Below are 288,358 nucleotides of genomic sequence, written 5' to 3'. Positions count from 1 at the left end.
GGACCTTAAAGATCATCTAGTTCCAACTCTCTGCCATGGGCATGGACACCTTCCACTAGCTCCATCCAGCCTGGCCTTGAACACTTCCAGGAATGGGGCATCCACAACTTCTCTGGGCAACCTTTTTCAGTGAAAAATTTCTTCAGTTTAAAAATACTCTCCCTTTTTCTGTCACTATCTGCTTGTGTAAAAAGTCACTCTCCCTCTTTTTTATAAGCCACTCTTTAGGTACTGGAAGGCTGTAATGAGGTCTCCCTGAAGCCTTCCCTTCCTCGACACCGTCGAAGGCCTTACAGAAGTCTGGATAGGTGACATTGGCTGGTCTTCCCTTGTTGACAGTTGCAGAATGAATCCTAATGTTGTAGGCAGATATCTCTGGAGTCACAGGAGAGTTTTCATAGATTAATCAGTTTCATATTCGCAGTAGCTAGCACATTAGGAAAAGCATCTTCATAGGATATTTGAAGTAATTAGCATGTATACGTGTTTTTATGTGACTGCTTATGGATACTATGATGTAAATGTTATTTTTTTCTATTTTTCTACAGAAGACAATATTAAGAGGATAGTTAAAGTCAGATTTCAAACCTATCAGTACTCCGACTTTTTTGTGGTTTAAAAAGAAACGGATATAACTACCTGTAAGTTTACTGTATGGATTGCAGAACATCTGGTGAACAGCTGCTTTCTAAAGACAAAGTTATTCAGATAATCTCACCGAATAGCTTTAGGGTTCTGTCTAGCAACAAATGGCAGAAACAACCTTATTATGTCTCATACCTGATGACAGCCAAAATGTCTCTTCTTTTTGGTTTTTTTTTAAGTACTTAACACCCAAAAATATGTAGCAGGGCATGTTTCCTGGGCATCTTCACAGCATTAACACTTGAAATCCTGCTGCCTGTAAAAGCTGCTCTGAGGTCCATTTGCAGAATGGATTGTTTCTTATTAAGGACATGCATTCCCTTTGGTTGCTTGCCATGAAGGGAAACAGTAGGTCACAAGTTATGTGCAAAATTGGTAATAAGCCCACGCGAAGGAAATAAATACACTGCAGCGTGTTGCCAGCAGTTTCTGGAACCTTGCTCAGCACTTGCATATCATATCAGAGCTCTGAGTTAAAAACATTGGGGTAAGGGATGCTCGGGCACACCATGGCACACTTTTTCTATCATTTGCATAATTTCTTTAAAATGGATGAAAATCTGAAGAATACTCTCAAAAGATCTCTATCCCATTTAAATCTCCTGTGTGCTTTGTCCTGAATTTGAAGGCAGACAAGAGTTTTCTTTCCTAGAAAAATTTGGGATAGGAGACATAAGCGTTTGGCAGGTTCTTGCCACATTGATACTTTCATCATGAGAGCAGCAGTAGTTGTGTGGAACTAATAGTTGAAGTGGGGAGAAAAAAGATGGAGGTGTACTTTAAATTGCACCTGAAGCACTGTTTTGTAGAAGACACCAGATGAGCAGTCGATTAGCAAACAGATTTGTCAAGTTTCATCTCAGTTTTTTGTGTGTTTGTAGCCTGTTCCAGGCTGGTGGCATGAAGTAAATCAGGATACAGCAGAAGTAACCCAGATAATTTTATGTTGCCATACAGAAAACTGATCAAGTTTGTGGAACCATGAGACAAAAAGTTTTACAAAATAGGAAAAAAACCATCCTGTCTAACCCTCTACCCCACAGCAGGATCAATCTTTCCTGAATCATGCCTGTATCTAGCCTGTTCTTATGTCTCCAGAGATGTCACTGCCTCCCAAACAAGCCTTTCTGGAGGTTTGTTAGCTTCACTTGTGGAGTTGCGCCGATGACTACCTTACATTGTTACATTTTTATTTACTGTACAGATGAAAATGATGCATGCCCAAATGTATCTGAAGACTACTCTCCTTAGACTAAGAAACCCCACTTTTTTTCTCATGGGCCAATGGGCCATGCCATCAAGGAAAAGCACACGAGAAACAGAGTTGGTGGAAACTCTGGAAAGTTATACTTCACTAAATGAGCCCTACTATTTTGTACTGTAAATCAGCCATATGCTGCACTTGATGAGGTGAAGACTCATTCAAAGTCCGTCTCGCATACAATCTGATATGTCTTGGTTCTACGTGTAAGTATCTTTTTAAAAAGACTCCTATCCTATTATACAGATGACTTGTAGGTCTATTTTTTTGTTAGGATATGTTTAGAAAATGAGCAGTTTGTCCTATAAAGTTTTTTTTTAAAAAAACCATATGGCTCCATATGTGTCTCAGATCTTGAAAGGTAGAGATGTGCTGTAAATGCTTCATTGACCCTGTGCCAGATTCTCATGTTGAATCTTCCCATGTGTAGCAATGTGTTGATAAGTCCAAAAGAACCTTTAATTCAGTTGCTTTAAAACTTTTTTCTTTTGAATGCTACCTCATTAAGGTAAACAGACATCAGAAAAAACAATCAATTAATACATACACAAAAATCACAGTCCATTTTTATTAACTTCTAGACAGTGCTTCAATCGTGTATTGTAAGCACATTCATCCTAAAGTACTAACTATATGAGGAACAAGGAAGATCACTTCAACAGAAGGGTATTAATGCCAAATTAAAGTCTAAATTTTCCCTCTTTCTTTTGATATACTTGGGGTTGAAGAACTGATGTGAAGTCTCACCTCCAGTTTTCCTAGTTTCTGATAGGAATCAGATTCCATAGTTACATAACAAACATTTTGGCTTTTTTTCAGTGGTTTAAATTCCTTTTACTTCTCTGGTAAAAGATTCTTGAGAATTAAGATATGTCACTCTATGTGAGCGATACAGATAAACAAGTCTTCACTTCTGTAGTACAGACTATAGCTGAAGAGCTTTGAAAAAAATAACAGATATTATGAAGGAAATATTTCCTCCTTTGCTGTAACTCCAAGTGGATGTAACATCAAAAATATTTTCAGAGATGGATTACATTTTTATTTTACTTTTGTGTAAAGTAAATAGAGGATGTAGATCAGCACTGGAAACAACCCTAGTAAGCTACTAGATTAAGAAGAAAGGTCCTAGTGACTTTTGGCTTAGTCTTGGAGAATCGTATTTAAATTAGTATTAAAATAGATTGCACAGCAGAGCAATATTTTCATTCCTCTGAAGGGAAATTTTTTAAGCACAGTAGCATGCTTCAGGGCTCAACCATTTGTATGTGCTGTCTCCTCTGCCATCCCACTTACAGCAGAACTAGAATGACAATATTTGGAACACAGTCGCATATTTTTGTTGCTATGACAAGCCCCATCTGAAAAGTCATTTGCACAGCAACATAAAGAAAGAGTATCTGCAAGAAGTGTTCATCCAGAAGACAACTCATTTCAGAGCTACTTTGAACAAATTTTGGGTCATGGGGCTGCCCCACCTTCTTTGCTATATTTGGTAAAGGCTATCATGGACCATTCTATTATGTTGGCATGTCAGGAGCCTCAATTTTAAAAGCGTTAAAAAAATCCATCTGCAAATCCTGATTTTAAGTGTTAAGAATAACATGAGGAGAAAAAAGTATTTGATGAGTCTCATAAGCAGTTAAATTAATGCCAGTAAAGATTCACGTCCCTTAAGTGGCCCTGGTCACTTCTGTGACCGTATAGAAGATGGTCCAGATGCTCCCCACCACTCCATTGCATGCTGTTATCTTTAAGACAAACTTGCCATGATGGGAACAATCCTACTGTATTTTGTTGAAATTGTCATTCTTGCAGGAGTAAAACAATAAATCTTCAAGATCATATTTGCTTTGGAAAAATGTGTGTTTTCTTCTGTAACTATTATACAGTGCATTTTAAAAGACTTCTATGGTCTTTCTATGGTCATATGTGTGAAAAAGGGGTGAAAACCAGCAGCAGCCATCACCAAGATCTGACAGATAGTCCCTACGTATTTACATTCACTCAGAGTGTATAAGAGGCTCAAGGGAGCTCTGCCACAAGAGAGAGATATCCAAAGTCATAATTCACCATGAGTCACATCAGGTGTCACACTCATCAATTTCTATCACAGATATTTTTTCAATCACGATAAAGTCTTTAAAATAGCAAATATTTAGTTATGCCTGCATTATCTCCTCCTTTTTGGAAATGAAAATACTAGCACAACATAAGGAGCAAATTTCCATACTTAGCTGAGTTAGGGATGTTTCAATTGTTTTCAATTTCAACTCTACTGAAGGGAAAGAAAGGCTTGGGTGATGCCAATGGCAGGGCTTTCATTTCTCTCTCCCTCCCTTCCCTGGGTATTTTTTGAAGGGCATCTTTAACCTGATGCTAACAGTATGTTGTAGTTATGTACACCATTTCTGGCAGTCTCCTCCCTATGGTCTCTCTGTTCTTTATATGCAGAAGGATGCTCAATTGAAGAGCAGGTCCAATGCATGACATTCATTCACTTGATTTACACGACCAGCTTTCCTGCAATAGAGATGCAGACAGATGTCTGCAGGAGGGAAATGTCTACTCAGGTGCAATACAGATTTGGATGCCAGAAAGCTTGGGCCAATAAATGAGATAGATAGTCTTTATTTTGAAATATGTTGAGGAGTGCATATCTCACATACTGTAAGTCGCCCATCCCAAGGATGTTCAGAGGGGAGGATAAATTTTCAACCAAAGTATTCAAGAGAAGTGCTGAATTAGAAAATGTTTAACATACTAAATGCATTCTTATTCAGTTTAAAAAAAAAATCCAAATTTTTTTTTTCTCTGCTTCAGCTTCAAACTGCCCTTAGGCTAAGGTGGGAAATTAAAGAGCATTGTTCTCCTTGTGATGCAGGAGTTTTTGTCAGGTGAAACACTAAAAAAATGTCTGAATACACATGGTTTCTAGACACCCTGACCTTGTTTGAGTATTAGACATGTCTAGAACTGAGATTCAAAAGAGCACAGTAAAAAGATTCTGTAATTGCAAATTGTAGTGCCTGTACTGAACATGGCTATTTTCTGGGGTGCCTCAGTTTTACTGCCTTAAATGCAGCTGAATTCATACTTTTGCTAGGAGGAGAAAATAAATGTTTCTGCAGCTCTGTTTAGACCCATGCTTTTTTGTCCACAGCAGACAAAAGTCTGGCATCTTGCCTGTGGTTAGACCATAAAACTTTTCCCATTAATTTTTGATAACATAGCAAAAAGACACTTATTGTTACAAGGAATTCAGAATTGTGACTTAAGCAAAATAAATGAAACCCTCAGAAGTGCAAAATTAAAAGTTGTAAGACCACAGAGAACAAAAGAAAAATTCTGAGAAACGTACATCTTCACTAGGGACAGACATCAAGGGGGACAGGATGTACTGATATATGTGTGCATACGTATATTAAAAGATGCTTATCCCTTAACAGAAGAAAGAAAGCTAGATTTATAGTTGTTGGGTTGGGTTTTTGTTTTTTGTTTTTAGCAATTTTCTGCTTCACTCATTTTCACCACAGGAAGACTTCTGGATCAATCATCTTTATTTTGCACTGTTGATTTCAGGATTTTTGATGCAACCATATGTCTCCCTCTGTGGACTTCCAGGGAAAAAAATGGAACTGGAAAGGTGTTGTCTTTTATTTCAAACATGGTTTTGTGCCTCCCTGGAAGAAACTGATTCCAGTTAAAGGAGATGCCTGCATTTACTGAATCCACCAAGTCTATGGAAATTCTTTTCCCTACTTAAAAAAAAAAATGAATTGGCAGGGTGATGGTAGGCCAGGTCCACTGTGCTACTCTAACCTTCCAGGCTCTATAACTTTTGTCCTACATCAGTGTAGGAGAGGACCCTCAGACCTACACTACAGCAAATGCAGGTATAAGAGGTGCAGGCTGTCACTGCCTCTCAGTTGCACAGTTTGTAGCTGTGTGGGTGAACAGTGGGGTGAGGTAAACAAATGTGTTTGCCTCGGTAGCAATTTATGCCAAGGGATCTGCTTCAGTGCCTGTAGTTGAAAGGAAGGCTGCAGGTTATCTGTATTTGCGACTATTTAAAGATAAGCATAACCTTTGGATTCAGTTTAAGTTCAGTTACATTTTGTCAGTCTGTTTCTCTGCTCTTCATTTTCACAATGGATGATTTTTTTTTCCTTTTATATCTCACCACAATGGCACAGAGAAATATTTATCATATTTTATCAACTCACAGTTGGAAAGCATGGAGTATATTGGCTCCCTGTAGCACCTTGGTGATAGAGCCAAGCACTGAATGCAGAAATCTGGAATCCCAGGCCAGCCTTTAAACCCACAAGATCTTTGTTGTGCTTGGAAGGAGACCACAGGACTGGTACTGTCTCTGCTGCAGTATCACTGGGAATTTCAGGTAGCCATAACCTTTGTCATTCACCTCTGTGTGAAATGTGGCATAGAATAAGAAATGTTACATGGAGAGAAGTTGTTTTCTGCTGTCATTCTGATCTATATTCTTTTATTGAAATACGAGTAGCTGAAAATAAATGTTAACAATGCATTTTCATGTTTCTAATATACAGGCTTATTATTGCTGTGATAATAAGATATTCCCACTCTTTACTAGAAGGTATAACTTTAACAGCCAAACGTCAAGAAATCCAGGAGTTTGTCTTTTAAGATAATTTTTTTTACTCAGTAACCCTTTCAATATTACATCATGCTCATTTCATTCCTAAAGCTGAGAACAATCCTGAAACATGACTTTCTATTTTTCCCTCCCTCTTTGTGACATTTCAGGATGATTTGAGACATACATTTATATATTTCCCCTCCCCAGGCATTTTATATAGTCTTTGCAATAAAAGACTTTCAAAATATTAAACAAAAGGACATTTTTGGAAAAAAAAGTTGACTTTTGTCCTGTATTATATACTCTCACCATATTCAGCAGCAAGAAACTGACCTTTGATCATACTTCCAGATGAAATATTTTTGTTACCTTTTTTTTTACCATATGTAGTATTAATTGAACAATGATGCTCTAAAAATGTGCGTATGGAGACAGTTAGATCCACCCATGTTATTGTAAAGTGACTTGTTTGATGTTTCATATTGTTCAGCAGAAGAACATCATTAGAATATCCTGTCTGGCAAGAAAGGCTATCGCATTGAAAAGAAACCTTGGCCTCAGATTTTTTTTTATTTTCTCTTTATTTTCAGTCTAAATCTGAAAGTCCCCAAATATGCTGCTGCATCAGGCTGGATTCAGAAGTCTCTGTGGCTTCATTTGGACCAGAGTGTCTGTGCCCAGAGGGCAATACAGGCTCTGCTGCCTCTTTTTCCCCAGGGCTCCCCCTGTCCTGCCCAAGGCTAGGTCGGCCTCTGTGGCGTTAGCCTTTTTCCCCGTGATGCCGCAGCAGGGCTGGTCTCCAGCCTCCCATAGCCCTGCCCAGGCCAATTAACAAATTGGTGATGAAGAAACAGGCAGCAAATTGTTACTGTATTGTGAATGCCTTAAAAATTACAGATAGGGAAGGTGCTGAGCTGGTATAAACAGCACAGACATGGTGCACTTGCTCTGTATCTGCTTGGCACTGGCTTACTAATACCATCAGACGTAGCTGAGGTGCAACAATATGCCCTTATACAGCCAGTGGAAAACATTTTGGCATTTATGAAGTGCTGTAACTGGTTGGTATCATACGGCATTGGCACATATGTCTTTCTAAGGGAGATCGCTGAAAGTCAGAAGGGAATTCTACCAATTTTATATAGAGTTAGAGGAGGGAGGCCCTTTCCCGTCACAGAATGAAAAATCTGAATGTTCCAAATTAAGACAAGAAAGTCACTGTTACTCCAGACATGCCATGAACTGGCTAGATGGCCTTGCTCTGCACCTGCCACTCCATGATGATGGGCCAGCTCTGGGAAAGCTCATGTTGACCCCGCAAAAAATACTGCTGTGAGTGATGCAGAGGTACATACCCAGCTTGCCTCCATCCTTGGAAGTTTCCCCACCTTATGAGATGGGTAACGACTTCATTGCAATGCCTATCCATCTGCTACTCTTTCTCAGAGCAGATCACAGTATATAGATGCTTTGAATGCCATTCAGGCAGCAAGAAACTACTACTCTGTTGAATTCTTAGCTGATTTACCCCACATTGGAAAAAGTAATAGAATTTTATGCTGTAAAGTTTTAATGGTTTTGTTGGTTTTTCCCCCTGATTATTAAATTTAATTTACAATACATGCTATATAACATCTACACCATATGTTTGTTAATCATTTTACCTGCAATGAACATTTTGGCGGGTGAGGTAGTGCCAATATTTTGGCAGAAGTGTGGAAATATCCAGAGGAGGCACTGATGAACACAGCACTATGCTGCACTCACAAATCAGCTCCAATGTTTTGGCATTAGCTTGCTGGGAACTGCACTCTGAATATGGAAAATACACCATGACTTGTTATTCAAATGTGGAATCTCAAACTGATTTTTTTTTAAAGACAATTACTATTTTAATGTTATACTACAATCTTTTTTACAAAGCAAGTTTCAAAGAAGGAAGAGGAGTGGGGAGGTTGAAACCCACATTGCAGCTTTTCCAAAGACTTTTATAGGCTTTGGTGGTTATCTTCTCTTATAATTACCGCACTTGGGAAGGATATCTTGGCCATTACTTGTATAAATTCAATCTTTCACAGTTTAATAAACTGAGGGTAGTCACTGAGATGGATCAACAACACACTCACCAATAGTGTTTGAAAGACATCTTAATATTTATCCAGTTCCCTTGGTACATTAGCCTGTGTGCAGACCACATCCCAGCTGATGATGTTTAGGCTAATGCCTACTTTGGACATGGTCAGTGCATATATATATATGGTTTGCCTGAGAAATAGAGTACTTTTTAGGAAAAAACAGGTTTCCAGATATGTATCTTTGCCACTGGCTGGCAATTGAGGCAAGGCATATGACACTAAAATGAAGTCTGATGATTTCTCAGGTTAACAAAGTGAAAAGAGTCCATGAGGTTTTACAGATTTTAGCTTTGACTGATACAATCTCTGAAGATGCAAGAAGTCAGTGTGATCTCTTAGGAACTTAATATTTCTATTTCCCATACTCTGTACTGAATTCTTGCATTCAGCTCTTCTGCCTTTTGTTTCTTCAGTTTTGCTGGAATAGAAAAAAATTATTTTCAGTCTTCTTTTCTTGCAAGTAGACACTAGAAGTTTGTGATTTGCATGGTCAAGAACTAACTGGCCAAAACAACTTGCTAATTTCAGGGTACCTTTACTAGGCAAATCTCTGATTTTTTGAGAAAAAAGTTATCCCTGAGAACTACATAATGCACATTGCATCTCTCTCCTGAATCCTTTAAACTCTTTAAGCTCTACTGGAACGTAAACATATACTTATTGTTTAATAATAAAATGTTTTTTAACGAAAAAAACTTAAGATATTGCTATGATACTCCAGTGTTACATGGTGCAGATCTATTGTAACTAGTTGGCTCATGGAACCTTAAAGTTTAAATAAAGTCTATGAACTTTGCCTTAACTTTGTGTAGAGTAAGTTTTTAAAAGAGATAATGTTCAGCTGCTGGTTGTCTTTTAAAGCTGTGCTCAAACCTGAAAATCTACCAGTAAAAAATAGTACTCTCTGTCATAATTTATTATTTTATGTATTCACAAAAGCAGATACATTTTTTCCAAATGTTTAAGTAATAGTGGATAAGAATTAAGGCCTCTTAATTTGGCAAAAGCAACACAGGTTTGGGATACTGAGCCAGAATATATCCAATTTTGCCTGTCAGTGGCAGAAACACCAAGATTCGATGATTAGTTGCAGGTCACAGAATTTTTGTTTTTGATGATGGAGATGCTTGAATATCATCTATCTCACTGGGCTTGTGCAGCTCTGTGTATTTACCAACTTGACAACAACTGTGAGGCTGTTCTAGCTCCCAGCTCGAAGCAAGGCTCTGTGGCAAAACCAAGCAAAATGCCTGTTTGCCAAGGGAAAAGGACAGCAACTGGCACAGACCACAGAAACAGTTCTCCTAGTCCTGGGTTTGTGACAGATCTATTTCCTCTTTAAATGAGGGATGTTGACAGGGAAGCTGTGTTGCACAGTTCATGGTTAGATGGTTCATTAGAGATTTGTGTAAGCAAATGGAAAATATTTCAATCAGAAGGAAATGAGGGACAATAAAAAATGAATCCCACCACACCTTTCATCTAAGTAGCTGCTCACAGTAGAACTGTACATGAAGGAGACTCTCTTCCAACTGAAAAATGCAGTGTATTTCTTTCATATAATCACCAGTCCATACCTTGGCCTCCTTCAGTGCAGAAATAGATACGGGGGGAAAGTGAGGCTAAAGAAAACCATCTGGTGAGAAAGAAGGCATACTGCCTTGAGGGACAGCATTAGCACTGTCATTTGAAGGCAAACAAAGTTGCTGGGTTGCCAACAAGATTACATGCCCATGACTTAACCACTAGCTGTTGTCCCATGCAGTCACACATGAAAGGCTGAAAGACTCAATGTTTTTTAAGCTGCCAACAATGCCTTATAACCTACAAATACATTATTTTGCCTTACAAATCACTTAGATTCCGGAGTCATCGTTGTTACAATGGCACTGCTACTACAGCGGGGAATCAGACATACAGCTCCTGCTGTTTTTAAACAGGAAATTAGCATTCATCTCCTCATCCCTCATTTTGATAATTTACCATTTTTTGTTTTAAGATTTTCAATACAAATTTAGAATTAAAGAGATTGCTTTCTAATAAGTCGGGAAGTGTCTGCACCACTTGACAGATGTCAGTGTTAATGTAAACTACATGGCTAAATGTTTTACCTACCATTCTGTAAACTTATCCCAGACCTTGGAATGTTTCCTCACTGCTGCCTAGATAATGCAATGATGATGGACTTTTTCCTTTGTAAAGATAGATTTCCCAATAAAAGTGGTGTTTTCTCCTCTTTTATAGTGGTCTTTAAAACCATTCTTTGATGCAAAGTATTGCAGACACTACACATCATTTCAGTAAATGGTTCTTGTTCCAAGACTTCTTTGAAGACTCTCAGTGGCCTCTTCTGATATTAAAGTACACCACTAAGACTATTAAATTACTGTCCCACCTGTTTCCTATTCTGTGTTATGTACTCTAAAAGCTCTGCCAGAAACATGAACAGAGTTATTGTGCTATCAGTAAAAGGCCTTGAAATGATATTGCACCGCATACACAGACATTGTTTTGTTATGTTTACAGATGCCTTTTTCTATGCTATTATTGGAGATTTTTTGTTTGGTAAACTAGAACAGTAGTGTAGCTGCATATATCTGTGTGTTACAAATGGTGTAAATATACACAGGTAAAAGTTACAGTATTTCTCTATAGCCAGTTCTTTGTTCCAGGTGAATGCTAAGCCTTCTCAGTATGGAAGGGCAGTTTGTTATAGTCACCATGGCCATCATCATCATCATTTCAGGAGCAAATGGTTATTCCCTGCCTTAATCACCAACTTCTGCCAAGTATTATCTGGCTGTTTCCCAAATTGCTTTGTTAGACTTCTGAACATCCGTAAGTTCTAATCCACAAAGTGGTGAACATGATAATATCTAATCATGATACCAAACAGTATTTTCAGTCCCATTTTCATAAATTACTTTCCATTCTACAAAGAAGAGACAAGCTTCACTTGGGGACAAGTGGGGACAAGCTTCACTTTTACTGAGATAAACATGTTTTCAGGAAAAGCTGAAGAATCTTTTCTTTTTAACTCTCTGATGCTGCTTGTTTCAGAAAGCTGCAAGGTAAGGGCTCATCTTCTCCAGAAATTTTCCCAATGTAGTTTAAAACGGCCAAGTTTTGCTACTGATCACATTATGCAATTCTTCAGCTGAGAACAGGGTTGCAAATCTCTAAACATGAACAGAATCTGTCCCAATACTTAATTTTCATTGTTATTAACAAGGCAAAATCATGTATGGGGGAACAAAACTCCCAAACAACCCACCCAATACGCTGTCAGCTGTCAAAGCCTGAATGTTAAAAGGAACCAGAATAAGTACTGCTGTTGCCATAGTAACACATTAACTGTAAAGAAATGTCTAGCCCTCTAAAAGCCTAAATGCATCCATATGCAACAGCTTACACGTGATTTAAAGGATTCTTGGTCTTTTCCCTGGTAAAATTATATGTCTCCAATTGGAAGTCTTTTAGTATCTCTTAGTTTCACTAATGAAAACCAAACATGCTAGGAAATGGCACATAAATTGCCTTCACTACATTATACCACTAAGAAGAGTATAACTAGGTACTAATTTAGGTCACGTAAGGTAAAAGAGAGACAGAAGTGATGTCTAGTCAGCTTTCCTGCAAATATTTTGACTAGAGCAAAGAGAGCCTGGGAAAATCTGTGTGGTGAGCATGCGAGATATTATAGCAGATAAAGCTTGCCAGGCTCAAGAGCTTAGGGAATCAACAGTTATCTCCAGAGAAAGCAGGAGAGAGGATAACTCTCAATCAGAAACCAAGGAAGAAAAAAAGCACATAATACTCTCTGATCTAACACACTAGCTGGTCCCTCCATGAGTCATCTTTCAGACAACTAGCAAACGAGTTAATCTACCTGGGACCGTCTTCAAAGGCAGTGGCCCCTTCTCAAACATACATATTTGTGATGAAGGTATCTAATTTTTAAATAACTGGAAAGAGAGGTTATTGAAAGACTCCAATTTTTTTTTTCCTACAAAGCAAAAACAGCTTGTAAAAGTCTTATTCCACAGGAAGCTCTATTCTTGGTCCAAAACAACTATTTTCTATGTTTATTCTTTTCTGGATCAGGAGTAGATTCTCTGAACCTTTCCACAGCTGAAAATAAATGGGAGTAAGATGCTACTTTCATTTTCTCATAATTTTTCAAAATGCCTGATGCAATGTAGTTCTCATTACACAGCTCAAGTCCTTTCCACTCAATTCAGCATGGCCTGCCTGTAAGCCTGGATTCACCTAATGGTAGTTACACAAGTGGTCGGGGTGCTCAGTCAGCACAAATAGGCAGCAGGCTCGTGGCAAGTGGCATATGGAAATGCAGACTTGGCATACAGCACCACAGCAGGCGCTCCAGTGCTGTGGAGATAGACAAAAAGTATTTTGTGTTCCATGCCTGCAACAGGATACAATTATATGCCACTTACCCACACTGTCATTAGTAAACTCCATTTGTTGTACTCTGTAACATATTGAACTCCCATCTCTGTCCAAACTGTTATTCTCTCCTTTGCTACAAAAGTTCTGCTCATCAGGTTGCTTCCCTCTGTCACATTATTTCTACATATGCTTCTTCTTCTTCCTCCGTCCTTCTTCCATGCACTCCTCACATGCTCCCTTCCGTATCAGTTTCCCTCCTCTCAGTCCTCCACTTGTACACAGGCTCTCTGGAGGGGATGAGCCCAAAGCCAGGTGAGCACAACTCAGCTGGCACCAAACCTTGGCCCAAAACTCTATCTGTCCCCCAGATCCTGTGCTTATGAAAACACATCCCTTTCATACAGCACTTCCTAAGAGTACTGTTTTCCAAAGTCACCCATAGATGTAGATTTCAAGGTCTACATCTAAGACAGCTATGACCTGGATGTATTGAACTTGAAAATAGACTTTATTAAGCAGTTCTTAATTGCTGGAGAGTTTTCAAAGGTACACAACGCAATATCATACGAAATGTAATATATAGGTTCCAAAGAGTATTTTGGCATGGGTTTGTATCCTTCTCTTATTGATCAAAGATTTGTGCACCTTGGCCTTTGCCTGTGATGTGATTCGGTTCCCATTCACTGGGAAACTGTACAAGTTCACGGGAATTACATTCCTCTGAGTCCTATTTCTTGGGCTGAAAAGCAGCTGAAAAGCTTTAATATTTTCTTTAGTGGTACCTGTAGGAGTGTTTCCCACTTTTTCTTCAAAGCTGTGTATACCAGGAAGAGGGAGGCTGGGTGTTCTGATATGCTGGTCTGGATTTTCTCTGCTGCTTGTCAGCCTGCACTGCCCCACACAACAACCCTGCTCACCTTTAATCACGTCAGGAAAGTAGGTAATGCACCTGGATTTTGCAAGAAACTCCCTTCTCTGAGCTGGTTTACAAGTATTTTTGAGATTTATTCCTCTTCCCCGTAACCCAGATATGATTACTCAGGTGCTTGTATATATGATGCTGTGTTGGACACTTGGTTTTTCTTAAGAGTCCAGTATCCTTAGGCAGTAGGCAAGGCTTCTTCCTGATGTCTGGACGTTATGGCAATATGATGGATATAAGCACTTGTAAATATACGTTGTGTAGTTTGCTTTCCATAGTTTCCTGCTAGCCACTGCACAGAAACTGGCCTATATTGACGTCTGCCACACATATGCTAATTTTATCACATTGCAAGTTTCATTTTCCTGTCTTGCCACCATATTTTCATGCCACAAGGCTAATTGTATAAAACTTTTACAAACTTTTCAGCTCCTCCCTGCTTATAATCTATGGCATTGCCATATCAGTAGCCTGTAATGAAGGTGTTTTGGGCAATTAGGAGTGACTTCTGAACTATGTGCTCCTAACAGCTTACTATCTTTACTTCTATATATGGTTTCTTCTGCTTGAAGAGTTTCAATCACATTTTTATTCTGTAAACACCATCGTGCAAAATAGTACTTTTCTATTGCTGACATGCCTGTTGCACTCTGGGAACAATTTTGTACCTTAGCACTGATTTCTCGCAGGTGTAGTGTCCTCATTTTTGTGTTCTCATCTTCCTTTGCCTATGGTCCTGATTTGTTTAAAAAACTATTTGGTTTTGCTACTTTGTGCTGCACTCCTGTCAGTTACAAACAAAACCTCACCTTCTGAAAGCCCAGATCATCCCTCAGCATTCCATGTTTTTCTCCTTTGGTAAGCTCTGACACTGTTTCCATAGCTAAAGTTACATAATCTGAAAGCAATGCATTTATCAATATCACCCTTCAAAAAACAAATATGTCTCAGTTTTTGTCGCATTTGTTCCAAATTGTTGGTTCATTTCAATGTGCTTTTTCTTTCAATTTCATGCTTTTTTGGTGCTACTTGGTTAATTCCAACCATATCCATTCATGGTAGGACTTTAAGTATGTTTTGTTCTTGAACCTATCTCCACATCCTGTGGTGGGTTTCCAATGGCTCTTTGAGTTTCCACATCTTTTGTCTCTGTCTTCATAAATTAATTTCTCTTTCAGTATTTGCTGATTTCATAAGACAGGTCTCAAACATTTAGCTTAGGGTGGCTGTTCTCTTGCTTTTCCAGAATTTTGACCTTTAGTATCTAATGACATTTTTATTTTCTTACATACTTCTTACAAAACTTAAGGATTTCCCATGGCTTGTCTATGTCTTCTCTAATATCTCTTGTCCACTACACGTAATTCTGTCAGTGTTCATATTTTCATTTTGCTTCCTTTCTAAGCCTGTGTCAGAAATTCAGAATTCTTCCACCAGGATCTAAAAAATATCCGATTTATAAACTTCAGTCCTTCATGAGATTTGGTTGTGGATTTGGGATGTTACCATGACAACCTTTTCTCTCATGTATTTCATAAATGCTCTTTTGCGAAAATCTGCTATCCGTTCATTTCCACAGCATTTCTACATTCTGATTCTACAACCCGCTGAGATGGTACACTTCTGCTGTACTCATTTTTCAAGTATACAGTGATAACAAAAGCCAAAACAATGTGGAATACTCAGGTTTCACTTCTTCTCTTATGCAGACCACTACTTATTCCCAAATCCTTGTTTTAAGTAGTAGTAGTTTTAAATAATTATTCCTCTGGAAAAATGGAAATAAGTTACTCTGTGTGTTGAGGAATACATCTGGTGCAGGCTGCTTGGTTTGCAAGCTGCAGATTGAGATGCATATTTAGCTCTGTGTGGGAACCTGAGACAAAAGGCTGTGAACTGCTGACATTTTGGATAACAAAGGGCACAAAGATGGTTGGTGCCAGTTGGGTGAAATGCAAATGTACATCTTGCGTCTTTCAGGGTTCTCTGTATAGAGAAAGGCTCGCTTTCTTATTTAGTGTCATATTTAAGTTCCTCCTAATGGAAGGCTGATGGATCATAACTACCCAACCAGGGTTTAAAGCCAGTGGTGAACGATCAAAGGCAAAGTGCTGTGTTGCCTCCCATATCCCACCCAAAACCTCCTCTTGTAGGACCACAAAGCACTGAGGGTTGCCCAGTCACTATATCTGTAAAGACAAAAACATACAAAGCATGAGCATGTTTTTTCCAGGTTGTTCTTGTGCAACTCAGCCACTCAGCATGTGGAGGGAGGGTGAGACAGAGGGAGGACACAGCTCGGGCTGCTCCCAGACTTTCCCTACCAGCACCTTCAACTTGATGCTGCAGTAAGTACTGTTTGCCCAAGCAAGGACTGCTACAGTAGTCCTCTAGCTTTTTAAACTAAATGGGCTTGAAATGACAATATTTGAGATAAGAAAAGATAATCCAAGATGAGAACAATTTTGGCCTCCTGTAAGTTCTCACCAGACCTGTGCGCAAGAGGAAAAGAATTTACAGTCATGAAATATCCTTGGGCTTTTACCTTGGAAGCAACCTATTCTGTCCTGAGTCATCTGCACTTGCCTGATTTGATGCTTTTCTTCAAAAATGGCCCCAAAAATGGGAAGCATCATAATGGAAGACAGTATTTGTAGAGGGTTGATGTGTTTTAAATAGCTGCTTTAGAGGGAGAAAAAAATCCAGCCTGAAGAGAGAGTGATTTTATTTAATATTTTCAAAATAGTTTTAAGACTTTTTAGTCTAGGGGTTTTTTTTCTTCTTTCTGTTTTTCTTTTTCTTTCTAGCTGTACAAGTGTCTTATGATTTTTGGCAGGTGTTCTGGGCTTGTTTTTCAGCACAAACTCTGGACAATGAGCTTGTGAGTTCAGAACCATTTGCTTGTCTTAGCTGGGATCTCTGGCTTGCACCATGTTCCAGCACTAGTTTTGGTGCCATACAGAACTTGCTGGCTAGTTTGAAATGATGATACACAAAACACTATGTGCTTAGAGGAGAGTCATTCCAACTGTCCAGGCAGGAAAATTAGGCTGAAAAACTGACAAAACCAGATCTAACCTGCAGCTGAATGCTCAGGGCCAGATCCTCAGATAGATTAAATCATCATTAGGTCATTCATATTAATGGAAGAATTTGCTGATTGACCCACGGAAGGCTTTAGCTGGCCTATGTATGTGCCTGTTGAAATTAAGAGGGCTTTCCAATGAGTGATGTGATTTTGAGTCACTCATTTGGTACATTTTTCTTTTATTCCATTTTTACTGCCTTTGCTTACCAGTGCACAGTCACCCCCATCACTAGACCACTCAAGGATTGTAATTTTCCCCTTTTCAGGTCTTGGATAATCAAGCATTAAACAGCCCCTAACACCAGGAAAGTATATAGATTATTTAGTATCAAACATAACCGTTTCTGATGCAGCTCTTAGTGGTTTTCTGTAAACAAGGTGAAGTTTAAGTTCCTATGCCCCAGCCACTGTCCGGGCAATTTAAAATCTTCATCCCACAACAAGTATACTACTGAGTCTTCAAGAAATGGCATAGTTTCAGTATTATAACCAGAGAGAATGAAAATGCTCTTTAGTACTCTGTACTTCAGAAAAAAGCAATGGAGCATTGGGCAGGCTTTTCTGCCTGCTGCATTTGAAATTTATTTCTGTGTAAAGGAGTTGGTAGGGGCCTTCCCAAGAAATTAGTTTCATGCTATGATTCAGCCTGCCATAGAAAATTCTTATATTTCTATATTTTGATATGCTTATTACAATCTGCCTTTGCCAACTAAGTAGCAGAACAGTATTCAGTCTTTATGTAAGACTTTGTATTCATATATCAAAATACTTTCCACATAAAATTTATTAATATAGAAGCTAAGACTTAAAGGAACAACTCAATTCTTTTAGTGTTACAGATTACAAATAAAATACAGGTTTCTTAAACTAATCTAACTACTTTTTCAGTTTGTCATGCTTGAATATTTATTTGCAAAATTCATGTGTATTCTTAATTGTTTGCTGTGAAAAATCAAGCTTAATTTAAGACAGAAGTTTTTCAAGAACAATTAATATTCTTACACAACTGAAATGCCTTTTGGAAACATGAATAGTTCCACCATAAAGGTCCAGTGATGTAATGATAAGAGGCTTTTTGAGAAAATTATATGGTAGACTAACAGGCTATTTTCTGAGAGAGGTTGGAGTGACATTAGAGAGTAAAATCAAGGGTTAGTAGACTTCTGGGAGTCCACAGACTGTTGGTAATGAAGCCACAAGCTGTAACTAAGAACAATAAATCTATCAGTAATAGGATTATATTTACTATACAGCAAAATGCAGTTCCACTGAAAAATGTGTAAGGACCTGCAAATCAAACAGGACTGAAGTGTACTGCTCTAAACAGATAGTATGTTTCTGCTCCATGTCAGGCACAGAACTTGAGAGTGCCCTGACTTCAAAATCCAAATCCTGGTTGCCAAGTGCTGCATGAGTTTGAAAATGTAGCTGAAGAAATTTGTGTCAGAAGCCCTCTTGAAGGCTACAGAGTACAAAGAAAGTAGCAGTCAGCTGTAAAGCAGGGAAGGCAGAGAAGGTGTGCTGATGAGTATCATTGTAGGATTGTCCCATTCTTGTGCTCCTTTCTCTAGGCATCCCCTGGAGGCCACTGCCAGGGATGGGGTACTGAAAAAGAAAGATTTCTGGTCTGCCCTGATCAAACTGTTCTTATATTGCCTTCACAGATGGACACTGCCACAGTAAAGTCTTATTGCACAAGGAAGCCTTATCAGTAATTGCCTGCCCTGGGTGTTGGGTTCTGTTTTGCTTTTTTGTAACATCATGTCCTGCCCCATCTATTTCAAAGACTAGAGAAAAAAGCAATATTGTCTGATTGTGGATCAGTAACATCTTTTTGACTCTGTTAATCTGTTGGTTTTACAGTACTGAGAGCCTGAAAAGTGGGATGAAAGCGACAATTCTGGTGAAGAGTTTCCACATGATTCTGCACATAGTGGCCACCAAATCAGGAAAACTGGTGGCAGGCCCCTCAGAGAAATTTGCTTGACATTGCAGAGTATGCATGGCCTCTGAAAACAGATCTCATAGTGGTGACAACTGACTCTCTCATCTGAGGTAATTCTTTTTGTCATTGAAGCTGTTCCTCCCCATTGGGCAAGAAGTCAGAAAGTCACTGTCTCTGGACTATTTGCTGAGCTTTAGTCTAGACTTGGAATCAAACGTCGCTAGTTTCTATGCAGCTCTCATAAAAGTAATTTCCTAGAACAATAAATAACTAGTCCAGGGTCTCGGATACTTTAAAAGCTACATTTAGAGTTACAGTTGGGCAAATACTGCACATTTTTAATGTAAATAACCCTATAAAGTTTTAAATGGTGCATGGGTCAATCTCACACTCCTTTTACATTTGTTTCTTTGGAAACATAAAAGTGATGGAGTTCTAGCAGCACTTACGTTTGTGGGAACAAATTTTTGAGGTCATATATACTAACATATTAGGGTTCATGAAAACTAGACTTCATATGTAACTACTCAGATCAGAAGGGCCTTTGGTTCACATCTGTGCTCCAACTCCCCATTTGTTTGTGCATCCCAACCATACGCAGAATTGCAAAAGTCTTGTGTTACCCCCAGATATACATAACCACCTAATGAGAACTTCAAAGCTTTAGGAAATTTCAAAAAGTACCACTTAAGTTTGGGTACTAAGAGGACTTAGATATGTAAAGATTGGTTATGACACTTAACTCTAAAGTGTAGATTCTAAAAATTCTCAGTAGATATTTCTGTGTTAAAGTCTGTCTGTGCTCAGGCTTCTTATATAAAGCATCACAGGTGCTGAGAAAGCCACGTACTGAATAAATAACTGGTGTCAGAAAGAAACAAAATGACTCTGCTCTGTTTTTCTGAATTATGACCTCACACACCACCCTTCAAAAGACTGCAGTTCATTACAGAATCCAAAGTAGAAAAGATCAGCCCACTAAAAGAAGGACTTAAGGCTTGCTGCTGACTGCTTTTTATTGCTAATTTCATTATTTTCTTGACCTGAAGCTCACAACTCTGTGCAATATGTGATGTGTCCCAGAATCTAGCTTGAACGGCAGGTTCTGCTTGAGGGTACTCTTGTATCACATGCCACAGCCTCCATGTTCCTTATGGGCTTCAATCTCTGTAATTTCTAAATCTTAGGGATCTAAGGGCCTGTGTTCATCCTACAATTCTGCAAATTGCCTTTCTGAATCTTTAAGCATCTCATTATGTTAGTAAATATGAGTAGCAACTTTGCCTGTCTTTGATACTTACAAATAGATCTAAGGGATCATCTTCCTATGTCCCAGAGTTTTTTCATTTTTTCATTATTTTAGGCTTTTAGGAGTTCAGCACCTTGCTGGATTAATGCGAAAAAATAAAGGAATATACTTTCATTGAATACAGAACCCGAGTTCACTTTCACTGTGTGTGAACAGGCATTTTATCAAACAGTTGTGGGGAAAAAATAAGAAGGACTAACTTACAAAGACATTTAAAGAGCAAAGTGAATCAGGCATACACACAAATAACAATGGGAGTAAGGATCAAAGTGTAGTTTTTGTAATGTTTTCTAAATGCACTGCAGACAGTCTTGGCTGCCTGCAAACATCAGATAAGAGCCTACATAAGGATGGTGAAAAGAAGAATAATAGACACATTTAAAGGATTTGCATGCCTAGATTAATAACTCATGGCTAGAAGGTGATCTGTAAGGGAGTAATATTTAGTAGGTGTGAGAAAGAAATTCCAATCATGTTTTGAACTGGAACATAGTTCAAATCCATGAAAAGAAATCAATGACTGGGTACCATCAGCTTAGAAATGACATGTAATGAAGCACTGAAATTCAAAGAAATCTCCAGGCCATATTGAAGAGATCAGATAGAGCCAGAAATATGCAATACAGCCTGGAAGGAACTTTACTGTAAACAGGTGAACCACAGCTAGTGTCTGACATTCTGCAGATAGGACAGTAAAGTAACAGCTATTCTCTCCAAAGTGAGAATAAACGTATGTTTTTGTTCAATTTGAAGTGGCACTTGGTTCCATAATCAAATAACATCAAACTCAAATAGATGCTATAGGTACATACATCTGGATTTACCACACATAACATTACAGAATATCTATAGCATAATGACTGCTTACAGGAAGAAAAGTCACCATTAAAGCCAAGAAAATTATCAGATGTGCCACCATAATAGAAAGACAGTACAGTTCTTGTTATTTAACCATGTAGAGATATCCACTACTTAAATTTGCTGAAGACTTCTAAAAGAAATAAATATTATTTTTTCCATTCAACTGGGATACAAACTCCTGCACAGGTGGGTTTGTCTAATTTCTCTTATCAGCAATTCTATCTCTTGAGACCTATGGATTATCACAGGCTCAACACAACAGGGTTTTTTTGTGGGAACTCTTCAGTAAATTACCAGCAGGAAAGCACTGATTTGACCCTGGTTTTTCAATGGTTATCATGAACTATGAACTGTTCTGGGATATGCAAGCTAGTATTACCTTCCCTAATCTCATTTGGCCTCAGCATGAGGCACCTCAGCCAACAGCTATTCTTTTCTGTCAGGAAGAGATTGATTGAAATGACAAATTGTAAATAAAGTTTACAAATTTTTCCTTTTAAATGGGACCAAACCAAGCAGTGTGGGGAGATTTTCCCTTTGATCTATTGGAATAGTCTTCGGAAAGAAAAAGCACAATGCTCCAAACTGAACATGTTGCTTCAAATCTCCATAACAATGTGAGAGAGATATTGGCAGAACCTGTTTTGCTCCTGTAAAGCAGCATCCAAAGAGTGAGGTCCTGACAATACTTATTTACATTTTTCAGTAAAAATTTGATTTGCCAAAAATTGCACTACAGAAGAAAATGCCTCAGTAACTGAGAATTTAGGCTTAGGTTCATTTAATGATTTCTCCTGTGCTCCAGATGTTGTTTTTAATGACCTCCATTTCTTATATTTTTAAGCAATTTCTAAGAACATTTTACAATCCTATTCATTTAAATGGTTAGGATGAGGAAAAAAGAAAGCCACACAGGGCAGTGAAACTAAGGGGACACTAAGTTTACTAAATGATTTTCTGCAAATGCATCAGTTTCCAAGCTCTTTTGTCCACACTGAAGATGGCTAACTGGCAGCAAGCTTGATTAAAAGCAGACTGGAAAATCAGCTGGCAATAAGCAGCACAGGGGTAGATGAGTGATAAAAGGAACAGAGGTGGTAAGGTAGATGGCTCACTTTTGTACAAAGGGCAGTCTGGCTTAAAGGCAGCCTTGCTTGGAAATACTCAAGGTGTATAGGAAGAGATGTCTTTGTACTCACCCCCCGCCCCCAACATATGTTCAAGAGTAGGTTTTCATACTGCAGCACATTAGCATTCAACTCTGATAGCAACTGTGTGAAGCAAACTTCGGACTTCTCTTCACAGGACTTGCACTAAAGAGAACTTTGTTAAGCACAGTAGGCTAAGAAAGCATTGCCACCAGATGAGAGCATGATAGAGCTACAGTGAGCCATTTGAATCAGGTATCACTTTTTCCATGTGCAATGCAAGATTTTCCAAGTCAACGTCTGGAATTCAAACCCAAATATGTCTGAATTTCAGATGAGGCTTTTATCTGGAGGAAAAGTACTCCAAAGAAAAACGTTTTCAAACTAAGAAGAGGGCAGACATAAAAATCAGTAATGATTTACTTTCAGTCTCATTTTCATATTGGCTTGTTTGCCAGGATGGCAGAGCCTGCAGTGTATCAGTACAACCCTCCCCAACGAAGACAAAAATGTCATGAAAATATTGAACACACAAGATTTTTTTTATCACCTGTGCCTGTTCTTTTGCAGCTTTCTATGGTTGAATTCCATAAAGAACACGGAGTGCTGTTGGCCCTAATCATCATAAGCCCTAAAGCCTGACAGTTGACTGGCTTTGTTACAGTACCTCAGTGTTTGGAAGGTGATCAGCACAGCACAGAACACACGCTAGAGTTCAACCTACTAAAACAGCATTTAAGAGTTTGAGAGAGTTTCCCAGAGAGGGATTGCAGCATGGAAAGAGACTCCCCAAAAAATGAATGTTGTTCTTTTCTCCCCTGCAGAATTGTAAGACTGCATGGACAATTGAAAAGTCCAAAATCATCAGAAGCCCTTGGTAGAACGAAATCAAAATGAGTTGGAAAGTGATTCTCAAATTCCATCTGCAATCTGAAACTGTAAAACGCCTCAAGCTCCTGCTTTGTCATGTTTGAGATCTTGTAGATAAGAATTAGGATAAGACCTTAGTTCAGTGGGGTAAAGCTCCTTTATGTTCTCCAGTGTATGAGCGAAAAGGGAAGAGACTCCTCCTTGGAGCCAATTACTGGTTCCAGAGAGCAGGGTTCATCCTCTGGCACCCATTCAGACTATGTCAACCAATCAATTAAAAAAAAAAGGGAAAAATTTAATGTTGTCTTCCAGAGGAAAAAAACTGTTCTTGGAAACACAGCAAGAACAAGGCCAACTGGAGAACCACACACAGACCCAGTCCCATTAATGTTCCCCAGTCTCCAGGAGATAAATTGTTCTGTGGCTATAATCACACCTTCATGTTTCAGGGATCTTAGATGCTAAAATTAGTAGTCTTGGGACCTCCTAGGTGTCTATAGTTGATGAGGAAAGAGAGTTGCCCAGAGGGCATAAAATGAGCTCCTTCTCTGCTGCCTTTGTCTGGCAGACCTTTTGCCTTTCTTCATTGACTACAGAAGGATCATAGATGATGAGTTCATTGACTTCTATTGAGCTTAAACTAGCTTCTTTTCTCCTGCTGCTCTGTGAGATGAAAACTGAGAGAAATTCCAACCGAGTGAAATGAATATGCAGTTTCATAAACATTTCCACACATTTAACACCTTCTTCCTTCCCTAACCCTCAATTTCCCAAGGGTACTATGGAAGTTTTTTTTTAAGGAAAGCATATAAATTTTCTCTTCCAACAGACTGTCCTAACACTTTTTTCTACAGGCTCTGGGTGGGGGGGGTGGGGGGAAATGCATAGATTTCTCAAAGTGTCACTTTTTCAGAGTGAAGATCTTTTGCTCACAGCTGAGCACAGCTGTTGCCCACAGGACTGCTGTTTGTGAGATTTTATAAACAATTCCAGGTTGCAGTAAACTGTGAATCTTATTATTTCATAAATCATTTTAAAACATGTAATGCATAGCTTTACTTTAACGCATAAATACAAAGGTTGGAATTAAAGCAGAATTTTCAAACTTCGTTCTGCATTTTTTTTGCCTGCTTAACACCCTTGCTTTGCTTTAGTGTTCATTTTGTTTAGAATAGGAAGTTCTGTATCCTGCATTTTAGCCCCAAATTCATAGTTGACACTTCTTTCTCCCCCAGATCACTTAAAACCCCATCAGACTAATTTAAAATCAAAATACTTTAAAAAAAATAACATTATGTTATCTTTTCATCTGCCCTCTTAATTTCCAAACACTTAATGAGACTTTCTCAGTTGGATAGGTGGCAAATTCCCAAGTATGTTCTATGCTAGCTGTAATTCCAGGCGTCTGCAGCGTTAGGATTCGGAAAGACTCAGCAAGGACAGGTTAATGAGTAGCAATATAGTAAGATAAAGAAAAAGGCTTTGTAGCATGCTGTGTCCTACAGCAACAGATTCCTGTTGTCTAGAAACCCATTCTACACATTTCATATGACAAAAGATAAAACAGATCTGAGTTTCAGAAAGATGTTTAGGACAACATCAACCAAGAGTCACCACCAAGGCAGACAGAGGCAGTGACTGTACCCACACGGGTGCAGATCCACAGTAGTTAAGCAGGAGGAACAGAGTAGGTCTATTTTTGGCAGGATCTACTACTCAGCATCTTTTTTTTTTACAGCATTGCCTGCTGGCTCCCTTTATGGCTAATGAAATACCACATCTAATAGATGATGCTGATCAAAAGAAGGACTTGTCTCATGTAAGATGTCATCTATATCCAGCACAGGTCCTTAGATCAGGTCATTGTACAGACTTTTGACCTGCTGGACTTCTTTAACTCTCATATGAGAACATGTCTTGTGGAGAGGCAAAAATAATGGTGATAATTTACAAAAGACCCAGACATTGCATCATTTCCTATTGGGGTCAGAATTAGCCATAATGATTCATGGTTAATATGAAGCCTTAGAAACTCAGGGAGACCCATATGCTGTATGAGATATGACAGTCAACTTGGTAGCAGGACAGATTGCTTGGAAAATTATATATTACTGCTTTCTCCTACATGAAGCCCCCAGTGTAATAGACTGACATTTAAGATATCTGTCCTAGACACATAAAACTTTCTATCAGTTGAGATGTAGATGCTTCAGGTGTTATCTCTCTTTGTATGACTACCGGTTTCCAAGGTAGTTGTGTTCCCCTGGAATTATAGCCATTTGTCTGTGACATAGAGCAGAAAGTGCATGTTGAAGATACTTTCTGCAGCTTATTCCCATAAAGAAGAAAAGGACATCCTCACTCTAGTTGTTTGACTTTACTTGGGACACTTGGGAGGTGTCCTGGAAAACACTGGAGCACTCTTTTTACACTCTCAGTTAGGATTGGGTCCAATAGCAGATACTGTTCCACTGGGATGAAGCAATTCTTCCTTCTCCCAGCACAAGACTTTGTACTAAATGGCCAGAATTATCCTTTGTCATTAGAAGAATATGATGTGACTGTTCTGTAGTACCCTACAACACTCTTCCTGGGCCTCAAAATAACATTGGAAAATATGTTTGAGTTGAAGCTCAGAAGAATTTTATAAAAAGATAAATCATGAGGACATAATTTCTCTACTCCACATCTTTTCAAATTGAGTCTTTACAATCCACCCAGGATAAAGATCTTCATCTCTGTGCTAAATACAAACACTTTTCTGGCACTGTCTGGCATCTATACACCTTTTGGTCTAGACAGCATGTTTTCCTTTTACGGAATGAAAAAACCAAGCTAAAATGTCAACTTCATAAGCAGAGTGAAAGACATGTTTACCTGTGTTATTTTGACACATCTATATGCTAAATTAGCTTTGGTAGACCAAAATACAATTTTGCTTTTGGCATATCACCATTACCCTGTCTGTAGCATGTGCAGGACTGAGTCTTTTTCTAAAAAACATGAAGAGTCAAAAAAGCTGTTACAGTCTTTGCCCATCTATGTTATTTCACTATTAACTTGGCCCTGTCTGATATTTACAGCCGTGGTGTTGAGCTTGATTCTTTTGTCATCCTTCTTTATTTAGTTCTCCAACAGCAGTTACTCACTGCCAGAAATTACATGTGCTGGGCAGATGCAGAATCCAGATATTATTGTGTGGTTTATTTCTCCAGTACCAATATCTGATTTTACCTTTTGCTCCTCTCCTTGTTTGTTTGAAAGCCCTTCTAATACCCTTTTTTACTGGTATTGTGGCTTTGCAACAGCAATTTCATGTACAGTGCCAGCTTCTGGGGTCAGCTGAAAAGAATCTGAATGCTCTGACAAAAGACTATCTCTGAAAAAATAGATGTATAGCTGAACTCTCTGCTTAAACAGTTCAGGAACAGCCATTTTAGGACCTGCTTGTGTTCAGATTATAATTAAGAGAGAATTTTATTGCTATTTTTTGGGAAGTAGAGTGATCCCTGTACAGTCTAGTTTCAAAATTTGGGGCAAGACTTTCATTTCTGATTTAAAGAAACTTCAGAGGAGCCTAATTATGAAGGATGGGTGTAAAGGAACTTCTTCAACAATCTCAGTAATCTTCAATTCTGTTCTTTCTTTTATGGGCTCTGAAACAGCAGACACATCAATATTCCACCACATAGTATTCATGTCTCTATTGCAAGACTATAATTACTGTAAAACAGAAACAAATTAACGTTGCATTCCAGAGGGCATCCAAGACAAATCATCTTATTTCGATTTGCATGTGCTTGCAAACAGCTTACTTGCTGTTTACTAACCAGTACTGATTACTTATTCATTGATAATACTTCATCCGAAATGAGTACTGATACAGCAGGCTTACACTTTGATATTATTTGTTCCATTCTTCCTCCTTTCTGAATTCTGACGGCATTGCTGCATCCATGCTCTTCCAGAGTAAGAGCAATCCTGCAATGATCCTTAAACCCCATGGATTTTGACAGAGCTATTTATACTTATGGGCACACAGTTGGGTGTCTTGCTAAATTAATACTTTAAGCCACTGCATTCAGCTGTTGCTTTCTTTTATTCTTGCATAAAAATATAAAACCTCTTAAATATGATATTTGAGCATAATTTTTAAGACACAGACGTCTGGGACAGCTTCTATTATAGGTGTATCATTAAACAATTCAATGACTGGAGTATTATGCAGTTATCCTACACAGTTGATAGGTTTACCCAGCTGGTACAACAACGCACACATTACGCAGTACTAACTTCACTGCCATTGAGGGATTATCATAAATCATTCATCTTTACCATTGTATATAATAATATAATATAAATAATATAATGACATATATAATAATATAAATGATAAACAACTCATCTCCAAGATAATGTTCTGAAGCAGGAGTGAGAAGCTGAAATTCCTTGCTGTATCCAGGTGTATCTGGACAAATTTATAGCATGGTACACCTGGAAAGAGGTTCTACAGAGAGGTGTGAGGAATCAATAACGTAAATATTGCATTGTCTAATCCTTCTAATGCAATCTGATAAGGATGCATAAACTAGCTGAACAATAATGCCTTGACAATTGTTATTATTAATGACATATACATTATGTTGGCAAAACAATAAGAATGTAATTTTAAACTTTACAGGTTTGTTTTAGCACAGTAATGGGTGTAACCACAGGTAAGTGCTATTCAACTTGTTTTATATGAGTGAATCCAAGACAGAGAGGTCCATTTGTAGCCAAAAGAGATATTTTTCCTTATCCCCAATACAAGCACTATATATTGAAACAGTTCCCCTGTGTTCTTAAGCCCCCATTGTGGCAATCAAAGTAGAACAATGACTGCCTTGAGAGCACTTGCCTCTCTTCCAAACAACAAGGAATCCTGAAGAGACGGGTGGTTGAATGTCTTCTGATTCTTAACAGGGCAATCATTTCTGGATGTTTTACCTTTCTGTAGGTGACAGATTCTGCCTTGTTTTAATAGAAAATACATTATCCCAAAATTAAACTATCACAATTTATTTTGGTTTATGTAAATTAGCTAAAACAGCTGATGTACAGCTTTGGTTTGGGTTCTAGTATCTCTCTAGTGAAACTGAGTCATCACCAGCAGCCTCAGAAGCAAAACTATCAAATTTTTCATTAAAAAATCTTTTTATAATGAAAAATTTACTTCCCATTTTTTCATTTTCTTTCAATTTTCACAGAAATAAACTTAATTTGAATGGCAAACAGATCTTTTTCTCTTTTCTTCCTCCTTGTATAAAAAATTGTTGTCTACCATCTTTCCTCTATCCTTTTATTTTTATACTCTCTTCTTTGTGCCAGGAATTTTTCAGCACTTCCATACCTTTGAAAAAATATGTGAGTGCAGATCTGATAACTGCTTCAGAATTGGAGCAATTTTGAGTAGTCGTAGAATAGAAAGAACAAAAGTAGTTGGAAAAAAAAGGCAACCCAAAATAAACCTTGAACTTTATTCATTTTTTATACTTAAAGGAAAAAAGTAGGAACAGGAAAAAATAACTATTTGAATATTCTCTTCTGAAAGGTCACAAACATGTGGGTGGAAAACCAAAAATCTCTCCTCTTAGGCCTTCAGAATCAAAGAAACTTCAGATTGACAATGCATATTATAAAATTATTTTTCCATTATTTGAACCAGGTCAGGATTAAATGTACAATTCTGGACAAAACTTATGTCAATCGCTGTAGTGGTGTTTAATGGTTAGAGAACTTGTATGAATCATACTAGGATTTATACCTTATTATGTGCAGGGAAGTTAATAGGATTCTAGGGCAATTGTCAGGAAGCTGGTACAATACCTTTTGTGTAGCTTACTAGCAGGACCTTAAAGTTTGAATGAAGTGTTAAAATACTCTCACTTTAAATCACAGAGACACTGCAGTAAGCTGGATAGTCCCTATCCAAGAAAAAATCTGCTCAACCAAATACCAATGAAAAATAGTATTTTTTGTATTGAGTCCCAAAATGCCTTTTTTTAATGAGTACAGGTTCATGAAAGATGAGCAATTGTTAAACCTGGGATTTAGATTTTCTCAAATTTTGCAGTGTTTGAAATCCAGAACAAGCTCTGAATTACACAGTTCAAGCCTAATAAAATAAACAGAGGTGAAGTCAATGAACCTTACAGAAATCAGTAGAAGTTTTATTATGTGCTCCAGTGGAGAAAGGATTTCACTTGAAGATGCACTTAGAATCAGAGAGCCTCATTGTAACAAAGTTATGCAAAACTATAACTGTGCATTACTGTGAATTGGTCCACAAACAGAGAAATGGATGAAGCATGAAAAGTCCTATTAACTTCGTCGTTAAAATCCAAAGGATATGTGTGTAGACTACATCTGTTACACCCAGGCTTTTCTAGATGAATGAACATAAGGATTAAATCAAGCTAAATTTCAGAAATCTACATGTATATGCAATGGCAGGAAAGCCTCTAATCATGCATTTTCATTGCCAAAAGTATTTCAGAGTTCTGCCATTTCAGAAGGGTCATCAGGTAGTAGCAACAGGATGGAACAGATAGGACAAACTGAAAACTCCTATAAATGTATTATAATAATACATTAGCAGTTACTTATCATTATTCCCATTAGAAATTCACAAGAAAAAAAAATTGATGACAATGTATAACACAAAAAAAATCCATGGAAAAATGTGAACAAAACACTCTAGAAATCAAAGCAAACCGAGTCTGGCTTTTGGTGCAAATAACTTTGTCTGAAATCTTCTTTCTGTCTTGTAAATAATAAACGTATTTCTATCACTTGCAGGATTTGGATTCCTGTTGATACAGAGCTGAAACAGCAAGCCATGTGTGAATCCAATAAGACACGATAATATTCTGTCAGATCATCGTTTGGACCTTTACACTACAAATACCTGGCTCTGTCGCTATGTGAGAAATCATGCCAAGGCATGAAAATAATGTGATTCTTTTAAAGAGAACAGTTGTTTAAAATATCCTATCCTGGTTTATAGGCCAACCATCCAAAAATAATTATAATACTTTGGAGTTATTGGAAGGCAGATAAGCTGAAAGCATGTTTATTTTTAAATGGTATGCTATATAAAGAACATTACACGTCTCAGTGACTTTGACACATTCCCGTGTATTTTGAGTAATGCTTTCTGCAAATTACTTTGTAAAAGCTAATCGATGTGATGTTTTGAAATCAGTCAGAGCCAGTGAACCTGGAGACAGCTTTAAACTGTCTGAGTGTCCATTTAATAACATTTTGTGACAAGACATTTTGTGCCAGAGCATTTCTCAAGAACACGATTCATCCTCTTTACCTAGCTCAGTGTAATAGCTGACAGCCTGTAGTAACATGGTGCAGAACTGCAGCTGTTGTAAGCAGCATGTGACAGTACCCTGACTGTGACAGAGTGTTTGTGTGGAGCTGTGTCACTCAGTGCCTGATGTCTGCCCAAAAGCACGGTTCAGGTGTCTGCCCAGCTCTAACCGATTAGACAATTCTGGTATGCACTGGAAAAGCAAGGTGTGAGAGACTGAAATGTTAAAGGTTAATGACTCAAACAACTGGCCACTTGCAAAACCAGCAGGGTGCTTTGCTGAGGCCAGGTTTGCACCCAGCAACTAAAAGGAAGGAGTAGAGTTTTCGGTGTGTGCTGGTGAAACCTGTGATCTGTAGAAGAACAGTCCTCCAGCACGGGCATTACGCACCCACCACCAGAGGATGACCATAACAAACCGACCTTTGTTTAACAAGCTGGTTTTTGAGCCAGAGAAGGGTAAAGGCCAATAAGAAGCAGATCCTGAGAGGTGAGATACTGCTTTTTATCGTGCCACTGTCCTCCCTTACACAGCTGGCTCAGCTGTAAAACCTCCTCTAGAGGAGATATTGGGACCTTCATGCATAGGCCTGAAGGTATTCATCCCTTCTCATGGGGCATAACTGGCTCAATTACAGTGGTGTGAGAAACAGTGGTCATGTCACAGGTGTCATAAACCATCTGATGCCTAAAATAAAATTCAGGGAGAAAAATCTCCAAGACATTTTAGTTTTGAAGGTGTGATAAGGAAAGGGTTTTAATTTGTGCCTCTGAGGCATAAGATTACAAGATGCGCACCAGTCCTCATGCCTCAGATGCTACAATTTATAATACTGCCTGTCCAATCCCAGGGTTTCCCACCCTGTGGCTTTTGCCCTGGACCACCCTCGGCCTGAGGCGGGGGTCTTTTTGGGACCCTCTCTTCATCAATCTTCATCTTCTTTGGGGTACGGAGGGCACATAGTTACCCAGAGTTTGACTGTACTCTGCAGTTTAGGCCAAGATACAAGCATTCTCCAAACAGAACAGGCTATCTTAGAGTGAGACTAAACATGTTCTAATGGAATCCAGGGGTAGAATTGATATGGGGAGCATAGAATGGGCTTAGAGAGTTGGTAATCTATGGAGCTTCTACGTTAAGGGTAAAGGAATGAAATGCTGCTGCTTCTAAATCTACTTCTGCTATATAACTGCTTATGAAACTTATAAAAATTAGAAAAATCAAAAAACTAAAAGGACCTTAAGGCATCACATCAAAGATCCCCAAAGGGCCCCCAGACTCATTTATCAGTCCACCAGAGGACTGATCCACAGTGTTGCAACAGCCAGCGTAAAACTTCTCCCCAGGAGAGGCACCTGGGTGTTCCCACCCAAACCTGAAAGTATATTAACCCATTGAGGTTTGTGTTTCATGGGCTTCCCCCACTCCCGACAGATCAAGACTGCGGCCATCACTTCAACCAACAGACATCTAAATTGCAACAATCGTCTAGTTGCTGGATACAACAGTGGCAATATCATTCCTCTCTGCTATCTACCCTTATCCTTTCTTCCCTCCTTCCCTCCTTCCTTCCTTCCTTCTTTCCTTCCTTCCTTCCTTCCTCTCCTTCTCTCTTTCTCTCTTTCTTTCTCTCTTTCTTTTCCTTACATATTTTCTTAAGTGATATTTTTATACTTTTATATTATTTTCTTTCCATAGATAATAACCAAAAGGGCTACATACCTCCTTTCTATTGCAACCAAATTGTTGCAAAATAAACCTGCCATATATATGTATATGTGTATGTGTGTGTGTGTGTGTGTATAAACACTAGACACTCAGTGTTGTTTCACTCTAATCTGCCCCAAGGGACCTATTAACAAGAACCTCAGTTACCCTGCCTCAGGGGCAGCTTGTAACACAAGGAAGCATAGAAAATTATCATATAGGGAGGTCCTACCTTAAAGCCCTGTGAAATGTACTGGGAAAACCAGGTAATGCAGAATTTTCTTCTTCTTCCTAACATCAGAGAAAAACTGGTTGTAAAAGACAGCTAAAAACTCTCTGCTCTTTCACACTCATGGAAATTAATTCTTTTTTGTTTGTGATTTCTTACATTGAAATAAAACTACTAGGAAGTGGAGAAGTAAGTTTTCCTTTGTGCATTAAAAATACAGTGAGCTACATCCAGCTTTCCTTGTACAGTCAAGTACAAAATAAACAGTACAATTCACATAAGCAACCTTAGCAGGATCTGGCACTCAGTCTTCTATACATGTAAAACCAAATTCATATGTGAGTAATGTGGTACAGCAGAACATATTCTGTTACTACCCTGTACATACGTCTGCCTTTGACAAAGATGGAATGTGTTCACTTGAAGTAGAGCATACAATAGAAATTTTCCTCCATAAAAGGTAATTCTTTTTCAATTCAGTGTAGTCTCATTACCAATTAATGAAGATTGCACATAAGCAAATGATAGACTATTTTGTCTAGAGCGTTACAAGGACGAATATCTTGTGATTGAGAGAGAAAGAGGACTAACTCTCCCAGTCAAAACACAGTATATAATTTAAAACAGTTACAATTTTTAATGTATGTTAAAATTTCGGGGTTTTTCCCTTGACATTTCTCCTTGCTGACTTTATAGACAAAGATGCAGCTAAGGACATTTACAAGAATGATTACTCAAGACATTCTCTTAGATGGATGGCCTTACAGGGCTAAGCGAGCTCCATCTGCCCAGGTTTGGGATTAGAGTTGTCCTTCTCCTAGGATGACTGCCAGAAGGCTAACGAGCTCATCCTGCCCAAGAATGTATTGTATCTGGCCCTACGGATTTGACCTGTCTGGCATGGGCAACCCTACCAAAGGCATGTACCATTACCAGCATAGCTCGCAACCACATAGGGGTACACAGGTTTCTTTCCTATTAGAATGATTTGGGCAAGTCTTTCCTTTCCTACTTTACTAACACCTATGTATATACAACCGCAAGGAAATACCCAGGAACAAACCTTTGTCCTGACCACTCTTTCAGGATGTAACAAAGCAAAGGAAATATATCCAGAACATGCCGAACCTGGGGAATGGTGTGAAACAAGGCTGCGTTCTCGCTCCAACCCTATTCACAGTCTTTTTCAGCATGATGCTCCAAAGGGCCACAGCAGACCTCAATGATCAGGATGGTATCTACATTCCATACTGTACTGATGGAAGTCTATTTAACCTAAGGCGACTGAAGGCCCATGCTAAGACCTTAAACCATCTTGTCAGGGAGCTGCTTTATGCTGATGACGCCGCCCTTGTCGCCCACACAGAAGCAGCTCTGCAGCGTTTAACATCCTGCTTTGCTGAGGCTGCTGAGCTCTTTGGGCTGGAAGTCAGCTTAAAGAAGACAGAAGTTCTCTATCAACCGGCACCTCAGGAAGTCTTCCATCATCCCCATGTCACCATTGGCGAATCAGAGCTCAGATCAGTCCAGCAGTTTAATTACCTAGGTAGCTTCATCTCCTCATATGGTAAGATTGACGGAGAGATAGACAACAGGTTAGCAAAGGCATATAGTGCCTTCGGAAATCTTCATAAAAGAGTTTGGCGAAATAAACACCTGAAGAAAAGTACAAAGATCAGTGTTTACAGAACCATTGTGCTGTCTACTCTCTTATACGGATCTGAACATGGATCATCTACCGCCGCCACCTGCATCTCCTAGAACGCTTCCATCAACACTGCCTCCATACAATCCTAAACATCCACTGGCCAGATTATGTGACCAATACATCTGTTCTAGAACAAGCAGCAATCACAAGTATTGAGGCCATGTTGATGAGAACACAGCTGCGCTGGGCAGGACACGTCTCCAGGATGAAGGACCACTGCCTCCCTAAGATCCTGCTTTATGGTGAACTTGCCACTGGCTGCTGCAAGAGAGGAGCCCCGAAGAGAAGATACAAGGACTCCCTGAAACAACATCTCAGCCTCGGCCATATTGACCAACATAACTGGTCTACTCTGGCCTCCAGTCGGGAAGTCTGGAGACACACCATCTATAACGCTGTTGACGCTTTTGAGAAAGCACGCAGGATCACCCTTGAGGAGAAAAGACAGCGCAGAAAGAATCGTGCCTTGCAGAGTGTACCACCTGGGGAGTCCTTCTGCTGTGCCTTTTGCAACCGGACATGTCCATCTCGTATTGGCCTTTTTAGCCACCAATGCGCTTGCAACAAGCGTGGGTAGTGCCTTCCCAAATCTTCATTTGTGAAGCCTAGCCATGAACTCAAGACATCATTACTAAATTATACATTTTCAGTTGAGCTAATGCAGAATTTGTTTTCCAAGAATAAGAAGGTACTCCTGCAAAAGGTCTTTGTGCCACATTTTTATCCATTCAGGTATGTAAAGTCTTAGGATCAAGGACAGGATATATTTCTCAAATTGACGGTTATGGTATACCAGTAGTGTACAATCTATGCCTTCAGGTTTCAAGCTTATAGATATATCTTGTAATGTACATCACACCAATCTTGAGTACTACTAGTAGCAACAGAGGAGCAACTGTGAGCATCTAAAATGATGCTAACTTTCAAGAATGAAATACAGGCCTTAGTAGTATTGGCATCAGTAATTTTTTTAAGAGAAGAGGTCATATACTGAGGGGTTAAATGACTGCAGTTGTTACAGGAGTGACTTATTTAAAACTACTTAGGGTCTCAAGCGTAAATGAGTGGGAATTAGTCTTCCAGGTGGTTTGTGCAATGTGAGTTATTTAGGTTTCAGAGGCTTAATATCACTTCGGTTTTTATGACAAAAAGTGCTGTACCAGATGCATACAGGCCAGGATTTGCCAGCCTCGAAGAGTGATGACAGAGTGGTGATAACAGAATTCTGTGAGTTGTAGTAGAAAGAGAGAAAATGAGTAGGAAGTGTTTAATACAAAAAATAGGAGGGATTTACTAAAGTTATCAGCAACTCAAAAGGAAATAAGTTTTAACACAGAGTAAAATTAAACTCCAGGATCCATTGTTATAGGTTAATTGTAAGCATCAAAGTAAAATTGGATTTAAAAAAGAATTAGAAAAATTCAAGGAGAAAATCTATCAAACACAAGGATATAACTTCAGACAGGAAATATTTTCCTACTGAAATGGTATTTGTACACATTGTTTTAAGAAAGAAAATATCTTTTCTATTTGTGGCTAGATTATACCTGTTCCTAAAATTGCTTCACACTAAATATAGACATTTTTGAAACATATAGTTTTATAGATCACTATTTTTTATGATCTAATAGAAAATATTTTTTAAATTGTCTTCTGGGGTCAGATTTTTTTTTCTTTCTTCCTTTTTTCATTTTTGCTACAGAATATAAAGAGGAAAACATTTCCGCACCCCGATTTTTTCCATTTTATTCTCTGTTTTCTTAGTTTTGATATAGTTTAGATTTTTTGCGGGTTTTTCTGGCAATTTAATTTTTTCCAAAAGATTGTAAAAGCTACCAAGCAAGGAAACAGGGGTGGGTTTCTTCTTTTTTTTTTAGAAAACTAAAGAAAATCACAGTGGAAAAGAAATATAACGGTACCGATGTGAGGGTAAAACCCTAGAGGACCATTCCTAGCTGCAGTTGGAAGAGGTGCCCAAATCATAACTCAATCAGTTGTTGACAGAGGAGAGGAGAGACAGACACTGTCAAAAAAGAATTCCCAGAGAAGATGATAAAAGCCTGTGGCCTGACGGGGTCCTGAGCTCAGCCTCTCAGCCTTTAAACCTCTTGCACTGGAGCTAGTCATTAGTAAACAGATTGCTCAGAGGAGTCGGAGGAGGAACACGAGAACAGTGCTGTGGGAGCCAGAAACACCATGATTAATGATGTTCTGCAGACATGCAAAAGCAAACACACTCCATGTTCATGGCATCAAACTCGGCTGCAGTCTAACAGTGATTCCTTAATTGTTCTCTTGGCATGCGGCACAAGGCTCTTCTTCAGAAAATCATTTTGTATTAAAATTCCTGGTAATCCCTTTATCCAGACAAGAGTGAACTAAGCACTGAAGCTTGTGCTGGGGAAAGAAATAAATAACTTCGAACAAAATGGTTGGAGAAGTGGTGGAGGTGAAGGGTCCCTCTGGAACAAAAACTAAATGCCATGCTGTAGGAAACTGCACCGTTTGAATCTCCTGGGGAGTAGAAATGTGAAAGAAAAGTGAACTTCACACATGCTCTGTCTAAGGAGGTCATCTTCTTGCCAGAGAAAATGTGCCTCCTGCAAGAGCAAAGTTGTCTCTTGTGCCACGGGCGAAGGCTAAGTCTAGAAGTGGCAGGGCAGAACCTGAGGTGCTCTGCTGATTCCCAGTCAGTAGACCTGTTCCTCTGATACTGAACCACAACGACCCTGCTGTAGTGCTAGGTAGAAGCAAGGTCTGGTTTCTTGCCCCGGGGTTGGCAGAAAGAATAAAAAGGCTTAGCTTTACATTTACACTCACTCAAATCAAAAACATTAAAAAAATCATATTTTTGCAGTCCTTTCGGCAGTCACATGCCACCAAGTCTGTTAACAGTTGGTGTTCATGGCAGAAAAGGAACTTTGCTATTTATCTGTCATGATCTCTGCTAGTATGGCTATCTCACTGCAGTTTTGTGCATCTGGGTAGTTCCTTTTTGAAGAATAAATTTATAGCCATATCACACAGCCCTTAAATTAGGAGCCACTTTCACCTTTCAGAAGCCTAGCTCCTGGAGCTCCCATCACCCCAAGATGCAATGCCAGTAAAGAAGTTTAACACAGAAACTGCTAAAATATTCTGAAAACAATCTACAGATTGGTTAGTCAATAACTTAATCTTTCAACTGAATTTGTATTTATTACATATCTTCAACTATTACAGCCCTGGTTAAAGAAAAAACTTTTCAATCTGCTGTTTTCAGAAGAGGTTTGTTTGGAAGCTCTTGAGTTTCTTCTGGGTTATTTTGTCCAAAGATTACTTTTTATTGTTTCACTCTGAATGCTTTTCCCTAGAATAGCTTTTCCCTTTCTTAAAGCATAATTTTGCATTGCTCTTCCTAAGACACAAAGGTTATGAGACTCTCTGAGATCTCATCACAGAAGTGACACCCAGTCATTATGCCAGTGGGGTTGGCTATTGCTGGAAGCAAGCGCAGCTCTACTAGAAGGTGTGGCCAAATACTCATGTCAGAGGACATTATTACTGCAAAGGCTGTAACTCTCGTGAAGCTGTGAATGCAGGTAGCTGCAGGCAGCAGAGGTGGCCTCTCTTATTACAATTAGATGGGAGCTGCTCACTTCTCTGCTTTTCCAAGGCAAATGCTTTGTTTTGGCACCTGCTTTCTGCTTGGACTGAATAGGCATTCAGAGTTGAATTGCAAGGCACACTGCAAGATCTGCCTAAGCTTTGCGAGGGCTGTGATAAGGTCTGAAATTTACTGGTGAGGGTAATAAGAGTTTGGGAATGATTTAATCTCAGCCTTGTTAGTTTCTTATACTCATTTATGAGAAAATAGAGCAGATGGGTTTTTTCTTCTATGCTGAATTTGTTCAGCAGCATAAAAAAGAACTTATAACATAGAAAAGATCCATTTTCTTATTAATGGAGAAAGGAAAATAGTTGATAAAAAGCAAAAAATGACAACCTATAAACCAGTATTTGCAGAACAAAGTGAAATACCAACCAGTCTTGCTACAGGCATCAACTTTCCATGCATCATTCCTTAATGAAAACAAAATCCAGTGGCTACATCTAACTTATCAAATGATAAATGGGAGCTGCAATCAGAGGTTCTACCTGGGTAACACATGGTGGCACACAAAGCATTTAGCTGAGATGTGTCATCAGAAACTCTCATTTACCACACACACATGAACAGAACAAAAAACATTTGTTAAACAACTAAGCGTAGAAATGGGAAAATTTATTCTGGAGACTCTTGAGAGCCTAAATTGCAAAATAATACTCTTGTTTTGCCTGGCTTGCATTTTACTCTTTCTTTTCATTTTTAAGATGATACCAGTTCTGACTTCCGTGCAACTTCTTTCATTTGTTTCACAGTCCATTTTTTTCCAAGAAATTCTTTCATTGGCAGTTACCTTTATGTCACTTTTAATTTCGATGTTGACGTTTAAGATCTGTTCTGTGGCACCAATACAGTTAGTGGCATGCTGACTGCTGTTTCTCCTGGCTTTTTGTACTCCATCAGATAAATTTTACAGTCCAAACAGAAAATATGGAACTGAATGGATCTTTTCACAGCAGATTGGAAGAAATACATAGTTAGCAATGTTACTGTGATAATATATACTGTAATATTAAAGCTGTATTTTCAACTGAGAATAGTTTGTAATCAAGGCCAAAGGCAAATGTAAAAAATCAGTGAATATTAGTTGTATGTAATCTGAACTTCTGGAAAGTATTTCTTAGATTATGCACAATGCAATTACAAAATAGAAAATACAATCACTCAAATCAAAAAAGGCTCATTTGAAAAAATTGCTCCTACTCCCTTGGTAAGTGCTGCCATGAGCAAAATCCAAAGTAGTCCTCAGTGTGCCTCAATGTGCAGTTCATTGTGCTGCAGTGTTCACAGAACCATGTGTCTGTCCATATCCAGATCAGAATAATAACCATCAGTATAGGGACAGCTCCAACAACATCAGTTGAATCCATTTTATCTGAAATCTGGTGGGTAAGGATATGCATTTAAGCTCATCAGTGACTGCACAGTGATATCAGTGAGAGAGTCATGGGCTGTGCAAACTGGAGGTGACCTCCAAACCCTGCTGTAGGACTGCTATACATTGGTATGTTCTGCTGAGCTCACTGATGGCATATTGGTACAGTATAAGAAAGATGAGAATCATCTTTGCTATAAACAAGAAACTCAGATCATGAATTTATGAGTTTAAAAAAAAAGGGGAGGAAAAAACCCTGGAGACCTAAGTCTGGCTTTGCCATGCTGGGAACAGGTTAAAATTGCACTTACAATGAGGACATTCCACATTCTGTCAGAAGCCATTTGTGGCAAAATATGGTTTTCATTGGTTTACCAACCCTATACTAAGCCTGAAACCATTTTGCTATGCATCTAAGCTATGCTATAGATCACACGAATCTATAAACTCTTTTTCAACTGCTAATCTAATTCCTATGTGTTAGGATGAAAATAGACATGCAAGTCGTGTTTCAGTACCTGAGTGATTCCCAGTCCAAGTAGTAAATTGGTCTTTGGCAGGTATATTTTCTGCTCTATAAAGTCAAAGTTTGAGGGTAGAGAGGGAAGGATTGATTTTGTGGTATTTTTCATGCTGAATGGGAGACGACCCTTAGGAACTTTTAGCAGGCCCTTTTAAGCCTTGGGACTTAAAGACAGGTGGAGAATGGTAAGGAGTAAATGACATGGTGGCCAACAGCAAATACAGACACATCAAAATAAGTACGCTTGGCAGCCATGCATTGAATCCCGAGAGGGATACCTGCATTACAATGACGTGCTTACCACATAGGTATAGCAGGAGTTAACTCAGGACAGTTGTCTATGGTGTATGGTTAGCCCCACTGAACATAGCAAGATTCAGATTTAAAAAATACCAAACAACAGCACAAGTTTTCAGTCATCGGGAGGGTGGGATTTCAGGTAATTTTCAGTACAAATCATACACTATACAACAGCAGGCATTGACTGCTTGGAGAGAGCCAAATTTCTTGATGATATTATATGAAGTCTGTTGGCATAGTCCTGGTACCTCACGAGACCAATGGAACTGAAAGAACTCAAGCTCCTTCCTTATAAAAGCAGCAGTACAGGCAGTTCTGGCAATCAGTACGTCCCTGTCCTGCCAAATTCTTCTGACACCATTTCATACTGATGATGCCCAGAGAACTTTATTGAGCTTTTTGGAATAGCCAGGGTGGGAAGGGGTGCTGGAAAGACAGTCTTTTGAGTACAAGCAAACCGATATCTGTCTCAACATGGAGAAATCAGTTATGTGATTAATTGTTGTGATTTGAAAACAATATAACTCTAAAGTGTTGTTTCATCTCATTAGGATATGTATTTATCTGCAGGAAATCTCATCTACCTGTGCCATGAGGACTGTATTCAGACATACAACTGATCATCCTTCTTTCTTAAAATGCTTTGAGCAATTCCTAGATCAGACAGCTGGGTTATTTCATTCATTTATTCATGAAACAAGAATTACTTTGATCACAACTAAATAGGTCTGATTCAAAATACCAAGCAGTAACCAAGAACAATGCAATGAGGAATTGCTTCTACATTATTTAAATATGCCTTTTTTTTTTTTTTATCTTGGCCCTGAACAGAGATGGTAGAATGATCAGGAAATTAGTTCTGAATTGTTGATGATCAGTACCATCATTCTGTGCAAGCTGAAATTGTAAGGAGCTGCTTAAATTTCCATCACTGATATAAGGCTTCCCTGGGGGGACATTCTTTCTACCATTTTCTGCCTGGACCACAGTGAAGTTTACTTCAGGCCTTTCACAGCAGTGGAATTTCTTTCTGCAAAGAAAAACAGCTTATATGTATCTTAACAGCGTGACTCATTCATGTGCACCCATCCCTTGATCATACAGAAGAATACTGCAGACCATAGTGTTATGAACACTTTATTGAACCTGTACATTTTCTTTGAGAAGTGTTTAAAAAATGGATTTATACATATACTACGAAACTTAATGAAAGATTTTAGTATATAATGATTACATGACAAGTTCCTTATTAAAAGGACTACGCTGGTCTTGAATTTCTTCCACGCTTTGATTTTTAAGTGAACTTTGATAACCCACCTTGAAAATAAGAATGTATTATATGACATTTTTTATTTTCAGCACTGTATAGTACTGTTATTGTTGGGTATCCACTGTAAGGTCAACATAGCAGAGTGCAAGAATTCAGGAAATTTCCAGAATTTAGATGCAATTCTTTAATACAGCTTCTGGATGGGTCAAGCGCTGGAGGTGCTTCTGCTGGGTTCCTTACTCATGGATAAGGAAACAGTGGTCGAAGATGTAATACTTGATTATAATCTTGGCTATGATCACCATGAGAGGATAGAGAATCTTACCAACCCTTCAAGGTTGGTAAGAAGGGGGAAACCACAGGCTACCAGCTAGTCAGGCTAACATCAGTCTCCAGGAAGTTTATGGAAAATATATCCAGGAACATGAGGGCCCAGCACACAGTGTCCCACAGTATCTTTCTAGGAACTCAGTGAGACATAAGACTAGAGAAGCAGACTACTAGGTGCTGAACAATGGCTGGATCACAAGGCTCCAAGGTTTGTCATCAGTGGTACAAAGTTCAAATGATAGGCAGTCACTAGGTGTGCCCCACTGGAGGGACCTGCAGCCAGTAGCAGGATCAATACTGGTTAATGCCTATGAATGACCTAGGCAACGAGACAGCATGTACCCTCAGCAAATCTGCAGTTAACAGCACATTGGTGGGCAGATGGGGAGGTGGGGGAAGGCAGTCAGTGCGCTGGTGGGTAGGGCAGACTTTTGGATGAGCCTCAGTGTGCTGCCAGAAATGCCATGAAGCTCTAAAGAGAAAAGTGCAGAGTTCCGGGACTCTGCAATGCAGCTGCTGTGTGTGGACTGCTGGAGCTGCAGAGCACTGACTGAGGAGAAGCTCTGCAGGAAAGGACTTTCAAGTCCTAGAGGCTGAAAGTGGAACAGGCATGAATAGTGAGGATGGAGGATCATCCCGTACTGGGCAGTATTACTCCAATATGGCCAGGTCAAGGATGCAGTTCTTGCCTTCTGCTTGGCACTTTTAAGACCATGCCTGGAGAACTGAGTCTGGTTTTGGGTTCTGCAGTACAAAGAGTAAAGCAAAAAACTGAGGAAATTTCACAAAGAGACACCAGGATGATTAAGATGAGACACAAACAGGGACAAAGGACCCGTGTTTCTTTGGCTTGATCAAAAGAAGGCTACAGAAGGATCTAATTTCAGTCTTCAGTTACAGAGAAGGCAGCTCTATGCTCTTTTGGAGGTGCATAGGGAGAGTTTGAGAAGCTATAAATGAGTTTCAGGAAAAATAAGCACACAGGAATGAAATTGTATCTGCTATTTCTAAACCACTAGTGACACCTAGTTTCCAAGAAAAATACCAGTAGCTACATTAGCACTGCAACTTAGAAAAATGCATCAGATTGCATTTAGAATGATACGGGTTTGGTAATTTGAAAGTTCTGCATAGCATAACCCCAAATAAATAGACCTTGACAACAAAACCTTGTGCATTAAATCTCTGCTCCAATGAAGAACACAGGTCTCTCAGCAGAACACACTACTGAGATGTTTCCATGTCTGTGTCTGTGCTGTCAGGCTAAATCATGGACTTTTCATTGAGAACTGAATCCCTGATTGTCTGCATACTGTACATATTGATGTGCACTTGGACAACTCTGGGGTGGTACCATCTGGCTCCTCAGGCAGGAAACCTTGGACTTGTCATGGAAGCAGCTTACTCACATGCAAGTCCTATTCTCACAGGCATGAGAGATGCAATTGAATCAGGTCTGGCATGACCTGCTCTGCTATACAGTACTCCAAAGACACTAGAGTACTGCGAAGGTCACGAGCCTCCTATCCCTCACACTGTCCCCAGCTCAAATTAAAACAAAAGCAAAGCAAATGCCACACTGGGTACTGGAGGAAAAGGTTGGATTCTCCTTCCTGGGACAAGACCAAAGATCTGTCCAATGTGTTGATTTGGAAATTATGTCTCTTGGGGACATAAAGTTGCAAATATGTGACACAGCTTACAGTTTGTGACAGCCAGAAGATGGAAAACACCAGACGATGCCTGTGGGCAGTCACAGTTTCCCACCATTGCTACAGTACTCTCAGCTACAGCATCCTTATCTGCCTTCCAAACTTTTCTGTTCCCTGCTCATCATTTGCTAAGAGAAATAAGAATCCCACTTCCATAGAAATGAAGGGGTTTTCCTCGAACTAGGCAGTAGCTGTGGCCAGATGTGATAGGATAGGAGAGTCACTTAGCAATAACACATACGGTGGCCTTGGACCAGTATCAGACCATGACAGTGCATCTGGTCACCACTTTATAAATCACAGGTGCCTGAAGAAACATGGACTTTCCATTGCATTCACAGCTTACTCCCGCACACAGCTGCTTATCCATCACCAATTCTGACATGGTTTTGAGTCAGATATGGCAAAATGATGGCACAGAAAACAAGTACAGGAGAGGACCTTGTCATCAACAATGACTGGCAAAATTACTGTGCTTGAGTCATGTTCCTGAAGATGTTGTAAGAGCAAACTAAGAGCTCCTATTGCCTGCACAATCTTTCTTTCTTCATAAACCCTCTTCATTTATTGTTCTTTTCTCAAAAAGTGGGCTCAAAGATATGGATTTGGGGCGAACAAATAAACATTCATTGGGAACAGCACCTAGCACTCTGGCAATCCTCAATGTTCTTTTCAGTTTAAGGAAGTGAGAAGATTGAGTATGCATGAAAATATACATGAATTTTACCTATGGACACCTATCCATTTGAGAAAACTGTGGCTACTAAAGTAACTGATGTTTTTGACAACATAACCAACGGCTAATATGTAGAAGATACGTCTGACGGCTGTGAAGTAACAATTCTAACAGCAGACGTTTCTGTCCCACTCTGCCTGCTCACTGCTCAAGTAGGAGTTTGGGGGTAAGCACACTCCATAAGACAAGTACCCTCTGCATGAAGGATCACACTGACATTCAAGTTAACCCGAGGTGCTCTAAATGATAGAAGAGTAATGTTGTGTAGCTGGACAACCTACTGTGCTATGTGGATCCAACTGATACAAGCCAAGCAATCTATGCTCTGTAGTGTGGTATGTATTTGAATCTGTACAAGTACAAACCAAACTGTACAAATACATTGCAAATGTGAATAGTATAGTATACAGACATAGTCTTGAGCATTACTCCATCATCCTCCTGCTCAAAGCAGGGTCAGACAAGGTAGTAAGAATTTTATCCAGTCTAGTCTTGAAAATATTCAAGGATAGAGACTGCAAAATATTTCTGTTCCACTCCCTGACTGTCCCTGTGCTGAAAAATCTTTTTCATTCTATCTAGTTGGAACTTCCATTTCAGTTTATCCCCATTGTTTGTCAGCTTCTCATCATGCATGTCCGTGAATTGCTCCATTTTTTCAGTTACATCCTTGTAAGAAGTGAAAAGCTGCCATTAGGTTGCACCAAAGCCTTCACTTTTCCAGGTGAAGCAAGCCTAGTTTCCTTTTTCTCCCCATCTGGTTTCTCTGTTCCAATCATCTGATCATCTTGGTGGCTTTCTGCTGGACTTACTCAAGCATATAAATATTTTTCCTATACTAAGGGAGACCAAAACTGAGTGTACTATTCCAGATGTGGTTGAATAAGTCTGGAGTAAAGGTGGAAAAGTGCTTCCCTCAGCCCTCTGGTTGTGCTTGTGGTAGTGTAGCACAGTATGCTGGCAATGACCATCTCCAAAACCATGATCTGAGTACACAGTAACAAAAATACAGTGTCTGCTTCCTACAGTTAAATGGCTTCTGGGACATTGTGTCCTCTACTGGGTCATAAAGGTGAATCATCCCATTTACTATGATTTAAAGTCAAATTTAAATTTGCATTTTCAGTAATTTCAAGAAGGTTCTTCACACAGTATGTCAACACATTGCAGTGTTTTCCTTTTCCTTGAGAGATAACATTATTTATTGTCAAGAATGCGCTTTATTAATTCTATGCTGTGACTAAGAGCTATATCCACTCTAGGACACATATTAATGACCCATTTATATATTGCTCAGATGTTTAAAATTACTCAGCCTAATGTTTCATGCCTTTCTGCACACCTGAGGTAATACATATCCCTGAGTGCTTTCTTGCTTAGTTACAGCACTCTCTACTAAGGAAAACTGGGACTTGATTGCATCCATACATTAATCACAGTGTATGTTTACATAATATGACTTCACTTAATAGCGTAATGATGAAGAAGCTGGATGTACATAACTGTCTGGCTGAATGCCTGACTTAGGAAAAAAGGAAGGCTTTCTACAAACATCTTTAGATCTCCACAGAGGGCCAAAGAAATCACAGAAATGCTGGAGATATTTTTTTTAGATTGTACAATGTCTTTCTCCGTAACATATGGGAATGCCTTGCTGGATCACATATACATATCTCAGAGAGTGTTTTTTGTTAATCTCCTAAGTAGCAAATAATTTCTGCCTTTAATGAATTACATTAGAAGGTGAAGTGCTTAGTGCAGGAACTCATGTAAAAGCACAATTAATCAACCCGAGGTTTTTGGCTCCAGTAGGCAGCTCCTGTATGTTACTTCAGAGGGCTTCTTCCTTCCATTTAAGCTTTCTTTTGTTCTCTGTCTGCAGGACTTCACAATGATTCAACTATTATTTTTTTTTTTATCCATGCATTTATTTATTTATAATTTTTGTCAGGGATATGCCCTCTTGTTATTCAGGCGTTTAGTGCTTCTGAAGGAAATTTGCAGCTGAATTACCGTCACTCAGTCAAGAATGACTTCAGCTATATTTCAAGGTGTTCTTTTTGCGTATCTACAATTTTCATGTTCTTATTGGGATAAGGAAGTAGAATCATTTACACAGAATTCAGTTGTGAGATGCACAAGCATATTGTGACAGATGGAAAAATATTTTTAAGTGCGAAACTTCAGAAACTGTTACAGTGGATGGACCAGACCTGGAAAAATAAAAAAGAACTGATCTGTCAGTGTTGTATTTTTGAGATCCAGGTAGCTATTGGTATGACTAACACAAAGCCTCAGACATGAAACAAGACTAGAGAAATCTCACTTTTCCTTTAATATTAGTGCATCTCCTGGGTGACACTATTTGAGAAAGAGCTACAAGAAAGATTAAAATGAGAAAACGCCATCCTTATACAGAGAAATATCTGGTCTTTCCTGGTGCAAGAGCTGTTTTCAACTCATATACCACATAGCTGATGAGCAATGTTCAGTAAACCAGTAAACCAGTATATACATAGACTGTTTTACTGCTCTGTGTAGTGGTGTAAAATAAGGGTTCCTGAAAAACTTCCAGTGAAGCATCGAATATTGCTAAGGATAAATAAATCAATCAGTTGCATCTCTAAGCTTCAAGAGAAAATGACTTCTAAAGGTGACAGCTGTTCGGGGGAGTGCCCTGGAGGAAACAACTAAAGTTAAAATCGACTCTGAGACTAAGACATGTACACATCAACAAAACACGCAGTGAGATAAGAAGGCTCGGTGAACAACAAAGTAGTCAGGTGGTGTATATTTTTAATGTAGCCTATACCTCTTGGATTTGGCAGGCAGAGTGTTGTTCTGTAGAGCAATAGCAGCTGATTCACACTAAACCATGAGAACACTGGAGTACAGGTAAGCCAGTTTCACCAGGGCTTTGCCCATTTTGCCTCTCTTAGCACTGTTAACCAACACCAACTGCCACCGCTGCCATTCTTTTGGCCCTTCTTGAAAGATGAGAGATACTTAGTAGAGACAATCTGCCTTGATGCTGACCTCACTTTAAATTTTGCTTTTTCTTGCCTGTTTCAGAGAAAATATCTAAACCCCTATGATCCGTTACCTTTAAAATGCTTAGTGATAACAAAATGTTCCTGTCTTGAGGCAGTTTCACTGATCATGCCTCCAAGAGTACTGGGAGCTAAACCAGTCAGATTTGCTGCAGGCAGTCCAAGAAACAGGGCTCAATGTTCTGATAATCAGTGGCAGTGGTTCAGGCAGACAAAGAGCACACATACACGTTTGTGCCTTGGAATAGTTGCTTTTGAGAGAACGCTACAGTCAAATCAAGATGTAGCATCTCAGTAGAAGCAAGCTTTCTCTTTGAATTACAGCTGAATAATATAAATGCTCAGATATTTGGTAAGGGAAAAAAAGTGAAAAAAAAAAAAAAAGCAAGTATGTGGACTGATGTGTTATTTTGGTTTGATATTTTTTTACCTTTCCCAAAATGCATCGTAAGCATAGATATTTTAGACACAGATGAGTTCAAACACTTCCTATGATTCCTTCAAGGTAACAGATGTTAAAACTTCCAAATTTTACTAGGGTTAAACTCCCTTCTTATGAAAGGTTTTATGCGGATGTCCTTGGGTGAGGGGTAAAGAAACAAAAAAATCTGCAACCTGTACATGAAGTAAGCATGCTGTACAGCCTCTTGGTGACCGTAATTACATCCTTGAACTACTTAGAGCTTCCCAGTCCCATGTTCTACAAAAACATCAACCAAGTAATTTATTCACAGTCATTGTCTTACACTCACATGTGGCTCCTTTCTTCCAGAGTGGGAGAACATAGTGGACTAGCCAGACAGAAGAGAAGCAACACAGAACTTTGTTCTTAGGAAATCAGAGGGAAGATGCTCTTACGGTTTGAACACAGGAATGTGTGGAAGAAATCTTGCTATCTGTTGGCAGCTCCACTGCTGTGGGTGTGGGTGAATTTTTTAAAGGCAGGTGACTAATGTATGAATTGTTTCAGAATAAATACTGAGGTTTTCCAAGCTCTGCAACAAATGAACCCTTCATGGTGCAATACTTCCTCTCTGAGAGTCACTTTGCTTTGAGTAAGTCTCATGGTAAATTTCCATTCACTACTTGATAAAGCATAGATTTTAAATTAGGTTACTGATGTAAACATTACTGCAAATTTTTAAATGTGCTATAAAGATTTATGGGAAAAGTGAAATCTCTATTTTGCTGTACAGTATATTATACAGTATATAACACATAAAAGATCTTTTGGTATTCAAATTTCTACAAACATTACTAAAATTCTCTACCAATTTCCTGCCTTTTCTTCCTTTTTATTTTTGTCGCTTTAACATGTAAATTTTACTGTTTGTTGCTAATTTACTTTATAGCCTAGTCTTGTACGTGACAGAAATATTTCTTTTTCCATAGTCGCCCACAGGTTTCTCCTGCTAACACCAGAATATATATATGTACCTCCAAAACTTGGTATTTGGATGTTGGTTACTAGAGTACCATTCATATTTCACTTTTCTAATGAGTGCATCTATGTTAGCTAGTTCTGTCTTAATTTTACTTCACCGGCCAATTCTACTTAATGCCAGAGTGTCCTCTGCTGTACATAGCAAAAATAGCAGTATGTTACAGGTTCTTTCATTCATGATGATCAAAAGGCACTGTATAAGTGACTCTGTAGGGATCTGTGCAGTTTCTCACTTAAATTTCTCTGTCAAAAGCATTTTTGCAGAATCCTTTCTAGTTCCCCCCAAATCACTCATGCTACAGATGATTTTGTAAATAGAATTCACATTAAGACCTCCTAACACTCCCACCTCGCCCTCATCAAAGATTTATGTTTAAAGGGAAGGTTTCACTAAGAACAAATATTAGGAAAAGTGCCTAAAATCAGTCGTCTGGTACACCTTCTCTGAATGTCAGATATGAAATAGGGAGAAAACTTTATAAATTTTTAAAAAATAAAGGCTGGAAGGAATGGCTGATACCCTAGGATGCTCTGCGCTGCTTCAGAAGGACCTCAACAGGCTGGAGAGGTGGGCAGAGAGGAAACTTCTGAAATTCAACAAAGACAAGTGCAGGGTTCTGCACCTGGGGAAGAATAACACCAGGCAGTACAGGCTGGGGGCTGACCTACTGGAAAGCAGCTCTGCAGAGAAGGACCTGGGGGTCCTGGTGGACAACAAGGTGTCCATGAGCCAGCTGTGTGCTCTGGGGGCCAAGGCGGCCAGTGGTATCCTGGGGTGCATCAGTAAGAGCCAGCAGGTCGAGGGAGAGGATCCTGCCCCTCTACTCAGCCCTGGTGAGGCCACATCTGGAGTATTGTGTCCAGTTCTGGGCTCCCCAGGATAACAGAGATATGGAGCTCCTGGAGCAGGTCCAGTGGAGGGCTATGAAGATGATTAAAGGACTGGAGAGCCTCCCTTTATGAGGAAATGCTGAGAGAATTTGCGTGTTCAGCATCAAAAAGAGACAACAGAGGGGACCTCATCAATGCCTGTAAGTATCTGAAGGGATGGTGTCAAGACGATACAGTCAGGCTCTTCTCAGTGGTGCCAAGCAATAGGACAAAAGGTAAGGGGCAGAAACTGATTCACACAAGGTTCCACTTGAATATGAGGAAGAACTTTACTGTGAGGATGACTGAACATTGAAACAGGCTGCCCGGAGAGGCTGTGGAGTCTCCCTCTCTGGAGACATTCCAAATCCACTAGGACGCGTTTCTGTGTCACCTGCTCCGGGTGACCCTGCCTTGGCAGGGGGGTTGGCTTGGATGATCTCCAGAGGTCCTTTCCAACCCTAACCATCTTGTGATTCTTAACCTGCTCTGTGAAAGAAATCGGCCTTGAGGGTTTGCCTTGGGGGGGGCTTATTTGCATGTGCGTCTTTATGTTGCTTCCCAGGGCACAGTACAGACGGATGCACTGGGGATAGGACGGGACGGGATCCCATCGCGTCCCCTCCCGTTCCGTCCCAGCCAGGGCCGGCCCCCGCCAGCACCGCCCTCCCACTCGGGCTCGGCGGAAGTGAGGGCGGGGGGCGGGGCCGCGCGGCTCCCCGCGGGTCTGGGCCGCCGCCATTTTGTTGGCGCCCGGCGCTGCCGGCGGGACGGAAAGGGCCGGGAATTGCCTGGCGGCTCCTCCCCCGCCGGGCTCGAGAGGCGGGGACTGAGCGAGGCCCTGCCGGGACGGGACGGGGCGGCGGGGCTCAGCGCGGCGCAGCGATGTCGGCGTTCTCGGAGGCGGCGCTGGAGCGGAAGCTCTCGGAGCTGAGCAACTCGCAGCAGAGTGTGCAGACCCTGAGCCTGTGGCTCATCCACCACCGCAAGCACTCGGCGCTCATCGTCAGCGTGTGGGAGCGGGAGCTGCGCAAAGGTGAGGCCGGGGCCGGGTGGGCCCCGCCGGGGCGCCTCGGGGGCGGCGGATCCGGGGCAGGAGGAGGAGGCGAAGGTGGCGGCCCCCCCTGCGGTGTGTGCGGCGGCGGAAGCAGGGGGATGGCGACGGGGATGCCCGGCCTGTGGATGGCAGGGAGAGGGCGAGGGTGGGCCCCAGCGCCTGGGGAGAGTGGAGCTACTGGGGCCAGCGTTCAGCCCCAGGTCTCGGTTTTTTGATGACCGTGGGCTGGGAGGTGCTCCTCCTCCCTCTTTTTCCCTCTACTCCCCTCTCTCCTGTCTTTTCCCTCCCATTATCCCTTCCTCCCTCAGCGAGATGCCTCTGAGGAGGCTGCCCCTCGTGTTTTGCCTCCCTTTTTTTCTTGTGAAAGGAGAGAGGAAGGTGGGAAACAGGAGGGACGGGATTTGGGGGTTTTTGTTATTAATACAGGTAATTACAGGTCTTCCAAGGCGGAGCCTTTTAGGTATTGTCTTTCATCATCTCTGATGATGGTTGTTAGCTGTAATACTATTTGAATTTCTTGTCCACTCATGCCAGAAACTGTTCTTGTAGGGCAGCTGTGGATGGGAATACTCTGCAGGAAGAGCAATTTAATGTGTTCAAAGTGGTTTTTACTTCCTATTTTTGCCAGATGGCTACTACCAGTGTTAGAATAATAATAAAAATGTATGTTTCTTTAGCTATGTTAAGTGTGCAGACTTAAATGCTTTCTTTTTAACAGGAAGGAACTTGCAGCTATAGATAGTGGTTCAGGGACCGAAAGGGAGAAATGGCATGTGAAGGTTTATTTGATGTGACTGGAAAATAACTTGATTTTGAATTAATTCATTTAAGAAATTAAAACTCACTTGATAGAACTCTGCTTTGCTCTAGGAAATATTACTGTCTTCCAATAGCTTCCTTTGGAGCTTCGCTATTATGTGGATCTTTAATGGAAAAAGTAGAAGACTAGGCTTTCAAGTGGAGAGGAAAAATAGCACTAAGCCATGACAGGACTTATGAAAGAGGAACCACTGAGTTTCATGTAACATGGCTACTGTATTGGGTTTTTTTAAATACTCTTTTTGTGAGAAGTGTGATCTTTTGAACTTTAGGGCAAGAGTTGAATTCTTTTTTACCATTGCCCTAAGAAAGGCTTCCTTGATGTATTTCGTCTTATGAAATAAACACATTTTCACTATATGTTAGTTGCAAACTTGCTTTCTTGTTCCTGGAACAAATTAATGGATCTCCCATCTGTGTCTGAAACATTTCACATTTCTGGGCCTCCTAATCAAACAACTTGAATGTTTGAAGTGGTGTATGATACCAGAAAGGCATCTTAAACTAATTGAAATAGGGTCAGAGTTTTGGTTGCTCATCTTAATTAATGCGCACAATACTACTACATAATAATGCAGGATGTTAATGGTCAATCTTTAACCTTAATTTTCCTGTTGTGCTGTTTGACTAATTGGAGAAATGAAGTCTTTGATACATGGTCTATGTGTCTGAAGGTGGCATTGAGAGGCAAGGATAACCATCTTAAAAAGTCAGAGGAATACTTTGCTTTTTCTCAGCTTTCAGTGTCTGACTTCCACTTCTAAGCCTGTTTTGAGCTTTGGATGAGCATAACTGCCATAATTGGTTTTGTCTTGAGTTTGTCGAAGCTGTTGTCCAACTTTTGAACCTGGCATAGTTAATATTCAAAGGATGTATTTTAGTTTTTCATCTCTGATAACAGTACCTGAGTTTCAAAAATGTTAGCTTGCATTCACCCAATATTAACTTTTTGCTAATTGCATCACAGAATTGCTATATAGTTCCTAATCTCCACAGGCTGGGTGTAGTGATCTAAGTGGACAGCACGTGGAGGATGGGAAGGAAAACCAGTGTACTGTGGTGAAGTGAGGTGCATAAACACCACAAAGCAGAATGCTAGCAGTGAGGCTGTAAACAGAGTAAGTTTAAGGCTCCTGACTTGCCTTCCATCCAAGCTGTATGAACATGATTGCTCTCCTACTTGAGAGGAAAATTACCTCTATTTGGAGAATACGTACACAAAAATTACTGGCATTGCCAGCTGCTATTGCTAGCCAGCAGTGTACTGGCACTGAAAATTGAATCTTGCCTTTCTAAATTTTATTTCCTTTCATTGTATATCTATTGTCACCCTCATCTCCAGACCTTCCTTCCAGCTTACTCCCTTTCGGGCTTATGGAATGTGGTATAACTAACTAGGTTGAACACAATATAGTGTGATGTTACATTTTTTCTGGATGCTTTCAGTTTTGGTAAAACATCACTTGAGCCAGATGAGCTTGCATGAGCCTTTCTGAACATGTCTCTAGTGATTCATGAAAACGAGTGCTAGGATCTGAGCTCTTTTGTTCCTAAATGTTTGGTTCTGATTCTTTTATTTTTAAAATAGTTGGAGTAGAGGTGAAGAGGCAGCTTTTCAAATGCACACATAATTTACACAACATAAAGTCTTAGTGCCCTTCTGTTTACTTGGCTTAATGGATACTAGTCAGGTCTCATATTCTGGCATATCTAGAGATCATCGGTTCCATACACCTTCATGTACAGGTTTTCTTGAAAAGTTTGTACTGAGGAAAATGATCCTGCTTTGGCTAGATGTGAAATGTAACACTTGAAGTTAAATAGTTAATTACTTGGTAGTCATAAGCTTTTTCAGTAGTTAAGTAGTACTAATTAATTAACTTGTAATGTGACTACATCAGTCATTCCCAAAATGCAACTGGTGGACCCATTTAAACTATGTAATTTTGTGTATCCATAAAGGGAATAACTTACTGGGTATTTTTTTTAGACTGAGTAGTGGTATAATAACATAAAAATTTGTTGTGTAAACCTGCAGTCAGTAAGTGGCTGCTGAGAAAACCCCTAGGAACACCTTTGAATAGGCTTTTCTGAGATGGAATCTGTTGAGAATTATTTTTTGTTACTTGCAAATCAGGTATGTTCTCTTGCATGCATCTCTTGCTGCCTGGTTTCAGGATTCTCTGAAACGGTAGGGATTTTTTACTTGTTTGTATGTTTTGTTTTGAAATAAAAAATTTCGGTTCCATAATTCAAAGCATCAGCCTTCAAGGGTGAACAATAGGTGCTTGTTCAGGAGGCTCAGTGTGCAATTTGCAGTACTGGGTTAAAATTAATTCTTTTTCAAAGAAAAACAAACCCCAAACTTGCTATAAGTTTGTTATATAGGAGTTGTTATTTTAAGCTCCAGTTAGTTGTCTGTAATAATCTTTTCCTGTCATCTCATTTTCTGTTAGCTTTTCCAGGTCGAGCTCTGTCACTTGTTAGGTATTTATGTCCTAATGATATTTTAATAATCACAAAATATTCTGAGTTGGAAGGGACCCAGAAGGATCATCAAATCCAGCTCTTGGCTCTGCACAGGACGTTGTCCTGTTGTATCTTTAAACCTAGTTTCAGATTCAAGTATCTGTTTCCTCAGAACCTGACGTGGCATCTCATTGATTAGTCGGCCTCAGAAACTGATGCTGATCATCCCCCACCTCCCTTAATCACTTGCTCTCTTGTTTTGGCTGTCATCTGTCACCCCACCCGTGTCACACTGATCACTCTTCCCTGCACAGCTTATCTGGGTTAGCAACTCTAAGACAGCCACAATTGTGTAAGTACATCTGGGCTGCTACAGAGGGATGGATGTATTTTTTAGTGCTTGACTCTGACAGTTTACCTGCTCTTCCAGTTAATATGCCTTTTTTTTTTGTTTTTGTTTTGTGGTGTTGAAGTCATTCAATGGTATGAGAAGCTACTATTCTTTGCTTATTTATAGTTGTTTGTCTGCAACTTCTGCTACTGGGACATATGCTGGTGTTTGGGTCGTCACTCAGTATAGCTGTTGGCATTGATGCAATATGTTTTCCTGAAGCTGGTGGCTGTTGTGGCAGCTGCTGAAATTTGGAAGATAGAGGATTTTAGTAGGCAAATTGAGAAGGCCTAGCAACACTGAAAGCAGATTTGAAAGTTGTATTGCATTTAAATTACTCTGATACTCAAGTCAACTGCTTTGAAGCACAACTACAGCCAAAACTGATTGCAGTATATTGCCTTGCAGATGGGAAGTAGATCATAGGAAATAAGTTCCTGATTTGCAATTATTTTCTATACTATGTTGTGTAGCTTTTTCTGCCAGAAGGGATCTTTCTGTACTGATGATTGTAAGGTTATTTTACTTAATGGTGCTATAGTGTCATTGGCCCATGAGAGAGAATAAATAGATTCTGTTTTAATTAAAAGAAAGAAAACGGTGGCTTCCTGACTTTGTTGGTTAGTAGGTGTTCTTGAGGAGACCAGTAAGAATACTTAAGACAGAGGTGCTTGTGGGTGCCTTCCTGCTTATCCACGTGAATTTTCTCATCTATGTCAAAAGGTTTGGAGATCATCAAATAACAGGCAAAACTTTAGGTTAATTGGAGTAATTGAGTCAGGTTAGAGAAACCTATTTGCTACACACATGATTTAAAAAACGGCCTACAGTTAGGAGCAACAGAGTAGCAATATAAGAGTATAACGATTCAAAATAGTTATATTTGGATAGTGTAGTCCAAATATGTATTAGTGCTGTATCTCGAGACCTCATATTTTACCTGTACCTGCCTGTCTTTTACCATTCTGAATACTTAAGTGTAGCGTCTTTTTCTTGTCCTGAAACTGTCGTTGCCGTTAATTCATATCCATCTTGGCATTGTACTAGCCAGGGGAGCCAATGAAAGAAATTGGTTTGTTTCATGTGTTCAGGTAATTCAAGATACACCAAGTGCAGTGGGGAAGGTTCTGCAGAGTAATTATGTTGGAACAGTTTCCTTGGTCTGTGACCAGCTTTCTGCATCCCCTGGTAATTTGATGCTGATGGCCTTTTTCCCAGAAGTGTCTGTATACTGTGTTCTCTTTGTTATTGGCCTCCAAACTCAAAGTCGTAGTACTTGGACTACTCCAAGTACTCCAAGTGGGCAATCCCATTCCCCTCTTTGAAAACACAGCAGTTATCAAACCTTGGTAAAATTCACCAGGAGAATCAGGTGACTGTGCAATGTTGAACACTTAGTTTAAGTTTTTCTTAAAAGAAGGTTAATGAATTTTAAGTGCTCATTGTACAGTGTGCCTTTTATGGATTATGTTATCTTTAAATTGTCCTTTCTGGTGGCAGCCTCTCAAGTGGCTTTTACAGTCATGTTACAAAAAATGCTGCACTTCATCAGCTTGCGTAAAAACTCAGGTTAGCTCTCCTCAGTGTGAAGAATCAGTGATCTTGCCCTCAAGCTTCAGTGCTGCTTGACCTGAAGATGTTTGGTTGTGTAATAAAAAGCTTGAAAGCTTGTTGAGTGTTTACAGAGATGTTGTGAACTTCTCTTGCAAAGGTGTGAAACGTGCTGTGAGACAGGAAGTGTCCTAGAGATTCTAGAAGTGATGACACTCTCCTGCATGTATGTAGACTAAAGTAATTCTAAAGCTATTGAGCCAAGTCTTTATTTGAATCCATATTACATAACTTTAGTGTGCTAAATAAAATGTTTACTCCTGATAACTGTTGTGGGATTTTAATATACTGAAGCTTATTGTCTCAAAACCTCTTGTTAGATGGTATTTTCTTTCAAGGTCGGTTGATGTAGCAAAGCTGGGCTGTAGAACCTTAAAGCCTGATGTAACATTTTCAGATGGCTCAGTCAATCTATACAGTTGAAGTGGGATGTGAGTGAAATCTCTTATGCTTGGGTGTTTTTCTGTAGTTATATCTAAGATGGTAAATATCTCTTGGCTCTAGGGAAGAGGTGTAGAACAGCATGAAACTAATGGGCATGTTACTAGCAATCTTCATGAGAGCTCAATTTCAAATCAGGAGGTAAACCTGGAGAAGACAAATATAGGTGATTATGGTGCCTTTGATTACCAGAGCTAACCTCAGTGAAAATGGCCATCTTATTGTCTTTCAAGGTAAAATACTAGTTTCTTGCACTAAAATGGTGTCTTATCAGTGTTAAGAGCTCTCTAAGTGTTATGGACTAAAGCATATAATGTCAGGGCATCTATACTGAACTGGCAAAGAACCAGGCATACTAGGTATGCTTTCCTAAGAAGCATGGCTTGCCAAAAACTAAGACTTAATAATGTAGTTTCCACTTAGATACCTCAGTATGCCAATTGTAGGTGAAATATCATTAATATCTGAAGGATATTCATTGGCATTTAAACATGTCAGGTACATTTTTCGGACAGACATAGTTTCATTTGCAAGATGCAGATCCCACTTAGTGTCATTGTGGATGCTTTATAATCAGAATAATATGCTTAATATGGTCTTACACCAACCAGCACTGTTGAAATGTTAAAATATTTCAGAATACAGTGCTTCAGGGAGCTACTTTGGTGGCTAAACGGTAAATCTAACTGAAACAAGCAGAGGAGTTATGTGAACGCTGCACAAATCTTCTGAAAAGATGACTCAGTCCATTGTGGATGATTTCTTAGAAGTTTTATGTTAACTCACTGTACTGTTAGTGTACCAGAGGTACTGTGGGCTGACCGCTTATAACGCTGTACACTCTGGCAGGATGTGCCTTACAGATCCTTCTTCAACCTAAGTTCTTATGTTTTTTTCCCTTCATTTTCTTCTCACAGTAGGAATGCTTTTACTAATAGCTTTGCCATGTGTTGAGGACACTTAAAATAATCCATTTGATCCATTTTGTTGTTCTGAGATTTATCAAAGCCCTGGACTGCAAAGTTCGTGTTACTACGAGTGAAGAGAGATGCTTTTAACATAATTTTTTTCCAGAACAGATCTATATGGTCCTGAATTCAGTTTTGTATTTCAGACTTCAATAGTTAATTTACAGTCATAGTAGAATGCTTTTCATCTCAAATTTGTCAGCTTCAGTTGCCAGAGGTTACGTTGTACTTTAGTCTCCTGGGTAAGGCAGGTTGCTAGTAGATCAGTATGTAAGTCTTGAAGATTTGTGAAATGAAAGGAAACCATTCTCAAGACTAGGCATAATTTTCAGCATTGGAATTTTGTGCACCACATTCTTACAGCAAGAGGGATTCAATTTTATTTCACAATTGTCTTTGTGAACATAAGGGTACAGTATTGATTGAACTTTTAACCAAAGCCACAGTTAGCTTAATAGTGGGTTTAGGATTTTTGTTCATTGTATGCAGCTTTGTTTATGTTGAATTGTAATAGCAAGCTGAAAAGGTAGTACTAGGTGAAATAAGCCTGAAAGTGAGTTTCTGGGTTTTCAAAGGCTTTTCCAAACCTGGTACATGGATGTCTTTACTGCAGTGAATAGATCAAGTCTAGGTTTTGTGAGAATCAACACTACCTGACTTCGTGGCACTGTGCATGCACCTCCTGTCTTTGCCAGCCCAATTGATTTGGCTTATGTTGGAAAGATAAGATTTGTCACAAATTGGTTACATCACTGAGCATTAAAACATGACTTTTTTTCTGTAAAATGGATGGACAAGGACCTATCTTGCATGCAGTTCCAGAGGATATAGTATGGGGAGTGGCCTGCTTCATTAGATTTTGAGTCATAATTCTGGACTTATTTAAGAAATGGGGAGGAGTGCAGGCTCATCTTTGGTAAGTGCTCGTTACTTTTTGGTATGCCTGTGAGACAATATGTGTTTTCTAAGATTCTCTCTTTGAATAATTCAAAACTTTCTATGTGTCAGAACTTTGCTTTACCTGAAACCTAGGTAGGAGATGTGTTGTTGTATCATCAGTCAGGTTTTAATATAGAAATTGAGTAGCATAAGTTTAGAAAATCTAAATTTTAGATTAGCCAGATTTTGTCACAAATTTATTTCCTATAGTGACTTCAGTGTTTGGAGTAGACTTTTAATAGATCCACCTTGTGTCCAGCACTTCCAAGCTAATTCTTTTTTTTTGCCACTCTTTAGTTTGCCTTGATTGTAAGAGATAGATGTGTTTTTATGTTTAACAGAGGGTTTTTCCCCCGCCCCCACTTAGTCCAGAACTCTCAACTTGTTAGATATGTCTGTCTAAGAGGATGGGAAAAATTCAGTACTTCAAGGAGAAATCCCTCAGAAGAGTCTTTCCGTAGTGCAAAATTTATTCTCAAAAACATTTCCCTGGAGTGAAAGCATATCAACAATGAATTTTCTCTTTGTATGTGAGGGTGATGGTTCTGCATTTTTGAGAGGTTGGAATAGAAATTAACAAAATCAAATCATATTGTGGACTAAGCATGAATTATAGGAAATCCTAGAATGGCTTTCTTACAGTTGAGAGGGCAGAAAACCCTTGTCTTTCAAAAGAAACCTCTTTTTAAAATCAAAGTGTACATACTGAGACTATGTAGTGGTAATGATATTCTGGTGTTAACCAAGAATAGAAGTGTTACAATAAGTTATAGACTTGTAGACTACTGAAGATTAGATGAAGTATGATTGTAAATGAAAACACCCAGGTAGGAACACTTAAAAAACATGGAATACATTTTCAAAAGCAACTTGTAAATTGCAAGCTTGTAATCTATTGCACATTAATGGAGAGGAGGTAGAATACTTAAGATACTTGGAGAAGGGATACTCCAAGGAGCCTGAAAGTGGTTTCTGAATGTTTTCTTGATGTTACAGCTACCAGCATGTGAGTATTTAAACAATTAGGAGATGGGGGAGGAAAGTATCACAGTGATAATAAGGAGACTGACTAGGGGTTGACCAGTTTGCTCAAATGCGAAAATGAGAAGTGGGTATGTAAGACTGATGAAATTCAGACTGAAAAGGAGGAGGTTCTTCACAGGAATGAATGACTGTGGATCTGTGAAGTGACTTGTGAGAGGACTTCATGAGTGTAAGAAATTTATGCAGGCTCAAAGGAAAGCTGAAGAAATCCTTGAGGGCTACCTAACAGACAAATCTCATAAGACTCAGGAAAACACCTGAGAATAGTTGGGGTCTGAAGGACACTTTGGAATATCTGGGGTTTTCCCTGTTTGTTTTCAAAGATGATGCTAAAGGGAAGTTTTCGTACTATGAAGGAAGAGGAATTTGTACAAAGAGAGCAGAAGAGAGAGAAAACCCAATAGGTGACTGTAGTCTTTTCACATGAAAATGCTGTAAATGTGAAATGATTGTAAGCAGTAATGAAAACAGAAAAAAAAGTCTTTTATTTCAGAGTGGGGGAGGTCCGGAGATGGGTGTTTGTATTTGGTATAAATGTGGATAAGTAGGTATTAGTTAAAGGAAATAAAATTTCTAATTATTCTTTATTATTCTTTTTATTAGCAAAACCAAATAGGAAGCTGACATTCCTGTACTTGGCCAATGATGTCATACAGAACAGCAAAAGAAAAGGACCAGAATTTACAAAAGACTTTGCTCCAGTAATAGTGGAGGCTTTTAAGCATGTTTCAAGGTACGGTAAACTTGTATGTGCAGTGTCCTTCTTCATACTGTGTTTGAGGGGGATTTAGAGAAATCCTCAGTTGGTCTCTTCTGGCCCAGCTAGTCTTTGTGTGCTATTTCTCTACTTGAGGTCTTGTTAATTTAATTTATTCAGTGTTCTTTTGATCTTGGAGAGTCTTAATTCTGTTGGATGAAGTTTCATAGTAAATTCGTCAGCATTCAGTCCGTTCTGCTTTGGAAAGCTGTCAGCTATTCCTGAAACTAAGACTTGCTTTCAGTCTGTGTATGTGTGCTGCAACAGTTTGATATTTTTCATTGCTGGTGTTTCATGATTTGTTTTTCCCCAGCAGCCATTAATCTCATCGCATGAGGAAGCTAGAGTCTTGATACAGGATTATTTTCACAATGATACACAGCTGTTGAAGCAACACAAACCTATTTGCAGTATTTGCATAATAGGGTTACAGACCTACAGATTTATGGGTTGAGCAAGAAAACAGAGTTGGGCATTGGTCCTGTTTTATTTATGTGCTTGCTAAGACACCATGAACTGGCATTTGCTTTTCTTTCTTTAAAATGTGATTTTGTTATTTTCTGAGATTATTTGACTTCTGATGCTTGGATATTGCTAAGGTATATGAAGGTTCTTCTGTGAAAAATAATCATATAGCAGCACTGTACTTCTACCTAGTGCTGATACTTGCTTTTTTCCCCTGTAACAGTGAGTCTGATGAGAGTTGTAAGAAACACCTTGGCCGAGTGCTGTCTATCTGGGAAGAAAGGTCTGTTTATGAAAATGATGTATTAGAACAACTTAGGCAAGCTTTGTGTAAGTATTTTGTGTGCGTATCAAGGTTCAGTCTCTTCTTTGAAATACTCTTTCCCTGACTGCTCTGTTTTCATTTAGATGGAGACAGAAAGGGGAGGAAGCGCACGTATGAACAGATAAAAGTTGATGAAAATAACTGTTCACCTCGAAGTTCTCCCACTGACCCTCCTCAGGTAAAAACATGTTTATAAAATTCTGTATTTACATATGATTTCATGCAGAATTTTTCAGTTACTCCTGTTTTTGAATGATCTCTGTTTTTCTTTTTAATGAGGTACTGTTTCTGTGCAAAAACTTTTCACAGTATTTCAGGTTACATGTATGTTGTAACTTTAGTCATTTGACACTAAACCTGAATGTATTAACTGTATGTCCAGCTTTGCTCACATCAGGATTTCAGCAGTAGTTTCTACAGTGTTTTGGGTTCTCATTCAGTTTCCGCGGCAGTAATGAGTAACCCATGTGTTAGAGTAAGATTGTTATGGATTTATCAGTAAAATATTTCTCAGAGTTGCAATCATGATGGTTGGGAAAAATTGTCTACCTTGCACTGTTATAGCTTTCCTAATTTGTGCGGGTTTTTTATTATGGTATTGCCCTATCTCAAAAGGCTTTTTGTTATGGTCAGGAATGACTGTCCTCAAATAATCACATGAGCTCTACTTTCAAAACAAGCACACTGATCTAGTCTGATGCAATAGTGAAGCAAAATGACACAAAAGATAATGTTAAAAATCTATAGTAAAATGAAAGGTATTGTAAAATATTCACTGTCAAAAATAAAAGATGTATAAGTAATCCTTATATACCAAGAATTTAAATGAAAAAAATCTGTTGGAGGAAGGTGACCTTTAAAACTGGGAACGCTGCAATATTGTCCTGAGAATGAAAGGTTTGGTTTTGTTTTCCATCTAAAAGCTGATGCTGCAAACGCTGTTGAAATTGCCATCAAATCAATTCCAAAGCTTATTGTAAGATACTGTTTTGTTCTAGGATCTGTTTACTTAAAGTAGTTTTCCATCTTGCATGCTTTTTTCAGACCACAGATCTCATAAGAGCATTACAAGAACTAGAAAATGCTGCCTCTGGGGATGCAGCAGTTCATCAGAGAATAGCCTCGCTGCCTATAGAGGTCCAAGATGTGTCCCTGTTAGACAGAATAACAGGTGAGGGTTGGGGACCCAGTAACCAAAATGCTGTTCTGAGAACCTAACGATGTGTGATGAAATCACGCTTTACTTGTTTTTCTCTGCTTGCTTTTTAGATAAGGAATCTGGAGAGCAGCTTTCCAAAATGGTAGATGATGCATGTATGTTGCTGGCGGATTACAATGGCAGGTTGGCTGCTGAAATAGATGATAGAAAACAGCTGACTCGAATGTTATCAGACTTTCTCCGATGTCAAAAAGAATTCCTTGCAGAGAAAGAACATAAGCTGGAAGTGCGTAATGTTTTGTTTTAGTCCATTCTTCACTAAAGCTTGTTCTTGCAAATGTTTTTAGTTGACCTAAAAAACTGTTATCTCCAAAGATAAATATTTAATTGCCACTCTTACATCTTTGCTTCCAGCACATTATTAACATCTTGTTTGATTCCAGTGTTCTAAACCTGTTAAACCAGCTCTTTGGTTTTTTAGCTATTCAGTCTTTGTTAAGTCTGTACAGACTTAGTTTTAGTAGTGCAGATAAAAACTCTTACCCTGAGTGTTACAAATGTAATTTCTCACAATTTTTTTTCATGCTTCTTTCATTCATTGTAAGTCTTAGTTATGTATTTGCTAAAGGATAAGAATTTAATCATTGGTTTCAGCACAACTTTTTAACCAGACTCAAGCATCCATTGAACGTAGTAAAATGTAGTTTTAGCCTCTACAGCCTCTAATACAGATGGTTAGCAGCACTAGCACCATTAGGACCAGACAGATCATAATAAAAGAAGGATGCAGAGTCAGCAGCTCATTATGAGCATGATCCCCTAAGTTATTCTATTCTTTGCTATTCCCAGTCATCTGTTTTCCTTTCCTACCATGGAATACTGTAAAGCCTCCTGTTGAACATCCCACATATTTAGAATATGTCCATAATTTTATGTCAATTGCTTACCAGGGCTAACTTGAGTACTACAGTAATAGGACTGAAGCTGTATCATTTTTCAAGAGGAGATATCTAAACAATTGCAGTGCCCTGTAACTGTAGCATATGCATATATGGTGCCCAAATTAATTACTCTTGAGGTTTCATCATACAGGCCTGTCAGGAACATTTTCTTTGCTTAATGGGGTTTTTTTTACCTTTTTATAACTTGAGTTCAGATTTTGTATTGCCTTTGTTCAGGAAAATGCTGTTCACAATGTATTTGAAGTCATCATTCAGATCAGTTGTATCATTCCCACTCTTATTTCCTGACTTACTTACTTTCCTCTATGCCTCACAGAAAAGCAATTGATGAAGGTTCTTCCTGTCAACTTTACTGTGTGTGTTTATCCTGTGGGAAGAATATCAACCAACTTCATGTAAGATAGGTGGTATCACAGTAGTTCTTTTTGCAATAGCAACTGACCCAACTGGATAATGGAACCTGGAAGATTAAAGAACAGGAAGCCTTAAGCTTTTCATCACATGCCCTACCTCCCCTCTGACTGTGTGTAGTGGGTTTGAAGGACAAATACCCAATTTCAGTGAAGGACTGGTTGTCTAGAGACACTGACTTGTTTTTGTAGCTCAGTACCAGCAATTATTCCCTATTTAGGTATAGTAGACCACTGGGATAGTGAGTTGCTCAAAAGGCAGTGACTTGGTGTTTCAGACAGATTTATAGTTCTGTGAAAACAAGAGAGCTCAATTAAAAAGAAATCACAAATGGTAGTGCAGCTGTGAGCAGATTCTGCCCTTGTTCGTTGTTTTCATCAAATATAAACCAGTTTAATTTCCCAGTATTACTAGATCAGAGAATTCATAATTTTAAGAGACAGGAGTTTCGTATTACTGGGCTGTCATAGTCCTTAAAACCAAGTTTCTTGGCTGAATTATTTAAACTGCTAAAGAATTGCATTCTAATACAGCACAGTTCCTTTTTTGGACTAGTTCGAGGTCTTTCTTTAAAAAGTGGGAGACGCTCTTCAGTAGCTGTAGCAGTCTGTTTTAAACAGATGAAGTCCTGGGATGTTGAAGGATACCGTAAGAATGTTTTTAGGCTGATCAGTGTGGTATACATGTGAATTACTAATAAAGAACTGTGAGCCGAGATGGTGTCAACCCAGGTTACTAATAAAGGCTGATGAGCCAAGAGATCGTTGAGAACAACAACCTTACAATGAAGTTTCTAAGCTAGTGTTAAGATAAATGAAGTGACCTCATGCTCACTACCATTAGTGCTTTTTGGTTTGAGAAGTGGAGGCTGATAAACATTCTGATGTTTTGAAATGTTAAGATCAGGATGTTTTCATGATGCTGTCTGCAGAGCCTCCTGACTTAGCTCCTGTGTTTTGTTTTTAGTTCCTAAGAAATGGAGATGAAGCAAGGACTCTGTCTTTACTGTCTTGGGAAATTCCATACCTTAAATTGAGCCTTGCTTCTTGGCTTCACATTTGAAATAGCACTGGGAAAGGGGCCTGTCACCTAATTCTTTGAGAATGTATTTCCCTGAACTGTGTTCCTAGGTTTCGCTGCTCAAGTGTGATTTCTGATGAAATTAATTTGTTCTAGACAAGATTGTTTCTTTTGTTAGACTTCTGGCTATTGACATTTTTCTTATTATAACATGGTCTCTGGGTCGTAACATATCAAGTCTTCATTTCTTCCTGAATTAGTATCACCAATCTGTGAGTATAATGCTGAGACCCTAGCTTACTGATTTGTTAAACACCCAGGTATGGCAAGAAACAAGTGGATGTATTCTTGGTTGAATCTAGAAATGTTACTTGCTGTTGACCTGGTTTAACAGCAATAGAATTTGAATTTCCAGAGAATTCTCATTAGCTTTCAACTTTAGATGGGACCATTAGACCTAAATTTGCAGATCTTTTATCTTCTAAAGACAATTTACAGGTAAGTAATTTTGAATAACCAATCTTTCTATGAGTAGTTTTTTTAAGAATGAGAGTTTCTCTAATTGTTATTTCTGAAACAGAAGCGCATAATTCACATAAAAATCAAGGTAATGTATGCATTAAATCTTGAAAGGAGATTTTGGTAACAAATAAATAATACCATGTCTGCATCAAAAGCTAACAGTACTGCTTAGTAGGTGACTTTCCTAAGTATGTTTGGGGTAAGTAGTGTCATTTTTAACTCTTAAATTGTTTTCTTTAACGTCTTTCTAGCTTCTGTTGCAGGTGGTGGACATGGACCTATCTTCTAGTGATGTCACCATCCATTAGTACACACATCCTGCTAAAAATAAATTTAAGAATCAAAATCTTGTATTGTCTGTTGTTTTTGAAAACTTGAAGAGGAGGATTTCTGTAACTAGTCATACCAAACCTCTGTTATTTTCATCTATATTCTCACAAACATTACTGAGTTTATGCCTGAGATGGATAAATATTTATCCAGTGTCATTCCTTTTTCTTGAAGACTAAATCTTTCACGTGATTGTTCTTAAAACTCCCAGGTCCTTTTGATAAAATCATTTGAAATTTGCAATGGAGAAGTTTGGGGGTCACTTGCATTGAAGCTGCCATTACCAAAAGGAGAGAACTGTGAAAACAAGACTTTTTCAGACTTTCACTTACACTTTAGCTATTGGGTTTACATGATCAGAAATGAGAAGTGACGAATGTAGGGCTTGTCCTTCACAAGCACAATAAAAAACTTTATTAGGTAGCAGAGAATGTGTGTTTTATAATTGCACTTATGCCGTTTTGGAACCCCCCTCAAATTTCACATCATCCTAAAGAGTATTTTCTCTTCACTTCTGTAAGTTTTAGATTAGTATAAATATTTAAGGTTCAGAGTACTGTAGCTCTGTCTAGGATTTCTAGCTAGATATGATTCTGTAGATTAGAGAAAATGGAAATTTTTGCAGAAATAATTTTATGGAACCATTTCTTTATGAAAACTTTGAGTGCTAATACCATTTCAAGTTTTCTGCTGTTTGGATTGACTGTTCCCACTTTGCTTCCTTTTTGTATACCCATCCTAACTCCCTGCCCATCCCCTACTTTTTGAACAGAATTGTTGGTTGGTCTCTTGGTCTCACTGAAGGCTGATAAAAAGAGCTTTTTATGTTATACAGGAACAGAGAATTGGGTATACATAAATTGATACCCAGGTGTGTTCATGTCCTTTTGATAAGACTGTCCTGTACACATTCTGAGGTTAACATGGCCTTAAAAATGAAATGAACGAGAGAAGTATTTGATTTACTGTTCTCTCATGTTGCTTTGCTTTTGCCTCTTCCACAGGTTGATTACAGAGTAAATAGTCTCTTACTACATTTCAAATAAAGGATCTGATAGTCTGAAATCTTACATGACTTATTAGCAAGTGTGAGTAGGGGATCACGCAACCTTTTTCTAGAAAAACAAGACAGCCTCTCACATTCATTTTGACATTACGGAAAAATGAAGCATTGCTACACTTAGTGTATACTGGATGACCCAGTTTCTCACATACTGTTTCTCTCAACTTACCACTTAAAATTGGGGAATATGTTGTCACTAGATCCAAATTTTTATGAAGGAAATACTACTCTGGGAAGTAAAACACTACTGTGTTTTAGCAGCTTGCATTTAAATAAGACACTTTTATTGATGATGTCACTGTCTTGCATTCCTGATTTTCTACAGCTATATAGACAATATTCATATTCTTACACTCACACATTGGTTATAAGTGTGGTTTCTTGGCATGTTGAGAGAATACTATATGTTCAGTACACTTCTATTATATGATTGAGCTTTATGGCTCAGTATAGTTTGACTTGTCTTCCTGAAGGTTTTGTCATGGATTTTTAAAGGTAAACAGCAAAAAGTTATTCACCCTTGTCTGTAGCTCTGGACTCAAAGGCCTTTTTTTTTTTTTCCTGCTCGGTTCACAATTAATGGTTCCAAGTGTAGGCAAAAATGTTAAGTAAACAGTTCAGGGATGGTAGTGGTATAACAGGCCTCTTGTCCTTAGGTTTTGTTTCACAGTACAAGACTGGATTGGTACTATTGTCTGCTGTTGCCCTCCAGCATGGCTTTAATGTAATCACAGGGTGTAGTGCTTTCCTTGCTATTTTTTTTTCTTTTTACCACTTGTACTTCACTAGAACCTTTGTAAGTCAGCTCTTTTCGTTCAGTGACAGATTACTTAGGGTAATATATTCCATCATGCTTCCTACTTTTCAAGTTCACTGCAAATAATTCATTTCTTCATAACCTTGCAGCTGAGCAGGTAAAGTGTTCTGCTGAGCTTTGGTTGAAGTCAAAAATTGATTTGTAGCATGAGTCCTACACTGCCCTTTGTTAGGGGATAGAGTTTGCAGTATTGTAGGTGATCTCCAACTCCATAAATGTGGCAGCAGCACAGTAACTCAAGTTAATCTGGAGTTAAAGCTGAGCTGCCAACAATGCAACCATTACAGAACTGGTAGCTCGGGTGTAGCAAGAATTGGGCAGTGAGGTTCATCTATACTCATGAGGACTTTTGAATATTTAAGATCTTCTGATACATGCTTGGCAACGGAAATAGTGGTACCAAACAACATGTTGTGTTATCTCTTGACATGAATCATTAATTTCTGTTCAGGATTGCAGCTTCAAAAATTGAAGCTGAGTTGGCAGTGCTTCCAGTTTGTGGATTATGACTTCTACAGAAAGAGGTGTTTGAGTCAATTCAGATATTCTTGTGCTGAGGGGAACGTGACTGTAGACCTTTTTATAATAAAGGGAGGAGACCTTCACCATAAGTACTTTCTTTCTCTTGTGGCCCAGTTTCAAGTAACTTGTATTGTTTTTCAGAGAAATGTATGTAGCTCTTAACAATCAGGAAGGAAATATAGGCTAAGGATCTCTAATCAATGAATTCTCTTCATCCTAGCTCTCCCCATCCTACCCTGTACGAAATGGAATATTTAAAATAAGACCCGGGTTGGGTCTCTTTTCTGCAATAGAAGTAGGCTTGCAAAGCATTTCTACAGGTAGATAGTGTATCTTTTAAATGTGGTTGCTTTGTTTCCATGAGCACTTTTTTTAGTGGCAGGAGATACAGTTGTAGAGTTTTGTAGCAGTAATTTGCAGGACTAGAATGGAGAACAGCAGCCTGGAGGTCAAACACAGCAAAGCAAAGTCAAGTGGTCAGTGCATTTTATTGCCCTGTGTTGTACGCATTTTATGAGCATAATGCTTATTTGACCCATTTCTCATAGCAAGCTTATAACCTGTATGTACTTGAGTAATAAATACACCTTTTTCATATAGTGACTTAACAGTTGCAGGCTCAGATACCATGGTGCATATTTACTCAGTTTTCAGTACGTGAAAGAGTATTAGATATCACAGATCAATTCAGAACAGCAGAAACACTTGAAGACTTCCACATTTTAAATTGACTTGGCAGATATTTGAATATAAATCCTGGCTTTACTAAGGCAGGTTGTAGGTTGTACTTTGCTAATCCTTGTAAAGTAAGGATAATATTTTCTTCAGTTCATCACATTTTAAACATTGCTTGTCACCTTGAACATGCTCTGGCTTTAAAAAAAGGGTAATAAAAATGTTACAACTTTTTTTTTTTTTTTTAGCAATTTCACCCTTATTATTTGTGAAGGATGGGGGTTTTTAATTTTCACTCTGCAGCTTACCCATTACTTTTTAGTTGAAAGGGGAAAAAAAAGTACAAGATACCACAAGGCACCAGGTACTTTAATACCCTTGAGGTACCTTTTGAATTCCTCATTATAAAAATACAGAGAGAAGATTGGTCTTACCTAAGTAGGACTTGCTGTTGTTTGCAAGGCTTTTAGACAGAATGCTCCTGGCTATTGCCAGCCAAAAACTTCATACTGTTAACCAAAATGAATGGATCTGTTTGTGTCACCCTCAGAAGAACAAGTTTTGCAGGTATGTAAAACCTTGTGCAAACATCTGAGATGTTGGGAAATTGAAAAGGAAATAATCAGTGTTATGTCTAGAACTTCCTAAATTTTTTGAAGGACAGCTATAGATTGGCAAGTGACTGTGTGGTGCTTCCTGCAGCAGATGTTTCCTTTGCTTTGATCAGGTGTTTGCTGGAAGAAAAAGAAAACCTGGATGTAAGAAATGGATATAAGAAATACTGAAACCATAGTGCCTGTTTGTGTTGGTAGTAGCAGTGAGGTCTTTCAAGTTAAGACTACACCTTTTCTGCAAGCCTTAATTTCCTGCAGTAAGACTGTTACTGTTTACAACTTTTTAAAATTCTGATGTTTGTGTTGCTAGACTTATTAAATTGTAATAGTTTTTTTTCATCTGTGTTGTGAATACGAAGTTAGCAGAACTGTAAACCCTGCCTGTATCCCTCCCACAGCTAGAAACTTGCTTTTGGAATTATTTGTTAAAGCAGCTGTGAACTCTAGATAGGAATATAAGACCACACTGGGGTGAAAGGTAGTAACTACACAGACTAAACACTGGGCTTTCTCTCTCAGGAGTTACAAAGGAAACATCTGTAGTCTCCTTTCGAAAAAGAATGTTATGGATGGAAAGGAAGTGGGAAGGGAATGTATTGGAAAGCTCTGCCCCAAAATTGGAGAAGACTTGTGTAAACAAACTGAATGAAAATCTGTTGCTTTAGCTAATGTCTCCTGATAGTTTCATTTAATGGGAAAAAAAGCCTATGTGTATTTGAAGATAAGTGTGTCTGACTCAAAAGAGAACTTAATGTTCTCTTTAAATAGTGTCCTAATTAAGGCCTGTGCTGTTAGGCTGATACCCAAAAGTTACAATTGGAAATTTTTTCTGCCATCTTTAAGATCTAGAAACTTTAATATGTTTTTTTTTTGTTTAACGAGCTTCTATATGAAGTTGAAGCACCATGCTCAAGTTGCACTTTACTACGCCCTGTACAAGTACTTAGATTTTTTTGCTGCGTTTCTGATAATGATTTGCCTGGTAGGTTGGAAGAGCTGATGAAAATTGCTTCCAGGAATTTCCGGCAGCAGAAAGAAGAGAAATGACTAGAACATCAGCTTACTTCTTCTCTCAGCCATAATGAAACAACACAAAGCAAATTTCATTCTGTCTCACTGACAGACTTCTGATGTTTTCAGTTAAAACCACTGTAGTGTTATACAGAACAAGTGATTTATGTGAAATCTGATGTAGAACATAAAAACACTCATGCTTTTGTGGATAGAAAGAAACAGTGTTCAGGTGGACAGCAACTAGCTGTTTGTGGGATGGCATTTAAAGAAAATGTGCATCCAGTGTGCTTACTGTAGATCTTGAGCAGAGTGCTTGTATTTACCTCTGTCCTCATATCTACCTAGGAAAATAATTCATCAGCTTAAGTAATCATTTGAGGTGGCAAGTATTTTCAGATCTTGTTAATGAAATAATAAATTACATATTGTTATCAGTTGTGTTTCAGTGTCAGCATAGGGGAAAGTAAAAAAACTGATGCAAACTAATTAGTAAGTATAGGTGATACGACAAAAACCTCTCTGCATTTAGAAAAAAATGTATTATGGGTGAAATATTCCTGTTTTGGAATATGTTAGCATTTTGTAGTATGTAAGGATAGTGCACTTTCCATGTGGTTCTCTTTGTTTATTTGGTGGGGTTTCTTGTTTTTATTTTTGTTTTGTTTTGTTTTGGTTTTTTTTAAATCCAGAGCTTGAATTGAAATTTGCCTATTATTGAGTCCATCAACTTTGAATAAAATATAAGAAAATAAGAACACTCAAGAATTCATATGAATCTTACATGACATAAGAATAATTTTTAGTGTTAGTAATTTTGTTGTCAAAATGATTTGAGTTCATGTGAATCAAAATGAAGGAGTTCATAGTTGAGTTTCTTTAATCAAGCACCCAAGCAATTCTGTTTTCATAATTTAAATTCATTATGATCTTATGTAATGGTCCTCCTGAACTAGTCACAGGGTTTATTGTGACTATTGCAGACAAATTCCATCTCTTCAGCTAAGGCTATGAATGTAGAGGGCAGAAATACTCTTCAGTAGGACTCAGTGAAACTGAATTTTACAGATCAAAAGCATCACAGTTAAACCAATGTCTTAGTCAGCATAGTAAACCTGGGGAGTTTACTTCAAGAAATAAAATCCAGCCCGTTTTGTTTTTTTTTTTTTTCAATCAGCTACTCGTCATTCCTGAAAAGCTTAAAGAACAGTAGTCCACTTCATGGAGCGGTAGGTCAAGAGCCCCAACTGAGAAGAGATGAAAACTGTTAGGGAACATAATTCTTAGCTGGGCTGTGCTGATAAATCCAGTTTGTAAAAACTCTTTATCTTTCTGTTATAGCTTGCTGGTTAAAAACAGGATTTTGAGTAATGTTTCCTTTCATCTAGTAGCACCTGTAGTTCAGTTAATACTGGCCTTATTCTGAAAATTCATCTCCAAGAAGAAATGATAGCCCTTTTTCCTAAAGAAGCCAATCTGGTAGACTTGCTTCCATACTGAAACACACAATGTGTGTACTCTGAATCAAAATGGTGAGGGGGAAAGAGGAGTAGGGTCGCTCCAGAACTTTCACACAGTGCTGCAGGTACCTGGCAGAAGTGTTTATTCTTTCACTGATTGGAAGCTGAGATTTATGTTCATGTATATGTTTAGACACATGCCTGCTGTTTGGTGTTTTGGTTTTTTTTCTTCCTAGCATCTTATTTCAAAATGTGTTTTTTTAGAAGCTGGATTATTTTCTTCATACCTAGATTTCCCTGACTGAGAAGGGTATGGTATATGTGTCTGCAAAGCAGGGAGAACAGCTTGGAACTATTAAAACATGGTTGAGGAAAATGTGGAAACACCAGCTCTCATTTTGAAGCTGTATGGATTAGTTATTCTGAGGGGGTGTAATGGAACAGTAAGAGCAATTGGGAGAGCTGTTTTAGCAGGAGTGCGGAAACAATGTACTCCACATCTGTTGTGCTTGCTGAGAATTAATTTCTTAACTGGGAAGAAATGGAAGCTTTTTGTCACAAGAGTGCTCAGCACCACCTGATAAGTGTGTAAAGTGGTCCTTACACTTGCCTTAGAGTTTTATTCTAAACCAAAGAAACAGCCAGAGTACATTTACTTCTGCATTCAGGCTGAAGCAGTTGTAGTGTTTTTCAGTTCTGCCAAAAGTAAAAGAATATTCTGTTGTTCTAGTTTGGAGTTGGTGAAGTTTTTCCACTGCCAAAGTCTGGAATGCTATGGACTAAAATTGAAGGAAATAAGGAGAAACAGAATGCTGGGAAACAGCACAGGATGATGTATAAATCCTATAAATGAGCTCTATGTTGTCTTGGAATTTTTACTTTTATTTATATAGTGTGAAGATGTATCTCTGAGATAAAAAGTGCATTAAGTTGACTTTTTATCAGATTAGAGAGTGTAAAACATTTTTCTGATATTTCTTAGGTAGTGCTGGCAGCGATTGGCAGAAGAGGGGAGTGAATTGCTCTTATATAAGGCTTACAGGTACTGTCCGATTTCCTGTGATACTTGACTGTTGCAGTTATGCTGCCAGTTGTATCAGTTCTTTCATTTGACAGAGAAACTGTTGTTCTTGAAAGTTTGATGAAATTACTTCTGTGAATGCGTAAATAGCAGAGGGGCATAAAGGAATGCTTCAGCAGCTCTTCTCCCCTGAGTCTGCTATCCTGAGCCGTAACCTCCACTGCTCTTTGCCGTGACAATAGTTGGGCGATGTAGAAGAGGTCAAGGGATATTGAGATGGAAAGGGGAGAGTTGGAGGGGGCAGACTGGGTGGGAGTTACTCTGGGATGGAGAATTGGGCTAACTGGGATGCAGTTAGGACATTTGGCTCTTGGTTTAGAGGAGTCAAATAGCATCATTACTTATGGAACACTCTTGTACCACTGTGGTACCTCATCTTGAATAAATGTACTACTGTGGGTGTAAAATATTTGCATGTGATAATAGAATTGAAACAGTATTTCTCTGACAGTAGTCTCAAGTGCCAGTGTTTTTAGGTGTTCTCTCCAATATCACTAACTGTTTTACTTTCTTGCCTGATTCAGTATTAAATTCTTTGCTTTTCACAGAAACACCTTTGTTTAATTTTCTTTGTCTGTGAAATTGACCTCACAGCAGTTTCTAAATTCTCACTGGGTTGGTAATTTAGAAATATATTACGAATTCCAATTGATTAAAAAAAAAACCCTACACATAGTTATCAAATAAAGTACACCCTTCCATCAAGAAAAAGAAGAAAAATCTGCTGTTACAACTTTTTGAAATTGAAGAAGAGCTTCAGTATTTGAAATGAAATAATACATATTTAAGTGGAAACATTTGAAACACTTTGTTGTCCAAGTGTCAAAAAAAAATTTTAGTTACTTGTTTTTCCACACTTCGACACTACCAAACTGAAAATATCACTTTTTTTTAAGTCAATGAGAACAGTATTTTTGAGGGGCATAGGTAGGAGAGGAATGTACTGTGACTTTTTAGGCAGACAAGTATGTTACAACTTAGTTAGTGGAGGAAAGAAGGACTCTGATGAAATAAAGTATTGTTAAGAGGATTATCTGGCCCCAAACCTTATCTCACTGAATCAGGCTCATTTCTCAGTGTGAAAGGGAGACTTTCTCCATAGTTGGCTTTGTTTTCCACAGCATACACATAATTTTTAACTGGGGGTGAGAGAGGAAGCTTAGGAAAAATGCCACATACTTCCTAAAATAATTGTTGAAGTTACAGTAGCTGTGTACCCGGGGGGCTGGGATGTTAAATCAGTATTTTGTGATTTAGCACAAATCCTGTAGTATTTGAAACTGTTCTGTGAGTCTCTGATTTCAGTATAGGCTGGTGTTAACAAATAGATAGAAATCACTGTAAAATTAAGCCTTAGATCTTCCTGTAAGTTAGACATTTCCTTTTGTGTTTTGGTGAGATATTTTCCCTCATCCCCATTCATCCAAACCAGACATTTTTATGCCGCTCCATCTTTGAGGCCTCATAAACCAGATGGGGAGAATTTGTTTTACAGTCAGCACATGCAGCAGTTTTAAAGCTCTACTGCATCAGAGTTTGGGGTAGAAAACGTGTAGTAGCTGCTTTGTTAATTATTACATTGGAAGACAGAGGGTAAAGTTTTGAAAAACACAAAATTGAAAGTTGGAGATAAGCACTGAACTTTTGAGTTCAACCCTTCAAAAGACTTTTCCTTTGAAGTGAATTCTGAAAGTAGATTGTTGACAATAACATAATGTGGAGAGGGCTGGAGAATCAAGATTTACATCTGACTGTGGTCGTAGACATCAAGTAAATGCTTATTTTGCTCTATTTCCTCAAATACTTGGTTTTCATGACCCCTTTCTGTTCTTAATTATGTATTTTTTCCTTTGTTTCTCTTCAGTCAGTATCAAAGATTCATTTTACTCCAGCCCAAATACTTAGTTCATTGGCCAGCAAAGGGGGTAGAGGGACATCATTGTTTGTTTGTACCACAGTTATTTATGCCTGTGAACAGTTCTCAGATTTTATGTGGAGCACTGAGCTCCCTATAACTTCTTTAAAGACAAGCCTCAGAACTGTTGTGTTCTCAGTAAATGCGAGCCCTTTGATCTTGGGTGCAGTAGAAAGCAGGAGACAGCAGATGGTATAACTCCCCCAAGTGATACATTTGGCAGTGTTTCAGACACAAAAAGTTTTGATGTAATTTATTTCCAGGTTGCTAATGGCTACCATGGAGTAGGAGGAATGATTCTACAAGAGCATTAGATAAGAAATCACATTTTCTGCATCACATCCCTATTTGCTTTTTGTAGTGACCCATCACTTTATTTCTTCTTTTCTGCCCTATCACTTATTCTGCATTCTCCTCAAACCGTGGTCACGAAGAGAGCACTGAGAATGTTGCATGTGTATAGAACCTCCTTCTTTGCCTCCCTCCACTTTGTCTTTGCTATCCTACATATCCAGACGCAACAGTGAAAGTTGAATCTGGTGCTCTTCATTGCCCAAGATTTTAGAGTGTCAAGGTGAAGCCAAGTTAATTTCTAGATCTGTTCTAGAAACATCATAAAATTTCCTATCTTAAGGTACCTGTTTTTTGAGGGAGATAATTAACATCCATCAGAACCATCCATAGTGAACCATGTACAAAAGGTGCTGGCTCGTTTATAAGGTCAGCGTATTTAATAGGTAAACTTGGCGAGCTGTGCCATCATCAACTTTATTTTGGAGTATTTGGCATCCAGAGAAAAACAGGGGCTTTTTTGAACTGAAACTCCATGGGTAGCTTCCAGCCACAGCTTTTCAGTCTTACTCATGTACGATGATTCCATAATGACTAATGTAAGTGAGAGATACTGCATGGGTACCAGTAGATCATGGTTTCCTCTTTCCTCACTTTCTGTCTTCTGCCCTAGGAAAGCTAGGTGGTGGCGATTTTTGTTGCTGCTGTTGTGTTTTAAACCAGTAGTACATTAAAAAATCTTTAGTTTTAGATGATTAAAATCTAGAAGCTGTACCACTCTAATTAGTATTGCATACACTGACTGTTTAAGCAAAACAATTTAGTATGCCATCTTGAAAGCCAGGCATTTTTTGTGCTTGCTGTCACAGGTCATGTAGTTGAATTGAGTGCCATTTCCTGTACAGAAACTCATTGTTTGGTGGAGGATGATATTAGATGCAACCTCTGTACAGAGAATTAAATTCTGTCTGCATGTATACCTATTAATATGCCATAACATGATTACTGTGCTTAGCTTATCTGAAGATAGCTAATGTCCTTATTCATAATATTCTTATCTGTGGAAGAAATCAGGCATTCTTGCTCAGCAGGGTTATCTCAAAGCATTTTTATTGTCAGGCTGAAAGATTGTGGAATAAAGCAGTGATGCAGGTGCAAACTCAAAGCAGAAAGTGTGGTCACTACACACTGGTTTCATTTTGAGGATCCTGCATGAACTTTTTCAGACAATACGTTCCTCTCAAAAAACTAACAATTCCCAGTTTTCTGGATTTCTTGTACAGTAGTGCTGTCTTAGAACACAGCAGCAAGAAATTTAACATGACAAAGCTATCTTCCAGAAAGCAGTATTTAAACCACTACTCTTTTGGTTTCCTAGCTAACTTCTCACCTATAGTTTATATGGATTGTCAGTGCATTCCCTTGCTGCAGTGCCTGTAAGTGAAAGTCATCCTGATGTCATTGAAAATGTACTGGGCTTTTCTTCAGCAGCTGTTTTGTACCCATATTCTCAACATTTCTAGAAAGAATCACCTTGAAATTTCTTTTTATCTCCTGGCTGATTAGTGTCTTCTGCTTTGTGCAGAGTGAAGAATCTAGGCCAGTTTTCTGGAACACCAAGATCTTCCTTTTTTCCCCAGCTCATGCTCCAGTAGAGCTATTATGCTTTGTGCTAATCCTTGAGTCCTAGAAGGATGCTGCTTTATTATTGGGCTTACTAATATTATTGGGCTTTACTAATTCTGGATCATGCAACTGCTTTCAAGCCAGGTAGTTGAAAATTATTGTGTTGATGCATATGTAAAACACAAAATTACTATTAGCATAATTTTTTTCAAATTAACAGTTCATGATAGAGAAGGTTCCTGTCACTGTGCTGACTAGGAGCATTTCACTTATTCCTTTTGTGTCCTCTGCGCTCTAAGTGTTCATTTACAACTTGGCAAATATCCTAGCCCCAAATCCTTGGATAACAGCCACTAGTAGTCAGTGGAAAATTAATGTTTTTTTCATGCAACATGATCAGAAAAATTGTTCACACTCAATAGCAGCTATAGGTTTTAACTTGTGCTTCTGTTAAACAGCAAGCAATAGTGTTTAGGCTTCTGAGGGTAAAACTGTGTGGGCTGTAGGATCATATTGATCACTTGAACTTCAGGTTTGAAGTATTCATTGTCTTCTGGTGTCTGAATAACTTAACATTCAGTTAGGTAATAACTAAAAGAGCGAGAGAGTTTACAGAAGCTACTTTTAAAAATACCAAAAGTGATAAAGACTGAGATGTATACAGTAGGTTTTAATGATCTTCAGTTATAAAATACTGAGCATAAATGCCAGAATTGCATCTTTCAATGTAATTGATAAAAGATTTGCATTTAAATATATATTTTCTAATTTAAGAAATCCTAATTGTATTAGGTGATTTAAGATTTAGAGCAAATTTATTTTCTGCACATGAGCTAGTACACAAGCTTCTATAGGAGGAGAGTGCTGGAAAATACTGAATTTCATTAGAGCTCCAGTAAAAACAAAGCTACTAGTGAAAAAGGTACATGCATAGACACGTGAGAGGGTCAGCAGGCAGGCTGTCAGTGCTGCTGTGGGAGGGTGGGATACTGAGCAATTCTGACAATGCTGTGGGTCCAGAGTTTCCTTGAAATAATTTCTGCAGGAGACGTGTTCTGTACGTCCCTCAAAAATTTTAATTGCAGAAAATCTTTCTCTTATGCTGTTGCATACAGACTTATTTGTTAAATCATGTTCGCTGCTTCATGGCACATGTGTGATTAACAATGCTATTTCTTCCAACACTGGGGCACGTAGCATGCTTTTATGTGATGTCACACAGCTTTTGCCATGTTGCACAATAAACTTTATCCTCTGAACTTCAGTTGATCTGGCTACATAATGAAATATGCCATAAACAGTTGCAGCTTTCCTCCTCCACATGAATGGCTGTGGAGAGGGTTTTTTTGCTGGTTTTATTTGCCGCTGTTCTCTTAACTCTTCTTGATAACGTAGCTGTGAGCAAGTCACTTTCCCTGAACAGTGACAAAAGCATGGTTTTGTAGTTTGTTCTTTTTAGCTGTGAAAAGGGGGACAGGTGTGTCCTCTCTGCACCATCAACAGGTACTTGCCCTTTCATCAGAGGCTCCTCTTGCTATGTTATTGCACTACTGAAGACCTGCTAGAGCTGGCTGGGAGTCACTGAGGGACACGTTTGGGCTGCTTAGCCATTCAGCTTGTGGTGCCTGGCTAGCTTGCTTTTGCAGAGTGTCACTATAGAAATCACCTTTTACTTTACAAGGCAAGCTCTTTAATTTTGGTTTGTTTTTTTTTTTTTTTTTAATTTTGAATGCATGGTGACTTGTGCAGTCACTCTTTAAGATGGTATCTTAAATTTGGGCGCAAGTCTTTATATTGTATTATAAGTCACGGCTAAATCATACATAATTTACTATAAGTGTACCTTGGATTTAGTGCTGTTCATTGTCATGTTTCCCCCCGATCCCTACAAGGGGGAAACATTGCCCTTTTCCATGATGATTGCACTGCAGAGTGACAGCAAAGTGCTCTTAGTACTCAAGCTCTCTACCTCATAGTAGGGTGGAAACATATACACAAGGGAAATGTATATAGTTCTTTGTACACTTACTCTAGCCTACCGCATGTCCTGGCAGGTGGGTTTTGGTATGCCAGCCAGTCAATCCAACTCTTGCCCAAACTTCAGCTGCAGGTTCAGACCTGCTGGCTTTGTTTCCCTTGATGAAGTCCCAGGTGTCAGGTGCTGGGTGTACTTTATTTTTATTTTTCTTTCAAACATCACATTTACAAGAGATCTGGAAGCATGAGCTTATGGACAGACCAGCCTTAACGGTTTACTGAGCAACTAGGGATAGACAATTAATAAAAAAGTTTTTAAATCGCCCTACTGGCTGTGAATAATGGATTTGTGTTCAGTTCAGTTTGCCACCATGGTAAGCCCTTTGCTGCAGCCAGAGTGCAGTTTCCATTGCTGCTTCAGGTCTTGTTTTCTCAAGGAATTTGAAGCAGCTCACTGGTGAAATGAGACAGATGTTATTATTTTGCAATTTGGACATTGAATCTGCTAAATCCCATGTACTTCCTTGCTTTCCTGAGACACTGTAAGGCAAAACAAAGGAAAAGTTTCTAGATTCTTATTTCAGCCTGTACAAATGGCATTAGAGCCTGAGGTTTTCTTTAGAACCTTTGGTACAAATTTAAAGCAGTATCAAGTTTGTGAGAGCAGATTTAGTGTGAATAAGGGAGAAGATTGGAGTGTCTGTCATACAAGAAACCCAGGGTAATGTACTTGGTGAAAATATATCTAAGTGACTTGCATTCTGACATGCAAGGAGCACATAGCAGAAAAGGAAATTTAAGTGATTTATTACTTTGTATAATTCTATTTTTTTCAACACTGGAAACACAAATAACTAGTTTAGAAAATACAGTAGAGAAACTGATGAAGAAGAGTAACTGTGTTTAGATGCCCACTGAATAGTCAGAAATCTTATTCATTAGAATCTTTATCAGGAATATCTGAAATGCTCTGCTTTGAAACAAATGGTTCTTCCCTGTGTTCCCCTCCATCCCAAAATAACACATTGGATGAAAATTGAAAGAACAAAAGATTTTTTTACATTATTTGCTTCCGTCCCCCCATAACAAGTCTACTGATTTACTCATGCTGATGTTTGTAAATATCATGAGGCAAACATAGTAACACTTATTATGTTTGCCTCATGACCTGATCTTCCCAAGTCCCTTCATCCACAACTGGATAGAAATACAGACCTACAAAACAGAAAACCCCACAGATACTCTTCAGAGCTTCTATATAAACCAGCATAATGATTTTAAAGATCATTTTAATGAAATATAGGTGGCTTGAATGGATGAAAGAGGCTTTAAAAAACTAAGACATTTTAGATTGAAATGATTGCTAACCTCTGATAGATGTTATCAGTAGATCACAGAAAGGTGTGCATTAGTGAGGTTATTGCAAGCTGTAGGCTTTTGGGAACAAAATAGTTTATAATGGGAAAGAAGAGTTTAGGAAAAGAATTGTAAATGTCTTTTCTTGTTCCTTTTAATGTTGTTTACTTGTTCTGTGTTCTTCTTTCTCTCTGGACTTTTTCTTCTCTGGTTGCTCATAATTTCTACCCTAACAACCTCTTTTTTTACACCGTTTTTGTTATAAAATAAAACCCGCAATTTGAGCAATTTGGAATCTGGCAAATAATGTAACAAATGTGCATCTGCCAAATTTGCTGTCTGAAATTGATTGATTGCTAAGAGACTTTTACATTGTGAATTTTTCTTGTAATTGCTTTGTGACTTCATTGGTATCACTTTGCTAAGGCAGATTTTTCTCATCATAATATTTTAATACTAAAGCTCGAGAATAAGCACTTTCTTTCAATGATGGAACTTGTATTTACGTGCATTGTTGGAAAATTTAGATTCTGATCCTTGTTGGTTATAGAACAGGTGCAGTTGTTTGCTTGCTTCTTGCATAGTAGAGTTTTCATTGGAGATATTCCCACAGGGCATATGAAGGGCAGGTAAATCAGAATATGTGTTGCTGCTGTGTTGTTCTCCTTTCCAGCTTTACCTTTCTTAACACTTCTATCCCCGTCACTGAATACTACATCTGAAGTATCTATTTCACACAAAATATGAGAAAACCACAAAAATCACCATGCAGCATATCAACAATTTGTTTTACACAGACAATTATTCTTATTAGTCGCGTAAACTCTAGTTTCAATTATCAGTTGACACTGAGCACTTTCAAGTACCATTAAACAAATCAGGCTTGTGAATACGTATTTTTGAGCTGTAACTTAATGCTCTTCTTTAGAATCCGTGTCTCTAAAATGCATATTTCAACCTACTTAATGAAACTGTTAGAATGAGTTGACAACTGTAATAGGAAACTGTCTACCTGATAAAATTCATTATAGTGTACACATATGAGATGGCCCATGGCATTGCTTGGCTTATTTTGAGAACCATTCTTTAAAAATCTGTGAAAAATAGCCACATGCTCTTCAGGTAAGGCTTTTCTGGGATTGTAAGGTGGCTGTCCTTCACAGCTCTTTCTTCAGGTTGAATAAAAGTAATTTATGAACTTTGAAAACAAAAGACAAACATGAATAATTAAAAAAAAAAAAGTTGTAAGAGCTTGTTCAAAAGGTCCATGACCAGTTTTATGTGGATAGACCTGCACTGATCTTTTAAATGAACAAGGTCAACGGTCTGGGCTCGCCTGTAGCTGAAATTTTGGGTCCTCTATCTGCACTGCGTTTATTTATTTCACCCTAAATATAGCTAATACCCAGTCTCAGGTCAATAAAACAACTTTGAATCAAACCGTTCTCATTTTCTTTCTTGCTCACAGGTTAACATTGAGTGGCTCTATACTGCAGTTGCAAAAGCTATATGCTTTAGCCTGTTTTAAGTTCTCTGCTGCTTGGATTAGACTGCTACTAGTGCTTAGCCTTGCTACAATAAAACTAGGCTTTATGCTTCTTTATGTAGATGTGTCTTTGACAAAAGAAAAGGATTTGAGACAGTTGTAACATGGCTAGCAATAGATAAATCCGTACCTGGTGACCTGCAGTGGTACTTTCTTTCTCAGATTCACTTTTCATCTTCAAAATAAGTACATGAAGTCTTGACTTTACAGCAGTTTCATACTTTCAGATGTCCATTTGTCTCTGTTAAATAATGAACTTCAAAGTCCACGTTTTTGTGATTCAACACTCACAGCATTAGATTTAGAAAGATGAGTTGCATGTGTGGAATCTGAAGTTGGAACTGATACTGTTGTAATGACCTACAGGCACGGGGGTGCGTGAAATGAGAAATGTGCATCTTATGCACACAATTTTTATAGTTCAGCTGTTAGGTACAGTAAATATTTGAGCCTGAAGACTTTACACAGCTGTTCTTAAATGCATTGATAAAGGCATGTTTTTCTTACAGACCACCAAAATTTTTCACTCATAGATTCCTTTAAAATTAAACCCTGGTATCCTTTAATTTAGATTTCCTTTAGATTGTTTGTGGATGATTGAAACTAAGAAGCTATCTATAAGTCTCGAGCCATTTAATTTTATTTATTTTCTTATTTTCAAAACTGTTCTGCTTTATCCCTTCTGTGTCTGTATAGAGTATCAACTTGAGTATTTGAGAGCACAATTGCTCAGAATTGTCTGAAGTATTTGATTGTCATCAGAAGTTCTCCAAAACTTCATTCTGTCAGCCAAGGTTTGAAACTTAAGGATTGAGTACAATTTAAGCATCTCTTGGAATTGTGTAGCTTTGAGTTTATTAATGGCTAATTTTTCAATCAGATAAAAATGCTGTATCGGAAAATAAAACACAAGGAGGCCAAATTTAACCTCAAGCAGGTATCTTTCATTTGAGCTGCTGTTCATATCTGCCATCCTGGAATGCTTTAAATTCGATCATAGTCCCGTAGAGATTGTCTAATTAAACCAATGTCTTTATATAGTAATTTATAAATTAATATTCATCACCCTGGACCCTTTATGATTGAATGGAGATAAATATAAACAAAGTAAACCTAGTAATACTCCTGTTAATTAAGTTTAATCATAGAATCGTCAAAGTTGGAAGAGACATTCAAGATCGTCCAGTCCAACCGTCCACCTATCACTGTCTCTGTAGCCCCTAAACCACTAACCCATATCACCCAGTACCAGATCCAGACACCTCTTGAACTCCTCCAGGGATGGTGACTCCACCACCTTCCTGAAGGCTTGTAAGTTCCTGTTTTCTTTTCTTCAACTTTCCCAAACATTGACCAACTTTTTGTCAACAATGCCACAATCCTCAATAATAAAGCAAAGGACAAGTTTGTGATAAAAAAGTCATATAAAATTATCTTTTATTTGAAATTAAATAATTTATGTTCTTTCTCAAATTAGTACAGAATGGGGAAATCCTTCTTTCTGAGGGGACATGCATTTTGATATACCAAGGAAAATCAACTTGAATTTAATTAAATTACAAGCCTGTGGAAAAATCTTACTTTTGATATGCTCATCAGAGATTTCTTAAAACATTGCTAACTTCTATGAAGAACTTCTCTGCTAGACAGTTTTCTGGTTTGGGCTCAAGATGACTTCTGCAGTTGGAACTGTGTACAGTTGTTCTCTAGGCTGACCATGGGCCACTTGGCTGTTTGCTCTCTATGATGTGAGAGCAGAGAAATTCCATGTACGAGTTGTCCATGGCTCCTCTGAGTGTGAGTAATGGACAGGTGGAAGCCAATCAGTTTGAATGCAAAACTTTGAAAAGTGCACATGGAACTTGGCATTAGAAGCTTTGGAGATTAAGAAGGAATCCAGGACTAGAAATTACAGTAATGAATGGATTAGGAGATCAGCTGACTGAGAAGGGAGTGACCAGCCAGAAAAGCATAACATCATGTAGGACTGAAATGAGAGGAACTGGAATTCATTTGGACTAAGAGAATGGATAGAAAGATCCCATGAAGGTACTATAAAGGCAGAGAATAGGGACAGGCCAAGTATAGGACTGGGGAGAAACAGGTGTAATGGGATCAAAACTACAGGCAGAATGATAAGTGCAGATGAGGATTGGAGAGGAAGGAATGTAGATATGGAGTCAGAAGAGGTGGAAATGGGAAGAAGTTGGCAAAAACCAGTTGTGATTGTCTGTATTGCGTGTGAATACAGGCGCAACGGGAGTCTGAGAGGCATTGAACATCCTTGCTGGACAAAGGTTGGTTCTAGAAACAGTGTTCCAGGAATGGAGATGGAGACCAGGAGTCAAGACTGCAGTGAATGAGATTTGAGATGCAGTTTTAGGCTGGAAGGAGCTGGACAAAGAAATTGCATATTCAAGGAATGGGAAGAGTAGTTTGTGACTCTGTGGAGGATTTTGCATTTTTGATAATCACTCTTCAGATGGGAAACATCCTGATAAAATGCTTTGTTCCTATTTACTACTGTTTCGCTCAGGAATTCGTGATTTGAAGACCTGCAGTGTATTCTGGTCTGTACCACAGCGTAACAGTTGATGGTAGACAAAGTCACACGATCAAGCTTTCCCCAGATGTTCACTGATTTAGTTTGTGGATTTCACACTTCTGAGTTCATTGCTTCCTGTTGCTTCATTTGCAGACAAGCTGAGGAGTCTCTGATACTTAATTCACAAAATTGATTTCGAAGTTTTAAGTTCTTGGTAATTTTAAGTACTAAGAAAAATGGGATACCCAGAATTAGACGATGCATTTCATTTTGATCTGTCAGCTCAAAGGTTTCTGAAGAATAAATTGTGTTTTGTAATGGTGAAGCATGCCATTAGAAAATCTATGAGAATATTAATAAATCTGCACACAAAATAATGCAGTTAGTAATGCCTGGGGCAATGAACAAAACAATAAGGAATAAACAAAGCAGTCACTAGGTAGGTGTGGTCATTGCTTATTTAGCTCTAAATGTGACAAGACATAATAGAAAATGGTTAGATATAAACAGACCAAAAAGTTGCAGTTTTCTTCCAGAAATCTGTTTTCTAGGAAATACACAATGTGCACTGGAAGGTTAACCAGACCAGTCCTTTCCTAAGCTTGTCATAACTGTCCTTGGTTTTTCAACCTTGTGTGAAGCATGTAGATGTGTTCAAACACAGTTCAGTGTCTTAAATGAAAGCTATTTCAGGGGTTTGTTTGTCCTTAACACTGGTAAATAGACTGAGCTTTTAATCATACTGCTGAAGAATAAGGCATGCCAAATTTTAAAAGGCAGCACAAAATTTCACCCTGCTGATCCGTTTTCCAGGGTGATAGGCTTATCTGGCTCCTTTTAGTTTAGTTGTCAGTCTTCCTTGCAGAAAAATACCCTGGCTGCATGAGGCATTTGATTTTAACAAAGTGGAGTCTATAAAAAAATACTGTGATTCTGAACTTCGAAATCTAGATATCAGGTTATCATATAATATTTGCTTTCATATGAACCTTTGAAAAATTCTAGTGGTTTCTGCACTGTTGGACACAGCATGTGAGAAGCCTTGCTCTGTGATGCAACTCTGACGTGTGCACCTGAAACTGGAAGGTTGTAATGGACGTACAAAGTCAGAGATCTCAGTTTTAAATATGGTGTATGTACAAGCTGTGGATGTCAATGTACACACATGCTCTCAACACCTTAAAAGCCTTTTAAGCCTTTTTTTTTTCTGTACTGAAAGTATTGATTTCCACCTTACTTTTCTTTCTGTAGCTAATAGGGGTGCAGATTAAATACTGGTCTTCTGCAAACTTTTTTATTCTTGCTTTGCTATATATTTCCTACCACACAGTATTTAGATGCATATCATAGCCTCAGTGATCAGATGAAAGTTCAAAGTCATATCAATATCATAAAGGGAAAGCATATCCACGAAATTTCAAGTTGTTTTATCTGTACCGCCTTCCTACGGTAATTGCAGAAATTTTATATTAAGATCTATTTTAGTTGGAAGGGAAAATATTCTCTTCAGCCTGTTTAGCCTGCCCACATTTTTATTATTTATGATGTCTGTAGTGTCTAATCAAAAATTATTTGGCTTTTTTGCCCAGTGCTTATTTGATGGAGAATCACTGTTAATCTAGATGCTGAATCCATATGTTGTTAGCATTGCTTTCACAAAGTATCCATATTCTACACTGACAAGTAATGGAAACTGTAGTAATCAGTGGGATTCTAATGAGCAAAATAAGTTCTTCTAATTATCTCATAAACCTACTTTTATGACTGGAAGTACAAAAAATTATTACTTGAAAGTAGCGTTATCTTAAACCACTGGAGAAATTGAAGAGACTTTACTTCCATACATCAGGTTGCCCATATATCCCAAGAGTAAGGTTCTCCATAGGTAGGAAGGAATGCAAATTATTCTCAGTGTAGCAAGACAGAGCATCACACTTCTGCCTGTCCTTGACTGTTTGAAGTAAAAAGCTTGAATCTTGCCTCATTTACACAGGGGTAATTGGAAGTATATCTTTAAAATCAGCATAATGAAAATGAAATTCTCCATGAGGATTTCCACTTAAAATTTTCCATTTAAAAGTGTCAAAAATATGGTTGAATTGTTATTTGGTTGTATAGTGTACAGCATTTCCAATGGAGCAAAGATCAAAAATAACACCAAGATATCCCCATTCCCATGACTCTGCTTTAATTAAGTCACACACTCAACATACATACTTGTGGGGGAGGATTGCTATGAACATCTAACCTGCACTTTCAATCTCACATATGCTTTTTATTAGCAAAATTGGATTAAAATTGCATTCTGTAGCTTAACAATAATATAATGAACTACAAAACCTTATCTGTTTTGTTTTGTTTTTTTTATTTGCTATAGTTTTACAGTAAAAACTTTGAGCAAACTTTCTCAGGGTTCTGAGAAGTGTTTCTGAGAAGACACGAGGAACAAGTTTTGACTACTGAGGGTGTGCATTATGCCAGAAGTGTTGGCGAGAGGAAGATGACTGTTTTATATAGGAGACTGAATGTATGAAAACATTTTCCTTAGTGAAAAAAGGAATCTACTGGCAGTAATATTGATCAAACTGATAGTCACTAGGCAACAAGTGCCAGACAAAATTTATATGGAAAATGCTGGAGATCAGAAAAGTGATGTTGTTATGGAAGTTATTTATTATCAGCTAAAGGGAATTTTAAAGGAGTCAAGCAACTGTTTCAGGTTTTGGAGTAAAGTCTTGCAATAATATGGCTTCTAAGTCTGTCACTAAGTAATTGTGCATATTTGATGAGCATCAGGCTTCAAGCTTATAAAGGGATACTGATTTGTTGCTTCACATTCTTCATTGATGGAGAATAAATTTGGACAGGATTCAGCTGTTTACAAGAATTAACTGTTGGAGGGATTTTATAGTTACTATCTTTTACAAATTTTAGGCCTTTTGAGTGTATTGATTGATTAATATTCTATGTATTGCCAAGTTGGTTGTTTTACTAAACCATGCAACCTGAAAGCTGTCTTTTCCTTTGACATTAAAATCTATTTCCTAAAATAATAATCAGGGGTATATCTCTGCAACCTCAATTAAAATGCCTAATGAGAAGGGCAAGAAGTAACTGGCAAAGGACTATGCATCTTGCACAGACTCAGATCACTGAGGCCTCTCAATGCTGCTGTAATATTATATATGAATGTATATTATATATGAAACAGTGAAGTATTTGTGACCTTTGGGCATTATTGAAAGGATACAGTATCAGGATAAAGACCTTAATTTCCACAGCCGCGTCCTGAAGTCATTTGTACCACAGAGAATGTTTTGGGTAAGAGTGAGCAAGTGATGGTTTTCATAGGACCAAGGGACTCATAGTTGTAAGACTTCTTTGGTCATCTGTATCATAAAAGGAATGCTGCTTTACCCTGTGTACTGTTACCAAATGTTTACAGTTCCACTGACTAGGCATCTGTAGTATTTTCACTGTGTTTAGTATCTTGTAAGACACTGAACTTTATGTAATATTTGATTTTGAAAGATAAATTATATCAAGGAATTGATGATCCTAATTCAGGGACACTTTGTTCCTCTTTATGTAAAGATTTAATTATTTTTAATTATTTTAAAATTATTTATTTTTATTATTTTTACCTTCTTGTTAAGAATTTATGATATCTTGTGGTTCTTTTACTGCCCTTGGTAAGAAGATCATGCTACTGCTAGTGGTTGCAAAATTTTTTTTTTAATGTGTGTTGGACCTTGTCCAGTAATCTTGATCATCCCCCAGGTATGTGGGGATACACTTTTACTAGTATATTGTGTTCTATGACCAAAAGGTCCTTTTCTTTGTCCTTCCTTATTTTTCCATGCTATTAACAGTATAGTAACGTTTAAAATTATCTTTAGATAATAAACAGCATGATTGTTATCTCTAGTAGACATTTGCACAGTGTTTGTATACTTGTTGGAACTTTCAAGTGTTTTGGCACTGTTGCAGGAAGATATAGAGTTTTTTCCCCACTATTATATAGAAGTGGTTATGATCATGAGATCTTGGTTATCCATGTGCTGATTGTCCAAGTTGTAGGTTAAGTATTTGTTGTTATTTCTAGCCATTCCCAGGCTGCAGCAAAACCTGCAGCCACTGTAGAAAGCATCTGCATTTGATGTGTTGTGAATTGTGGTATAATTTCATGAAGCACCACTTAGCTGCTTCTGCTTTCCAAACTTTCCAAGTATTTGAAGTTTAAGTATTTCTGTGAATTATACCTTAATCTTCTTATATTTTGGGATAACTTTTCATTTTATACAAACTGGTATTCTTCTCCATTACGTGTTATGTTCTTAATAGGTGAGCACTAACTATATTTCAGTGCACTGATTTACATTTTTAAATAGTTCATCTTGTATAATGTTGTTTCAAGTAAAAAGTGCCTCATGATCATGAAATATATCAATTATGAGTAGTATTCCAGCACAATGTGAAATCCTAAGTTTCCAATTCAAGAAGTTTCTCAAAACTCAGGGTTAAATGCATAAATGTACTGATTAAGTATGTTTTTTATTATAAAAGTTAATACAAAATTGTTCAGCTTGGGGGGGCAGATCAGCAGGCCTGGTTAGAGGATATTTGGTTGGTTGTTATTCTTTCATCAATATGAGATGAAAATAACTTCTATGACATCAGTAAGTTTATTCTCCCATAGTCTGTGAGTGGTAATAGCGTATGTGTACAAACTCTCCATAATAAAGTTTTAAGAATAATTCCATTTTACTAGTTACATGGAAAAAGCCTGTGGTTGTGTTAACTGGGATTGTCTTCCTTGTTTAGCAATTATGTACTTACAATTCAAAGCAAAATAATACCATGTCTGTGCTTTTGAAGTCAGTTGCTGAAAAAATGCTAGAACTGATGCCTCTGTCTCCAAAATAGCCAGTTTTCTGGTATTTCACCTGTTAAAGGCTGTTTATCTAACTTGCAGAAGGAATACTTAATTTGGAAATTAATTACTGTCAAGTACAGTAAGTAGTAGGGATGGTATTAGCAAAAGAACCTCATATTGAATTCTTCTGTGTTACAGGAGTACAAACGCAAGTTAGCCAGAGTGTCCCAAGTACGGAAAGAACTCAGGTCAAGGATCCAGAACCTGCCTGATCTCTCACGACTTCCCAACGTCACAGGCAGCCATGTACACCTACCATTTGCAGGAGACATCTACAGCGATGATTGATTACAAGAACATCCTTCCATAACCTCTGCTTTTCTGTGAAATGAGGAGTAGGCCAGACTGATCGGTACTCTTGTAGTATTATTTTTGTATATTGTTGGAGAGTGTCAGTAAAAATACTTTAATAATTTATAAAAAATGGTTTAAAAAGTTGATTTGTTTACTATTTTATTGGCGAGTGAACATAAGGGTACATTTATAAAAGTGGCATGTGTGTCTGTTACACTGAGGAATTAATGATTATCTTATCTTTTGTAAAGATTTTGGTTGGGTGCCCTGTAAAAAAACTTGCTGAGATTTTTCTTATGTACCCTGTATTTAATGTAGATCAACATATAATGAAAACATAATTCTAACTTGAGACATTTCCGTTGCTAGTGAGGAAGCGAAATGTGGAAATCACAGGCTTGTGTTTGCAAAAAGGTCAATGCAATTTAATGCAAAGTTAAAAGTGATCTTACTGTCCATTACATTTAAATTATCCACTCCCAAAACAAGTAAGTTATTTTGAGGTAAATGTTAATAACCAATTTTCTGTTGGAAAACATAAGTCATGTTACACTGAGCAGATCTTTTAATGACTCAAAATACTGCAATATTTTTGTTTCATTTAAAAGTCATTGTGTAGAAACTATACAATTGACCAGTTTAATTATGGTTTGAAATTGTAACTTTTTACAGCTGCTTAGTTTCTAAATTGAGGGACCATTCATTTGTACTCTAATCTCTTTCTAGGACATCTGTCTCCATCTAAAAAGGTTAATCCCAGAAATGTGAAGCTATTTTACAGCTTTAATTAAATTGAAAGGTCATTCTCTAAACTGTCTCAATTGCTAAATACTCATTATTAATGTTTGGCAACGCTACGTATCATCCATACATGAAGCAAGATGATGATACAGCTGTGCTGTACATCCTCTTCCACTGAGAAACCCTGGAGGCCACCATGGGCTACCAGCTCCCCACCTTGACCCATCCCAGCAAAGATTTCTAAATCTTGATCGTCTTTTTCTCACACAATAGGAGGAGACAGTTCAGACCTGTGTATGAGTCAAACAGTGGAAAATTATTGCCAAGTTAACAATCTCCTCTGCATGGCACAAATGTGGAGTTTGTCTACAAACAACTGAATTTGTGAAGAATCCTTGTTAGTGTACTATGCATCAGCTACATATCTCAATGGCATCAAAGTACATTGTGTGCCGGTGTCGTCTAGAGCCTTATATCTTTGTGGGTCTGATGTGCCAGGCCATTGGATCCACACAGTCCAATAGACCCGATTGTCCCTCTCCTCTACCTTGCTAGAGGCAGGGCCCCTCTAGTTCTGGTTGTGGTACTCGTTGCTCTCTTACCATAGATATGACCTGGAGGTCCCTTCGAGAGGATCGCATATAACATCATCACTTCTTTACCGTTTGGAGTCTTGCCCATGAGAGTCTGGAGCAACATTTATCCTTGAAGAGTTTCTTCTGGTAGTTGTTCCTCTTTTCAATTCACGTACCCAGGCTGCTAAGGAAGAGGTGGGTTTTCCATCCCACGTCCTCATATTTTCTCCATGCTCATGAAGGTAAAACCATAGATTATCTCGGGGAGTGTACCCTCTCTCCTTAGCTGGGGGATGCCGGCTCCTGATAGCAGAGGCTCTCGTTTGTCCTGATGAGATATGGAAGATTCCTTCCTTAAATTCCTCTCTTAGCTTCTGGTGGCCCTCTTCAATCTTCTCTTCTAGGCTTCGGACATGTTCAACCAGTTTTGTTTCCACAGAGGAGATGTGGGCTTGTAGTAGGGTGGTAACAGTGTCTTCATAAATCCTGAGTTTACTAACCAATGCTCCCACCTTGTCTTCTCCCTCCCTCCATTGCAACATTGCTAAGTAATGGGAATATATTTCTGGCCCGAGCTGTGCAAACTTTAACCACATCTGGGAGGTGCACTGTACGCCGTCTGGACTTTTAGGGAATCTTTCGTCCTCTGAAAAGATTATCTCCAGTACAGCTAATTCTCTTGAGCATTGGATACCTTGTTCCATCGTCCTTGCTGCACATGGAGGTCCTCCTTACAAAGATATCTCTCCCTTACACTCGACAACAGTCGCTGCCAGAGGCTGTTTCCTGCCTCTTTACAATACTCTGATCAATGACCATATCTCAAGACAGAGATCCCAGTTGCCTTGCTTCGCTCCCATCTAGAATTGTATCATTAGCTGTGGCATCCCAGATTCAGAGCAGCCATATCAAAATGGACTCGTTTGCCTGTCACATGAACTCTCTCTGCAGCTCATGCAGATCACCCAGGTTAGGGACCGAGTGGATGATTTTCTGGTTCTGTTTCTTCTGCTGAGCATGAAGGTCCCGCCTCTTCCCCGTCATCCACTAAGCAAACTGATTTAGTCTTGGATGCTCTTTTCTGGACAGGGGCGACTGCTGTTGGTCCAGTTTGTCCTTCTGGCTCCACAACAGTTTGCGTGGACATCATGCTGGTTAATTTGCTTTGTTTTACCTCTGGCTCAGCTGTGGTTTGTGTGGACGCAGTACCTGTTGATTTGTTTCCTTTCTCCTCCTCCTTAAGGTGCTGTACCATACCAAGCAGCGACCGGTAGGCAGTGACCAGGGCCCAGCATGTTGCCGTAAGCTGCCCATCTCTGAAGCTGTCAGAGCACTTTCGTCTCACGTATCTTATTGCTCTCACAGGGTCCTGCAGTTGTTCAGGGGTGAATTTCCAGATCATTGGAGGAGAGAAGCTCTCCAAATACTGGCCCATGTCCTGCCACTTTCGATGCCACTTAGCATTATCCACTCCCAGAGCAGGCCTCCAGGCAACTTCCCTAGAAGCTGCCCTGGGCAGCTGCTGCAAATGACCCGTTATTAACAGTCCATCAGAAATCTCATACAGGGTGTAGAATACACAATTTTGGTTATACCCACATAGTGATAAACTGGTCCTGGCCCCTATAACTAGGACAATGGTTGAATTCCATCCATGGAAAACTTAATTTGTAGCCAGAGGTACAAAATAAGTACAGTGACATGGCTTGTTGGACTGCATTGAAGGATCTGTCTTAGATACTTAAAATCATAGGGAATTTTTAAACAATCTTTTGCTGCCTTAATTGAAAATAATTATAATAATGAAGTTGTAGGCTGAATTTTCTTGATCTCTCGAGGGTTTTAAAAAAGACATGACACTTCACTAGATTTGTTTTTCCTCTTCATAACTCTTAGTGGTAATGTTGTTTATCTGCAGATAATGTAGAACTGATAAAAGAATGAGGAAAAAAAGGTCAACTATTTCTTGATGTATATAAGTTTTAATTTTGAGAGAGTGTTATTTTCTGGATATATTTTTCTTCATTTTACTGTGAAATTGTTTGCTTCAAGGAGTTTTTCACAGCTGGGGTTTTGGAAATGATCCCTCAATATTTCTTTGGAAAAGAGGACTTGTGGAAGGCAAAGGTCACTCTTACAGCAAGTATTGTATATTAGTGGCTGAATGGTACGGGTTTTTTTTTATTTATATGGAAAAGGCATCAGGTATCAAGTAGTTAGAAGATTTATCTTGTGACTGTAATAGTATAGCAGAAGATAACATGGTACGATACAAATGCAGTCCTGTAGTGTCAAAAAATACCTCCAAATTCTCAGGTTCCAGAGCTTAATGTACGTACTTCTGACATCTCAGGAAGAAAAGAGGCTGGGTGGGGAATGGTGGGGTGCCTAGGAGCTGGAAGGGAGAACATGCCTGGGTGGAAATGTAAAGCAAACTGAATGTGAACTTTTGTCCAAACAGAAGTAACTGTGAAACTGGGCAGCACAATGGTTTAGCTGTAGGTGGGATTTACAATAGAACTGCCTGACCTTGGTGCCTGGCAGAGTTATGGAGCAGATTATCCTGTGTGAAATCACACAGCAGCTACAGGATGGACAAGGGATCAGACGCAGCCAGCACAGGTTTAGGAGGGACAGATCCTGTTTGACCAACCTGATCTCCTTTTATGATCAGGTGACCCACCTGGTGGATGAGGGAAAGGCTGTGGATGTGGTCTATCTGGACTTCAGCAAAGCCTTTGACACTGTCTCCCATAGTATACTCCTGGAAAAGCTGGCAGCCCACAGCTTGGACAGGAGCACTCTGTGCTGGGTTAGGAACTGGCTGTAGGGCCGGGCCCAGAGAGTGCTGGTGGACGGTGCTGCATCCAGTTGGCAGCCGGTCACCAGTGGTGTTCCCCAGGGGTCAGTGCTGGGCCCAGTCCTTTTTAACATCTTTGTCGATGATTTAGATGAGGGGATTGAGTCCATCATCAGCAAATTTGCAGATGACACCAAGTTGGGAGGGAGTGTCGACCTGCTGGAAGGCAGGAGGGCTCTGCAGAGGGATCTGGATAGACTGGAGAGATGGGCTGACTCCAATGGAATGAAGTTCAACAAGGCCAAGTGCCGGGTCCTGCACTTTGGCCACAACAACCCCCTGCAGCGCTACAGGCTGGGCACAGAGTGGCTGGAGAGCAGCCAGGCGGAAAGGGACCTGGGGGTGCTGATCGACAGGAGGCTGAACATGAGCCAGCAGTGTGCCCAGGTGGCCAAGAAGGCCAATGGCATCCTGGCCTGCATCAGGAACAGTGTGGCCAGCAGAAGCAGGGAAGTGATCCTTCCCCTGTACTCTGCACTGGTGAGGCAACACCTCGAGTATTGTGTTCAGCTCTGGGCCCCTCAGTTCAGGAAGGATATTGAGGTGCTGGAGCAGGTCCAGAGAAGAGCAACGAGGCTGGTGAAGGGACTTGAGCACAAGTCCTATGAGGAGAGGCTGAGGGAGCTGGGGAGGCTGAGAGGCTGTTTAGTCTGGAGAAGAGAAGGCTTAGAGGCGACCTCATCACTCTCTTCAACTACCCGAAGGGAGGTTATAGCCAGGCGGGGGTTGGTCTGTTCTCCCAGGCAACCAACAATAGGACAAGGGGACATGGGCTCAAGCTCTGCCAGGGGAGGTTTAGGTTAGATGTTAGGAAGAAATTCTTTACAGAGAGGGTTATCAGGCATTGGAACGGCCTACCCAGATTGCTGGTGGATTCACCATCCCTGGAAGTTTTTAAAAAGAGATTGGACGTGGCCCTTAGTGCCATGATATAGTAATTGGAGTTGGATCAGGGGTTGGACTTGATGATCTTGGAGGTCTTTTCCAACCCAACCTATTCTATGATTCTATGCTTTGGTGCGTTACTACCCTGGGAAGGAAAATGTGTGGGTATACCCTGCCTGCCTCTTCTAACGTGGTCTGACTCTATGCAGACCAGAATGCCCACCCTACAAAAGGCACAATTATAAAATATCTGAACATTTTTCATCTAATAATAAAAGCATAATAATTAGATTATTTGCTTCACTATATTGCACTTTTATTGAGCATTCTCTGAAAAAAAGCAAAGAGATTCCTGCAGCACTTTGTCATATGAGAATGCTTATCTTGGAGGTCACTGGGACTGCTTGTATATTCTAGTGTTTGCAGGCTCAAGCTGTGTTTTTTGCAGAATGTTTTGAAAGATATCAGGAATATTACCCCAATTCTGTGGTTTGAAAAATAAATGTGAAGTCATTAGTTACAAAAATTACTATTCTTAGAAATTATGTTTCATTACTCCTTTTGGAAATTAAACTACAGCCTGCAGTAACATTAGCTTGTCTGATTCACTCTGTTAATGTTTGCATTAATATATTAAAACACCTCTGTTAATCCCTAGCAACACTACCCAGTCTACATGCTTATTATGTATTTTATCTAAGTAGTCTTCTGAGTGTCAAACTGAGAGCTTTCATTATGACAAAATTACATTCCTGTTTACCTGAAGTTTAAAAAGACAGTGTGTTAAGACTTCCATGGACTAATGCTGCTCTCACAAGTCAGTGGCAACTCAGTCTGGTACTTCGATGAAGACCCAAAATAGATACATAGGATGCAGTAGCCAGCTGTGCAGACAACTATGGAAGACATGGAAATCATACACAGGCTTGATTGGCCCTCTACAGAAGTGCTGGATGTCAACCTCTTGAAACGTAAGCAAATAGATCTGTGGGTGTAGATTTTTTTCAGTGGGAAGATCAATGAAAACCAGCACATCTAAAATTTGATGGTTACTCCTATAAATATTTAGGGCTGGTTCTCTTCATTACTCATGCATATCATCACAGTGACTATTCCTGCAAGTAAAGAAGGCAGACTCAAATGTAGTGTCTGAAGTGGAATTCTTTTTTAATGAATGACCAATTTTGTCTTGGCTCCTATTACAGTGTGTCATTTATCTTGATTAAGTAGTAAATCTCTTCCATTGTGTTATTTACGAATCTAATTCAGAATTCATATTTACAATATTTAAATTATCCTACTAAGCATGATGTTTTTGTGGGAATTTGCAGAAGTTCAATAGCATTTGTTATTTGTTTGCAACAAAAATAGATTCATTTGTTAAAAGCTAACAAGAAAAGTTTGAAATGTAAAGATGTTTCATTATTGTGCTTTTCTGACAGAACCTGTAATCCTTGTGTAATTTAATGTCCTCAGAATAACACACCTGTATGTACGCTCTTTCATATTTAATAAAACATTGTTGTAAAAACATCTTTGAAATTATTATTTATTGCTTGCCTACTCAATCTCATGGTGGGAAATGGCTTTTATGTAAATGCTTCCTATACTTACAAGTCAGACAAGATCTCACAATGATGATGCTGAGGAAACAGTTGATAATAATTTCAAGGTTTATTACTTTCTGTATTTTATGTGACAGTTTTCATTGAAGAAGCAGTGCATTAAAGGGTCTGAGGTCCTATCTCTAGAACTGTAAATTTTAAAAAATAAACTACTGTTCATATACCATCTAGTTTAGCCGAAGTTTGCTGTTCTTCAGAGGTGGGGATGGGTGCGAGGGAACAAGTTGGAGTATGTCACCTTGAGGCTCCCAATACTCAAAAAATGGGAAAGTGGCTCAAACTGATGTTTTAAAGTAAAACATGCTTTAGTTGAGCTGGTTACATTAAGACACAGTAACATTTTTGATATGATATGATGCTATTACTGCCAACACACACCGTTGCCTAGACAGGATTTGTATGAGCTGGGAAATAACTCTTACTCTATGCTTAAATGCCTGTATGCAGGGCTGTATGCTTAACAGAGATCTTCTTGGTCTTGCTTTACAAAGTCTGGGTGAAGTTCTGCCCTCACTGAAATCAGGGAGGGTGTTTCCTTTCTAGAGTTGTTCTTCCAGCTTTTCAAACACAAACCAGTGACGTGGCCTGGCAGTGGTTTGGCGGGGAGGCTCGGGAATAGTCTCTTGCAGCCAACACTTAACCTTCGGTGTTTCATTGAGTACAGGAATGTAATCTATTCTGAAGGGAAGAGTGCATGAGATGCCTACATGTGTGTAATTTCTGCATATATATATGCAGCTGATGTGTATAGGTATTTATCTACCCATATACATTTTGTACAGCGATATGTAGATATATCTGTTTGTCTGTATTTTTGTGTTTTTCAATATACTGTTTCTGTGAAAGTCCAATAACAGAAAAAGACTGTTTTAAAGGCTTAGGAAAAACATAAAAGCACTGGAGGTCATTTCTACCCAGCATTTTTAAGCACACTTGTAAAACAAGGAAAGGCACATACTGAATGACCTTTTTAAATTTTTTTTCACTGAATATAGTCTTATAGCTTACAATAACAATCACTTTTAACAACACAGCTGGACATACCTGACAACTCTGGTAATTTCAAAGAAAAAACATGTTGTTTGGAACAAGACAAGACTATTAACAAATACCGTGATGCAATAGTGATACATTTGGAGTGCAGAATAACTGTAGCTTGGTGCCTGCCACCGACAATACACTTTTTGGAGACACCTAGTTTAGACATCTATCCTGTGGTCCGTGAATAGATTGCCCAGTAGCTTTCTCAGCATTCTGGTTGTGCCCCCCTCATTGTCTTTTATCCCTTATCTGTAGTTTTATCCAAAAGGAATGCACTCTTGAGACCACAAGGTGGTACGTAAGAAGCACAGTAAACAGGGACAACTGGGAGATGTGCTTTGATCTAATATTAATGTTGGGGCACCTTAAAACACAGCAGATGGTTTCACATAAGCCTCATGGGAAGCACAGCAATAGCGTAGCTAATGTGTGTACTTTTAATAGGAAATTTTATTGCAAAACTTGTTTTTTCAAACACTTTTGTATAATGCACATTTTCCGTCAATAAGATTGAAGTATTTTTCCAGAGGACTGGATCGTAAATACAGCAACAGGTGAAGTAATGCCAAGTTCTACACTGGAAAAGGCATCACTCCAAGGTTTGTATTTTGATCAAAGAATGACAGTTAATTTGATCCTACATGTACATAAGAGACAAATAGGCAGTGAACCTTTCAGTTACTGTGCAAGTGTGCAGGAGATATAAAAAGGTTACATGCCAATCTTTGAGACTGTATGTACAATTTACAACAAACTATTCTCCCCTGCCCTGGATTGCTTTCCAGTCTGCCCACTTATTTGCTGGTCCAGTTTTGTTAAGCGCTGTTCACTGAGTCTGAAAACACTTAAAAGGAACTATTTACTAGACTAGCAAAAAGAAAAAAAAAAAAAAGGAAAATACGGACATTTAAATTCAAGTATGTAAATGTTTTTAACTGATTTGTTCTCTTTTTCAGAGGGGAAATCTGAAGAGTTTACCACTGCAGACTGTATGCAGGACAGGCTATAACCTCAGTCCTGAACAGTGACTTTATATACTGTCCTCTCTCATCTCTGTACCAAACTTAAATTGAAAATCTAACACTGGAGACTGCTTTAATCTTGACAATTACCTTTTCCCATCAAAACGACTTCTCTACTGTCCAGGGCAATACTAGTTTTCCAGACTGAAGTCCAGAAAGGAAGCAACTCTGAAGCCTGACAAGACTGAAAGATACTTAAGAAAGAGGTTCTCAGAACTCGGTCATTTTCATGAAACGAAAGTGACCCATTTTGGTAGCACCAGAACAACTGGAAAAGAAGTATCCTCTCTTCTTTATGACTGTGCCACTCTTCTATCAGTAACTAATCAGGATGCTGGTACCAGTCCAGTGTGCAGTTGTCAGTTGGTACTGAGAGCATCCCACATCTGAGTGCAGTTAGTGCACCCAAGGCTCTGTGTTATCATGGGACCCGTAGCATCTGCAGTCCAAATCATGGAGAACATTCTTATGATAATGAAGAAACTTATATCTGGTGATAGTTTTCTCTCTCTGTATGTGAGCGCTGTCTTAAAAAGTAATTTACCTTTGTAAAGGCTGTGCTTAAATTGCCACAGCTATCAAAATACAGCGACACTACAGGACACTACATTAGACCCTTGAAAATACTGTACCTGAAGAAGGTGCCAGTGAGTGTGTCTTTGTTTTACTCAAACATGCAAAGAAGGGGTGAGATTTTTTACATTCTGTTGTGATGAATTATCTTAATAGTGGGACAGTGAAGGGGAGCAAATTGTGACCTCCCCGTTCCCAAACTGCTTTCTGGTCAGCCAACCTATCTCTTGGTTCTGGTGGATCCACTGATCAATCTGATATCACTGGCTTCCTCAAAGGATAAATCCTGGCTTTTAATTCTTGGACTATCAGAAACTGCAAAACATGTTCAAGGTTCCCAAGCATAATAGAGTGGCTGTGTTCTCATCTCCCTCTGGCAGACAATCACTACCCTTTGAAACTGAGCTTGCCTCTAAAAAATATGATCTATGCTTTCGCAGGGTACAGGCTTGAGTTTTAGACACACTGCTTTGTTGATTTACTAGAACTGGAACAATATTTATTGCTGTAATCTTTATTACTTTGAAATAATACAGAACTAAAGTAAAGTCAAGAAGGTCTTGAAATCTGCCTTCTGGCTTCTCTCTTTTTCTTCTAGGTTGAGCATCCGTTTTAGCTTAGAAAAGTGAAATTTGGAGTTTCGGGGAGTCTTGGAAGCAGAGTTGGTTGTTGCCTGTCCAGATTCACATGTTCTGAAAAACAAGACTCAAATGTCTTAAAGGTGAAAAATCAGAATTAACATAAAGTAACTGAGAAAGTGCACATATATAATTTGGGTGAAAAAAAATTCAAGGTAAGTAGTGTATTTCCATGTGAAAGCAGTCAGAAGTATAACTTTGTTATGCAAATTTTAAGACAGACATTTCACATTAACGACACTAACATAACCGGGCATTCTTTTGTACACAGTGACTTTTCATGAGAATCTCTGATTTTAAAGGTTGGACAGTTAACATTGATCTCCTCAACCATACCACTGAGAAAAACACTTAGTTATCAGTTTAAAGTTTACTAAATGACTGATCTAAAATCAAGATATAATACACTCTACTTGGCAAAGTGCTTCTTTAAATAGGAGAGAAAGAGGTACCTGGGAAGTGTTGAGGGACCGTTCCCTTTAGATCCCGACCTACTGGAGCTTACAGGTGTAATTTTCTTTGAAGATGGAATTTTTACATCTGGTGTCTTGAGGCTAGATTTAATAACTGGAGTGCCAGAATTTTGTGTCTTGGTTGACAGAAAATCCCTGCTTTTACCATAATGTCTTGTTGTTTTGTTGCATGATTTGCAAGTAACTAGCTGTGGAGAGAAGAAAAGAAATATCAAGCCTTCTTTCAGTCTTTCTACCTTGATGTTATAAAGCCATTTTAAGAATTATCCAAACTGTTCTCCAAATACCATGACACAAATTAAATATTTGCTTAAGTAAAACATAAGATACTAAAAAGTAACATATACTTTACAACTAATATTTTAATTCAGATTTCTTAAGCCAAACACTTCCTATGGGTTTATCTGGAAATTACTCCAATTCCCTGGTAACTAATTTCAGAAGACCTGTAACTCTGAACTTAACGTTGTACAGTGAACTACAGAGAACAACCCTGTCAAGACAGAAAGATGAAAGAGCAACTGAACTGGATATATGGTATCTTGGGCATACCAGATACATTGAGTATACAAGAGCACCTCTGTACATTAGAGGTACTCTTGTACATTTGGCTAAAAAGCATGACATACCATATCATCTAAATACATTAGCATATTGTACGCCTGATAAAGTCATATTGCACACTTTCCAGGGAGTCTTGAGGTAAAATATTTGAATTATAAAGTCCCAAAAACTGCCATCTGTTTAACTAGTAACACCACGTCTCAGTGAACAAAGATGAGGGTTTCTATTAGGGCAAAAATACTTACTACAATAAGGAGGATATTCTGAACAAAGGGCACTTTCTCTTCTCTCTGTTTACTTCTAGGCTGCAGGGAACTTCCAGCAGCACAGTAAGTTGAGAGGTGCATCAGAACAGATAATGTCAGACAGTCACAGAGACTGTCAGATATTCCTGATATCCCTTACTGTCATGGCAACTACCCATATTAAGAGACATGAGAGTAATACAGCCAGACAACTTTCTGAGGCACACAATTACACTGACAGAGAAAGAGTTACGTGATGTTTCTGGTTAAAAAAACATACTCAAAAGACTGTCACAAAAATGTCTAAGCAGTTTTGAAAACATCTATACCAAATCATTTCAAAGTGTGTAAATTTAACTAAATTCAGATTGTTTAGAAAAAAATTGCATTTAGAGATGCTGAAATGTTTTCAGTTACTTAGGTATTTTGACTGTCTCTAGACATTATTTTGTCAGCCTAATGAACTAAAAAAAAAAAAGAAATAACGTTAACTTTTGCTGCTCAGGTATCGATGTATTTTTAGTTTTTCTAAATGCAATTCAGATGGGAAAAAACCCAGCATCACATGGTGACTTAGCACTCTGTGGAATATAAGTGGAGGTGACCACCTTACAATGCAGGAATTACTGGATTAATAGTAGCACTTCACAGCTAGTTTCTGTTCCCTGAACTGGATCTGCAGTAAACTGCAAAAATTTTGAAGCCCCAAAATTGCCCTATGTTATATGCCTTTTCATAGCAGAAACAGACTAAAATCAAGCTCTACTTGCTAAGAAAGGTATCAGAGGTACAACCTGTCACATTGTTGCTCACTTTAATTTTCAACCACACTTGAATTTTCATTTTCACAAGTCTCAGGTATTAGATTACAGGGATCTACATTGCTAATTTTGAAAGCTGCCAGTTGCTGACAGCATTTTAAAGACTAAGATGAGAAATACTTAAACCATAATCCGTAGGACAAATGCAAACTGAACAGAACAAAAGTGCAGCAAACTGTAGTTACATACCAAGATTAAAATATTATCCAGAGTTTACAATGGACCTCTTTGGAACTGAATTTTAAACTACTTATATGAATGCACAGTGCGTCCTTACAAACTCTCTCCAGCTACAGAATAAGACTAAGAACCCATCATAATTTCATGTTCATCAGTTGCTTAAAGAGAGAGTTCTTAAGATACCCTTAAATGTTTGTGATCCCAGAAAAATAAAGCCAAGATTTCAGCTCACAGAATCTTAGAACACCTCAATTGGAAGGCATCCACAAGCATCATCAAAGTCCAGCTCCTGGCCCTGAACAGGACAGCCCCAAGAGTCACACAATGTGCCTGAGAGCATTGTCCAAATGCTTCTTGAACTGTCAGCCTTGGTGCTGTGACCACTTTCCTGGGGAGCCTGTTCCAGTGCTTCACCCCCTAGGTGAAGAACCTTTTCAGATATCCCTTCTGAAGCTCAACTATGCCCTACAGTTTGGGAAAAGTGATTTATGGAGCATCTTATTTTGGTCTCACAGCCAAGAACCTCGGTGATATTTCCTGAGTTTAATGTTGTTTTATTAACTCTTTAATAATTTTTGGTTTCATAAATTTTACTCCCCAAACCAGCCGACTCTAATAGAAGAAAATACCAAGTGTGCTAGCAACTGCTGTGCACAATAGGGTGCTGTTTCATTTATTACAACAGCCATTCACATAACATGTTCTAAAAGTAGTACATATCTTGGCAACACTAGATTAAACGTATACTGTTATTCTTCAAATAGTAGTTATTATAAAAAATAGTAATTAAAGCTCACATTCCTAAGTACTTCTAGGAAAAATAACTGAACCCCCAAGAGCAACATCAGCTTGTTGAAATTACCTCCATAGTTCAGTTTTGAAAGATTTCTATAAACAGTAATATTCAGACAAATGTAAAAAATTCAATTAATACAGAAGGTAACAATAATCTGATGTAGCCATGAGAGCCTAGTGAAATAAATGAAGTAAAGCTTGTGTAAAAATATATTTGCTCAACAACTGATAAAACTGAAACAAAGGCAGTAAATGTCAAGTTATCACAACAAGCCTGACTTCAGTCAATGGCAGGTTTTGCTTCTTAGGTATGGGACTATCCTTAGCAATGGATTTAGGATCTACATGGCTGTATTAAAGCTCTGCATCTGGTACAGTTGCCTGGTCCTAGTTCTGCCACATTTGTAGGAAAAAAAGGAACAGGCAGAAATCTGCTACTCCTGCCATTTTTTTTGCAAAGCTATGCTAATGATACAGTAGCTGACAGTGGAAATACCAGAGCTTCTGGCAGGAAAAGATTACTTAATTTTCAGCAAGAGCTTAGACATCTGCAGAGCCTACTCAGACTGCTGCTAAAGATATCACAGGGAAGGCAGAGCTGTTTGCGTAGCTTCTGACAATGTGGGGTTGTGGCGTTTTTTGGAGGGAAAATCTTACTGTTCTTGTCATTGTTCATGATTTATCTATTGGGGAGGGTAGATTTAAAAAGTTTTGATTATGAATAGAAGTTATTCCAAAAGAAAGAGTCACATGCTCATGAAAAAGAAATGTGCAGGTGTAGGCTCCTCTTCTGAGAGAAAGGTTTCTGTATCTTCTTTTTTATGCCACTGAAATAGGGACATGAAATTTAGAGAAATGTCATGTACTTGTCAGTCCCAAATAACTGTCCTTACCAGAACGCTGCTTGACTCCCTGTACTTTTTCAAAAGCTTTGTCTGTTTCATGTTAAGTTTATGGTTCTTCGCCTCTCGCTTAAGAACTTTCTCTATCTGTGGAGACACTTTCATCTTTGGTTTGAGACGCACCCGGTAGCTGTCAGGAACCAGGAACTGGAAGCAGTAAGGACATATCCTTTCTAATCCACGTTCATTAGCTACAGATAAATAAAGGTAAAAGAATGAAAAAATTATTTTTATAAGCAAAGATTCATAGAGTATGTTTCAGTTTCAACAATACCTAGGTACGTGTTTTTATGTTTAAGATACAACTAGGATTCCAGAGGAAGCTGGGCACTAGTATGTGCTCAGCTAAGCACAATTCAGGGTAATTTTATGCTTATGGTGTAAGTTTACACAATATGTAACTGCAGATTTTACTGAAAAATGGAATTCCTCTCTGAAAATCTTTTAACAACGGAGGCTCACAATTCTGCAAGGAGCTCCCTGCAGGCACACTCTTGCCAGAGCCTTGTAAAGCTCTTTGCCCATTTTAAGTGCGAGAAAACGACCGCACCTCAGCCTGGGATAAAGGAATGCTTTGAGATAATTTTCAGACCCAGTAAGAGGCTCGTGCATCTGCTTTATCAGCTCCTGCTACCAGAGCCGGAGTCGAACCCCTCTCCCTACACCGCTGAGGAACACCTGGCCCCTGCTCTCCGGCAAGCTCGACGTTCCTGGCGGCAGCCAGGAGCACAGCGCGGCACAGCCCTCCGGGTGCAGTGCGAAAGGAAAGGGGATAATGGACGAAATGGGAAAGGCGGCATTCCCACGCTCCTGCCCCTCGGCAACCTCTGCGCTGCCCTCCCACCGCAGGAGCCTCTGCTGGAGGGGCGCCCTGCTCCGAAGCCCCTCTCCTCCGGCCCCGGTACCACCGTGTGTCCGAGGACCCTCACTCGCCTCGGGAGCTGCGGAGCGTCCACCTGCGGGAGAGAAGGGAAAGCGTCACGGCACCGCCACCGGGCGGGGACACCCCGCGCGTCACCACCGCGCTCTCTCTCCCACCACCCCCTCCCGCCCGCCCGCCCCCACCGCCACCCCCACCCCCGGCGCGGCTCCTTACAGCAGGAACCGCGCCTGTCCCGGGCAGGCTCCCGCCAGCTGCGCCGCCGCCGCCGCCAGCAGCCGCCGCCGCCCCATGGCGCCGAGCGCCCGCCCCGCCGGAAGGGAAGCACGGCCGATGTGCAGCGCTCGGCCGAGCCCCGGCGGCTGCCCGCGGCCGCAGCTTCATGGTACCGGGCTCGGGAGGGCCCGCGGTACCGCGGGTCGCTGGGCCGGGAGCGGGGGAAGGGCCGGGGTCGGCCGGGGCTGGCGCTGAGAGCGGCGGCGGGGCCCCGCGGCCGCCCCGGGGGTTCGGCGGGCGGAGGGGCCGGGGGGGAGCCGAGCCCGGCCCTCACCACGCCGCCCGCTCGGAACGGGCAGTGCGTGCTCGGGAGCCGCCTGTGTCTCCAGCGGCGTGAAAAGTTTTGCCTGTAGGGAAGAAAACTTTTACCCTAGGGAAAAAACATGAGGAAGAACTTGGCGTTGAGGGCGGCAGAGCTCTGGAACAGGCTGCCCAGGGACGTCGCTGAGTCTCCCTCTCTCTGGAGACATTCCAAACCCACCTGGACGCGTTCCTGTGTCACCTGCTCTGGGTGACTCTGCCTTGGGGTCCCTTCCAACCCTAACTATTCTGTGATTCTATGGGAAAAAAAAAAAAACAAAAACAAACCCAAAACCAAACCCTACGGATGTCTCTGTCAGGGATTGTCACGTGAAGGATTTGCAGCAGCAGCAGCTCCAGAGTGACGCCTGATGCTCGGGAGTGCTGAGCTCAACCCGTCGCCCGCTCTATTTGAGGTGCCCTTCTATGAATTTTGGCAACTGCATACTTGCTTTATCGCTCTGCAAATGCGCTTCCATTAAAAAAAAAACCCAACCAAACAAAAACCAAAAAACAAACCCTCAGCTTTTCACCGTTTGATGTGTGTCCTCGGCCCCATTCATTTGCTAGACGTTTTCCTCCTTTGATCTATTGGTAATGGTGTTCACTTAGGAGAGGTATTCAGCTGAGCAGGCTTCGCTATTCTATCAAGGAATTTGAATAAATACAATTATTTCTTATTTTCTATCATGGAATAGCTAAGAGCTTTAGACATAGAAAAAGAATGGGGCAAAAAGGAATTTCAGGGCTTCCTTTAATAGAGCTTTACAATGCAGTCAGTAAATCTGGCTTGTTAATGAAATGTTCCTAATAGCTACAATTAGGGCCTCTGCTGACTTTATCTTTGAATTGAAAATAATTTTTTTCAATGAACCTTTCAATACTAAACTTTTATTGCCATGTTGCTGGCTTGGTTGATCATAGTTTTTATGTGAACTCTATCTTTCCTAAGTGGAAGAGCAGGGATGTCGTATAATATCTATTTAAAGCACGACCAGTGTTCATCAGTCAACAGATTTTTTGGCAAATTAAATATTCCTGGTTATTAATATTGGTGGGAAAAAAATGAATGTATTTTTTGAACACAAGTACGGAAAAATAGTTCCAACACTTTTTTGAGGGGTGGGTCTATTTTTATAATTTTTTAACCATGCTTACTCCCTAAGAGAGTTGGTTGCAGAGAAAGAATGGTACAGCAAGATAATGCCGTGTTCTCTCCCAGCCTCTGCCTAGCAAAAGGGAAATGTGCTGGGGATTTATTCTGTTGCCTGGAGCTGACAGACTGACTTCTTCCTGCCCCTGGAATGGTGCAGGTGGGCCAGAACACTTGCACCAGCACCCTGGTTTAACTTTTTTTTGGTAAGAACAAGTGCCTGAGTGACCTGGTTAGCAAGCACTGTGCTTTACTAATTAAGCAGTGACTAATACAATGCAAAGGATTAATTTTGATTTCTCCACCAACTGCTTCCCCCTCCCCCACACTCTTACACTCTTCTTATCCCTGCTTTTTTCTTCTCAATCTCTTACAGTCTGGCTGAAATGCTGATTTTTTTTTTCCTCTGCTCCTGAAACAACTTTGGGCCATTCCCTTTTTTATCTTAGTTCGCTGGGTTCTCTTTGCATAATAGATCATCTTTGTCCGAAAAGCAGTGCCAACAGCCACTCCCAGTGCCATTCATACACAGTGTGTGTCTTGCCCCGGATCCTGTCACATGATGTTTCCCATGTTAGGTGTGGTGCTGAATGTGCTAAACAGAACTCAGACACAAAGGGGAAATGACCAAAACCCATGGCCTTAAATTCATGGCTCTCAACCAGCCCCTTCATGCAGAACTCCCATCAAAAGTCAGTATTTCTGTGCATCCAGTGCGGGCAGGACCAAACCCTTAAAATCAGATAACATTCAGATCCCCAGTACAGTATTTGTGGCATCAGTGGGGTGAATTCATCTGCATTTCAAGGCAGAATGCATTCATCTGTACTTTCTCCTGGCTTTTGTTCGCAAAAAACAACAAACACCCCCCCACACACACACACATTAGCAGAGCCATGTTACTGCTTCCTGCTTCTGTTGTTTAGTGTTTTGCAGCTACCACGGCTGGCCAAGAAGCTGTAAATCTTGCCTTGTGTTCTGTAACAAAGAGAAAAATAGAATGATTTGTGTTGACTTTTGGTCATCGTGTATCATTATCGATCCGAGGGAGGGCGGCGGGGGAACGCGTTACCGTGTATCTGTTGCTCGCCAGTTCTCCGGGAAGGCGGCGTTACCCAGCAGTCAGTAGAGGGCAATAGAGAAATACAGTTTTGTGATGCCTAAAGGATTTGAAGCCCTGATTATGTGTTTACAGAAAAGAAAAAGAAGAAAAGAAGAGCCAGGAGGATAGGTTGTTCAGTTTACTACCGGAGACCTGACTGTGACAGACTACCAAGGAAACAAAATTTTCTAAGAGAGTAAAGAAGACCTTCTGCAGCATTTGCAAGGGTCTCCTTTTTTTCTTCAGAGTTACGTGGGATAACTTAGCCAGAACTTATTGATGTCTGCATGTTCAGTGGACTCGGGAATGGACTGGGAGATGCAGAAAGGCACTCTTTGGAAGGAACAGAAGAGGAGGCGTTTCAAAAATCCTGCAGGTGACCGAGGTGAGCAAACTCACAGCTTCTCTTTCGGGTGAGATAATAGATGTTCAGTCAGCTGTATAAAAGTCATGAGCAAACTGAGTGAGTGATTGAAATTAGATGAGAATTGTGCTTTTTTGGGCATGCTGGTGCAAGATTAATTTCCTCTTGGAAAAAAAGAAGGGATAATGATGCTACAAGGATAAGCATTTCTAAGCATACGTTATTTTGGAGACGTGCTAAAACTGGTAAGCTGTTTTATATGTGATATTTTATATTAAAACTGTTTGAAACATGCTCATCATTTTACAAGGTTTGTGTGCTATAGTTCCTCTGGTTTACAGATAAATATATAAATAAGATGTAACTATTATTGTTCCTTTTAGCGGAGATTTTTGCTCATCTCCTTACTAAGAGATTTTTGGATGCATGTTGGCGATGCCCTCAGGTTCTTCAAAGGCTTTATAATCAAAAAGATACTGAGAAATGATAACAAAGAATATAGCAATAACAAAAGGAGTTGAGCCATAGAAATCAAGGGAGTGACAGAGGCTTGAGAAAGCAGAAAAAAACCTAAAAGACTAAGTTAGGAAATAAACATATGAAACACTTTTCTGTTGCCAAGATCTCAGCTGGTGTCACCATAACACTTGGAAAATATCCTCAGGATGGTGGGAACCATTAAAGCAGTACAGATTATCAGAGGATAAACTTCCACTTCAGCTGCCACTGGTAGCAGAAGTGACCAATAAGAAACGTTTAGGAAATGAAAGATGAAGAATCAAAGCACTGACATTCTGGGGATATCACAGAGCAAGTGCAAGGGTATCTAGAGGTCAGTCAAACACTATCCATCTGAAACAAGGCAGGGTGATAAATAAAAGAAATAAATCATATTCTAAAAAGTATCATCAGCTTTGAAAAGCTAATTAAAGGAAAAGTTATCTGGTGTTCCTCCTGAGCATAGATTCATTTTGTAAGTGGTATGATAGGTAAGGCTATGACACAATGATTTTTCTGTGCCTTGAGTGCCAAAACATGTAAAAGATTAATATGTTTATTGTTAGTTTATATATTGTTATTGTTTATACATACTTCTTTGTAGTATATACCTGAGGGAGGTAAAAGATAACATGTACAAAACATGTCACTATTTTCCATGGGTTGGCAACATCCATCTGATGGGGAATAGACCCCATGAATATCAGAATCCACCTGGTCTTGAAAGCTACGAGTTTCCAGTTTTTAATTCCCTTCATTCCATTTCCAGTATTCTATGTCTTCTTGTATACTTGCAAATCCATTCTCTCAAAAGAAAATAGAAATTAAAGATGGTATTGAACAAAAACCTGAGAGAGAAATGCACATGCAGTTTAAGGATATCTATACTTGTGTGCCAACTCACAGAAGTTACTAGTTCTGTATCTAAAATGTGAAGCTCTTGGGCAATAAACATTCTCTTATAGCTGTTACCTATTTTCAGTGAATTTAGCAGTGTTGCTTTTTGGTGTTTGCTGAAGAGTTTTCCCACAGGTCACGTCTCTACAGATACGGTGGAAGGGATTGTTGTAGTGGGGAGCCACACAGGTCAGCGGCTGGGGCTAAGGAATGGGAGCTACTGCTTTTTGAAATCCAGGCTTTGCTTTGCCCCTGTGTGACTTTGGGGTACATTAGGCTTGTTTATGGTCAGCATATGAAGTGTCCAGCCTGGCACCTTGCCAAGGCTGAGGGCCAGGCTTTGAATGGCAGGGTGCAGATTGTACAACATGGAAGTTATGAGAAAGGCCATTGACTGGTTGCAGTGTTCTTCAGTACATAGATAAATATACTTCTATGCCAGTTCTGTATAGGAGTCCTTGTCACTTAGAGTGTCTTCTTTTTATGACCTTGAGTCATAAAAAAACTATTCCTTCATTTTCACTCACAGAACGGTTGTCTAAAAATGTTGAAATCTCAAGGCAAAGTTCCAACTGTGAAAAAGATGGTGCTAATTAATGTGTTAATTGTCATGTAAACCTCTTTGTTTAATGAGATGTGAAATAACCCCTACCATTAGGAATATCAATGTGCACAGGAGTTTGTCCCAAGTGCTCAGGGTCATTTATTGCTGTGTTGCAGCACAACCCAGGGCTGCTATTTCAGCCTCTTGCCAAAATAGAAATGTTTTACTTTCTGATGAGTCATCTGGGTTTCACTGAGATCTAGCAAGGTTTCCCCACCCTATTCTTCTTTGCTGTACAGTCCAGGCCCTGCCCTAGAGGCGTTGCTTTCCCAGGGAAAGATGGGGTGGAACCCTCCTCAACAGCTGTTGACTGTGTTCCTTGATTAACTTGGAGGGGACTGCTAATGAATGGAACATTTTCTCTGTCACTGGAGCCAAACTTGCAGCATTCCTAGCCTTTTCTGGCCAGCAGTGTGGCAGAGCAGCTCTGGCAACTGAGTTGGAGTTTGCCACACATTGTGCTTAAATGTTACCTGCCTCAAGACAGAAAGGGAAGTAGGTCAACCAAAGGAGGAAGCTTTAATCTATTTTCCATGTTGGTCATATTTACTAATAAACAACACAGAAGAGCTATATGTTTCAAGAAAATATTTCCTTACTCCCTCCCCCCCTTCTGGTGCAAAAGGGGATAGAGGAAAACTTAATTTTCTTTTAAATTCTTTTTCTTTAAATTTTTTTTCTGTAAATTATTTTCTTTCCCTTTTAATTCTGAGCTACCTGTTCTAAGATGGCACTGATTTGAGCATGAGGTTGGACTAGATGACCTCTAGACATTTCCAACCTTACCCTGTGATTTTCAACAATCATGCTGTTATTTTGGATTCTTCCTGGCTCCAAATTACCTGAGAGAGGAAAAAACCCCCACGACTATTTTAAGATAATTTTCTTTCCCCTTAAGTTATTATTTTAATTCATTGAAAATGGACCAGGGAGAATAAAAAAACCAGGTACTTCCAGTAAATAACTGTGTTATGGAATAGTTCTTTTCAGTTGTTACTTTCTGAATTTTGTTATAAAATGCTTTGATTACCATGCTCAGGCTGTTTTACAGAATTGCTATTATGCAGAAATTTAGTCTGCCGAGGGCTAAATTGTTTGAGGGCTATACTCCCTGCTGCAGTCAAAAAGTGGCATCTTACACCTATAGTCACCAAAGTTAGTCTCATGTTTCAGAAGCTGAATGTCATTGCTGATTCTTTCAGTTTATGCTTGGTGAGTCAGATGGCAAGAAGGGGTAAAATATTTACTGGTAGAGTATGTGAAATAATATGAATTTGAAAAATCCATATTGGTTTTTCAGTAATCCATTTTAGCTAAGTTCATTCGAAATTAAACTGTTTGCCCAGCTGACATCCTTAATTCATCACCCTTGCTCAAACTGAGATCTTCAAAGCCATTTACAACAGCTAAACAAACATATCTTTCATTACCTTCGATTATAATGCCTGATGAAGTGTGCAGAAGATCTGAATCTTTAGAGATGACAGTGATGGATATAATTTAGACACAGGAGAGGTAACAGAATCAGAGTGATGCTTGGAGTGAACTTTAATCCAGGGTGTCACAGTCAAATATAGGTGGGCAGTGCATTGCTCCTTATGTGCTTCAAAACTGCTGCTGAGGCACAGTGGTAGCACAGCACATTGTACCTGCCCTGGGAAGTGAGAACTTGAATCTTCATTGCTGGCAATGTGGCATTGTCCCCAAAACTTACTCCTCTTTAAAGGATAAACTGGAATGGAGAGGATGTAACTATCTCCTAAGTCTGAAGCAGCTACAGTAAAGAGGAAAAACTCCATGTGACACCAATTTAATTAGTATGCAATATCATTGCCTTGATTAGTGATGGAAAACAGTGAGTGTTGTATTATAACTGCACAATTCTCCAGTAGTGAAAGGATCTAGCCTTTGTAAAGTTGGCCTGCGTGCAAGGCCCTCTACTTTCCTGTACCACTCAGAGATTTTGTACAAAACAAAACAGCAAGGGATAGATGATTCAACAGAAGATTTTTATTTTTTTTTTTCTAAAACCTCAGAGGTCTCTGCTTGAGCATCCTAAGCCGTAAAAAGCTATCATTAGTTATATGCACATATGTTAAACAAACATCAGTGGAGTTGTCATTAACTTGCTGCTTATTTAAAGTGTGGGGAGGGCCTGATGCGATCTCCAGAGTTTTTGAAGGCGGCACATAGCCATATGTTTTTATGTATTCTTTTCATTATTATTAGATAATACTAACAATAGTGTTGAAGTATGGTCTGCATCAGTCTCCTGAAAGATCATATTGACCCTCAGTGAAGAAAGACTCGTTTTCCTTCTTCAGAGAAGTAATTTAAGGGTTAAGCTGATGGCAGGGCAGACATAACAAAGTTTGTCGATTCATAATTGGTTTGTACAAATGAAAATTATTTTTTTCCTTACTGTGTCCTTAAGCAATGTTTTCCTGATGAAAGTGTGTATTGGTTTTTGGGTTGGTTGGTTTAGTTGTTTTTTGTTGTTGTTTTTTGTATTTTGGTTTTTTTTGTATCTCCTTCTTTCTCCAAAGACAGTCTGAGATCTCTGCATCCTTTATCACTGCTTGAAAAAAAGACCTGGTTATCATAAGAATAGGAATGATAGGACAGTGGAAAGCCTGAAGGAGTAAAAGTCCAGACAGAGATGCACTGGCATACTGTAAGGTCTATGAAGAGCTTGTCACAGTGCCTGATGGCTCTCAGCTTCTGTTTCATTTGCTCTGATGGTTAATCATTTGCTTGAGTGCTCAGGTGCCATGGTGATGGACACACTACCAGTGCCACAAACCCAGCGTGCTGCATATTTATTGGAACATTATTTTTGAAAGGAAGCCAAAAATAAATACAACTTTTGAAAATCCTCAGCACAGCTAACATTACCATTTCCTTTCCACTCTAACAATATAAATTAGCATGGTAGGATGTAGGCATCTTCCTCCCGTTTTAGATATTTTTACTTCTGCTGTTGATATCCATAGCTTTCTCATTAAGTGGTTTGAAAGGCTTTAGACTTCCTCCATATGTTGAGTATTGCACATTTGTGCATTGGCCTTTCTGTGCAGCTATTGAGATGTTAGTTCCACTGTCATCAATATTAACATCAAGGAAAGGGCCTTGGAATAAGAGCCAAATGTATCCTTGCTCTGTTAAGCTCCAGCAATTTGCTAAGTGTGACCTTTGTGAAGCTACGGGTATAAAGTTCAACCTTGAAAATCTTGGCCGGCAACTAACTGCTGGAATGCCAGTTGGCAAGATATTCCTTCTTCTTCTCCAAATGCGAGGCCTTGTGCATGAATAGCTCCAATGCAGCATCTCTTCTGCAGTGTCACGTTTTGAAGTCTGATCCTCACACAGACCTCTGTTGCTGTTGTTACTTTTTATAGTGCTGTGCTATTTATATCTCTATTTGAATATGAATGGTGGCCACCACGGGGAAGTTAGCACTGAGCAGTAGTTTCCCACTGAGGGCATTGCTGTGCTAGCATCCCTCCAAGATAACTGCATGGAATATAGAAACAGATATTATCTCTATCGCAAGCACCTTATGAGTTTGCTCCTGGTTTTAGTATCTTGAATTGCTTCACAACGCTGCTCTCTGACCGCTGGTGCCCGGCGCAGATTGCAGTAGCGTGCTGGCAGTCTATGAACCCCCAGAACACGGCATGCCCACAAGGCAAGCTAAACCACAGAAGAAGGGATCAGATGGAGCTAGATGCAAGGTATGAATCCACTGGAGTTGGATAATTGTTCCTCAGACTCCACTGATCGTAAAAGCTTGCTTTAACTTTTGTTTCAGCCCACAGGAAATGGAAAAGACATCCTTTCTCCCTTACATTTCCTTCACATGATATAAAAGTACCAAATTTTTTTTCACGCTTATCTTACCATCTGCTCCAACAGCAATTAGCTCACCAATTGGTGTTGGACAAGTTCAATTAATATATGGTAAAAGCATGCAGAAAACCTCAAAAACAGTGATGCAGGGATGCTGCTTATGTCTCCCTGGCATGAGGTAGGAAGGGCCTGCTTGGCAGAGTTGGAGACAGAATTGTGAAGACAAAGCAACACCATTTGAATCCCTCATATTACTGCTGTTTTGTTTTTTTTTAAATACAGTAAAGACACTAAATATGGCAATCCTATAAACATTTCTGAGTCAAAGACAGAGTGAGATTTATAGGACTTGTGGGTCAGGACAGTGGTCACCTCCTAGTGTGCTTCCTGTGAGATCTGAACTGATGTTGCAGGGGTGTTGGGAGAGAAGCCTCAAGTGATTGACCCTCTAGGGATTTAGTTTGGAAGGCACTGGAATTGAGGTCCTCTCCTCTCTATCAATTCTTCTGCAGTATGGGACTTTCCACCTTGGCACCATCCAGTGGTTGGACTCAAATACACAAATCCTTGTAAAACATACCAGTAACAGCTGCTGTGCTCTGGTGTTTTACTGGAGTGAAAGAACAAACCTTGAGGAAAGTGGGAAATGAGTGGTGCTTGCCTCTCTTAACTCCAGGACCAGTGCAGGTAGAGTCATATCTCTCACCCAGATGGAAGATGGGCCAGACTGCAGAGGAAGGCACCAAATGGGGTGTGGTGTAGTATTGTAGGGTGTGGAAGTAATACCTTAACAGTCCTGGTCCCTGTAGTACGATTGCAAAACTGGCATCAGAATACGAGTTTTCCTCGTAAAATAATTTTGTTGCCATGATATTGCCAGTCATACGGGCAACCCTTCCTGCCAACCATTTCCTTCTTTTCAGTGCTGCACGGTAATTTTTTGTTTACTTTGTTTACTTTGAATACTTTCGGTTACTTTGCTTACTTTGAATGGTTTTTTTTAGCATACCTTTGCAATAAGGCTGAGGGGTATTGCCGTTCACAGGTAGGGTGCAATTCAGTCCATCATCCTTCTTTTCCTAAGGTTGTTCCACTTTTGAGAACCACCCTAAAACACGTGCAAATTGAGCGTGGATAGAGGCATCTCTTGCCAGCAAATCTGGATTTTTCTATGGACTGTTGTCTGAAACTTGGCAAGTCTTTTGAATCTTTCCTGGATGAGCAGTTCTGGATCATTCACAATTTTTTTGGGGAGTTGGAGTGAAAATAAACATGTGCTTGGGATGCTGAGTGCAAACTCAAACCCAGACTTTCCCACTGTGAACCCAGAACAGAGAGATTTAATTTGGCCTTTTATGGATTATGATCTAGTGTCAGAATTAGATTTTGGGTCTGAGTGGCATGCAGCATCTGTGATAGTCATGTAAATATACTGGTTTAGTGCTTGCAATATATTTACAGCCTCCTATTAATTGCTGACTAGTGGTGTTTTCCTCTTTGGCTACAGTGGGAGAAGCTGTGGGCCTTACTGTTGGTACTGGATTTGGTACTTTTGATAGTAACGAAATCTACAGATGTAGAAGCACAATAAATCCTCAGACCTCAGGGTCAGAAATAAGTCCATTACTGAACAATCTTAATGTCTGTTGGAATGAACAGAGGCAGAGTTTATGTAGGTTTATGCAGTCAACTGCAGCCATTGACTGTTCACTATCATAAAAGAAGACCCATGATATTTCTGTCCTCAAACACTTGGTAATTTTGACTTAAAGCAGTAGGCCCAAATCCAAACTGAGTTCAGGTGTTTAAAGTGTCTAGTTAACAACAGGTATTGGTATGCCTGGAATCAAAAGTATTGTAAGGCAAGGAAAGCAATCTCCTGGTCTGGTGCTGAAGGGGTTAATGAGGAATTAAGGAGAGGAAACAAATAAAGGCTTCTAGAGTTGTGTTTAATTTTTCAGTCTCTTTCCTGTCTGCCAGTCCTTTACACGAGTGCTAAAAATTTCATACAAAAATTAAAAATGTATTTTAAAAACCAATTTAAGAAACTGAACATGCAATGCTAACTTTGGAAAATTGCAGCTCTATTTTCTGACAGAATCTTACATTTGTGACTAAGGGAAAACTTGATTATTTCAGTGGATTGCTGGAGAAGTAGATGTGAATTTCTCTTTATCCATTCTCACCTTAACGGATTGACTTGGAGACCTTCAGTTTCAAAGAAGGTAAAGGTGTCAGAGGAGTTCATATGCAACAGACAGGTTTTCTGGAAAAAGCCTTAGATTTGATAAACTTTCAGAAAAATTGCACGACTTGCTGGAGACAAAGTACCTTTGTTCTGAATGTTTGCTGGTCCCACCAAAGTTGATGCTCCTTTGGGAATTCACTTCAGCTGAGACTAGAACTTTGGTTATAGACTGTTGTGAGCACTAAAGATGAAGACACTGGTCATTAAAGCTGTGTCAGCGTCTCAGCAATGAATTGATGTTCTTTTTGGCTAAAGTTCAATGTTCTTTGAATGAGAACTCTTGATTTACATTAACTGTTTCTCAACCATTCTTGTGTGAGTATTAAGCTGATGTCTTGCTGCTCTTTGTGGAGCCGCCAAAGAAATAAGAAAAAAAAAAATATAAAAGAACCTCAACCAAACAAAACCCCACAGAAAATATTGATTTAAGTTTGGTGGCTGCTGTTGAATGTGCATGTCCTTCCCTCATGCAGCTGCAGAACTTACTGGCATTGCAGGTAGGTTGTTTGACTGTTTCCTTTTGAAGCTTTGCCAGTTCTGCTTTGTGGATCAGCCAACAACAGCCTCCTGAATTGTGCTTGCACCTGTTTCCTCTTCTTCTGGAATAAGCAGTTTTTTCTGAAAAGATCCTTGACAAAGGCCAAAGTTGCGCACCTAGCCCGGCCCACTGATATAAAGGAAATCACATTTTCTTGGTGTTTGTAGAATGAAAGTGGCAGCTGTTACCATGAGAATAGGCAATTTATGAAAGAAGTCTTGAGAAGGCTGAACATTACCACTAATCGAAGAGATTGCAGTCAAGACAAAAGGTTAATGTTCAAGATCTGCTAATTAGGAGAGAGCTGCTTTTCTGATAATGTAAGGATGGATACAAATGACTTCTGTTTGATAAAAATGCTGTTGTCCTGGCTAATCCCTGAACCTATTATTTTAGATACAAGGGTTAGATTCATCCCTAGTATGGTATCCACGGATTTGTTTTCAAATAGGTTGAAACTTAATGGGTAAAAATAGGTACTATTTCCTGGAAAGGTTCTTTCAGATACTTTCTACTTCACATTCTCTTTTTGGAGACATTTTTCTGCATTTTGTTTTGTATTTTGCAATTACTGATATCCTCTCTGTCCTTTTGTCTCTGCTCAACACATTTTCAGGGGTGTAGAAATTACTGTGGTTCTTCAAATCTCTCCTTAAATGTGCTGAAAATGTTATCAGCAAATAGAGAAAATGCTTTGTTATTTCTGCTGCACTTCCTCTGTTGATTGACTGTGCCAAGACAAAGTGCATAATATAAGAAAGTCATCATCTGCAAACACGAATGTTTGGGCCAGATCGTCTCTGCTCATATGAAGTGCCAAATCTTCACTCTCTTCAGGAGAATTCCATCTCTCCACAAGTTCTGAAAGTACAGTTTCTGTTAAATTTCTCAGCTTTAGAGCACCCATCTGACAAACCCCATCTAAGCAGCTAATAACAATTTTTAAACAATTCCACAGTTTGCAGTGGATTATTTCACAAAATACTTAATTATTCTTAATTAAAACTCCAGTTGATTGTATTTTTGGTGCCCTAGCTGTTCAAATAATCTTGGGCTCTACATTCTTCTCTTTATTTATTTTCACTTGTAAGTAGCCTGCATTATTGCAAAAGCCTTTATCTGTGTAATTAGTTTTACATGGATTTTGTAATGAAAACTGCATGTGAAAAGTGGAATGGTAAATGTTCTTGGTTATGTTCCCCAAAATGACACCAGTAACATCGAAGCAGTAAAAATATCAACACCACACTATTAATGGAGCTTAAGGACCCTCTGTGACCAGCGGATGCAAGCAATGGGTCCAGGAAATTGTGAAGGGCATTACAGCATGTGATACTTCCAACTATATCTCAACCTCTATCTCAAAGGTTGTAATTTTACCCTTACTCTTTTATCTGGGAGGCTATTTGAGAAACTCATAGGCTTATTGAAACTTCCCTTCTTTACAGCCTTGAGGAATGTGTGGCATGTGTACTGCCTTCCCCCCTGCCCATGCTGTTGTTGCTCTTTAAATTAAATAACACTTCTCTCACCTGGAAGCATCTTCCTCAAGGCATTTCTAGCCAGCAGCTACATACTTACATAGCTCTTCTATTACTGGGCTAAACCACTTAGCTCTGTTAGTATCTTTGGATGGAGAATCTCCATGTCTCCTGAGTTCTACTGAAAATCTCCATCCTACAGCCTCACTTGCCTTTTTCATTATGTTACTTGTTTAGTCATTTGCTCATTGACAACTTCAGTCTTCATTTGTCACTACTGGGTCGTCTCCCAGGTTACATTTGAATTTTCTGACCGGGGCCTTGCTGCTTACCCCATTTCTTTGGCTCCCATCTTCAAGCTGCTCACTTTGTATAGTTTCACTGCTCTTCTTTACTGGCAGTACAAGAACATGCAGGTAGTCTTCTACCTGGATGACAGTGGTCAAGAGCTATGAAAGGACAACAGAAGCCCCAGGGTGGATCCTGAAGGCTCTCACTGCTAATCTCAACTGATTTGATGCATCCCTTCTTAATGGCACTTGCCTGTTATTAGTCCTCCTTTAGCTGTTTTTTTTAACCACTAAAAAAGTCTTAGTTCTCAGATTCCTTAATAACATATAACACGATGTCAAATGCAGTCCTACAGTCCTGAAAGATGAGATCTATTACACTTCATCTGTTCACAAAATCACTTACCTCATCTAAGAAAACTATGTGGATGATTTGTGTGGTGTCCTTTTGGGAAATTGCTGTTGCATTTTATCCCATTTTTCATTTACCCCTGTGTCTTTATATATTGTCTCTCTCAAAATGTATTTTAAGGCCTTTCATACTAATGAGATCCAACGAAATAGCTTGTAATTTCCCAACTGCCATCTCCTCTTATTTTTCTTCACAGATTTTTTGTAAGTAAAGAAACTGTATCTGCTATTTTTCAGTTTCACTCCCAGCTGGATGGTGCTATTAAAAATATTTGTCACTGGACTAGCATTACATGTGAACAAAATTTTAAAAAGGGTGAGTTAGTGATTAATCAAACTTCACGCTTGATGCATTTAACTTTTTGAATCAAGTTTTTTGTTAACTGTGGGAGTTTCTATTTGCATAGCCACATTCTCATTATTCACCCTAACTTTGTCTCTAAATTTAACCTAAAAGTTTCTGATTGAAAACTGCGGAAAAATATTTATTGAAGGCCTTCCTTGTGTTGTCCTTAATCTTTTCCCCATCCTTCTTCTGCAGTGGCACATCATTTCTCCTTGTGTGTTTTTGTGGAGTTTTTTGTTTGTTTTGTTTGTTTGTTTTCTGGGTGGTTTTGTTTGTTTGTTTGTTTATACGACCAAAGAGCCTTCTACTATATGTTGTCATATTCTTTTCAGGACAGAGCTCAGTGAAGTTCTTGGGAGTTCAAACTTTATCTTAGTATTTTTTGACTTCTCAGATGTTTCTAGTTTGTGGACAGTACCTTTGGCATTCTGTGTGGACTCTGCTTATTTCCGGAGCAGAGTGGGACTTTTTTACAAAGTCCCACTAGTTGCTGGCTGTAGCTTTGTAAAAGCTTGTTGAATTTACTGTTCTTTTTTTGTATTACAGAATAGACGTAACTTAAAAGAGCTTAAATGCAAATTTTAGTATTTTATTTCATTTTACAGTACTTTACTATGTTAGCGCAATTCTTAAGTTCCTATGCCTACCTTTCTTCTCTCTTGTAGAAATAATCCTTCTCATGTCATAATCAAAGCTATGAAGACGATGTGTGTGAGAAACAGATCAGGGTCTACATTCCTTGAAGTACTTTCACCACGTGCAGCATTTTTTCACAGCGGTGGCTTTTTTAACTGTTTAAGAGATAGGCATGCAGTATCAAAAGAAATGCAAAATATTTTGGAAGATGAAACTGCTTGGAAACCAAAGGATGCATGGATTTGTTCAGGTGCCCAGTATTTCTCTAACAGCCTTTTTGCCACTTGACTCATGTTTTATTTCTGTCTTTTAAGTATTAGATTTTCTTTTGTCACACTGGTGATTTGCAAATATACAAGTACTGTAGTGAGTGCTCGGGAAAGTGGTCTTTCACAGAACTAAATTGTTGCATGGAAAAAGTTCCTTGGTAGCTACTTATTACTGGGATTTTTGTCAGGTCTCAAGATACGTCATGGCTGTGTTGCAATAACACTAGAAAAGCATATTCAGCTGCAGACTGTGCCCCAAAGAGCTTGCAACTAAAATACATTTAAGGCCAAAGGAAGCAAACATTCTTTTCATGGTTACTGTGAAATGTGGGGAAATAAGCCAGTGTCACTCCTCTGGGGCATGTCCAGTAGCTGCATCCAGTCCCCTTGACTTCTCAGTCTTTCTCTCAGTTGCAGGAAGGTTTTTCCCTTTTTCATCTACTAGAGTCATTATCAGGAGTAGGAAATTACAGTAGGATACTGGGAATGAAAGGAGACAAAATTTCATTTATTTTCCTGCTGTTTCACTTACTTTAATAATCTGTCACTATATACAAAGCAATTGGTAAAAGGGGGAAGCATGGTATGTTCTCTACTGGTGCCATTGCATTTTTTAGCCAATCCAGTAGGATTATTCTTTAGCCATTAATCTCCTACAGGGAGGAGGCAGTGGACGGGTCAAAACCCGATTTGTGTGTTAATTTACAAATTTTGAGCAAAACGCATAAGCTCACTGAACAAAGAAGTAGATGACAAAGAAGAAAATATTTTTTGGTATTTAGAAAGCTTCCTCTTGAATTGAGTCTATTCATAAGTAATATGACACACAATTCTGGGAAGATATTAGAAAGTCTCAATAGATTTAGATTTTCAGATTAGCTGGTGAGCCACACAAATGTGACCTGAATTGTGACTCTCCTGTGGTTTCTACTTATAAATACTTTTTCCAATACAAATAAATTATAAAATAAATTTAAAGTAATAGTTAATGAGAAAAGAAATTTTTTTAATCTCATGGACACAGGTACTTTGAATAGTGTAATTTTTTGCTGTGAGAATGAAAAAAAACCCTCTTCAAATCTCTTTTGTGTATAAATACATCCATTTACTTCAGTAGCATCTGTGAATCCAAATTTGATGAATAAAACTCAGCTGGAATGTCACTTCTCTGTGTGTCAGAAAGATTCAGGAGGGGTTAGTAAGGAATCTGTGTGTGTTTCAGTACTTACCTGCTGTGTGATCTTCACATCAAGACAGGATCCTTGGTTATAGGAAAGAAAAGAAAGCAGAATTTTGTTTTATAGAGTGTCATCTCCTGTATGTACAGAGCTATTACTTCCCTCTCTGGCAGTGAAACCATGTACTATATTTAGGAAGAAAGAAATAGTACTTGGTACTAACTGTACTTAGGAAGAAACACTTAACTGTCAGGCTTGTGAGATACTGGAACAGGTTTTCCAGGGAGGTTATGGATGCCCCAACCCTGGCAGTGTTCAAGGTCAGGTTGGATAAGGCCTTGAGCAACCTGGTCTATTGAGAGGTGTCCCTGACCAGGTAAGGGGAGTTGGGACTAGATGGTCTTTAACGTCCCTTCCACCCCTTAACATTCTATGATTCTATGAATCATTCTATGATTTTATGATTTTATGATTTGCAAAAAGAAGAGCAACAAATCTTATCAAGGTGCTTGCATAATGTTAAGGAATTTTAAGGAAAATCTGATCAAGATGGTTCTAAGACTATGAATGGAATTTCAGATACCAGCATAATGTTGCAGAGAGCGCTACAAGAAGGCTCACCCAACTTTACTTTTACTCACCCAACAAATCTTGTGCTCAGTAATTCATTTTAACAACAACAACAAAAAGTACTAATAATTTTATCACTGGTAGCGTTTTTTTCCCCCAGTCTCTGTTCTGAAACAGTCAACACAAATTTCTGTTCCCTTTTTCTGATTGTTTGGGGGTTTTTTTCAGGGAAGAAGAAGGTATTCAAACAATTGGAAATTTTTCCATCAAGGATGTGGAGATAATAGATTAAATGGGGATGTTAAATCACAGTAATGGAAATCTGCCCCTTCTAGTATATGTACTGGTTTTCTGAGCAAAATTTTCAGAAAACGGGATCTTAGCCTTAGGATTTGTACTCTTCCATGAACTTTTCAGGAAAGCAATTCTGCTACATGAAGGACAATCCCTTTGTTAACAGCCTTTTAGAGTGATGTGTGTTGATTTAAAATTCAGAGAGACAAGAATAACTGGTTTAATTTTTGGATGTGTAAAATGTAGAGATCACTAGTTGAATAAACATACCATTCTTGTAATGCTTATTTGTTAGAAATAAAGCATATTTTTTACTTGGCTTATATGTCTGTGTTGATTTTTCTTATCTCTGGAGCAAGAGCTGCAATACAGATAGCATGGCATAGCTATTTACTCAGCAGTCATCCAAACAAACTGACCTGATTAAGGTGAAAATTTCTCATTGCAACGGTGTGTTAAAATTGGTGTGTTAAAATATTTGTAGTGAAAGGCATGTTCCTTTTGCAGGTTTTTTTTAATAAAAAATCCCAAAATGGTCAACGACAAAATCATACATTTTTTAATTTTAAAAAGGCTCCATAATGCCTTCTGAGTATTACAATTTAGATACTTCTTGTTCCTTTTCTGCTTAGGGGCTTGTTTTCCTGTTTGGACCTAGTCTTCCATGACATGCCACTATCTCTGCTTTATGATTATGGACATAGTGTATTCTCTGATGAATTGAGGGGAATACAGTCTAATAATGTAGCTACACAAGGGAATGAGAATATGAATCACTCAAACTTTAACATCTGTGAGGGCCAGAAGCTTGTATTTAAAACTCCCGTGGAAAATTTAATTCTTTTCTGCAAGGGGAAAAATCGCACAAATATTTTTAATTCCCTCCAGACACCTAGTTCTTATTAACAGTTGAATATGTAGGGTGACTTCTGTAAAATTCTGTGCAGAAACACAGTGTTGTGAGTGAAAGGCTCCATCTGAATTTTTGTACAAATGATTTCTTCTGACAGGTGGCAGAGAAGGGTGATGGTGAGTTAAGAACATGTTGGGCTATTGGTATTCTTCAGTCATACTCTATTTGTACAGAGAACTTTTTTGTTGATGTCTCTATTAATTCTTTCTCTTAGTTTGTAGCATTTGAGACAGAAAGCATTTTTTTACACAAGTGTTGTGCGAATGGCATGGCCCACACAGCTGAAATACATCTGTGTCAGCTTGGCATCAGTCACTGTCTGTGGCTCCAGGATAGGTATCTTTAAGCATCAAGCAACAAGCAGGAGTTGTATTTCAAAGCCTTGAAACCAGCAGCTGGTTTGAAAGCTCTCCAGTTTGGATAGAATATTCTCAGCTTAGATTGCTTAATCAATGCTCTGTTTTCACTTCATCGGCAAAAAATAATACAAAAAGAAAGCTTCTCTATTAAAAAATCATTTGTCATTTCCAAGCTGGCTGCAGAGGTCTGTGAAGTCATGTCTACTGAGTCGCTAAATCTTTATGCCTCCTCCTCTTTGGAGAGTCATTAAGCTTAGAAGCATTACCCTCTACAGGGCTGATCAGGATGGCTTGTTTTAAAACATGTCAAAAATGTTGGACAGCAGCTTGTTAAAAACTTCCACATTATGGATCTTTCAGATTGACTGGCCATAAATTAATGCCAGTTCTTTTATTATTTTTAGCACAAGTTGAAAAGATGCTTACACATCGTAATTAACTTTAGGCTGGGGTTGGCACAAGCATGTAGTGCATGTAAGCTCTTCCAATTTTTCTTCATATTAATCCAAAATATTTTTTACTGTCTGTCTATTTCTTAGAAATCTCGGTAACTGTTACTCAGTGCAACTACAAGACTTTGCCCAGAGAAGCTGTGAATGCCCCATCCCTGGAAGTGTTCAAGGCCAGGTTGGATGGAGCTCTGAGCAACCTGATCTAATGGAAGGTGTCCCTGTCCACGACAGGGGGGGTTGGAACTACATGGTCTTTAAGATCCCTTCCAATCCAAACCATTCTATGGTTCTGTGATTTTATGACTGTTGAGAAACTGCTTTTCAGAAAGTCTGTTTGCCCACATCTTCATTGTCTTCAGCTCAAGTGAAGTGTCACTGCTTCTAAAAACTGCAGTTGACCTAAAGCTCTGCAAGAGACTATTAACTGCAACCTAGCCCTGCAGACCAACACTTCGGACCAAACCTGTTTGCCAGGGATTTGTGTCCAAACACAGAGCAAGTGATGAGTGTGTGCATATACTTGTGTCCACCCTGACTTCCATCAGGTGACCTTCAGTGCATTCTATTTGTACCCTGGTGTCTCATCTGCTTTAAGACAGTGAGTGACCTGGGGCTTGGAGCGGGTATGGAGCAGGTACACGTTTCAGCTGACAAGGTCTCTGGCAAAGGGGCAGGTGGGGGCAGCCTGTGGAAAATCTCTGTGCCAGAATTCACTTCACTTTGGTGAACAGGAGATGGAGGAGAGGAGAGCAACCCTCCTCCTTTACTCCCTTTCAGGGGGGTTAGTCCCTATCGGAGAGAAAGAAGGGCTGTCTCTGCCTACAGGAAGAGCTTTTTGGCTCTCTGCCTTTGGCTCTCACACCATGTGAGGGTGTGAGCTATGTCTTTCCTCTCATCCTCTCCATTATACCACAAAGACAGACTCTCCTCTCCTATAACTAGGTTTTCAGAGCTCAGCAAAGGTGCAGACCCATGTTTTGCTAGAAAATGACTTGACATTTTGTTAGTGCCAGAGAGAATTGGACTCTAGTATCCAAAAGCTGATTTTAGGTCTTTTTTTTGAAGACTACGCTCCAAATTAAATAATTTTGTTGTCTGACCAATTCGCAGTGAAGAACTACATCTCTATTTCCTGTCTTGTATGCTGTAAGTGCAATTTGATTATATTATGTTTATTGTACTTTGAACTTTAAGTTTCCAGGAAAAGAAAGGAAGAAAAAATAGGAGGAAGATTGTGAGATAAATGACATCATATAATTCACTCTGGTCTAATTTGTGACTTTCAGATTTTGAGCATTTCTTAATTTGATTTGCAGGTGATGATCTGCTGACAGAATAAATAAATCATAGATAGTACTGAGACTGCTCAGCCATTTGCTGTGGTATCACTTCTACATAAGGTACCTGTATCCCTCTCTTTCTTCGAGTATGTTCTCTCTTGTATAATCTTCTGTGTTAGGAGTTTTATGCACAATGAGTGAGATGAGTTCTGAAAAGTCCAGCTCTGGACTAGATCCTAGGTTTTGTTGTCAGAATTGGAAGCTATAGTCAGGAAACTTAGTTGTATTCTTGTAGAACACATGAAAGGTTTAGTAAGGCTGTGGAGTGTAGTAAATACCACAGAACTAAATTACAGGTGTCACTAACTGTAGTTTTTATTGCCTTTGTCCCCATGAAGTGGATTGTGTTTGCACAGTGTGTAAAATTTTTCTACTTGTCTGATAACCTGAAATTAAATTTTTAAATACTGGCACCTGTATTTGCAATTTATGACTTTCGAAGTGATGTCAGTTCCTCTAAATAATTAAAAAAGACCCTCTTGTCCAATATTAAAAACAAACAAACAAAAAGCCATAAATAATTCTGACAACTAACCTTTGGAATGGAGACCTAATTAGTTCTTATTGAGCTTGGTCCAGAGATCATTGAAGTAATTTGGAGTCTTTCCATTAAAGTTAATTGACTTTAGAGCAAAACTCTTTCTCAGACACACTGGTTTAGCAACATAGCAAATAGTCACCCTGTCACCCATCAGCAACATCACCTACAGACAGGGTGTGTTAGTGTTTTATTTGACCTTGTTTCTGGAAAAGATATTGCCTAAATTGATGATGCCCCTGTGGGCATATAGAGGATGTAGAAAAAACTTTATGCCCTGGGTACCTGTTTATTTGGCAGTCACCAAAGCCTGCAGGTTACACTCATTCCAGTGTCACTGTCAGGCTTTCGTCAGAAGTGTCAACATTAACAAGATTTTAAACTATGGGCGAATATAGAACATCATTTGATCCTGGTGAAGAACTGTTTGCCTCAGCACTTGTGGGATAATGTAGAGTAAGCAGCAAATCCTTGATGAATCTGTAATGCAACACTACTCCCAGGAGCGCTCAGGCAAAATTGCTGCAAAGAAGAAGGAAAGACACCAAAAGTGATTAAATGCAGCGAAGGATTTTAAACATAAAGGAAAAAAAAGAAAAAAGAATACAGAATTATGAGCATAACCCTTTCATTCTGACTTAATAAAGACCATAAGGAACCCACAGATGCTGAATGTTTGCTGAACCTTAATTGGTCTGGAATCATCCTTTTATGGATGTTTCTCTAGTTTTATGCCTGTGGTAATGTTGACCTCTGGCTATTAGCTACAAGTTTTTAGTGAAACTTTTACACATTCTATCAGGCCATTAATTCTCATCACTGTTAAACACCTTATTTGTTTTTGTTGTTCATAGAGATAATTAATAAACATAGGTAAAAATATGCATTGATAGAGCAAGGTATTTAATATTTCTTTGTACATTTAAAACGCAGAAAATTCTTTGACAATGTTCTGCAATACTTAATGGGGATTAGAGAACCTCAGTGGACTTGCATTGTCAAAATGGTACATCATATCTGCCAACACAGACAGTTGGCCCTTAACCTAGCATTTCAGTGGATGCTTCCTTGTTCCCCATCTCTGTTTTGTCTTGTATCTGGCTGCCATAGTTCTAATATAGATCCAGTGGGGTCAGTGCAGGTTCTTCCACTGTCATAGCTGGGACTTGTATTGAAAGCCTTGGTACTTGGGAGATCCCTGTTCAGTTTCCATCTCTGTGGTGTATTTCCACTGGGAAAATAAGTAAGTCACTCTTTGCCCAGGGTTGACAGAGGTACTTTCTTATGCTTGAATAGTCTGCTTTGTGACATAAGTTTGTTTGCTGCTAAATTGCTGTACCTAGGGAGTAGGGTTCAAATTCCATTTAGTGCCCCAGGTTACTTAATGTAGCAATTTAATTTAGACAGTTTCAAATAATGACATCAAGAGAAAAAAACCCCACCTCCCTATCACATTAATTATCCTCAGAGTAATCCACTCCCTTTGCAAATTTATTTGAGAAACTAGGCAAGGTTATACTGCAGTATTAAATACAGTCATCTGTTTGGGTGAAAGTATTTGCAAAACTCTAGCTTATACTCTTATGAATTTTAGCTTAGAGTATGCATTCCACCTACTGATACAAAAATGCCGAGTTATTGTACCAAAAATAAATATTTATTTAAAGAAAACAAGGAGCCTTTAAGTGAGCATTCTGAAAATTTCAATGCAGTTTTGCAGTCTGTTCTGTTGCGTGATTCATACTTGAAGTATTGTTTTCTACTTTATTTTAAATATGCTTCTCTAGTGTTGGAAATTAAGACACCTTTTACTTTGCACTGGCTGATAGTTTTGGAGGTAGATGGAGATGGTTGTTAGTCTTTTATGATTTGCAGCAGTGGGGATGTCCCTTCAGACTGTATTGGCCTAAAATGATGTAAGATCTGTTTAAGATCATACATCTAAAATGGTGTAAGGAGCTTCATGTTTATATTCAGGCCAGTGGACATCCAAAAGAATTTGTCTCCCAGGTACTATCAGAAAAGTGGTGGGCAGTGTGGATGGGCTTGGCAATGAAGCCCTGCCTGTTCCATGACAAAAGGGTCCCACAAGGCTTTTCAAGTCTGCAATAAAGCACAAGATCAAGGGATTAGGCAGGAAGGAAGAGGAGAATCTACTCTTTTTTTTTATCTGAACTCACAAAAAAAGAAAGAAACATTCTCTCTCAGGCATAACCAAAAGGGAAGGCAATGTCTTACCAACAGAGGAACATATATTTAGCACCATGATTTATTGAAAGTGTGTGTGCCTGTTTCCTGAGAAATACATAGAACCTTTTGATAACACTAGATGATAGCAATCTGCTCTGTAGGCAGATGTGCATATAATAGATGTGCCTGAGGCATATTGACCCACACTGGGTGAATTCTTTTTTTGTTTATCTTACTACATGGTTTAGTTTTATTATATTGACTGTTGAGAACAATGTCTGCTTAATGATGGAAATCACTACCTTATTTATAGGTATGCAGATTTTAATAATGCAGTAACAGTAATGATTTTTTTCTAAGTGTATGATAAAAATAGTGTCAGTATTTTCCTGTGGTTGAAAATACTTTAAAATTGGTGGACTGGTCAAACTAATTTTGAAATAATCTATTTTTGCTGTTGTTCCAGATGATGTAAATTAATAGAAAATGGACTCAGAATCTGGCTAGACAATGCTTTTGCTTTTTTTGAGAGTTTATGCATTATGTTTAGGAGTCTTGCTCTATCCTCTCAGCTGAGATTTCGATGGCATCATTTTCTTTGAAGTTTTGTTATAAAGGTTCCAGATCAATACAGGACTCATGTTTGCATGTTTTCAAGTACACAGGTAGTCCATCTGAAATCAGCAAATAAAGTTCTGACTGAATTGATGTCAATACCAGAACTCCCAGTCACTTCAGAGAGGCCAGACCTAATCACGGTTTTCAACTGAGTAATTTTGGGGCAGGGAGAGGGAGGATTGTTCTGGTTTTTTACCAGTGAATGAAGGATAGTCTTATTTTAAGATTTTAGGTACAGTGCAGATATCCACAGAGAACTGTCCAACATAATTATTTCAGTTTTGTAAAAATCTTCTGGTTTAGTAATTCCCATTCTTTATTTTGTCCTGCCTTTTACATTATATATTAATGTTAACTATATTACCATGATAACATAAAAATGTAATCTAAAATGGTTCAGACAGCATTTAGATACAATTGATGCAAAGATTCTAACTATATCAAACTTAAACCATTCAATTACATAAAAATAAATTGTTTTGTGATTACCAAAATGCTTTTGGTTTAGATTCCTGAATATCTTTTCTTCAACACGTCTGTTTAATGGGAAATTCTGAAGTAGCGACATTCTTTCTGATTTAGAGCATAATCAAATTTTGAAGTGTCAGGGTTTCCTGCAGAACAGAAATTTCAATTTTGACCACCTTTCAGTGCAGTGAGTACTTAGTTCACTGCGACTGTTTGCTGACCCAATGAAAAGCTGGATGCTAAAGTGCTGTTCAGATGTGGAGCTTAGCTGGCTAATGTTATCCCTGATCAAAATAATGTGAACATGTGATCGTACTGCTGGATAAATACATTGTCTGTTGTGCCTTGATTTATCAGAAGATAATGAGTCATTTTATGTTTGCTCTTACTCAGACACTCCTCCCCATTTCTGGTTGACAAGATTTTTAAATAGAACCTAAGCTTTTGTAGAAAATAGAATGTTTATTTTACCTTCCTTCTGCACTCGGAAAACAACTTCACGACATACAGTCAGAAATAAACCATAGCCACAAGTAAGTCCCATAGCTGCAAATAAGTCATAATTTTACTATTAAAAGCTTTTGCAATAGATTGATGCACATTATAGCCTCTTTTATTGAACCTTTTTATTAATTTCTACTTATTTCTTAATTTCTTGGCAGAGCACAATATACTAACAACAACTCTTTATCCACTTACCTGGTAACTTTACCTGCAGAGCCACAGTGTTGTTTATCTTCAGCTGTACTGGTAATGGTCTGAGATTGACACCGTCTTTACACTATTTTATACAAATATAGTGTCCTCTGTTTAAGTGGAATGGGTCCCAATTTATACTTGTGGCTGCAAAAAACGGCTTTTTGACATTTTATGACATATTGAAAGTGCTGAACTCTTGGGTAATACAAATGCCTGTCTAGTGGTAATATCCTCGAAATGTTTCTGCTTGTTTCCTAAAATATCTACCTTATCAGAAGTGTCATTCACACAGTCATGGAGTCCTTTGTTCAAACAGGGCTGACTGTGGTGTAGTAACTATCCCTAGCTGTTTGATGGGGATCTTACACGGGCTGAGTGACAACTAGACACATAAACCTTCTTCCACTGTTGTAATGGACCTGGAAAATCTGCTCAGCCCTGGAGGACAAGGAAGGTCAAGGAGAGGCAGGATATAAAACATAATATCAACACATTGTAAGTGTAAGCAAATATAATCAGATTTTGCATTTAAATGAAATTTTATATACTCACAGGAGGCATCATCTAGTGGTTAAAGTATAGAATTGGGAGCTGAATGATGCTGCTTCTATTCTTGGCCATGCTGCTGCAGGTTTTGTTCGAAATAGAGAAGAGCAGAGGTCAAAAATATACCTGTATAAAAGAGCTTTCCGTTTTTAATAATAGCATGAGATAAGGCCATATCCCAAAGCATTACAGAGAAACAGAGCTTTGATTGTAGATAAGATTTTTATGAAAACCAGCTCAGAATTTCAAAAAAGGGACAGATCAGAGTTAAATGAGAATGGATATGGAAGGAAAGTCATACTCAGTCTGAAATCATGTGAAGAGAGGTATGTAAGTGTAATCTGAGGTCGGCAAATGTAGAAAGCACCAAGGGTAGTAAAGGCACAATAATTAGTTAAAGGGTCCATCTAATACACCCATGAAATTTCGGTAGCTGTCTGGCAAAGGATATTAAAAGCCTCCTTTAGTATGAATGTAAAATTACTTATAGAGAGAGATTTGTGCAAAGTTCAGGGTAGAATTCATGGTGTTCACAGGGTTTATGTCTGCAATTTGAATGGGAATGGATTCAGACGAGTTCATGCCCAGCTGTGCTTAGCTGCACAGGTAAGGTACACATGTGAAACTGCCATCTAAAAAAACCAGAGCTTAACTGAGACAGCTTGGAAGGTATGCAGAGCTTTGTCTGCATATTCTTTCTCCTAGCACACCTTCATGCCATCACTAGATTTGTTCACCATTCCAGGATCTTATTGAGCAGTTTAGTTATTAATTTACAAAGCTTGAATTAATGTGCAATAGATTTCTCTTCTGTTCGTATTGTGCTGCTCTATGCTCTAGATTTGGAAGCTGGTGGTGCTTGGACATTCTGAAAATGTGAAGTTATTTGTTTCCAAGATAAGAAAATATAATGTCTTTGCAATCACAAATGGGCAGAATCACTTTTCTCTGAATATCAAGTGCAGTCTAAGCATCTAATGTTAAAAGGTTCCTGATGTGCCTTTTATCTTGCTCCTCTACATGCCCACTATGTCTCCAGCCTTGAGGCTCTGAGCATTGCATCAGGCCTTGCACCTCAGACCTGTCAGGATTTCAGACTTAGAAATGGATGACTCACTTGCAAGACTCAGTGTTACAAATATTCTTTGAGCATGACATTGACACCCTCAGTCAGCTCTAGTGGCATTCATCCAGTAGTTGGGAGATCCCACTTCAAATTCCACCTCTGCCTGGGTAGATATAAGTTTGTATTTTCTGCCTCACAGGAGAAGCACCTTAAATAGCAGGCTATAAGAGTAAGCTTTGAGAAAGAGTGATGGGACATGGAGTCAAAATTATATTTCCCTTGGGTCAAGCAGTTCCAATTTCTATGACGTGATTAAATGTTCATTGGACTGGGGGGGGTGGAGTCGAGGGAGGAGGCAGGAGGAGAATGAATTGTACCAAGGGATAAAGAAGAAGGAGCCAAACATTTTCAGATATTTGAAGGATTTGAAACTGGAATTTGAGATTCCACGTGAGAGCTCCAAGAACGTCGTAGACATCTTGTCTGTATTTTGTGAGTAAGGGATGGCTTAAGTATCCATCTTCAGGAGATGGTTCATAACTGTGAATTACAGAAGTGCCAGCTGCAGCTCAGGATAACACCTATGTTGGGGAGGACGGGGAAAAGAGGAGGGCACCTCCATCTCCAGCAGCACCACTCTTCCAGCTTCTTCAGATTGACCTTCCATACGTCCTGCGCTGAGGCACCTGACTGTCCCCATGCATTAGCTGGTAGCACATCAGTATCCAAGTCAGGATATGGATTGTAAAGTATCAAAACATCAAGGTAGTCCATTATACATCAAGAATCTCAGTGGTACCTGTAAACCTCTTTGTAAAGCTCTTTAAAATCTCCAAATGAAAACTGAAATAGCAATAGTTTTTCTATTGCTATTGGATTAAAAATCTAAGAGAGGCAAGGTTTTAGAGGAGATATTATCTTTTATTAGATCAACTGCAATACTTGAAAGAAGCAGGCCACCTTTCAGGCATGAACCTCTTCTTTGTAATCTTGATTGTCACTCATTACCACAAGGGGTTGCAAAGTCAACCTCCCAGTTTGACTCTATCTTTGCATGCTTTTCTCATTTTATTGCAGGAAGTTATATTTTCCTTTATGTTGCTGATTTTGTGATTATTCTAGTTAGTCATCTTGCCTGAAGTATAGTTTTCAGAAGCTGGACTGCATTACCTTTTACAGCTCCAGAGACTTTTTTGCAGCAGCGGAATACCCATCTGCTGTGTTCCATCTGGTTTCCACTTCTGCCTCTGCCACCTGAATGTAGAAAAACAAAAAAAAATGGGTCCAGCATTTTGCATTTTAGCAGGCACACATGCAGGAAGTATATTTAATGGTTAAATGTTTAATAGTTAATTAATAAATTTTTATAACTGGAGCTCTAAAAAGAACAGCTGAACAGCTTAATTTTTTGAAATTAAGTTACCCCAATGCACTTGGGTTCACGCTTAATAAAAAAGTTAGTTCCTTGAGGGTTAAAAAGAAGAAAGAAGCTGGGGACAGAGAGGAAAAATAATTACATTATTTTTTTCTATATTTCCAAAATGAGTGTTAGCTTTCTGTGGAAAATCAGTCTTCGTGTTCATCCACCTGCCCTTCTTTGACTTAGAAGATTCTAGTCTGATATCCAAGAGTTTCTGCAAATGCTCTTCAGAGATTATTAAACCCGTTTGTTTTGTTTTCTCTCTAAAATCTTCACTAGACTTTCAGGATTTGTAGATGGATATGCATTAAGGAGAAAGCAGAAGCTGGGTGTAAAAATGAAGTAGGTGTTCAATGAAGTTTGTCTGTAGCATTTGCTCCAGTAAACTGAACACTCTGTTATGCTCTATTTAAAGATGTCTCTAAGAACCTGTTTAGTTTTGCATCTGTCCAAATTCAAGGCATTCTGAGAAGAGATTTTGTCTCCAGCTGAGTCCTAAGGCTGGAGTTCAGCTACTCAAGCACTAATGTAACTGTGTATTTTTTCATTGTAAACAGTTTTCCTAAATTTTTGGTAGATTTTTGTTATTTTCAGCTTCAAATGACAAGCAAATGTTCTCCCAATCCCCAAATGTTCAAGAATATATTGGCTATATCCATATGAGGCTAAACTGTGACAAGCTAACACCTGTACCACACACTATGGGTTTGGTGGATTATTTATGGAGCAAAGCATCATTCATTGATATAAACGAGTAATGACACCCTGACCTGTTGTTTTCCCCCCTTTCTTCTTGGTTCTTCTAATAAACATGGAAAATATAAGAAGAATTTCAGGAAGCTTTACTTTATGAGAGGAGTCAAAATTAAGAATTGTGATGATGAAAATTGTCAGCGAGAGTAGCTCATAAAAAGTCAATTGCTTGCGAGGCACTGGGAGCTTGGCAAGAAAGTATCAAACCAATAGCACATAATGGCTCCCTATTAAGACTATAGGTGCTTTGCAGAGTAACATTAATGAGCTCCTCTAAAACTTTGGGGAAGGTTAGACCAGTCTAAACTCACTTGCTGCTTCGGTTTAATTTAGACATACATTAATGTCTCTACAGTTGCTTGATGCTGGGGAGTAGAAGGAAACCTGATATAATTCACTAAATATGCTGTTGTGTTGTGTTAGCAAAACTATCAGAATTAATAAAACACTTTAAATATATAACAAAATTAGTTACAATTGCAAAATAAATTATAATACAGTAAATCAAAATAATAGCAAATGCAAATGAAGAAATAGTAAAGTGAAATATTGCATTTAAGAGTAAAAGATACTGAAACATTAACACTGGTTTGCATTTAAGAAATCACTAAAATGATGATTTAGGATTTGATGCAAAATTTATTGGCAAAGAATTGTTTCTGGATCAAGGCACGACCGTTTGTTCTAACATCAGTAAATTCATTGTGAAGAAACATGAGTGTAGAAAATTTCCCTCTCCACCCATTCTTCTATCTTAACTCCTTTCAGAATTATAGATATGCTTCTGTATGTCACCAGGACATATTAAAATGTAGCACATTTCTTAAAAGCTATTCAGTTCCTTCTCTTTTATGCAGGTGCATGAAAAATGCTTTTGTTGGCTCAGGCATTGATAAAGTAATAGCAATTTCTGCAAGCTGAACTACTCAATTTCATTATTTATTTGGAGAAATTCTATGGAATGGAGCAGGGGGAGTGAAATTGAGGGAATTTATTGCAATTTAGAGTTGAAGAAAATGGTAATTAGTAGGAAATAAGAAAGAGAACACAAAACTTTCCTATAGTTAGTTACTGGTAAGGTTTTGGGTATTTTTTATATGAATGTCCTTTCCTTCCCCTTAGTAGATGTTTTCAGTGCATGACCCATACCTATCTGAGAGTGTGAGAACCACTCTTAGGGTGTCTATAGAACTTTGCTAAGAAAATCAAGTCTACTGAGTAAATTTCAAGGGGCTGGGAGCAAAAAAAAGGTTGAAAACTAATGCTATATGATAGTACCAGTACAGAGTTAGGTAATTTTTTTCCAGTATCTTTATTAAACTCTTAAAATCGTATCCTAAATACCTTGAAGTCAATAGGAGAACTGTTACTGGCTTTCATGAACTTAGAATGAGCATATCAGTTTACTGGAGTTTTGTTTAAGTGTCTCTAGTGTACACAGGAAGATGCTTGAATAAGTGATTGGAATTTCCTAGCTTGGTCATTTGGCAGACAAGGGTAGCGTGCTAGAGACTGGCCCTATTGAGTGTGATGCTTTACCACTGACTGGCTGTATGACCTTTGCACACTGACTCACCCAATACAGTTAATTTATTATGAAGAATCAGAAAATATAAAGAACCCATTTTTTTTCCTTTCAGAAGCCAGCAGCTGTGAAATTTAAAATAAAGCATCTTCAGCGATTCTTGGTCAGGGAAAGAGGCAGAATGCTGGAAGGCAGCAAAGCAGAGGTTTCTATGTCTGCAGACAGATCCACATGGCTGGTAGCTAAATAGAGGAAGAAGCTGCTTGTGAAGATACCTGCACAAAAAGATTTTTCCTCTTAATAATAGTATATTCCTTCAAGTAGAATGGAATATAGAATAATTCCACAGAGGATGATGCTTTTACTGCAAGAAGAGAGCTGAGTTTGGCCCATGAGGTGCAGAAATCTTTTACCTTTTCCTTTATGGAAACTGCGATTCACAGGAAGACTTGGGGAGGAAAGAAATAAAATGTTAAGGAAAAAGAAGGTTATAGGAGTGAGAGGCTGCCGTGGTAGTGACCAACCTTCTACTCCTTTAAGTTCTGATGTTTATTATGTTGTGTATTCTGGGTTTAATTATGGATCTGGACTGTCGTGCTAATAAGGCTGCACAGTTTTATCTTCTTCCTCTCTCTGAGGCAGAGCTAATTAAAATAAGCATTAATTAATATGTGCTTTGAGGTCCCTGAACTTTAGGTGATTAAAATATTCTAAATAATATAACTTATAGCACATGGGTCACTATGAAATAGTTTAATGTCACTGACTGTAAAATGTGACCTATCTTAAATGCCGTACATAATAGGGAACAGAGCAGTTTGAATTGATCACCTTCATATCCCTGGAAGAGATCTGTTTAGCTGTCAGTCCCTAGACTCCATTCTCAAGCCAGCCATGGAGACATTATTGGCAGAAACTTTCCATCTTTGATCTCAGTACCTTTTTCTGATGCAAAGACTTTGCCTTATAGTCAGGTGCTTATCAACCTATTGCTAGTTTTATATTTGCTCTAGAAAAGTTGGAGGTTTGAGTAAGGCATTTTTTTATGGCTTTGTGCTTTTCGGAGTCTATTTAACCCACAGCATCTTTACCCTCTTGTTATGGGTGATACATAAGAGATAATTAATTAAATATTGGAAACATTTTTACCAGCTTCACAATTTCTCTTTGCATCCATTACTGACTTTTTATGATGTTTATGATCAAGCATATGCAATGGCAGTAAAGTAGACAAGTAGACCTTTTGGTCTAGAATACTTATCTAGAATATGAATTCAGTGAGCAGTAAATGTAGCAGTGAATGTTAATAAAAGCAAGAGCCGAGACTACCTTAGTGCTAAATGGGGAAGTTCCTGGTCAAGCAGGACAGCTTTTAAATGATTGGCACGGTGGTGCCACCCTTACAGCCACCTCAGGGATGATGATGCCTTCTCCTTCACACCCCTGCTGAGAGGAGGAGGCTCACCTCCCTAATGGGAGTGATATCCTTCAGATCTCCTTCAGACATGTTAGTAAGTTAGACAGTCCTCTCCTTTCAGGAAAAGGGTTAAAGATTTGCTTTTCAAAATGACCTCTCTGCTCCAGTTTTCCACCCCCGTGCCCTTCATGTACACAGTAAAAGCCTCCAATTAGAAAGGACTCAAACCAAATCCCTTGGCTACTGAAAATTTTGAGTTTGTATCTAGATTTCTAGGCAACTGTTTGGTGCTGATTTGTTCTTATAATCACCATGGCAGCAATACTTAACTCATTTCATTAAAAAAAAAGAAGCTTTTTAGACACTTTGTCTATGAAGCACTATGCCAAAAAAAAAAAAAGATAATTTTTGTAATTTATTACATGACAACACAAAATTGGAAGCCTGCAATCAGTGGGAAGTAAAAGCTTTCAAAAATAAAGCTCCAAGGTGATAAGTTAAAATTGCTGGTTGTCACATCCATCCTACTGCTTTTATCCATAACTGCTCTGTTCCTTGTATAAAAGCCTGGATTTATTAGCAACCAGTGGAGGCCTTCAGACACCATAAGCCCTTGTAGCTCCCAGGTTAATGACTAGTATTAATTGATACCAATGTACAAATTTCTAAGGCCCCATACCAGTTGCTATGTTTTTGTCTCAGATGCATCTAAAAATCCAGTCTCTTGCTTGATTTAATGTCACTGTCTTCAGCACTGAGGATTATGCTAAGACAAAACCATTTACAGGTGTCATGAATAACCATATTTGTATTTGACTGTAAAAAAGGTCAGTTTATTGCAGCAAAATGGGCCTTTGCTCAGGTTTCAAGGGGAAAAAGGGAGCTGATGCTTTGGTCTAGCCTCCTCTCTGAATCATTTCACATCTTGCAGAAATGAAAGAACTGTTTGATTGATCACTTATATAAAGGTTAAAGAAAAAAGATACAACTTTCTAGACTTCTTTCTGGCTTAGTGGTATCTGTCTTGTCTTGTATTTGAAGTAGAGCCTGACTCTATATTGCTCCTCCAGAGCTCCTCTTCAGTGCTGTATTCACAGAACCCTTCTGGGAAGTGCTGAGACTGCCATGGGTACCATTTCCCTGCAGGTAATCCAATAAGTTGGTCCTGCCTACAGGCCACCTAAGGTTTGCAAACAGCCACTTTCATGCTTTCTCCTCTGATGTCTCTCATGCTGAGGGACTACCCTCTACAAATATCCGTCAACATCTACTTCATCATCACACTTCAAAACTATTTTCCTCTGTAGCTCCATTTGTGAGTTACCAGCAGAGTACATGGCAACATTGACAGCCAGTGGGCTGACACCATAACTTCCCATTGGCTAGGGCTGTCTCATACTGTTCTTCCCACTTGTGAAAGTCCTTGTCAAAGGATATAGAATCATAGAATCATGGAATCAGCTGGGTTGGAAGGGACCTTCGAGATCATCAAGTCCAACCCTTGATCCACTACCGCTGCGGTTGCTAGACCATGGCACTAAGTGCCACATCCAGTCTCTTTTTAAAAATCTCCAGGGATGGAGAATCCACTACTTCCCTGGGCAGCCCATTCCAGTGTCTGACCACCCTCTCTGTAAAGAAATTCTTTCTAATATCTGACCTAAACCTCCTCTGGCACAACTAGAGACCATGCCCTCTTGTCTTGCTGATAGTTGCCTGGGAAAAGAGATCAACCCCCACCTGGCTATGACCTCCTTTCAAGTAGTTGTAGAGAGTGAATTTTAAGAAAAATTTATAAGGGATGACTGAAGCTCATGAAAATAAATCCACTGAGCATTACAAAATACTTGAAGCCTACATTCAGAGAAATAAGGTCCTGAGCTAAAATCATTAAAGGCAGAGAGATTATTAGCAAGTTTCACATATGGTTGTACTGTTCTTACGATTCAATAACCATCCATTTATGGCCGTGCTTTGTGGAGTTTTTTTAGTCAAGACACCAGAATAAGAGATTGTCAATAGTTCCAGGAGCAAAAACTGTGTTCAGAGATCTCTTAATGTCAATTCTGTAAAAACAACGATGCTCTCCTGGAGTGGACAGACCTTTGGTCTAATGTACTGTAGTCATTCTTAGGTTTCCCTTTTATGTATCTAAAATGGGAATCAAAATCAGAGCATTTCTCTCTTTTATTGTTTTTCCTGTAGCACAAGTAAATTAGTTACGCACACACACAGACAACATTGGAACAGTGGCACTCAGGGCAAAAAACCCCAAACCTTAAGGTTTTACCCTTACCACCACATCCCAATGACAACACAGATGCTCTGATAAGACGCGAGTTAGAGGATGTCAGTAACTTCTTGAGCCACAATCTTCTCTTGGAGAGCTGTTGTTTGAATCAGAAGAGGGTGAAGCAGGTCCTAGTGCATCTTTTACAGAGAATTTTGTGATGGTTTCCCTGTGATTTATCCAGTGGTACAGTGTGAGAGACTAAAACCCACTATGAGTTTTAGATATTTTGTTCAGTGCATTTTCTACCTGTAGAAATTTAATGGAATCGTTTTCTGCCTTTGAAATACCAGATGCCATATTGATCTTTCTCTTATAAATGCAGTTATTATGGATTTTGATGCCTCTTTGCTTATAACAAGACACAAAGATTTGTTGTAGAGCATGTTTCTGTATATGTTTTATAAATGAACGTATTTTTGAGTGATGCAGATTGCTGTTCTATTTTGCATAGGTTTGAGCTACAAAAACAGTATTTACAGGAGGAAAAATTTTTGAACATTTGAACCTCAGAAGGTACAGAAGAGGTTTTTATTCAACAGTTAATTTCTCCTTTACCTGCATTCTTTTATGTGGAACTACAAAGTTAATCTGTCTGTCTGAATACTCAAACAGCTACAGGGGCTAATTTTACCTGTCTGTGGCCTCTTAAGGAGAAATACAAGTCCTAATTTACTGAATACTAGTATTCCCTTTATTGTAATTTTTTTTTTGTTGTGTATACAAATATATTCTTTTACAAATTTCCCAGACCTCCATCTTCTCCCACCTCTTTTAAGCAGTATTTCCCAAGCTGGAGATGAAGAATTCCCTGTGTGGATTCACAGATGACGGCAGTATTACCATTTGATAAACAAATCCTCAAAGATAATTTAAGCACATGTTCTTCCGTTGCAGCTCACAGGAGGTTGGTGCCTGGTAGATTTTAGCCCTGGTGCACTGGAGTGCTGGAAAAAAACTGAACCAGTATAGTTCACCACCAGCTCTATCACAAGGATCAGCTTGCAGCATCACATTCCCCTCATGTATCTATGTACCCACAACCTGTGCTGATTGCCTTGTGCCACTTCTCACACATGGACAGTCCAGACTGCTGCAAACATCTCACTGAAAACTACCAGTGACTCTCACTGTCTTTAATATATGCATAGTTGTAAACCTTCTCCAGCTCTGGCCTCTCATCTGACTGACTGTAGAAACTGTTCAGAGCTCCAAGTTTATGTCATGTCCCACCAAAAACTTCTCTGCTGTCCCTTGGCATCCAACTCTGTGTTTGCTTTCACTGGACAGCCTCTCCTCTGGAGCTCAGCCCACAATGAAACAAGCATCCTTAGCATGCTCTGGTCACCATTTATTGTATTTAAATTAATTTATAGACAGTTAAATTAAAATTGAACCACAAGCTCTAATCTAGATGTACTTAGAGACATGTTACCCCGATGGCACGTGCATTCTGTGTAAATGCATGTTGCTGATCAGTCCAAATCATTTTAATTAAATACAAACTCTGACCAAAGTACTTTTTATGTGCAGTTTTGTATGAATGACATTGCAGAAGAGCTAGTGCACCTCTAGCAACCAAAGGCTATACTACTGAATGATTCCTGTAAGGAATATACAGATGCTTAATTCCTTTGTTTTCGGTTTCTCTTTCCTCATTTTCACTCCCGCAGCTATCTTTGGGAACGTGCTGTTCTGTTATCTGTTCATTTCATTCCATGTTGAACATGATGCCCCTAAACTTGCCCAAAATTTGCAGTTTTCCTAAAGCACCTTTGACCCCGGGGAAGTGGGGAAAGCATTAAATCATATTCAAGTTTGGTGTCTTAGAGCTATCTACAGCCCTTTGAAAGGGTTGTCTCCAGAGTGGGTGCAAGGATGACATCCTTTGCCTCCTCACCTCCTTCATGCGGCTGCCTTGGAGGCAGGCAGTGGACAGAGTGTGTGAGCAGGCTGTGAAAGCCGTACACTGATGTGCTGATCTTGCTAGGGCACATGCCCTGGAGGGCATTTCTCATCTGTACCAGCTGATGTGCTTTCAGGCTCACCCCTGAACAGAGGACATGTTTAGTTTTGAGAATATTTAAGCTTTGATCCTGTCCCTGCCAGACACTGTAGCCGTGGTCTGTGTGACCTCAGACTAGTTACTTACTATTTTTGTGCATCTGTTCTTCTTTTGCAGTTAGCTGCAAGAATAGTCATTGAAGTATATGAAGTGCTCAAAAACTGTACTTCAATAGTCTGAACTTCAAAAAATGCCTTGCATGTTATTCCTTCCCTAAGTGAAAGCATTTGTTCTCCATGGGGGCTGGGTAACAGAAGGGCATCTATGGACAGGGTGGTAGCTTAGTCTTTTATGTTCTTTTATGTTCTTAAGAATTGGAATGGACATATATATGCTTTTTCAGTCAGAAGGACTTTGCACAAAATTTTCCCTGAATTAAAGAGTAATCAAAGACACAGAGAATACAGTAGGATGATTCTCTGGTATCTGGTTTCATCAGGCTGGTTTCATCTGCCTACATCCTTCACAAGCAAATGCAATAAAGCAGGAGGTCTGTGCAGAGCAGACAGGTACCAGACATGGTGTCTGCAGTTTCTTACTGACTTTGTTCCTTCACCAATGTGGTACAGTGTGACCCATTTGATAGCAAATTCTGTAGTCAACTGTAGTGTAGATGCTTTAGTAAATGGCTATGCCTGAGCACCTGGCTCAGTACAGCCATAGCTACAACCTAACTTGCCTAAGCAGCAACTAAGCTAGAGCTAACATGTGCCCTGTGGGTAGGATTCTAGGTGTAATATTTGTATAGTGTAATAATTTGGTATGATTTTGTATGTGTCATAATTTGGTGTGTTCCCACACAATTCAGCCTATCTGGCACTAATGGAAGACAGAAGGACATAAGCTAATGCTGTTGGAAGGTGTTGCACTGAATTTGGTAGCAGGTATCCACGTGGTTTTGCAAAAATTACCAGCAGGGGTGTTGTTCTTGAGTGTATTGACTGTGCCTAGCTAAACACACAGCTTCAGTCAGAGTTGTAGCTGTACTACTGCTGGGGAAGAAGAGACTGGGAACGCATACACTGCCAACCCCCACCTGGGTGGGATGTTTTCACCTGATACGTGTTTCACATCCTAATCACTCTTGCCAGATTGGTGAAGGAAGCAGAACTTAGAGAATGGAATAAGCTGCCTTTTTTTTTTTTTTAATAAATTCTGTCTTCTTCCCTTATTCATGAATTTCCACAAGAAAAATCAACTACAGTCCCAACTTTTGGAATGGATCCAGATATCAAAGTTCAGTGGTGTAGTGGCAAGTAAGTACTTTAGTTCAGTTTGAAGTTAGAGTAATTTAGCAAGAAGGGAATGTATTGCAAAGTGCTATTCAATCCCACACATACATTAGACAGCAAATGGTCTGTACATTATTATTATTTAATTTCAAATTTCTGTCAGTTGTGCTGTGGGAACAATTTTTTCATATAGAGTATTTAATTCTGGAAGCAATAGTCAGTTTTTAGTACTAGAAGGAAGTAGCAGTGGACAAAACCTCCTGCACACTGGCTAATTTAGGGCATCTCTAAATCTATCGTCAGTTCCATTCTTCATGAAACCATGTTAGTTACGTACCACAGACAACACCAACAGGGCCTTAACAGTGAATGTGGAAATCATTTTCTGCAAAATTGAAGTTTACAAGCTATATTTGCATTTTGGATCCATAGGCTGGCAGGTAGGAACTACATGGCAAGTGTTGCCTGTGGCTGATGGCATCTGGGAGGCTTGTTTTCTGTATGCCAGTGTGGCACACCAGTCAGGCTGTGTCCAACCCTATTTTCTGGTGCCCTCTGGGAACCAGCTTTAAGCCTGCCAAGTATTTTTACATACATTAGCAGATGCTTGTTCAGTCACACCTTTAAAATCTTATTTGAATTGTTGATTCTGCCCCACAATTTCCATGTAACTGTACAGCAGGGCTCCCAGACATAAAATGCATGCAATAACTGCTCAGTTCTCCAGGAAGCAATATTCAGTGTCACGTCTCCATCCCATGGAGACATTGGTCTGAGGGTCACTATATCCGTTAAGGGTACCACTAGATGAAACTTTTGTATCAGTCCGTGTGTATAGCCACGTCTTCCCTTGGTGCTATTTCATTTAATAAATTAGGGTGGTTTTAGTAACTGACTGCCTAGCTCTGCTTTGCAAATTGGTACCCAGAAAGCAGTGAAAAGACAGTGTTAAGTGCACAGGAGCAGGATGTGGATGCTGTTACACAAGCATCGTGTGCTGTTACACAAGGGCACTTGTATGGGAGAAGGACAGCTTGAATCACAACTGAATGAGAAGTGGAAAAAAAATGAAGGCCTGTTGTAATGACAGTGACAGTCTCCTTGTGCGTCCTCACCCTGCAGGACCAGGGAGGCAAAGGAGCCTGAACTGTCCGAATCGCAGCATCCCTGTTGGAGGATGTGGATGCGCAGCAGCAGGCACGTGCTGGTGGCTGCCCAGGGAGGACAGATGGCTGTGTAGAGCAAGGCCATGGGAGGACAGCACTGCCTGACAAGGCAGAGCTTCTGTCGGTGGCCTTTCTCCCAAACTGATGCCAGTCCTGCAGTGAAAGTGGCAGTTTTGCAGGTTTTCGTCTGTGTTGAGTGGAAGTTCTGGGCCAGCTTCCACTCTCATTTAGGAAAGACACACTTTTTGTTTAGGAATTAATGCCTGACTCAGTTTTGATTTTGTCTGTGGAGACGGATTTTCTCTGTGCTACCAAACTAGATAATGAACTGCAGCCCTTTTACAGCATAAACTAGCTCTGCCTAAGGAGGAAATGCTTTCACAGGGATGGGTTTGCCAAATACTGATGGCCAAGAATCACTAGCACAATCATTTTCACCTTGACCCAATGCTAAATCCTTCTGGGCTCCTGAAATAGCTGTGATGTTGATTAATTCATGCACTTTGTGCATGTTTGCTGTACAGCTGGAAAACAAGCAACAAGCAAGAATTTAACTTTCAGACTTTCTTTGGAGGTTGATGCAGAATTTGGACAGATTCTCCAGAAACACAGTGGCCGAGGTGATTGAATCCATCAAGCATAACAATGTGAAGAGATATCATGGGGATATGATGCAAACTTTCACAGTTCAGTGATGAGGACTGTCAGCAGAAGGCTCGAAATAAATGCTCGATTTGTTGAAATGGTGTGCTTTTTTGTGGCCTTTTTCCAGAACTGAACATACACACTGGAAAAAGTCAAACAACCTCCAAAACTTTGCAAAGTCACAGTGTATGAACTGATGGTAAAAGTAAGTGGAGGTTGACTAACAGAAGGCAAATTAAAATGTTTGGAAAATTCATAATGGATATAGAAATAAAAAAAAAATATTTCCCAAAAGGTAATATATCTAAATCAGCATAAAACAAAAAAACACTAGCCTTTAGAATTTTGTCTGGTGGTGCAACCCCAGCTCAATGGAGTGTGAAGCATGACAACCCATCCATGGCAACTGCAGGCCATTTCCACACCATGTTTCTATGCTCTAGTAGGAACAAAGCTCGGTATCTCCAAGTTACACAACTCCACAACTCTGGAGTAATCTCAGTGTTCAACCAGAGATATTGAGTGTGAAGAATGAAGGGAAGCTCCTTAAAATAAAGGCCATATGAGACACTTACCCTAAAGCTGCAAGAGCCATTGAAATAATTGCTAGCTCCTTAACCTTTCAAGAAAAAATTATCTGAACTGTAAAAAATGGAGTATTAAAGAGTGAGAAGAGGGGAGAGAGAGAAAACTAGTAAGAGAAAGACACTTTTAATTTGCAACCTGCTCTCTTCATCAGAATTACTTTAAGATAATCAGGCAGATGCGGATGTTTCTTGGAAGGTAATGCTTGAGTGGTGAAGGTACAATATGATGGTTGGATAATACATGCTTGCAAATTTGACAGGTTACATTATCTTTTATTGACATCCAAACAGAACTGCCAGACTCTGGAGGCTTTATTTTTGCATCAGCCTCTTTTTTTTATGACATCTGCCATCTTTAGAAATTAAACAAACTTTTTATTGCTGAGTTTTAGCAGAGTATTTCAAGCAATCTTGACTGCTTATAGGTAAATTGTGTGATATGTGATGTGCTTCTGACTTTAACCTGCATTTTTTTCTCCTTTCTTTTTTTTTTTCTCTAAAATCATTCAAAATAATTTATGAAATTCACTCTATGTTATAATCTAACTTTGATCTGGGGAGACAATACCAAAGCAAAATAGAAAAAGATGGATTATAGTTCCTACATTAATAGACTTGCAGAAAAAACCCCCGTGCACTTTGTGAAATGAGAAAGATAAGAGCATGAATTAATAATGCTTTAACAGCAATGGCACAAAATCCTTGAACGGTAATGCTCCCAAACTACTCATATTGATTTAAAATCTATATTTAAGACAGTTAGGTCTAGAAGTCCCCCTTCAGCCACATCAGATATAGATTTTCAATTTACAGGATTATTTTAAATCACAGTCTTTAATTCAGAAAATATCATACAAAGCTTTCCATGTTTAAAAGTAAATTCCTTTCTTTTGCTCTCTCAAGTTATGCTAGTTAAAGTTTAACAATCACCACTGATAAATGCTTGTGCATGACCATGTCAAAACAGAACCACAATGTCCCACAGAGGCCTTGTCCTAGGTCGTATGGTTATTGGCTTTGGAGTCTAGAATGAGGGAAATCCCACTGTGGATACTGATCTGAAGAAGATGAGGCTTACGGGGAGCTTAAGGTTACTGAGGGCCAAATTCTGCCTGAGGTGATATGTACTTATTGAGTACCACAAGGGTTTGTGTTCATGCAAGGGCAGAGTTTGTCAAAATTGTTTTACTACTAATAAATAGAGATTGATCTTCTTAAAAAATAAAGTTAGCCAGATCTTTGCTCTATATTGAAGTAGCAGCAATAAGAGAATTGATTATTGTTTTCTTGTATTCCAAAACAGTTCTTGAGGACTTTGCTGGAAGTGTGCACTGTTCAAAGGGAAATGATTACAGCCTGCAGCTGCATTAATGTACTGATGTGTAATTAGTACAGTGTCACCTCAAACAGCAAATTAAATGGAAGTAGTTAGGTAAATTGTAACACATACCCACATTTATTTTTCTATAAAATGACTGCAACTTTTAGTGTGCCCCAGCAAAAGTGCCCTCACTAAAGAAAAAGATGAACTGGTGTGGAACAGATGTGAAACTTAATTAGATAAACTAAAGGGTATTTGTCACAAACTTAGAAATTGTAACAAAGAGTGGGGGCTGGGAAAGAAAATTGATTCTAACAGTGGCAAGAAATTTCTCCCTTAGCTAATAATAGTAGTGGGCAGAGAAGGCAGTATCCAGATCCAAAGGAAAGTGCTAGTTTTTAATGGCTTGAAGATGAGGACAAATCACTCCGTCTTGAGTTCAAATTCACATTCTGTGTCTTCAGTATTTCTGTGATGTGTTTCTGAAACTGGAAAATAACTCCCTTCCCATTTTGGGTCCAGCCACACCAACAAATTTTAAGTGTGGGTTTGGTGGTGGAAGTCAGAATTCCTGTCAGACCTCCAGTTTATAGGCTTGATTTGATGGCCAGGTCTGGAATGGAATCTCCTTGCCCCAGAGAAGGACCCCTTGGACACCTCTGAGGTCACATGAGCACATTATATCTATTCTTGCTCGTTATGCAAACCACAGAAGTAATGACTGTCTGGCTAATGATATCACCACTGATTGTTCTTAAATGGCTCACCATGAAGATTACCCTGGCCAGTTTAGCTGAGAGGCAAAATTTCAATGATTATTCACTGCAGCTTCCAGCTTCCTCTCACAATAGGAGAGAGAGGGGAGTGAAATACCAGGCAAGAGGTGATTTGCAAATCTCTCCCTCCCTTCCATCAGTATTCATCATGACTCAAAGTTTATAGCCATGGAGTGAAAGATGATTGCACTGTCAGAATAGGGAAATGGATCCCGAGGAATGAGCAGGTTTCCCATTTGTCCATAAATCGACCTACCCTTGTTGGTAGCATAAAACAGGTAAAAGGATGCGCTGTATAGAGCAGGTTGCCGTGCTAATGCATCCTGCTTATTATTTGAGATGTTGCACAGAGCAGACAATGAAACCCTTCCACAGAGGCTTGTGGGCTCAGACCAACTTCTCGGAAATGCCTTCAGTGAACAAAAACAAGGAGACACAAGAGAAGGAAACACAGAATAATTAATTGGAATCTTCTCTAACTCAAATGATTTTCATGCTTTTTCCACAGGGCATCAGCAAATTTTTAAGGATGCAATTTCAGCTCTAACCTTGAATTTCCTTGCTGTGGAAATGGGATAGAGTGAATCATTTAGCTTTATCTGAACATAATTTTTCTGTAAAAAGCAGATTAATTCTGGGTCCCAAGATTCTAGTACTCTGTTTTGATTTCCTTTTAGTGCCTATATAGGCACAGTTTAGGGAATTGGTAAGACAGATGGAGCTTGGCATGATTTTTTTTTTCACACTGAATATGAAAATGGTTGGGGTTTTTTTACTATGCGGCTGAGATAAGAAAGGCAGGTGGCTGGAAATAACTAATTTCTAGATAAACTGTATAATTCTTAGCAAAAATCTCAGAATATATCCACAAAAAGATTTGGGGATTCTTCAAGCTTCAGACTAATGGTTGAAAACTGTTGTTGCACTTGTCATTAGACAACCTTAAGAGCCATGTTATTGTCAAAAATACTGATGGCATTCCTTTTTATACCCTTATATGGAAAGACCAGACCTTTTAATTCATAGCTTTGTCCTTTGCCTAATCTGAGCTGTGATTAGTTGAACTGTACTTTATTCCATGGAAGATAAATCTGGAAATGAACAAAGCTGATAGCTATGAGTTTTATTTGAAGTATATAGGAAAGCTTAAAAAAAAATTAAAATCTTTTGAACAGAAGTTTGAGCAAACAGCTTATGTAGTTTGCTAAGTTCTGTTAATGTGAGTACTTATCATCAGAGTGCCTGTACAGGCAGTCGGTCATCTTCGTAAAAATAGCAGCTAAGTACACTTCATTTCCTCTCCTGCTTCTTTGAGTTTGTTTGGAGAAGCAAAAGTACCAAGCAAAGTAGTGACAGCATAAAAGTAATATATGGAGGGTCAGGGACAAAAAAACAATAAATCTGCCAAAGATATTTTGAACAGAGATAGCAATAATCTTGTCTTGTATACCTGGCTCTATAGAGCTGATCTTTATTGTAATGCACAGCAATATACTGTACTGGATTGACATTTTTATATAAGTATATATATATATACACATACACATATATAAAGGGATTTTCAAGCTCTGCTTTTCAAAGTGTTTCAGTTGGGAATGAATTGTAAGTCCACAAGAAAAAGAAAACATACAAGTAAATACTGTGCTCATAAGAAATTCAACAACAGCTCTGAATATTTTCATTAGCATTAATTTATTACCTAAGTTGAGCAAGCAGTAGAACAACATGCTGTCCTGTGACTATCCGCTTGGATTCACAAGTGAATTTCAATTTAACTCTTCGAACCATTTCAAAGGGTTGTTTTATGTGGATATTTGGTACCGAGCTTTATTAGCAGAAACTGTTCTCAGCAATGCCCCTTTTGAATTCATAAGTTTGGATGTTCCCCAAAAGTGATTTCTTGAGCTGCATATCCATAGTGTCAGTTAGTTAATTAGACAGCTAACCTCATCAGGAATAAGTTTTACATGGCTTATATAATTAAGAAATGCAATGTGATTTGCAAAGGTTCACAACTTCTTATGAGTGATCTGCAGACCTGGAATTAATAATTATGAAGGCATTCATAAATAATTCTGCATAACAAATTTGAAAATGTTGTGATCCGTATAAGGGCAATTAGCAAACAAGAAACAAAAGGCAGCATTTGTTTTTACATGATTAGTTGGTAATTATTTGCTTAGCTTTATCTACTTTTGAAAGAACAGGTGCTGGCAAAGTTGCCAAAAAAATGCTTTTAGTCTTCAAGATCTGGAGATCATGCTGGAAAGGCAGTAGGGCTAATTTAAACTACTGTGAGCTGGCATGTCTTTGCTGAGGTCAACTGAATGGCAGCTTTTAATTCCAGGTCAGAAGTTAGCCTTTTTGCTCCAGGTTGGCAGCTACTCCGGTTCTTTATCCATTTACTGTGTTGACAGTAGCAAAAGCACACAGTGTTATCTGTGCATGTGATTTCCATTCTTCTCCACTTCTCTTTCACAGATTGACACTTAGGTTGAATTCAAAAGTGCAGGAAAAGAGCTTTGCCTATGAAAGGAACCTACAAGCCAGAGGGTTTGCTCTAAACTATTGTGAGACCTCCGGCTACAACACAGGACATGGGAGCTTTTCTGAACCCTCGTGTCTTGTGTTGCAGCCAGAGGGGCACATCTTTTCAACTGAGTCTGAGACAAGTAGAAGAAACCAACGTGAAAGAGATGTAAAGAAAAAATGAGAGACGAGTACAGGCGTGGGACTTCACTGAACATCTAAGAGAAGCAGACTCAGGAATGTGATCCTTGGCATTAGCCTTTGAAGCTTTCTCCGAGATCCAGAGGAGATTCTGTCAGATTTCTGCCTGTTCTTTAGTGCAGGTTGAAAGATCTGAATCAGGTAGCAAAAGTTACTGTACTTGCAATGCTACTGGTATTGATCTTTTTGTTTCTTTCTGCAAATTTGACTAGGATCACTGAATTAAACACTAGACTGTTTGCATGTATCTCATGATCTGTGCTTTTGAGACTCAGCAGTTTTGCTTCTGTCCTTCAGGAGTTGTAGGTGTGAGTTTTCTGCAGAAATAGCAATAGAATTAAGTATCCTCACAAGTTTTGAGCAGCATGATTAGCATTGAACTTTTTTGCTTCTCACTCGGACAAATTTTTCACTTTTTCAGCAGCTGAGTTCAGGGTGTGCCTGAGCTTGGGTAGGAGCTGCAACACAATTTCTTTGTTTTGGCTTAACTTTGCCACTTGTTTAAAATATTGCATGCCTTTATGTCTCATCTAATAAAGTATACTCAATTGAAATCTTTCTTTTTAATGCTGCATTAGACTGGATATACTAGGATACAATGTTTTAAATATATGCATTAAAAATATATTGAAATACTGAAACGCTCAGAAGAGGACTCTGGAATTGTATTTTGAGTTGTTAAAATAATGAGGATGATTAAAAATGGCCGTGTTCCCATCCTTCCATTTTGTCATCTTTTAGGAAGCTACAGAAGACGTTTCCTCATGTGACAATAGACACGTTTAGATTTTGGTATAAAAGCTGAATAATTTAGAGTACGTTTCCAGACTGTCTCTGATCACTCAGACTTTGCCCCATTCTGTATTGATTGATTTCAGTGAGAACGCACACAAAACAAAGCTCTGTTCAAGGGGTTAAGAATAGCAGGAGCTGAACCTTGTATCATCACAAGACAGATTTTTTTACGATTGCCTTACCAGATAAATATTTACTTTTGTAGTCCATTTTAGATTGCTATTTACTTTGAGGAAAATAAAAAGGTAGTTATAAGAAATGTAAATAAATACTCTTACCTTCACTTCTCTGATCAGGCTCAGTGTTTCCTCCACACTTTGTGTAGTTATCATATAAATGAGAGAGAATGCTTTCATCAAGAAAGTGGCCTTCTGGGTCAGTACTCCTAGCTTACTTTTCAATGCCATTTACATTCTTCTGTTTGTTTTTCTGAGCTTTGGTGCAAGTTCAGCAGAATGAATTAGCAAAATAACCCACTGATGATCCGTTGCCATCTATTATCCCTTTAATTCCCACTGGCTTAAAAAGTGCAGTTGTTGCATCCCTATGTGCATGTGTCTCCGCGTCCAGGGCCTCTTTCAATCCTGGGAGCATAAAAACCTGATAATCTGAAAATTTTTGCTAGAGAAGCTCCATCTCTCAGTATTCTCAAATACAAGTCATGTTCAGACATCTTCTGAGGGAAAAAGGAGTGAGAAAAACTTTCCCATCCCAGTGGAAGACGTTGGAGGTGTCAACACTTCAGGAGGAAACAGGAACATATGCACCTGGATAGAAGAGCAGAACTCTGGGTGTAGATCTCTGCAGTTGCAAAGTTTACTACAGCCTAAGCGTTTTACCTACTGATTTTTCTGTTTCTGAACTATCCCATGTGGGCTAGCAAAAATTCCAAGAGCTTTCTAAAATACTCAGAGCGAAGGATGTACTTTGGGGGTTTTCCAATGATCTTTATTCAAATACTTTGCTTCCTGTTGCATACATTAAGTTTTGTGCCTGAATTACAAAGCAAATGATTTGAAAGAAAATTATGCCTATACTGCAGGAGAGGGTTTTTTTTTTGTTCTGGAATCTACCAGCTAGACCATACCAGTTGAGAAGATTTTTCCAAGTAGCTAACCATCAAACTGTAGCCAAACCTCTAGTTTAAAGAAAAAAAAAACCAGCAGTTAAGTATAGTTTAAACACACCCCCCCAGAAGTATTGTTATTATAAACTGTAATTAGTGGTTTTAACTCAGCAGTATTTCATTTCTCTTGCAGGAGAAAAAGCTTCCTAGCTGAGCATCTTTGTTAGAGCTGTCAGTGTCTGCTTTCATAAAAGGAAAAGAACTGTGATCGAAAACGGGTAATTTCTTGGCAGTTTAGATGCGCACCCCGCCAATCAGGAAAGCCAAGGCCTCCTAATGATATTAAAATAACAGTAAATGGAATTTTGTCAAACATTCAGGTGTTTTTCAGAGAACCTATTTGCTCAAGTGAGAAGTTTATTTGTTGGTGATGGCTGAATACTTAATTACAGTAGCTGTACTAAATATCACTGCTGGCACTTGAGATATATTTAGATTCAGCTCCCTCTGTCTCAGAAAACCCAGCAATTAAAATGCAGCACTGTAACATAACTGATAATAGGTATAGGGCTGAGGAAGCTTTGAGATATTGCCAAATCTGCTATGGAAACCATAGATTAAGAATGAAAATGGTGTGAACTGTTTCTTCCTGTACTAGTCAGAGCCCTTACTCAGTTCCGTCTGTGCAACATGTAGCAGTACAGGGATTTTCTGGGGAATCTGAGGGAGTTATATGCCTTTGACAGTAATAATCACTACAGCATTAGTCTTACTGTCTATAATTTATCTGCTTCACAAGATTTGCTTCAAATAATGAACCAAAGCTTAGTCCTGAACAGACCTAAAGTATCCCTTTAAAAGGCTCTTTTCTTTTTCCTTTCCTCACACATGAGGTTTATCCATCCTTTGGATTTTGAATTGCAGCATGTGATTCCTTCCCATCTTGTCTGACTTCTTGCACAGATAGCACAAGTCTACACGATCATTCCAGTTGTCCCCATAAAGGCTTTGATTTCATCTTGAATTCTCAGATGGTGATAGAGAAGGAGACTGAGTGTGGGACATTAAACCTCAGGGTTTATCCTAAGCGTGCCTGAACCTTTTGTGATTTCATCAGTTCTCTGCTTCCCCATTCTCCTCCTCCCTCTTCTCTGAGTACCCTAAGCCCCTCTGATTTAATGAATACTAAAGTAGTTAAATCCTATTAAGGCTCAGACCCTCAGACAGTCCCAGGACAGAGCACGTAGCAGAATGCAAGCTCTAATATGTAATTCTTGATTGTGTTTTTAACTGTCATCCATGTGCAGGAAAGCCAGCACGGTACATCTTGAAGGGCAAAGTGGGAAGGCATTGTCTCCTAGGCACATACTGTTTTGACTTTGCTGGAGGAAACCTGCTTTGCAACATGGAAAAAGCCTGCACTCTTATGGGCTCTGAATTTTCCAGGAGTTGCATTAACTGAGAAAAAGAGATGTAATAAAGACCTATCCTTGTAATCATTTAAGCTCTACTTAGGCTTAAAAGTCCCATGCAGTTCACTGAAAAAGTTTCTCCATCCTTCTTCAAAACATGGAATGTATTGATTGTCAGAGCTCCATACTGACAGGATATGGAACTGACTTAGCCTGTTTATCCATAAAACAGTGGCACTATATAAGTTACTTTAGCCAGTGAGTTGCTTGGAAAGCAAAGGGGCTGTTTGTATTTGCAGGCTGATTCAGTCTGTGATCACTATGTAGAGCATGAGAATAAAAGTGACAATTTATTCAAACCACACAAAAAATATTATCTGTCATTTACAGCACCATTCTTTAAAGCTCCTTTTCTTTCACTATGTTTTTTAAATTGAATTATTATATGTATAGTGCACATCTTTGTTTCACTGAGTATTTAATTGACAAAAACCTCATTTTCAACTGAAAAAGGCAGCTTTGCCGGAAGCATAATAGTCCATGCACCATTAGCCTTGGTTATAGTCAAAAAGAAACAGTAAAAATGTCACCTTCTAGCTCAGGTCAGCTTCCTGAGTGGATCACAGGTGGTGTTTGTTCACCTTACTGACTAAAATAAATCTTACTTCTCTTGGCTGTAAGAACAAAGCAGATAATGGATATGGAGGTGGGCTTCAGGCTGTGTCACATATATTCAGCAGAGATTAATTTAGTACTTTAATGAAGAATGTTTATCAGTAGTTATGATGCAGAGGAAACATCCATTAACAGCCTTGGGTGAACTTCCAGTAGTCAGGAAATAGATTGTCCCTGTACATTAAACCTAGCCAAGGGGGCATGGTGAGCGTGCGGGTCACCATAGTATTCCTTGAATGGGGCCAGGTTGGGCAAGGCACGCCAGCTGGGGGGACATGCCTCCTCCCTGCAGGTGAAGGAAGGGAGCAAGGCAAGGTCTGGCACAGCAATCCTGTAACTCTGACAGAAGGTCGACACCAAATCCCAATTGGAGTGATGGGGTAAGTCAGATCAGTGCCTAAGGCATCAGGAACGTGCAGAGGAGGTTTCTTCCCTCTTCACACTGGCCTGCAAAGCCAGCTAGCTGTGAGAGGACATTTTTCAAAGTCGTCTGCTTTTTTTAAGGCAGACTGGCTTCTGTGACAGTACAAACCCTGGTGTGAACCCTCCTGCATTCTGCTGTTGGATGACAGGATGACACCATGGCAGCATTGCTGGCTGTCATGCATGCAGACTGTTGGTTCTCACCCCAAGTGTAGGCTCCTGTCTGGCCCCACTGTACTTGTGACACTTTTCTCACTTCTTTCTGCTCTTCAAAGATGAGGCAGAACCAGCAGCAGAAGGGAGATTAGTGGGATTTTCTACACAATGCCATTGGTACATCTTTTCCTCACCATCACTGTGCCAGAGAAGAGCTCTGAGCTATATGAACCCAGAGGGGGGCTGTAGGTCATATGGTACACCTGGAGCAGGAGGGAACTCTGCTGGGATTAGGGCATTCCATTAGGGCAGCATGGGAGTGGGCAAAGGCTCCCAGCTTAGGTCATTCTGCTCTAAGGGGGCTGGGAGGGAGTGAGGGAGGAAGGGAGAAAGAGTGAGGGGCTGAGGGAGAGAGAGAGGAAAAGGAGATCCAGATCCACATCCTTCAGGACTGCACTGCCTCCCCCTCCTCCTCCAGGTTTTACACTGTGTACTTATACCAAGCTACTACTTCAATGTCAACTTTATGGTTGTTTGGATTGCCATTGGACCTCAGCACTTGACGCAAAAATGCAAAACCACGATCTCTGCTTTAATTACAGAAGGAGGCTGGGACTGTTTTGAATTTTGAAGTCATGACAATCAAAAAGGTTGGAAAGGAGAATGGTACAGAAAAGGAGACAAAAAAAGAGCATATGTGGGTGTGTGCAGGTGTACTCTCCAGATCATGGACTGAGGAGAGAAGAGGTGCAAACATTTGGGAGCTGATGTTAGAGTTGCCTGTTTCCCTCATGTTCATCCAGAGCAATTCCATCAACTTCTGAGCCACCTGGCTTCCCTTTAGAGTGATGGGTCATGAAACTTTGCTCAGTCTTTGCTGCATGAGCCATTTCAATTATTTGGAAGAGTTGCAAACCTGCAAGCTGAACCTGAATGTCATTCACAAAAGCTGCTCCCTTTACTTTTCCCTCCTGTGTGGGCGCATCACATTGGGTTACTCAGGCAGTGCTACAGTTCAGCGTTCTCTGTTTGAATTTGATCATGAACACTGCAAAAGACAAACACATTTCCTTCCACTCTGCTAGCAGGGCAAAAGCAAGAAGTGGAAAAGGCACTGAGATGAAAGACATAAATACAGGTGGAACGTATCCACTGGGTAACAAACGAACAATACCCAGAATAGATGGAAAATACTTTCAACACTGGTGCAGGACAGGGCAGGCTTCCCTGTTCCCACACATGGTGTGTAGTTACAACTGTGGCTGTCATGGGCATCCTGAAGAAACACCAAGTCCATCTGGCAGAGGGTTCCAAACTTTCCATGGTGTCAATTTCCCCAGAATGCCTCACTGTATGTACTGGGGCAGTTCCAGACAGGGAGCCACAGGGCTCCTGTGGCAGCCCTCCAGGTGCATCCCGGAATTGAGCTGAGTATCCAGTGGGCACTGGCTCACTGCCACACACTCACCTGCAAGGTAGCAGATTTCAAGGCCCAGTGGGTGTTGGAAATGTTCTCCCTTCTCACTCCCAGCCAGGAGAAGCCTCTGTGTGCTGGGGACCGCAGCTTAGTCACTCTGCAATGTGCATCTCTCTTCCTCTCCTGGTGCGGGGTAGGGGAGAGCAGGCAAAGGAGGAGAAATTGGTTGTGAGCACCAGTAGGCTGTCACCACCTAAAATATTGCTCCCAGAGGGCTGCACTTCTGTGTGGGTGCCTCTGCCCTATGTGAGGAGTGGGAATCACACCGAGGTTGGGAAAGCTGGGTTCAGTCAAAGCAGCTACCTTTAAAAGGTTTGTGGGAAATTTAAATGCTGGGCTCCTCTGGCAGGCTTCATAGCCCCTTCTCCATGTTTTTTTAATTGTGGATTACCCCTCCTCCCTCAAAAGTATGTTTTTTCATGCAAGAGAAATCAACAGTAATGCAGTCATTGTTGATCTAATCTCTTCCTTTTGCTTAATTTTATTAACATCATAAAAAGAAAAACAAAATTCTCTTTTATAATGGGCCTCCTATGGTCGCTGTTGATAGCAGAGGCCAGTGCTGAGGAAGCACCTGGAGCCTTCCGTGTCTGTTGCTCTTTTTTCAGCAGAGGACTCCAATATAACCAAGTTAATTGGCCAAACCCTTTTATTAGCAGTGTACACTGCTGCACAGGCTAGGTGATACAGTAAGGGCTAAATATAATAAGGGCTAAGAAAGGCCTTGCAAACTATTTAAAGGGAGAGTCAATAATTCTTATGTGCTGCTGCCGCCTTCTCTGCAACAGATCCATCCACATGTATTATAAGAAGAGCTGAATCACTGCATTATAAATAGACTCACCACGTATTTTCTCTCCCTGAAAATAATTTCAAACCCAACATGCCTACTCTATTCACTTTGAATTACTGCTCCTAAGAAAAGAGAAGATGGTGACATTTTCTAACTCTTTCTACTTTCCCCATTAGTAGTCTGACTGTTAAAAGCCTTGACTGTTAGCCTTTGGGATGCAAACCTGTTCCTATTTAAGTCAATATGAGTTTTATCATTGACTTAATTGGAAGTGAGACTGAGCCATTGGGCATGTGAGTGGCTTTGTGTAGAGCTTGAAATAAAAAATAAAGCAGACTTAGGCAAAATGTAGTGCCAATTTTTTCATCACAGCGATAACCCAGCTTTGCCCAGCCTGCCCATAGTCATGCTAAGAGGAAAGCCTAGCCTCCAAGGAAGCGCTCATAATATTATAGCTTAATTAGTTTATGGGAGAAAAATGCTGAAGGGGAGAGCCGCTCCTGTTGTTAGATATTTTAGCATTGCAACGCTGACTAATGTTGTCTTCTCAACACTAAGGTAGCCAGAGTCCTTGCCCTGTTCCACTGCAGCCTGCTCAGGATTCTGTGCTCCCTCCTCAAACCTCAGTTTTGGTTTAATGACAGTCATGCCGAGTACCTCTGAAAGCACAGAAAACACTGCTTTTCTGTGTGTCTAATTTGCCTATTATTAACATTATCCCCAATCTTTTAAGTAGGTGATTATTAAGCAAAGAAATAGCAGTGAAGCAAGGAAAGAATGTGATAGGGAGATTTACTGTGTGGGAGGCAGAGATAAAATTAGATTTCTTTAAGCTATGTAGTACAGTTATTAGGAAGTTAGGCTAATTTTTCAAGGAGCTGTCGCTTAAATAACCTCATCTTATTATTCATGCTGAGGTATTTACTACAGAAATTTCTTCCCCCAGGTCATCATTTTTTCCAGCAGAAGTTGGGAAATCAACAATTGTTTGCACACCCAAATAATGCAATGACATGTTACGGTAATGCAAATAGTAGATTATTAAAGGACATGATTTAAAAATACTCTGCTGGTTCTAGTGGAATTTGTTTGTTTGGCCTCTTTTAGTATTTTCACCATCTCTTTCCAAATTTTCCATTCACAGTCTCAGTAGAGACAGCAGTAAATTTTTTCCACCTTGATTTGTTCTTAACGCTGCTTCTTATTATCTGCTGACTTTTCTAGAGGTGCTCCAGCATCAATCCCAGTGACTGTTAATAGCACCCAGTATCTCCACCACCACAGAATTCTGAAGTGTATTTTCTTGTCATTACTTCCTTTTTCACCCAGCTCTGTTCTGTTGCTCCCACTCCTATCATGTGTATGAATTAATCAGACTGACTTGTAGGCTAAACTATGGACTCTTAGGAGCATGTGTAGCTCTTTACACAGAATACATTTTCCAAGACATGAACTGGAAGGTAGTCTCAAATCGTTTGTGGGTTTGGCAGTCCTGCACTGCTTGGCAAAAGTTTCCACTTAATGCTTCTTTCAACAGTGTCTCCAGCTCTGCTTCTGTTTTGTTTTGTTTTACAGGACTGTTTACAGGACTACCTTAGCATGTACTTCTCAGCTCCAATCTACTGGCACACCAGCCTGAGCACTCCTCCTGACCTTCCCAGTGAGCTAGGAGAGATCTGCATAAACCCACATGGCGCGTTACTGCAGAGTCAACTCCTTAAAACTCAGGGGGACTCAAAGTCTTCTATAAATGAGGATACTGCTGGAAGGCGGCAGGTTATGGTGTTTATACCAGAAAAACATAATAAAGGGATCAAGGGGGGAAAAACAGGACATGCTTTTGCCATACTTTAATTATTTGCAATCTTATCGTAATCTCTTGCCACTAGTGGTTTGCCAATAAAATGAGTCCTTCCTGTTTTAGAGAGGACACTTCAGTGCTGTTGGCTGTGACCTGCTCACATGCCAAAGGCTCCAGGTTTAGAAAAATAGTCAGCACACCGTGCAGAGCTGTGCTGCTCACAACACATGTGATTTAATTTGAGGACAGAGATACTGAAATGAAGATCATCTAAAGTACCTCAAAAACGGCTAAGGTTTAGGAGCCTCCTTAAAGTCACAAATCCATGTGTACCCAAGACTTCTCCAGGTTAGGCAGTGAAGAGACACTCTTGCTTCCACAGAGTACTGACTACTGATCTCCTGGGTCAGAGTGCATGTAGCTGTTCCTCTAGGACAAATTTGGGGAGGTTGGGCTTACCACAAGTTTATTTTTTTTCAAAAGAAATGTTTGCTTGTTTAAAATGAGGTAGAATATGAACATGAAGGTGAGAAAAATGTGTCCTTAAAACATGGACTCCGTTCTAGTAGGTGAAAGGGAAAATCTTAACCAACTCTTGGGCCTGATACCTCCAAAGCAACAGCAAATGGGAAAAATCAGTTTTGAAAGCAACCACTTTGGTTCATGTAAATAACTATAAAAAATGCTGAGGAAGCTCTGAAGTAAGATGGAAAAAATTAATATGACTTGTTCGGCTGGAGTGGAAAGTGGTGCATTTTTTAAAGCGCTGAGAATAGGACAAGATGAACATAGGGTTGTTGGGAGATGTATTTGTCTCTGAAACTTCAGTGACTGCAGTAATTAAGCAGCACCAAGGAACATATTTTCAAGGCAGGTACGGAACTGGTGGAGTGCTAGCAGAGACAGGGGCAGCACATTAGTGATGTACAAACATCTCACCTCTGCTGCTAACTTCTCCTTGTGCTGCTCTAGGTCCACACGCTTCCTTCCCTCCTCCTTCCCCTCTTTGTGGCTCTCTTTCTCTCATTTCTTTCTTTCTTAACATGAGGCTAATTCATACACTTTTTATTAGCACCAATAGGGCAAGGACAGAGGCTGAATCTGCCAGGCAAATTTGTATGCCCAATTCACAAGATTGTCAGGCTCCTCTCATTCCCAGAACTATCTGTCCTTAAAAACACTTCTTGTAACAGAAGTGACATTGTAAACAAGACAAGTGTCCCCAATGAGCAAATGAAGCTTTTCAGAATTAAGTTTTCAGTAATATGTGTCAGCAGTTAGTCAATTGCTTTCTTAACCTGATTATGGCATTGCACTCCTTGTAACAATAAATATTACATTCATTTTGTTCTTTTATAGGAAAAGAAAAATGGAGGTAAGGAATTATAACTTGGGAATGTGAGGACGGAAGGAAGACTGTAACTGGGACATGTATTTGAGGCAAGATGCCTTGAAAACCTCTTTCAGATTTGGTTTTTTCTCTCTGTGACCTTGTCCAGTCCTTTTAGGTTTCTTTTACTGCAGTACATGTGACTGTAGGATGGCAAGAGAAACTCCCTTCTCCATCATGTGAGAATGTTCACATGCATGCATCCCTGCACAGACTTCATGTTGCACCATCACCAACATATTGACATGCATGAGGAGCACAAGCCTGCTGTCTCTTGAGTTGCTCATTTCCTGCAGGTGACGCGAGTTGTGTTTGCACATAGGGTTTCCATGGGGGTATGCTCTGTGACTGCCCTGCCAGGGGTGACACGCACTGATGAGTGTGAGCTCTCCTTTTTTTCTAAGAGGAAAGCAAGACCCTAAATGGATCAGAAATTATCCTTATTGTCACAGTATCCTGGAGCCCTTGGCTTGTTGGGGTGTCCCAGCTGCAGGAGTGGGATATCTGTGCTTTTTCTCCAGTCAACCCCAGCCCCAAGGGTATTGGTGGCCCACCCTGAATGTACAGCACACAAATTGGGGCTTAGTGAACACCCATCAATGTTTTGATCGAGGGTTCATTTCTAGTCACCTTCTCCTCCTTTGTCTGGCTCCCAAAGTCCCATGGATGCTGTGGGATTCATTCCCCTGACCCAGATTTTCCTCTGGGGCCCTACACAACTCCCCAGGCCAGAGGTTCAAAACCTTCTGCTTAGCTGTTCTGCTTTTGTCTGAACTCTCTGTGAAATACAATTAGCACATATTTACCTAGTTGAGAGGCACATTGTAAGGCCTAATGAATGATTTCACAGTACCTGATGTGGTGAAAAGCCTAGAAGAACCTGATAAGGAGGTGAGCTTTACTTAATTAAGTTAACCTTCAGATTAATTGAGCTGCTTTCTAAAAAAAATGCAATGTGAGAGCACACAGCTCCTGCAGGGCTGTAGTCTCGTTTCTGGGCCTGCACTCATTAGATGCAGCCAAACACAGTATCTGTCAGAGGGTATGTACATTGCTGGGGCGCACGCTGATCCTCTCTGCTTATTTATGCTTTACAAAGTGTAAATTTCAGAAATAAATTGTTGATCTACTCTGCATGCAGCGAAACTTTGCCCAAGGCTGGAATGGTGATTTTTTTTCCCCGTGTGTCTCCTTGCTCTTTTGGATGATGCCCTCATGCTGCTATTTCAGTTTCTAACCAAGCAATTATCCAGCTACATATATGTGCAGCAAGCACACTGAGCACAGCTGCCTCCCCAGTGACTTCAAGGAAACTCAGATGTCTCTTTCCCTCCTTTTATTGAATTGACCCTTTGTACATTACCTTATAATTATTTTTCTTTAGCAATTTATGGCTGTAAAGGTATATCCTTTTAAAGCCCTCTTTCCTGTCTGGACAGATTGCAATTCTTTTTCTTCCTTCCTTCCTTCCTTCCTTCCTTCCTTTCTTCCTTCCTTCCTTCCTTCCTCCCTTCCTCCCTTCCTTCCTCCCTTCCTTCCTCTCTTCCTTCCTCTCTTCCTTTCTCTCTTCCTTCCTTCCTTCCTTCCTTCCTTCCTTCCTTCCTTCCTTCCTTCCTTCCTTCCTTTCTCTCTTCCTTTCTCTCTTCCTTCCTTCCTTCCTTCCTTCCTTCCTTCCTTCCTTCCTTCCTTCCTTCCTTCCTTTCTCTCTTCCTTTCTCTCTTCCTTCCTTCCTTTCTCTCTTCCTTCCTTTCTCTCTTCCTTTCTCTCTTCCTTCCTTTCTCTCTTCCTTCCTTTCTCTCTTCCTTCCTTTCCTCTTCCTTCCTTTCCTCTTCCTTCCTTTCTCTCTTTCTCTCTTTCTCTCTTTCTCTTTCTCTTTCTTTTCTTTCTTTCTTTTCTTTTATAATGACTTTTTTAGCCAGGGGCTTTTTGCATAGGCTTTTGATTTCAGTGCCTCACTGTAGGGCCCCTTTCTGCTCAAGTGTAAAAGGCAGAGAGGTTGCAATAGCAGTGCTCAGCATAAATCCCCCCCCCCCCCCCCCCCTCCGCTGGAAATCTATCACCCACCTCTTTAGCTCTTGACATGAAAAAAGGAAGAAAGAAGCAATATGTGGGAGAATCTGTGGTGTGTTGTCTGGCAGTCTGACATGCTAATGTTTCTTTTGCTTGGAAACCACTGAAAAGGGAAAGGGCTTGCTGACTTGTTTCTCTTGCTGTCCATGGTCAAGCAGAAGACGCTGAGTGAGAAACCAGAGGTGCTACAACCAGTAGGCCATGCAGAAGCACATGTCGATGTGCAGATGAAACTCTGTCAGCATAAAGTTCTCAGAAGATGCTGAATACCAGCCTAGGTGGAAGAAGACAGAGGACAAACAGTGTCACTCAGTGGAAGTGGGGCAGAGGGGAAGGGAACCCTCAGTGATGCAGGGTGTGACGCAGGACTCCAAAGAACTCATCACAAGCCCAGGAGCACTCCTGAACAGGGGACTGTACCAAAAAGGGCGTCTTCCAAGTCTGTGCTAGCTGCGTCTGATGGGAAATCTTTCAAACTGTGTAGCAGTTGGGGTGGTTATTTTGTCTTCCTGGGGTGAAAACAGTGAACAGAGCCAGCATGACTAGACAGTGATACCTGATGTCATCAGGAGCTGCTTCGCATCTAGTGGAGTTTTAATTGTGTAAACCTGTTGGTTAATAAATAGTTTAAACATAGTTTTACATAGTAGGCAAAAACTACTTGTTTTTTTTTTTTCCTGGGAAAATGTAGAATTCCGAGGAATGATGAAGACTCACTTGAGAGTTGATGTGAGTATCTGTGGCTTTGAGTGATCTATCAAATCTCAGAAAATACACCAGTCTTAAAGAAAAAGCAGATATAAAATGAAAAAATGAGTGGTTTACCTTTAATGGAAAGATCTGTAGTCTAATCTAGCATAGGACTAATCTATACATGCACATCTTTATAAATTTAAAGATTAGTTCTTCCAGTTCATACTCATCATGCTTATAAGATACATTTTAGGGGACAGAAAACATGTAAGCAAGGAAGCGAGCTTAAGCCATTTCTTATTTGTTGCTTTTGATCATGTCAGCTCAGAGTCCTCAGAAAGAGATCTAACAGAAATATTTACAGTGACACAGATGACAATACACACCCTGGGGTTTGGCTCAGGCAAGTGAGATATCCAGGCAAATGACTTGTTCTTACTGAAGAAGAAAAAAAAGCATTCAAATGTGTCATTTAATGCATGCCGTAGTTGTAGAAGGGTGTTTTTTATACAGGGGGCCACTGATGTATTTCCTTACAGACAGAATATATCACTGTAAGCCAGCCTGCCTGTTTTATTTTGTGTATCTGTCTATACATTCACTTCCTATTCTAATTTAATTTCAAGAAGCTGAACTTCCAGGAAGAGATTTATTATGGATGTAATGATTTCAGACTTTAAAAGTGAGCCACAGGTGATTTTAAAAGATGAGATAAACTTTCAAATACATCAAATGTCTCATTGGATGAAACATTAAGATGAGCTTGATTTTATCTGGATTTTCTGCAAATGCCCAAATTAGCTTTCACACTATCTAAAGGGATGTGGAGATCTGGGTTTGCATTTGTGAATCTGAAGGCTGGGGCTGGCTATCACCTGGTGTCTGAATGGGAAACTGGATTTTTTTGGTTTTGGATACAGCCCACATTTCTCTAAGAAATTTGCTCTTTGTCATTTGGAAACTTTGTCCAGACGCAATCTGGAGACTTTGGCTGTTTGTCAGAAGTTTCTGAGTGCTAAACAAAGCTTGCCAAGGGGGCAACACCATACCTAGTGGTGCTTCACAGCTAGGATGTGGGTCTGTGTCTTGATTTCTTTCTGCACGTGTGCACAGGCAACAGGCTGTGAACCGCAACATAACCTTTGCTTGTAAACTGTCTCCTGAAACCGTGTTAGCTGGGGCTGGACCCAGTTTCCCACTGTCTCTTCAAATCTATGGATGGCTGAGAATGTCTGCATGGGATGTATCCATGCTCCCCATGCAAAGAGAAACCGTCAGTTCCCATTTGTAGTCAAGATTAAATGACAGCATCACATGCAACTACAAAAGAAAAGTATCCAGGAGGGAGTATGTGATCTGTCCTCCCACCTCAATCTATCCAATTGAAGTTTAGTCTGTGGGGCTGTGATTGCTGCCTGTGGAAGGGAAGGCAAGGGAGGCAGCTGCACAAGGAAACTTCTGCTCATGGTGTCCTCTGGCCGTGGGTTCCCCTGACACTCACTGGAAAAAGGTAAACTCTGCAGGACAATTCAAAGCAGAAAATTAACTCCATGTTCTCCTTTTTCTGTCAAAGGCCAAAGTTCCCCTTTCTGAATAATGCCTTCTCTGCTTTTCTTAACACATTGCTTTGTTGGATTAAATGGGGCTCAGCGTGTGAGTTGACCTGGACAACCATCGGCAAGCATATATAAAAGCTACAACTGTGAGGAACAATTGCAGGGAGGGCTGTCATGCAGCTCTGCAGGCTGCTCTGGCTCAGAGCAGAGGAGAATTGGCAGTAAAGACTGATGGCTTTATTTGTACACTAGTTTCAGGTGTAAACAACAACTGCTTCATGCAAAACCTTCTGTTCATAAAGCTCTTCTCTTGCCTATGGAGCCATTTAGCAATCACTAAACCCTGTTCAAGTGCAGATGCTAGTTTTTCATTCTGTAAAGATATATATGTGTATTTCCTTCTGATAACTTAGTGTTGCTACCAACAGCTATCAGCAACATCTGCTTGAAATAACTCTTCTGGCCTGTTTCTCTCCCCTGCTATACGTGTTTCCAATCCTACTCAATTTCTATCTAACCAGGGGCAGTGTTGGCTTATGGTGCTGGACTAACTGTGAGTCAAGTGTGAAAATGTGCCTGCACACATCAAGTGACAGTCACGTATGCAATCGGGTGCAGCTGTAAAGGAAAATGAGCTCTGCGTGTTAGCACTGCAGGAGTCTGTCTGCAGGTACCAAGGTTTAACTCCCAGAGGTTGCTGAGATGAGGTGCTGATCATCTTCAGTTTCCAGGAATTGCTGTGGCTGGTGAGACCAAAAAGCTTCATTCCTTGTGGAAGCCTTACCCCTAGTAATACCCTACCCTTGCCCTGCAAACCTCTTCTATGTAACTTTTGCAAATACTTAACTGGATGTGCAAGCACTGCAGGACTTAATGGCGCTATTATGGTTAGCAGGAGTTTACATTTTCTTTTTTCATGCAAAAAGTGCCACCTCCACCAAGGCCCATTAAGGTCTTGCTGTCTCCAGCTGATGCTAAATATACCATTTAGAGTCCTTCTGACCCTCTCAAGAATGTAGCTTACTTCCTGGGCAATTTCCACAAGTATCCAGGACTCACCGGAGATCATAAACTCCCACCGGCAGCATGAAGCCCCTGAAGCGTATATGCAGAGTTGCTTGCAAATCTACCTCAGAGCAAAACATAAGAAGCCCGGAAAGAAGACACCCAAGCTCTGCAGAGGTATGGCCATGCTTATAGGCGTTTCCAAGTGATAACAAAGCCAGGGATGAGCTACACAAATGACTGTGGGAGGATGAGAGCAACTCAGCTGGGTGTGGGGAGCCCTGCATTCAGGTAACTATTCAGAGAGTTGGGTTCAGTTCACTTTGGAGGAAGATCTGAACCCACTTCCAGATCAAGACATCCTACCCACTAGCCTACTTGAGAATCTCCTAATCACATTTATTCACACCATCTTCCTTTGGCCACATGATGAAAAGCTTACCAGGGCATTTCTACTGTTCCAGAGAGTGAGATGGCTATCTGATTGGCTTCTCCTTCTGTCTGTTCCAGAAGGGCAGAGGAAGGGTCTGAGCTCATTTAACTCTGAGCAGTAGAGTTTTGAGGACCCTTCTCCATGCCATCTCACTCTCCCTTGAGTTAAGGGTCTAACCCAGAGCTTTGCATTCCCATGTATGGGCCATTCACTTGAGAGTTGTGTTCAATGATCCTTGTGAGTCCCTTTCAACTCAGAATATTCTGTGATTCTGTGTCCCATGTCTGTGTGTGATTGGTGGCCACTGCATGGAGTGCAGCCCTGTCCAGACATCGTTGGCAGAGAGTCATTCAGTAAACCCTCACAGTGAGAGGCTATTACCAACCTTCTCTCCCTCCTGCTTTCTCCCTCTGGCTCTGCCCCCAAATCCATTTGCTATTACCAGGGCTGTTCTTGTCCCTGCAGCAAAATCAGCATGATGCACTTGAACACTTCCCAGGACCAGGGCAGCTTCTTGTAAACTGCAGTGTTTAAGCTATGGTGTAAGCACCAATGTGGGTGAGGAGCGAGTGCCCCACACCCCTCTGTTGGTTCTGTGAAGGTGCAGGTAACCACTAGCTGGAGTTGGATAGCAGGAAATAACACTTATGTGAACACAGTCTTAAACTAAGTGAATAGGAGGCAAAGCCCTACATATCTCTCAGATTTAAGCTTAAGGTGCTTTACAAGCTCCTAGGAAGCAAATTTCATGGTGCTGTTGGCAAGTTTTATAGGTAAGTGTTTAATCCTTGTTCTGTTAATAAGACAACTAATGCACAGAGAGCGTGATCTTCCCCTCAGTTTTACAATGTACCATCAACCATGCAAAATGTTTCCAGACCAGAATGGCAGGGTCTTGTCTGCACCTCTGGGCACGACACACATACAGCAGAACACCTGGTGTGGGATAACGGAAGCCAGACAGATGCAGAGCCTCCAGGGATCGCAGAAATTCTTGCTGATTTTGTTTGGCATGGGGTGCATTCAGGAGTGATCTGCCTAGGGCCACAGCTCAGTGGCACCTCTATCTGAAAGCCATGGCCTGAACTCTGGTCTCTGAGCCCTCCCTGCTCCTGTGCTTGGGCCGGGCTCTGCTTCCCTTGGCACAAACAAGGGAGCTCTACGGGCTCCATCAATTTCCTAAGAACCAAAAAAGTTAATGCTAGAAGTGCTCTTTTTTGAAACATTAGTACTTGACAGCTCCTGCCAAGTATTAGCAGGGCAGCAAAATCTCTCTACATAAATTGTGTTGTAATTAGCATGATTTGTTTAATGTCACCTTGTCTGGCTGTCTGAGAAACTGTCTCATAATGTAAAAGCACCACGCTTTTCAGTTGAGAGAGTGGACTCTGACTGCACTAAGACATTTTTATTTCTCTCAATTTTTTACAATGGCCTTTTCAAGTCATTCAGACTGGTCAGTTTAAGCCAAGTCAGGCAAGAATTCCCAGATGAGGAAAATAAGACATAATAACAACAAGCATCAAAATTTCTTAATAGAGGTAATATGCTAATAATTGATGGATGCTGTATTTGGTATGAAGGGCAACACAGTAAAAACATCCTGATAGCCCAAAAATACTTTGTACATATGCAAAAAAGCTGTTTTGAGGGGAAGCAATAGAAAGGGTGGGAGGAGAAAGTAGTTTTCTTGCTGGAAAGGGGTGTTCGGGGCTGGTGTCTTCTATGCTGGTCTCCCTGAGCTGCACACCCATGTCTGAAGGGCCAACACAAGTGAGTGATGGCAATTTTTCCACCAGGTGGCAACAAGGAGAGTAATAGGAAAGCAGTTGAGGGGCGCTGGCAAGACTGGAGAGGAACTGGGTAGCAGCACTGTGGCATCCCAGTGGACTCCAACACATTAAAAAAGCCCCAGCTTGAATGTGGTTCCATTGACCAGAGCACAGAAAAAGCTCATGACAGACAGAGGAGGAAAAGTGGTCAGGTCTTACCCTTGGGTGCAGGAACCTGATAAAATGACTTATCTTCCTCATCCCGTGAACGTCACCAGCAACCCAAGAAACAGAAAGATAAAAAAATGATTGTGGGGCCTTTTCAAGCATGAGAAATGTTTGGGGATGAGAAAGATGCAGAAGGAGCGCTAGATGCCCAGCTCAACAGCAGCATTTTTCAACTTTAATGTTCCTTCCAAGTATTTTGCTTTTATTCCAACTAATTGAACAAATGTCTTAAAATTCACAACACAAACTGAATTTGATTAAATCTAACTTGGTTCATATGATAAAGCACTGCAGTTAGAATGCAGCTAGAAAAATACATTATGCCAGGACAAATAAGTATGGTTAACTTCAATAAGAACCGAGGTAAATTGCTTTTTGCGTGAGATGTGCAATTTTACCTCAGTACAGCTTTAATCAAAGTAAAATATTATAGGGCAAGGGAAAAAAAAAGCCCTCACAATGTAATGTTTTGTCTAACAACAACTCAGGAAAACTTCAGGTTTAAATTGCTAAATAATGCCAGGACTGTACATTATCTGTTCTCAGTTACTATGTAAACAATTAAGTTAAGGCAATATCTGGCTATGAACTAATTTATATTTATAACAGAGCAAAAAAAGCCACAGATGGGAATGCAAGCTGTCCATCAGAAGTTTGTCTGCTACCAAAACTTTCACTGAAAGGGGAAGAATAAAAATAAATGCAGGTATTTAAATGGAATTTGCATTCCCACTTATGCCGGTGTTTTTGCAGCCAAATGAAACAGAATGTAAATTAAATATAGCTAGTGAATGGGATAGAAAGTATAAACCTTGCATTTGTGAGAAGGAATGTTGCTCTTTGCTCCTCAGTAGTCCATAGCTGATGTTCTGTTACCCACACTGGGTGCTTCAAATTCCCACTTATGGCCCATTGCAGCCTATCTTCTTTTTGGGGAGGACCTGCTCTTTTTTGAGAGGACTAACACTGCTATGCTGCTGCCATTCTCTGCTTTGATTATATGGATGCCTGCTTGTGGCAGATCAGGATCACCTGCAATCCCTTTCTCGCAGGGCCGTAGCTGGAGTTGTGCCTCCATTTAGGACAGAGAAGGAGGCTGGGGTTGCTCTGACACACCACAGCACAATCCAGATGCTGGGAAAAAGCTCAATCTTTGGTTGCATCTGGGACTGCCATCCCTGTGGCCAGGGTGGGAAGGCACTGACAAGCAGCTTCCAATAGAGCCTCAGAAGGGTTTCACACTCCCATATTTCTGTGTGCCACAGGAATGTATTGCCTAACTTGTAGTTGTGGGAGACACAGAATCTACAGGCTGACCATATCAGAAGTGGGTGACACAGAAGAAATGGGTTTCTTTGTTCACTGCAAGAGTCCTTTGCCTCCAGCACACCCTCTCTTTGCAGGTTTCCCCCTCAGCTTTCCAGCTGGGCACTGCAACCAGCCAGTGTAACTGCAGAAGAGGAAACAACACTGGAGGGTAGGAGTCATCAAACCTTGTGCTGGTGAATCATCAAGCTGCAGGCTTCTGAGACCAAAAAAAACCCCACCTACACATCTGTCTGACATGGATAGAATGGAGGGAAGTTTTCTGACAGTTCGTAATCTGTGTTTTGCTGCCCATAAGCTGCATGGCTGAATAGAGAGAGAAGAACCCACTGCAGGCCTGAACCTGAGCAGCAGCTGTGTGGGAACAAGGGGTGCTTTCTGCCTTTGTCACAGCAGTCAATGTAACCCCCTGGTCCCCATCCCTCAGTTCAACAGAGAAAGGGCACGGGAGATGTGTTTCAGCTAGCAATTCTGAGAGGGTCCGCATGGAGGGTAGCAACTTGAAGAGCCACCAGAAATGCCTCAAGAGAACTAGTAAGGCAGTTCTTCACCACACTGTCAGCTGGAGTAAGAATAAACTAAAGCAAATGTGTAAAGCCTAGATTAAAGTTAAATGTTTGATAGAGGCAAGATAATGATTCATTAGATAGAAGACAATCTTGACAGTTTAGCACTAAGGACTGCATGCAGTCATTTCTCAGAGAGATAAAGGATTTGTTGTCTCTCCATTCAGCATGCTTTTTATTGACCATCCCACCAAAACCATCTTCATCTGGATTTTATGTGAGGACTTTAGCTTCTGGGAGGCAAGACAAGGAGAGACATGACAACCTCCACTGTTGCACAGAAACTAATTCTGGGATTATGGAAAGGTGACATGTGCTCTCAGGCATCCTTCACACTCAACACTGAGCTGGAGGGAGACCTTTGCATGGTACCCTAACTTTGAGCACCTAACTTTAACCCTGAGCTATAAGGCTGGTTTGGCTGTGGAGTGGGGGAGAGGTGGAGAAAGACAGGCACCTCCTTCCAGTGGGGTTTCACAAGAGATAGAGCAGGGTCCTGTGTTAGGTCACTTGGCCAATCAGAAACTCCAGAATGGGAATCAGGATTCCTTCTGGGAATGTAGAGGACGTGGAGGTGTGAACAAGCTAGTGCCTGCCAGTGCACAGAGAGGTCCTCATGAGCTGATGTAAACCAGGGTTTTCAGCCTTGCCAACAGACTAGTGAATCTCCTTTCTGGCTGACCCTAGAAAGAAAATGGGACCAAGCAGCCTCTTTGCAGAGGTCGGTGAACAACTCCAGTTACCTCTTACTGTCCCCCAAAGCTGTGAGGACCCTGGAAGTCAAACCCACTAAAGGGGTGACCTGAGATGAGACCACAGCCTACCTGAGAAGATAGGAGAGCACCGAAGGGAATTACAGCCAATTTCTGCTTTGGAGAAGGCTCTCTCCCTCCTTTGGGATGGACCTAGTGTATCTTCATATGACCACATGCCTCCTAATTTCACAGGGAGCTCTGGATCAGTTGTCAGCAGGAAAACAGGCTGGTAAAGGCTGAGAACCAACTAGTTTTCCCTGCCTTCCTTCTTTCTCTGTGCCCTCATCCCTGGCACATTGCGAAGCACAGCTCCTGCCTCCTCATACCAGAAGGTCAGTAGGGAGGGGAGACAGGAGCTGCAGGAAAAGCAGGGTCTTCTGGTGCTCTTGGGGCACAGACTGAGCGCATCCAACTGACTATGGCCCCCTGGGCATGGTCTCTGCTAGCCTTACCTGGTCAGTACCTTATCTTGAGCTAGGAATGCCTCCCATGCCAAGGAAGGTGTTTTCACACAAGGACTTGGACTTGTGCTTTAACAGCCCACCTTGCTTCTACTATTTTTGCAGACTGTCTAAAGGAGTGAAGCATGTTCATCTGACTCCAGCTGAAATTCAGCAAATCTCACTAGTCTTCAGAAAATGTGTCTTTGTGCCTACAGGACAATTTTTAATCTGCCACATCCAATGATCCAGGTACTGTTCAGGTCAGACCAGGAGGTCTTGAGGGCAGAGACAGATGTTCTGTTCTGTGTGGGACCTCCTCCTCCTCAGATGCCTTCCTTCAACAAAGGATCTACCATCTCTGTCTCTTGGATCTCTTGGGGATCAACCAAACTTTTCTGCTCCATGTTTTCAGTTGTGATTTATTCATGTACTTCCTATTAGACCCAGAAATAATTTTTTTTCTCTTTCCAGCCCCTCAGTTTTATTAGTGCACAAGTGTGTTTGTTGCACAGAGTCTCACATGTGATGGGATTTAACCAGGAGCATTTCAACCAGCCAGATCAGAAACCACCTCCTCTTGGCTGCACACATATCACTGTCTCAAAGTGCAACACTTCATGTAATTTTGATTCTGACAGTAAAGGCTGCACTGAAATCTCATCTGGGCTTGTTAGTGATATATTGACTTAAAATACCCACTTTAAAGAAGGCTAGGAAAGCAAAGCAAGAAAAACTCAAATCTCCCACTAAAGCCAATCCTTTCTAGGGAGAATGGGCAACTTGTGAAATAGAAGTATTTTCAGTGCCAGGGAGAAAGATACTGTGTATTTCAACAAAGCCCAGATATTTCTGAGTTATGTAGTCTTAATAATTCAGGTTTAGTAAGTGTGGTTATTGCCACAGTCTGAAGCCACATTGGAAAAAACTGATCATTCACCTCATGCTGTCTATAACTGGGTCTTTGCTGCGGCCCCCAGACAGTTTAAGCTGTGCTGGCCATAAAACAATTTAGAAGATTTTCCCAGTGCAGGCAGGCTTGAAGAAGAAGCCAGTTTATTGCAAATACATGACATTAAGTTGCTTCCTGGAGCCATTCCTAAATGAATAATGGATAAACAATGTCAGTGACCACCCCTTGCCCTTAACTGAGGCACAAGAAAAGAACACCCGTGGTTGAAGGTTTTGTTCAGCCTGTTGGGAAGCTTCCCAGCAGAAGGAGTCCCAGGCAGAAAGAGGCACCTGCCACTGCTTTATATGGAGATTACTTTCCCCATGACCACTCACTCCCCTATAAATTTCTTCTGCTCTGTGGATTTATACACTAAAAATATGTAATAGGGAAGGAATATAAACTCTCACTTTGTGGTATCGCTGGCTCACATATTGCAGCTCAGCAGTCATGGACAGCATCCAGCATTAACGCTCAAAGGCAGCTGCCATATTTATGACTTCTCCAGCCTCACAAGAGCAAGAAAAGCTGGCAAAGAGTGATTGAAGCACAGCTGAATGAAATGCATAGTATAAAGAGGCCAAAAATAAAATATTTTTTGAGTCTGGATTCCTAAAGTAATGGGGTTTATGCAATACAGCTTGTCTGGGCGAGGATGTGTGTGTGGCAGGTGCTCTTTCCACAAGCCCCACACCATATTTTGATCTTACTGAGCTGCTGCCAATGACTTTTGACAGGGGGAATCAGCAGTCTTGGAGGCAATTCAGTTTGCATGTGATGGATGGAAACAGATGCTTATGCCTCATAGGTAGAAAGGCTAATAAACTCATTATTAGGCATCAGACTATTAAGAGAAGGTAGACGTTTTTGAAACTGCACACACTTATTCTGCAGCCCACAGAAGATCCCCTCCATGGCTTAAACTGGCTGAAAAATATCTCTGTGTATGTTTCAAATGCATTTGCCAGCTTCTTCAGAAAAAAACCCCATATATTTCTGATGTGCAGCTCACCTGGGAAGGGTTGGCTACACTCACAGAGTCTTTTTCTGGTACCCTCTGTTTCTCTAAAATTATGTGCGGATGCAGATGCTGCTCCACGGGGGCAAGGCTGCCATCACCCAGCCCAGGCTTTGCTGAGGGCACAGTGTGCACTGCTGCTTGTGAATTATACTGCTGCATGTGCAATGTGAAGTGGGCACTTGAATTTATAGTATCTATTCAGACTTCTTGGTAAGCAGAGAAAGGGAACATTGTCATATATGGAAGGTAGGCAAATGGCATTGGGAAGGCTTTCCAAGGTGTGCTCTGCCACATAGTGAATGATTTTTATATTTCACAGACCTGTAACTGGCCAAATTGGGCTTGAGGAGGAGGGATAAGTTCAAAAATCTACAGTCAGAGACCAGTTTTGCAATACATTTGGATACATATCCAAATGCCACTGCTTCCATTAAGAAGACTCCCAAAATATCCTGATTTCCACAGTAGGTAAAGAAATCATAATAATGAATGCAATTACATCAAAGACAGCCCATTACCTGTGCTTATAACTAATGTGATCATGGTGCAGCAGTGATGAGTGGATATTCACTGCTTCTTATTGCTAACAATAGCAGTACTCAGGTTTTTGCACCCACATTTATAATATAGTAAGAGGGGAGAAATTTCATAGCAGTGGCTAATATCAAATGCCTCCATCCAGAGAAGGCTGTGAGCACACTGATGTTCAGAGGTGAAAAAGCACCAACAGCTTTCATTTCATCATTTTTAAAATCAGATCACTTGCTCGGGTGCTGCTGTGATTGATAATGCCAGTGCTTGCTTCAGAAATGTCCGTGCTCACACCTCTGTGAAGAATATCCAGAAGAGTAGTCCAAGACTAGGAAGGAAGTTCTGGCCTACACTGCGTCTGAATGAAATGGAGCTCACACTGTGGTAGTGATTATTTCGGGTCTGTGGAATTGAAGAAAGCTCTCTCTCGCCACATATGGTATCAGCTTTCACTCAAACCTCTCCCAAATGGTAAAAACTTCTTACTTGATTGCAACCACTAAAGCAGGATTAAATATATGACCAATTTGTAAGTTGAGATCCCTTTGACTCTGAAGAGAGCCTGAAGCAATGATTCAAAACTATGTGAACTTTCAACTTCAGCTCACTCGGGGCTGTGGGCTCTTCAGTTGTAAGCTGTGTTTTTCCAAGCTTTTTTTTTTTCTTTCTTTTGCTTTTGCTACGAGGTTCGTTATTTTGCAGACAACGGATCTTTCTGCCCTGCAGGGATTTATTTATCACTGCTGACCCTCTGCATCTTCTCCACATGGAAGAACTAATTGGATGTACTTTCTGCACATGACCAAAGTAGGGAAACTCAGAGCTGTAGGCCAGGGAACTGAGCTGTCTAGAGGGTAGGGAAGCACCTGATGCCTAGGAAAAATGTCAGAGTCTTACAACAATATCTTTCCTTTCTTCCCATAGAGGAACCGGGACATACTGAACTGAACTCACCAGACTGCCTATGAAGGTCTGTGAAGCCTTCAGGGAGCAGTGAAAAACAACTACCGAGATAATCCCTGACAAAAACCAGCCCAGGGGCATTAGATGTCTGTGAATATACAAAACAATATGTATTATATGGGATACTAAGAGTTCAGGACATTTCTTAAAATTGCAGTGCAATTACCACAAAATTACAGTGGCATTTTTACACTGTCAGGACCTCCATGTACTACCCTGTGGCTGGTGTATATGATTGGGCAGGAACAACTGCTGCTTTTCAGCCTAGAAAAGAAAAAAAAAGGCATTTATTTAATATATTTCATGTATTTCCAGATAGGGTTGTATTTATTATAATTAAATGTTGCAAAATGCCGTGTTGTAATCTTAAACATTTTTCTATTTCTTTATTCCTAAAGACACCAGAATCCTGACATTATTGTATTTGGGAAAAGTGATGGGATCGCCAAGACTTTATGCTGTAAGTCTTTAGGAGTTTAGTAGATTTATTATTTTCCTTCAAACGAATACCTTCTTATCATTGTCAACCTTCCACTGCTTATCCCCACCTCCAACTCCTTAGATCCAAGCCTAAAAAAAGAAGCTCTTTGGAGCTTGATGCTTTGCTTGTATCTGTGTTAGAGAAACTGTGCTATTCTGGAAACACTCAGGCTTCTCCAAACAGTTCTCCCAGGGGTAACATCATGCATGGTTTTCATCTCAGCCATAAGAACTTTCACTGGTCTCCTATCAAGCACCACCAGCCAAACCCCAAGTACTGGCAAGGCCTAAAAAATGTGTGTGTATGTGAGTACGTGCACATGGATGTATGCACATAGGATCATTTATTCTCATGAAAGAGAGGTTTAATGGCCAGTTTCGAAACCACCCCAGCACCATTGCAGCAGACTCATCCTGCAGGCTTGCTCTGACATACAGCACTGACACGGACTTGCAGATCTGACCCAACCACCACTGGGAGGTTTACTGATGGGATATGTTTTTTGCTCTGGACAAGCCATCACCTCTGTCTGTCCCTGCAGTGGAGGCAGAGGAGGGTTCTACATGCCCGTATGATGGCCTGTGCCTCAGGAAAGCCCCTGCCTAGGCTGTGCCAGCTTAGGTTTGCATGAAGGCAGCTTTGTACAGGGAGGGGACTGCACTACACCGGAATATCACCCCCACACTTGTGCTGATCAGCAGCAGCACAGTTTCTTACGCAGACTGAGTTGTACGTTTCTCTTCAAGAAATATTTTATCAACCTTGACTGGAATAAAAGCACTGACACACGGGGAAAACTGTCTGCTATTATTTTACAGTTATAAAGAACACGAATCTGCATGATGAACCAAATTCCTATTGCAAAGATTATTTGTTACATGAAACAGCTAAAACAGCAGAAAGAAGCCATTCCTGGAATTCACAAGGAAAAAGATTTTTCTTTACAGCAGCAAAGCAGCACCATTGTCCCACTCAGCATATTAACACTCACAGTAAAAGATGGCAGTTGCAAAAATGTGGGGGAGTACAATTAAATCAGTATTTCTTAAATAGTTCTGGAGTGTGCAAGCTGATATTTTGGAATAATAATGGAGAACGCACCATGTTCTGAGCTGTCAGAGTTTCTGAGGGGGCAGATTCAAAGGTCTTGTGTCACTTAATACCTCCAAATCTCCAGATGAATGGAACAGGAGCAAACAAGACAGGGTGTTGTGTAGCACTAAACCTGCATTAGATGGGAAAACTGTTGTTTAAACATGTCTTAAAATGGCTTTTGGTGGTCTCTTTGCAAACACGTGTTTCTTCTTCCCAAGACCCCCCACGGTAGCGTTATCTCAGGAATGTCCTGGGAAGGTGTCCTGAGGTGTTTCCCATTGGACCTTGTTAACCCCTTCCTGTGATTGGGTGTTCCTGTAAGCCCCTTGAGACTTCTAATTAGTTAACCTGTGATTCTCCCTAACCCTATAAATGTAACATCCCCAACAATAAACGCTCTCTTGCCTCCTCTCCACGCCGGTGTGCTGTCTCTGTGCCTGCCATGGAGCCACGTGGGTGCTGGGAGGAGGGGAGGGCACCTCTCCCCTCCAGGCTCAGGGCCAGAAACCCCTGAAGAAACCCCTGGAGTTCCCTTTCCCCATCCCTCAAGACGTCGGAATGGTTCTTCAGATGGAGATGGAACTAGAACTGGGCTCCCCCACGTCGTGGGTGGGGAAAGGGATCCAGAGTGTTGTATTTGCATGTTGGATGAGTAATGTTTTGTTTTCTTTTTTTCTTTTTTTAAGCAAATCCATAATTTAAATGCTGCTGTGATTGAAAACTAAAATTGCACAGTATCATACACAGATCTCCTACAGATAGTATGAGTTCGTGCATATGTGTGTGCATGTGTTTGTGCTGCAATTTAAAATATAACATTACCCCAAACTAAAAACATTTAGGAAACTCCTTTGAGAGAAAGTCTTCACCTCCAAAAGGGGATCCATGGTAATGAAAATCAATGTGGCAGCCAGAAATAGCATTTAAACCTTTACCAGAAAGATATGGCACATCAAAGAAGTTAAATCAATCTTCCATCCTTCCATCCCAAATATAACGCCTGCAAGACAAGCATCCCTTTCTCTGTGCTGACAACTACGCAGTTGTTACTTGTCCCCATCAGTGTACACTGCATGCTGTCTTTGCCACCACCCTCTCTCTCCATCTCCAGACATCTGATCTGCAGTCAATGATCTGGATTAACAGGAGCAGTTTTGCATGGGCAGTGACACTGTGAAAATACAGTGAAACCAAAGAAATGTGGACCTTTACCTTGTGGGCAGCCACAGACGCTGGGATTTCAGTTTGCAGCATGGCTGAGACTAAACTTGGTATCATAACAAAGTTTGGGTCTAAATAAAAGCTGCCTTAAACCCCCAGGAGATTTGCTGCTTCTACGTGATGACAGTTGTTAGAGAGTAGCTCTCCTACAGAAACAACCATACCAAATATAGCGTGCTGGAGTAAATGCAAGAGGCAATGCTGGAAGAACACAAAAAATGTTTTGCTTTCTCTCTGAATGCAACGCTATTTCTGTGAGAGGTCAAATAGATGCCATATCTTAAAGGAATTTGGGTATTTGTCCCTCTAGCTCTGTGATTCCCTCAGTTATTAATACAACACAGCCATTTTCAGAAGCTCCTGGTCTTTCCTGAGGCTGTGCTTTGGGTTGAGAAACTCCTCCATGTACCAGCCCCAGAGAAGCTGGTGAGCAACATTCTCTCCCAGATGACTGCCAGCTGCATTGAACGTAGGCCACCAGGATGCCCTAATTGTGTCACCTTTTCTACTGGTCTGCTGTTGATCGGTTTCACAGATAGTCTTGATTCAGCCATGATTCATGCAGGCAGAAGATGCAATTGGGAGAGGAAGCAGCCAAACACAGTAATACGGACATTTGCCTGCTTTACCACAATGGTGTATTTTCACAGAATGATAGAATGTCTGGGGTTGGAAGGGACTTTAAAGATCCTCTGCTTCCCACCTCCCTGCCATGGACAGGGACACCTTCCACCAGACCATTTTCTGTCAACTTCTCTGCTGTCCCTTTCCTCCAGCTCTGCTCAGAATGGCACATGGATTCCTCATGCAGCTGCTGTGACCCACAGGAACTTTGCAAGCCTGTAAGACAGAAAAATAGTGACCTTGCCTGGAAACTTAGGTACACCGAAGCCAAAGGGAAAGCTCTTCCAGTCCGTAGAATGCCTGGATTTTTACCTGTGGATTTTAACCTTTGTGTTCAAAGCACAGCAGGCAGCAGTGCTCGTAAAGGAGCTTATAGGAAGATTCATTCTTTGGCCTTTTTTTCCACACAAGTTTTCTTCTGTGCATCTTTTTTTTTTTTTTTTTTAAATTTTTAAAAAATTTTTAAATTTTTTTTCTCATTTGGAGTTCTTCTAACTTCAGCACACAAAGCAGAATGCAGCAAAACCCCTTGTATGTCAGTACAAAACTGTAGCAAGAAATGGTTTTGATTGAAGCTGAGCCAGCTTTCACCAGCCTTGATCCATAACCCTTTCCGCTCCCCTGAGAAGCAACCTTGCTGGAAAATGCTGCAAGCAGACGAGTCTGGTGTGGCTCTGTGGCAAGCCAGAATAAAACACAGTCACACTGCTAAGTGCTGCTCTGGGCTGTGAGAGGGATAAGAGACAGAAACTGAGCAATACATTCCTTAATGACCCTTGCTGTAACATGCCCTATGGGTGCCAAAGGTGGACTTGCCTAAATAAAAGTGAGTGTTTGGACTGCTACAAAATGGGAGATGTCATAGGGGATGGCTGGGCCATCTGTGACCGCCAGTGTGGCGGAGCTTGCCTGATGCTTGAAACATCATCAACAATCTCAGCTATAAGCTCCCACCATTTCATTTTAAAATTAAAGTAATTTTATGAGTAATAGGAGCACATTCATGCTTGGAAACAGTAGAGCACTTAGAATCCTTTTCTATTTCAGCACTAGAAAAAAGAAAGGGACAAAGGGCCAGGAAATATTGTTTCTTGGCTGAACCCTTATAGACTGAGTTTTGGTCCAGAGTGGGGTTTTTTTGCATGACTCAGTGGTAAGTTTCTGAACAAAGAACTTTATGATACAGAGGCAATACTGTAAAAAGCATTTAACTCTAGATATGCTGGAGGAAGTTTTGAAAACTTCTGCTATCTTCTCAGAGCAGTGCTTGCAAACAGATTGAAACCTTCCTTGGGGATTTCTGTAACAAAGTGGGTAAAAATTTAAGTGCTTTGTAATCTCTATGAGAAGAGATAGTATCAGGTAGAGTAGATAATTTGAAATACTTAGAGCAATGATGCTTTTGAAAGCCTTACTTCATTCTTGGAAAAACTAGTTAGTAGTAAAATTACCTTCCAAAAGCTTCTCTGCATACTCTCCTAATGAACTTCTGATTTACATGCAGGTTTTAGATATGACTTGTCTCTTCTAATGTAATTTTCTTCCTTTTATTCAAGGCAGATTTCTGTTTTAGGGGGAAGTATTATGTAGTGTAGATAGCTGCTGTGGAGGAATTATTACAAATACCTCATTTGTAAAGCTTTTGTTCTTCCACTCTGAAACCCCACATCTCACTTCTCCAAGGAGGAGAGGATATTGTGTTTGACTTATGACAAAGCCTAAAGCATTCTTAGGATTAACTGCAACTAACCACTAAAACATGCCTTCTCATTTTGGGACTGTTGTGACTCTTCAACATAGGAAAAGTGCTTCCTACTTCAAAATCTATTTCAGTTCTATTTTTTTTTTCTCTCCCCAAAGGCTAGGTCTGGGCCTGTGCCTTCCTCATCAGCATGCCTATTAATGTCAAGACTGAGGACATGAGAAGGCTGGGGTGACCAGCGCACAGCAGTGAAAAAGATGCCAGTACAAGGATCAAGACTAAAAGTGATCAGACTTCAGACAGAGAAGGAATAGGAAAATTGCTGAGGTCTCCACACAGGTGTCTGATAACAGTCCCACCAAGGTGGAAGTCAAACTGTCTCACAACTCGGCCTCTTCTCCCTAGTGCCTGTGGAGGCAGCTTCCAGCATGACACATCCCATCTTTGCCTCTCCAAGTAAGACTGGGATATCAGTATGAGAATTGGGCAAATTTTTACTTCTTTTGATGTATAGTAACTGCTGTATCTATGATAGGATATATTTATGTAATTTATTGAAGGATAATGCTGAAGAAAGGGATGTCAGATGCTGTGCTGGTATTTAGAAAACTGACCACTAATCTAGAGATTTCCAAAAAGCCACTCTGAGTTACAGCACGAATAGAAATTGTCTCAAAAAGTAAGTGAAATAAACTTGTACTTCAGGGCATAAACAAGCTTTATGAAAGGTTGGGATAGGAATAATATCCCCTTCTGACACATTACTTTATAATTGCAGAGTATGGGACTGCTGGCATCGTTCTCTGAAGGGTCTAGTGCTGGTACTTCTAGACACTAGGTAAGTAATTTTTTACATTTATAGATTCTTCAACTTCTTTCAATGGAAATATAAGTTTTCAAGGACATTTTACACAGGTCAATTACTATGTAGAGACAAAGAACTTCATTTCCTCAATTACATTTCATGATCGCATAAGGGGTAGTTCACAGATGCCCGGGGACTGATGAACCTCATGATGAAAACCACAAGATAACTCAGACCAAGAATCAGATTCTGTCTGACAGTTTTCTAATACCTGATGTCTTTAAAGCAATGCTTGATTTTTATTTTTTCTAATTGCAGAAGACATGCTTCAGTTCAGCCAGAAAATATGAACTTGAGGGAAGAACTTAAAAGTCTGTGGCAAGTTTATAAGGACCGATGTACCATTTGATTGTAATTGTTTAATTCTAGACTGAAAATCAATGAATATACAAAATTTCATATTTCTAAGAAAACAAAGACATAAATCTACAGCCATGTTGGCAAATGATGTGCAGATATCTCCTTGGGGAATCTGCAAAGAAGGCCCACACTTGTGGGAAGGGTGTTCCCAGGATTATGTCACCTACATGTATCATGAAGGAATTTTCTCCTTGGCTGCTCAGATGAGGATTTTTAACAGTTGCCTCCCATTTACTCCATAACATTTCATTGCTGAGTAACTCATACTTCTTCACACTGTTTTAGTTTGATGGCATGTACAAGTAATGAGGAGGCCTTTCTTTCCTAGAGGAAATTAAGAAAATAATTAATTCTTTCACTCAGCAACTCAACTGAATTCAATTCAGGTTCATTCTTTTAGGAAAGGTATTTAGCTAATTCTGTCAAATTAAAATATGAAAGGAAAAATGTCATGCTTCCTCCACTGAGAATTTTATTTTGCAGAGGGAGAAACTAGCATAAAGCCTTAGAAGGCTCAAGTCATATCTGTAATTTCTGCATATTACTAAACACTAGCATACACATATATACATGGCACAAAATCTCAGCAATGCACTTTTCATGTTGATTTGGCTTTTTGGTTTCACTTGTGAGATTTTTTTTTCCTTATATTTACTTTAATGTGTATTTGCCAGATGCATTATATGCATTATATGCATCTGTGTAATAACAGGACAGGAATGTCAGCTGCACTCCATCCCTTAAGAGAGAGAGAAAAAATATTATCTGGAAATATCTATGGCACAGGGCCCTGCTGGCAGCTGCTGATCTCATTCCTATCCCTCACATGGGGTTGTTAACACAAAGACACATCAGGGAATGGCCGAGTATTGGAAAGGCCATGACCAAAGTGAATATTGATTCTCTTTTTCCTTGGTGTGACTGGCTGCGTAGAAAACACTGATCACCAGTGCAGCCTTGAGAGAAGGTTGAATGAATTCATGGAAGAGAAACTCCCCTGAGAGCTACTGAATACACAGAAAACCAGTCTGGCTCAGGATGTGTCTGGGCTGCTAAAGGCCGTAAAGCACTTGGAGGAGAGGGGAGATGCTGCTTGCACTTCTCTGATCTCATGCTCCTCGTTCCAAAATCAGCTTTTGGGCATTTGCATTAGCTGCTCTTGTTTCGTTATGCTTTTATTTACTGTTTGGAAGGAGACGAGGACTGGAAGCTGTCAAGGACGCTGGCTGCAGGCACTGAGAGACCTCTCTTTCCTGAAGGCTGGCTGCAGCACAGAATTGACAGGCCCTGCAGCTGCCCAATAAGCATGTTTCATATCCAGAACGAATTTTCCAGATTGCCTAAATGAGTTGAAACTGCAGGTTCCGTTGGCCAAGATCAAGTGACTTGCACATATTGGGAAACTACTTCCAGTTAACTTTCTCTCTCTTTGTCTTTCTACCTGTGTTTGAGCATTTTCAATTATGCAGAAATGTATCATTAAGCTCCACTTCTTTATGTTTAAGCAGGCAAGGAACAGGGATCTCTCAAACTTTGAGAGAACTGCAGAATACTTTGAAATATTTTAATGTGAACCCCTCTTTCTCTGATAGAAAAACACATATTTCCTTGTTAATTCTGAGTCACGTTAACTGGTACTGGTAAGTTTGTAGTCGCAAGCACAGCACACTAGATGGATAGACTGCAACAAAATGAGTTACGTGTTGCATTTAGAAGCAAATATCACCTTTAAAAAATTTACCTGTCTGCCAAGACTTGGCTAAATGAGAAAGTTCATCTCAGTACACAGAGCAGTTCCTCCCCGCCTGACTCTCCTCGGGCTGCTGGGAATGCCTGGCATGTCAGGTAACACATGCTGAGCAACAGTCAAAAAGCCCTTCATTTCTTGTAAAAGTGAAACAAGTTCCTTATTGAAAAAAAGCTATTTCCAGAGGTATTACAGCTGCAGATGATGCTGTAGGCTTGCTTCTCAGCCATCAGGCAGAGCCCAGGAGCCTGCCAGGAAACAGCTTTAAACAGTTTCAGTAGGTAACATGTATAACAGGGACTGCTCAGTCCCAAAGAGAGAGGTCCAGCTGCCTTGTGCCAGAGCGTCCTACCTTTCTTTGCACCTTCATTACCCAAACAACACACACTAACAGCCAACATTAATATGAAACAAGCAATAATAAAATATTCCTATTTAATTGTTCACAGTCTGCTAAATGTGGAGGGGCCCTGGGACATCCTGTGCTGGTTTGACCTCCAGTTCTCTCCTAACTCATCTGCAGCTTTGCTGTTTCATGCTGGGAGATCTTTCAGTTTTGGCTTTGCCTTGCCTACTACATCTGCAGTGTAGGTGCTGTTCTCTCCTAGTGTGCCCAGTGGTTGCCCCTCCTGAGGAAGAGTGATGATTTTTTGAGGCTGTGGTGATCTGGTGTGACGGGTGGCTGTCTGACCTCTCAGATAGGAGGTCTCAACTAGATAGCAGAGTCTCCTGTCTGTTCAAGAGCTTACAAGCTAAATGTCTTCACAACCTTCTCCCCTTGGGCTTGAGGGTGGCATCAGGTGCTAGGGCTCTTTCACACTACAAGGTTTGTAACATCTGGCCAATGTCATGGATTATAACAATAAATGACACCACTTATAACAAACATCTCCAGGATTTTTCCAGACTTTTCAATGGTTTCCAGACTTCCTGTCCCCTGTATCTGTCTACAGTTCTCTAGAAATGACAATAGATATGATTTTGACATTTGAACTGAAAGTGGAGAGGCTATAGAAGGGTCAGACAGATGTGTATGATCTCACTTCCCTCTTTGTGTCATGGGACTTTGTGCATAACTGGCAATTACAGATATACCCCTGAAACTCACACCAAGCTTCTGACTTGTTGTCGCACACTACTTTATGCAGCATATCATGTCCAACATGACTATAACGTCTTCTGACTTACTCAGATCCAGCTCTGTCTCCTGCTTTTTTAAAATTCTCTCCCAGGAATTTCTCTTAGGCAGACTTCTTTTTTCATTATTCAGGCTCAAATCTGATTTCACCACTGTTTTGCTCCACATCAAAACCTCCAACCTCACTCCCGTTACACGTAAGGCTTCCAAAAGCCTAGAAAGCTGCTCCAAGGCAGCTGGTCTCGGTGGAGCTGGGGCAATGAGCTGGGGTGGCTGTACACGTTTCTGTTATTAAAAGCAAACCAATCTGTCCAGTTTGCTTGGCTTTTTTTGTAGTTGTTGGTTTTTTTTTTTATTCCCATGTGTCAGGTCTATCTCCCTGCCAGTTCACTGCTTTCCCTGTCTGACAGTATTTGCTGTGGGCACTCATGCTTGGCCAAAGGATATGCTCTGTGACTTCGCTCAGGCAAGGCTGTCTACCACATGTTCAGCGTATGTTGAATAAACAATGTCAGATCTTTGCTGGAGCTACTGGGTCGCTACTTAAAAAAATACTGGGAGTTAGCACAGGCACATCCCACAGCGCCCATTGTGGGAAGTAGGTTACAGTGGTTGCTGGAGCCTCCCTTCTTGGCTGTCCATGTTTTGCAAACAGACATCTGTGTGGTACTCCACACAGCGTGCCCTGCTCACTTTATTGCCAGAGACATTGCTGGGCAGTACCCTCTCCTCACCTGAGAGCTTTGGAGTCCCAGTGACATGTGTTATAGTTGTCTGAGCACTCATCAGTGACTTCTTTGTGATGCTGGCTAATCTCTCCAGGGCTGGATCTGTTTCTCTTAATAATATTCTTTGCACGCTGGAATCCTGCAAGCAACCCTTGTTTTTAATTAGGAGCTCCATAATGTCTCCGATGATAGCATAGTGTCAGAGATCTTACATCTGAAACATAAGGCTCTATTGCCCCTTATTTTTATTCTCAGTTTTGAGCACAATTACTGAGTCCCTTTACAGTCTTATTCTGTCCAGGTCAAGTCTTCAAATAACTTTCTCGATGGTTCAATTGTTCCAAGTATTATTTTGAAAATAATAAGTGGCTCTCTTGTGTCACTTCTTGTCCTCCTTGCTCAGTGAGACAGTAAAAAGTTTTACTTCCAAGTTTTCCCACTGTCTTTCATGACCAACTCCATGTATCAATTCTATGTTCACATGGACACCTCAGACTGGCTTTTTGACCTCTCAGTGATACAAGGCCCTTATGGCAGTTTGCCTGCTTCATTTCCAGGCTGTCTTTCTTTGCCTGGACAACAGGGCATTAGTCAGCAGGGCTGATGCTGCAGTGGTGTGTGTACTGCACTGGCTGATGACATAAGCTCTGTCCCACCTCTTAGAAAGGGACAGTTTATCTCCAGCTGCAGGTCACCCCCTTGCTGTGTGCTCCCTGATGTCCCTCTAAATGCTTCCTACATAGAACCTGTGCCTCACCCTCCCTGCTCTAGAACTGAGAATATAGAAATACTTGAATAAAAGAACTCAAAATAATTTCTGCTGTCCTTTATGGAGTAGCACTGCTACTGGTGTTAATAAGAGAGAAGTCCTGTTAGAGCCTGTAGCAAACATCCCTCAGGTAACTGTGGCAAATGAGGAAGCATTTAAAGGTGGGCTATGTCCTAATATCATGTTTCATATATTTGATGTTATTGCTCTGAAAGACTGAATGAGGGAGCACACTACGAATTGAAGTGCTTATGGAAATTAAAGCCATGTTTAAATGAATTTAAAATTTTTAATGCAAAATTCAGCAGTTAGAAATTTTGCATCAACTTCTACTTAATTAAAATTAATAAGGTTTCAAAGAGTTTTAGTTGGGATAGATGAGGAAAGAATTTGGTCTTAAATGTGTAATTAAAATACAATTATATTGGAAGGAAGTCATTACCGAGGTTGTACCTCAAAAGCATACCTAATGGGCTATCAGGAGAAAAGGTTTATGCGTTTGGTACACTAGCTATATAAGATATAAAAGGATGTAGTCACTGAGAGAAAGAGATATTAGCAAGATCATTTAGGTAGATAGTAACAGCTCTTTTATGGTCAAATCTCTCTGACTGTATTCAGCAACGAATCTGCTTCATCTTAGTTTGGGATGTACAAGCACCCCTGCAAGTTTTTCTTCTGACACATTTAGTTGTTTCCCAGCCCTCTCAAGGGGCTGTGAGAGAGGGAAGCATTGTTCAACCATGTCAGACATCTCTGGATGATGGAAACATTAGCACTAAAATAGCTCTGTTGTCTGATTTTGGGAGCCTCTTGACAAAGGCACACTCAAAGTGAAGGGCCTAATCTAACCCTTGTTGAAACCATGGGGGGAGCTTTCCTCTTGGTACCTGCACCAGTCTGCATGGAGCCCTGAGCACGGCACCACAATTGTGGTGTCGGAGTTATGCACAACCCTACACTTGCAGGTTTTGTTTTTACTTTATTCTTCTGGCACACCTATGAAAAATGATTTAATAAATGTGACATTCCACAACATGCACGAAACAGACAGATTTGGGAGTTAAAGTTGAAGTGTGAGCATTAAAACTGAAGCCACTTTGTGCTCTGTGGAGACAGAACAATCCATCATTCATTTGACTGTTTTTGTTTTTTTTGGCTTTTTTTTTTTCCTTTTTTTTTTTTAATGTGATAAGTTTTGGTTTCAAAGTCAGCGGTGAGGTTTCTCTTGACTGTACTGGGGTTTGGATTAGGTTCTTGGAAATAAATGTATTATCTGTTATAATAAATCATATGGGTAGTCAAAGATGGAAAGTTCACAGTCCCATTCAGATCAGCTCCTTTTCAAATGTTCTGAGTCATGGATTGAGTTGAATGGTCTGGACCACCTGGATGTAACCTTGAATTCAAATCACATCAAGAGGATTTTCTTGTAAGCTTTTGATTTAACCTTGTTTCTTCACATAAATTTCTAAATTTTTTAACTGTGATTTTTACAAGTACAGTGAGTTTTATACAAGAAATGTGGGAGAGGAAATGTGCATCCCTGAGCTGTGCAGTGTCCCCTTTGATACAGTACAAAATCTAGAGTAAGTAGCCTGATGTTTTAATGAACAGATATATGTTCCTGGCAAGGAAGTGAACTTAACACTTAGTGAGATGCACTCTGCTGAACTGGTGACATTCAGTTCATAATCAAACTTTTATTGTTAAAGAGAAACTGCAGTCAGACCCTTTGTAAAATAAAATTCTGTGACAGTAATTTCTCTTCTACCCTTAGCTTCCCTGTGATAATGCTTGTTACATGGATAAGAAACATATAGAGCTTGACCTAACCTTTCTCACAACAAAAGCAGATGTCTTCAGTAATACTCAACAAGGATGTTTTCAAGCATCCTTTTTTCATTTTTAATGCAATACTGAAGATGTGTGATTGTCAGTGTTGTAGTACTTCATCATGTAAAATGGTTTCTGCATCAGAGCTCCTGAAGAAGCCTGAGAAGGGGTGTTTCATGTACAATATTAGCAGCACTTTCAACAAGGCAGGACTGAGTGAAGACAGTCTTCTGTGGCCATAATAGCATAAGTGCATCCTTCCCTTCAGTAGTTTCTTTCTTTTCCCCCAGGGTCTTGTGGTAGCTCACACCTGGAAAAGCAGCCTCTATATCTTCCTCAAGCTAATTAAAATATAGATTCAAGCACATGAGCAATATTGCTAAAGTGTCCATTTGTTAAGTTGTCAGTCTCTGAAGATTTTCACGTTTCAGTCATGATTGAGGTAAGTGGCAGCGGAGTTCTCAGCCATGGAAACCACATCTGGATAAATTACACCTCTCAAAATTGCAAAACTCTTAAGGATTGACCTGGGGTGGCACTAACTACCAGGATCAAATAAATGTAGTGAAAAAGTGCTCCCAATCACAGAGGTCACTGAAAAGCCACACAATTTTGGCTTATGCTGAGTTTTGCCTTTTTGTACCCATAGGAAATATTTTTTTAATGCTTTGAGAGGGGGTGGTGAAATTTAGCAGAGAAACTAATGGCCTGAGGTACACAGCTGAGACAGGCAAGGCCCATCGCTTATGTCGGCACAGTATCGATGTGAGCACAGTGTGAGTGTGACTTACCCCCTGCAAGCCACAGCTCCTCTCCATGTGCAGTCACTGGTGGGGCAGGGCAGGTGCAGTCAAACAGAAAGCATTATGGCTGAACCCCCTCAGGAGCAGACAGAGGCGGGATGGAGGCCACTCAAGCCTTTTCACTTGTATTTTGAACCAAGTTCAGAGCAGTATGGTTTAGTTGATATGGTGGTGTTTGGACTTGATGATCTTGGAGGTCTTTTCCAACCTTAATGATTCTATGAATCTATGAATATAGGTATTCACTGGCTGACATCTATGCCATTCAACTTACAGGGTTGTTCAGCTCCTTTGGATTTATATGTTGTATCCTGTACACAGTTTAAAAGATATATCTTCTGTCTAGGATTTCAATTTGCAAGCTAGAATGTGTAACTAGAATGCATGAGGGGGCTTATGTCCAAGAATATCAGGATTTGCCATCAGTTTTGCATAGGGATAAGGCCTACTTCCTTTCTTTTTTTCTGGAACTCATTAAAGGCAAAACACAAATCTGTGCATTTTAAAGCAGCTCTATGAAATTGCATGGCCATATAATTGCAATCTATTAGACTAAAAATTATATCTAAAATTAGAGATAAAAATCACAAAACTTTACCAGTCCTGAATTTAAGGCTTACATTTCTGTGAATTTCTAGGAAAATATTTAAGAATCAATTTAAATGCTAATGAACTGGTTTGCCATAAAATACATAATAGTAATTTTCAATAGCTGCTTCAGAGCCATAGTCTTTCCTTTGTTGGGCTTCACTTGTGACATTAAATTTACACGTATTGCTGTGTATCGCAGACCGAGGAGCTTCCCTGAAACCCTGAAGAAACCAAGTCGTCAAAAACTGAAATTGTTCATGTGCACTTTGAAAATCTGATTGTAGAGCCAGACACAAACTTGTGGAATCCTGAAGAACAGTTAAAGGCAGGAGTACTTGTCTCTTCCTACCCTATACCTGGTGACTAGCTGTGGTCTCCAGCTTTGCCTATGGGATGTCCCCTATAGTTCAGAGACCTCAAAACAGTCTTACTCAGATCCTTCTGCCAGCTTTTTGCAGGCTCTTTAGTTTGCACTTCCCGCTCTGGGTGGTTGTGGGGTTACAGCCCATTAGAGGTTATTTCCATTTAAATCGGGACCAGCTACAGTTATTGCCCCTGAAAAGCATGGTCTCTGTGACCTCTATCACACCATCTAGGGCTGGGCTGCAGACCATGTGACAGAGGTGAATGATGAGGTGGCTCCTTTACTCTGCACACACCCAGTGACCTTGTTAAACTTCTGATGTAAGGGCCTGGGAATAGCACTTTCCCACACATTTTCTGAAGCAGTCATAAGCAGTGCTGTACAAGCAAATGTCCCTGGGTCTGGCCATCTGCACAAACCTGGAGCATTTGCTCCATTCAGCCAGTCACTACCAACTCATTCCTGAGCTGATGAAATCTGGTTTGCCACGAGGTTGTGTCTTGTAGCCAGGCTTTCTGGTGTCAGGAGACAATTTGGTGTAGATTTCTGGCTGTTTGCTATCTGGCTTCCATCTCTGTTCAATTTGCAGGCATATCCATTGGTTACATTTATCCTAGAAAACTAAGCTGTGGCCATAGGTATATAGTCATCTCTTCAGCACAATGATGATGGTGACCCCTTGCCCCATTTTGGCCTGTGCTGACCAGCACTCTCCCAGCAGATCCTGGACATGATACAACAGAAAAGCCCAGGATCATTCCAAATACACAGTGTGGGGAAAAAGTAGTTGGATCACATGGACAAGAACTGTTCTGTGCCAGGGAAAAACTCCAGACATATTTAATTCATTGCTATATTTGTAGCTTTTGAAGCCACTTCCATTTGATCAAATTTGTTTGGAAACTGCCTAGCAAATCCCAGGGTCATTTGGGAAAGCTGGTACAGAGGAAAAAAGGGAGTGAAAAAGCAAATAAACACATTTACCAGTAGCTTTTTTTGCTAAATAGCTGGGCTGAAAAAAAAAAAAAAAGGAGAAGAAAGCTTCCCTCCTGGTACTTGTGGATTGGGTCAAAATAGAGGAATCATAGGCAACCACAAGCATGTTCATGATCTGTAAAACATGTATGCAAGGCAAGGAAAGATCCTGGAATGACAAGTTGGAGGAGAGTGAGAAAGTTGCTCCAGTGGAGCTGTTGATGGAGGAAGGTTGTTAATGGTGTGTCCCCACATAGCAGGGGACACTCACCAAGAATCCTGAAATGCCTTTGGGCTTTCTGTCAGAAGAGGAAACATGATTTTACAATGCAGTCCATCCTGAACAAGGATGGAGGGAGAGGACAAAGACTCAAACCCCTGTTAACGTGGTGGGAATGTAACCTGTAAGACAGAGAAGATAGCACAGTTCTGGAGAACCAGACAAGCCCAGGAGCTGTGCAGTGCACAGTGCCATCTTGTTTGTACTGTATTTCTAATGAAGTTGTACCCAAGACAGCTGTGTCCTGGATGTGGCTTCCCTGTGCCAGGTGTCAAGCACCCCAAAACAACAGAGAAACCTGGTCCCTGCCAGCAGACACTCACACCAGAGAGCAGAGACACCTTCACTCCCCTGCTGCAGGCAGATGGAGGAATGGGGCACCATGTGTGTCACCTCTTCAGTGTCTCAGTATGCTCAATAGCCTTGGATGGGACTAAGGTGTGGGGACATCTGCCGGCATCACTTCTGAAAAATTGAAGATTCATTTACATACTGTTGATTTTTCATCATATTGATTGTTAGTGAGTAAGAAATTTAAATATTAAGGGACAGCTTCAGAGTTAAACAGGCAGAAACCGTAGTCCTTTTTCATTAAGAAAACATCTGGGGGCTTTTTTGCCCTCCTGAACAGGGTTTGAAAAGATAAGTTATCCTCATAAACTCTTATAAACACCCACAGGACAATTTTGCTTTGAAGTATCAATATGACAGGGCAAAAGCAGAACAATTTGATACTAATGATTTTAGTCACCATCCTAATGCTTCATGTTTTAAAGATCATTCTACAATAAAGACATCATGATTTTACAGTCACATTAGAATAATAAACTGTAACACTTACCGAGTACTTTTTCTCCAAGACATGAAATAAAATGGAGCAAGAAGTGTTTTTCTCATTTTAGAGTTAGAGAAACTGAGGCCCAAAGATGTGAACTTCTCATAGCACAGTCTGGGAGAACCTCACCTGCCTCCTAGTTCCAGGGCTGCCCTTTGGGTCATACTATCCCTCACCTGCTAGTCCAGACAAGATGACTGATGACAACTCTCTGCAGGAAAGAGCAGATGCATATTGATGTTCTCACTCCCTCCTTTGTAACTTCAGGCGCTTCACCAAGACATCTCAAATAGCAGTGTTGAACCTGTCATTAGGGAAGAAAAATAAAAACAGAAAGAAAAAGTGTCAAGATCCATTCACAATAGACAAGGTGAATACAATTCACCAGACCTGCTGATAATCTCTGGAGGGCGGCGGGGTGGCCACAGTCACCTTTCCCCATCATTTTTGCTGGCACATTCTCTGTCCTTTCGTCTGCATGAGAGAAGCAGTAGTGTCATCCCCAGCCTGGGTGACTGCATCTCACCTGGTCCTACAACAGGCTCCGTCACTGGCCTTTACAGTCACCAACAGGTGGGGAACACACAGACGTGCAGCTGGTATCGAACGGCCCTTCGAGTGCAGGGACTGCAAAGGCAGGAGGCCGACGATAGTCAGACTTCTAACTGAGATTCACCAGCCTCCAACCTGGGCTCGATTCATTATTCATCTGGAAATTTTCCTCTGTAACTTTCTTCTTTTCTTTTGTTATCACCCACTAAGCAAAGGTATTTATTTCCCTCCCATCGGTGTCTCTGCTAATATGTTGCTCTCAGATTGTGACAGAAGAGAAAGAAATGGTTACAAACCAGGTCCCAGAGCAGTCATCAATATTTACAGGAGTCTGACGATGACTTATTTTAGACCATCTACATTTAACCACAGAAATGCAAATGAGGTGCTGTTTGCATTGTGAGCAGTAAGGATGAGATATTCTTACATGGGACTCCACAAGTAGAGATTTGTTCTTCTTCTAGAAATATTTCCTTTTGGTGCTGTCTTGGCATCTCACTGCAACATACAGTCAGGAAGTCAGTTAGGAAAGGCAATACAAAAGACAGAGTGGATTTCCTAGCTTAGAAACAGGTGTACATAGCTTAAAATTTTGGCAGAGAAAAGAGAGGAAAAACTCTTTGCAGCAGGCGTTCACCATCAGAGCCTCTGCTGCGCTCTTTCACAGCAGTTGCCCAGTGAGTGCTGAGCTGATTTAAAAGATTGATTCAGATAAAATATTTAAGGATTGACATGATTAAGTATGCAGGGGTTGATATGAACATTTCGCTCTCCATCGTTCTCCTCCAAAACATGATCCCATGTGTTGCACACGGTGGGTGAGATGGGATGGGGAAAAAAGGAAAAAGAAGGAAAATCTCTAAACTGGAGGCTCTCATCTTGAGACTTCAGAAGAAAGAAAGCTCATACTGATGTGAACACAATTCTCAAGATGAGTTTTCATTACAGGATGCACGCAGTGGAGAACGACTACTACCTGCCTACCTGCTGGGGAAGGCAGCAGGGGACTGCTGGGGAAGGACCCGCAGGTGCTCCCTTTTGATGGTCATGCTCACTCCCTGCAGCATCCTGGCCCTGGGACACTTATTGAAAGCTGTCCAGAGCATCAGATGGCACATCAAAGAGCAGAAAGCAATTTCAGCCATGGGATTGCTTCTGGTGGCAGCACTCATTGCCAGTTCAAGGTTGTCAGCCTCCCAAACTGACTTTTACTCTCAGCTAGGGATTTTTTTTTGTTTATCAGCACAGCAATCTTTTTGCTAGGCATCATTTGCAGAATTGGCTGGAAAGATATAGATCATCATTTCATCAAGTTCCCTAGATCTGCATCTTCATGTTTATTTGTCTTCGCATGACTGAGGAATGTACTGAGGACTGCTCTGGGAGTAGAGGCTACCCTGAGGAATAAGGAAAAGTCTCATGAGTCTAGAGATAATTTCACTACATATTGGATGTGTGATATGTGGGAGGACAGCCCCCCTCTTTTTTGCTACTTGCTTATGTTACTGTATATGAAAAGTTATTTCCAAATGATGAAAGTGTTTGCCAGGGGTAGACAGGTTGTTATGAATGGCATAACTTTTGAATTCTGCTTATAATTAACCTCCTATAAATTTTTTCCTTCCTTCTTTTTTTTTTAAACTTTTTATTTTTAGGACCTGTATGTATCTAGTACATTTCTTCCCTTATGCGAAAGACTTAATAGTCCATTGCTTGATTTCCATGTTAATTAAGCACGTGGCTTCTCTAAATAACAGCCACATCCTTGCTTACTTAATATGTACTTTTATACCCTTAGCAATGATCTGATAACATTGTCAGAGCAAAATACAGAACAAGAAACTGTGGGGATTAGATATCAAGGAGGACACTATAGGGACTGTGTTAATTGAGGCAATCAGCAAGATTAAGATAAGTCTTGCGCTTCCTCATGTTGGTCTTAATGACACAACACAGACCCCAAAGCACTTTACCTGCTGTACAATGTGGTTAAGTCGCTTTCTTCCCTAGGGTGTGTAATCTAATCTGCTAGATAAAACACTTAGCACACTGAAACCAGCTGGTGTTAAAAGCTGTATTTCTAAAATACGGCACCTGTGTAAGGTTTTAAAGACTGAAAATAGTAAAGGCCTATGAAAGTTGTCATTTGGTGTATATGTGCATACACACAGAGATAGAAATCTGTGTGTATGTGTGAGTGCACAGGCTGGACTGAGCTAGGTTGATGCTGCTCCAGCTTCAAGACTGAGGCTTGCCCAAGTGATCCCCAGGCATCTCTCTAAACAATATTTCCCTAAATTTCTGATAGAATCCATGGGTGGGGATGTGATAAAATTTAACATTAAAATTTTTAAAAAGACTATTCTTCCTTCAAGAATATTGGTGATTTTCTTTTTTTTTTTTTTATTTTGCTTCTTTCTACAATTAAAATGAAGATATCTCTGCAGCAAATGACTTTGCATAAACAGGCTTTGAATAATGGAGCTGTTGTCAAGGAAAAAAAAGGCACTACCCAAACCTTTTTCAAATCAATTTTTGACAGAATTCTTCAAACAGAGATAAACATTGTTAGTGTAATGATTTGCCACATGACCTTGCACTTGAAGTGCCAAGCAAAGTGAAAAATAGCACATTCAAACAAAAAAAGTGCTGATTTTGATTCCCAAAATAATATTTTTCTAGATGGAACTATTTCTGCTATGGACCAGCATGCACATACAGAGAGAAAGTTAAGATTTTCCCTGAGCAATATATGACATTTCCTTCTCAGCTTAGATAACTGAAAGGCTATTTGGGCTCGCTAAAAACACTTCTGCACATCTGGGAGCAATACAGCTCAAAAGCAATTCGTGAGGAAAGATAAGTCTTGCAGTTGAGGCAGAGGATTAAAAGGGAGAGTTCAGTTCAACTCTGTCCTGACCTCTGAGCCAGCCTCTTTCTCCCTCTGAGGTTCTCTTCGCATTTCCATGAGTCTATGTGGGTCAGGGGCTCCCATTTGGCCAGAGACCCTTCCCATCTCCTGTGTCACCAGAGCCCTTGTTTTCCATGCATTTATAGACCAATATGAGGAGTTTGGGAAACAAGCAGGAGGAAGTGAAAGTAACCCCAGTGGGAAGAAATCTGATATAACTGGCCTACTGAAACAGCCTGGAAGGTTTTATATGATGGCAGTGTTAAAAGCGCTGGATAAAACCTGCTTGGGCAGGGCACAGGCTGTAAAATGGAAGGTGACACATTCTCCACCGTTGCTGGTTTGGGGATGGCGGGCATCTCAGATGCAGCAAACCTCCTCTGCCTGTGTGTGAGGAACAGCTTCGTAAACTGCATACACCTATGAAACCAACACCTTCAGAGAGGAGAGACCCTCTGCAACCCCAGGCCCAGTGCAGACTGGTGGAATTGGACTGTGTGGCAAGGAAAACTGTGCCGAAGCATAAATCACAGGCTGCCTAGGGACAGCTGCCATCACTGCCCTGACAAGTTGTGTAACCCCAAGTGCCACATGCACTCAGTAGTTAAAAGATACTAGTTTCCCAAACCAAGAAAAGTTACAAGTGAAACTAAGTGTAAAAAGTTATTAGGCAGAAGCACATATTAAATGGCCAAAAAGCCATTACTTCACAGCAAGGGAGCTAAATAATATTGGTGAAAAGCATATTCTCTTTCAATGGAAGAATGAAGGCAGGAATAACGAATTAAAAAGTAATACGCAACATATGGCAAAAAGGGGGAGGTAATAAAAATCCATATAAATAAGAGTTTATGAGGTGTAGAAAATTGATAAAGGATACTAAAGACATCAGAAAAAACTTCATGGATGGTCAGACTTTGTTTAAGAAGAAGTATTTTCTTGAAAAGATATGAATAATAACAGAAAAACTCTCAATGCCATAGACTCATTACTAGCTGAAGACAGCCTAGTCATTAATAACAATGAAGAAAAACTCTAAACTGTTCAACAATTATTTCTGCTCTCTATTTGGAATAATGTATTTTCTGACACATTACTAATTAAGAAAGATATTGAACAACTTGCACTAGAGTTAACCATTTTTTAAATTGGAAGGTCCACAAAAGTGGCCCACAAGAGTCAATGAAGGATATTTTTAGCATGTGTACGTACTTTTTAATATTAATATTAATATTTTTTAAAATGGGTAAATTCTCATAGTTCAATGTCAATATTGTGTAAAAATTCTGAGACAAATGAAACCATGCAGGTGAATATAGTCCAGTTTACTTGATATCAATATCAGGCTAAATAAATGAGGAACTAATGGAAGATCTAATTAATAAAGAGTTAGAAGAGAGGCATATAATTGACATGGTTCTACTGAGACAGAGTTTGTGATTTCAGACAGACCACCTGTCGTGGGAAGTGAGGTTGCTAGAGGGTAACCAGGCAGGACAGATCTGTCCGATGCGCAAAGCATCAGTGTGCAGGACACCCAGGGCCAAGACAAGAAAGACCACGGCACTGCTTCCCTTCAGTGTGCAAGACAGATGCTGTAATTCCCCTCTCCAGTTGCCCCCTAAAGCTGCAAGGGGTGGGTAGCCCCTGTGGTGGGAGCCACTCAGTGATGGGTGGCACGAAGGAAAAGCCACAGGAGCCAGAGACAAAGAGTCTGAAATGTCTCAGGTAGGCAGAAGGTGAAGGAGTCTAGTGGTTTCTGGTGGCAGGGGTAGCCCGGATGTCCAGGGCAGTGGATGCAAGGAGTCTAGGGCTGTGACAAAATGCAGGACACCAAGATAGGGTTGGGGGTCAGTGGGGCAGGAGGGGAGAGTGGAGGCAAGATCAGTAGAAAGGCAGTGGGACAGGGAGCTTTGGGGTGGAGTGAAGAATGTCTGAATTCAGCAATAAGATATAATTTTCTGGAAAAGCTGTGTCCTAGGCAAGGGATGAGACAGGCTCCCTTGGAAAAAAAGAGTCGGCTGTTGCGCCGTGGTCCACTTTATTGCCACATGCATGCAGTTCATGCGAAAGGCAAGCATTCAACATTGACCAATGAATTTCAAATGCCTTTTCTGTTTTAATTTGTTGTTCTTTAACACAGAAAGTCATTCCAATAAATAAATAAGGTGATTGTGCAGAAATCTGTGAAGAAACAAATGAAGCAGGGGCAGGAAGCAGGGCAGTGTAGATGCTTCAGGAAGTGAAGGGAGCAACTGGGCTGAAGGTTGCTCATATGGCAAAGAAAATAAAAAAGGAGAGAAGGAAAGGGGCATGTTATGTAGACTTTAGAAGCTTCATCAAATGTCCTTAGCTAGCTTTCATGAAATGATGAGTGTGTGGCTGAACTACCCTTCCAAAGGAGTGCTCCAGCAGATTAGCAGGGAATACAATGAAGGGTCATTTTTCTCTTGGAGCTGTTTAATTCCTTTCTTTTATGGAATCAGTGAATTGCAGATTGCGCTTATCAAAGGTTCAGGTTCCTTTGGAGCTCTCTGATGATGAGCCATATTCTGCGTTGACTTCCATCCCAGGCAACCCCACCAAGTTCAATTACATCTTGGGGAGAAAAAAGCAGGACAGACGTTAGCTTGATGCTTTTAACAGTGTTGTGGCTGCTAATGAAGCATGATCTGATCTGGTACAAGTTCAGACACTGCTGCCGATGTCTGTGGAAGAATAAACTGTCTTTAATGTGAAGATGCAATTGATTCATCAGTACATCATGTATGCAGGAAAGTAGAACAACTTTTCTTTTTTGTTTGGTTTTGTTCCCATTGAGGAGTCACTCAGATAAGATATGCAAGAAACAGTTCAGCAGTTTTGGCAATGAAAAGGTTTCTTTTCCTCCCACTCCTGCCCCACCTGAAATTAAGAGATCTGGTTTTCTTGTTAGTTAGCATGGGCAAGTTTTAAGACTCCCCTTATAAAATAAAGGATTGGAATTTTGCTGTTATAAAGAAGAATTGCAGAACTGGAAAGGATCCATATTTAGGACATGAATGCAAGCTGTTATGCAGATCAAAGTATCTATTTGAAGCTGAATTACTCAACAGCATCTATCTATGCCTCTTCAGCACCTGCAGATTAGCAATGTAATCATGTGGAGGTTGCTATAGCTACATCTCCAGAGCAGGTGGAGTTCTTCATCTCTTGGAGCATTATGTTCATTCTTTGCAAATAAACCACAGAAGAGTATATTTAAAATGCCACCCTAGTGGCATCAGCTCCTGTCTCTAGCTGAAACTGTCATGTCTGATCTGTGCTTACCCTTTTAGTCCTGATTGTTTTCTCTAGAAACAATGCCACTTCCATCTGAGTATCGTGCCTTCCCTGTAAATATTTGTGAACAAACACCAGGGCCTTGACAATCCAGACCTAGTAAGGTCATAAAGCAGGTGCTTGAGTTTAAGCTGAGAAAGACTGCTCAAGTATATCTAGCAAATATGTAGACTTGCCTTGGGTTTGATGGCATGTAAGACTGTAAGCTGGAGCTAAATACAGCACGTAGCAAAACTACCAGCCTTCAGCAACAACATTTTCCAGAGTCTGACCAAATGCTCAGACAGCAGGTGTGCTGGTTGTGATGGTTTTCAGCTCGTCTCTTTGAGAACAAAGGCTCTACTCACTTTTTTTCTCACTTTTTCTTTGCATTGAAAATTTCAGCCTTCTTTTTTGGGTTCCCTTGCTGTTTACTATAGCAAAGGGCTGTCCAGATGACCTTTCCTTCTAGCTGTCTGTCTGCGGTGACTGATATATGCTGTAACCCTTAACCCTCTGCCAGTCAAGCCCACAACATGCTAACCTTTGTGAAAACTCAATCCCTGTGCAAAAATCTGATAGCCTAAAAGAAAAGCCCTGACAAGTAGAAAAGATACAGACAAGAAGCTAGAAGAGAAAGTACCAAAGAGTAGATAAAAAACAAATCAGGATGCTTTGACTTGTCTAATTTTGTCATTCTCCTTGTTTGTCTTTTGCTCTAGCTCTTCATCAAGTGCAAGTTTTTCATTCCCTAGTGAAGGTAGGGAAGGAGAGATTTCTTACTAAAAGTTGACAACAGCAACAACATCAGAGGATGTTTTCCCTCCCTGGCAAATTCTAATTACTACACTAAAAAGCTCAATATCAGAAAATGCTCCAAACATAACTATATTTCAATAGCTTTTCAATAGAAAGTTTGAGCTTTTCCTGGAAAGTGGATGCTGTTGAAAGGGCATTTAGCAAAGAAGTAGAAATTTTTACCAATGCCCAACTTCATCCTTAGCACTGCTCTTTTTCCATTTTCTCCTTTTCCCTCCAGTTTATTTTTGTCTGTTAAGTCATCTCTCTGATACACTGATGCTTTAACTTTTTACAAATTACTGAAATATGTAAGCTCCTCAGAGTCTGCCAACTTTTTTCTGCCCCGAAATGCAGCGCTGTAAAATTTATTCCTAAATTCAGGCAGATAAAGATATGTCATGTTGCTTTGAGAGAAATCCATCTTCACGTCGATTGGTGCATTACATATCATAGAATCATAGAATGGTTTAGGTTGGAAAAGACCTTTGTTTTTCTCTCTCTGCCTTCAGGCTGTTTCCTTTCAGGAAGTTTCTTCTACGTGTTCTGCAGACTGCTGGTACTGATGATGATAATGAAGAGGCCACTCATTAGGAGAGAGGCTTTTTAGTGATCAGGCTTTCCGCTTACTTCAGGAATACTGTTGAAAAAGGTGAGCCAGACAAAGGTAGCATGGAGAAATTCACATCAACCTTGCCTTTCTTTTCTTCTGACACAGTCTTGGTCATAACCAGCAATCAAAACATTGCCAAAAGCAGCAGTATACATTCTGGCTTTGAAAAGGGTATGGCTTTAAGGCATAGAGGTGAAGCCGGCTACAGCATCATGTGCTGCAAGAAATGGTTCCTCCTATCTAGGTGCCGAATTCCTGTCAGCATTGAGCCATTACAGAGCAGGAATTAAGCCTTGGTAAATGTAAGACCTGGGGAGAGTGTGCCCAATGGACAACTATGAAAATTGATTTATTTGGTTTTTTCAAGCTTCAAGTCCAGAATTAGGGTTATTTACTTTTTTTCCTCTTTGTGCTGTTTTTTCTCTAAGGTCTATTAAAATTTGTAAACTGGTAATTTTGTACTACACCACATTAAGAGTAACACTTGCTCATTATTTAGCTGCCAGGAACTTAATTTTGCTTTTTGTGGCCTGCCTGACAAACAAGAGGTACACACAAATTTGCATGAACAAGGTTTTCAAAAGCAGCTGGCAATGTGGGCAACTGTGGTTCCCCACCCTGAGACTCCTCTAGTGGACTTCCTTCCCTGAAATGAAGCCTTCCTTAAGACATCTCCAATCAAGCAAATAAAAGACATGCTCCATATCATTAGTCAGTTTTAAAGCAGACTACCTTAACCATCAAAACCAAAGAATGTGGTCTCAATAATTGCCAGTGTGCCCCAGTTGTCCAGAGCACCTGAAGGACTTTTTCTGAAGGACTAAAACTCTTGCTGGGAAGTCTCCTGAATGACTTTGTTACAGAGAAAATAAAAGAAAGTCAATCTGTCTGAAGTGGTAGCAATCAGTACTTGGGCTGAGGCAGAATTTTGTTCTGTACCTGAAAGAAATGCAAAGGAACAGAAAAGACCACAAAAAATGGCATTTGTTTCTTTGGGGGAGGAGCAGGGTTGGGGGAGGAAGTTAATCTCCATCCCTCAGTACAGCACTGTGCTCACAACTCCCTAACTGGGCTTGACCATGGGCCCTGTGCTGTGCCCTGCCCTGGGGGTCCATCAGTGGGAGAGTGGTCCCATGCTAACCTGTTGCATCCACCACTGGCTGCTGGTGGGAGCCCCAGGCACACTGGCTGGCACCTTGCTGCTAGTGCTGATGTGCCCAGCAATTCAGAGGCCAAAGAGCTGCAGTGGGTTGCCCGCAATTCTCAGCACAGCTTCCTCTCTATTCCCATTGCTATGGAAATTGTTTCTGGAGGCAGCCCTAATTTTCCTTTCATCAATCAATTAGGGGCAGGCTTTGCACTGGGTTGTTTGTTTCCCCAGCACTGCTCCATTTGATATTACTTTCTTCATGATAAATTAACCACAGCTGGACCTGTCTGAAATTGCTAAGAATTCTCTTATATAAAGTGAAGAAAAAAAACGAAAAAAAAAGACATACTAAGCATGAGAAGCAGGAATAAATTGATATTTCAAAGAGGAAGGAGTGGGAATAGCAGGGACCTGACAGCTGCCCAGGGAAAAGGATGTCCTCTGATTGCCTGTCTGGTCAGGTCCCACCATCTCCCAGAGTCAGGCAGGCTAACAGCCTGGTTCAAAATCCATAGCTCCTCTGTGTATTAGTGGTGACACTTCTTGTTGTGCTGAGCTGTGTAAACAGCCAGGAGCTTTCTGGAAAAGTCCAGTTGTGAGGCTGTCACTTATTCCTTTACCACAGACTCAGCCAAGCCAAGGCTTCCATGTTTGACACAGGGACATGTCTTCTCATGGAATAAGTAAAGCAGGGAAAAAAAAAAGGTCTTTTTTTGCTGCTATAAAAGTCTGGCACCAGGAGCTTTGAAATCATGTGCTCTTTTAATTCAAACAAACTTACTTTACATTTTCCCTCTGCCTTCCCCCACCTTCTATGCTTCCTTGCCGCAACAGTCTCCCATAACATATTAACAGATTAAAAATAACCTTCTGCCACCCCTCATCTACTTTGGCCAATTTAAAACTAGACAAACTACCCCGGGCACTGTAGAGTAGAGGAAGCACTGTGTGCACATGTGCATGCATATGGGCTTTGACCTAAAGGGAACAACTTTAATAGCAAGAGGCAAGAGGTTATTTTTATTTCCAAGATGTCCGATTTTGCACCCTCCTTTTTCAGATTTTTTTTTCCTCTTCTGCTAAGACAATCAGCCAAAGGCCTAGAAAAGTAGTAATTACAGTTATTAAGTGACAGGAACAATGATTTCTGAACAACAGGACACAAAAGTACTCTGTCAATGCATTCATCTTTGCTGAAGCGATCAGGTCCTAATGATTAGAGCTGAGTGAGCAGCAGAGAGAAAAATGCATGGAAAGAAAGACTTGTGTTTTGAATTGGCCCCAGGTGCAGATATTTCTCAAAATGCTGTGTGAAAATGGCTATTAACTGCCATCTTGCACCCCCCACCTCAGTATGAATTATTTTGAGGGGACCTTTGACACAGAGGCATCAGTGAGGGAATGAGCACAGCATCATATGCAGAAGCAGCTACAGTCCTAAAGCAAGTGCAACCTGTGCAGGGGCTGCACGTGCTTGCAAGGAAAGATGTAAGGAATACAAGGAATACAGGGGCTTGGAAATACATCTTAGTATCATGCATGTTCTTGCAAAATTAAAATAACTGTAATGTCTGTAGGAGCAGGATGAGGTTGGACAGGAGCAGAAAACCTGTGGAGTGTGGGGGAAAGAGATGCTGTGTCCTCTGCTCACCCAGCAGCTGCATGGCTCAGAATGCCTGAGATCCAGCCATGCAGAGGGTGGAGGCAGAAACTGGACAAGAATAACTCCAGCACCCAATTGATACATGACATTCACCTGTAGAAAGGTGTAGCTGGGCCACGTAGCTGGGCAATGGCCATCCCAGCTGGTGGTCACCACTGGTTTTCTCCTATTATAGACCTCAGTATTCTCTTCAACATGTTGTCTCTTCAACATCTTCGTAAATGACCTAGACACAGAGGCATACCAGGTAAGTTTGCTGATGAAACCAGGAGGAACCGTCGACTACCTCAGAGGCAGAGAGACCCTGCAGAGAGACCTTGATAAATTAGAGGGCTGTACTTCCCCCACTGTATGAAGTTTAACAAACACAAGTGCCATATTTTGCACCTGGGATGGGGCAACCCCGGATGTATGTACAGACTGGGGAATGAGATGCTGGAAAGCAGTGCTGGGGAAGGAGACCTGAGGGTCCTGGTCAATGGCAAATTGAATGAGTCAACCGTGCCCTGGCAGCCAGGAGGGCCAACCATGTCCTGGGGGGCATCACCAGCCGGTAGAGGGAGGGGATTGTCCCACTCTGCTCTGCACTAGTGTGGCCTCACCCTGAATATTGTGTGCAGTGTTGGGTGCCACAATATAAGAAAAACATTAAGCTCTTAGAGAGTGTCCAAAGGAGGGCAGCAAAGATGGTGAAAGGCCTTGAGGGGAAGCCCTATGAGGAGCAGCTGAGGTCACTTGGTCTGTTCAGCCTTAAGTAGACTGAGGGGAGACCTCATTGCAGTCTACAACTTACTTGTGAGGGGAAAAGGAGAGGCAAGCACTGCTCTGGTGACCAGTGACAGAACCCAAGGGAATGGCCTGAAGTTGTGTCAGAGAAGGTTTAGGTTGAATATTAGGAAAATATTTTTCAACCAGAAGGTGGTTGGGCACTGGAACCAGGAGAATGGACACAGCACCAAGCCTGACAGAGTTTAAAAAGCATTTGGACAACACTCTCAAGCATACGAGTGTGATTCTTGGGGTGGTCCTGTGCAAGGCCAGGAACTGGACTTTAATGATCCTGATAGGTCCCTACCAACTCAGGATATTTTGTGATTCTATGATTCACACAAAATGTGTCACAATTTAAGATACAAATTCCTTTAGTAAGGATTTGGAGCAGATTTTTCTTAAGCATTTTTGCTTCAAAGATCGTTTGTGCTGGTTATTAAGCAGTGTTAACCAGGTTCAATCAATCTGGCAACTGGGCTGCAGGGCAAAATATAGAAATTTCTGGGTAACCTAAGCTGACAAAAAATCTGTTTCCCCATTGTTCTTCCTTGAGCACATACAAAAATCAATAGCTCAGAAAGCCCTTCAATGCCTCTGTCCCCACACGAACTCAATTTTTTTCCCAGCTGCTGCTCATTTACCTACCAAGGCAACCAGATGCTTCCTGAGGTTTGCTGCCAATATTGTGTCATCAAAGGTGAACTGATGTCAAGACACAGCGCAGTACATGCTGAGAGACTGAGCTTATTCAGAAACCATGGTTTGCTTCCCCCAATCTTCACACACATCTGTACTTATTCACTCCTGCACATATTGCTGAAAGAGCACCTGGTATAGGGAGAACACAAACTGATGCATCCTGTCTGCTTCCCTCAGTCCACAACTTCTGCCTTACAACTTCTGTGAGGTGCATCAAATTTCAGGGTAGACCAAAAGATGCTATTAATTTGGACCTGTTCAAGAACTGAACTTCATCACAAAGGCATCTCTGCCCAACCTGTCAACTAAGGAGGGTTTGGAGGACTGCTTTCTCCTCTGACTTGGTAAAGAGCTGTTCGTTGCATGTGGAAAAATATAACATCTTGTTAGACAAGTCTTGGACACTCAGCTCTCTTGTACTGCTGCATGGCTACATCTCTGGCATAAATCAAGGACTCTAAGTTGACCTAATGTCTGGCTTACTAGCTACACAAAGCTTTTAATGATATATTTAGGATTGTTATTTTTTCTTTCCTTCATCTGAATTTGAAAACATTTCCTGGCAATAGAGTATCAAATAAAAACTTTGAGATTGATGGACTTAGTTGTTTTTGTGTGGGGAAGTAAGAATGTTTCAGCTCTGACAATTGTACTTCAGATCCCCTAGTTAGTTAGCTGGTAATTTTCTTTCAGATTTAAATACTCTTCATGATAGTATTAAAATTGTAATTTTCAAATTTAGTGCACATTAGGACTTGTAAATTCTCCACTGGTACACTAACTGGGGGAAAATGCTCATTAATATCTGTTATTCTCTTACTAACAATAATTCTTAAGGTCTGTTCCACAAATACTTTGTGTAAAATGCTTAGTGGCAATTTCCTCAGAGCACTTAAGATTATTAAAGTGGCAACAGAAAGCAGTTATAGCCTTGGCTTTTTTGATTTGCTTTGCCAAATCATTCAGCAAAAATATCAACGTCAAGATGGTAGCAGTCATCTCCCATTACCCACTCGGCAGCCCTGAACCAATAACTCCCATGTTTACTGCATGTAGGGACCAATGATTTTGAGCTATTATAAATTCTTTCAAAATTATGGCTTTCCGTTTGCACATGAAAATGTTGACATAATATTTTTCAGCTTTCAGCATTACTGAACAACAGCCAGAGTTCCCAGCAACACTGCGTTGGACAGCCCTGCTTGTTGGAAGAAGGTGAAGAAGGAGCTTCCTACTTGGGTACCTTGGGAGGGAAGTGACCGTTGTGGATGGAGGCGTGCAGACAACATACCCAAAGTCCCACTGCTTTCCTGTGCAGGGAAATCCTTCAGCTTGACTGGAGTCAGAGGAAACCTGGTCTCCGTCCCCACACAAGGTCACACTGCAGTCTTGGGGATCAATTTTCCTGAATAAACCAGAGGTTTCCTCCCAGTGGACACTCTTATGCTCTCTTTCTCTAGCAAGCAGCTTTGATTCAGGAAACTTTTTCCGCTGATTGGGTATCAGTTGATTGTTACTGGAGTGCTGGGGTACTGGAGAGTTGGATGATGAAATGCCTGACCTGTGGCTGCCCAATCTCATGGTGCTTCTTCTCTTCAATAATGCTCCCACACAGACATCCATTTACTTATCTAACCACGGGCTAACTTTTTGTCTGGTTTTTTTTGAGCTGTTGTGGGATTTGTTTCCAGTAGGCGTATTACTTGATTAATGACCTTTCTGTTAACACTTGCTCATATTCCATATGGGATCTTCTTGGGCTATCTAAATGCACAAAATACTTAAACTAATTTTTTTTCTCAGCTCATCTCTGTTTTTAATAACACAATTTTTTTCTCCTGCCTCCAAAAAAAAAAGAGCATTTTCTAGCTTGCTCAAGCTCACGTTGAATGTTTCTTGTGATTCATGTTGTCACTTTATGCAGTATTCCAAGAAAACAGAGCATGGACAGGCTCTGTCAGGAAGGGTTTTGTAATCTATTTGTCATTTCTTTTCTGTATAGATTAAGGACTAAATTTTGTGATGGCAGATGAATTTGTAGACCCCATCTCCTTGAAATCACGCCAGCTATTCAAAAGAGAGAAACTGCTTTTCTTTCAACCCATGATCGTAGCGCTTTCCTGGATGCAAGTTGAAAAAATATTTACATCACTATAAATAAGCAGTGTGTAACTATAAATAAAGAACACGGGTAATAAAGTGTTATCATTGAAGTTGAAATTAAAATTGGATCCTGCCAAACCCTAAACATAGATCACGACAGAAAAATCCAATAAGGTTTTTTTGTGTGTTTGTTTGTAGGTGCTGTAATTATAGACTAGATAAAGGAAAGAAAAGATTATACAGCAGACATAATTTGTAATGATTACAGTAATATTTCTGATGCAATGCCATGAAAAGAATGACTACTTGTGCATGGCATTCACACGTGCATCTACATCCCTCCTCAGGGAGGTGCCCTCTGCAGCACTTACCTGATAACCTGAGACATGTCACAGCCTGTATGACCATGGGCTGTGTGACCACAGCCTGTATGACCACAGGCCTGTTTCCAAAGAATATGCTCTGGTGTGCACTGGGTGACTCCTGCTAGGGTTGTCCCTGAACCTGACCTCATGCAGCTAGATGTTACCCTGTTGTATGGTAAATTAAGAAGCCCTGGAGCAGAGGGATATGTTGACTGTCTGTAAATGCAAGATGTTCATCTTGAATTAAGTTACTTCTTTATCACTAGGGTTTGGTCCGAGCACTGTGCCCTCCATTGGCAGAGCAGGAAAAGATTTGCCTCCATTGGGAACATGGACCGTTGTGAAAAAGTGCAGTTGGGCGCAGAAAAGCCCTGAGAGATGTTCATGCAAAACCAGAAAGCATTTCGTTTTAGTTACCAAGAGTGAAGTCTCTTCTTGCCTTTCTGGAAACCAAGGCTTGAGGCCAAAAGCAATTTCTTGTACTTCAATAACTGAAAATAAAGCCTTAAAAAAGAACATGTCAGGGAATTAAATGAGAACCACAAGTTTAGCAGGGCTAGTGATTGCCCTGGAGAATATTGAGGTGAAATGTATAGAAAAGAGGGGGTTAGAGACACAGTTAAGTGAATTACTAGTCCCATCTGTAACACCTGTCATAGTCCTGACTGCTGGGTATTTACTTTCAAAGAAATCAGCTTGCACTACTGTTTGATGAAGAGCCCTAAATCAGGTGTTACAGGCACAATTACTGAAAATGAATCTGTCAGAGCAAATCTCAGGTAATCAGAGTCCTGTTTGGGCTCCCCTCCTGTACCCATCCTTACCTTAGGGATAACCGAAACCAATGTTCCTCAAATCTATTGGGAATGAGCAACACAGATACAAGGTAGACTTACTAAGAAGGTTAAAGCAACTTTAACATGTTTGCCACAGGCTGATAACGGCATCTGGGAGTCAGCCATCCACAGGGGCATGTCAAATGGTGTTTGTATCTCCATGAAAAGAATCAGGATTATTTTAGTGCCAAACAGAAGACATAATCTGATGCAATTTTCAGAAGCACCATCAGCCCCTGATAGACAACATATGCCCACAGCTTCTCACACCTTCCTGCAGTAGCGGGTATGTTCTGATAGGGTTTCAGTGCGCAGTGCATGACAGATGATTTGAAAACTGAGTATTCCTGAGGAATGGGCATGAGACTCGTTTGATTCTCTGAACTCAGTCCATTGACTAGTGTCTCTGAGCAAAGATGTTTTTTTCAATAACTAGATCTCTGTTTAGTTGTGCCTTTCTTATTATAGATGAGATTTCCCCCAGCTTGTCCTTTGTCTTTAAGCTATGAAAGTTTCTGTAGAAAATTATGCAAGAATATATAAAAGGCTATGGACAATATCAAGAAATGAGTATGCTAACATTTCTGTTTCTTGGACACATTTTGGTTGGGTTTAGTTTTTTGTTATGGTGATTTTGGTTTTTTGTTTTAATAAAATTTTGCTCAAAGGACTGCTGTTTTCTGAGTTTCTACAGCATGTGCTTGCTTTAGTCCCTGCTCCACACAGTAAAGACACATGGAAGCTCATTGAGCCATGGCTCCTGATTAGTTGCAGGCAAATGTTTCAGAGCTCTCCTGAAGGCATGAACTGTTTTTCAGAGCAATGATTTCTGTACTGTCCCTTCTGTGAAACAGGCAGAAAAAAAAGACAGGTGACGCCTTATCACAGCCTCTGTCACAATTACTCTGAACACTTTTGCCCCCAAAGGATATATTGCGCAGATGAAAATACTAGCATGAAAGTTTAGGTTTGACAAAGATTTTCAAGATTTTTTTTAAAAGAAGATTTTTTTTTTTCTTTATCTTCTCTCTTTTTATTCAAGTTTGGGCAAAAGGGAAAAATTTAAATGCAGCTGTTATATTTAATGAAAAATAATTTATTTTCCTTGCTTTTAAAATAAAAATCCCATTTTCAACTTCCAATTATTTATCCAAATATTCTTATTCTCTTCTGTGCTCTGGACATCTGATTTATATGAGGCAGTGCTGTATTTAACCTTACTAGCACTAAAAGCAATAAAATATAAAATGAATAGGTGAAAAGAGATAGCAAGTCCCAATTGCAGAATTACCTGGAATGTTCTGAATCACGGGAAGAAGTCAACAAAATAAAATTTACCTAATATTGATGAATGTCACAGTAATTGATGAATGTCACCTGAAGAGATATAGCAACAATCAACACAAATATTTAGAATGCATAGATTGGTAAAATACCTTGGGATTGTAGTAGGTAACAAAGCCTGTAAGAGCTTACATTTTGAGGAGAGCAATCTCTATTCCAGGGTGTATAGAGTAAAGAGGGAACTGCCATGTGACAAAAAGAGAGTGATGAGTGCAGCATTTTGCAGTCTGGGTAAGGAGAGAGCTGGAGAACAGCAAGCGATTTTAAGCCTCATTTTCTAAAAAGGACACTGAAAAGTGTCAGAGGATGGGCAGCAGGAATGGCGAAGGGAACTGCAGGTGGGGGTATGACGGAAAGCAATTCACGGGGCAGGAGGGAACCCCAGCTAGCACCGGGATGAGCACTAATGTGTGCTGTTACGATGGACCTTCCCTGCGTCAGAGATGGTAAAAGGGTCTCAAATTAAAAGTGGAACAATCCCATTTAGATACAAGAGAAATGAATTAATAATAAGGGCTATTACACAGGCAATAGAATAAACTGTCTGATGAGCAACTGAATATGAGTCACCACTGGTAAAAGGTTTCTAAGGCAAGACTGGAAAACGTAGCAGTGGGATTATCATAGAAGAGGCTCAGCATCATCTGAACGTGGCTGATCTAAAAGCTCCTCTGTTGTTGTTTTCATCTGCAGTTCTGGGATCTCAGAGGCTGCAAAAAAAAATGACTCTACACACAACAGAAGAGGTGATACAGACGGTTTATTAATTAAATCCATCTGCCAAATGTGATAAGCCTAGACTGTGACTGGGACAAAAGGTCCAGCCCTGCAAGCCTCATCCCAGCTGTCCCATCTGCTTTACAAGCATTTGCAAGTGCAGGTCCAGAAGCTGGAGGTGCTGCATTCAAAGTCATCCGCAGAGGTGGCTTTTACCACACGCATTTGCAAAGAAGGCTGGCACAGCTCCTGCCTTTTTTAAATCGTTTGCTTCTGGAATTCGCAATGCTTGTACCAGTTAAATACTAAATTATCATAAATGTAATTTACATGTTTCCCAAATAAGGGAATGCAAGTGGAGAAGAGGGTTTCTGAACATTCATATTTCCAAATTAAAGGGATGTAAATGAGCCTGCTGTTCAATTCAGTGTGTAATGTGTTATTTCACGGTTGTCTCCTTGATATTACAGGCCCCTTTTACATTAGGCGATGTCACATCCCACCCAAATCACCATGAGATAAAGATGTTCCCCTTTAATGTAATAAAGGACAATGACAATATTCCAACAGAGAAAATAGCATGCGCACTGATTTGGTACAAATGCATCATCTCCTGCTGGAAATACTCCACTGTGTCCCCTCCACCACAACATGCAATGCTGCGTAGCATCTTTCAACAAAAAGCCCTTTGTGGTGAGGCTCCCATTGACACGTCATCCTTCCTTCAGCACCGCACATCATTCTGAGGAAGAAGCTGCTTCAGCTTCCCATGGAGCAGTTTGTCTCCTGGCAGCACAGGTGTGATGTGATGCTCAGGATTTCTGCTCTGCTTGTTTTCCTCATGTTCTTATAGCCAAGCAGAGGGAAATTATAGGATGGCTCAAAATTCATTCATTCATTAGGTGTTGGTGACAGGTCTTCCCTCCCTCCCCAGTTATCTTTAAAGGAAAAAGGGTTGCTGTCTATAACGTGGTTAAAGGCACAGTGGGAGGAGATTGATTTGTTAGACTTTAAGGAAATTATTTTTTAGACTTTAAGTCAATCATAGCTCAGTCTGGACAACCATAAAACATCTTTACTTCACACCAATAGGTGAAATTTATAGAGCTGTTCACTGGCAAATGAAATGCTCCCACAGGTTGAAGGGAAATCTTGAAAGTTTCTTATTCATTTGAGGGGGAATGTGTTGCTCCTTGCTCTTCCCTCCCCAGATTTACTTTACAGCAGACTGCCCCACAAATCTATTTCAGTGACAGCCTTTGGTGGTGTTTAAAAGCAGAGAGCACATCCTGAAAGCATAGTGGTTTAGGGATAGGCAGATCTCATACTTTGCTGCTTGTGCTAAGGTAAAAGCTGCAAGGTTGTCTTTGTCTTTGTTTTTTTTTCCGTGGCCTCAGGGTTTTTCAGGTGGCTGAGGACAGCCCAGACAGCTGCTCTGACCAGTTTCTCACCTCTCCGATCTTCTGGACCTCTTGGGGTGCCCACAGCACCAGGGTATCACAGCTGTTACCTTGCTTGCTGCCAGTACGCCATGGCCACCTCTCTACAGGGGCCTGAATAAAAGTGGGAGAGTAGCCTCAGATGCCCTTTGCATTACAGTGACTGACTTCCTCCTGTTGTTTTCACTGTGCGTCAGGCAGAGATTTCTCCCTCTTGCTGTCCCCAGGAGCTTTTAAACTGAGCTGCTGAAGAAGTGTCTTGGTTTGGGGGAGCTAACCCTCTCCTGTGTCTCAGTGGAAGCAGGCTCAGGACAAAATGAACATGTTACTCTGGATCCCTTTCACTTTCTAGTATTTGCTTTGGCTGCACAAGTATAATTTTACCCAAAACACAGCTCCTGCTGCGATTTTTTCCAGCTTCCTTTGACAATATAAACAGCTAAATGATGGGGACTGCAAGGGCCACAGCCTGCAGATGACACACTGCAAACCAAATTCTGACCAGGTTACTCTGGTGTAAATGCAGCTCCATGACACTTACATTTAGTCATCCAGATTCACACCATTGTATCTGAAAACACTCATTGTCTTTAATATTACAGTTTTTCTCCACAGCCAAGTTCAAGGCAATGTGCTGAAAGTACAAAACAGTGAGTGCTTATGTCTTACACTGAGCTCTGCCATGGGTTTCACGTTAACTTATGATATGTTGTCTTTCCTGTCTGAGAAGATGATGCTAAGATGCTGACTTGGGGATTGGCAGGTTGGTAAAATAATTTTTCTGGCTGTAAAACAGTGATGTGACAAAACAAGCCTTTCCCTTTCCTAGGAATATATCTGTCGTAATTATTTCTGTGTGGCAGTCAAGTTTCTCTGGTCCAGAGGGAGATGTCCCATTTCATCAGAGAAGTGCTCTACCTCAGCAGCAGAGGAGTAAATGAAAACTTCTTAGTGCTCCATGCAAGGCAACAGGGAGTTGGTAAGTGTTGTAATTCACAGAGGAGAAACAGGTGAAGAGCACCTGTTTTCCACAATGTCACTGGGATGGATGAAGGGGCAGGATATCCTCTTGCACAAGATAACAGACCCAAACCAGACCCAAACTAAACCTGCATGAGCCAAAAGGGGGATACAGAAGTGCTGCTTCTGTCTTCCAGCCAACTGCTCAGTTACAAATCCACAGAGCCCATCTCATCTCCGTCAGTGTGAACATCTCCCTCCACAAGAGCAAAATGACTGCAAGCAACACAGTAGTTAGGGTACATTTAAATGCAAGGCCTACTCTGGGCTTGAAGGCAAATCCCCCTCAGCTTGGATGTGCTTAACACATGGTGTGCTAGCGGTCTCCTGTTTTTTATTAGCGTTTTTGAAAGTCTGGATTTGCTTCTATTTCAGAATGGAAAAACCCTGGATTTTTTAATGAACCCATATCTGGCTAGCCCTCATTCTGATCAGGATAACATACTTTAAGAGTTATTGATGAAGAGGCACTATATAAGAGGTATTATTTCTTGAGAGTCCTGGAAGATTTAAGATTTACTTCATGTGCTCTAAAATTGTCATTCGTTAGCAAATTCAAAACACCAGATATTTCAGACAGAACAAAGACAGTGCTCTTCAGCAAGTACTAATTTCACAGGAAGTTTTAACTTCCAAGATTTATTATTTTAGCGTAAGTCTCATTTGCAGTTATTTCATGCAGTTTTCTGCTTGAAAAAACAGTCTTAGCTTTGGGAGATAGTATATCTTGTCAGTTTTCATAATGCAAAAAAATTGTCAAAGGTATTACTTGGCTTAAATGCCTTGGAAGAGAATTTCTCCCCGAAGAAGTTTTGCAAAACTAGGAACTGAAATTCAGAACTGAAATAATTTTGCAGCCTGAATTGCAATGGAGGTGAACGGTATAGGCTGGAACATAAAAGCCTTATTTCTGCTATTGCAATGCTGGAAGGCAGACGTTATTCACCAGAAAAGACAAACATCATAAGCTCCAGCCAGTCAAAAAATAAAAAGGCTGGTTTCTAAAAGGTGGTTTTCTTTCATAAACAGTACTGTAATGGCTAAGTTATTCGGTAGTGCCGACTGACTGAGGCTCTCAGTCGCTGCATTCCCTATGGCGGCACGAAGGCCACAGGACAATCAGGTTAAAGTGAGCAATTGTAAGTCTAACCCATGAGCCACCATTAGCAGCAGTGCATCCCCACTGCAGCAGAGCTACCTTGAAAATTTTCCTCCTACTCCTCTGAAGTTGCTGCAGGCCAAAACGGATTAAATCTGCTGCCCCTCATTTTTCTGAAAAAAATTGAATTAAAGGTATCAAAACAGAAGAGTGTCCCAGGATCAATGCCTCCTGCTTTGAAAATAAACATTACGGCTTTCCTTCTGTATTTATTGCATTTACCATTTATGCAGCAGCAGGAGACCGTTATTGTGTGACAGTGTTCTGCTTTACTGACATTACCTCTTAATTATATCTTCATTAAAACCAAATTAGAAAGCGGTCAGGAAAGTTAAGCCAACTGAATTGCTCATTTGGCTGAACATCCTGACACTTTTTTTTTGAAAAGTGATGGTGGCTCATGCAACAAAATGTTTAATGATCTGCCTCACTGCTGGGAAGTGTTGATTTTCACTTTAAATGGTGAACTTGCTGCTCAGTCACACTACATTCATTCTTCATAGACTCTGCTTAGTTAAATACTGGTATGGCAGTACAGCTGGTTTAGCCCATACCTGCAAGGTGATGATGCTAGATTGGGCTTGCTACTGCGGTCCCTTGACACTATTTCTTCATTAAAGCTGCAGGCAGGAAAAATCTGTGCCTTAGGAGTGCAGAAAGAACCAGGAAATTGCATTCCTCAACAGCAGAGTTGGTACCTCCCATTCATTGCTCCCTCCCCTGCACTGTGATGAGGACAGCTATAGAGGGATACTGGGACAGAGACCAGCTCAGCCAGCCAGCGGTTGGAAACCTCTCCTTCTCCTGAAGGGGAGAGGTAAGGCCTGCCTGCCAGGCACTGTTGCACCTGCAGGAGGAGGTGCCACATGCTACCAGTACCATGCAGTAACATTTGACATGGACATAGCTGGGCTGCCCATATGCATCTTGTCTGCAGGCTAAAGCAGACAAAAGGCAGCATTTTGCCTGTGGCAAGCTTTTGGGCAACCCTCTGTCCTCTGTCTATGTGGACAACGTCTTTGTGTTTCATGTTCTGTGGGGGCTGAGTGACAGAGACCCAAGCTTTGTGTCTGCATCTGGACAGACTTGTACCACCAAGATCAGAGAAGAGCTCAGACACCCAATTCTTCAGCTTTAACAGCTCCCAAGTCTTTCTCCTATCCCCCAGGCTGCAGCATCCCCTAACAGAGGTTTCGCCATAGCCTACAGTAGTCAGGCTCTTCGGGAACGAGTTGTAGTGTGTAGACCTATCAGCTCAGGCACTACCTGTCAAGTGCATCCACGAGCCATCTGACAAGTATCATCAGTCAGATGAACTGGGGAGACAGAGATAACCTTCACGAATGTACAGACACAGACAAAGTGACACAATTGCCAGTGCAGGTAGAATGAGGACATGCTACCTGCATATTAATTCCTATTACCCAGTGTTCTTATCATCACAGTTAGCTGATTTTTAGGGAAAAATCAATTAATAGTTAGGTATAATACAGGGAAAATAGAAAGGAATAGAAAGGAATGTGGTTTTTGAGGAACTATTCTACATAAAGCTATGTGGGCGAGGAAAAAGAAATATTCCATTTTGAGCAGACAGCAGAGATCAGACTTCTTATAGCACAGGTCTTCAAGCAAAGAGAGTTCGTAGAGTCTCAGCGAAGAATGCCAGAGGCAAAATTTTCCTGCAAAACTGGACAGCTCAATATCATTCACGCTTAGCAGCTTTGACAGCCAGAAGCACGTGGGGAAATAGGAATACTAGAATCATGGATCCCTTGGTTCCAGTGATCTGATATACACTTACAAGTGCACTTTAAATAAGGAAAAAGATATATATTTCTTTTGAAAATTGAGAGCAAAAGAAGGAATGATATGTTAAACATATGTCTAGCTTCTTCTTGTTCAGAATTTAGAGTAAGGGAATTTGTAATGATGTTACACGGATGCTACAAGGCAGACCAGGCACAAAAAGGAACCTTGCCCTTTCAGAAACAGTCACCAGCTCTCCATTAGGCCTTTGAAAAGCAACTTAATATGCAATTTCCAAAGAGAATCAATGCTGGCACTAATGTTGGCAGTCAGTGAAAGTACCACATACATACCCTCTCTGACATAAAAGAGAAATCTGCATTTTGGAGCACTTAGTCCAATCTCTCTTGTCCCTCCACCTCTCAGATGCATAGCTGCAAGGAAATGCCTCCATCTGCCACTAAGCGGGAAGTCATTCTTAAAAAAAGGTTTACCTGCCTGGGATGCAATGAATGGATTGTGTTGCATTTGGGGTGGGAAAAATAATCAGAAGAAAATGAGCACAATGAGGTGGATACAAACTTTTTAATCAAGGAACTATAATGAATCTCTTTGTTTTGAGTACTCTAACATAGAGGAGAAACAGTTTGTGTTCAGGCAGGCTGTTGTTTCTTGAAGGGCTGTACCTTAGATTGAGTAGCTGTATTTTATAGGTAATCTGTGAGGCTTCATTTTCGGTTCCAAACAAAAGTGAATTAGAAGGAAAAAAGACAGAGAAGCAGAGAGCAAGAACATGCAGCAGGAATGAAGAGATCATTTCCAGTCCTAAAACAGAGCAAGTAAGTTGAGGATGCGACTGGTTTAGTGATCACTGTAATCAGCACAATTGACTGCTTACAGGTGACTAATTTTCAGTCCTAGGGAGGTAAATTGAGACTTATATAGTTCAGCTCTATGCTAGCACTACAGGTAATGAAAGACAAATGGTCTGTGAATTCCTAATACCAAAGAGATTTGTGGATTGTAAAAGAGCACAGAATGCAGACTTTGGGTGAAGTTACAGAAATACAGATTTGGCTTCAGATGAAATTTTAAACAAACCTTGAGGTGAGTTTTATTTCATTTTAATTATTCCTCAGGTCCATTCAGGCCCATCTGTATTTTAATCAAAAGCGATCATGTTTTCGTGGATAAATGGAAAATAGATCTCAGTAGATGGTCATTATATCTCATTTTGTTAAAAGTCAAAGAATCAACAAGAGTAATTAACTTAACACAGCAAGAAGCGGGGTTCTGAGAAAGAGTAACGAAGAGTAAGTTAAAAGATTATTAAATGAAGTGAACTAAAGCTGTACCGGACATCCTAATTAAATCATAAAGAGGAATAACGGAGCAGGGACACATGAGTATCGGCAGATGTGGATAAATAGTACAGGGGAGGAGGCGAGCATGGGAAGATTTGAAGTTGTCCTAGGAAAAAAGAGGTAAGACAGGACAAAAAGACATAATATATTTCCCCTGTTCAAGAAGAATAAGAACGCAGGGAGCAGAAAGACATAGGACTGGGTATAAGCTCCAGGAGTGTGACCCCAAGAGCACTCAGAATGAGGCAGGTTGGAGGTAGGACCAGACACTGACAGCAGCTGGCAGAGTCCTGACTAGAATAAAACATTACCTCTATTTTGCTCTCATTCCTCACTGACATTACAATCCCCTGACTAGGAGGGGTTACCAGGTTCATCCTAGCTAAAGGAAGACATTCAGCTCTGTGCAGGGCAGAAGCACATCACAGGAAAATACACCAGTGCAATTTTTACACTTTTCCAGAAAAAAAAAACCAAACAACCAAAAACCAAAAAACAACATACTGTCTGAGCACCAAGCACAACTCTGCTAAAATGTAACAGGAGTGTGCCCTAGAGCAACCTGAGCCTCCCTGCTGCTAATGCCCCTGAGCCATTTAGGGCACTAAATGGCTCCTGTAAAGATGCATCTATACTGGTCTTCTAGGTAGCTCTTACACCAGATCATGTCAGAGAAAATCACCAATGAATGCTGTTATTTACAGTCCCTATCTCACTAAGGAAAGGCTAGTCTTAACCAGAGACTTCTCACTTCTTATCAGAGGTGAGATTATAAGAAATGGGGACCCCCACTCCAGCCCTTACCAGGTGTTCTCTGGCACTGTACAGAGTACAGTGGACCTTACCAGGTCCTTGGCACTGTACAGCTGGACAGTCACTGGTGAGCCACAAAGGCACAGAAAACACAGGGGTGTTGACCTCTAAAACTCTCTTCCAATGAAGGAAGGAATCACATGCTGCAATGACCACAGTGGGAAGGACACAACACTAACAGCCTTCCAGAAAGACAAAGGCTACCGGGGCAGAGGAGGCAGGGAACTCTGCTCCTTGAAAGCAGATGAAGTGCCATGGCCCGCAGTAAGATGAAGACAGTATCACTGGGTGTTAGACAAGGTGATGTTGTATCAGAGCACAGAAGAACCAGCCCAGCTGCTGGCACCCCACAGGGACAAAGAGCTTGCAAGAGCATTGAAACAGTCAAGGGGGAACAGGACTGGTACACAGAGGAGGTCAGGGATAGGGGACAGGGTTGGGACAGAAGGAAACAGCTTTTGTCATACAGCTGTTGTCCTTATCATGACATAAGGGGGGGGAATGGGCAAGAAGTTATAGAGTAAAAAAGTTGAATGAGTGATCTGTATCAGTCCATGCTGAACCCCCAGTTTTATGGGGAGCACTTCAGGGATAGAGACAGATTCCATAGAAGTGAAGGGATGCAGAGAAGTGGCAAAGCAGTAAAAACAGCACATAATACTTACAGGCAAGACAAATTAGAACAACGACCTGAAAAACAAAAATGTTGCAAAGTGATATTTAATGAGTCTACCTTTTAAGTTATGAAGGTAATACAATCTATATGCATCTGGTAAGAAAATAAACTTGAATTGTTAGCACATCTTTCTTACAGGATGGCTCAACAAAGCTCTTTTTTTTTGCTCTGTTTTCTTTCTTCAAATAATGCCCCTAAGTCCAAGCCCCCAGGAAAAATAATTAGGTTGCACATGTCTAAATTTTAGCTGTTGTTAGCACTGATATTGCTGAAGCCAGAGGAGTTATTCCTGCAAAGCACCCAATTCTTGATGAAGAGCGGTTTCTTTTGTACACTGGTTCTCTTCTGTTTTCACATGAGATGCTTGAAATATCACCATTTTGAAACAAAACCTTAGTATATTAGTACCTTTACAGTGATAAATGTCTACATTATACTCTTCCTTGAGAAAGACATTGCAACAATGAATTTTTCATGTCAGAGCTCGTATAGTCACCCATGGATTACAATGTATTCACTACTGACAAAAAACTAGATTAAAGGAAAATTGTTTTTTAGCTTTTTAAAAACCAAGGATATCTTAAAAATTATGGTAAAGCTGAGTGGTGGAGTAATGGCGCACCATGCAGTGGGTGTCTGAGATTACCACAGTTACTATTTATGTTATTTATCTACACTGAGCATTTTGCCTTTAAAGAACTTCATATGGAGAGCAGTGGCAGTACCATCCTCATCCTTTGTGGATGGTACATATCACAGCCATACCAGTGTACCAGTAGGATCTCCACTGCTTTCAGGCTCTCCAGGGTGGTCCACAGAGTTTGGGGAGCTGAGGGCTGGGACAGAAAAAGGACTCTCCTTGGTATTGAAGTTGTTTCAAGCCTGTGAATGAGCCCTGTTTCAGTGGGAATGGAAACTAGGGTTCAGAGCAAGTCCACAAGGAAATTCAATGCCATGTTCCATATCAGCTTTGTTTAACTCATATGGACAGAATGAAACCCAGTCAATATAGAGCAGACCCAGTGAGGACATTATATATGTAAGGGACATGCAGTCCTTAGTTCTTAGATTATGATTGGAAGAGCCACTGAAGAAACAGCATTTCACAACCTATCCATGAATTGAAACAGTGTGAATTTCCCCTTCTTAGCCATTCATCATTCTTACAAAGACAGCTTGCCTAAAATTTCGGCAAGGTTGACACAGCAACCCCTTTTTGCTCATCATCCAATATAGACCAATTCATAAGCTAGAATAATAACCTAGAAATTACATATATGTCACTTCTAGGTCCTTTTTTATCTCTTTCCCTATGATGTTATCCCCCCAAAGTCTTCCCACGCCATGCCCATCCAATGCTTCCCATTTTTCAATCCACTACACCCTGACCTCATGCCTTGGTCCTTCACCAGATCATGAGAATGCAAGTCCTACAGCGTTCCTGTAGGCTCATTGATAAAAGAACCACTGCATTAATCAGAGGCAGGACACAAAAACTCCAATAGTTGCTGCCAATTTCTTTCTTTGATGCTGCTTCACAGGCTTGAAGGAATTTAGCAGGACCTAGGCATTCAGATATAGGCTGTGTTTTTTTCTCTGTGATAGGCAGACTTTTGGCTGTTCAGAAATGTGCTTGACAATTAATCCAATGCTTTACATTTGAGTAAATATGATGTATTTTTAATTTTGCTGGAACCTAACATCACTGCTTGTAAAGGGAAGGAGCTGTCATATTCCTGCAAGCATTTTTACTCCTACAGAATTAATTTCAGCATCAAATCGAATTTGACTCTCCTCTGGCACCTGATTTGCACCCCTAAGCCAGTAACTAGACACGATAACCCAAGTGAAGGGACAGAAGCACAAGTACAGCTTGAGCCGATAAACAGAAACCTGCATTTTGGAAACTGTATCACAGACAGCAGCACCGTGCTCCCTTTGGCAAAGGAAATCATCCTGAGGAAGAATTTATCTAGTGACTGACAGGAAGCAGTGGGCTATGAGCCTAGAAGATAATATTTTGGCTGGCTCATTTCTCCTCCTCAGAAACTCTCCTGTAGAGCTGTGTGCTGCACAGCACTTACCAGGGTAACCGGTAATGAGGCTGCATTTTGATCTTGTTTACACTTTGTAGAGGTTTTCCCTGTATATAAACTCACTTTTATAGACTACAGAAGGTGAGTACTCTCTGATCATTCAGCTAAAAAGGGTTTGCTTTTAATACAGAGCCTTCCTGTGCTTCTTATGCCATATCTGGTCAGGACCCAAACTTTATATCTTGTTGCCTCAGAACATTGATGCTTTAAACATCCCCTCACCGTCATGTTTGTTAAACTTACAGCTTTGTAGGTCACCCTGAAAGCAGAGGTGGATATCTTCCCACCTGCTCATTTTGAAATATTTTTATCGGAGGTCTAGATGTTATGACCATGCTTGTGCCATAATGAGCCAGGAGAAAAGAACCAGATATGGAAGTGAACCTAATCTTGGCAGCAAAGCATGCACTGTTGTTGTGCTGACCTTGCCCTAAATGAAAAACAAGACTGTGCACTGCTCTACTGCGGCGAGGCAGTAATGTCAGAGGGACATGACCTTCTCTTTGCTAGTGAATGGCTGTTGACCAGGAAATAGCAACTCCGCATGAAAAAAATGAAAGGAAAACAGAGAGGTGGGAATAAGTAGATATTCTTTGAATGACCCATTACATATATCTAGGCCGATGAAAAAGCCATTTCCAGCACAGCCAAACTGATATGTGTGCTTGTGTTTCCAAGGGTTACACACCTGCCCAACATTGCTTTCCTTTCCCTCCTCAAGGTGAGGCCTGAACAGAATATACAGGTTGCTGCACTCTGTCCTATGACCAAAGAGAAATTAGGTTAAAGTTGCCTTTCGGTCAAAGTTCTAAATTATTAGTGCCAGGTTAATAAAATTCATTAAGGCTACCTGAACAAATCTTTTTATAATTTTGTAAACCACTTAACAAATGTATGAACTCAACTGTGCCATTCTTTAGTTAAAACACATAATAGCTGACTGATGTTCAGGCAAGTAACACTGCTGGTTAATGTGGTTTAAATTCAAAGGGCACATGGGTAAAGAAGAAGTCACCTAAGGACCAAAGTAATTAGAACAAATGATGCCCATCAGCTGCCTTGAATTTATGAGGGTGTGGGAGTGGATTAACAGAGGGATTTACCCCCTTCAGGATGTCTTTCATTACCAGAAAGTAAAACCTCTGTGAGAGGGCATCAAGGCAGCATCTAAATTGCCTGATCTGAAGGCAATGCTTCCTGTTAGCTGTCACTGTTTCCTCCAGCTTTTACTTGGCAGTGAGCCAGAAACAAGCACATCCCAACAGCCATCCCCAAGCTCAGCTGTCTGTGTGTGTGTATGAGAATTTGTCATGTGTCGTCTTCAATTTGCTCCTACTAAACTGCCATTTTGGGACAGGGAGTAGAAGAGAAGGAACATTTAGCAACAGTCTGGTATATGGGACTACTGCCTTCCCTACTGGGTCACTGTGTATTATTTCTTCTTTGTGGTCATTCCAGCTGTGCCTCAAGAAGAGCTGTCACAGCCTAAAACAACTTGACCTGTAGGCAGGCAGCTCCTGAAGCTCTGAGTTGGGTTCATCAGGAATGGAATTTACATGGAACCTTGGCCCATAGGATTCACAAAAGGGAAGACAAAAGTGTAGTCAGAATACCTTCACCTACCCCTTGACCCCTTCCCTCTGTTCCCCTCTCCAACAAATAGAAAGCTCCACACTAGCGTTATAGACCACAGAAAACAGAAACGTTGGGTAGACAATGCCACACTGAGACAATGCTTTACATTCCTGGTCTGGTCACCCACCTCTCCTCACAGGACAGAGCATTATGTCAGAGATGAACTCTGCTGTGGTACATGCAAGAGAGAGCTCACTGTGTTCCCCTGATGAAAGGAAAACCCTTCCTTTTAAGCACTGTCATCCAGAACAGTGTCAAATCAAGGATAGATGAGATGCCACTGTCCCCATGTATACACAGGAACTGCAGAACAGCAGGTTTAGTGATTTGCCAAATCCCACTCCAAGATGCTGTGAATGAGCCAAGGGAGCTATGCCCAGGTGCATCAGCATAACCTGGTGTGCTCAGTGTGCAACCACACAGCTAATTTCCCGAGGAAGGTCACTAAACTGGCCAGAATGGAGTGACAAGAAGGAAGATATTTTAGCAGCTGGCAAAGGGAGGATTGAAAGGCATACCCCATACTGCAGTGTCTCAATGACAAGATGGTTCTTGGTTGTCATCAAAAAGAACAGTATGCTTCAAGAGAGGCTCACATCTCTCCTACACCTTTCTGCAGCCAAGAAACTGCCTTATAAAATTTTTATTGGACACCTGCATAGAAATGATTTGGGATATTATTAAGAGGCTGACTTAATCATCAGGCTTTAGGGCAGGGCTAGGACTTCTCCAAGGGGATAAGGCAGAGTGTACCAATTAGAAAAAATCAAGTGCAGTATCAACTTGATTTAAGAATCATCATAAGTGAATCAGAAAGCAGATTGCCTTTAGTTGATAGCAGCGAGGAAATGAAGTCTGTAAGACCTCAACCTGGGAGGTGGGGTGGAGGAGAAACAGATTTAACTAGCAGCATCACATTATGGCAAATCTCTAGGGCAAAAACTATTCTTTCATAAATACATTCAGCTGCCAGGAATTTAAAGAAAAGTCTGGGGAAAGCCCATGCAGGATTTGAAGTCTCCTGTTATCCAGTGTAGTTTGTTACAAGTCATTTGTTTACATACAAAGATAGGAGAATAATCTCCCAAGAACATGCATACCTTCACCCTGTGAAGGTGGTGACAAGTCCCTCTGGGAATCGTGTCCAAAAACCTGAATGAGAAGAAGGTGACCTGAAGTCATTAGCATGGATCATCACACTCAGATATCTTGTCAGCCCTCTGCAATGACAGGACTTGAGGGAAAATCACTGTATGGTGTTCATCTTGTCTAGTCAAAGCTTTTGACATTGTCTCCCATAACATCATCATTGATGCATTGATGAAATACAGTCTAGATAAGAGGACAGTGAGTTGAACTTCAAACTGGTTGATTCACTCAACAGGTTGAAGTCAGCAGCATGAAGTCTAGGACCACTAGTACTGTACCCCAGGGATCCACAGCAGAGCGGGTACTAAAAACTGGCCCAGTCAAACAACTACATTAGTGACCTGGATGACCTGACAGTGTGCACCCTCATCAAATGTGCAGATGACACAGAATTGGGTGGAATAACTAATACACCAGGTGGATATGCTGCTATTTGGAAGGATTTTGACAGGATGGAGAGATGGACCAACAGGAATCTCACAATGCTCAACAAACACAGATGCAAAGCCCTGCACCTGAGAAGGAATAGCATGCACCAGTACAGGCTGTGGTCCTACCAACTGGAAAGCAGCTCTGCAGAGGAGGATCTTGGGGTCCTTGTGGACAGCAAACTGACCACGAGCCAGAAGTGCACACTCACGGCAAGGAAGGCCAACAGCGTCCTGCGCTGCATTAGAAAGAGCAGTAAACAGTGGGTCAAGGGAGGTGATTCTTCCTCTCTCCTCAGCACTGGTGAGACAAAACTGCGGTACTAGGTCCAGGTCTGGGTTCCACAGTACAAACCATACATGGGCATAATGGAGTAGGTTAAGCAAATGTCTACAAAAGTGGTAAAGGGCTTCAGTTTTCTGACACACAAGGAGAGGCTGAGGGAGCAAGGACTGTCCAGCCTTGAGAAGAGATGACCCAGGGAGACCTTATCAATAAGTACCTCATAGGAGGCAGTAAAGAAGATGGAGGGAGAAGGGTTCTTGCTTGGTGACAGTACAAGAGGCAACGAGCACTAACTGAAATACAGAAAAATCAATTTAAACATAAGAAATAAAAACATTTGCACTGTGAGGCTGGTCAAACACTGGGACAAGTTAACCAGAGACATTGTGATATCCTTGTTCTTAAAGGTATTCAAAATCTGACTGGACACAGTCCTGAGCAACTTGTAAACAGTCCTGAGCAACCTGCTCTAGCAGACACTGCACTGAGCATAGGGGATTGGACTAGACGATCTCTGGGGCCTCTTCCAACCTCAACCATGCTGCTCCTGTATCCTCAGGGCCTTGACAGTGGGAAAGATGACACAGCCCTCCAAAGGAAAGAGAGACTTAAGGGTAGAAAAAGATGCTTGTTTGCTATAGCATAGTTCCAAGTGGCACTCCCAGCTGAGTTATTACACCAGCGACCTAATTAAACCACATCCTTTCCATCTTGTTTTTCTTCCTCTGTGGTTATCAAAGACGATGTTCTCATCTGAGTAGTACCATTCCCACTCTAAATCTACTTCTATATCCCTTCCAGTGCTACATACACTATTCCCGGTTGCCAGAAGTGGCTGCATGAAAATGGGACTTTAATTAGCGGAGAACGTTTTTTAGTCTTCTCACCTCCCTAGGGGCTGTCCTGCATCTCTAAGGGTATCTGTCTATCCATTAGTTACCACTATACAGGCGCAGAGACCTCCAGCAAGCATCATGTCTTCAATGAAGTAGTGTTTTCCGAAAACCTTTGATGGTGGATTATAAGGCTCCAGAGAAAGAATCACACTTCAGGTGAGAGCTTTGGGGTCTGCCTTTCAAAAAAGGGATGCCAAAATTAAAAAAAAAAAAAAAAGCTTGCCTGGAAGGGCCCCATTCATATCAGTCTGGATCCTCACTCAGTGCACGTCAGTGAGACTATCCTGCAGGCAATAGACCTGTGATGACACGCAGAGATGTGCTCATTTGCCTGTATCATTTATGTTTCAGTATTAATGACTGCACCCACTTTTACAGATCTCAGTTCACCAGGAAACTGAAGGATAAGAGGTAGCACCTTTGTAAAATACAGCTTTGGACTTCACCAACAGCACAAAGCCAAAATAAGTGAAAAACTGAAAAAATAGTAACTGCTTAAAAAGACTTGATCATAAAGGGAGCAGGAGGAAATTCAGACTTGGCTGCCAGAATGTCCCAAAACATCAAATGGTGTTTTAGGATACAGCACCCTTTTCATTACACCACCAGACCACGGTGGTCTGTAAAGAATAAGTACCAGAAAATGAAAAATCTAAGCAACAGCTTCTCATCCGTGTGAAGGCAGGGATACTGTGTGTCAGATCACAGCCTTGGCACTGGAGGAACTATGCTGAACTTCCCTGCAAAGTTTCACAGAGGATGTTTTTAATTTTTTCTTGATTTATTCTAGGCGAAACGGACAATGCCTGCTGCACAACATTTCCTCTCAATGCATACAGGCAGTATCCTCCTCTTCTGCTGATCAGGGTACTTAAGCAGCATTTGCCAGCCAATGTGAAAACTCTAGGAGCCTTTTGCTTTGGAGGCATTGTTTCTTCAGTTCATTATCTATTTATAGTTCTTGCCTTTGATCAATGTTTGTATTTAACCTTGTATTTCTTAATTTGTAGGTCAGTCTGCATTTACCATGGTTAATTTATTTGGGCAGATTCTTCTTCTCAGTCAGCTTGTTGGGGGAGGAAAGTGTGTTTAGGAGCTGTAAATCATTCCAAACAGATCTCATCTAGTAACCTTAGTAACTGAGTTTTATACTGGAACAAGTAATATTTTTATGCTGATAGTTTTTTCAGAGTGAATAATAGGAAAATAATGATAAAACAACACATTTGAGGATGAACTTACCAATAAAAGCTGCTATAAAAGCAGCACCCTTGTTTCAGAGCAAAATTATTGCCAATCCTTTTTCAGAACCTCTGTAAATTGTCTCAGAGCAAAGCTTTTCTCCTGTGTACACTGTAAGCTAATTCCTCTATTACTGGATCTTGTAATGCCAACTCTAAGCATATTTTATAGAACCCCGAGTCACAAGCTTCGTTAAGCAGTAATGTGTGCTGCTTTGATTGAAAGGATCATGCAGACTGCAACTTTCATCAAATAGCACTTTCCACGGCAAAGAAAAGGCAAATGCTTCAAAAGACACCAGAAGACTTCCTGCCATATCAAGATAATCTTGAAAGTCTCGATAAGCACCAGCTCTCTGCATGGCACTGCATCTAAAAGTGCCATTAGAAAAAACCTCATCTGGCCAGAAGGCACCTAGACTGCTCTCTGGTGTGATTTCTTACTCACTCAGGAGCTGAGTTTTTGCAAATACTCCTTCCTTGAGCTTAACACCTAGTCTATGCCCTAGACTAGGCCTTAGACCTAACTGCAATCACAGAATCATAGAATGGTTTGGACTGGAAGGTACCTTAAAGATCATCTAGTTCCAACACCCTGCCATAGGCAGGAACACCTTCCACTAGACCAGGTTGCTCAGAGCCCCATCCAGCCTGGCCTTGAACACTTCCAGGGATGAGACATCCACAGCATCTCTGGGCAAAATGTTTCAGTGCCTTACCACCCTCACAATAAAGACAGTATCTAATCTAAACCTACTCTCTTTTAGTTTGATTCCATTCCCTTGTGTTCTGCCTTATAAATGCTCTTATAAATAGTCTCTGTCCACCTTTCTTGCAGGCTCCCTTCAGGAACTGGAAGGCTGCAATTAGGTCACCCTGAAGCCTTCTCTTCTTCAGGCTGAACAATCCCAGTTCTCTCAGCCTTTCCTCATAGGAAAAGTGCTCCATCCCTCTAATCATTTTGGTGGCCTTCCTCTGGACTCACTCCAATGGGTTGATATCTTTCCTCTGCTGGTGTCCCCAGAGCACAGTACAGTGCAGTACTCCAGGTGGTGTCTCACCAGAGCAGAGTAGAGGGGCAGAATCACCTCCCTCTCCCTGCTGGTCATCCTGCTTTTGATGCAGCCCAGGATATGATTGGCTTTCTGGACTGCAAGTGTACATTGCTGGGTCATGGAAACTAGACCTTTATCTGTGATGCACAAGATGGCTGATCTGAAAGGTGGTTTCAGAACATGTTTAACACGTCACATCCTCAGACGTAACTCTCTTCAAACCAAGTAATGAGAGAAAGATGAGAACTTCTCTTACAACAGCAGGTGGTCAAAGCCCATCTTTACTTTATCACTGCCCTAGGAGGCAGGAGACCTCAACTGAGAGGGAGGTAGACTCACACATACCACATCTCACCTCTAGTTTACACCTCCCAGTTTGTGTGGATTTGGCTCTTTTCAGACAAATGAGGGGATGTTATCTTGCCTTCTTGCCCCTTGGGGAAATAGCTCTAGCCAATGCCTCCAGGACATCTGCTAATTTTTTTTTAAGGAAAACATCTTCTGACCCATGAACATTACCACTCCGGAGGGGTGAAAGTACCACCTACTGCTCCACAAGCACACTCCTAGGCTAGGCTATTCTTTTCGTTAGCATAGGTCACGTGCTTCAGCATGGTGGCCTGGAAGCCCCTGTCAGAGGTGTGGGACTTCCTGTGCACACAGGTGTCTAATGCAGGGCTCCAGGTCCTGGATTGCTCATCTCAGCATTGTGTGTTGCAACCTTTGACTTTTAGACACACTAGTACCTTTTCAGGTCTAGCCTGAGGGAACGTTTCTCAGTGTACTGTGAGGCTTTGAATACAAACCACAGCCATGGTGACTCCTCACAGACACAAGAACTTTGTTAAATCAGCACTAAGTTTTGTCACAGGTCTTGTCATACTGCTGTGCCTGGGCTGAAACAGTTTGCTATTCAGTACTGTGGCCCTCACATTTACTGAACAATTATTTGGGCCAAGAAAAGCAAAATGCCATGGAAACTGAAGTGGGATATTATGTTTTCCCACAGGGCAAGAGTCATTGGCTTTCTCTGTGCGAAATATGCCATCGGCTGTTGAATAAAAACAGGCTGAAAGGCTCATTGGGACAGCATGGGGACAGGCTCTAATCTGCTTTTGATAGCATGGATATTCCACACAGACTTCAGGATTACCCCCTGTGTGAAGATTGAGTCACCTGTGATTCGTGTAGCAAAATATCTTCTCTGGGACACCAGCTTTTCCCTTTGAGCCCATTTCTGTGCCACTCCCAGCAGCTGACCTGCTTCAGAAAGATATTCAACTCCACTTATCTTCTCTGAGAGGAGATAACATCCTCTATGAGTCACAACTACAGCACAAGGTCTTTTCCAGTTGGAGAGGTTCAGTGGCTTGGCTGGAAGACGGAACTTCCCTCTGCAAAACTACCTCATACTACTATCACTTTCTGGTTTGTACATCTGTCATCATCAGCATGAGAGCATAATAATGCCCCAGACACCATTTCCAGCAAAGGACAGTATCAACCCCTGCCAGGACTCTTTTTTTAGCCACTGCAGATTTACAGAACGGCCTTTTAATAGTTTTTTATTGCTAATTCCACTTTCTATTGCTCTGATTACCTACTTAGACCACCTCTTTAGTCTTCTCTGGGTATGAGATGAGCATCATGTTTGAAATCTGAAGCAACAGCAGGCTCTATGTCCTGCCTCTGCAAACAGCAGGCAGCAGGCAAGACTGAGGAAGGAAGGTGCTCAGCATGAGAGACAAGACAAGATAGAAGAAGGAGGATTAAAGAGTAGCCTTAGAGCTAACACAGCTTTTCTAGCTGGAATAGCATGGCATGCTCAGTGGCAGAAGTACTCGGAAGCTACTATTTCTTGGGTGCCATTTAATGTCCAAAAAAATAGCAGGAACTGAGGGTATTGAGCACACTGGAAATATTTGATTTTTTGAGATTAAAAGTCAACTAAATACATCTTTCTTTGCACGAAAAGCGAATCCAAGAACCACTCCCAAAGACCCATAGGAGAAATGAGGCTAATCAGGGTAACTTTTAGATGCTGATCATCATCCTTGAAGCTTTCCTAAGAGATTTCCTTGTTCTGCCTCCTTTTTTTCCCTTTAAATATGGGACTGAATTGTATTTCACCATATAAGTGTCAGAAAAGCCTTACATCAGGCCACTTGAAGTATAGCTCTCCCATGATATCAAGACTGTGAATTAAAGTTCGCTTTTGGCAAGCTCACAGTGAGTCTTGGTCCCTATCTGCTAAGTACGTTAGGTTTCCAAATAATTTCACAAGCTGTTCCAGATAAGCACACAGTAAGAAGGTGAGGCAAATAGACTTATGACTTCTGTTTTTTCCCAGCCAAGTTTTTCATCTCAGAAGTTACAGCACAAAATCACTTGGACGTTTCTGTTACTGGTGACTTCTAGACTGTGCTAGCGCGACAACAAATTACTGAAGAAGGACACGGCGGCACTGATACGGCCACAGCACCACAGAAACCAATAATGCCCTCACACATGGGGCATGGCTTTTATGAATGGGGCATTGAAGACACTTGGGTTTTTATTGTTGTTTTCAAAGCTCACAAACTCAGGCTGGGGTACTTGTGGTTGTTAAGTTCCTACAACAGGGTAGTCAGAGGGGGGGAGGTGGGAATCAAGGTGGGAGTCCTTTCTGCATTTGAGTTGATCACAGTTGCTTGTGCTTTTTTTTCAGCCTCTAGCAGAGAGTGCTTAACAGAAAAAGAGACTGCAGCTTGGAAATTTTAGTTCTTTAATTCACTCACTCATGATCACCCCTGAGAGGACAGAGGTTACATTTATATAAGTTTAATATTTATGAGCCATGAAACAAGATGTTTCTGGTGAATAAAAGGTGAACTTCTATGCGCGCATGTAAAACTGAACTCTGTTTGGCCTTGATAGTTTGAAGATAAAGTGTTGAACTTGAACCCAGAGGAGGAATTTGTTCAGACCCTCCTGACCAAAAAGGTGACATATGCTTGCCCAAATGAATTAAATTACCGTCTTTAACCTCTCGGTGCTGCTACTGACATTGACATCACCACTTAGCTGCAAACAGTCCAACCCTTTTGTCAAGAAACTCCAGCTCCTGTCATCAAAGTGTTCATTAGTTTGAAATGAGGAGCTCTGACAGAGTTTGGACTTCTTCATAACCTTGACCTCATTGTGCACTATGAAGCAATTGCATTATTTTAAGTGCTTCCCTCGTCAAGTTGCCTTCCCTGTTGCTCTGATGTTCCTGTTTTCGTATGTGTCCTTCATGTAAGAAGCCAAAGAGTTTCTGTTAACTTAAATACATACTATGATCTCTGCTTTCCTTTCACATCTCCCAGGAAAATTAAAACCAAAGAACAGAAAAACCTGTTCTATCTGGTACACATATCTGTCCCCCATTGCAAGTTGTGCCAACTCCCAGTGAGGGAGATTGCGACTTTTGCTGCTGTTTGTAGGCAGAAGCAGGGTAGCACAGTTCTCCTGCCTGAAATCTCACAGTACTGGTGCAAATGAGGGCTCCAGTAATCCCCTGCAGCCCAGAGGTACCTGCTGGAGGGCTGGCTGGTGCACCTCAGGAGTATATTTCCAGCATGTCTGCACCAAGTTTGCCTTCCCAAGAGGAACCAGTGACAAAATGTAAAATATACATAAGCCTAATCTTACTAAGAATGGCTTCCTGATTGTTGCCTGCTTCTCCTGCCATGCAGCTAATCTTAAAGCTGCCATCCTCTATTCTCTGTTAGCACACACTCAAATAGGTGTGGGTCTCCCACTAACGCATTGTCACCAACTGGCAGTGACTGCCTGTACCACTGCACCCACCTAATGCGGCAATTGAACACAGTATTTGCACTCAGAGCTTCACACCTAATAATACTTCAGCACCTCTTTAACTGCTTTATCCATTTTTACCCATTTGCAAGCCTCAGGCTCCCTACAAGTAGATGGTAAGTGGATCTTGTAAATTAAAAACCTATATGCTGCAGGCTTTTAGCATTAAAAGGCCCCAAAGTTCCCCTAGTTCATACCATCTGCCATTAACATCAACTCCACTGTCAGGAGGTAAATCTGGTGGTAATATTTGCCTATTAAAAATTCTGTCACAGGCTTCATTCACTGGCATTATAACTTTCCAGTGTTAGAGAGCAAGTTCAGAGGATTGCAAATGTCTGAAAGTGTTCTGCCCAAGGAAGATAAATGTCCATTTTAAATCAATGTTTGTTGACAGAGAACTAGAAAGGACTTAAAAGAAAGAAGAAAATAAATCTGTTTGCCCTGGTATAAATGAGTTGCTCTTAATGGGCTTTTCTGATAACACAGAAGAGGCAGTTGTGTCCAACCACAGCCCCAGGGGGTAAGAACAATATTCTCCTCTTGACTTAGATATTGATCTACTGGGTAGCCTGGGGCTTTGTGACATCTACTCCTAGTTCTCTCAGCTGATGGCAGGACCAGGAACGGGAGTAAACCATATGTATTTGAACAGCAAGGACAGTCATCCAAGTGGTCCACCTTTAAAACATAGATGAAAACATTTTTTTTTTTTTCCAGCTTCCTTATGGCTTATGTTCCTCTCTGGGAGACTGTTTTCACTGTAAGTCTTAGCCAAATAAGTTCATGACTGTGAACAAATTGGTGATGCCATTCTCTCTCTGATCTCAATCATGCTTTTGAGAAAAATATAAGAACTTTGAAACCGAAAAACTGAGGTCAGCTTGAATGCATGATATGAAAACATTTTGAGCCTCTGTGCTTTAAATCTTATATTTTCTGACCTGCTCCATGGGAATATTACATATCCTACAGGAATGTTGTAAAGAGTAGCTAGAGTATCACTGGAACAGTCAATCATTTTTACAGGGGATGAAGCTGGGCCATGTTCTGTTAGGGGACTTTGGAGATCTCAATTAGCATGTAGGTACAAAATGCTATTGAAATGTCAGATGTGTGCCAAGACAGGGTGGGCTGATTCAAAGGCACAGGGCAGAAAGCTTCTGGAGTAGCAAAGTTATACTTAGTGCTCTAGGGCATAGAAAAAGCATAGAATAAAATACAGTTCAAATAAATAAGATCATCTTTCTTATGAAAGAGAAAGTGATATTTAGTATTTCTCCCTCAAGGCTTATAACCAGCTGCCACTCAGGCAGAATAGATAACACAATTTTCGGACTAATCCATGAAATCAGGAATTGGAATACAAACCTTTCCAAGTGTTGTTTTTCCTTCTGAGTACCATGGCTTCTCACTGTGGTGGCTCTACTGAATAAGGAGGCTGTTAGCCCTCTTCAATATGTGTTTGCAAATCGCAGAGGAAGAGTCTGCCTAAGATGGAAATGCAGAAGGATAGGTTAGATAGATGGAGATATGCATGCACAAATCACTAAGGATCAGTTTATGAATATGTTCTGGTGTTATTAAAGTCTTCTCAGACGTTAATGACATCCCACACTAAAATCAGGTAGATTTTATCTTTTTTGGTAGGGATCAGATTCACTTACTGAGGAAATTCAGAAGCTTGAAAAACCATTCAGCTCTTTGCTAACTACTGTTTTTTCTCAGTAACTTCACAAATGCACTGGAACTTGGCAGAAGTCTGTAGCTGTGGTAAATGTGCATGCCTCATGCTACTCCCAAGTTGAGTATGGAACCCTCACATCAGACCATTTGTTCCTTCCTGTTCTCACCTGTTCTCCAGTTATCCTACCCTGCTAACTGCTGCAGCCTTCCTGGAATCTGGAGCAAGCCCCATGCCCACCCAGGGTGGGAGTGCGAGTGCTTCAACACTGGGCAGTGGCAGGGATGCGCAGAGGAATCTCTGCATTACTCTGAACTGTGGAGAACTGTTTTCCAGGGTCTTCTGCAGCTTTTAAGGTTTGGGTGGGATCAAGGAGGGGAGATGACAAAGTTTATGCGTTCAGTGGCCAATCTGTTTACATGTGTGGAGAAGCATCACTGCAGGGATGGCTGGCAACACTGTGATGCTCGTTTCATCACTCGTGCATCCGAATTCTAGCTGCAGATTTGTTCACTCTCTGTCACAGGGAAAGACACAAGCACAGAAAAGCAGAAAACAGCTAATTAACTGTCTCAATTTTCCAGGGAACCAAATGGATATGTTTCAGAGAGAATCACAGCCTTCAGGCAGAGACTGTGGGTGAGAGGGGTAAAAAGTGGTGAAGTAAGGTTTTCCGTGAGAAAACTAACTTGTGTAAAGCTGATAATGAGTATTGTCATTGCAGCATTCAGTTGAATCTCTTCCCAACAACAAGCTCTAGAGCAAGGAAGCAGGAGGAAACTGATCCTCCATCTTCTTTCTCAACAGATGTAGCCTGGTTTTCTTCCTCCTTCAAAAGTGGACAATTGATCTGGGCATGGTGGGAGTGAATTCAGTGAATTCTACAACTTTCTGCATCTTTGTCTCTACTCTACAGTAGATTGACTGAGCTTTGGTCATATGGATGATGAGCGGTTTGAGCTTTTTTCTGCAAAGCCTGCATTTGTTTAGGAGCCAGATTACTTTTGCATGGGAAATATAATTTCTTACAGAGTTATCTTTTATCTCACAATCCAAATCAGCCATCACCAATTCAGCAGTCTGAGACCACACACTGAAACTTAGGTGACTAGTCATAGCCTGGGCAGCACGAATATTGAATCAATGAAGTCTGGAGAAAATCTGCTGAGGAATATTTGCTTGGGATTCCCAGCAAGCAGAGACTAAAGATCACCAGAAACTACAAATTACTCAATAAATATAGGTCTATAAACAACTCATGAACAATAAGAGAAGTGAATAACTCATCATTATTTGCAGGGAAACATCTCATATTTATCTTGCAAACTAAGCTAATTAAATCCAGTAATTATGGAGAGATTAGGAGAAATATTTAAGATTAGAATTATACATATAAATTATACTTTACATATAAAATTCCATAACTTGAACTTTTTTTTTATTTCATTTTTATAAAAATTTTGGCCAGGAGTTTTCTATTACTTGCAGCTTTGTATTGGCAGGCAGCAGAGAGTCTCTGCAGCAAACTTCCAAGATATTCCTCAGAATATGTTCCTTTAAATAAGCTAAGAATTTACTTAAAACTGTGAATTACCAAGGCCTGAGTTCTATGGCGGTCTTAAAAAAAAAAAAAAAAAGAAAGAAAAAAGAGAAAGAAAGAGAAAAAGTTAGTAACACTAATAAAGAATTTGATATACACTAGTTTCAGCTGACTTTATGTAATATCCTTTATTATCCTTGAACCTTCAAATTTCAGGGACCCTTCCTTTTCTAAATCTCTAATTGTTGCAGGAATGGAGCCTAGATCAGAGGTGAGAGGATGCTAACTCAGTGAGTTTCTTTTTGCTGTCTTAAGTCAGACCTAAGACATTGCTATAGTATAGTTTGCCTTTCCTATCTGATGTGGGCTTTCTTCATGCTAAAGTTTTCTGGGGCACATTCCTTAGAAACAGAGAGGTTTAGAGACAAAGAGCTCTCTGCTGGGCACATCTGAAACTGCCAGGCCAAGAAATAAAATAACTGGGACTTCTTATTCATGGTTTGCTGACAAGTTTGCTGGAAGTTGTCATTGTTTTTAAACAAAAACTCGCAACTTGTCCCACACCTGGAAGACTGGGTTTCTATTGAGGTCTACATGTTTTGCTTCTTTAAGAAGGATCCCAAATGTAGCCAGCTGATTTTGATAAATTAAAAAATATCAAATTGTAAGCATGAGAAGCTGTCTCTAATAGCTGGTGTTTTAAGTACCTAAAATTACACACCAGAGGGTCCCTTACTCTTGGTAAACTCTTACTCGTTATTCTTCTGATGTGTCCAAATTGCAAGATAAAATTATAAACTCAGTAACTGGCATGTAGAAAGGCCTAAATTTCTTAACTCATTATGCAGGGAAGATTACCTCAGAATGGCATATCATCTCAAAACTGGATTTTTATACAGCTTGAGAATTAAAACTGTATTAGAGTTAAGATTATCTCACATTCGACCAGCACATTGTCACAGAATCTATTTTAAACATTCAGAAGTGTCATTATCACTATTATTATTGCTCATTACCTAGACTAATAAGAGCTCCAAGCTTCTGCCAAGGTTATAGAGCCAGTACAAAAGGAACTTTACGGTTATCATTTGCCTAATACAGTTCAAAACCTTCAAAATATTTCAAAACCATCTTTAAAAGAAGACAGACCATTTTCTTCAAATTCTGCTCAGAGGGGTTTTTGCTTTGTTTAAAAAGAACAAAGAACCATATTTTAGATTTGCAATCAGGCCAAGACTGAAAACAAATGCAGCCGTATAACCTGCTGTGAGACAGAAGGTATACGAAATTATTTTCTGAAGAATGTTGCAACAGAAAACAGTTTTCGAGCAGATGAAGAGGAGCCTTCTCATTAAATGAAAGGACTAGAGCAAAAGTCTGAACCATCAGAGCTTGCCTGACTTTCTTCCCTTTTATACACCTTGACTCAGCTTTAGTCTTGGCAGAACACCTGTATTTGGTGTGGAGTTGTTATCTTCCAGTTGCAAGAAGATTTGGGAAGATGGGCATATGTGTGACAAATTAAAATATGACACACTTCTGTATGTTATAGATGGAGAGACAAATGGACCCAGGATCAATGAGTAAATGTTGCAGGAATGCATCACCCCCGAGCTTCAGACTTGGTTGAGGAGTGACTCTCAAACGGATGTCTATGTCTAAAGAGAAAACAGCCAACAACCAGCTTGGCACTGGCAAAACACAGGCCACCTCCTCAGCCAATGTGACCTACTGGAGGCTGCATCTGCCTGATAATTGCAGTGCAACCATGAGAAATCTCCCTGGGGCCTTCACAATCCTACTCTGAAACCATCAGTTTAGCTAGGGACAAAGGCCTTTCCATGCCTGAGGGGACTGCTTAATAATTCTGTCTGCTTAATTTAAGAGCTCTCTACTATCAGTCTTCTCCTCAAAGTTATCAATGGACCATGATCAAGCCACATCCTAACCTTCTCTTTGATAACTCTTGAAGGATTGTGTCTTTCGTTCATATTGTCCTTTTTGTTTGTTTTTAAAATTGTCTTTTCATTGTCCTTTCAGCATCAAAGACATTAGAACTAGAAACAAATGCCAGGGATGTCTTCAGCAGCCCTGCACAGAAAGGCAAACCTCAGCCTCCATGACAATGGTGAGCATCCTTCTGGGTTTTTACCCAAAGTCATGTTGCTGTCTGCTTGCCATTAGCTTTTGGGGACCTTCCCTTCCCTTGGTCATCTTCCATAACATCTAATACATTTCAAGTGGGAGTGCCTAATGAATGGGAAGTTTTCAAGCTTACCTGATGGCTGAGTATGAGGCAACAAGGCAAATATTAATTGGGACTTTATTCTTCACCATATGAGACAGCAGGGAATAAAGAACAAAGTCATAGTGGGCAAACTGCCTAGAAGAAAAAGATGCTGCTGCTGACTACAGCAAGCCACCTACTGTGCTAACATGCTGGACTTGTATTAGTTTATTTAGGGTTTAGTGTGAATTTCTTCCATACATGAAAATATTTTCAATCATGCAAGAAAGAAGAGGTCAATTTTATTCACTTTTTTTCAGGGCAACAAAGATGCTCACCTAATGTGAATGGAATCCTGCTTGGAAAACAACTGAAGAGCAGAGACTGGGCAGTATAAACGGGGACAGTCACTGTGATCCCTTTGTCAGGGTCTTGAAACACTCAGCTTCCTCTTTCGAGTAGTGATGAAATTTAAACTATGTGTGATAGTTTAACATCTGTGAGTATGGAAAGGTTTGGCAGGGGACATGGATTGCTTCTGGCACACCAAGAAGTACGATATGCATTACACAGAAATATGGTGAGGGAGGCACAAGACTCCTGGAGCAGCATGGTGATAGGGTATACACCAAAAAATCAAGACAGTACACAAGTTAAGTTAAAAGTTGGGGGGGTGTTCTTTTTTTTATAACTTATTTTAATTAAGCACCTTGTTTCCAACTATGCCATCTGTGGTATCATGTTTGGTCTTCATAAGGTACTCTCAAAAGAAGGATAATCATGAATTTAGTAACAAAATAGTACTTTTCATATTTCCTGTAATATGTTTCTAGAGTCTTACCCATATGTTTTCAGAAGATTGTATCATAGATAATCAGTGGGAAGCCAGGAACATGGTAATAAATATGTATGGTAGCAAAGCTGAGAAAGAAAGTAATGTGCTCTCCCCCCAGACCCATTTCCCACACTCCCTCTAAGACAAGTAGGCAGTAACATGTTTTCATTCCAAGTATCTGGTCACTGGAGCAGAGAAAGCAGCTTTCACCGTGGGGAAAATGGGCAAAATAGAGGCATATTAACATGAAACAACAACAAAGAAGAGAATAAACATTTTCCCTCCTTAAAATAATAGTTTTAGGATAGCAGCAGCTTCAAAGGAGAAACAGGTTGTGCGAACTGCTTGACACACTACATTACATTACATTATTCTGAGGACAACACAACAACTGACTCTAAAACCTGCAGAGACCAGTTTGAGAGCTGGTACCACAATGACAGGAAAAAAATCTGCCCTAAATCTGGGAAGCGTTTTTGACAATTATCTGTTCAGAAATACTTCAAGTACAACAAGAATAGTGTCTAAAGCACAGCTTGTAAACTGCCATCATTTATTAAAGTGAGGGCATTTTGAGAGCTGGGAGGTATAAAACTGAGCCTCTGGGAAAAGGAAACGACCAAGAAATGAAAGAGTCAAAGAATGCTGCTGTAAAAGGTAAAACATGTAAAAGAAGTTAAAGATGGAAAAGTCCTGCTAGGTCATGTAAGTCAGTGCCCTTACAAGTGCACGAGAGAGAGAGACAGCAACAAAAGTGCTCTGGGCTCAAACATCATACATTGGCTGAGGTTGCAGTGACAAAATACAGAGAAAATGGGCAGCTACCTCCAGGAAGGGTCTCTGCTGTGACCTCAGGGGAACCAGAAACACAGGACTTGCTTAATCCTGGCACCTGCCTATTACATCTCTCTTGGAAAGAGAGAAGTATCTTGGAAAGACAGTCATAAATATCTGCCCTAAAGCTGTTCCTTTTCCATTGCTGATAAATAAAAGACAGTGAAAAAGTTCACATATGAGAGGACATGAGGTCAGTGAGGGAGAGATGGGACAGAATTTGGTGATGGATTGGATCCTTCTGGCCCAGCTATGTTTCCAATTATTTGTAGGAATAGGTCAGTGACAGCAGTGCAAACCGCTGTGCTCAGAGGTAGCAGAACCCAGAAACAAGCAGCAGTAAATAGAAGAGCAAATAGGAGAGAGGAGAAATGAAAGGACAGGAGAAACCTAGCTGAATTTATGCTAACCCAAGCAGTAGTGGGGAATAAGAATGGCTTTCTCAAATGCCTTGTAGGGGAAAGGGAAGATGGCCAGGAAGTAGTTTCATTAATAAGTGAGGGGAAGATGAAAAAACCAATATTTCTTCCAAGGCCAAATTACCCCTTTACTATTTTTTTCTTGAATAAAATAGAAAAAAAAAGGATGTAGCAATTGGGAAATAACAAAAATCCTAACCGAATAGCCATCACTGTAATGCAGGTTACAGGATCAGTTGAAAATTTTGAATATCCATCATACAGATCAGCTAATCTGGTTGCACTCATCCTTAGGTGATGAGGGAATAGCCAGTTAATTTACAGAACCATTGGCAATTATTTTTGAAAGTCATGGAGAACTATGGAAGTCCCAAAGGCTGGAAATAAAGCAAATATAGTATTGATTTACACAGAAGGAAGAATGATCTTGGCAATTACTGCCCAGCACTTTTATCTTCAATCTCCAGTAAAATAATCGACCAAGCAGTACAAAAAGAGCTGTTAGAAAACTTTGAGAGGGCATTGGAAACATGAGCAACAGGTGACATGGGATAAAGAAAGAATCTGTTCTAGGGGGAGATATTGATGTTTTATACATAGAAGACTAGAATCAAAAGGTAAGGGATAAAAGAAGCCTCCCTTCAGCAGCACTTAAGCACATGCTTAAATCTTTCCAACTCAGTTTTGAGCAACCACTGGATGAAAGCAAACGCTTGTTTGCATTCTTGAAGTTCAGCAACCAGCATAAACAATTTGCTTAATAAAGACCAACAGGAGGAGCTAAAGCAGAAGGGAGACTGATAAGGAGACCTACACAGTACTGCAGCAGGGAGAGTGATGATGTAGCAGAAGCAAAATGTTCACAGGGTTCCATCTAGTTTTGACTTGGAGTAATACCTTCATTAGGGATGCAAAAGATGATGCAAAGTGCACACTCAGGAAAAAAAGAGAAAGGACAAAACCACAGCAATACATACATATCTACAGAACTGAAGTGAGAAGTAACAAAAGGAAATTCATTGTAAAACAACACTTGCACTAACCCCTACTAACACAACCCAAAGCAGCAGCATCCAAGAAGGAGAAATCCAAAATAAACAATGTCAGGCACTTAGGAAGAACAAAACTGGACAACAAATTGTTCACTGCTTGTAAATGAAGGATAAGAAACACCATAAAGTCAATAGATCACAGTGAAGAGGGGTGATGGACTTTCTCACCTGTGCTGTGTTGAGGCAGAGGGGCCGGCACTGAGAACCCTCATTATGTACCAAACAACCTAAACAGAAAATTTGGGAGAGGGTTCGAAGGACAAAAGGCAAAAATTATTAAGGTGTAAAAGTACAGCATTTGAGGAGACACTATGACATTAAAGTTTCATTATACAGCTTGGCTGCATTATGATAAGACTTCAATTGTGCCCTCAACTGCATGTCCTACACGGAGAAAACTGAAAAATGATGTCTGGGGCCTGGTCACATACAATCACTTTTTCTGATGCCTGTAGCTCCATTACTCACACAGAGACAAAGATTATGAGTTTACTCATGTAAACTCATAATCTTTGTCTCTGTGTGAGTAATGGAGCTACTTATGAGTTTACTCATGTAAACTCATACCTCCATGTAAACACATACCTCCATAGAAGATGGAAAGAGCAAGGAGTGAGACTGTTGTGTTTCTTGCAAAAGGAAACATCAAGCTTCAATGCTTAGAGAAAAGGGGGGTGGCACAGACTTAAGCCACGCATTCATGTTTCTAAATCTGAATGACTCCAACATTTATACACATAAGACAGAGCTACCTTTTAGATTGCCTCATGGACAATATAATCTCCACAGCCCTACCTGAGACTGATGCTAACCGCGCGTCAGACATGTCAGGGTTCAGGGTTCAGGCACCTCAAGAATACTAAGCAGAACTTCCGCAATTATTTTCTTACTTTACTTTGTCTTTCTGATGGTAATAGAATTTTTTTCCCCTTAAATTATTTCCTTTATTTCTTACCATCTCTCAGATCATCCCAATTATTTATCATTATTCCTTGCTATTTTTAATGCTTAACATCTGTTTGAAGAATGAATACTTCAGCCTTGAAAAAGAGAGTGCTAGTTTATTGAAGAAAATTATAGGTAGATAATGCTGAGAAAATAGTGTCAGAATAACATAGAAATGAGAGAATATATATGGTTGGAAAAATCTGATGTATTAAATATTATATAACCGCTTGGCCAAAGGTCATGGAGGCGGTCAGCTATCATTTCTAGACACCTGATTTAAATCAGACACAGGCCAGAGTTGATAAAAATCTTAATATCCATTAATGACCTCGTGCTGTCAGCTCAGCTCTGATTATTAGCAGGTAACTGTCCAAAAGAGGTGTGGGCTCACACACATGCATAGAGCAGCAGGCTGCCTGATTGCCAATAACTAAATAGGTCAAGGCAGGTATGAAATATTCTTTTGATGGCTAAGCATCAGCTCCCAATTCAGGACTGAGACACGCCTGAATGATGTGGAGAATGAGCACTCTGGCTGCATTCACTCTCCGGCATTTCCCTTTGGAAGAGGATTTACCAGGGAGACTAGAAAAGACACAAAAGCACCTCCTTTCATCTGCCTGCTGCTGCATGGCCATATCCTGACACAGAGCTGGAAAGCAGATGTGCTTCTTCAGGGTCCCCTGTCCCTATCACAGCTGCCAGCCTCATTCCAGTCTTTCAGTGCTAATATCAATCCCCCAGCTTTTCTAAATATCTAACTGAATCTTTCCACATAATAATTAAAGCCACCATAGAGATGCACAGTTATGGCTGCTGTAGGATTTTGTTTCCAAGATCTCTTTTTCATTTTCTCAGAAATATCTGTCTCTTGAGCCAAAACTTCCCAAGATTGCTCTATGCCTGAGGGAGAATTTTGTTTTGTCTTTTTGAAAGCTTGATCAAATGCCGTACAGCCAGGGGTTTAGAGCAAGGAGGAGAAAGGAAAAGGATGTGGCTTTTTTTATAGCAAAAATAGTTGCGACTTTATTTGAGCTTTCTTTATAGTTTCAACCACAAAGACATCAACTGCAAAAATGTTTGACAGGATGGTAGCTTTTACAGAAGATATTATGAGGTTTTGAAAGTCATATTTAGTGACGCAGGGAATTTTGTGCACACGCTCTCTTCTCTCAGCTCCAGCTCCTCTAATAATACCACTGCCAAACAGCATTCTCTGAGAGGGCTGCTTGCTGTCTCAATCTTTCTGACTTTGCTTTTTTTAATTTTGAAATGCTTCATTTTAGATTCAGAAAGCTTTTGTGAGTTAAAGCAATGCTCGTACAACGTATCTGCGTTCAAAACAAAGGAGTGAGAATGGGAAGAAATCCAAAAACACCATCTCACAAAATATATTCAAATCCTCCAATACTTTTAAGGTAACATTATCCCAGTGAGTTAGCTATTTACTTATGACACCTGTTGGCTTAATCTCTGCCTAGATGAAACACTATCTTGTGACCAGTTGCAGTTCTGGCCTTTTAGGAAAAAAATAATCAGGAAATGCTTAATAAAAGCAAGGAATAGGTTATTTTCCATCAACTCAACCACAGAATTTCTTCAACCAAAATGCCTGACACAGCAGCCATCACATTTCTAAGGACCCTTCAAAGATTTACAGCAATTTATTCTCAAAAAAATTAAAATGAATGATCTTAGGAGCAAAGACATGGGGAAGTATTGCCTGGAGGATTAAAAGAAAAAAAACCTCACTGAAAGTCTGGGTAATAAAGTCAGAGCATTTCAGCTGTGGCCATTTACCAGTGGCATTTTCAAATACACATATATTTTAATATATTAATATTTCTACTGATTTGTGAGGTATTACTGACTCTGCCAGTCTGCCATTCCTGAGGAAGCAGTCTCAGGTGCCAGTGACAGGCTTCAGCAGCTACACGAAGAAACTTTCCAACCCGTCAAGGTGAATTAGAAGCCCAACAGCACTGTGTTTAATATCCCCCTTGGAAAAGTGCAATTCTGTTAGCACTAAAATACTCAGGAACACCTTCAGAGTCCTAGTCTGGAAATCCCTAGGCCATCCTATTTCTTCATGTCTTTCTGGTTGGTCCCTTCCCTCAGACATTCTGAGGCAAGCATGCCTGATCCCCACAATGGCTCACAGCTGACATCTGTACCTGTGATGCTTGTTCAGCCCCATGGTCTCTGATGCATAAATGAACCAGCAATGCTGAAATGAAAGGAGAATTTTTTTAATTGCAGTCAATGAACAATTATGATGTGGATTCCTTTTTACGTCTTCAGCATTTTTTATTAGTGTTGCTCTGAAGAATGTTTTTTAAAAAAGTATTTAATGGATCCTTTTGGGCTTCACTCTGATTTCAGGGTTGAGCTAAATCTTAAATAACTAAATGCTAAATTACAACGGACTAAAAACATTTCCTATCAGAGTTTCTTTAAATTTAGAATGGTGAATAACAATGAAATTTCCTCTTTACTGCTCAGGCTGCATGGTAAATATCATGTCCAATTTTGTGTCCGCAGACACAAGGACGTTGACTGACAGAGTGAGCTAAGCAAAGGGCCACCAAAATGTTTGTTGTGGCAGCACTTGGGGCATGAGATAGGGCTGAAGAAACAAGGTTTGTTCAGCCCAAGGAAGAGAAAAAAAAAATAAAAATTGAGGGACCTACCAGTAGCCTGCCAGTACCTACAAAGAGGTTTTTGAGAAGATAGAACCAGGCTCTTCACCGAGATGTGATCATGGGACAGGACAATGGTCATAAAATGAAATAGGGGATGTCCAGACAGGATATAAGGAAAAATCTTTCCAGCATGAGGACAGTCAGACTTTGGAGCAGATTACCCAAAAAAGTTGTGCAGGCTCCATCCTTGGAGGTTTCCAGTGCCCGACTGGATAACGCCCAGAGAAGACAGGTCTGAATTCAACACTGGGTCTGCTTGGAGTCACAGCTAGAATGTCCCTAGAGCCTTTCCCTCCAGATTACGTGATTCTCCAGTTCTCCTAGGCACTGCACATTACTAATTCATCAGCATTGTGGGCACTGCATGTGGTGACTATGTACAGTGGTTATCTTGGTGGAGCACAAGGATTGGGGGAGGCAGGGACTCCACCTTTCTGTTTTGCTGCACACCTGGGGGTTTCAAGAAACTTTGCATTCAAGCCCTAGTGCATTCCTACAGCCTAGAGTAATGAATGCCCATAGTGTTAGTGCATTAGCCCATCCTGCAGATATGCTGGATGAGTCTGAATCACTTTGGTCCTCAGATTCTGTTTCATAAAGCAGAAACATTCACAGAAAGAAGCAGAAAACTTTCCAGGGTTTTTTAATCCAGTGCCTAGCTTCAGAAGGCTGCTTTGTCCTCCTTTCCATTTACATAGCCTGTTTTAACCAGCACACTCCTAGAGGCACAGTGTGCCATGGGGATGTGCAGCTGGGACTCATAGGTATGACTGTTTCCCTAAGTATTTGTTGACGCTCTTTATCGCTCTATTTGGAACCTTGGGCCATTTAAAAATACTGTTATCATGAGGAGTCACTTATGCAGTGATCCAATTCTGTAAAAGGTGCTTCTCCAGCCATAACCACTCTGTATTGAAATGTCTAATGATTTGTACAAACCATTTCTGTGGTTACTGAGCAGACACACACAGTCCCACACCTGCCTGAAACAGCATACTAAGAAGCCAGAGATTTCCTCTTGCTTGACTCATTCCTCTAGTGCCTGCTTTCAGAGAGTAAGGGGAAACTTCAGAGACTTCTCTGTCTAAATTGGAAAGTTGTTTTCAGCATGACTACTCTCTGCCATACTAGGCAGTGGAGGTGGATGTGTTCAGGGGTTAGGGACTGAGCTCCTCCATATTCCCCCTGCTGGATGGGACTCAAATATTTTATCATCCTGGACCTCCCTATCCATCCAAGCAACTGTTTCTCTTCATAGCAACACAGAGCTCTCTGCTACAAAATTACTGTAAGTCCCAAGGCTGTGGCGACAGTCCTGAGGACCTCAAAAATTGCCATGAGTTGTAGGCAGACCCATGCATATAACAGAGTGTTTCAGATGGTCGCTCCCCCCATCCAAGCTCATGCCCCTATTTTATCTGCGCATATAGCCATAGGCTGACTGCCTGGACATCCCAGGACAGTGTTGTTGAGAAGTACACTAGACTCCTCCAAGCAAACCCACCCACAAGGTATGGGACAACAGCAAGGGGGGCTCAGCATCAGCTCTGGCATAAATTCTCGGCATTTGCTGCTGCATCAGTCTCCCTGACAGAACCCAGTACAGAATTGGTTTGGATTATCTTACTACAAAGTTTGAGGCCAGAAGGGACCGTGATATGCTTTAATAGAACCTCATATTTATTAAAATTACACTTTCTGCACAAAATACAGAATGAACCTAGATTTGGTTAAAGATACCTTCTAGAAAGGTATTTGTGGCAGAGAAACCTCTGCCTGGAGCACAGACTTTGGTATCAGGATTTGCACTGCTGTTCTGCCTGGGACAGAAAACCATCTGCAGTATCTGAAGGAGGATGGAATAACAGTAGCCTTTTCTTTCCCTCTGCCGGCAGAAAGGAGAGGAGCACCGTAGCCCTGTGCTCATCCAGAGCCTGCAGAGCTGGGTGCCTCATACTACCTTCAGTAAAGGGCATGTAACTAGAAACAGCCATACGGATTTTTCTCTCTATTTTTAATTTTTTTTTTTTAAATTTACCTCCTTTAGCAGGCTCTTTCTGTGCAATTGTTTAGATTAGAACAAGTGTTTACAGCCTGGTTATATATACTCTTGACAACAGGGTTTTATAATGAATAGACTTGACAGCCCTCTAACTATTGACTCTCACATTAAAAAAAAATGGATTGAGATTTCCAGCAGAATAATTATACACATGTACAATCAGTGATTAATGACCTTTTTAAGGAGAATTAAAACCACTGAATCATAGCATGTGACTTTCATATGAAGGTCAACAATCACAGCATCAGGATTCTGTAACCTTGTATGAAAACAAAAGGCCAAAATCTGTACTCGTACAATCCACACAAGTCATCAATTTCTCTGAAGTTGGCATGGAGTATATGTCAGGAAGAATTTATCCTACACAGTTTCACATTACTTTTTACTCTTATGTCACCTCCATATTATGAGGCTGCCGGTTGATCTGGCTGCCCCCATAAAAACAAGCCTGCTCACATGAAATAATTATTCACCTCTGCATGCTTCCACTCCCAACCTCCAAAAACATTCTTGTAAAGCTTAAAAAGGACACTTTGGCTGGCTGGGCTTTTTGTTGTTTGCAGGCTGGGCTCTTAAACTTGTTGATAACAAAGAACAGAGGATGGGGAAGAGAGGAGACTGCTTCTGTGTACCAAAACCATCATGCTCTTCTGCCACTTCTCGTTTGCAGCGAACAGGAAGGCAAAATATGGAAGCGGTGCAGGAAAGGTCACTCTCAAGTTACTTCAAACCCAGCTGAAGCTCAGATCTGCCAGATGTCTTACAAGAAGTTGAGTTCTTTTTCATGAAACTCCATATCAATTTCCACACCAAAGAGGTTCAGATAAGCTTACACCTCTTCCTGAACCTTCAAACCTTTTGAAGTTTGCCATCACTGCCATTTTTCCTCTGCGCTGCTGTTTTCTCTCATGCTGACTGAGCTCTTGCAGAACTACCCAGCCCTGATAACCATGAAGAAAATGATAGGAAAGACAACTTAAAAATAGAAGCAAAAGTAGTGTTTTCAGAAATTACAGGCTGGCGCATGGAGAATTATGGCTGGTGATTCCAGGGTAATCCTAACACAGGATATCTGGTAAGTACGGCTTTGAGCACTGATCATTAAATCTAACACAGACATTTGCTTGTGTTATTTTATACCTCTGCTCATGCTGACCTGTCATGCTCAACCATTTATCTGAGATGACAGAAGGAAGACCTCCATGCAGAAAGTTGTAGGCCTGGAGATCAGGATGAGGCTTTCTATTTTTGGCCCTGTTGTCAGCTGCCTACTACCCTGGGCAGGTCACCTCATCTCTTGCTGTCCTGATTGTACACAAAGGAGTCAGAGGATCTTTCCCTTTCACAGGTCATAGTGAGGCTTCACTCATCTTGCACTGAACATGGTCTTTCTGTGAACAGCTGCTCGCACCCCTTTTGAGAAATATGAAGGTGGGCTAATCTGGGAACTTGTGAAGCTGCATTTTACCCTATGCAAATCTAGGACTTTGGATGGGTAGGATCACCACCTTTTTCTTTGGGATTGTAGATGGCAGAGCAAACTGAGAGGAAACGGGTGAAATTTTGAATATTGAAAATAAATTAGGAAGTTGAACTCTTGCTTGCAAACCAGAGGCACAGTTCCCTACAGTGCCTTTTTCTGTGGCCAGAAGCACAATGTCTGTTTGTTATCAGTGAAGGTGTAGTGCTGTCATTGTAATTGAAACAGACTGTTCCCTTCAGGATACACCAAGCAACAGTGCTTTTACAGTGAGGAAGGGCTAGACAAGTAGGGGAACAGAGGAAAAAACATGCAAAATACAGGTAAATACAGGTAAAAGTACTCAGAAATAGCTGAAAGCATGACTTCTTTGTGCTCAGCATCACACCAAGCTCAGCAATGCTGGTGGCAGATCAGCAATGCCTATCTACCTGCAAGCAAGCAGCAGCTTTACTTCCAGGAGAGCAGTGCTTGCCTTTTACTCCCAGAGCTCTCCCTGAGGCTGACAAGTTGGTAATTGCAACTCCATCACTGGAGTATTTTATGCAACACGAATTTCCTGCAGGGATGTGGCAATGCAGTCCTGCTGTCTCCCTTGATTTCTCTGGCTGCTCTGTGCCCAGCTAGATCTTTGAGCATGGTAAAGAGTTAACTGTGGATGGTGATCCAAACATCTATGGTTGAAAGAAAAGAGATAGATTTGCTTAACTTCCCTATGGTCAAGACAAAGATGGACGGTATTGTGTTGATAGTAGGGTTTTGTTCTCTTTTATGTTCTTTTGCTGTGTTCCCTGGACTTGTTCTCCGTAATTTCTCACTTTGTAGAAAAAGAGCTGTGGATTCCCTTCAGCTTTCTGCCAATATCTACTTAAAATCTCTGGATACATGCAGAGCATCAAAATAAGCACTCTTGACCCTTTCTTTTGTTGTTAGTGATTGGGAGCATAGTTACTGCTCAGTATCACAGAGGCGTTCAAAATGTGCTGGGTGCTGGAAAGCAAGAAGCAGACCTCCAGCCCTGGGTGAGTTGTACAGTCTGGGGTGCTGTACAACAGTCAGTAAAAAGACTCAGAACTGGACTTTGGTGAATGGGCATCTTTGAGTGCTGCGTGCTGAAGCCTGGTGTCAGATATAGACTTCATGGCTTGAAGTGGCCCTCTTACAAATAATATTCCTGGTGATTTTTGCACCAAAGAAATAGCAGCGAATAGTTACAATTGTGCAATCCTTTTTCTTAACACCCACAATATTTCATGAGATCTCAGAAAGGAATTTGGATGCTAAATTCCATTTCCTTAACCAAGGCCGTTGTAGGAACTCATTGGTGGAGAGAAGGTAAAAGTAAGCAGTTCATTTCATCATTTTGACTTCCAAAGTTGCAATAACAAAGCTCTGGGCTTCTTTTTCACAGTGTTTCCAAATGAATAGAACTTGTTTTGCAGCCACTGAACTGGGGATTTGCTGCCTCATGCTGTTCTGGAAGCTCACCAAGATGTTGAGAACCACTCTGGATTTTTTCTTCCCCTCACATCTTTACTAGTAATTAATGTTTTGCAGGCTAGATTCCGAAGTGAAGCTTCTTTGCAACCACTCCACCTGTTAGTCATATGCAAGTCCACTTCTTCCATAACAGAAGCGTGGGATCTGTCATGCGAAGACGAACAGGAAGCAGCAAAAGATATTTTAATTACCAAAGATGGAACACATTTGGAAGACAGATACAAAATCTACTGATCTCAGTGGAAGTCTTTTTTCACTGACCTAAGCAGGCTTTTGATCAGATCTCTAGTTAAGGAAAATGATTTTGCTTCTGCTTAGCTGTTTTTCACTGTAGGCTGATTGACCTCTGTCTTTCTCACTTGTCTCAGAGTTGGGCCATTGACTAGCCTGGACAGAAATGCTGGCTCCTTGACTAATCTGCTTATGTTGCTTTTTTACATCTCTTCTCAATTCTCCCTGCTGGTCTTCCTGGTTGCTTTATGCTGTATTTACTGACTCCTAAGAGAAGAAACAAAGTTTTACAGGGGAGCAATGAAGCTATATGACTGCTACCAAAAAAAGAAATCCCTGGATCTCACAGCCCTGCAGAGCCACTGAAATGTACAAAAAAGATGAGCGTGGTGAAGAATATATAAAAATGGAAACAGCTTTAGAGGGCTCACCAGACTGATATTGCTCATGAACTGTAAGGGACCACCTCTCTAATTGGCAGTTTCTCCACTCTGTAAGAGATCCTCATCCTCTCTAAGACATCTGCAGGACACCATTTCTGTAAATGGCAATTGGAAAGCCTGTCACCTGATGTGACTCCTAGGGGCAAAAGCGGCATCATTTCAATGCCATCCCAGCATGAAAAAGTTAATAAAATGTATGTCACTGAGAAACCAATTGTACCAGCAGGGTAAGAAAAGGTCATTTATGAATGCATGAAAACTGGGCATGCTACATAAACTGGTGATTGAAATCTCCTTTCCACTCATATGTGAACACATTGAGCGTAAACAGGATCAGCACGCAAAGAAAAATAAGACCAATGATTTTTCAGACTAATGACCTTTGGCTGGATTTTCTTTCATTTCCTTTTTCCATGGTACACTGGCTACTTAGGCATTAGGCGGGTTGGACACTCTTCCTCCCTGGTTAATTAATAAACTCAGACCAATATGTTTTACAGAAGAAATAAAATAACGGGAGCTACTCACTTCTTCTTGCATGATGTGAAATCCTGGAAGACTTTGGTGGCCCCTCCTCTGAATGTCAAAACCAATGTTACCTAGTGCCAGCAGTTGGATCAGTCCGTTGTGTAAATGCTCGTGAGTGTGGTGACAGTGCTGTTGTTTTCATTAGGACAGCTCCTGTAGAACTGTATTATGTGCTCTGTGGTCTTAAAAATAACAATTGTGTAAGGAGAACCTGCAGTGCCAGCAGTTATGTTATCTCCAGGACAAAGAAAGATGTATATGGACTTACTTAATGAAGGAAAAGTGAAGCATTCGTTAGGACTGTAAGTGAAATAGGAAATTATTTCATCTAGAGCAGCATATTGGGTGCTGTTGCTTTGTTATCTGATTTCCTGTAGCACTGGTAGAGACAGCGTGTTTTAATTAAGGTTTTATATAGATTTCATTGAGAAAAGTTTTATGGAACCAGATTCTGTTGATGCAGTCCTATAAAAACCAGAGGGCTGTGTGGAACTACCTAAAAGTTTCCAGAATTTCCTTTTAAAAACAAGTTGTGGAAAAGCTATGATTAAAATATGCAGATATAGCCTTTCCATACAGTCATATGATACTTCCATCCTTCTGTCACCCCATGTTCAAATAATTTTTTGTCTAACTTTTTAACAAATTTCATCTTGTATAATATAGTAGATTGCACATAGGAGCATATTCATAGCACTTCAATTTGCCCTTTGTATGTTTTGCACATTATATAGTGCAATATAATGCAAAATGAAAAGTCAAATTCAGAAGGAAACAGATCTAACTGCTTTAAAAGCACTTGTTTTTGCAGATAATTTAAACATCTTTCAATATAGATTCTTATTCACAAGAGTGATGCTCTTTAGCAAGTCGAATGTTCATCTTCCTTCATAGCTTAGATTCAAATCAGATGAAAAATGAAGAACAGAAAGTCAGGAAAGTCATTTAAGAAGACAGGAAAGATAGAGTAAAAATTTTTACCTTGACACTAACAAAGCTAGGTAGGGACAGAAAACATTACTAAAGAAACAGTGTGTACATGAATACATGCACACACATGTATACCCATGCAGTACTGTATAACCCATGTTCAGTCTCCACATATTTGGTCCCTGGCTCCATTTTGGCAACTGATGAAATGACACACACCGAGAGAAAGTGCTTTTTATCCAAAGCTTGTAATTGGCAATACACAAGGTATGAAAGAAGCATCATCACGCAGTGGAAATCAGACCCAGAAAAACAAAGCCCACATAGAGAAGTTCCTTTTAATTCCATGAGAGCTGCATGCCTAAATGTCTTTGAAAATTTGCCCTTGAACATCATCTCCAAGGACCCACAGAAAACTATAGCTGAGGAACATACATAAGCCAGATATTTCTAATGTCCTAATGTCCTAATCAAATGCTTTACCCACAGAAATCACTGTTTCCTTGCCACCTGCATGAGACTGCTGCTCATGTGGCATTCACTGCCTTATGTTCTCCTGTGATAACGAGTTGTAACCGTATGCACAGTAGTTTAAGCTGCTCTCAAATAACAAAAATATCAAAACCCAAATAATATTCACTACCACAGTTTGCTTCATTAGTCATAATTGTAGGAATAAAAGAAATCCTCTTTCATTTCTTATTAAATGCTTTGACGGTATTAGAAGAATGTCCTGCATTTCTTTATTTATTGTGTTACATTAATAGAACTGAAAAGCTTTGAAGAAATGCCTTTCAATCACAAACCAGAAAAGATTACCAGGAGTAAGCCTAAACTCTTTACAAAAAAATATAATTTAAAATGACCAGAGTAGAGTCAATGTCCACTCTTATGGGCTGCATCATTCATACAGCACAAGGCAAGTGATGAATAACCCAGAGCTGTTCAGGACCAGATTTTGCTCAGAGTAAGGTCTTTATCACAACTGGCAGAAGAGAAATGTGCAAATACCTGCAAAGCACATAGAGATGCTACGATACCAACAGGCACTGGAATATTTCTGCTCCTAAGGTACGTGTCATGCTATTTGAAGGTCAGACCACTTTCAGCTAACAGCAAAAGCTGTAATTCCTGTAACAGAAGAATTAATTAAGCTCCAAGTGAGAGGTGAGTTTTTATTAATCAGTCTGAAGCTGCTATCTTTTCCTGAACCATCCTACCAGTATGTGAAGAGGTTGTTAGCCATTTCTTAAGTCAAAATGGCTTAAATTACCTTCAAATTGGCATTGACAGCACCATCCTGAGGTCTCCTTTTACTAAAGCACATTGCTCTATAATATTGAATTAGTGCCAAGAGTGCATGGAGTCCTGTCCAGACAAATTAAACAGGGAAAGAGGGGAATCCTTGGCCCCTTCAAAATCCATTGAGGCATCTGCACAGGCATCAGTGTATTCAGGATGGTCTTTTGCCAAGAAAGCTACAGCTGGAAATTGTATTTATCCTCTATCAAACATAATGGAAAAAAAAGAGCACTTTCTGGTTTCCTTTTATGTTTGGAAATCTCAACATTCCCAAGGAAGAAACCTTACTGCTGCAGTAGTCACACGGGTGAACTCCTCACACTTGGTACTCAAGATGCTCTGTAAAGGCTTGTTCCTGGCCTTGTGCTGGCTCTGCCCCTTGTCCTTGACGTGCCTGAGAGGGAGAGTCTTCTCTGGGCACAATCCCATCACTGTTGCAGGGAAACTTTAATCGCAAACTGAACAAGCTATCATAATTGGGAAAACATTTCTGTTTCATAGAGTGGAGTCAAGCTGCAACAGAGGGAGGACAAAAAGTGATGCAAAAGTGTTCTAGGCATAGGAGCAGTGCAGTGGTCTTCAGTGGGGGACACTGCAGCTTATCTCTATTCACTGATGATTCGTGCTAACATTTTCAGCTGTGTGGGAACAGGGCACAGCATTAAACAAAGGAGTTTCAAGTCACATTAGTGAGGGAAAGATGGGCAAAGAAGAGAGAAAAATTATTCTAGCTTCTAGCAAAGTTCCAATTAAAATTAGATTTTAAAGCATGCTAAGTTAGTCATTTAATCAAAATTCTGTGTACATAGTTAAAATGCAATTTTTTTTCATGCAACCAAATGTAGGAAGCAAGATAAAACCTTAGAAACCTTCATATTTAGGGTCACCATTTTCATCTGTTAATGAAAACATAATGAAAATACAAGGTAGGGGACAGCATTTTCAAAGCATCTCAGATCAGTGCCTGAGATGCCCAGAGTTCCCCACTCCCAGCCAGTTTACAGTGGTGCCAATTATGCTTTGCTACAAACATGTGTTTGCATATAGAATAATTTGGCAAATTATTCATGCACATGATGAGTTTTCAGACACAGGAGTTACAGCCCTTGTTGCATCAATATTATACATCTTCAAGGAGAGACTCTGTGATGGCCACAAGAGACATGAAACAATAATTTAGAAATAAGTATGTGTCAAACACAGGTGTGCCTGTCAGACACAGCCAGAACACATGAAGCACAACAAACCACCTTCCTCTCACCTGGCCCACCACAAAGCTTTCAGCTCTCTGGTCAGCAGTGCATTGCCACTACACAGCGACAGATTGGACGCTGACGAAAGCAGAAAGCACGTTCCTCACTGCTGCTGTCTTCACTGTCACCCTTCCACCGCCTGCTAACCTCTCACAAGCCCCAGTAGGCAAAGTGCCACACTATCAATTCACCGCTGAGATATAGAAGAAACAAGTTTTCTTTCTTTCTTCCTAGTTATTTGCCAATATATGTGTGTTTTAATTTAACAGGCACCTTCCATCTCAGTGGAATGTAGCCCAGTGGTGTTGGGGAGAACTGGAGAATGAAGGCTGGGAGTGTTCCTTAAGACCATGGCTGGTGGCACAGCCAGGTTTACCCCTGCTGTGTATGACTTCTCCACTGCTGTGAGGGACAAGCTTGAAAGAGGTTTTCCAGTGCAATGAAGGCAGTGAGCAGGGACAGTCTTCCAAAAAAACACCCCACACTTTAAAGAAAAACAAAAAGTCTAGTAGACAGATGTGCAGAAAATGGTCAAGACTGGCTTGGGTAGTCAGTTAAACATTGAAAAATATTATTGCATGCCTTTCCAAAACAAACTCCTAAACACGTCTTACCTAATTCAGGAATTACAACAAGTAAAACTAAAATATGAAATTTTTTCAGACCTGATATATTAAAACCCCCCATCCTTTATCCATCCATTTTTATGGGCATCAAAAGCACCTGTGAGTGGCTCTAGGGCAGAAGCTTTCCTTGAAACATTGACTTCTAGGATGTAGTTGGAAGTTGGGACTTAAAATGCAATTGAATAGTCACATAAAAAAATAATCCGGAAGGCTGAGATCAACCAATCAGAGAATAAACATGGGCTATATATCTTATGAATGCAAATAAAATTCAAGAAAATTTGAATATCAAATGCATCCCATGACTTGTTTTTGAACACCCACCGACAGCTTGAGACTCTCTTACATATTATTTTCTTTATATATAAAAATAGCAATGAAAATAGCAAATATCAAAATAGAAATTATTTCAAGCACCTGTGAGTTTCAGATAATATTTTGCAAAAAGCAGTTCAAGAATATCCAAATCTTATGGTACTATAAAATTCCCTTTTAAATTCTGTATTATGTAACATATTCTGTTAAATTGACTATTTTTTTCCTGATCAGATTATTTACAGGAATTATCAGTAAAATATTTCAAACAACTAAATTAGTCACAATGTATTCATAGACAAACTGCTAAAGAGAAAACAGAAGAGAAAGTAATTGAATAAATTATTCATTACAATTTATTCAATCAGCTTTGATTTAAATGCTTGTTAATCCTTTGTGGGTTCATGTAGTACAATGTTACAGTAGCCCTGGTCAGGAATTCCAATAGATGAAGTATGATTTTTTTTTTTTTTTAAAGCTGCACCCTCAGATTTACCATGCAGTGCCAAAGCCGAATAAAAAATTAGTTTGGAGCTCTCAGAACATTTTGTTTCTCTAGTTGTTTTCTTCAGCAAGAAAATAATAATTTGTTTCAGTAATGTCAAAATATTACAGTACAAAATACTAATGTAAAACAGTAATATAATGCAGTATCATGAAAATCAGAAGTACAACAAATGTGTCAGATTTTCTCCAATATAAAATTTCATCAAAAGTGATAGCTGTTTTGTGAAAGATTTGGAGAGATTGAACACTTTTCTGACCCTTCCACACTGTACCAAAAACTCATGCTCTCTTTCCATGTCCATGTTCTATGGCAAGAAACACCTACTCAACACTAATTATAATTAATGAATTAAAATTTCTAAAATTTAAACTATGAAACTTTATCAAGAAACTTCTCCACAGTGCTCAAGACCTTAGAACATGGTGTTGGCTTGGCTGAGGAGGCATAGGAACAATCAAATATGTTGTTTCTGTAAAGGCTGCCTCACACCTAGACACGGAGCTGCTAGATGTGGGTCCATTACCATGACACCCTCTCACAGAAAAAAACAATTGTTCAAGTAGAAATAAAGGAAGATTCATATTACATGGATTTAAATACAGACGACACATTTTGAAGAGCAAAAACAGTTGTCAGAAAGAGCACAACACCAAATTTACATATCCACCTGGGCTTTTAATGAGCCACAAAAGGGCTTGCACTCTCTGTGTTTCCTGCTGTTAACAAGCTGTCTGAACACCTGTAAAGCCTCACTGCAAGGATTCATCTCCTAAGCACAGTGACCTTCCCTGAGGATGCTTCTGATGTGGGAATATATGTTGACTGTCCACATAAACAATTCCTTGGCTGTAGTCAGCCAAACCTCCTGTCTCTGATTTTCTCCAGTCTATAACTTGAGCAACACATAAGTTTTAACTTTCCTTCATGAGCCTTATTGACCGCCCTCACCTAAAAATGAGCAATGGTCTCGCCTCTGAGATCTGACCATGCAGAATCACCTCCTGTCAAACTGATGAAGGGTTGAACTACCTGCAGGCACAGCAGTGGTTTGTCAGGAGGTTTAGCACTGCCATTGACCTGCGGAGGCCCAGATCAGCTCCTTCAAACCAGCATATCAAATAGACATGGAGAAACGAGGTTTGCAGGAGTCCATAAAGGAAAGTAATGAGTGATGTTCACAACTGGACTCTGGATGTTGAACATGGTGCGGGCAAACACTTGGATGGTTAGGTGGTACAGCTCCAGATGGGGAGTTGCAGGGGACTCTGGTAGAAAATTGCCCCAATCCCTCCAGAAGAACAAGGTCTCATGGCTACCTGAACTTTATAGAAATGGCCGACAGACAAACATCAGTGGCAGCCAGGACTTCCCTGCAAAGCTGTATAGGCTGGGAAATAGCATACTTTTTCAAGAAAATGGCATTTCTCCCTCTTTCTCCTCCCCTTCTGGCCTGCTAGTGGGGTCCAATGAGGACGGTACAGGATGGCAATAAAAGATGGTTAGTGTGGGTGAGCCCTTTCCTGCATACGTAACCTGGCACCAGCTGGGACTGTGGCATGAAGGGCTGCCTGCTGGGTGGAGATCAGGGTGGAGGTAGTGCCCAGTCCCTGGCACAGACAGACAGGCAGAGATCCTTAGGCTGTTGTGTGTGTGTATTGTATTAGGCCCTAACAGAGTCTGGAATTTGAAAGCTCGCTCGTGCCATTCAGTTAATTATAACAGCTAATTTATATCTTTTATTGTTCTGTGAACTTGAAACTTCTATTTCAGTGAGACCAGAGTGACAGCTGATGCAAAATGTGCTCTTGTAAATAAACATGGGTTGAGGCAAATGGAGGGAGGACGTTCTACAGCAACAATCATTCTTGGTTCGGATATTGGAGGAAAAATTGCAGCGCATTAAGAAAGCAATAACACTCAACAGGGTGTGCACTCACCTGTCAATATGTATGCACAGGGAGCATGCAGGAGCACCAAGAGCAGCCAGCCATGCAGGCTTAGGTAACAATTACTCTGGTACAGTGTATCAGGCCTTGCTGATTGATCACACAAACCTGTGAGGAGGAGAAACATCCATGAGCTCAGCTCTCACAGACACCAAGTGTCACTACTAGCCTGGACAAGTCACACGCTGTCTCTGGTGTCCTATTTTCCTTAAGGAAGAAATGGATTAAACTGACTGACTTTCCCAGGGGAGTTGCTTGTTCCGTACCAGGAAAGAGCAGCAGTACTTCTGCTGCTGGTCTCCATAAAATAAGAGTAATATGACCCTGCAGAGGATGGTAGGGAAACTCCTTGTTAGCACCAGTGAGTCACTCTCTATTCAAGGCTGGTAGGAAGGGGGAGCAAGACCTTCTTCTCAGCAAGTGTTATTGTCCAGAAGGGTCCTTGCAAAGATCAGAAGACAGAGCAAGCCATCAATATCTACTCAAGGCTCCTTCTGTGGCTGACCTCGACTGTAGTTGTCCAGGATCATGTCTCTCTTGGTCATCCACAGAGGTCGGTTACACAACCACATGGTACCCAGGGATGTGGATGGCTCTGATCCCCAGTGAAGAACCATCCTGCTACTGCAAGGAAGACCTCTGAGACACAGCCACCCCTCTACAAGTCTAGTCCCTGCTCAGCGTACTCATCCTGTCACCCCTGACATCAGAATTCACATTCAAAAAATAGTACCAGAATTAAAAACAATTAAATTTGAGGTTTGCTCCCCTTCTCCCCATATTGCATTTGCAATTGTGTTATTTTGGGGAAAAAATGCATTTCATATGTGTTGGGTTTTCTCTCGCTCTCTTTTTTTTTTTTTTTTTTAAAGCAACAAAAAAAACCCCCAAAACCAAAAAAACCCACCCCAAATTATTCTTTCTAAAAGGAAAATAAAATTAACAAGCCACACCTCAGGGAATCAGGCAGGTAATCCACAAAACAGCCTTCAAATGCTCCAGTTGATTGTTTCTCACACTTATGATGTATGTGCACATGATATGCATAAATCCACTTGCCTCATGCAGAGAAAACAAAAAAGGAGCAAGTTCATGGACTGCTTTTCATTCACTTACCATACACATGTTTCATTGCTGGGCATATGTATGCAGTGCACATAGACAAAGAACAGCAACAGTTACATATGGTGCCTACTGCTGTTAAGAGCCTGTCACGCTGCACTTCCCAGTGTTTGAACCAGTGTAGGCTCATTTGAAAGGATTTTGCAAACCACTCAGACTTTCATTTTGGAGGAGATGCATAGTAGAGGGTTATAGGACAGCTTTAATGTTATTTTTATGCACAATCATGAAGCTAAGTTCCCTTCCTTTCTCTCTCTCCCCTCTAGTTGACATCTCAGCAGCTACTTAAGAGCACAAATTGACCAGGAGTCTGCATCTGCCAAATAACTCTCCTTCTTAAGCTATATTTATTAGCCATCTTTTTCCCCTCTCTCTCTCTGCCCTTCAGGAATTAATTCAGTATATTCCTTTCAATATAAGCCTTTCCACAAACCACATCTCTTTAATCTAAAAGTAAGCCACCATCTTGAACCAAGGAAAAGAAATCCCTCCTACTGTCCTATCAACAGCCAGGCACAAGTAGATCTAATACACAATGTTGTGTGTGAATAGAGATACAGGTATTGCAATTAGTGGGGTGCCAGGTCAGAATTTTAGAGTACAATCTTCATGTGCACATCCATTTCAGTGCTCTGTTCCCTAGATTTTCAGTCCATTTTGACCCTGGTTTTTTTCACTGGTCAGTTTTGTAACTTCTCTTTTTGTGGTGCTGGACATGACCTCAGAAAGTCTTTCACCAGCCAGGTCCACACATCACTAAAGGGGCATCCCAATAGAAAGTGAGCTGGTTGCTTCCCAGCCCTCACATACCCTCACAAAAAGAGCACTGATGCAGTACAGCAGGCATCAGGATTGGCCCTAAAGTGCTTTTCCCATTCTTGCTTCTAAACGACACATAGGCAAACTCTATCCATGCATCAGAAAAATGACACAAAATTGGAGGGATGGAATACCTCTTGTTTGAAGACAGGTTGCTTCTTGTTGGATTTATTCAGTCTGGAGAAAAGAAGGTTCCACGGAGACCTTAGAGAAGCCTTCCAATACCGAAAGGGGGCTTTGCAAGAATGATGGGGTCAAACTTTTTAGTCAGGGCTTGTTGTGACAGGACAAGGGATAATGATTTTAAACTAAAAGAGGGTTGATTTAGTTTACAACAATGAGGGTGATGAGACAGTAACACAGATGGCCCAGAGAGGTGGTAGGCACCCCATCCCTGGATAGATGGGGCTCTGAGCAATATATTCTAGTTCAAGATGTCCCTGCTCATTGCAGGGAGGTTGTACTAGTTGACCTTTAAAGGTCTCTTCCAACCCAACTGATTCTATGAATACAGCACTTTTGATTTATTTTTAAACAGATGTAACTATTGTCTCTTTATTAAAATAAATACAAGCAGTGTGAATTAGAAGCCTCTGCAGAGTCAGCACACACAGAGGGAAGCTAATATCATCATAGTTAAGTAGAAAATATCCTGTCATTATAAGCCTGATCTTGTCTCCCTGTCACTATTTAGCTTTGCAAAAGTTAAACCTGTTTTCTTGAATTTTCATGGGCCAGATTTGATGAGAATGTGCAATTTTGTTATAAAGTTTGGGGTTAAATGGGAAAAAACACCTAGATGGGGTAGGTGTACTCCTTCTTCTCTTTTCTTTGGTCATATTTAGACGCATTAGAATGCTATGAAGAACCACCAGTCTCCCTTTTCCTGGAACACCTAGTATCTTTCCAAAGGAAAGGAAAAGAAGCTGGTTGCACATTCTGCAAAGAGCTTCTTACTTGGCCCATGCTTAACAGCTTCTGCTCAGGACAAGCATTAGTTTCCTTCTGTAAGTATTATGACTTTGCACATATAAAATGCACATTTACCATATATATTATGGAGACACTGCCCCAGTACAGACTTTAAAAAAATCCCACAGAAGCAGACAGGTTGCAAAAGCTGGCTTGAATGGAATGCTATTGAAGTTATATTTAGGAAGAAGGGTTTGATCAGATGAGTGACTGCTCCAGAAGTCACCACTTCTGCTTGGTGAGCTGTCATGAGCTGCTCACACAGTGGACTTGGTGATTTGGTTTAGACTGACTTCAAGATGAAACAAACATTATTCTGATGAAGGGATGGGCATTCATTAGTCAAGAGGTCAGCAGCCTCTCAAAATCTCAACAACCCCAATCCATGCATAGCTTCAGAGGATGGGGCTGGTGTGGGGGGAACAGGACTGGGAAAGCCACATGCAGAGAGGAAGCAGATCCATGAAGGGATGCAACACAGTTCCTTTTCATGTGTGTGCACAGCAACAGGATACCTTCATCTCTTTCATCTTTGGATAAGGTTGAGCTCAGATTTCTATTGCTGCAGGTCAGGTCCTTGCTTTCTGCTTCTGAATGCAATAAAGCACAATGTTCTATGACTCTGTAAACATTTTAAATTACTTCACATATGGTTTTGAATGCTTGACAGATTTATATTAAATAGAAATGGTTTTTATGAAATAACTATGTGAAAGTGTTTCTTTGCAAATCACTGTGTCGGCTGTGAGCAGAACTTAAACCCAGGGCTTGAATATACAAATCATAGCTATCTGGAAAGCCTCAGGGAAATAAAAAACAAACCCACAAACAATTGAGCTTATGGTCCACCAAGGGGTTAAGCTGAAGGACAAGAACAGAAATGCAATTTTAATTGCTCATATTTTTGCTAGCTACTCCAGTAGATTTTGCCTCATGAATTCTCATGACAATTGCATAATGCTGAACCTATCTGCTGGGAATCCCAAAGGGAAACCTTAACCCTTTTACTTTCTTTAAGTTTGCTAATTAATTCTATTTCTTTCAGCAAGAGGAGACAGCTCACCCAAATGACCAGTCCCGAAACAAACACTGACGTAGGTACTGTACTGTACTGTACGTGCTCTGTGCTTTCAATTTCCCTGCCTGGGTCACAGAGGAATAGGCAAACTCATTCAGGTAAAATTAGAATTGACCCAAACCTTGCTATTTTAATAGGTTTCTGAAACATTAAGGCCTATTAACCACTGCTTTGCGGGGTGGATTCAGTGGCTTGCATTTAAGTTAATGTCCCACTGAAGTCACTACAGGAAGGGTAGAATTAGATCCTGGGTAGTTTGTTTTCCCCAGCAGTGGCTGCCTGCTAATTGCAACTGTTGAATGCATGAATATTCATTACACCACGGAGTTTGGGAAGCTGCATGGTCTGCAGCTAATGTGCTGAATCAGATAGTAAATCAAACTGATTAAGATACCACTTTGGTTTAAAAGACACACTAATCACACAGCTTTATCTTTGGAGCTGACTTTCAAATCAAAACACAGGGGATGCTGTAGAGAAGACAGGGACCTGAACAGGTGTCTAAAGTCAACCTCCAGCAGCAGTGGGGTGGTGGGGGGAAGCCAAGTGTCTCCTGCAAGACTGACAACCAGCACAGCCACTGTAGCAGGAGGACCAAGAGTAAGCTTGCAGACACCTAGTGACCTCAGATTTCCCACAGCCCCTCCTGGCTGCAACCACGCTCCAGCATGTAGAAACTCTTGGGAGGCTCCAGCAGGATTCTGCAGTGAAATCTTTGCCACGTATCAGCTAACCCAGCCCAGTGATGCGACTCCTGTTATTTTTAACATTATTCACAAGAGGTTTGGGATGTGACAAAGCCTTGCTTTGTGGTAAGCTAGAGGCAGTCAGTTGGAGAAGGCTTAACCCTATCACAGAATAGATACACAAGAAAATACGCACATAGCTGACACTGCAATCCATACCTCATGCTTGGAAGCCCTGCGGACCTTATGGTATGAGATTTTGGGGTGCAGGCACGTGTTTCTGCTCCTCTTATGCTCATTCTTTACCAAAGAAGATAACATGCATGAAGCTGCTCTGCTGTATGCAAAATGGGGCTACTTTACACCTTAATACACCTTTCTTTACTTGGCTCTCAGATGCACTGCAGGAGTCACTCTTAAGAGATGACTGTGGAGAATGCTTGTGGATTCATTATAGAGCACCTTTGGAATAATATCTGCATTCAGTATTAGCCATTTCATGTCTCTCTGTCCTATAGGAAAGGAGTACTTCCTTACACAAGTAGTTCTGTATCTGTCTGCAAGCCAAGCGTGGGAGAAGAACGAGACCTCTATAAATGTGCTCAGTGAGTTAAGTTGTTTGTTTTCTGATAAACAGCATACTATGCTGATACCTTCAAGTGTTTAACATTTATGACTCACAATTTAAAGCCTGAAGCACGTAGTGGTGTTTACTTCCAGATTTAACCTTCTGAAGCCCTCTTTGCTTGTACTCCAGACTCGTTTAGTTTGACGGGTGTGTGAGTTCCAGCCATTGGACTGAAATTGCCATCCTGGTTTGAATGAGCAATGCCTCCCCTTTGCACAATAACGACCTCTGAAAAGGTGCATGCGCATAAAAAGGGCACGCTTTGGTTTCAAAGTCTGCCAAGTTTGCAAACACACCTCCTTTTTGTCTGGTTCACTCTCAGCCTTCTCTGTCAGGAAGTGAAAGAAGTGGGAGGAAACTTTCCTCTCTACTTCATCTCTCTAGCTATATCACCATCAACAGCAACATACACAAAGGCACCATAGTCTGTAAGGTGTGATTGGAAGGATGTGTTGGACTTCCCTATTCTGCCACAAGTTTTATCAGATCTGCCAGCTTTGGCTTACCTTCCTCTGGCTCCCCTGATACACAGATATCCAACACAGAAGCACACTTGCTGCGTTTGAGCAGAAGAGAAAAATGTTAGTGCAAACATGGTGGTAAAGCTCATTTCCAGGAGAGATCTTCAAAGTATCGTCAAACTCCCAACAAATACAATTCACTAAACCCTAGATCAAAAGAATCTACGTCTGGGATGAACTTGTATCCCATTCTGAGTGTTAAGCTTTTTCTTCATCCTAGTCATTGGACAGCAAACTCAAGTTCTAGCTATCCTTAAAGCCTGCAAGAGTTCAGAGCTGTACAATAGCACCTCAGGCCTTTGTCTGTCAAGCACTAATGCTCCTGGAATACACCATCTTCCATCTCTAAATAGCCATCATGCTCACTGCCTGTGTGTTACTCTCCTTCACATAAATTACTCACAGAGTCAGGCTGGAAAGACAGCAGAGATGCAAGAAACAGTTGCAATATATTAGTCATCCTAAACATAATAACCAAGGGAAGAAGTGGTGAATTAGGAAGCAGAAGTGGGGAAACAGGTTGGCATAGGTTTGAGAGAGGACAGACCTCTCACCAGCCAGTCAAGCTGTGTGTCAGGCCAGAGAGACGGCCAGGAGCAGAGCAAGACAGACAAGTTAGCTTGCAGCAAATCACGGAGAGTTTTCAAAAGAAGGAGAGTAACTTATAAGTAAAACACAATGTGAGTGGGCAGTGCTGTGTAGTCAATCCCAAATTAGCAGAGAACTCAGCATGGAAAAGTGTAAGCATGCCCTGAAATAATACTGGAAAAAATGGCAAAAAAATGGTAAACAGCAGCATTCAGCACATGCTTCAGTGGCTGCAGAGCAGGCAGCAAGGACATTCAGAAAGGAATGACTATGAGAAATAATTCCCATGTGATGGGGTGGCATAGTCGCACACAGGAAGGGAAAGAAATCTATAGCTCTGGTTTTCTGTCACCCTGCTTGTACCACTGTCCTAGTTTCAGCCAGGACAGGGTTAATTTTTTTCCAACAGCCAGAAGGCACTGTGGTCAGGACCCTAATGTTATTCGATACCACTGCAAGTCACTGCCAGGGTGGGGGAAAGGGAATCTCTCTCACTTCTAAGGAGAAGGGTGTACCTACGGCTTGGAGAAAACGTGGCAGGCAGAACGGTCAGATATTTTTTTATTGTTGGGGGCTTTGTCTTATACATTTTGTTATTAATATTGTTGCTGTTACTGTTTGTTTTCTTATCTCATTGTTGTTTCCAGTAAATTGTTTTTAGCTCAACCTGAGATCTTTGTCTTTTGTGCCTCCAACTGGAGGGTGAGAGGGGAGTGAACGGCAGCATGGTTTTAGAGGGAGCACTAAATTGGAGAATACTGTTCCTAAACCATGACAGCCACTGAGTGAACAAAACCCCATAAGAGGGTGGGGATGACAGTGGTTTGTAAATACAAAGGACGATTGAGTGTTTCAGTTACTGCTTGATAACTACAATGCAACAGATACTCTTTATACCTGTACTGACAACGAGGTGCCAATATTGATACCCAAGATACTGTCTTGACCACCTACCTACCCCCTAGCAGACAGGATTACCCTCTATCAAACACAAGACGTTTTCCTGCGCCCATAGTTTCAGCAACTGTTTCTTCTTTAAAAGGTGCCTTGGTGCTGATGTTCTGAACGGCCCCTGTCTTCCACAGTGCTCACGCTTTGAACTGCAGTCAGAGCAGAAGGGACAGAAAGCATCACAAGAAGAGCATTTGAGAGAGAGAAAACAGATAAAGGGTATCTTTTGTGCTTTTAAAACCTCTCCCACCAAGTTCTGCAGGTTTGTAACAGTCACTGCCAGAGAAACTCACATGGCAGAGAAACTCTCCCTACGTCTTGCTCAGCAGCAGGCTCTGCCTCCAAAGCAGATTCTTGCCCTTGCTGGCCTGTCTCCCCTTTGCAAACTGATGTTGGTACACAATGGATCACATTTAGGATACTGCTATATCAAGCCATGCAACCTCACTGGCTTGTGCAAAGCAGGTTAGATATCTGTAGGAGGGAAAGATATCTCTTAAAGGAACCTAAAGAGCATAGTATCAAATAGGCAATACCATTTCCTTTTTAAGATGAAAACAAAAAAGTGCTTCTGAGGAAATGGCTTTCAGTATTTTATTTTCAAAAGTAGATTTTGTAGGATGATGTACCTAGCCCGTGTTAGTAAGAAGATATCATCTTAAGTCCAGGGCAAGGGAATAGGAAGAAGCAGCATGCTGCATAGGCAGCCCCTTTGCCAAGAGCAGAGATTAACTAGCATGCAGATATACTTTATAGAGGTCCAAATGGATGTTGGGACACGACGAGAGACTGCAGTTAAGTGGAAATAAGCTTTGCTGAATACATGAAATGCCAAAGGATCTGCAGAGGAACTCGTAGCAGAAAGAGCCATTAATCACTGTAGCCAGCTGCATCCCATACACGGTGCTCACCCTGTGAACCTGAAAAATATTACTGTAATAAGAAAAAAGACGTCCTTCAAAAGCTTCTTCAGGTGCCCTGTGCAGAGACTGCAATAACTTTTTTGGATGGATTATTTTCTGGCTGTATTTCTTGGTAGTTGGACTCCTCAGCTCCATTTCCAACAGCAGCTGACATAACTAACATCACTTTCATCTGTCGCAGTCACCTTCCCCTATCTTTTCCCTACAAAAAGAGCTCAGACAAGTGTGGGAATGGCAAGGGGGGAAGCTGAGAGGGAAAGATATGAATTGGCTCATCTAGTAAACTTTACCACCTCCCCCCTGCCATAGGCAGAGCTAAAATTCCTGAAGGCCTTTCATGAAGGGCAAAAACAGTGCCTTCTTTTTTCTCTAATTCTTTTGATGTGGCTGTGATTCTAATCAAACAATGAAAAATAAAACCCCATGCATGGAAACAAGATCACCTCTGGCTTCAATCTGGCTTACATTTCCATCCCCCAGAGTTGAGTCAGCATCAGGCACACCAGCTGCTTAAAGAGAAAAAGGTGAGCTGTGAATATTACTCACAGGCAGAGGCAGCAGTAGGGAGGGACAAGTGAGTCAATTCCCAGTTGGTTCCAAGAGTTCCCATCGTTGTCTCTACATCAGCACATTTTAAAGTAGGTTCAACATGACCTTGTAAATTCCCCCCTACGTCACCAAAGGGGCTTTGAGGACCTCCTCATTCTTTACAATTCAGTTTCCACCTCTCTCTTTTTCTCATGCATATTGCATTTTATAAATCATTTGCCCTAAAAAAGCAACAAAAAGTTGTCTGTGTATGTCAAGTTGCCTACAGAGGAGGAACTTTTCTATGAAGGTTTCTCTAGCTGGGACTACTCACATTAAATCAGAAGCTAATTCCTGAGGATTCAGGACTGCTGCCTGGAACGTGCACTTAATTTTCTAAGAATAAATTGCTATTATTCATAGAATACCAGGCTGGAAGGGGATCTCAAGGATTATCTGGTCCAACTTTTCTTGACAAAAGCATGGTAGAAGTACAATCTAGACAAGATAGTTCAGCATCCCGTCCAGCCAAATCTTAAAGAGTCCAATTCTGGGAAATCCACCACTTCCCTGGGGAGATTATTTCGATGGCTGATTGTCTTCATCGTGAAAAATTTTCCTCTTGTGTCTAATCAGAATCTCCCCAGAAGTAACTAATATACATTACCCCTAATCTTTTCCATGTGACTCCTTGTAAAAAGAGATTCTCCATCTTCTTTGTAGCTACCCTTTAAATACTGGAACATGGTGATAAGGTCCCCCCTAAATCTTTTTTTTTCTAGGCTTAAAAATCCCAGTTCTCTCAGTCTTTCCTCATATGTCAGGCTTCCCACCACTTTGATCATCTTTGTGACTCTTCCTCTTACACCTCTTCCTCTTATACCTGCATGCTTCGTTACCTCTCTGGAGTGTCTGTATACAAAGGCACACAGCATGAGGAATAAAAAAGAACCAGAAATCTACGTACAGTTGCGGGACAATGATCTCGTTGCAATTTGAGACACATGGTGGGATGACTGGAATGTTGTCACAGACGGCTCTGTGCTTTCCAAAAAGGACAAGTCAGCGAGGTGAGCTGGTGTAGTTGCTCTTTATGTGAGAGAGCAACTGGAATGTATCAAGCTCTACTCAGGGACAGACAAATGAGTTGAGAGTTTATGGGTGTGAATAAAGGGACAGGCTAATATGGGTGACACTGTTGTGGGTATTTACTGCAGGTCACCCGATCAGAAGGAGGAAGCTGATGAGGCTCTCTGTGGAGAGCTGGAAGTAGCCTTATGATCACAGGTGCTGATTCTCCTCGGGGATTTCAGCCACTCTGATATATGGAGAAAAAAGTGGCTCAGCACACACAGTCCAGGGCATTCCTGAAGATCACTGAAGATAACTTTTTGGTGCCAGTGGCGGATAAGCCAATGAGGAAAGGTGTGTTGCTGGACCTTGTAATAACAAACCAGGAGGGACTGACTGAAGATGTAACGATTGCAGGCAGCCTTGGCTGTAGTGGTTTTGAAAAGGTGGAACTCAGGATCCTGTGTGAAGGAAGCAAAACAGAAAGCAGGACTAGAACCCTGAACTGCTGTTGAATCAGAATGGTGTCCTGGTGACAGAAGACACAGAGAAGGAGGAATTACTACATATCTTCTTTGCCTCAGACTTTACTGCTGGGGTTAGCCCTTAGGAATCCCAGATCTTGGAGGAAAGAGAGTAAGGCTGCAGAAAGGAAGACTTCCCCTTGGTCATAAAGGGCTGGGTTGGGAATAGCTAGACAAACTTAACACCCGTAAACCCATGGACCCTGATGGGATGCACCCATGGGTGTTGAGGGAGATGGATGATGTTGCTAAGCCACTCTCCATCATCTTTGAAAAACCATGGAGAGCTGGAAAGGTGCCCAATGACTGGAGGAAAGCCAGTGTTACTCTCATCTTCAAAAGGAGCAAGAAGGAGGACGTGAAAAACTACTTGTTATAGGTTATAAATCCAATAGGGTAATTTTTCTTCCCCTGCTCCACTGTGAGAAAATGGAGTGTGAAGGGCTCTGGGGGGAAGGGGGTCAATTAGCCTTACAAAAGAATCTTCCTGGCCAGACCGCATTCCTAACGGATGGCCCATCAGAGGCTGGGGGGAGAGGGGAGGAGTTTTGGGAGGGGGTGGCTGGCTCTTCTCAGAGGGGAGTGATCAGACTGCGGAGTTCTCTCTCTGGGACGGAGACAGGGTCTGTGTCCGGGCATTTTTGGAGAAAAGGCCTGGAAGCCGGTCTTTCTGGCTTTTCGTCCTGGTGAGGCCTGACCACCGGCCTCGATGGGCTCGCACACTGCCTCGTGACTCCAGCCGGGACCTACTGGGTTTTCATCGGAGAGTTGTGTGCTCGCTGGGAGAGAAGGGAGGAGCCTTGGAACACTGTCATCTGAGAACAACAGTGAGTCCCGTGGGGGTGGACTGCTTTTCCTTCTGCCCTTCTTCCACTGGGGGAAGGGTCTCCGTTTTCTTTTCGGCTTCTCCACAACCCGATACCACCCCCAGACCCCCCTCCCGCGCGGTGACCCCAGAGCCCGACAGCGCCCCCTGCAGGCCAACACCGAGCACTGCAGGCTCTGCACCTCCAGTGACCCGACAGCGCCCCCTGCCGGCCGTGGTTAGAGCTGCGCTAAGGACAGAGAAGTATCAGACTGTTTCTTTTGTTTGAAGGGGACTTTTGGGCACAGGACTATTGTCTAGTTGTTTTTGTGTTCTGTTACTGTTCTTGCCAATATACATTTAATAAAGGGTTGTTATTTCTTCTTTTTTTTTTTTTTTTCCCCCACACTTCCTCGATTAAAGCCCCTTAATTTTTGAATTTACAGTTGCTGAGAGAGAGGAGTTTGGTTTGTCTCATAACTCATCCTCTTTAGCAAACATTCCAGTCTCTTCAAACTGAGACACTACTGGCCAGTCAGCCTCACCTCCACTGCTGGAAAGCTGATGGAACACATCATTCTGGAAGTCATCAGTAAGTATGTAAGAAAAAGTCATCAGGAGTAGTCAGCATGGATTCACCAAAGGGAAATCATGCTTGACCAATCTGATAGTCTGGCAGATGGGTCAACGAGGGGAGAGCAGTGGACGGTGTCTACCTCAACTGCAACAAGGCTTTTGACACTGTCTCCTATAACATCTCCATTGGTAGGCTTAGGAATCGTGGGTGAGATGAATGGACAGTGAGGTGGATTAAGTACTGGCTGAATGGCACAGTTCAGAGGGTTCTGATCAGAAGAGTAGAATGCAGCTGGAGGCCTCTAGACAGTAGTGTTCCCCAGGAATCAATACTGGGTCCAGTCTTATCAACTTGTTTATCAACAACCTGGAAAAAAGGATAGAATGTACCCTCAACAAGTTTGCTGATGATACAAAATTGGGGGGAGTGGCTGATACACCTGAAGGCTGTGCTGTCATTTAGTGGGACCTTGATAGGCTGGGGAGTTGTGTGGGAAGAAACCTAAGGAGGCTCAAGAAGAGCAAGTGCAGGGTCCTGCCCCTGGGGAGGAATAACCTCAAGTACCAGTATAGGTTGGTGACTAACCTACTCGAGAGCAGCTCTGCGGAGAAGGACTTGGGAGTCTTGAAAGACAAGTTGATTATGAGCTGGCAGTGTGCCCTTGTGGTCAGGAGTGCCAATGGTTTCCTGAGGTACATTGGGAATAGTGTGGCCAGCAGTAAGAGGGAGGTTATCCTCCTCCTCTACTTGGCCCTAGTGAGACCACATCTGGAATGCTGTGTCCAGTTCTGAGCTCCTCAGAACAAGAAAGCAAGGAGTTATTGGAGAGGGTCCAGCAGAGGGCCACAAAGATGACTGGGGTCTGGAGCATCTCTCTTGTGAGGAGAGATTGTGATAGCTGTGCCCATTTAGTCTAGAGAAGACTGAGAGGGGATCTCATCAGTGCATATAAATATGTCAAAGGTGAGTGCCAAGAGGATGGTGCCAGACTCTTTTCAGTGGTGCCTAGCGACAGGATAAGAACAATGTCTATAAACTAAACCAGAAGAACTTCCACCTCAACATGAGAAAGGACTTCTTTGCACTGAGGGTGGAAAAGCACTGGAACAGGCTGCTCAGGAAGGTTGCATAGTCACCCTCTCTGGAGACATTCCAAATCCACCTGGACATGTTCCTGTGTAACCTGCTTCAGGTGACTCTGCCATGGCAGTGGGTTGGACTAGACGATCTCCAGAGGTTCCTTCCAACCCTAAGATTCTGTGATTCTGTGACTTATTCCATAACTTTCCCAGAGACTGAGGTAAGACCTCCTTTAAGATCTTCTTGTAGATGGGGGTGACATCAGCCTTCTTCCAATCTTCTGGGGCATCCCCCAATTTCCAGACTTTTCAAAGACTAGGTAGAGTGACCTCACAATGTTGTCAACCAGCTCTCTTAACTCCCTTGGATGGAAAACACCAGGGTCCATCAATTTGTGGGGGTCAAGCTCCTGTTCCTGAACTAACTCTTCTTTCACTGATAGTAGGTCTGTGTTCACATCAACCTGGATTTTTGTTATCAAGGCCTGAGGACCCACAGAATTGGTAAAGACAGACATGAAGAACATGTTGAGAACCTCTGTCTTTTCAGCATCATTGGGAACTAATTCATCTCTCCTGTTCAACAGCAGGCTAATATTTTCCTTCTGCGTCTACTTGTTGTTTGCACACCTGAAGAACCCGTTCTTGTAGTTTTTGATATTTCTGGGCAATTTCAAATCAAGGGGAGCTTTTGCTTTTCTAACTTCATCTCTGCATGCTTTGGCAATGCCCAGATAATTCTCAACTACAACTACTGCATGACTGACTTTCAGATGAGCTGTGCCTGGTACACTGGTTCAGACAGACTGCACAGGGCAGGGCTCAGTTGGTTGTACTATTGCCTTGGGATAATCACTTTTACTGAGAAGTTTCTTGTAAAATGCCTGGGACATTGGAAAAGATGAAAAGTGGGAATACCTTATCTGCCTCACATTCAGACTATCCAAAGCAGGTGTGGGTCAGGGTCACCAGCACTCCAGTGTATTCCACAACCTCACAGCTCTTGCAGGAAGAGGTGGAGATTGCCAACAGTTTTTATTCTTGCCCTGCAAGGTACTTGAGCTTGTCTTCTGTTTAAAAACACAGTTCCTGTGTAAATTTACAACAGCTGTTGTAAATTGCTTGAGACCCTCTGGCTTTCATAGAACAGCTCCAGTTTACAGCAAGTGAAAACTGAGATGCTTCCATTCTTTTCACAAAAGAAAAAGAAAATTGAGATCAATAGCTTGCCAAGTGGCAGACGCTTAAAAGTGATAAATCTTAGGATGTCTTCTGTAAACATATTTATTCATCTGGTTTTATGGCTTATGTAATATCTCTCAAACTATGTATCTAGTATTGTCCTCTGTCTAAGGCAGTCCTTGAAATGTCTTCTCCCTCTTGTCAAGTCTCCCAGAGAGATTTTGCTCTAATTGTGCTCCACAGCTGTAACACAAGAGACCAGATCCTATCTTACTCACGCAAGTATTGCAAAGTTGCTCATACTTTCAGAATTGGGATCATACAGTGAATGGAAACACCTGTGTCTTGTTTTCCTTATTGACAGGTACCCTGTCAGTTAATTAATCAGTTGTTAATTTCCCTTCCTCCTATTTATAGTGCCAAACCTTAAGAGCCTATGCCTTATTGTGTTGTGAGATTGCTGGCCCTCTTACACCTTTTCATAAAAAGCAGCAACACATCAGAAAGATTAGCCTGTGTCTGCTCTGGTTTATGGTGATGACTTTGGTAGTAGCATCCAAAGGAAAGTAATGAATGTTTCACACACAAGAATTATTTTACACCTACAAGTGAAGGATTTGCATTTCCTCACTGCTGTACGATCCCCTTAGCTGAATCCTCCCCAGTGACTTAATAACCAAGATGATTGCCTCAAGCAATTAAAAACTCCAGATTCTATTCCAAGCTCATTTTGTTGCCAAGTTAACAACACAGTAGTGAAGGTAATTTAGAAGTATTAAGTGTTCTTCACTTACTATTCTCCTATCTGGTTTCACGGCACTCTGAGGACACCTTGCCTTCTAATGGGAGCTATGGTAATGAGCTGAAGGAAGGGGTGAAAGAACTCTTCCGTTGTGGAGCCACTGAGGGGCAACCAGTGCAGGTGGGACAGCTACATGCTTCCTTCTGGCACAGCTGCCACCTTCCATCCTTCACATCCTTCTGCCCTTTAGGGATGTAATTTTCTGACTTTACATTGCAAGACTAGACCTAACATAGCCTGATCCAGTCTCTAACATTCAATTGGCTTTTTGTCTCGTACTTTTACACACGCTTTTTTAGGGAAAAATAACATGAGCATTCAAAGTGCTTCATAGGTCTAAAGAAGAAAAATCTTGCCCCTAGGTGGGAAAAGTCTCTGTTCTGAAAATCTGCTGACCGACACACAGAACCATGGCTTCTGAGATGTTTTCCCACAGCCTTTGAAGTAAAGCTGACTTGCAAATAAAAAACATGCCTTTGGACGGAAAAATTGAAAAGGAAATTTTGAAATGGGGTGCAGAAAGCATGTTTTTGTTGGAATTTGTAATTTTTGAGGGGAGGTTAATCAAAAACTGAGGAAAGTTTCAGTCCTGAGAAATATCCATCTTATTTTGAAATAAAATGACTCTGGGAAAAATAAAAAAAAAATTCAAGTAGGCCTACATTTAACCACTTGGAAAAAATTATTTCAGTCAGGCAAGTTAACATGGAGACTTGTAAGCTGATTATGAAGGTACGAATTAAAAGTATTCAGACTTATAATTTTCTATTACATTTCCACATCACATGGAAAAAAGGAGGACGTTAATTGTTTAAAAAACACCCCACCTTCAACCAACTGTGAAAGAGGCCAAAAAGTTCTCAAGCTTTTACAAAAATGTTATAAAAAATAACATTATTTAATAAGGAAAAGGAATGCACTTTTCTGTTACTGAACTTTCTAAGCCTTGTTGAGAAAAAAAGCACATTCTGAAAGATCAAATACGCAGCTTTGTCAAATCAGTGAAAAAAAATTAAGTGAAATGTCTGCCATATCTATAAGGTAATTAAATTTTAACACAACCATGGCCTCCAGCCCTCACCCTTTTTCATCTATCTCACCTTCACCAGGTTTTTAAAGCTGGTCTGATTTAAGCTCAGCATTGTGTCACAGTATTTCTAGATAAAAATAATGACACAGCTAGGTAGCTCTATTCACGTTTGTAAAGCACTTCGATATTTCTTTTAGGGCAATACTAACAAAAAGTGGACATAGGACACATATATAGATACAGACACAAGTTCACTTGTTTCTCTGTATTTACCCTCAGCTCTCAGTTTCATTTACTTTTTAAGCCTCTCAAAATCTTTGTTCTTTGGGCTGTTAAGAGTCAGAGCAAATAAGCATGTGTATTTTCCATCAGTGAGACAAGATATTTGGACTATGCTATAGGAAGATAAGGAATAGGGTATTAATTGCCACCCCCAACTCCTCTTCCAGTCATTTAAAAAAAACAAAAGCTATCTATTGCCCTGCTATAATTGAGATGAACATTTACTGAATGTTTCATGCACCAATCTAACACACCACAGTGGAACAGTCTTTGACATCTTTTTGCTTCTGTGGCTTTATGGAGGCTAGATTTACAATAATTTGCAATTAAAGGAAGGATGACTTTATGCCAAATTTACACTTTTGAACCCCAGTTGTGTCAGTACTACAGCTGTTCAAATAAAGTTAAATATCCCTAATAATTGAAAAAGTGTTTGTAAAATATTCTAATGGCAAAATCTCTTCACTGTAGGCTTGGGACTACTTAGACTATAAATGAGTTGATTAGTAAAAACATCCTTGTAACAGAGTGAAGCTGTGCAGTTGATCGCGTAGATCATACATGTGGATTAAAACATGAAGAGCACCAACACTGACAGGCTCAGCGCTCCTGGGTTGTAGCCAGTGCTAGTGGGATACCTGGATACCCACAAGCTCAGCCAGCCCTCCACTTTTCCAGAAAACAGAGGAATGATTTGCGTTTGCTGAATGCATAAACAAACTCTGTGTCCAAAGCAAATGAAAATGCAAATGCATATTGTATATAGTGGCAGGGGAAAAAGAGCCTAAGTCTTCTGCCAGCTGGCCGCTATTCCTGCTTGTAGTAGTGTCCAGCAACTGTCTAGCACTATATAACTTGTAACATGGCTCTCACAGAAAGACGTTCTGGAGCACTTCTGATACAGAGCCCAGATTTTGGCTAGGGGATCTGGGGTCCTGATTTGTGAGAGGGGCTTGATCTGGAGGGAGAGCCAGCATTTGCTGTCACTGCTCAGACTTTTCAAAATTAAGTCAATGTTTCATTGAATCATAAAATGGTTTGGCTTGGAAGGGGCCTTAAAGATCATCTAATTCCAACACCCCCACTATGGGCAGAGACAATTTCCACTAGACCAGGTTGCTCAAAGCCCAATCCAACCTGACTTTGACCACTTCCAGGGATGGGACATCCACAGCTTCTCTAGACAACATATTCCAGTGTTTTACCAACCTCACAATAAAGAATTTCTTCCCAATATCAAGTCCAAACCTATCATCTTCCAGTTTAAAGCCATTCCCCTTTGTCCTATCACTATAGTCTCTTGTGAAAAGTCCCTCCCCAGCTTTCTTGTAGGCTCCCTTTAGGTACTGGAAGGCTGCTGTAAGGTGTCCCCAGAGTCTGCTCTTCTTCAGGTTAAAAAAATCCAACTCTCTCAGTCTATCTTTATAGGAGAGGTGCTCCAGCCCTCTGGTCATCTTAGTGGCCCTCCGCTGGATTTTCTTCAACAGGTCCATGTCCTTATTATGCTGGTGGTTCCAAAGCTGGACACAGTACTCCAGATGGGGTCTCACCAGAGCAGAATAGAGGGACAGAATCAGCTCCCTCAACCTGCTGTTTGCACCTCTTTTGATGCAGCCCAGCATAGAGTTGGCCTTCTGGGCTGCAAGTGTTCATTGCCAGGTGGTCTACAGAGTTTCGCATCCGCCCCCAGGCAGAGAGTCTTGCTCAGGGCTGCTGTCTGCCCAGCCTGTATTTGTGCTTGGGATTGCCCTGACCCAGGTGCAGGACACATACAGAGTCCAGCTGAGGCATTCAATTTTCATGGAATCTCCTAATTTGGAGTACAGCTATTCTTTGCCTGAAATATCTAAAAGATAACTTTTTGGAGTATAGATGTTCACTATTTTCTGCAGAAACCTGTGCCTGTGCCAAAAATCATTAAACATGTTTTAACATCAGGCTAGACTTACTGACTCTTTCAGACCAAAAACTGAAGTGTTCAGAAATTTTTATCCACATGTAAGCATGGAGTAGTATGATGCCATCCACCTACAAACTCACAGCTGACGACTTGGATGAAGGGCAGTTTCCCACAATGGCCAGAGAACAGAAATGAGGCTCTGAGTTATTCAGCACCCTGGAGTAATAAATGGCCTTGTGCCAGTGTCCCGTATGGGTGTTAGAAAAACATCAGCCAAAATTTAACTTGTGATGTCTTAAACATAGAAAGCCATTGCACAAGCATGCTGTGAGGACAAAAAAAATTAAGAAAAAAAAAAAGAAAAATCCTGCAGCAGTCCACTCAATGCTTCTTTCCTTATGGTTGACTTCGTCCCACAGCTGCTCCTTGCGGGTGTTCATCTTTCTGCCAAACATTTCTGAAAAACCCATAGACTGCAGGTCATGAATAACTGATCTTTCAGTAAGAAAGGCATGAAAACACTGCTGGCAGAGAGGGAGGTAGGCAAGGACTAAAAGAAAAGCCAGTTTATGGGCTTTCCAATCAGTCTCTCGTACTTCATTAATCATCTCCTGAGAAGGCATATGAGAGAGAGAGTCTTTATGTGCCCTGTGCCTTCTTATCCACTACTCAAATCCAGTATTGACATGAGCTGTTACCAAGGTAGGCGTGCACAATAGTTCTTTTAAGAAGAAATAAACCTGAATGGCTTCCTCCTGGCACCAGCCCCCTGAGCTAGAAAGATGCAAATAGCAAATAATCCTGGCTTCAGGCAAACACTATGGAGACCACAGTGAGCACTGTGTGACAAGCTCTGCACAGCGCAGAGCTCCACTTGCTGGGTGTGAGCATCATCTCTTCCTACCACAGCAAGAGCAATGAGCAGCAACAGTGGATCACAGTTGATATATTAAGCATGTCTACAGCAAACTCTTGCACCATCACTTATGGAAAGGAATATAATGGATAATACTCATTTCCAGCTCAACTGTACTGACACCAGTCAAGTTACACCAGGATAATCTACTCTGTGTATTCATTCTTGGCACAAAAGATACTTTACTAATTTTGATGGTACCACGTATGTAAACAAAAAGGGATGTGACAGAACATAAAGAAAATGTCATTTCCAATGCCAGTTCATTTGTCCTGAAGCGAAAATAGTGGCATAGCTGTGCCTACTCCCTGAGAAGGCAAGAAACAGCTTTAACAAGCAGTTGGAGTTCATAAGGATATATACTGTATCTCAAAAGATTTGACATTTTCTACAGTTGCCCAAATGTCTATAGTTTAGGAATAAGATACCTGTAACCTTAAAAAAAGTCCCAAAGCTAAACACAGAAGACTAGCAAGATAAATTCACAGAAAGGGTAGCTTTCCAAAATAGAGTCTGAAGGTCAAGAAAAGCAAGGTGCTGTTTCAACTTCTGCAGACGAATGAGGTTCCTATATAACATACAAATTTAATGGGAATATTTAAGCAGACAAATGTAACATTTCTTAGCTAAGTGTGTTACCAGGCAGAACGTAGCAAAGTTCCCAGTTTTTTCTGTTGTTGGCTTTCAACCTGTACCACAGAGGTGCGATAAAAAAATAGACAAAATTTCTTGACACCAAGACAAAGGTCTTCACCAGCAGTCATCAAGGAAAACCCCTGACAAGGTTTGTGATGGAGGCTTTGCATGTTTTATGCTGTGGAACATACTTGAAAGGTTCCATCTCCTCAAGCTCTAATGCACACAGAGAGGAACATTATTTGTAGGGGTAACCTACAGTACAATAGAACCTCAGGTAGATTTGCTTACTCACAGAAACCTATACAAGTTTAAAAGCCTTTAAACATCAAAACCCAGTTTAGAGGTTTGATTACTCACTGAAATGCTAATACTTGTAAAGAGTTTAACTCCAGTGTAACTATGCACTCTTCCCCTTCTGCTTCTCTGCCCTTTGCTCCCACCACATTTCTACACTTTATAATAATTCTGATAACAGCAACTAATTTTGTCACTAGTAATTAGCCCTTGCAGAACAGAAAAGGCTGACCCTGAAATAATAATTGTCCTTTCTAGCTTTTTTCCTATACTTCCTGTGTTCAGTAGGTAAGAACAGATTTTTTTCATTGCTTATGTCTTTATTGTTTTATCCTTGTAATGTTATATAATGTTGGTGTATGTTAGGAGTCTTCATCACAACACTTTTTGTTGCCATTCATTTTAAATGAGACACTTACTTAACTATCCCCTTGCAGTAAAATGATTCTGCTACCATTCAGTCAGTACCACAACCCAAAACCTGGAATAGTAAGAGTAGACTACTATTTTAATTCTGTCTGTAAAAGGTTCATGAATGCCATAATCTAGAAACATTTGAATGGGAATGAGACATAAAGGCTATTCATCAAACTTCTTGAAATCACAAGGGCTGCAGTGAGTGAAACCCTTAGGTGCCAGAGGTATTTATTATAAGAGCCCAACAAGGGTTTTTATGTTCCTGAAAACCTGTCTTCAACTAAGTTCCAGAACAATTGTTAACCATATTTTGAGTGTTGCCATTTTCTTTAAGAATAGAAGTTTTTGAAACTGATTACATCAGAGAAAAGAGATTTCGTGCACTTTAGTATGAGTTCTTCAGGTTTTCCAGCTCAAACAGGCTTATATATGTTTATCAATAAGAAGGGAAGGAAAGTGGGACAAGACTCTTCAGGAGCAGATCAGCAGTGAGTCGTGCAGCATCACTGTAAGGTTCAGCCAATGCCCCTCTCCCTTAGGTGATCCTCAAATGAAACAGCTCAAGCCTCAAAGGGAGGAATCCCAGTGGTGCTTGGAGGCCACTGAGGCATAAAACCACCTCAGTGAACACCTCAGCAGGGAATATCTCATACAAAGACAGGTGTTCTACTGTGCTAACAGCTTTGCTAGAGGAAGGAAAGGCCTTGACACTCTCTCTCCTTCCCTAACCCTACTCCCCATCTGTACTCAGCAGGACTTCATCCTCCCTAGTGTAAGTGGCCCATCTGCTTAACATGATTCAGCTGATCTACCCATGTCTTAAGAGTAAGGGCAGCTGCAGTAGGTGAGATCAAAAGTTCATTTAACCTAGTATTTTGCCTCCAGCTCTGGCCAAAAGTTGTCATCTAGAGAAGAGTATAGGAACCGGCCACAAGACTTTTCTTGAGCACTCTCCCTTGCACTATACATGGATCAGGGATTTCCTGAGCCAGGTACATTTCTAGGTATTTAGATCTCCATTGCACCTTACTGACATCTGTGTGCCTTTTTGACATCCCTCCCTCTTCTCTGTAAAAGAGGAGGTCTTCCCTCGGGCTGGTTAGCACAGCTGTGCTGACTGACTTCACTCATTTTCCAGAGTCTGAAATGAGAAAGTAGAGTAAGTGCCTCGCTTACCAAATACTGCTCTGGATTTGTTCGTGTTCAAAAAAAAGAGTTTCCAGGAGTCTCTAAAGTTGGGGGAAACCACCTCTACTTCAAAAGAACTCAAGTGAAGGATAAAGAGTTCCTGAGTGAAATGGTTTGTCCTGAAAGGTAAATGCAGTGCCAGGTAGGATCAAGGCAATCATATTAGCTTGGGGGTTGTAGGATGGCAGATGGAAAGCTGTTCTGGAAAGAAATGAGTTTGAAGTTCAGCTATTCCTTGCTTATCACTCGAAGTACTGACAGGCCATGCTATGATGAGCCAGAGGAGAGGACATAATACGTGAATTACAGCTTTTCAACTTGGAAATAAACTAGCTCAGTGTCTTAAAAAGTAGTCTGGATAAGGTGAACAAGGAACTGTTATTCAATTTCATAATATATCTCCATGAAAGAAGTAGGAGGGAACTGGGGAAATTATCAGGTGGCAGGTTTAAAAAGAGACACAAGGAATTGCTCTTTCACACATGTATACATAAGTGTGAAACTCACTGATCTGAGACATTGCTGATGCCAAAAATAAAACTAGGTTAAAAATAAAATGGTTAGACAAATAGAAAAATAGGTTCAACATGGGCTTTTAAATACGTGATGAAAATATATGAAGTCCGTGAACCACAGACTGCTAGAAAGCAGGAGAAGATGAGGGAAAAATCACCCTCTGCTCCCTCGCTTCCGATGTTTTCTTTAAACCTCTGCCACCAGCCATTATGGAGAGAAAGTACTGAGAGAGATGAACTTTTAGACTGACCCTGAATTGCTGTTCTTATTCCCCAAATCCAATAGAGTTTCTCAGCAACTACTTGTAACAGCATTTGCTTCTGCTGTCACTGTTCTAACAGAGTGTGCCAAGATGTATGGAAATTAATTATCCTTTTTTATTTCTGGAATGTAGGCTGTGGGGATCTGACATTTAATGCATCAAATGCTCTGCATACATTCTATATCTGGTAAGTGCACTTCTCACAACTTCATCAACAAGTTATGGTTCACAGTCCTGATATGATTATAACATTAATTCCTACTGTCAGAGTGTGTTTACTGCACCAGCTTCATGAAGATGGCTCAGAGCCACTGAGTACAGAGAAGTTCTGGTTCTTCTAATCAGGGACAATCCACAATCTAAACTAGGAGGAGAAAGTCCTACTTTTTCACTATCTCACATGTCAAGGGAAAAAATAACACATTTGTCTGAAATGACTGTGTTTAAGAAATCCTCCATCAAGATTTAATAATGGAAGATGATATCATCTTTATCTTGCTTCTGTGCTCTAGTCCCAAATCATTTGACAAATGTTATCTGGCAGGCTGGCAGGATGGGGGAAAGTTGTACTTTTCTGTAGGACAAGCTCTTTGCAAGACGAAATCCATTAGTTCACCTTAGGGCACATTTTATATCTGTTCCCATTCCCTGCCTCTTCAATGTTCCTCCACTACTCCCCACTGTGATCCCCAGCATTTGCTTCACATGTTCCTTCTGCCATGGTCCTCACCTCTTTTCTTGCTATCTGCCCATGAACATGATACTACCTCTTCTCCATCACCCTGTCCCTGGCTGGGTCCTCTTTCTCTCTGCCCCACCCAAGTACACTTGGGCCATGCCTTTCACATGAGGCCAGCAAGAGAACTAGAACAGAGTAGAGGTGAGGATGTTCAGGCCAGGAGGTCCAGGACATCATCCAGCACTAGCCACTGCCTGTGTTACATGGGTTTGAGTTCCGGAGAGAACCAGTCACGCTGCAAGACATTTCTCTCTCTGTCAACCATAGGAAATGCCTGCTGTAAGAACATGTGCCCTCACTGTGCCTCCAAAGCCTGGGTTAGACAGTTGAATGTGATCGCATAGCAGAGATTTTCTATTCTCCCTCCTCCCTCCCTATTCCATGAGCTTTGCCCTGCCTCCTCTCCCACTTTCCCCAAGCAAAATTATTTTCTTTTATCCATTGAGAGAGCATGCTACGCATGTTATCATATATTGTTCAATAGACCTTGGATAAGATGGGAGTAACAGTCCAAGAGTGTTAACTAGGGTAGCTTCCCGCCTCTTGCCTTGTTTTTTAAACTCTGGGAGTTTAAACTCAAGAGAGGCTTGAGGCAGTGTATGTGCTAAGGGGTTTAACCTCTTTTTCCTGCTTGGTGGCTTATCACCCCCAAACATTATAGTTCTGCTTCTGAGCGCCCAGATGGTCCCTGGAAATCCTGGAGTTAGTCAGGTGCAATATTTAAAGCATATCACCAGTATCATGTCTCATCAGCTTTGTTGCTTAACCCTAATGAGCCCTCACTAGAGTGCTCCCATAAGCAAGGTGCAATGAAAATATGTTCAATGGAAATAATTCAGTGTTCTATGGGCACCCTCATCGAAGATGAGACCTAAACTATCTTTTCTTCCAGCCTGTGTTCAGCTAATGACACCTACTCCAGCAAGTTTCAAAAGCTGGGCCATTTGCTGATGAAATAGCTACAGACATTTTGTGCACATTTCATATTTATCAGCAGGTTGCTAACAATGCAGAAATGAGCAGAACAGCAATTTGGAGCTGTGCTCTAATAGTGCAGCCCTCCTCCTTTTGATTTATGAACTTTTTTTCTGTATGGATCTGTCTTAATGACACTCATTTATTGACAAAAGTTTGCCTTTTATAGACTTGGAATTATTTAGAGGTCAAAAGAATAATTCTTTTAATAATACAGTTTCTGCTTCCTCAGCAATAGTATTTATGAAGCCATCTTTCTTTTGCTAGGTTATTTCCCTATCTTTAGAACAGCCCATTTCCCTTTTGCTCTGTTAGGCATATTTTAGCAGAAGCAAATGGATTATTCCCTCATCACACTTCATCGTTCCTCTTGACCTCCTCTCTGAAAATAACAAAGCGATGAGCAAGAAGATACTGATAATCCTTTCCAGAATGTAATTTTTACCTGCTTGAGGCTTGGATAGTTTAGGTAAACCCTCTTCCACAAGCCCTTGAAGACATACGGCATGTGCCCATACTGGAGTAAAGTGTTCTCATCTAAGCACAGAGACCTGGGCTGGCTGTCCCCAGAGCTTTGTGTTACCAAAAGCCTGGTTGCACCCACACTTGAAGAAAGCTCATTTCAGACTAACTCACACCACTATCCACCAACATATAATACAATTAGGACCCGGGTTCATCAAAGCGAATGCATCACATGCATGAGATACAACAGAAATTTTATGTTAAAACATAATTTAACAGTTTATGTTAAAACATGTATTTTTTACTCCATGGTGAAAAGTACTTTCATTTCAGTCAGTTCAGGGTTCATCTAGTCACTGGGCTGTCCTGACTGTGGAGCAAGCCCCATGTGATGATAAATGCTGTGCCCAAATAGCACAGCTCAAAATGAGTTTGGCTACTGACACTGACCCACAGTGCTGGCTCCACCCAAGGGCTTCACTGGGCTGCCCCTTCCTTTCTCCTGCCTGTCTGGATCATGGACTCTTTGCATAACCACCCCATCCTCTACATGTTCACACTTGCAGGAGCTTGAGCTAGGAGACCTGAGACCTAAATTTTATAGCAGCTAATGCCATGCAAATATTATTGTTATACAAAGGATAACATGACTATCTAATAACAAACAGTACATCACACTAAAGATAATACATCTACTGCTAACAGAAATAAAAAGAGGAAAGATTCCAAGGAAAATGAAAATCTAAAATAATTCCAAGAGCCTCCATAAAGCCTAACAAACCAAAAAGACAGAACTAACCATCAGGCATGCAGCAAAAAAGCAACCCTTGAAAAAAGTGTTTTTATTCCCAGCTTTGGACTAACAAAAGCTGTCTCAAGCTGCAGGCTAGAATAGCTAAACTCCTGATATTTTCTGAGACCCTCATGACTTCTACACAGAGACTATTATTCCATCTCTGAGATTTTAATTTATCAAATGGTAATGCATCTTTCCATCCCTCTTTCAAGGCTGTCATACCAGAAAATAGGCTTATACTGGTAGAATCCATCTTTCAAGAAAGTAGCTGATGAAAATTAAATCTTTTGCCAAATGTACATTTTAAAATAATATAGATCCTTTTTTGGTCAGGTTTGGGTTTGCCTGCTTTTCTTTTTTTTTTTTTTCCTTGAGAAAAAAACACACCAAAACAATAGTAGTAGTTATGCTTTCCCTTTCTTTTCTCAAGCCAAACCAGTCTCCTTCTCATCATCATAATTTCCCTTCCTTATTTTTTTTGTTTGGTTGGTTGTTAGTTATTTTGTTTTTGTTTTTTGTTTCTTCTTGCTCAAGGAAAATAAAACAAGGAGGAACGACGAAATCAGGAAAAAGTTGTTGAAATTTTCACTTGAAAATTTGTGATAAATATACTTATGAAACAGTGATACAATTAAACTTTCATTTTGAACTTTAAGAATGAATGATCTCTGTAAAAAAAATTGCAGCTTTTTTGTTTCCATTTTTTGCTATTTCTTACAACAGATTTGACAAAAATTTTTGATCACCAGAAAGCCCCAAGAAAGTCTGATGCAAGGTCAAAATGGACTGTAACCTCTGCAGTTAGCCACATAGTTTGATGTCCATGACCCTATTAATACCTGCTTATTTTTGCTTTTGTGCCAGGGTGTAGTGCCGGTGGGGCTGTGGCAGGAGGAGGGCTGAGCCAGGGTGAACCCCTCATGAGGTGCCATCCTTTGGGATCTGAGCCAGGGGGGCAGAGCTGGGGACAGGTGAGAGGCCTCAGTGACAGCATGACAGAGCCAGGGATGAGCCAGATCCAGGTTCCAGTCCAGGTCCAGCTGGGAGCAGCTGCAGACGGGGCTTGAGGCAGGGCTGGAGTTAGACCCTCCAGCACTGTGTGTCCAAGGTCTATCCAGGAGAAAAGGTCCAAGACCAGGCTGGAGATAAGCTGCCCACAGTGAGAGTCTGATGTAGAACAGTGCTGGATGGGATGCCCCGACCTGAGTGGTGGTGGAGGTTTCCCCAGCACAGCTGCCTCTGGCCACCATGAACTATCACCCAAGGTGCCTGGCATTCTACCTGAGATAGTGAAAAGATATTATGATCTAGCTCATTAGCATGACTCATCGTGTTTCCTTTTCGTTTTTTTTGCTGAAGAAAATGGGGGGAAAAAATCCAAACTATCTCTGCTCTGGCCATGAAATGCAAAGTTTGGGCATGGAGCAAAATCTGGCCTTCCCAGGGTTTCAGTAAATTAAGACCAGGATTTAAGTTTAGGTCTATTTTTCTTTCATCTGTTGACTTTTCTTCAAGTGCTATCCTGAGTTAGGGAAGAAAGAAAAAATAAGACTCAGGAAACACTCTGAAGTTACCTAACCTCAATCTGAATTCAGATCTAGTCACCCAGCTTTCTAATTTTCCTTCTCCATTCTCTGAAAACTCCTTCCTTCCCTCTTACCATGAAACAGTCTAATAAACACATTGTTCGTGGATTCTTTTCTGTTATTTTTTTCCTATTAAACTCCACCACTTCACACCTGCCACCTTCTGACTGAATGGCCCTTCTTAGCCTAAGAGTTAGAAAAAGAATCAATGAAAGAAAAGGACAAGGGGGGGGTGGATCTAAAGCACTGCAGTTATGCTAATACAACATGGAGCACAATCAGGAGCTGCCAGGAAGGGCTGATTAATAACGAGAGGAATATAAGTCTTAATTTTGCAGAAGCACATTATTTCTCACACAGATTTAAAATTTAGGGCTCAGGGCCATAGAGCAGCAGTTAAGGGAGCAAAACAACCCGTAAAGCAGGCAGAGGTTATAGCTAGTTATTGACAGCACAATCATCATATGCCATTATAAAGCAACTGAACACAGTCATAAAAACTCATCCACGATATACCCAAGGCCACAAGCCCTGTGTTCAGATTATACTGAAGGTGAGATATGATGATACCACAGCGTTTCAAATTTTTATTGACATCCTGGCCCTGAGAATTAGGAGGTGCCAGAATGCATCAGTGTATTCAGAGGAAGACAATGATATCCCCTGCCCTATCTCAGCTGTACTTAACAGCTTACTTGGACTGTGGTGCAGGTGAAAATGAGAAAAGCAAAGGAATGCCACATTAGAGTAGCAGCAGCCCAAATAAGACCAGGCAATCCAGAGTCATCTGGCAGAGCATGGACCAGAAAACCAATTATTAACTACATGACAGCACAGTACGACCTCAATTCACAGTAGCAGGTACTTCACATGGGCATAACACAAGCCGACTTTGACCCACAGGGTTTGAAATGCAACGATTGGAGGACAAACAACAGATGAACATAAGAAAAGAAGTTACTGTGGTCCAGATCATGTATCTCTGCTAAAAAAGGTTATCTCCAGGTATTGCTGAATGCATTTGATTTTTGGTATTTTTCACTTCTAGGTTGCTTCCGTAACAGCTTGCAATACTCAAAGGCTCATCTTCTGCTGTCATTCACTAGAGTACATATACAATAAATGGGGGAGATCAGAGTCCACATTTATACAGTACCCATTCACACCAGGAACCACAACTACTACATGCCCTTCTCAAAGAAACCAAAATACGGATTGAAATTACTTGCCCTGAGATATTAGCAGGAGCAAGCACTGATCTATGAGTCCTGCCCACCAGTTCAGAGTTAGAGTCATTTGACCACATTCCCTCTTGGAGGCTGGAGCCAGGAAATTATTTCCTGTTTGTAATTACTTCAAGCCGTGTACTTTTTACAAATTATCATGGTCCACATGTGCAGAGTGAGTTGCGACACTTTTCTTGGGGTTCTTATTGCCGAACAGGCTTGGGTAACAACACTCATTAGTTGTTGTCTGATGTTGGAGCTGATGAATGCCTTTTCCTCTTGAAAAATTGTAATGAGCAGAAAAAGCACAACCACATAAATCTACAGCAGTGACAGTGACTGTGGCCAGAATCAGGAACAGCTCACACATTGAACCAAAGTCTGAATGAGTATTTGGGATTGCTCCTCTAAAAATCACTGTCTGGTGCTGATGGGGATCTGTGTGCAGCACAGCTCCTGTCACCATCCTCTGGTTATCCAACAAGATGGAAAAGTAACCTTATTGACTCCAATGACCTCTTAGTGTCAGCGAAAAGGAAAAAAAAAAAAGCACCAAGTTTAACTGTGCACTGGGACATTAATTTTAAAAAGACTTCAAAGGCATGCAAGCACACTGCATGACCCAGAGCAGTCAGTTTTCTTCTGTTCTTTGAGGAAGTTGCTAACCCAATTTCAATCCTACAGATAAAAGTATTTTATGGTTCCAAAAGTCTCTCTTTCAAGTGGGGTTTAAGCACAATCATGGGAAAGGCTGCATCTTATATTTGTGACCACCAAATTCATCCAATACCTCTTTTATCTCTGAGTTTGGGGAGTAAAAAAAAAAAAAAGAAGAATTATTTAATCTTGTCAGTAACCTTCTTGTTAATACCAAAATGGAGGCTGAATAAAGCTAAACCCCAAAGAAACAAGTCCCTGAAATTTGGATGGAATAATCTAGTGCAGAGATCAGCAGTTTTTGAGGCTAAGTTGCTGCTGTAAGAAAGTCCACAGGCATTTCTGGGATGGAATAAAGACTATAACTATTTTTCTTTTCCTGAGATTTTTGGAGCGTTGTGCAACCCCTGTGTTGGGATAGAGTCTGTCACATCTCCAGGGCATGGGTGCCCATCCCCCCCAGCTGTCTTTTCCAGGAGGGAAGGTCAATTTTAGGGCTCAGGGGCAAGTACATTCCTGCACAGATGATTGCCCCCACCTTTTGTGGTTCACGGCTGGCTTTAACCTCTCAGCAAAATGGTTTGTGAGCTGGGCCATGTCCTGTGAACTGTGAAAGGGCACAACTGCTGGGGAAAACCCAATGTAGAGCAGGCCCAGAGGCAGCAAGGAGTTATTAGAACCTTGGGCCATGCTCCTAGCCCAGATTATTTTTTCCTCTGCTCTTGCACACAGGAAAGCCAAAACTATTAATCCTCTTGTGAAAAAGAAGTACCTAAGAAAAGCTGCAGAGCAGAGAACAGTGCTGTATAATCTGCTTTAGCAATCCTCGGATTTTGCCAGTGTTTACCATCTCCTTGGTGCAAGAAGTAGGAGCCTTTGTAGCTGTCAGCCTCTTGGGAGAACCACACAGTGCCCATCAAGTCATTAGGGATTCTTATTACTTGCATAATGATGTGTAGGATTTTAATGTAACCTATTCACTGAGCATCCTGACAGGCAATAAGAGATTGGAGCAGAAACTTGAAAAAGTGAAAGCCAAGCAACCATCCTTGCTGCCAACACATCAGTATTTCTACAGCAGCTAAGTGGAGGATTCAGAAGGAAACACTCTGTCTTTAAATCCTTTCCCTTCAAACAAGTGCCAGTTCCACTTCCATAATTATGTGCTGCTGTCTAAAGCAGTCTGTACAGTTCTGCCACAGTCCTGTTATTAACTGGTATCTCATTGGCCACTGTTGATTCATAGCTTTGTGCTGACAAAATAAAATGATTGCTGCAATGTTGATCAACATATTCAGAGTTTTGCTGAGATGGCCGCAGTGGAGATATTGGTTCCCATGAATACCTTCCTTTGCCTCTAAATTTCAATAGCATAGACTGCAAAGCAGCTCTCTGAAGCCAGACTGTTGTCACAATAGATTACTATCTGAAATTAATACTGGCTTTGCCTATAAACTCGCAATGCTTCCTGGGAACTCATGTACACATTTGTATATGTGGCAATTACACAAACCATATTGTTTTTTAATATTTTTCTGGAACTTTGGGAAAAAAATCAGCCCATGTTAAAGTTCTTCTCTGCGGTGACCATTGAGAGGACCCAAGGGAATGGCCTGAAGTTATGTCAGGGGAGGTTTAGGTTGGGTATTAGAAAAAGGTTCTTCACCCAGAGGGTGGTTGGGCACTGGAACAGGCCCCCCGGGGAAGTGGTCACAGCACCAAGGCTGACAGTTCAAGAAGTATTTGGATGATACTCTTCAATACGTGATGTGACTCTAGGGATGGTCCTCTGCAGGGATAAGAGTAGGGGTTTTGCATTTTCAATTTACCTTTTACAACAGGCTGAACGTTTGCCAAATAGGGAGATTTATTTCCCATGGGGAATTAATAGGCAAACCATCCAGGTTTGCTTTGTTTCTTGTAAGCTACTGGGTACCCCCAGGGCTACTGGTGAGCAGCAACCACCTCTACAGTACTCAGCCAAGGCAGCCTGGCAGGGAGGACATGCCACCCTCCCCAGCTCCACATGGCCATGTGGCAGGGAGACCCAGCTTGTTCTCTGCTGGTTCTCTTCTGATCCTTTTCCTCCTTCGTGGACTCCCATGGAAAATATGCCAAGATGGATGTATCTATCACCCTGCTTTTCATATCATGTTTCCAAAACAGCCAGCACAGGACCAACTTGAAAACTTCTAGTCCACTTCTCCCTGAGATGGTACCACTGCACACCACAGAGCTTATTCCTCAGCTAGGTGTTTCCTTTCTCTTAAAATAGGTCTCTTCACCAGACTCTCCCTCCGCAAAATTCTCCCCTGCCTTGTTTTCCTGCCCCCATAACTACATAGCTGCCAGCACCATCACAGTGCTTGCTGGCACCCAAGGGCTGGCTGACTGTCCTAATCCTGTGTCTCACTCATGAATATAGCAGGGTACCACAGATTGCAGGCAAGAGCAGTCATTCACTTCACTTCACTTACCCCCATTTACCTCAATTCCCTCATCTGTAAAACGCAGATAACATTTCTCTACTTCACAGGAGATGATGGTCGTATTATTTATATACAGATTCACATTCAGACTACGCAGCTGTAAACATCCAATGATATTACATAAATGTCATCAGTATAACCACTCACAAGAACGTGGGAGGATTTGTGTAAAGGCACAAACGGTGACTTTCAGCGGATGAGGAACGTCTCTATTCTGCATGAATCTAAACATAACACATACGATAAAAATTAATTCTAGTGTGCCTTTTTAGGTCCCTTCTGGCAGCTACTGCAAGAAAGTATTTCTGTTGGAAAGTTTAACATTTTATTTGAATGAGAGACAGAAAAAAGGTAGTGAGGAAGCCGAACACTTCTCTAGTATTTGCTGCTTCTTGTTCCTAAAGTCCGCTCATGCTTACAACAGGAAAATAAGCACACTTTTCCCCCTCCTTCAGAAATTCCCCTCAATCCCTGCAAAACAGCAGTGGTGACTGGCAAAGATTTGAGTCATGGACTGATGCCTGTTCCAAATCTCAGGGCTTTTGAAGCCGCTCAGCCATAGCCAGGTCAATAGACACACTAGGTCATGTCCAATTGATTCCGAAGGTTTTCTGCAGACTCCAGAAAGATGGGAGTTGCAGTCCAGGATCCTGTTTCCAATGCTGGACAATACCAGATGTTTCAGAGGTTAGATGCCATTTAAGCCCCAGTGACTTCTTTGTACAATAAATTTGAACTGTGTGGACTTATATTGCTACCTGCTGAGAAGAAAATTGAAGATATGGAAATTGCATTTTGTGGCTGAAATGCAATTCAGACCAAAGATATTGTGAACAAGAGTGCTGTGAGAAATGGTTTGAAGGTCTGGAAAAGCAGAGTTATGAAATCCTGTGCAGTAGTGTAGCCATCTAGTGATCATTTCTAGAAGACTCTTTTTCTTAGGGAAACGTGATGCGACACACTGAGAGACAGAGACAATGAAGCCTTTTGAAATAAAAGTAATGATGAAGATCTGAGAGTAACAAGATTCTGTATGTGTGGGGGTAACATTTACAAAGTTAGAAAATACGATTACAAGAGTTTGGTGACTCCGAAGGATCAAAAGGTTTATGTGCAACACGCCTGCTACCTGGGAGAACATTTGCACAGTACAAGGAATCAAAAAAACATCATCCAGAGGAGAGAGAGCTCACATGCCAAAAGATATTCAGAAGTGCTTGCAGATTGCAAGTGAGCACCTGAAGAGTGAGGCGCACGCAGCAGGACCAATATTGTCTGCCTGGTTTCTCACAGGATGTCTATTCAATCTCAGCAGAAAAAAATAAAAAATAAACCCAACCAGAAACAAACACCTTTTTCCTAGATCTCAGGTGGGAGATTTTCAGATGGAAAAAACCTGGAGATTCCCCCAAGTGCAAACTCTCACAGGGTATCGGGAAAAAGGATTGTGTGTTTGACTGATGCAGCAGGGTTAATTACCATATTGATGCATTACGTCTAGGCAAAGCATAGTGTCAGTCAGCAGCATGCTGCTGAAGCCAAAAGCTCTGTGCCACTTTACACCGCATGAGGAACCAAAAATCGGCAAGGCAAGTCCAAAGCTAGGAAATGAACTCACTAAACCAGAACCAAGATTAAATGGTCCTGCACCTTGGCTCTGGCCATGGCCTGCACCTCATCCCACCACAGCTTTCCTGTGAGCCGTGTTCTGTCCCACACCATCTCTGGTAGCTGAAGCCTAGTTTAAGCTCTGAAGCAGGAGGCTTGAGAGATCCATCCCTCTATTTTTGGCAAAGGTCAATATGACTGCTCTTGGTATTTTTGATAGGCAGATGTAAGAATATCAAGAGAATGTGGCATGAGTTCCAGTCATTAGCATTATAATTCAAACTACAGGCTTAATAAAGTATTTCAGTATCATACTTTGGCAATCTGCTCAATAGTTTAGTTATAAGAAGGCAGAGAAAGAAAGCATTTAATCTTTTCAGTACTGAATTCCACCTCCTTAGTCTTATCATTCTTACTTCATGAAACAGGGAAAACAGAAGTTCTACCCTGCCTTATATCTGGCCTATTCTTTATTATATTACTTTTATTCTTTATTACTTTTAATTAAAAACTTTTTATTAATTTTTATAAATATCTTTTTATTCATCTTCTTTCTAAGAGACATACAGACCTTGTCCCATTTGTGCCACTTTCACCATGCCCTTAGATCACTATAACTGCCATGCCTTCTCTTACTCTGTACTTTAGCATAACATACAGAGCAAACTTCTCTGAGACTTAGCATCACCAGTTATAATGGCACTACACTGGGTACATTGCTGCTATACCACACCTCTCCCCATCGAGACAGCATCACAAGTCATCTGTGGGTTACAAGAACACTCGGGTCTCACTGCAGCTCTAATTTTTCCTGGCTTATTTCTAGACTACTCTGGGTTAAGGGCATATATAACAAAAGCACCGAAGTGACAATAATTGTGTAGTTTCCACTGCACAGTCACAATGTTCAGAAGATTGCTACATCCGTGGAGCTCTCTGCTACTTATCTGGGTGTTGCATCCTTTCTCTTTCTGTCCTGCCTCTAGTTCTTATGATCTAGTAGAGACTTTGAGAAGCAAACCTCCTCATCAGGTTATGACAGATGTCAAAACTCCTGCTGGTTGGTCGGGAGGGTTTGGAATTTCAGCTAGTCTGTAGCAGATAGTGACATCTGGACCCAGCCTTAGAAAAGAGGGGGAAAGTAGGTACTAGAGACAGAGACTGCAGATAAAAAGAATAATTGTGTTGAGTCACGCAGGCTTACTTAGAATTAGAGGTAAGGATTGTATTTATCCACGCTGAACAATAAAGAGGCTGGGAATGTTAAACCTGAGATTAATTTCCTCCTCTCCTCTGTCCAAGAGCTACATTAAATATGCAGAGCAAAAGTATGAACTAACAAAAGAAAAGCAATAACCAGGTATAATTTAAGTCTTAAGCCAGCGCTTGTCTTTTTCTTTATAAATCACTCCTGCTTCCTCAGAATTTTCCTGGAATTGTTGTTCACAGATTTCCACAAACTGTCTCACTGGTCCTGCATGTGACACTAGAAATAGGGAATAGGTCTCTTAATTTTCTCAGTACATAGTCAAAGGCAGCTTTCAGCAAGAGGATCCCAGTGGGGGCCAGTGGGTTATCTACCATGTGTCTTCTTCACAGTTGCTATCTATCAGGAAGCAACCTCTAATCCTGTAAGCGTGGTCTAAATTCTCCAGTTCTGGATGCATGACCTTGAATCCGGCTGCATCGAAAAGGATTTAGCTCTGAAAACTCCAGCCTTATCAAGTAATTCAGTTCAGTCTGTAGAATCAGGCTGTCCCTATTTTTCACCCTTATGTCATCCACCAATTTTATTAGCAATGATTTTATACATTCTTACAGAAAACTGGGAGGAATACAAAAGGAACTGAGCCAAGAAGTGATCCCTGGGGAACCCTTGTGGGATATGCTTCTTTCAAAAGATGATTCCTTATTTGCAATTACTTCTTGAGATTTATTTGTGAGACAGCCTTAACCCATTTAAAATATGCTACTTTTAGTTTACCCAATGCTAACCTTAGAATCTTCTGTGGCATCGAGTCTAACACCTGACACATGATGAGAAGTACATCCCGTGGACATAATCAACAAAATTGTAATCATATCAAAAAGCTGTCTAAATTCCATAAGAAGTGTTTTCCACAAAAAACGATACTGAAAGGCATCAGTTGTCTTCTTGCTTCTTTCTTCTTTAATTATATCTTTCTCTTTTTGGACCAAATTTAATGTTAGGCAAATCAGCCTTTAGTCACCTGTGGTTTCAAAGTATTTTTTTTTTTAAATTGGTATAACTTTACACAATCAAATTCACATGTGCACACTTCTCTGATGCATTCTTCATGATTTGCTCATAACCAATGTATACTCTTCTTGACTAAATATTTTCTGAACTCCTGAGCGAGACTATTTGGCCACATAAATTTTAAGATGCTCAATGATAGCAATGGCTTTCTAGCATTTTCATTAGCTACTTTCAAAACAGAATTCACTGTGACTTCCAAACGTATGACAAAGCATCTTATCCATAATGAATATTAGTTTAAGAGTTCTTTTTTTTTTTTTTTCTGCAGTAGTGCCAATTGTACCAAGTAATGAACTTATGTTTTCTTAAGGGATGGCTTTCATTTCAGTATCTGAATTCTTATTGTCCTCAACCTCCT

The 288,358-nt window shown here is 40.5% G+C and overlaps 2 protein-coding genes and 2 long non-coding RNA genes across 11 annotated transcripts; 3 read left to right on the top strand and 1 right to left on the bottom strand.

Moving 5' to 3' along the window:
• The first annotated feature begins 50,186 nt into the window (after positions 1 to 50,186).
• RPRD1A (regulation of nuclear pre-mRNA domain containing 1A) lies at positions 50,187 to 89,707 on the top strand. 3 transcript variants are annotated; one of them, XM_027711007.2, is made up of 8 exons: positions 50,187 to 50,512; positions 59,819 to 59,948; positions 60,661 to 60,767; positions 60,846 to 60,940; positions 61,807 to 61,933; positions 62,032 to 62,207; positions 72,311 to 72,370; positions 88,740 to 88,775. In XM_027711007.2, the coding sequence occupies exons 1-7, from the start codon at positions 50,362 to 50,364 to the stop codon at positions 72,344 to 72,346; spliced, it is 822 nt and encodes a 273-aa protein (XP_027566808.1). In that variant the 5' UTR covers positions 50,187 to 50,361; the 3' UTR covers positions 72,347 to 72,370; positions 88,740 to 88,775. The 3 variants fall into 3 exon arrangements, with proteins under 3 accessions (XP_027566808.1, XP_027566790.1, XP_027566800.1); XM_027710989.1 differs by lacking the exon at positions 72,311 to 72,370 and having other exon boundaries at positions 88,740 to 89,707; XM_027710999.1 differs by lacking the exons at positions 72,311 to 72,370; positions 88,740 to 88,775 and adding an exon at positions 65,088 to 65,182.
• Positions 89,708 to 98,694: 8,987 nt separating this feature from the next.
• Positions 98,695 to 104,865, bottom strand: CUNH18orf21 (chromosome unknown C18orf21 homolog). 4 transcript variants are annotated; one of them, XM_039381554.1, is made up of 5 exons: positions 104,825 to 104,865; positions 103,769 to 103,791; positions 102,827 to 103,026; positions 99,308 to 99,516; positions 98,695 to 98,909 (listed from the first exon to the last, which is right to left on the bottom strand). In XM_039381554.1, the coding sequence occupies exons 1-5, from the start codon at positions 104,848 to 104,850 to the stop codon at positions 98,756 to 98,758; spliced, it is 612 nt and encodes a 203-aa protein (XP_039237488.1). In that variant the 5' UTR covers positions 104,851 to 104,865; the 3' UTR covers positions 98,695 to 98,755. The 4 variants fall into 4 exon arrangements, with proteins under 4 accessions (XP_039237488.1, XP_027566939.1, XP_027566933.1 ...); XM_027711138.2 differs by lacking the exon at positions 104,825 to 104,865 and adding an exon at positions 103,932 to 104,125 and having other exon boundaries at positions 102,959 to 103,026; XM_027711132.2 differs by lacking the exon at positions 104,825 to 104,865 and adding an exon at positions 103,932 to 104,119.
• On the top strand, positions 104,593 to 205,235 carry LOC113982694. 3 transcript variants are annotated; one of them, XR_005563633.1, is made up of 7 exons: positions 104,593 to 106,931; positions 124,060 to 124,143; positions 177,716 to 178,013; positions 178,336 to 178,395; positions 196,922 to 197,061; positions 201,530 to 201,649; positions 202,448 to 205,235. It is a non-coding gene; the product is annotated as an uncharacterized LOC113982694 (long non-coding RNA). The 3 variants fall into 3 exon arrangements; XR_003538847.2 differs by lacking the exon at positions 201,530 to 201,649 and having other exon boundaries at positions 104,595 to 106,931; XR_003538848.2 differs by lacking the exons at positions 196,922 to 197,061; positions 201,530 to 201,649 and having other exon boundaries at positions 104,598 to 106,931.
• A 22,939-nt stretch (positions 205,236 to 228,174) lies between these two features.
• On the top strand, positions 228,175 to 233,458 carry LOC120323307. Its single transcript, XR_005563635.1, has 3 exons — positions 228,175 to 228,276; positions 232,778 to 232,865; positions 233,285 to 233,458. It is a non-coding gene; the product is annotated as an uncharacterized LOC120323307 (long non-coding RNA).
• The last annotated feature ends 54,900 nt before the right edge of the window (positions 233,459 to 288,358 follow it).

This window comes from Pipra filicauda, unplaced genomic scaffold (assembly GCF_003945595.2).
Source record: "Pipra filicauda isolate LSUMZ 115617 unplaced genomic scaffold, ASM394559v2 scaffold230_size2164044_pilon, whole genome shotgun sequence".
Taxonomy (NCBI): domain Eukaryota; kingdom Metazoa; phylum Chordata; class Aves; order Passeriformes; family Pipridae; genus Pipra; species Pipra filicauda.
This window is presented reverse-complemented; position numbering and strand designations above follow the sequence as displayed.

Excerpts from the sequence above, each read along its gene's own strand:
- RPRD1A (XM_027710989.1), top strand. The coding sequence starts at position 50,362 with ATGTCGGCGTTCTCGGAGGCGGCGCTGGAGCGGAAGCTCTCGGAGCTG. Across the intron at positions 60,768-60,845 it reads ACAACTTAGGCAAGCTTTGT|ATGGAGACAGAAAGGGGAGG; the intron begins GTAAGTATTTTG and ends GTTTTCATTTAG. Across the intron at positions 60,941-61,806 it reads CTCCCACTGACCCTCCTCAG|ACCACAGATCTCATAAGAGC; the intron begins GTAAAAACATGT and ends TGCTTTTTTCAG.
- CUNH18orf21 (XM_027711132.2), bottom strand. The coding sequence starts at position 104,008 with ATGGGGCGGCGGCGGCTGCTGGCGGCGGCGGCGGCGCAGCTGGCGGGA. Across the intron at positions 99,517-102,826 it reads GGGAGTCAAGCAGCGTTCTG|CTAGTTACTTGCAAATCATG; the intron begins GTAAGGACAGTT and ends TTCTCTCCACAG. Across the intron at positions 98,910-99,307 it reads GGTCCCTCAACACTTCCCAG|AACATGTGAATCTGGACAGG; the intron begins GTACCTCTTTCT and ends CTTGTTTTTCAG.